The sequence below is a fragment of the Peromyscus maniculatus genome, chromosome 20, assembly GCF_049852395.1.
Source record: "Peromyscus maniculatus bairdii isolate BWxNUB_F1_BW_parent chromosome 20, HU_Pman_BW_mat_3.1, whole genome shotgun sequence".
Taxonomy (NCBI): Eukaryota; Metazoa; Chordata; class Mammalia; order Rodentia; family Cricetidae; genus Peromyscus; species Peromyscus maniculatus.
In genome coordinates, this window is record NC_134871.1 from 5,107,501 (window position 1) to 5,335,000 (window position 227,500).

General features: G+C 44.7%; 1 protein-coding gene and 1 long non-coding RNA gene across 2 annotated transcripts; one reads left to right on the forward strand and one right to left on the reverse strand.

Annotated features, from left to right (window-relative positions):
* Positions 1–41,599: 41,599 nt before the first annotated feature.
* Fer1l6 (fer-1 like family member 6) lies at positions 41,600–168,935 on the reverse strand. The gene is made up of 40 exons (XM_006990681.4): positions 168,857–168,935; positions 162,576–162,696; positions 159,680–159,734; positions 159,459–159,590; positions 155,337–155,399; positions 151,177–151,255; positions 150,689–150,845; positions 149,768–149,954; positions 148,651–148,843; positions 145,815–146,164; positions 140,503–140,611; positions 138,267–138,450; positions 134,329–134,449; positions 132,610–132,710; positions 129,426–129,516; positions 124,983–125,102; positions 123,031–123,183; positions 116,001–116,178; positions 111,300–111,424; positions 103,213–103,347; positions 100,321–100,470; positions 89,338–89,448; positions 88,899–89,060; positions 87,376–87,541; positions 85,322–85,539; positions 83,536–83,661; positions 81,605–81,641; positions 80,281–80,405; positions 78,583–78,714; positions 77,559–77,684; positions 73,340–73,467; positions 68,742–68,912; positions 66,575–66,735; positions 64,854–64,996; positions 63,214–63,302; positions 62,730–62,828; positions 61,164–61,405; positions 59,277–59,440; positions 45,752–45,852; positions 41,600–43,864 (listed from the first exon to the last, which is right to left on the reverse strand). The coding sequence occupies exons 1-40, from the start codon at positions 168,933–168,935 to the stop codon at positions 43,678–43,680; spliced, it is 5,571 nt and encodes a 1,856-aa protein (XP_006990743.1). The 3' UTR covers positions 41,600–43,677.
* LOC143269654 (uncharacterized) lies at positions 49,666–58,928 on the forward strand. Its single transcript, XR_013046234.1, has 3 exons — positions 49,666–49,906; positions 50,148–50,168; positions 56,877–58,928. It is a non-coding gene; the product is annotated as an uncharacterized LOC143269654 (long non-coding RNA).
* Positions 168,936–227,500: the final 58,565 nt, after the last annotated feature.

The following is a 227,500-nucleotide window of genomic DNA, read 5'->3' on the forward strand; positions in this document are numbered from 1 at the left end:
ACACAGAGAAACCCTGTCTCGAAAAACAAAACAGAACAAAACAACAACAACAACAACAAAAAAATTGCAGGTCTATATGTCCAAGTATTGAATATTGGGACTCAGGGATCCTCCTAAAAGGGACGTAGACATCAGGAATTTGTATTGAGAGCGACAGTCATGGTCTCTTGCTGGAACCTTTGCTGCTGTTCAGGAAGAGAGGCGATCCTGTAGAACCTAAGTTTTGCTTGCAGAACTGAGTGTGCAGGCTCCCCTGTGAACACAGCCTCAGAAAAATGGAGCAGCCAACCATGGCCTATGGCCTTTTAGTTAGGTTATAAAAACTTGAGGTCAATAAAAAACTTTTCTGGCCTTTTTTTTGTGTGTGTGACATTAGCTCACATTTATGAAAAGCACTTAGAACAGGGCCCAAGGCATATGGAGCATTACATAAATGCTAATTTCTTACTGCTCCTGTTTTATTATTATTCTTTTTGTCCTCACCCTGGGAGGCAGACAAGGCAGGCAGTGGTCGAAGTTAGTTATTTTATGGATAATGGAAAGAAACTCGGGAGATTAACTTGCTTAATTCATGCAGGAAAACCAACAGCAGAGGCCAGAGTCAGCCAGATATTGTTACACCTGTTCTCACGCATGACTTGGCTTGGCACCTAATAACCCTGCTGCTCACACAGACAAGGACAGTGTTCGTGACCAGGGCTCTGTGTGTGGGGGGTGGACGGGGTTGGCGAGTAGGGTCTCAAGGATGCACTGAAGTTTTGATCCTCCTGCCTCCACTGCCAGAGCACTAGGACTTTAGGGGTACACCATCATGCTTGATTTATACAGTGCTTGGGACTGAACCCCAGGGCTCTGTGCACATGCAAACACTCTTCAACTGAGCTACACCCTCAGCCCCAATAAAGCTATTTATCTAGAGCCAGAAGTGGGTCTGAATCCCGATCCAGGCATTGGCTGGAGCTGGTTCTGAAAGGGGCACTTTGTGTTATATGTTACAGGACCACATTCGTACTTCATTCCATGGGACGTAGGCACTAGCAATGGTTTGTTTGTTGTGAGTTACAGTCAACTAAATGTTCTCCAGAGGGCAGCTCAGGAGGAAAGCAAGATGCAGTGGCCTTGGTGTATGGGAGTCCTACTCCTGCTACAATAATAATAATAGTGATAATGATAATAATAATAATATAATAATAATAAAAATAATGAGGGAAGGAGGAATCTCAGAGACAAAACTTGGACAGATATACATGCCTTTTCTACCAAAGGTTGTTAGCCCCCAAAAGTCAATATTCCATAAACCTCCTCCATCTCAAAATGCTTGTGTACGTGTCTGTTTGCCCAACCCCTCAGTATTTCTGAGACTTGACTCTGTTGCACCTGCCCTTTCATACCAATTGTGAATTAGTATCAGATCATGAAGTTGGGCTCCCACCAATGGGATGAGACACAGTTACCATCTGTGTTACAATAAAAACTAAATACATCCTGCCTGCTAGCTCAATTTGGGTAGCGGCACACCCTTTTTGCAAAAACAAATTGCCTTTCCAGATTAATTTCACTTTGTTTGTGCATTTCTGTTTTTTTTTAAATTTTATTTATTTTGATTTTATGTACATTGATGTTTTGCCTGCATGTCTGTGTGGGGGTGCAGAACCCCTGGAACTGCAGATACAGACAGTTGTGAGCTGCCATGTGGGTGTTGGGAATTGAACCCGGGTCCTCTAGAAGAGCAGCCAGTGCTCTTAACTGCTGAGCCATCTCTCCAGCCCCTTGTGCCTTTTTTTGTATGACACCAAGAGCATCTTTTCCAACAAGAAGGACTAAACTTTGAATTGTTATTTGGCATTTGTTGTCAGGGAAGCATTTTGGACCACTATCTAATTTTTCATCATCAGAATGCACAGCATTTTGTGTAACCAAAGTGTTATTCTTGGAAATCATTTTGTTTCAGCATCTTAAATGTTCTTTTAGTCAAATAATTGAAAATATTTTTATTAGGATACACTGAAAAAGTAGAATTGCTGGGTCAAAAACTGTATAATTGTTTTCCAAAGCTATATGGCATTTGTAGGCAAATTATTTTTTTGTTTGCCTCTTAGTGAACACTTGTACTAATTTCTTGGCATCAAGGATCATTTTTTAAAGGTTTATTTTATGTGTATGTGAGTGTTTGCCTGCATGTCTGTATGTATGTGTGGGTGCCTGTAGAGGCCACAAGACGGCTTTGGATCCCCTGGAACTGGTGTTCTAAAGGTTGTAAGCTGCCATGTGGATGACAGGATCTGAAGCCATGTCCTCAGCAAGAGCAGCAGGTGATCTTAATTTCTGAGCCATCTCTCCAGTCACCATAATTTTTCATCCATGCATACACATAACTTTATTTCTAAAAAGTTTAAGAATAAATTATAGAAACCATGCTCTCTTACCCCACACCTTTCAGCATATACTTTCTAAGACAAACACAATTCTCTTACAGAATCACAGCATGTTATTAATCTGTGAAAAATAAAATGAAATTATTTATATACTTTTGTATTTATCTTCTATCAACTGTCATCTATCTGTCTATCATCTATCTATTCTATCACCTATCATATTTTCACTAATTCTATTAATACTTCCTTAATAGAAAGAGTAAATCTTGGGCCATTTGTTGCATTCAGTTGTCTCATGTCTTCAGATTCCTTGAATTTTTAATGCATTATTTTTGAGACAGGGTCTCTCTGTGTATCCCTGGCTATCCTGGAACTTGCTCTGTGGACCAGGCTAGCCTTGAACTCAAAGATCCACCTGCCTCTGCCTCCCGAGTGCTGGCCTTAAAGGCATGTGCCACCATGGCCCAAGGCTCCTTGAATTTTGAATAGCCCCAGTCCTTTGCCATTCATGACATTGACATTTTTGAAGAGTATGGGTCATTTAGCATAATACCTCATTGTGAAATTGGTTTGGCTGGCATTTCCCCATGATTAGATTCAGGTTATAGATTTCTGGCAGAAATACAACAGAAATACGTTGTGTTCTCGGTGGTGAATGAGCTTGTAAGGTACATCATGTCTCTATGTTTCTGTGATGCTAACCTTGGTCAAGGTAGACCACTCTCCCCATTAGAAAGTACATTTTCCCTTTGTAATTCATGATTTTTTTCCCCAGCGGGGAACTCTTTGAGACTATATCAGAACCTTCTTACTCATCATTTTTTATTTTTTGCTCACTAGGTTTGACATTCAAATCAATGGATGTTTAGGGCAGTTATGAGTGTTGCAGATGGTAGTTTTATAGTTCCATCATTCATTAGTTGATTTTGCAATTTAAGAATGATTTTTTTTCTGCCCAATTATTTGTTTGTATCAGCGCATTAGAGCCACGGCTGTCACTCTGTGTTGTGATGCTCACACTGTACCAGATTTGGCCTGCAGTAACACCTTGAAGCTGGCTTCTGGGTCCCTTGTTCTTTGAGGATTTCCTTACTTTCTGGATCATCGGGTTGTTGTAAGGGGATAACACAGCTGCATGATGGGAGTATCAGAGAAGCCACAGCTCTCCTCGGTCACTCCTTGGCCTTTGCATTTCTTCCCAATTCCCCCTCGTCTTCATCACAAGGCAGAATGTTCTAGAACAGTTGAACAAAGTGTCCACGATGGGGCTTAAGGCTTCTGACTTTGCCATCAGTGGGCCTTCATCCAGCCCTCTGGATCAGGCCGACCCCTGGATCCACAGAGCAGGGAGCTTCTCTACGCTCACACCCTCTGCTGGACTTTCAAGGCCTACCCCTTGCCCTGCTGTGAGTCTATTTCCTCTGAGAGTATCACATCCCCCAGACAAATGTGGGGGCGGGCAGGGAACTGCTAAGCAGCCACCCTGTACAAGATGGCCCTCGCCACACAGAACATTCTAGCTCTAAAAGTCAATACTGTTAGTGTTGAGAAGTTCTTCTTTCTACTGATTTTTGCCCAAACTCTAAATTTTCCCATTAAAATGTGGATCAAGAGAAGTGGGAAGATGGCATGAATCAACCCTAGATGATCCTCTAGGGCCATACACCCGGGAGTGAATACCCAAGGACATCCTTTTTCTACTTGATAACCTCCCACAGGCCACACTTAAGTAAATGCTCAAGGACAGACAGCTAGTTAAAACAGCATTTAAGGGTCAGTTTCCTGGGGTACAGAGTAAGCCAAAGAAGCAGGCCAGCAAATTTGGAGGAGGGCATGGGTTACCTAGTACCCCCTTCTCTCTTCACCATCAAAGACAGTCCTGTTGGTGAATTGATGGCCTCATTCATTTCTTCATCAGTTGCTTGGCTTCAAAGTTACCTTCTTCTTCTTCTTAGAAGCCTTCCCCACATCCCTGGCCTGAGTTTCCCTCTCTTTGATCCTTCCTTCTTTTTTAACATTCCTGTGAGTTAGTGCTCACACATCAGCCATCTTCATGAGGGTCCAGAGCAATTGTTGAGCAGGGCTGACCATTACTCAGCTGATATCTCTGGGTTTGGTAGAGGAGGCTGACCTGCAGCGCTCAGAATCTGCTCAGAAAACAAGAGTCTATGGGGCTGTGTGAGTCACTGGACAGAATTGCTGAAGACCTTCCTTGAATCGCAGTAGTCTAGTCAGCCAGCGGCAAGAGGGTTGGGCCATGTTCTTGGCTCAGAGAACAGAGGCATTTAGGTATTATGGGATGCAACGGAGAGGTCATGAGAATGACTGTAGCCCACCTTGATAAATCTTGACAGGGGGTCTTCAAGTTCTTGTTGGGAGTTAGCAGGCTGCCCTCACAGTGCTAGCATGTGCATGTGAAAGGTGAACTGAGTCATGGTCTTGGGAGCTAAGCTATCTCCAGTCCAGGCTTTGACACTGTTAGCCATGAGATCTGGGGCAAGGAGGGAATGGTTTTCCTTTAACCAATGAGCAAAATGGGGCTACAAAGCAATCTTTTAGGGCTGCTACGGACACTTTCAGCCTTCATGTGTTTGCCCTCAGCATCATTCCTACCCTAACACCACACACAAGGCAGTGTGTGTGTGTGTGTGTGTGTGTGTGTGTGTGTGTGTGTGTGTATGTGTGTGTGTGTTGCAATGGAGGAGGGAAAGAGAGTGAGTGTCTTAGTGTTTCCATTGGGGGGAAGAGACACCATGACTATGGTAACTCTTATAAAGGAAAACATTTAATTGGTTGGCTTACAGTTTCAATGTTTAGTCCGTTATCATCATGGTGAGACATGGCAGCATGCAGGCAGACATGGTGCTGGAGAAGGAGCTGAGAGTGGAGAAGGAGTTTGATCCACAGGCAGCAGGAAGTGATCTGAGACACTGGGTGTAGCCTGAGCATAGGAGACCTTAAAACCCACCACAATAGCAACACACATCCTCCAACAAGACCACACCTCCTAATAATGGTATTCCCTATGAACTTATGGGAGCCAAATACATTCAAACTACCACAGAGAGAGGGTGGGGAACCAGGATTCAGAAGTCTGTGTATTCTGTTCCATCCCCACTGGCATCACCTTAGCGAAGCCTGCCATTCTTACACCCCTTCCAAAGAACCATGATTGCTCCTCTTCCTCCAGTTCATCTCCCACACAGTACCCAGGTGACCCTCTGAAAATGCAAATCAGATCAGGATCAGCTTTCTCCTTTTAAGGAGAGCATCTCTACAGAGCAAAGCTCCAACTTTTGATCTGCCTTGGTCTCTAGGTCCTGGGTGATCTGACCCTGAATGCTTGGTATCTGTGTGGATCACCTCCCTTCTCTTCTGGGAGTCCCCATACACAGCTGCATGCAGTTCCTCAAACCTGTTCTTTCCCTCTAGTCTTTTGTATAGACTGTTTCTACTGCCTGGACTGCTTCCTCCACTGTCTGCATAACTCTAATTCCAGAACGTTTCTCAGGATTCTGATTGGATACTCCTTCCTCCAGGAAGTGCAGCAATCCCTATCATGAGATTTCCTATATTCTTGCTTTTTTTTCTCCTGGCACTCTATGTTGGGCACCTTGTATTTTATCTGCTTATTGCTTTCTGTCCTCTGATGGACTATGAACCCTAGGAAGATAACCCCCCGCCCTATCATGGTATACACAGGGCTGTGTTCCTGCTGAGATCAGTCCATGCTGTTTGGGTGGGAGAACAGAGAATGGTGGCCTGTTGGTGTCATGTGACCTGGTGACTTGGCTTCAAAGACTCTTGCAGGCCCCCACCTTTAGGGAGAGAAGAAGAGAAATGATGAGTGAGAAGAGAAGAAACAAGAGAGAAAAGTACAGGCACATTAACCACAAGGGTTTCCTGTACTCTAAGCCTTGGAAGTCTACTGCTGCATCCAATAAAGTGTTCCTGGTTCAGTCAGCCTTAGGCTACCAGGCACTGTGCTGTCGCAGGCAGAGTTGGGTTTACCAAATGGAGACGAGGTAGCACAGGGTTAGTGGGAGAGTATGGAGCTCAGCTGGCATTAACTAAAGCAGAGTTTTGATGATCTGTGTACAATGGGACCCGTATCAGCTCTGGATGGCAAGTAGATGCAGACACTGGTTTCCATGGAAACCACAGATTGAGGTAGATGAGGAATGTTGTGTCTAGGAGTCCTTTGTCTGGAACTATCACTAGGCTGGACATCCAGATTGCTTCTTTGAAGTCAACGTGATTTAGAGCTCCCAGGTGAGAGACAGCTATTTCAATCTTCCTGGTCTCATTTCAGATGGTTGTTCTTGAGTCTCTCAGTAAGTGGGGAAGCAGCCTTCATAATGAACAGCGTGTGTGGTCCTGTGACTCACCTCAGCCTCCTGCTCCGGGAGTCACTGCAGTCCTCCATGCTGGATGTTGCTGGAGGGCTTCTCTCCAGGTTCCACCAAGCTCCGCAGTCCCACAATCCACGTATAAAATAATCACTCGGACGCTTATATTACTTATAAACTGTATGGCCATGGCAGGCTTCTTGCTAACTGTTTTTATATCTTAAATTAACCCATTTTTATAAATCTATACCTTGCCATGTGGCTGGTGGCTTACCGGCGTCTTTACATGCTGCTTGTCCTGGCGGTGGCTGCAGTGTCCCCCTTCCTTCTTCCTGTTTCCCCAGTTCTCCTCTCTCTTTGTCCCGCCTATACTTCCTGCCTGGTCACTGGCCATCAGTGTTTTATTTATATAGAGTGATATCCACAGCAGCCGGACATCTGTCTTACCTACTTGTCTGTCTGGCATGAGGAAGGGCCAGGAAATTTTTTGCTTTCTCTGAATTTAAGACGAAGTTTCATTTTCTTGGAGTTCATGAGTGTTCTACCCGTCTGTGATTTCTGTAACAAGCTACGTCAAAATGGATGCCTTAAAAAGGGAAAATGGAGAGTTTACAGTTCTAGAAGCCAGGATCCAAAACCTGCTGAGGGCTCGGAGGAAGGGTCTAGGTCTGCCTCTCTTCTAGAGCTTGCTTTCTGCCCATGGCTCTTGATGTGGCTTGGCTTGTAGACATATTACTTAAGTTGGCCATCACCATCATCATCACCGTCACCATCACCATCATCATCATAGTCATCACCATCATCATAATTTTTTTTTTTTGAGATGGTGTCTGGTGATGTTCAGGCTTGCCTGGAACTCACTCTGTAGTCAGGTCCAACTTGACTTTCTGACCTTTCTGTTTCTACATCCTGTGTGTGTGTGTGTGTGTGTGTGTGTGTGTGTGTGTGTGTGTGTGTGTGTGTGTTGGAGGGGAGTTAGGCATTTGTTCTCATGCCGGGTTTTGCTGTGGTGGGAACTGAACACAGAGCTTTGTGCCTGCTAGGCAAGCGCCCTGCCACTGAACTCAGTCTCCAGCCCCTTGGTCTCCATCTTGACATGCTCTTTCTGCGTTTGTCTCTTTATCCAAAGGTCTTCCTGTAAGGACATGGTTCTTTTGGATTAATGGCACACACTATTCCAGGATGGACTCAGATCAGTTTAACCAATTATATCTCTAAAGACTGTATTGCCAAGTAAGAGCAAGTGACTTCAGGCAGGTTAGGACCTCAATCTGCCTTTCATGGGAGACACAATTCACCCATGAAGAATAGAACAATTTTGTCCCTAAGCTCTAGCCGTAGGAAGATCAGGGCCTCCATGCTATCCAGATTAGGAGGGGGACTTGTTTGGGAGCATCTCAGGAGTGCATTGGAATCTATGTTTCTGTTTCAACACTATCCTCATGTGAGTTTACATGGTAAAAAATATGGCACAGAGCACAAGCTCACTGCACGTGGTAAGTCCTGGGTCTGCAAGATCATGCTTAAACTCCCAGATTTAGATTTGTTTGATGCAAAAATTAGAATCCCAAGTGGCAGCTGTTCCCTAAAGGATGCACCCAAAGCAGCAGCTAAGTCCAGCCCCCACTACATGATGTCACACTCCCAGCCTCACAGGATAAGCCCAGCCCCCATCACATGATGTCACACTCCCAGCTTCACAGGATAAGTCCAGCCCCATCACATGATGTCACACTCCCAGCCTCACAGGATAAGTCCAGCCCCCACCACAGGATGTCACACTCCCAGCCTCACAGGATAAGTCCAGCCCCATCACATGATGTCACACTCCCAGCCTCACAGGATAAGTCCAGCCCCATCACATGATGTCACACTCCCAGCCTCACAGGATAAGTCCAGCCCCATCACATGATGTCACACTCCCAGCCTCACAGGATAAGTCCAGCCCCATCACATGATGTCACACTCCCAGCCTCACAGGATAAGTCCAGCCCCATCACATGATGCCATACTGCACCCTCCTTCTTTCTCAGCATTTGGTACCGTTTTTCATGGTAAATTTTATTGTGAATGGGGCATTACATGCCCAAAAAGGAAGTACAATTTAAATAGAATATTAAAAAAATTAAAGCCCAGTAATTCTGATATGAGCCAGGGTTGAAATCATCCCTGAAGACCATTTATTTCAAAAGAGTCCAAGTCTTTCTCAGTATTTGGTTGGGAAGAAAGGGGACAAGAGCCTGTAGTAGCCAGGCTTTAGACATCACCCCCTCGACCAACCACCACTGAGAACAAGGCACCTTCTGTTCTAGAGAACTTAGCAGTTTGTGAAGTACTGTGTTAAGTACCATGCACAGATGACCCCATTTCAGCTTGGGGGCAAACCCTTGAGGGGTAAGCCAACTCTGATACAAGCAAACCCAGAACACTAGGCTGTTTGGTGAACCTTCCTTCCCTTTACAGACGTGATGATGATGGTAGCTACCACGGCGCCTAGCTCGTCAATGACACCAGCCTTCTGCAGAACCAAATATTCACAGTGCCAGCAGCCAAGAGACCTTTAGATGTTTTTCTTTTGTTGCAGGGGGAGGGGGGGAGATACTCAGTGTGACCCTAGCTTTGAAAGAGACACCCCCAACACTACACAGTACCACACACGATCATTTTTTAACATTATTCCTGAGCCACTTGGAATGGCTCAGTAACCTGCGCTAACGAAGAGAAATGATGCCACATGTAAACGACACTAGGCATCAGCTTTTGGCTCATCCCGATCTCGGGCTTTGGGAACAATTGAATCCCCAAAACCATTTGCCCCCTTTTTCTTTCCAACTCCCACATGCTCTCCAGTGCTCGGCCTAGGAAAGAATAGGAGGCGAGGAAGAGGGAGGCTCACGCTGTGATAAGAGCAGCTGAAAGACTTTCTATTATCTCACTTTAGATTTCATCATAGAACTTCTTTCTGGATAATTACAGTTTGTTTTCTGCCTTTCCCCCACCCCACACCATAATCCAAGCTTGTGACTAGCAATTTGTTTGATTTGCTGCTGGGTCTCTGGCACCCTGCACAGTGCCTGGCACTCGGGAGCACACTGAGAAATGGAACTGAGCAAATGACTGATGGATACTGCGGTTGTTTCAATCCTGACAGCACCAAGGCTTGACAACCACGCTTCTAGATCCTCTCCTGGAAACTCTTTTCAGAAAGTCTGGCTTAGGGCCCAAGAAAGGGCACCTAAAAATCTCCATACGTCTGGAAGGATCCATAAGAAATGAATCACGGGCTGGAGAGATGGCTCAGCTGTTAAAGGCTAGGCTCACAACCAAAAATATAAGAAATGAATCACTTCGGTTGTGTGTGGGAGGGGGACTGGCAATTAGTGACCACAGAGGAGATGGGGACTTTTCACAGAGTACCACTTTTCATGGTTTTTATGTGAGTGGGGCATTACATGCCCTTATAAAGGAAGTACAATTTTAATTGAATATTTAAAAAAAAAAAAGCCCAGTAATTCTGATATGAGCCAGGGTTGAAATCATCCCTGGAGACAATTTCAAAAGAGTCCAGTCCTAGGCCATCTCCGGGCTTCACAGTGGTCCTTGGGATGGTTTCTTGTGAGACACACGGATGTGGGGTTTTCTGCTCTTCCTAGCCAATCGGAACTGGTTTTGTCTGGGTCATTGAAGAGCCATGAGTTCCTCCCAGGGGGCAGTGCCAGCACACTAGGCTAGAATTGTTCCTCCATGGTGTCTTTCCATCCCCGTTGTTATGCTCTGGACTGCGTGGACAGAAACAGACACGTGGTCATGGATGTTTCACAAGTGCATACGCATGTACCTTGTGTTGGAAGGCAGACCAAGGGGGCCCACACAGCTGAAGGTATTCAGGTTAGCGCTTGGTTCCAGTTTCGGACATTGCATCCTCGCTCCCTTTCCATCATCATTATGGGACTTGAAAGCTACCAAGTCTTTTCTGTCCTCTAAAGCCATTGGAAGCGAGTCTGACCTTTGCAGAGCTCCGTAGATGCTCGGGGATTCCATAGCCCCTGTGACGACCCAGGGTGAGGGCAGAGTGGGTCGTGTGCTGTTGCATCACGTGTCTTGGTATTATGTCTGGCCGGGCTCAGAGCCTGGCCTTACTACCTGTTGTGTGACCCGAGTAACCTCAGACCTCTGACCTCTCACAGCCTCAGCTTCTTAAACAGGAAAATGGTGATTGTAACAGTATATATACCACTTAGGAATGCAAAAATCTCATTGATAAAGCATTTGCTCTTTTCTTAGGGCTGGCTCCAGCAGGGTAATATTTACAACAAACAAACAAATCCATACGCCATGGTTTGAATCCCCCCCCTCCAAAACAAAAAAAAAAAACAACAAAAAAAAACAAACTAGGGCTGGTGAGATGGCTCAGTGGGTAAAGGTGCTTGCCTCGGAGCCTGACAACCCGAGTTCAATCCCTGGGACCCGCATGGTGGAGGGAGAGAACTGACTCGTACAAGCTGTCCTTTGATCTCTACCCATGTGATACGGCCGGGCATGCTCTCTCTCACACACAAATACATAAAATGTAATAAGAAAGGAAAATCCATGTTAAAAATTACAATCCTCACTGTGGGTGTCGAGAGTGCAAAGACTTAATCTAACCATAGCATTTGGAGACAGGACCTCTGGGGAGGGAAGTTAGGAAGAGACACGAGCCAGGCCATTCTGTCTTGGCATGTGATGCCCCCTTGAGTCCCACAGAGTCTTTATCTGACCTTGAATTTCCCATCCTTCAGAACCATGAGCCAAATGAGCCTTCCTTCTTTATAAATGGATAAATATGTTATCAATGTATAAATATTAATATGTCAATTGCAGTGGTGGGAAATGCAGTATGATGCCATATCAAAACTCTTGACGAAATCCGTTAGATTTCCTGAAGCCCCTTGAAGAAGAGTCCAGAGGGACAACAGGATTAAGCCAGGCAGTGTGAGGAAGGTTTTGAACTCTCTAAAACATACCTCCCCGAAGTCCTTCTCATCCTGGGGTCACCCCCTTTTCAGCTCCTGAAGCTTTCCTTCTGAGTACCTGCCTATATTCTCTTTCCCCCTCCAGATCCTATCTCCCTGCTACAGCCAGGTTCTAGCCATGAAAGCACAGTCCAAGAACCAGACAAGGATCCGGAACTATCCACTGGCCACTGATCTAGACCCCAGCGTAAAGCTCTCCCTGGAAACTGGTGGGTTTGAAGTTTGTGGTGTGGTGAAGCCAAACACCTCTCTTCCAGAAATGACCGTTCCAGGTCTGGGCAGCTTCAGGACACACCAGCTACATGGGGAGCAGCTAAGTGGCTGGCCTTGCCAAAGCAGGAAGCAGGAACCCTCGCCACAACCGGACACCTGATGTGGTCAGCTAATGGTGCTGATGTCTGGAAACCCCCACTGTCCACTGTGACAGGAACATGAAGAGCTGCTGGAGGTCATCGTCACGTGATCACATCTTCTCCAGCGTGGCACTGAAGGCTTGTCAACAGTGGAGCAGAGTTAGGATTTGAGACAGCTGGAAGCTGCTGTGTGTAAGGCTGCTGCAGACGCCAGCGTTACAGCATTGGAAGGGTGTGTTGCTTTCGTCACACCCAACAAAATGGAAGAACTCCCCTGTCAGGACTCAATCCTTTAGTTCACGTTTAAAATTACAAATGCAAAACTGTCCCTTTTTATGAAAATCGGACAAATCACAATTCGTGAAAATTTGTGTTTTTCAAAGCTAAGGGAGTAGTGCCTGTGGATAGCTCATGGTTTATGCATCTCAGGGGATCCGACTGGCCCTCAGTGTCTGTGACACAGCATATTCTGATGAAATCTAAGGACTCCAGATGTCGTAGCCTGAAGAAAACAGTGCACACCAAAGACACAGGGCCCTAGCTATCCTGAGATGTTCCCTGTCTACAGCATGGGTATCCCCTTTACTCCAAAGCCTAGATAGCTGAAGTTAATAAAATAGAAACTAGTATACTCATTCAGCAAGGTGAAACAGCAGCAATGTGAAATGGTCACTATAAAAGTCGGATTTAAGGGGTTGGCTGTCTAAAGAGACTCTGACTTAAGGACTGGAATAAAATACGCTTTGGAGATGAATGCAAAGCAGTAGTATTATTGTGACCTTGCCAGTAGTTGTGAAGAAAATGTCCAAAGCCAAGGATAAAGTGCTGGGAAGAATTCTCTCTCTCTCTCTCTCTCTCTCTCTCTCTCTCTCTCTCTCTCTCTCTCTCTCTCTCTCTCTCTCTCTCCTCCTTTCTCCCATCCTCCCTCTTAGGTTCAATCCTCATCACCATGCACTCACCCTACATGACCGTCCCTAGGACCCAACTGCAATGCGAGCTAATTATAATTTCCTAGTGACTAATTATAGCAAGGAACAGAAGACCGGAGTGAAAACAGACCAGAGCTCTGTGTGAGTGTGCACGTCTGCTCCTGTTTGCACGTGCAGGTGCACTTGATTTTGTGTTTAAGGCATTAGTTAGAGGACAACTATAGCTTTTTCACTCACTGTGGTGACCGGTATCCATTCTTGATGACTAAGAGACACTTTGTTAGTTAAAAGCCCCCACAAATCCAGAAAAAATGAGAAGGCTTCATGAATAGCAGCAGAACCCTGGTTGCAGAAAGACATGAGACGTACTCGCCTCCTGCCTCACCTCTGCCTGTGTCTATCAGACCTGGCACTCCAAGCCGCGGTCACTGTCTGTCACATGGAGTGAAATCCCACATCTCTAGCTCACCTAAGGTGCTCCTCCAAGCCTTGGATATCACCCTTTGCTGTCTTCCTTCTTCCTCCAGGACACTCAGGACCATAATAGAGTCAATCACATCACAATGATGATTCTTACAAGTAACCAAGCAAAGGTAATTTTTGAAAATGATACACTAGACTATCAACTGGAAAAAAATCCCACTGTCATTGAAGGTACGGGCTGCTGCTAGTATTGCATAATTTTCTACAACATTTCAGGATCTCTGGGAAGCAGCTGGCTACATTTTTAGAAGCCTTAATATATCAACTCTGTATAGTAGCTGTGTATGTCTGGAAATGGAGCCTAGAGGAACAAGAAGAAGACAGAGGCTGGGGGAGATGGATTGTGGGTAAAGGTGCTTGCTGCGCGAGCATGCAGATCTCAGTGTGACTCCCCAGAACCCACAGAAAACTGTGCATGGTCATGTGTCTGTAATCCCATTGTTTGTACAGCAATATGGGGAACCAGAGATGGGAGGCTCCCTGGAAGCTCCTGGCTTAGGCAGCCTGGTACATGCAGGTCAAAAAACAGTCTCAGACAAGGGGCAGGGAGTGTGAGGCCTGACATCCGAAGTTGCCCTCTAAGCTCTACACATGTGTTCACACACAGATTATACAAAGACTGTAGCAGGGACTGGGGACGTAATTCAGTGGCAGAGCCCGCCTGGCACGTTCAAGGCCTTGGATTCGCTCCTCTGCACTGGAAAAGGAGACTGTGAGAAATACTTAGCCACTTAGCTAGTTAATCCCATGTATTCATAGGAGAAATCTGTAGGAAGATACTGGGACGCTCTTGTTCCTCTAACCACAGATAATTGATTTAGTCAAGGCAGTGAATATCAGTGTGATGGAATACTATATAGCCATTAAAAATGGATGTAATCTGTATTTATTTACAAGAGAAGAACATTCCTTTGAAAGCAGATTATGAAACAAGATGGTAGAGTTTTGCATTTGGGAAGATGGCATGGATGTGATCTTTTAAAAATTATTATTGTTGCTTTTTTCCCCCCTTACTCTCTGAGACCCTGCCCATGGTACCAAGGCCACTGCGAGGAGACTTGAATGGAGAGAGTTGACAGACTGCAGATGGACTCAGGACTTCAAAGATGGTTTGTCGTGAGGCCCCTGCTGTTTTGCTTGTGTTGTTTGGAGGTTGATTTGGTTTTTCCTCATATATGTCAAAACTGAGGTAATGAAGCCAGAAGCCCAGAAACCCCACAGGCATAGATATGGAAACCTCAAGAAAACCTTTCTCACTGTCTACACAGGCATCCCAGCAAAGGCAGAACACTTTCACACTATGACTGCTCTCCCCAAGGCCAAGCATCACAGCATAAACTGTAAAAGCAGGGGGGGGGGAGCCTGGAGCCATACCCTCCAGTTCTGTTCAGTTGCCCAACAACCCCCCAAGGACAGTGTCAGAAAAAGTTGAGGAGATTTTGTTGTCCAAATCTTAAAATGGTCTTATTAATAAAAAACCCAGAGCCAGATACTGTGGTAAATGCTGAAAAATCAGAGAGACAAAGGAACAATCCACTGCCATGTTTCACCTTTGGCAACTCCACGAATCCTCTGACTGAATGCCTCTGAGTCCTCAGCCGAAAGCTCTCTACCTGAAGAGCCTTTAGTTCCTGTCTCCTCACACCTTATATACCTTTCTCTGCCCAGCCATATCACTTCTTAGTGCTGGGATTAAAGGTGTGTGCCACCACTGCCTGGCATCTATGTTTAATATAGTGACTTCTTTTTTTTTGCGGGGGGTGGGGGGGGGTGTTTTCAAAACAGGGTTTCTCTGTGTAGCTTTGGCACCTTTCCTGGAACTGGCTCTGTAGCCCAGGCTGGCCTCAAACTCACAGAGATCCCCCTGCCTCTGCCTCCTGAGTGCTGGGATTAAAGGCTTGCACCACTGCCTGGCCTCTATGTTTAATCTAGTGGCTTGTTTTGTCTCTCTGATCTTCAGGCAAATTTTATTATGGTACACAATATATCACCACAAGATTTTGTTCCCATTTTATACTTGAGGATGTTGAAACCCCCAGAACATGAAGGAGTTTCCCGTAATCTTGTGGCTGGTACAGTTTCTGTACTGCTCAGCTGCTTGATTCAGTACACTTCAGAGAAGCCTCCATTATTGCTACTAGCCGTGTTCCGAGTTATTTAAGGGAGAGGGGGAAAGAACTCAGTACTGGCCACAGGATGGGGCTGGAGAAAGGCCTTTCCCGTGTCCATAGCTCCCTGGCAGCATAAACAGAGGGTCCCTTCAGTGCACAGAGTTCTGCATCAGAAGGGACTGCTATCGGACAGACAGCCATTGTCAGTCCTCCACCCCTTGCTGTGTATGTACCACTGAGGTCACCCATCTATGGCCTTTGCAAATGAAGCCGTAGGTATCCTCTTGTGTTAGAGATGGCTATGCACTCCATCTATCGAGAGACAGGCGGAAGGAGGCGGTGCCTCTTGAGCTTGTAGAAGCTTTTGTTTCTAGGTTGTCTGGGTCCAAGAGACTAGCGGCCAGTTGAATACAGAAGGTTATCATGCTGGGAGGAAAGAGAGCTGGTCCAGACTTAGCAAGGAGGAAATCATGCTCCCTCCAGGGAGAGATTGACTGTGTTGGGAATTCCTACTAAATTTACAGGTGTAACTCCTTGCCAAGTAAGACTCTTTATTCTTTTTAAGCTAATTCACCTAAGAGCTAAAGATAGACACCTATGAGAGATAACTCCATTAAAAAAGTTTTTTATTTCAGTGGATACAATAAAACTCCTCGTTAAAAATTAAACAGTGGATTTCCAATGTACTAAATTAGAAATGTCAGATCTTAGAAGTCATAACTCAAACTCTGACAACCAAGCAGCCAAACTGAGCATCAGTGTCTTTTATTAGAATTACAAGGAATGAATGTCACAAAGTCTTAAAAATTTGGATCCCCATAGTGACAAATACTAATTGTTAGGCCAATTCCTAACTGACACAAAATATCACACTGAAGGACCTACTACTCAATGCATCATGTTTAGCCTTCAGCAAAGCACTGTGAGATATGTCAAAAGTCAAGAAAAAAGCAGCCTGATGAGATGAGCATTAGAACCAGATTTAGCTATGGTTCAGATGCTGGGCCCATCAGACCAACAGCTGACGGGTAAGTATGAGTAATGCTGTGGATGCTGATGGGAGAGTAAGGCAGCACAGGAGAATTAACGAATATTGCAGACAAGATGACTTGATCAGTAATGAAAGGGGTACATGGGAAGGAGGGAAGGGAAGGGAAAAATTGTGTAATTACGCTGTAATAAAAAAATGAAATGTAAGAAACTCCACTCTAATAGAAATGAAGAGTTGCTCTGGTGGATCCACTCATCTGCAGATTGGACATGGTGTAGGGAAAAAAAATCAGTGAAGATAGGTCAGTTAAAACTTTTCAAGCTTAAATACGATAAGGAAAAATGAGAAACTAAAGAACAGAGCAGAACAAAAAATTAGGATTAAATCTTCAGAAAATCAGAATGAGACAATGGGACAGGGGGGATAACTGAACCAGTGATAGCAGGGTTTTCCAGTGCTGCTGACAGACACCAAATCACAGCTCCAGGAAGTTTCGAGAACAGCAAGCCGAGTGAAGCATGAAAGCTCCATGTAGCTTATCACCCTCAAGCTACAGAGAATTAAAGACCAAGAGACATCTTTGGACCAAACCTGAGGATGTAAAAATATACCTTGTATATGAAGTATTAGGAAATAAATATTAAAATATTTACATAAATAAAGATTGCAGCAAAGTTCTCATCAGAACCCTTGCAAATCAGGGAAGAACAGAGTTATACACTGAAAGTGCTGTAAGACAAACCCCCACCAATGCAGAATCCTTACCCAGCAAATGAGTTTGGGGGTGCAGAGACTTTCTTAGAAAGTCAAACAAAAATTTATGAAATTCAACAAAACTTTCCTACAAGAAACACTAAAACAGATTTTACAAAAAGTTGAAAAAATGATGGGTCATTAACTAGAAAGGAAGAGCACCAGAGAAAGAAAAAGTAAAGTAAAAGGAAATAATTACTGGCATTTAAATTTTAGTCTTAGTTATATGGATATGTGTATGTCTGTGTGTGGGTATGTGCACTTGAGTGTAGTGCTGGAGGAGGCCAGAAGAGGGCACTGGATCCCCCAGAGCTGCAGTTACAGGCAGTTGTGAATTACCTGATGTAGGTCCTAGGGACCAAACTTGGGTCCTCTGGAAGAGCAGTACATGCTTTTTTTTTTTTTTTTTTTTTTTTTTTTTTTTTTAAAATCACTAAGGCATTTCTCAAGCTCCTCCAAAGAACACATTTTATTTTCTTTATTTTTAATTTATCTTGAAATAACTGCTTGTTTAAAGAAATAACAGCAACAGTATATAGGATGACTATAGCATATGAATAAGAAAAATGAATAGCAATTGTATCATAAGAAATGGGCAAATAAAATGGAAAAAAAAAAAAAAACCCTGTATAATAAGGTATCTATGGGGGCCAGTGAGGTGACTCAGTAGGTAAAGTCCTTGGCACACAAGCCTCAGAACCCGAATTCAATCCCCCAAACCCACGTAAAGTGGAAGGAGAGCACCGACTTCACAAAGCTGTCTTCTGACCTCTGCACATGTGTGGTGGCACAAACATACCCCTCCACACAAGTTTAACATTTTTAAAAGGTGCCTATAGTGCCTAGGAGGCAACAAAGTGTAAGCTGGAAGGGGGTGCAAAGAGTAGACACTTTGAAAAGCGTAGGGTCCACATTACATTGCAGAATGTTAAACAATAGAACAGCACAAAGTAAGAACTAAGCGCCATCCCTCTTGCCTCTCACAGCACCGCTTCTGGAGGGCAGCCATCATGAGGGACCCACTGCGCATCTGCCGGCAGGTTGGAGCAGGCTCACTGCACGCACATTTTTCTGTGCCTTACTTTTCTTCACTCAACATTTTTAGGGACACTCTTCTCTGCATATTTAATAGGAGGATTTAGGGACACCAAGTCATGCTGGGAAATCTCACTGCAGTGATGGATGTGATACAGCCAGAGAGAAAGAGATCACGGGCAACGCATCCGCCCGTGGTGGGGTACACTTGGCTTCAGAGCTTTAGACTTGGTGAGGCTGTGAGTGAAGGAGGCTGGGGTCTGAGAGATGTCCCTACACACCTGCTGCTTTAGGATGTTAATTCACCTCTCTTACCTCATTGAGCTGGCATTCTTCTCTCAAAGCGCAAAGGCTTTGTGATGCCCTTTGTGTGTGGCTCTGGACTTACAGTTAGAGGCAGTAGAGAACTCCTCCACAGGAGTTCCCTGAGGGAACTCTAGTATTGTTGGTGGTCGAACCCCTGGACAGAACGTGGGATCAACGGAGGATAGAAAGTGTCTCAAGTCTCTCGCTAGCGAAGCGAGGAGCAGTAAGCACCCTGGAGCTCAGTGACAGGAATGGCGGGGGGGGGGGGGGGGGGGGGGCTGAAGTTGAACTAACAAGAAAGTGAGTATCTTCGGCAAATAAAGGAGTCACCCAAGCCCTTAGGAGTGGATGAACAGAAACATCTGCTCTGCGGGGCCCTCTGATGTCCTAAAGCCACCCCCGGTGGTGTTTTCCGTGGGCGTCAGCCAAATTACAATGGCCTTGACAACAGCTGTGCTTCCAAGACGTTTCCAGAAACAAAACAAAATGTTCAGCTCTCTGTGCAGGGAAACCTCCACGCCCACGGACGTCACAGAGGGGCAGGACACACACACACCACCCGTACAAGGCATATATGCAAACACAGTCTGGGTAATTGGTAGTTTCAGGTTTCCTGGAAAGCACACGCTTTTCGATTTGGTGGGTTGACAGGACATAGTCTAAATCATTCTTCGCCAAGCCGAGGGGTGGTGGAACAGAATTAGCCAGCTAATTCTGTATTTTTCCAAAGAACTCATATAAACAGGAGGAATTTTCAGGAGGAATTTCCAATCCAACTTTTAATTTGTGTTTTAGACTTTTCACATGGATCCGCAGAACAGTTGTGTTCACTTTTGGGAAAGTAAAGGAATCCTAAGCCCACAATGGACTCTCTTGTTTTAATTTTCACATTGGAACATCACCAACGCTGGTGGATGTGCCAACCCTGGGATATTTTTGAAGAGTCGTTAGTCCTACAGCCTGTGGTTTTATTTGTGACGTCATTAAAAATGTTGAATAATGTACAAGAATTGGGTTTTGGGAAATGTAAATGGGTTGACCGCAGAGCATCTGTAGGAAAAAATTCTGATGCCTATTTGAACAGGGGTCTGCTGGGACTTCCTGTAGCGTCCTCTCCCCTGCCAGGTGGGGAAAGAGAGGGAATGAGAGTGTTATATGGCAGCAATTTATTGAACACCTGCTGGATGCCACACACTTGATATTGGTCATTCTGTCTTCTGTGGTTTTAGAGGAGGCCTTTTGTGACTGGGTGTTACTAAGGTACTGGTGTGCTGGCTATTGGAAGAGGCCCCCACAAGCATGGCATAACTATAATGAAGAAGAGCTTGCCTTGTGTGTGGCTCTCCTTACCTGGTTTGAAATCTGAAAAGCTGAGACAAAACTAATTATGGAGAATGGGTCTGCTCCCTTCTAGCCTCCTCTGCAGTGGAATGTTTTTTTGTGCAGCCTTAGTCACTGATCTGGTCCAGAGAACACAGTCACAGGCTAAGCAAGGGCTGCTCTTCCCTTTCCCTCCACCCAGCTCTCCTGCTGTGACTCTGATCCAGCTGACCTAGCATGGTGGCAGCTGTAGATCAGAAGGCACACAGAATGGGAAGACCAGAGTCCCCAGCATCCCTTCAGCGAACACGCCTGAGCGCAGAGGGGATGACTTAAGTTCGGAGTCTCATTCTTATCTTGGTTTTGGTTTCACTATATGTTGGATTGACACATAATAGGTGCATTTATTCATGGGATGCGGCATGATTTTTGATTACACACATGCATTGTAATGGTCAAAGCAGGTCGAAGCAGTTAGCATATTAATCACCTTGAATGTGTTATGGTTTGGATGTGAAATGTCTCCCACGGGTTAATGTGTTTGAACATTTGGTCCTTGGCTGGTGGACCTGTTTTGCAAGGTTTCAGACCTTTTGGGAAGTAGGGCCTATCCCATGGAAGAAGAAGAGATGGAAAGATGGGCATAAAAGGTTGGGGGGGGGTTCTCATCTCTCTGAGCCCCAGTAATGCCAACATTAGCAACAGGAGACATGGCTCTTCTGTGTCCCCCTTTAAGACATGTAATCCAGACGGCTTCCCTCTCCTCCACACTCCAAACTGAAAATGTTATTGTACTAAAATGCAAATTGGGCTAAAATTAATGTAACTTCACTCCCCCACAGGCACCTAACCCAATTCTTGAAGCAAATGAATTTACACAATTTTATGCTAAGAGGAAATAATCTTTCAACTAAAAAAAACCTGAGTCTCTTAAGTACATGTTCCTGCCGCTCTCTATCATCTGTGAGCTGAGTAGCAGTGCAGCAGTTCTGCATTGTGAATTTTGCTCTTATTTCAATGTGGTCGACACTGAAATAATTTCAGCAAAGGAAAAGGTGGATACAGCAGTACGGGCTAAGGCAGAGGAGCTGGGGTGAGCCAGAGGAAATAGGAACCCTCTTACAGATGACCAGACCCCACTGCCTCCTCATCCAGGGGACATGTGAATTAGACCACCTGAACATTGTTTAAAATGATATTTTAAAGTAGTAAAGCTATACAGGCCGAACTCACCCATCCCAAGACATCACAATCTAAGGAAGATGGCTTAGGCCTCGGCTCATTTCGTTTTTGTTTTTTTTCTTTTCCTTTTCTTTTTCTTTTTTTAAAACAGTTATCAGTTTTATTAAACTGACATGTAAACAGATATCCAATTCATAATAATATTTCATAATAATAATTCATAATAATGGAGTATTACAGTCACCATCTAGTCTTTACTTCCTGGATGGGAGAGAAATTGATGCTGAACAGAAATCTTCCTTCCGTATATTTTAAAGATAATTATCCAATCACAGAAAGGTTTTTTTAAAAACAAATTTTTATTTTATATTGGTAAAGGGTTTTATTTTTCCAATGTTTTCCCCCAACATAATATTTTTTATTAACTATCTGGGGGCGGCTCAGGCCCCTGTCCCTTGCTAACTGAACTTTCCCACGTGAAAATGGGACGAGTAACACACTGTGCTCTGGTGATGTCGCCGTGATTATTTTGTTCATTCATTTTGTGTGCAGCTGGTCTGTGTTGGGATTGTGTGACCTTGGGGACATGGTTATGACAGTATGATGGTGATTCCAGCTGAACTGACCAAGGACCAAGGACCAGTGTCCTCATTTTAAGTTGTGTTCTCTGGGCTTAGTATTTGCTTGACCTTCATGTGTTACTAGGCCATCATGTCACCATGACCTCTTTCGTTGTTCCTTAAATTCATGGGGACTGGGGCCAGTTGCTCCTGTGACTGTCTATGCATGAAGAATGTGCTTTCTAGTCTTTTCTTCCTGGATCGCGTGTGTCCAGTTGCAGGGCTGCATGCTTCCCTGTTGAGTTTCCTGGGGGCTGTGCAGGTTCTCTTGTGGAACTGCATGGAATGATTCTCTAGGAACGATGCCTATGCCCACATCCCCTCTCCAGCTTGTTAGTGCAGTTTTTCCAGACCTGGATGCTGAGATCATTGGCCTAACCTTCTGTGATCTGGAATTTGGAAGAGAGGAGCAGAGGGCAAGGCTCACACACATGGTGCACTGACTACGAAGGCCAACGAAATGGTCCTGAGCCTCCCTAAGCCTCGGACACACAGTGGCTGTTCAGTAAAATATACCTTGCCCCTCCTTCTCCTTGTCTTACCTCTCTCCTCTTTCTACCCTCCCCCTTCCTCTTCTTCTTCCTTCTCTTCCTTTTCCTTAGTCTCTGTCTTCCTCTCTCTCTCCTCTTCTTCCTCCTTCTCCTCTTCTTCTCATAGTCTCATATAGTTCAAGTCGCCCTAGAGCAGTGGTTCTCAACCTGTGGATGGTGACCCCTTTGGCAAACTTCTATCCCCCCAAAACATTTCCATTATAATTCATAACAGTAGCAAAACTGCAGTCATGAAGTAGCAATGAAATACTTTTATGGTTGGGGGTCACCACAACGTGAGGAACTGTATCATAGGGTCACAGTGTTAGGAAGGTTGAAAACCACTGCTCTAGAGCTTGCTATGTAGGCAAAGATAACCTTGAACTCATTGACCCTCTCACTTCTACATTCCGAGTTCTGGGATTATACCATGTCAAACAAAGCTGTCCCATTAGTGAGATTATTTATTATATTTCCAATACTGAAGTCAGAGAGGTTCAAAAATTCATCCCAAGACCAGGAGAGCTAAGACTCAGGCCCTGCTCAATCAGTTTGCAAAGCCCCTGAGGCTTGTTGGATGATGATGTAATGACAGTGTTGATGGTAGTACTAAAACCAAGAATTGAGCCCATGGGCACGTGTTGAGTGAAGGCCAGACACAAAAGAGCATGGAGTGTATGGATCGAGTTTTCAAACCAGTAAAACTTAACTGTGGTGATAGACATTAGTCATCTTTGACAAGGGGGTACAGAGAGATGGAAAGAGGCATAAAGACAAGTTTCTGGGGGTGCTGATAATGTTCGGAACCTACTCTTCAGTGCTAGTTATACAGGCATATTTGGATTATAAAACGCCAGCAAGCTATGTGCTTGAGAGTTGTGCATGTTGGCCAGAGCTGATGATGCAGGAATGTACTCACAGCTCCTCAGTAGTTGAAGCAGGAGGTACGCAAGCTCAGTGTGTGGACGCTCAGCAAGATTGTCTCAAAACAAAAAGGAAAAAGGGCCAGGGTTCAGTGGTAGCACCTGCCTAACGTGTGTGGTGCCCTGGTTCAATTCCCCATTAAACAAGAGCAAAAAAGACTTGTGTATATGATTTTATTATATTACATATCAATTCAAAATTACCTAGTCAAGGAAGAAACAAAAATAAATCAGGGAAATAAATTTAGAGCAAATACAGTCACATTCCCTCCCTCCAGAGTAAGTTGCTGTTTTAATATGTGAAAATCATTGTGCTATATAGTTGCAGGACAGAAGCCAATTTTTACCCCACTGTCTTCATTCAATAGCAATCACAGTTTTTTAGTATCATGTAATCATCAACTAAATGGCTTGATATCCCATCCTCATGTTGTTAATGACTCACTTTGTGTTGTTTTACCTCAGAAATCAGGCAAAAGCCCCTATAAGGGCCCTGAGTACTGTAGGAATCATAGCTAATGTTACTGTTAATCTTTGATGCCTTGTTCATTGATGAGATCTTAGTGGTGTATGCACATGAAGAAAGCTGTTGTGATTTGAACAAGAAATATTCCCCACAGGCTCGTTTATTTTAACTCTTGTCCTCCAGCTGCTGGCAATATTTGAAGGGGGGGGGGGTTATGGAAACGTAGGAAAGCAGTTCTCAACCTTCTTAATGCCACAACCTTTCAATACAGTTCCTCATGCTGTGGTGACCCCCAACCATAAAATTATTTTCGTTGCTACTTCATAACTGTAATTTTGCTACTGCTGTGAATCATGATGCAAATGTTTTGGGAGACAGAGGTTTGCCAAAGGGGTTGTGACCCACAGGTTGAGAACCACTCCTTTAGGGGTGGAGCCTTGCTGGGGGAAGGCTCCTGTTCTTTCTCTGTCTCTTTGTCTCTCTCTGTCTCTGTCTCTCTCTTTGCTGACTGCCAGGCCAGCCTCACACCCCTGCTCCTCTGCCTTCCCCGACATATTAGACTGTATGTTCTCCGGATCTCTGAGCCAAATTAAACCCTTTTCTCCTCTGACTTGCTTTTTGTCAGGGTATTCTGTCCCAGCAACAGCAATGCAACTAACACGCAGGCCACGCTGCAGCTCACATCATACGAGAGAGATGGATAAAGTTTCACCCAACATACCGCATAACCAGTGGCAAGTCAAGGAAGAGGCTATCTGCAGATCCCGGTAACCCTTCTTCATGTCCCTTATCAAGCACCGCCCGCTCCTTCTCCCCAGAGGCAACCACCAGAGATGTGTTCAAGTTGGAAGAACTTTCCATTAGGACTAAATCCCCCTGTCTGAGACCAGGTGGTTTACCATTGGAGGAATTCTTCCCCAGGGAGACACAGTTAGGAGCAATGTTATTGTTTGTTTCACATTCTTTCCCCAGAATCCACGTACACAATTAAAAGGTCACTTTTCTTGAAGCCACACCCTCTTTTGGGACAAACACAGGCTCATCGAGTGAAGGAGCCGTGTAAAGACGACTGCTGCTCTTGCATCAGACGTCTGATGGGCTTCACCGGTGAACACACTAGTTCACAGTGTGCTGGCTGGTGACGATGAATTTAATTTATTTGGCGGACCGGCTGTCTGAATCACCCGTTTTTTTCTTCTTGTGGGCTTTGATCAGTTGTGTTTTCAGAACATTGTATAGTTGGTAGATAATTGATTTGAGGTCATTTATATTATCGCTCAATTCTCCTTTTGATGTTGGTAAAATCTGTACTTAGGTACCCTCTTCTCTTTTGCCCCAAATATTAAACATGTTGTTTTCTATGTGCTTTTAATTTTTTTTTTTTTTGCCTTGTAAGCCTTTCTAGTTTTTCCTGTTCAGTACTCAGGGTTGACTCTCAGTCCTGTGCATGCCCACCTAGTACTGCCACTGGGTTGTATCTCTATGCCCTTTGTGAGATGTGGTCTTGGTTAGTTGTCCAAGCTAGATTTGAACTTGCTCGGTAGCCCAGGCAGGCCTTGACTTACACCTTCCTTCCTCTGGAAGCTAGCATTACAGGACTATATCCCAGGCCCAGTGAGAGTCTGCTTCCCTTCCTTCTCTGTGTATCCGCGGCTTTTCCTCTTGCGACATTTCAAGTTTTAAACACACCTGCTATTTTCTGACATGTTTATGCCCTTTTCATCATTCAACTAAAGGATTTTATAATTTAGCTAAGAACAAGTGGATTTAGAAGCATGTTATTTCTTGCCCAATACTTGTAGAATTTAAAAAAAGGCTTATCACTAATTCCAATTTGTCCAAGAGCATTTTCTGTAAGATTTAGATCTTTCAATACATATTTGGACTTACTTTTTTGTTATGATTTCTTGAACACTTTCAAAGAGCGTGTAGTCTGCTACTGTCAGTTGGGTTTGAGCTATATGAATGTCAATTAGTTCAAATTGGCTTGACAGTACTAAATTCTTCTCTTAGCTACCGAGAGAAGAATGTTAAAATCCCCAAATATGATTGTCACCTTCTATTCATTTTGGACAATATTTCCTCACAAATCTTTGTGATATACATATATATATATATATCTTCTTGGTTAATTAATTCTCTTATTAGTATTTAGGACATGTACATGTGCCTATGTGTGCACGTGCGCATGTGTGTGTGTACCCATGCAGAGAACAGAGGAGGACATCAAGTGCTGTGTTCTATCATTCTCCATCTTATTTCCCTGAGACAGGGTCTCTTACTAAACCTGGAGCCAGGCTGGTAGTGAGTGAGCCCTGGTGACCCTTGTCCCTGTTCGCCACAGAGGTGACAGGGTCATGTGCAATCCACACCCCGATTTTCTTCTGTGGACTAAAGTTCGGAGCTCAGGTCCACAAGCTCGTGCAGCAAGTGCTCTTAGCCCTGGAGCCGTCTCCCCGCTCCTACGCTGAGCACTTGATGTTTAGAAATGGCCCACTTTGTCTCTAGAAATGCTATGTATTTTGGTACTTTGACTTAGTAGATCATACCAGTTCTCTTATGCCGATGTTTTCTATAATTCTGCTTTCAACACACACATTTGTAGAGACAACATAATTGGACTTTTGGTTTGTTTAAAATACAATTTGACATCTCTGTCTTTTGATGGGAGTATGTAGTCTATTTTTATTTAATATAATTATGTGTGGAGCCAAGTTTAAGTCTATTATTTTGCTATTTCTTTTTTCTTTTCTTTTCTTTCTTTCTTTCTTTTTTTTTTTTTTGAGATAGGGTTTCTCTGTGTAACAGTCCTGGCTGTTCTGGAACACACTTGTAGACCAGGCTGGCCTTGAACTCACTGAGATCCACTTGCCTTTGCCTATATTTTGCTATTTCTATTCCATTTGTCACATTTGTTTTTGGTCCCTTTGGGTCTTTTCAAAACTAAACTAAAGGCAGACCAACTGAATCAAATCAGGACTTTTTTTTTTTTACATCTTGTCAGGATTTTCTTTTGTCATTTAGCTGGATGGTTGGTCCAACACAGTCCAGTCAACAACTACTGACAGTAAAACTTACCATTGTCACAGAAAAAGACCAACCCACACATGGCATGCCCGCAGCTCCCGCATGAAACCCAGTCAGAGTAACTCACCGTTACACAGCATGGCTAAGTTCCTGGCTCGCCCTAAGACTCCAGCTCTTTTATTGGCCTGAAAGTCAGAAATATTTTCTCCTTTATGTGTTGGGGGGGGCATTGCAAGAATGAACCCCATAAACACTGAAGCAGGGAGACTGAGTCTCGTCTTACCCAGAATGCCCTTGAAATCTCCATTGCTCTGCTTCCCACTCACAAGTGCTGGGGTTACAGGTTAGTACCAGCACATCAGCTAAGGTTTAAATAGTTTTTTTTTTCTGATATTATTTCAACTCTGTGAGATAAATCTCCTTCCTCAGTCATTCTGCAAGAAGGCTTCTGAATCCATCAACCATTTTTATTATCAAGGAGTTCAACTCATTCAGTTTAATCACAACGTGTAATCAACTTCAAACTTAATTCAGCTCTACCTCTCTCTCTTTAAACATCATCTGTTTGTACTTTAATTTAGCTTAGCATAATATAGATTTACAAAAGTGACATTTTAAGGATAGGATCTGAATCATCACCTGCCATCCAGGCTCATCAGCTTGTCTTATTTATGTTGTTGTTGTTGTTTTGGAGTTGGAAGGACAGGTCTGTGGTGAGTTATTTATTGATCGTTAATCCTGTTGCCTTTGGGAACATGTGGAAATATAGAAGCAAATTTAGTTTTATGCATCTGCAACCAACTGTTTATCACTTTGTAGACTGAAATTCTGACTCATTTTTAGTTGAAAAGAGAGCATATAATTCAAAAAAGCATCTAAAGGGAACTAAGCCTAGAAGGAGGGACAGGAAGCAAGAGGCTGATAGGGAGGGCAGAAGAGGAGGGTGAGAGACTTTGGGAGACCAGATTGACAGGAAAAGTCACAGGGGCTGGAGTTTGGGAGAGCTGGGTTGAACCTCGGGATTTCACTCCGCTGGGAGCTCGTGGACAGGTTTCACCTGCCAGTCAGAGGTACCGCAAGGAAAGAGCAGGAAAGGGAATGAGTCTGAGTGAGGCCATGGTCAAGGGCGGTACGTGGGAGATCTCTTTCCCAGCTGACTCAGGGTGTGGAAAGTGGCAGCTGTGCCATGCCGCCTTTAAATGGACTCTCGGGCCACCGTACACCTGCAGCCTTCTGTCTCAGTATTTTTAAAATGAAGAAATTAAAACAAACCATCTAAGCCCCCAAATTTCAAGATTTTGGAAGGGATTTTTAAGGCTTAACCTGTCATTAGGCATTTAAAAGCCCTTTGATGTTGATACAGGATGGTCTGCTGTGTGTGTGTATGCCAGTGCGCGTTTCTCTGGGGAAATGGTCCTTCATGCTTTGTTACATTCTACAACACTCTCAGACTGAAAAAAATTATCAAGAGACAGTGAATAATTAATTTAATCGTAATAACAAATGTGATTGTGTTAATTTTACGGCATCTTATTTGATCCTTCTGTGTGTTACATGAACATATGGAAGAGTAAGAGGTAGGCTGTGCCTTTGAGAAATGGGCAAATCAGTTAACTGTCAGCCTAAGGGAAGTTGAGTCTCTCGGGATGGGTTGAATTGAGTCAACATGGGATCCTGGTTATAGTTCTGACAGTACCTGGTGTGACATTCACTCCCAATTTCCTTAACTCCCAAACAGAAGATACACTAAGAAAATGAATCTTCTTAGTGCTTGAGATTGTTCATTCACACCACACACAGCTGTGTTGGATATGAGAGAGCCATCCATGAATGATCTTAGTCTGCCCCTGCGGAACATACAGACTAGTTGGTAGTTGTGACTGTTAATCTTGTGGGTCAATATGACAGGATAGAGAGACGCCCGGGAGATTAGTAAAACACATCTGTGTGTGAGTGTTTGTGTGTGTGTGTGTGTGTCTGTGTGTGTGTGTGTGTGTGAAGTTCAGAGACAATTTGATCATGAGGCTCTGACACATGAATGATTCATCCACTGAGGACTCAACATTGGAGAGACTATTGGGAGCTGATGGACTTAATCCAGTTGATGGAGTTGCTAACTCACTGTTAAAGTGAGACACGTTGGAGAAAGTAGGTCACTGAGGGTATGTCCTTGGTGGGTCTAATTGTCTTGTTCTCTTCTTGCTGCTACTTCATTCCACTTCTTGGACACCATGAAGTGAGCTATCCTACTCGGGGAGGCCAACAATGATGAATGGAAACCTCTTAATTGTCTTCTCTTGGTTTGTTTTGTCTAGATTTGATGATAACAGTGAGAAAACATGATAAGCTACAGGATTGATCTTTCTTCCCATGGTAAATATGCTATAGCAGAATTGAAAAGTAAACATCACTGTCTTGATTAGGGTTTCTATCGATGTGATGAAACACTGTGACCGAAAACAAGTTGAGGAGGAAAAGGTTTACTTTGTTTACACTTCCATACCACAGTTCATCATTGAAGGCAGTCAGGGCAGAAGCCTGGAGGCAGGAGCTGATGCAGGAGCCAAGGAGGAGTGATGCTTATTGGCTTGTTTCTCAAGGCTTGCTCAGTCTGACTTCTTATAGCACCTAGGATCAAAAGCCTGGTGGGGGGCAGGGCATGGCCCACAGTGAGTTGGGTCCTCCCATATCAATCATAAACCAAAAAACTGCATCACAGGCTTGCCCACAAGGCCAAACTTGTGGGACATTTTCTCAGTTGAGAGTCTACCTTCCCAAAAGACTAGCTTATGTCAAGTTGACATAAAAACTAGACAGCACAGACACATACAATTATTCATCTCAGATGGGAGCCTGAATAAATGGAAATGGCTTTACTCTTCTCCTCTCCTCTATAGATGGATGAACCCAGGGAATCAGGACGCATCTAGACAGCCCAGGTGTACACAGTGCTTTATGAATATTGAACAACTATAGAAAATGCAACTATGAGATTTCTCAGGAGGAGGTCTGTGTGCATTCTGTGAATTGCTCCCTGGGAGATGGAGATGCTTATGTCAGTATCCTGGAGGCAGCTGCTTGGAAATGAAAAGAAGTGAGACATCCACTCTGACTTCTGACTCAAGATAATGGCTTGAGTGTGGCATAAAATGACATAATTTCAAAACACGTAGAAATAATAGCTACATCGTTCATGTATATCAGTGTTCTAAAGTAAGACAGGGCATCTCTATAGGCCAAAGTTGAAAAAAAATCTCAAAGAGAATGGTGATCCATTAGCATTGTGTGTGAGTTGGAGGCATGTGGATGAATTTTTTTAATATTCCAAAAGAATGAGTGAAAATGCATTGATTGGGGCTCCAGATCGGTGATTACAAAGAAGGGACCAGCAGTTCATCTTTCTAGTGATGCAGGACTTTGGAGACTGAATACAGGCAGAGCAGTGGCCTTTGTGGTTAAAAACGAAGAGGTAGGGAGGATGGAGGAATGAAAAGACAAGCACCAGAGAGGAAGAACCAGAAGATGCAATGTACTGCTAAGAGGACAACAGGGTAAAATTAAGGGTCTGAAAGGTGACACCTGAAGATTTATTGCCTGAGAAATTCCTGGGAATCTACTAAGACATAAGCATTCAGAACCCACCTCCCCATCCCTCAAATCTACCACCAGAATCAAGAACAAACAACATCAGATTGAATGAAACCTGAACGCTCACAACACTGCTACAGAGCAGTAAGTTAACGAATAGCACAACAGTCAATCTTCATTGTTAACTCACTGCACTTAAAATCACCTAGGAGGCCTACCTCTGTACATGCCTTTGAGAGCATTTCCAGGGAGCTTTAACTGATACTGGAGGACACAAACTGTATGTGGGCAGCACCATCCCTTGGGTTGGGGTCCTGGATTGAACGCAAATGGAGAAGATGATCGGGGCATCAGCATTTGTCTTCATGCTTTCTGACTGCAGTTGCAATGTGAGCATCTGCCTCGTGTTCCTGCTGCTGTGACCTTCCCACTGTGATGGATTTCACACTCCGACCATGAGCCGAATAAATGTCAATGTTAGGTACCTTGTCACGGCAATGAGAAAATAACTCATGTAGATAGTAACACTTAGCAAAATCCACAGAGGAAAATCAGACTGCCTCCAACAAGGTAGACTCTGTGGCATCAACTTTTCATGAAAAAAAAAATGCAATGTGTGGCACCTGGGGATGATGGAGGGCTGGCCTCAAAGTGCTGTGGACACGTACCTTTGACGCTGAAATTCCAGATCTAGCCAAACTTGTGTCTAAGAAGCTCTCTAGGTGACTCTGGGACACTGAGTCTGGAGACCCCTGGGCTACATCATTCTTGGCTGGGCGTTGCAGAGAGTGCTTCTGTGATCTGAATCCCGGCGCTTTCTTTGCTGCTGCAAATGACGGGAGCGTGGCTCATCTGCACCTGCCCGCAAGAGAGTGGTTTTGGATGAATGCTTGTTTTGTATTGGAGCTGGTTTCTCTGGAGGCACCAAAGACAAAATGATCAATCCTTCAGTGACTTCTGCTGAGTCTTTGGCCGGCACTCCTGGTGTGTAGAGCACTCCCGCACTTGCTAGTCTTTGTTTTGTGGTATTGAAGAGTGACCCCAGGGCCTCACACATGTCAGGTAAGCGCTCTGCAGCCCCATGCTCACTGTGTTTGACTGAAGCTTTATGAACACACACTGAGACTCAGAGGGGAAAAATGCCACTGGCTTCAGCTTTTGGGTCTAGAACCGGAGTCTTTGGAACACTTAGAACTGTGCATCCAAGGAGTAGCCACATTGAGGCACCAAATCCACTACAGTAGATTCTCTTAGGTCCTACAATTAGTAGAACAATTATTTCCACTGAGTTTCCTCCAAATTTGTGACATAATACTTCAATTGAGGCACAGAATTAAATCATAACTATAATGCAATGAAGGTATTTTTTTTGGGGGGGAATAGGATAATATAACCTAGATTTGGGGAAAGTCTATATGAAATACCTGCAATTGGTTGTGACAGAGAAAGGACAAACAGAATAGACACTTTTGAATTTTTTTTGTTACTACCACTGGGTAATCTATGTAAAGGCAACAGGCATTCGGAAAACATTTCTTATTCTCCTTATGAATTTTTTCTGTACTTGCTAATAAATATAACATTGCTTTTCGCTCTATCTGTGGCATAGAAAAAGGATCAAAGAATCACATTTTAAAAGTGGTTTAATTATTTAATCATGATCCATTTTATTATCACTATTAGTCAAATATAGCAATTCCTTTTTATGATTACTATGAAAGAGATGTTTATTGAAGAAAGTTTGGAAAAAATAGGAAAGTGTAAAGGGCATGAAATTACTAGTAGGTCACACACATCGGTGCTTGCTGTTAAAGTGGTGGTATATTTGCACCTGCTTCATCCCCTTTCTGAGCCCCACCCTCTAAGCACCCCAGCTGTTACCCATTTACAGTGCTGCTGAAGCCCTGAGTGTATGTGTGTGTGTGTGTGTGTGTGTGTGTGTGTGTGTGTGTGTGTGTGTGTAAGTCTTCTGTCCTCTCCTGTAAGATGTCTATGTCTTTACAGGAGACACATTGCTGAGACTTGGGGCTGATGGTGGCCACTTCACTGTCATCTGTCAGAGACTGTCTGGTTTTAACACTGCGCATTCTCCATCTCATGTAACCTGGGACAAGGGGCTTAATCCTGTCTCCTCTTGCTGCCCAACAACAGAGAAGGACAAAGGTCCTATCTGTCTCTAGGAACCCCAGTTTCCACACTCTGAGAGGAGTTTCCTCTGTCTCCCATCTCTACATGAGCTCTTCTGTTTCTTCCTGGTCCTCAAATATCCATCCTGCCTGATTCCCTCTCTGGAAACTTTAAGTCAGGGTTGAATTGGATAGTATCCTTACATGGAGTTTAGTCTCTTTTCATATTTCTGTGAGGATTTTGTTTTCCACTCTCTACTTCTACCCAGTCTGCCGGTATGGCCAATAGCACCTGGTACCACAGGACCCAGAACAATCCCATCCCCGGATGCCTTACCGAAGATTTATCCTCAGGGCAGAAAACTAGGAGTTTGTTTTGTTCCCAAGGCAACTAGCCAGGTCCAGAAGGGGGAAGCTCTCCTACTCAGGATGATGTGGGTTGAGAGATAGGTACTGAGGGCGGCAGAGGATAAGCCAACCTGTGAAAGAAATAAGAACCACCATTCAGCCTGTCTCTCTGTGGTGCAGACAGCTGTCTCACACCCAGAGTGTCTGTTCACACCAGCCTGCACCATTCATTCAGCATGTCTCTCTGTGGTGCAGACATCCATCTCACACCTAGAGTGTCTGTTCACACCAGCCTGCACCATTCTGCATGCCTCTCTGTGGTGCAGACAGCCACCTCATGATTAGAGCGTCTGTTCACACCAGCCTGCATCATTCAGCATGCCTCTCTGTGGTGCAGACAGCCGTCTCACACCTAGAGTGTCTGTTCACACCAGCCTGCACCGTTCATTCAGCATGCCTCTCTGGGTGCAGACAGCCGTCTCACACCCAGAGTGTTTGTTCACACTTAGCCTGGTGGGAAGTAGGTGATCAGAGGGAAGGAGCATCAACTTTGAAGCTCAAAAGCTCAAGGTTCAAGTTCTGCCTCAGCCATTCACTGAGTAAACTTTGTGTTCTCTAAGTTAGGAATTCTGCCATCTTCACAGGGCTAAGAAGGATGCATTATACCAAGTAGCAATACACACTGGAAGACTGTGAGGCTTTCAATAACAGCTGCTTGTGTTATTTTCCAGATGAAATAATTTTAAATCTCAGAAGATATGTAAATGTTTGAACCTGGATTAAGTTGGGCCTCTGGGATGTCTGCGGCTTGAACTGCATCACCGTGTTGGATGCCTTACTCCTAGTCCTCAGAATATGACCATATTTGAATATAGGGTCTTTAGAGAAGTTGCCCAGCTACCATGGGGCTAATCCACTCTGACTGCTGCTCTTATACAAAGAGGAAAGTGGACAGGTGCACACAGAGGGAAGACCACACCGGCAACCAACACGGCTCAGACCTGATTATCAGCTCCCGAGGATGCTGTGTGATATGACCTGGAGACTGGGTGAACACAGAACTAGCGGAAAGCCTTTGTTTGCATGAGGAGCCATGGCCATTTCCAAGTCACTGGGCCTCCAGGGGTAGCTAAGCCTCCTGTGTCCTAAAAAAAAAAAAAAAAATCAATTTTCTGAAAGCTAATTTACTAAAAGCCATTCTCCAAATGACCACACTGAATTATTGAGAAGCTGAGATGAGTTTCAGTTTCGTTCTTGTGCCTGTCTTAGCTCATGGGTCTGTGTGCGGCAGGTTATATGTGGGGACTTCAGACGCGCGCGCGCGCGCGCGCGCGTGTGTGTGTGTGTGTGTGTGTGTGTGTGTAGTTCTTAAATGGGGGCTCCGCAGTCTATGTTTTTCTGGACTGCTGTTCTGTCTCCCACCACTAAATCTGACCAGTTCTTCCTCCTTGCTCTGCCCTTCTACCATTTTGACAAAACCCGGCATTTTTTCCTTAAAAGCATTCCGTCTGTCAACTGTACATCTATAGACATGTGTTTGCCAATCTGTAGCTGTTAGGATCATGGTTAGCTGCAAGCCACCAGAAACCCCACTAACAGCTCTGGGAGTCTGAGGAGGGCAGTCCAAGCTAGGGCTGGGTCAGCCTTGGTTTTATTCTTTCTCATGCTGAGAAGTGGCTGCTGTACCTCCAATCATCACATCAACATTTCAACTAGGATTCAGGGAGAAAGACAAAGGGTTATTTCTTTTATCAGATAAACCATAAGGGCTCAAAATTCACACCTCGCAGAGTTCTGGATATCTGTCCTTAGCAGCTGGCCACTGGCCACATTGCTACTCCACACAGCTGCCCACATTACCTGCTGCTGCCTGTGTCAGAGGGGAAATTATGGTGGGTGAACCATCTTTGGCCTGATTCAAGGTTTTATCTAAAGCTGAAGCTTTTTTTTTTTTTCCTGGGTGAGGAAATAAAGGTTTTTAAGAGGCTAAACTCCTGCAGATGAGATGGGGGTCATGATCCCACGAACGGGGCATTGTGACTGCAGCTCCATTTTTTCACTCATCATTTGATCTGATCTGTGGAAATACAACATGAAGGGATAAGCTGTAGACCACAGAAAGCGTGGAATCTAGAGTGTTCTGGAGCACAGGAGGAAACGTGAGCAAGTTGTGTTGGGGCCGGAAGTCAGGTCAACAAGGAAGCCCCAGTGGGTAGAAGATCACAGAGCAGCCATGCACCTTCTGTGACGCCTCTCCCCTCCTCTGTGCCATCCCCCCATCTTCCATGAGGGAAGCAGTCTCTGTCACATACTCACACAGCCGTGATGGCTTGCCACCCCGGACCCAGAATCCAGACTGAGATCTCTGAAACCGTGGGCCAAGAGATCTTTTCTCCTTTACATTGTTGTGTTGTGATGTTGTTGCCTTCATTTAAAAGTAACTAACTAATGTGTGTCTATGATGCCAACATCTCAGACAAACTTGAAACATTCAAAAGTGAACTTGAAGACGAAGGCCAGTTATGCATGGAGTTCTAACTGCTGTACTTGCTCACAGTACCGAGGATCCCAACACATGAGGTCTCATGGCTTCCAAGCCCACCTGTGAGAGGAGCAGAGCAGGTGTCTCCACAGTGTGTTACCTGGTGCTCTATTGGTCCAAGTGAAGAGACTCCACATCAGGTACTGAAAGAAAATGACTCCACATCTATCAGACCAGAGTGTTGTAGTTTGAATGTATTTGGCCTCCATAATCACATAGGGAGCGGCACTATTAGGAGGTGTGGCTTTGTTGGAGTGGGTGTGGCCTTGTTAGAGGAAGTGTGTCACTGTGGGGGTGGACTTTGAGATTTCTTATGCTCAGGATACTGCCCAATGAGTCAGTTGACTTCCTGTTGCCTGCAAGATGTAGGACACTCCGCTATTTCTCCGGCACCATGCCTGCCTGCACGCCACCATGCTCCCTGCCATGATGGACTGACCCTCTGAACTGTAAGCGATCCTCCTCGATGAAATGTTTTCTTTACAAGGGTTATCACGGTCATGGTGTCTCTTCACAGTAATAAAAACCCAGACTAAGACACAGAGAAAGGACACAAGTTTGGACCCGACACAGCTGCACACAGCTACCACCCCCGACAACCCTTGGTTGCTTTTAGAAGTCTAGGTGCTTGATAACTTTGTTTCCATGACAAAAATTCAGAGACCACATATCTAGAAATGTTTTGGTGGCTCCCCAGTCAAGAGGGATTGCTGCCCCCTCTGTCTTCCATCCTTCCATATTGCAGACTCCTTTCTAGAGCTGGGGTTGCCTCACGAACCAAGGAAGCGGCAGGGGCCTCAGTCATTACGTCCACAGTTCAGGCGGGTTAAAAGATGACAAGGCATGAGAAGTCTGTCAGCTGAGGGAGCACTAAGGAGATTTCCTGGAAGTCTTTTCCACAATGTCTGCTTCCATAGCCTTGGCTACCCTGATAGAAAGAAGGAACAGGTCCTCTTGGCTCATCACGCTGTGCTCCCAGACACCTGGGGTTCTGGTACCGAAGGAGGAAGAAGAGATATTTGTGCCATCACTACTATTTCCAGACTGGCTGCATGCCTTCCTCTTTGCCTGTTTCTTCCCATGCCTAATTTCTACCAATGCCTACCTATGAGGCTCTCAACAAATGCCTGCACCCAGGTGTTTTTTTTTCTCTGTACCAAGAATAACAGGAATTGGGGAGGGGGTGCTCCAGGAGAGTGAAGAATTGCCAAGAAGAGTTTAAAAGTTCCGGGGTCACATGCATGAGAGATTCACACTGCTATGTTCAACCTGTGGATGCAGCCATCAAGCAAAAAATAAGAGGCTTGCAACTTACAAATGCATGCTGTTGGATAAAAGGTACTTGAAATACTCGGGGAACCAGAACGAGCCCCTGACTCATGATTGGAACTTAAAATTAAACACAAGAATTTTCCAGTGGAGGCAGCCCTGTCTGCCTGAAATGAGTGAGTAAACAGCTCGAGCTGTGTCTTGGTATACAAAATAGGATTGTGGGAGAATTTCGGCAAAAGCGTGTGCACTGCTCTGTCATTTGTGACCATGGTCATTGAGACTGGTGTGATTACTATAGTAATGAGGATTATGTGAACCCCCCCACCCCCGAGAGATAGAAGACACTGTGCTAACTAAACCTTAGGAAGGTGTCTCCACCGCTCTCCTCAGTCACCACTGAGACTCGCAGTCGCCATTGTCTATGTAGTAAGAACACATGCTTCAGAACTGTTGTGGAGTTAGCGGCTGAAGGCCACGCTGTGAAAAAGCGCGTTGCCCAAGTTCCCATGTTACTCTCCGTGGGCAAAGTCCATTTGCTTTCCTCTCAAAGACCCGCGGACTGTGCTGCTTCAGAAAAATAGAGTGCTTTTCTCAACTGCTCATCATGAACCCGGTGTGCAGAGACCGTCTTTCTCTTGATTGCAAAGGACCCACTGCTGCGATGGAAGGCATTTACAGCTCCTGGAGTGGCTGTGCTGGATCTGGGTAGCAGAGGGGCGGGAGGAAGGGCAGAATCCCATCTGCTCAGCTCCTGAGGATTTGAATCAGGCAGGGAGATGAGATGACTCCACTTCCACTTTTTTTTTTGGAGCTAATTGCACTTGAGTCTGAAGAGAGAGGGAAACATCTTGTTCCAGAAAGAAAAATGTCTGTGGCAGAGAGCTCCACTGTCCTACTTTGTTTGTTTTTTAATCACCTTGACAGAAGCTAGACTCATTTGGGAAAAATGTTACCACCAGATTGCCCTGTGGGCAGCCCTGTGGGGGCATTTTCTTGATTAATAACTGATGTGGGCGGACCCACAGCAATAGAAACTCTAAGACAACCATGCCGCCCCATTTCACACAGAGAACCACCCAGCTGGCATGCAGGTCTCTGCTGAAATGATTTCCTCATGGCAATAAGTTACAGTGTCAGGTGATGGTGGGCGTGGCTGATGGTCTGATGCCTCCCTCTACCCCAAACAGCCCAGGTCCGAGGCTCCAGTTCCTGGACTGTGTGGCTTCACATGACAAGGGGTCTTTGGGTCTGTGGATGTGATTAGCAGAGACCCTGCAATAAGAAGGTTGTTCTGGATTACATGTGTGATGTCACCTCAGGCCATAAAGCCAGAACTTTCCAGCAGTGGATGGCAGAGATGTGAGAACAGGAGAAAGGGACAGAGAGATGCCCTCTATACAGGAGCCAGGGGCCACAAGCCAAGGCATGTGAGACACTCCCAGAGCCTCCAGAAAGAGCTCTTAGGGGTCAGCTTCACAGCATCCATGCTGGGTACATCTGTGTTGTCTCCTCAGCTGAGGTCACCGAGGTTTGTTTCTGCAGTGACAGACATCAACAAGTGAGGAAGGTTATGGGTTGAAAGCTTTGTTAGCTTCTCTGTCAGAACAGTCTTCTCAATCCTCAATGCCCATGTCCAAGCAGACTCTACATCCCAAATCCATCCTTAGAAATCATACCAGGGATACTGGATGTCTTCTTCCGAGGCCTGGCTTCATGTCAGCACCTGCTGGATCCTCGAAGCCTCCCTCCCTCTTTACAGTGATTCTTAACCCACTAGTCATTGGCTCCCATCTATTAGAGGGAGAGATTAAGGCTCAGAGACATGAAGGGACCAGAAGAAATGGAGGTGTTAGGATTCCAACCTCCATGCCCTCTCTTCCAGGGGCTCTAGGATGAGTTCACCAGCCCTCTGGAATCAGGTTTATGATCTCATCCCACAGTCCTGACCCAACACAGCTTCTGATATGTGGGCTGCTGCCCTGGGTCACAGAGCAGTCAACAAGGCAACACCAGGTCCTAGATTCTCCCTCGGAGCACTTGAACCTTCGAGATCCAATCTCTGTTGTTTATTGCCCACCTCTGCTACTGCTACCAAGTGAAGTCAGGCTCCTAAGGGAAGAACTACAGTGGCTGCCCTCTGTTCCCCTCATACACTGTAAAATTAATCACACTTCTCTGTCGGCTGCTCTTCAAATACAGACTAGAGCCTGTAGTGGATACCTGTTCTACTTGAAGTACTAGCCCCTGGGGCGTGGCCTCGGGGCTACCCTTAAGACCTGAGATGCTCATAGGCTGCCTTCTTTGCTCCCTTGTGGGCTTGGATGATGGGACTGATTCAAGCGACGAGAGCAGCGTGGGATAGGACCTCAGCCTTCCAGAACCCTGCCTCTTCTGTTTAGTGAGTTGTCTTTTCCGATTTATCTTAATAAATTCCTTATAACTCCCTTGGATTAAACAGATTCCCTTGGATTTCTTGCTATAAGAACCCGTAAAGATGTGGCCCCAACTTGATGCTGCAACCCCACCTTAGACGCTCTGCCCCTCACTCTCACCTCAGTCTCCTTCATTCTCCTCCACGGCCGGCCTCTCGTACTCCTTCCACAGGACCTTGGCATGTGCTGTCTTCCATCTGGAATGTTCTCCTTTCCTGATCACATCCTCCTTGGCTATTGCTTCCCTGGCATGTCTACCTGGTGTCTGGGCGGGGTGGAGGTCCCTCTGTGAGGCCCTGTCGCTGTTCTCAATACTTTGCCCTTGTTTAGTGCGTCCATCTGTAACTTGGAAGGTGTGATTATTTGGTTTGTCTCCTTTGCATGCCCCATGTGTTTGCCCAGGGACTTTATTTGTGTTCATTGGTGTCCCCAATGCTGTCCATGCAGCTAGCATGAGGACAAGACTAAATAATTATCTGCTGAGTAAGAAAGTCAGGTGGCCCCCACTGTGAGGTGGACCTTATTATGTCTATTTGTGTGTCATGGATTACTAGAGTTGTTAGGGTCAAAACCCAGGCCCTGGCAGCTTTAACGAACTAGGGTTGGCCACCCACCCTCAATCTGCCAATTAAAGCGATAATAGTGGAAAGCAGAGAAAGGAGTCTTACTCAACATGACCATGTTGGGAAGAGGAACACATAAAAATGACTAGTAACTCCATGTCTGGTCTCACGGCCTTGACATAGGTTTAAGCAGAGAGCAGGAGGCGTGAGTGACTCACAGTCCCAGTCAGTGTATGGTCCTGCCCTCCACCATTGCCAGCTCTCTCCTGCAAGGTGGTCGGACAAGCTGTCAGAACCTTCAGAACCTTCTTTCTTTCTTCTTCTTCTTCTTCTTCTTCTTCTTCTTCTTCTTCTTCTTCTTCTTCTTCTTCTTCTTCTTCTTCTTCTTCTTCTTCTTCCTCTCCTCCTCCTCCTCCTCCTCCTCCTCCTCCTCCTCTTCCTCCTCCTCCTCCTCCTCCTTTTGAGACAGGGTTTTCTCTGTGTAGCTTTGGAGCTTATCCTGGAACTCACTCTTTAGCCCAGGCTGGCCTCGAACTCACAGAGATCCACCTGCCTCTGCCTCCCAAGTGCTGGGCCACCACCATGTCATTTCTTGCTGGGAAGCAAGGTCTCCCTCTGGCTGGCACCAGGCTTCTGCCCCCCCCCATTGCCCCAGCTGGAGATTCCTGGAGAAATTCCAGCTCTTTGGGGACCATTATTTTAGTAGTCTGAGATCACAAGTGTCTCTCTTTAAAATATCTCTTCTCTAGGCTGGGAAATTGGATGCTCAGGCATAGTAGTGCACATCTGTAATCCTAGTCCTTGGGGAGCAGAGATAGGTGGATCTCCAGAGCTCATTCACTGGTGAGCTATTCTAATGTAATTGGTGAGCTTTGGGTTCAGAAAGAGGCTCTGTCTCAAAAAATAAAAATGGAGACAGACAGAGTAAGTCATCAGAGACCTGCCTTTGGCATTTGTGATTCCTGCTCTTCCACATGCACCTGCATGTACATGCTCGCTCTCTCTCTCTCTCTCTCTCTCTCTCTCTCTCTCTCTCTCTCTCTCTCTCCAAACACACCAATTTTAAAAGGTAAATGAAATGTTTTCTCTCTGGCCAGGGTGTCTACGACAGAAGAGAAGAACAAAGAACCAAATGGTCCCAGGGTGTGATGCCATATTAGCTATCCAATCCTGTAGGATGTTGTGATTGTTGCTGGGACTAATTTTGTCTCGCATTATTTTATTATTTTAAAAAGATAAAAAGCATTCTGAAATGTATTTAAGCCATAAGAAAAAAACAAAGGTGAGGACTCATGACAACTTGGAAAATGGGTATTCTTTTTTTTTTTTTTTTAAACTGCTTATCTTTAGGACCAGGGCTGCATAATTAGGCAAGACATTATTTTGTTTAATTTTTCTTTGCAGGACAGGCCATATGTGATATCCTATGTATAGAACACCAGCCATGGCTGACTCCAAAATTATCCTTGCTTACCAACTCCATCTCACACATTTCTAAAATGTTTCTAAGGCTTCTGCCACCAGGCTTTTTTAGCATCTGGACATCTTTTGATATCAAGGGGAAGCTGATGGACTCTGTTTCACTTAGAAGGATTTCCGGATAATTTTCTTGTTTGCTTTTATTAGCTGTTTCAACAATTTGCATAGTTTTGTCAAGAGTTTACCTTCTAGAATTCACCAGAAAGCACCTGCCCTTCCATCCAAATTTATCTAAAAATAATAGTCCTCTTTCCAACCACACTAGAAATGTATGCATTTTTTTTCAAAGCCTCATTTGGGAAACACATTTGTTGTTCACTGCCTTTCTTGGAAGATTCACTATTTGAAGATAAGACAATAATTAGGGGGAGCTTTTAGAATGCAAATCCTGTGGTAATCTGACCATGCATACTACTTTCTGCTGTATCTCCACTACCCAGTTTATGGGAGACAATAAATGTTTTCAAATGAACAGAGGTAAGTTTGTGTTTATTAAATTTTTACATTAAAATACTACATGTTTATTACAGAAGTTTTGGGAGAAATAGAAAAATAAGAAGGCAAAGAAAAGCTTATACTGCCTAGATAACTACTGTTGACGTTGGTATATTTCTCTAGACATTTTTCCATTGTTGTATATATATTTATTTTTACAGCATGCTGTACATAGTTTTCTAATACATATACAAATACTTACTCATAATGAATTTAGCACATATGCCTCATGGCATCAAACATTCTGACCTCCTCATTAAGGATGGATGTACATTACTGCACAGTGAAAATGAGCCGCCATGGATGTAGCCGATCTCACTAGGAAACATTGCCAAGGCAGAAGCTTCTATTTCTCAGCACTTAAGGAAAATGTGATGGTATAGTTGCCAGAGACAGAGAATCCACATCCAGAACTGAGCAAACAGTGCTTAAGGATAAAAATCACAGGGCCTGTAAATCAATAGTGGGATGCTTGTCCAGGTGGGCTAGGCTTTGGGTTCCAATACCAGCACTGTAAGTTTGTATTTTTTAATCTTTCTGTTTTTGATGGATCCTGGAAATCCTAGAATGATTTTCTGTGTAGACATAAGCACCTTTGCCTTTAGAAAAGTTGCAACTCTGCAATGGTATTATAATATACAGGAGAAGCCAAGCATGGTGGAGTATGCCTGTAATTCTAACATTTAGGGAATGGAAGCAGGGAGGTCAGGAATCAAAGGTATTCTTGGCTATATGGGAAGTTTGAGATTCAAATGGACTACACCAGACCCCATCTCATAAAACAAAACAAAACAAAACAAACAAACAAACAAACAAAAACCAAAAACCAAAACAGATAAAATATAATCCGTGGTCTTGATGCTTCTAGGGTCAAGAGGGGAACCCCATTACGGCCCTAAATAACCTTTGGTAATAGGAAGAAGAAAAATTTATGGGGCCAAAAGTCCTGCAAGGGGATTGAGGCCAAACATCCCATTTCCTCACTGTGTCTGAGAAAAGAAGGCCCTCAGTTCAACTCCCACTGTAGAGAGCATGGGATATAGGAACTGTGCTTTGGAGAGCAGAAGTTTCCTTTCAAGACACGCTGATGCATTTGTCAAGTGGATAAGCTGTTGTTCCTGGACTGGTTTTTACATTCTGTACTTGAGACTCACATTATAATGAACCTGGCTCTCCTGCTGGTCGGGTAAGGGATGAGCAGAGGCAGTGCTGGCCATTCATATCACAGTCAAATGACCCGTGGGAGCACAAGACTTGGTGGGAGGCTGTCTACCTAGCAAATGAGAATGCCCACTGGGTGGCAGGGAGCCTGCCCTGACACCCCACATACACAGAGTTATAGCTCATATGTCTTATGACAAATTGTGAACACTCCACTTGGAAATCGCCACAGAGCAAATTCAAGTGAATTTCTCATTGCTCACTACTGCTACTGGCCACGTTCAGTTGACTTTCAGGGTAACCCGGCTGCATTTTGTCTCTCTGGAGGAACTTCAACAATAAAGTATTTTAGATGATCTATACATGCTTTTGTCCAACCAATTTGACAGGCTGAAAGTGAATGTGTCCTGTAACTGTGAAGATTAAACCAAGTGATATTTGGGACATGTTAAACAGCTAGCAATTTGCTAAATACTTCCAGTCTATTTACTAAGACATTTTATTCGAAATACAATGCTTCTAATAAAATCATAGACTCGGAGTTTAATCTTTTTGAAGAGAATCTATTCCACAAAGAAAAGTTTCACTGAGGTCCATGTGAGGTCACTGTTGATTAGCCTGGAGTGAAAGAGTCGTTGTTCTAGGTTACTTGTGGGCAATAACAAGATCTGGGATTTAGAAGTCTGAAGGATGGTAGCAGGGACTGGGGCAGAGAGAGACTGCCAGAGCGCTGTCTTCCTGGAGAAACCCGGTTTGCACTGAGACCCAGGGATGGGTATTCGGTCCTCTGAGTCTATTCCTTTAGCATTCACCATAGCACCTCCCACAGCACATGATCTTAGAGGTTCACACAGGAAATGGAGGAGAACATTCTCGAAAAGAGGTCTGTGTTCTCCGCTGCCCTTATGAGCTTCCCACGACAATCCTCCGGCTGATGGCTCCTGGCAGGGTGTAGATGAAGAGGACCAGGAAGATGATGAGGATGATCAGAATGAAAGCGATGATGATGTACTTCTTGTAGTTCTTCCAGATGAGGTGGTACAGGCACTTGAAGGGGCTCACGAACCACGAGAAGGAGGTGTCTGGGCGGCTACGGAAGAAATAAGGGAGGAGGGTCATGTTCAATACCCAGGAGTCCCAAGCCCACAGGAAACACGTCCAATACTGTCTTTCTGGGGACCCATAGGCAACGTCTAAGAATAGGGGTGAAAGACCATTCTGCCTGAAGCAACAGGAATAGAACAGTTTACCAAGTGGTCTGTAACGACTCCTTCCTGGGGTTACAGGTTACTCTGAACAGAACCAGAACCCCATAAGAACCCAGCCGAAGCCCATACCCTCCATCCCTTCATCTGTCCTTCTACGACCAGCTCAAGCCCTCCTTCTGCATGAAGTTTGCGCTGACCACCTCGGTCCGTCAGGAATCCTCCTCACTCTGAATTCCTTGACTGGCCCCCTTTCTGACTACAGCACGTGTGTCTTCTGTACTCATTACTATGTTATGAGTCTCCATGCTGTGTCTCCTAAATAAACTTTGTGCCCTCCAAAATATTTTTATATTGAAAAAGGTTTGTCATACAAATATTATGATCACAGTTTTGCCTCCCTCAACTTCTCCCAGGTCCTCTCCACCTCCCCACCCACCTAACTCCATGCCCTTTCTTTCTCTATTTAGAAAACAAACAAAAAGTAAACCAGAATAAAAACAGAGAAATAAATAAATAAATGAAGAAAGGAAGGAAGGAAGGAAGGAAGGAAGAAAGAAAGAAAGAAAGAAAGGAAGGAAGGAATAAAGGAAGAAAGAAAGACACACAGAGAAAGACAGACAGACATAAAATCTATAAAACCACAAAACTGGAAGCTGTAATATACAACAAGAGACCAGTGAGACAAAAAAAAAAAAAAAAAAAAAAAAAAAAAAAAAAAAAAAGCCCAAACAAAGCAATATGAGACAAAGTCTATAGATACCCTTGATGTTGTTTTGTGTTGGCCATCTACTACCCTTAAGTGTGGTTTATATTCCCAGTGAGACTCCACTGGAGAAAACGACTTTTTCTTTTGCAAGCAACCATCAATAGCTTCTTGGTTTGGGATGGGAACATGTGTCCGCTTCCCCCTCTCATCACCCGAACCCCGTTTTTACTTGAACGTGTGCAGACCCTGTGTGCGCTGTCATAGTCTCCGTGAGCAAAGTATGTTTGAATGGATGCTTTAGTAAACAGCTTTGAGCTAATGAGTAACTAAGTACCCGATGTGCTTCTAACATTATGAGAGGTGCAACATGGGTAGAGAAAATACCATGCACCCTGGATCTGGGGAGAGGTAGGGCAAACATAACTCCAAAAGTCATTCCTACACGTGTTTCACGTACATTCCATTTTTAATGACTATGTTACCTACCAAGAATCAAGTGCAATCAGGCACCGTTATTTCCCTAATAATGGCAATTCTGTGGATTTAGTTTTTAAAGTAATGGTGTATCAAAAAGAAAGTGTTTTCATCATGTCAAAAAATAAATAAAAAGAAACAAAAATGGCAAAATGAAGTTGATTAACTGACCATGGGGTGGTGACCAAATTGATGATGGGCACAAGTTAATATGGAATATTGTGCTGATTAGAACAACTAGGACAATGAAGCATAACTTTTCAATGAAGTGTGAAAGGGTGAAGTCAAGCCTGTAAGTTTGGCTAGAGAATGTATAACATGAGTTAAAGATGAAGCGCACCGGGAAGGCTGGCGAGGCATACTACAGGTGCACATTCCTGCTCCATCTGCAGACAGTCGGAGATCTTCAAGGCGTTTTTTTCAGTTATAAAAACAGTCAACTACACAAGTTGGATGGCACTAACCTCCTGACCCCTGACTCCTGAGTTCTCTGTGAGGTAAAAGGAACACCAGAACCCCAGAAAATCCTGGGGCCTGCAGAGGCCCTGCCCTTGCCCCAGGTTCCCAACTACAGCCCAGCCATACTCACTTGGGCTTGGCCAATGGCTCAGGCTCCTTTCGGGCTTTCCCAACAGGGTTTTTCTCAGCTTCTTCTGCTGTGACCAAGTGGAACTCAGCTTCAACCTTGCCCTGCATCAGACAGAAACATCAGTTTCTAATCACACAGATCTGTTGGGGGAAAACCCAACTCTCTAAATGTGACATCATCTCAGAGATCACCAGGAAGTATTTTGAGTAGTCTGTTGGTTTCTTTTGAGAAGTATCAATTTTTTTTTTTTTTGGTCCTGGGAGAAACCATCTTGTGGGGAATCACAAAATCCCCAGGGTGGGGCTGGAGAGAGGGCCCAGTGGGTAGAGGGCTTGTTGTGAAAGTGTGAAGACTTGAGTTCAGATTCTTATCACCCACACAGAAGCCTGAGGTGGCAGCATGTATAACTTCAGCAGTAAGGAGGCAGAGGCAAGTGGGCGGAAGGTGGGGGAGGTGGGGGGGGTGGGCGGGCGGGTGGGCAGGCGGGGAGACGATGACACTGGACAGCCAATCTAGCTGAAACAGTGAGTTTCAGGTCAAGTGCAGAGACCTTGTCTAAGGTAGAAAGTGATGGGTGCAGATACTCCAACATCAACTTCTGGTCGCTACACATGCGTCCTTGGGCACACACACACCTGTGCACACATATGCACATGCCTGCATTAGCCATAAGAGGCCCATAATGATGCTACTGCTGAGTTTTGTGTGTAGAAAGGGTTCCACATGGGCAAAAAGGCACAGATACCCCACACGGACCACTCTGGCATCATTAATATGGGAATAAATAAGACTAATGATAGATACTGAGTAGTCATTAGAAAGGGACTAAGGACTCGAAGTTCAGGCCTCTTTGTGTCAACTACTTTCTTTTCCATCAATTCTCAAGAGGAAATGGGTGGCTGTAACCCTGAATTTTCAGAATAGCTTCTCTATCAGCCACCATTTAGTGTGTGTGTGTGTGTGTGTGTGTGTGTGTGTGTGTGTGTGTGTGTGTGGTGTGTTCACTAATGATATCAGAACTAACCTTTTGTTTTAGAGCTACCTCTGCCTCCTCTATGGCAAACAGTCCCTCTGATTTGTAAGTGGTGAGTGCCAAGCTATTCTTTCAAGCACCATGCCAAGGTTATGGGCAGTGATGTAACTCCTGGACTGGCAAACTACGGTGCAGAAATCAAATCATTCTTTTTTGTTGTTCACTCATTCATTCACTACATGACAGGCCCTCTGTAAGCCAATGCTGGTCCAGGCTCTGGGGACTCTGATTTGCTGGAACACCTGTTCTTAATGGAGGAGATTTTTTTTTCTCCTCCTGCCTCCTTAGGTCTCCTGGGCTGAGATCCAAGGTGATGTGGCAGGAAGGGGGCAGTAGAGCTGGCAGGGGACTAAAGCATCATAGAAGCATTTTTAACAAATGCAATCACTGTCATGGCTTCTCTCTTTGGGTCACCTGTGAATTAGAGATTATATGACTATTTGGTTGATTTCCTGTTCCACTCAACCATGTCTTGTGATTTAGAAATGTCTCTTAAATACATGAATATGTGTAGTCTCTCATTCTCATTGAGAAATTATGGCAGTCAATGACCTACCTGTGAAGTGCTCAGAAGATATTTTAAAACTGCAAGAAATAAGTAATATATAGCTTCTGTAGTTTACAGTTATTCTTTCACACAATTATTAGCATATAATACTACTGAGTAATTCAAATTGCAGTTATACATCTTGTCTCTGGCTCATTTATTCTATTATCTCTTGGTCTGTTTCAAAATCAAGCAAGGTAGCTATCCTTTTTTTGTTGTTTTGTTTTTGTTTTTTGTTTGTTTTTTGAGACAGGGTTCCTCCGTGTAGTTTTGGTGCCTGTTCTGGATCTGGATCTCTTTCTGTAGACCAGGCTGGCCTCGAACTCAAGAGATCCATCTGGCTCTGCCTCCTGAGTGCTGGGATTAAAGGCATGCACCACCACCACCCAGCTGGTAGCTATTCTTTTTGGAGATGGAGAACCGAAGTCAGAGATCAATGTTTCCAAGGATATACACACAATAAGCCATCCAACTAGAATTTGAATCCTGGTCTGTAAGACATAAAGGCTCCTGATATTTCCATGGTAACAAACTGTCTGGCAACTTATCCATTCACTTGTTGGATATTGGATTAGAAGGTTTAAAATGTTCTTCTCAGATGATTCCATGATGCCTTCATGATACCACCTTGAGTCTTGATGTCCCCATCTGTCAGCTCTAGAATGAGCTGGCTGTAACATCTAGGTTGTGCTAATGACATTGTTAGAGCTCCAGGGAGCTCCTTAAGACTAGGTGATTGGAAGAAAGCTAAGAAACCAGCTTAAAATTCATGGCAAAGGGAGGAGTCTCACAACTTCCAGGGCCCCTTCATAGGTGGCCAAAACTCTGCTGAGCAGTGATCTGCTCTAAGAACTTCACCCAGGTGCTCTAATTTGGTGGAGAGTCAGCTTGAGACATGCTTGCCAAATACCAAGTTCTGGAATTCTTGGAACAGGGTAGAAATGAACAGGAAGCACTCAGGAGGAGAGTAACAGAAGCAGAGCAGCTCTTTATATTCTACTGCTTGATAATAATAGGCTCAGCTACAGAGCTGGGTAGGTAGGCCTGAAGGTGCTTCATATGCTGATGAGCCATTTCAAGTATCCAGCAAAGGAGACAGCATTCCCATGTTCATGTTGCAGCCAAAGAAACCGAGGCCTGGAGATGCTTGCTAATCTCTGTTACAAAATTATCGTGTGAATCATGAGGTCCACTTACATTAAGACTCATTATTTTGCTACTTTATATGTCCCAGTGACTCCTTGCTGAGGAAAACAGAGTACCTGGAACAAAGTTCCAGGCGGGAGGGAGGGAGGGAGGGAAAGAGGGGGGGCAGAGAACAACATGGCTGTCTGAATGAGTAGAGATGCGAGGTGGACTTATATTATAAATTATCAATTCAAATCTTGGTGCTGTCAATCATTCTTTGTTTAAAATGCTGGACAACCCAAAGCAGCATTAAATGTCCCAGGATTCAGAAATGTTATTTGTATTTATTGTGTGTGTGTGCATGCAAGAGGGATAGTCTCTCTCTCTCTCTCTCTCTCTCTCTCTCTCTCTCTCTCTCTCTCTCTCTCGTGTGTGTGTGTGTGTGTGTGTGTGTGTGTGTGAGAGAGAGAGAGAGGGGGGGGGGGAGAGAGAGAGAGAGAGAGAGAGAGAGAGAGAGAGAGAGAGAGAGAGAGAGAGAGAGAGAGAGAGTCAGAGAACACCTAGCTGTAGTCAGTTCTCTACTTCATCCCATTTGGGTCTTGGGAATTGCACACAGTCCCTCAGACTGGGCAGCAAGCTCCCTTACCCTCTGAGCCATCTTTAATAACAACAAATAACTGTGCCTTTTCTGAAAAGTTCTGAAGGGATTCCACAATCTTTGCCATCATTCTGGCATTAGTATATGTATTTGATCCCAGTTTATGGACAGGAAATGGATAGCTTGAAGATGGCATAGAACAGCATAACTCAGTATAGACAATAGTTGAATGAGTGTAACTTAGTGATCTGTATTGAAGCAATGTGACCTTGAGTGAGTGGTCTGTCCTCTCTGAGACTCACTGTCCTTAGGATGTTTATAGTATGGACATATCCCCTCCACCTCCCCCAGAATAAGGTTGCTTTCAGACATACATAGATGAGTCCCACGGGTCCAGAGTGAAACAGGAAATCATAAAAAGAAGGCTGAGCACATAAATTCTGACCTCAGCATAGAATAGAAGTCATCAGTTGTAATTATGGAGAGCCCTGCTTATTCTAGCCTCGGGGAGCCAACGGGGGAAGGTGTGACTGTCGAATTCTGATAAACACTGCTCCTCATTGCCTATCTCTATACCCAGAGGGCTTCACTTCCCACTCTATCATCAGTATTCAGCCTCACACCAAACAGAGATCTTAAGCTAATAATATCCTCCAAATGTAATTTAAAATCAGGGCTAGAAGGAAAAAAACCCACACAGACAGTTTGAGACACTACCCATTAACCTCTTGACATCTGTGGATGGGAAAAAAAATGATAAGGAAAGGTCTGTGAAGAGAATGTGGATGTTCTCTACCACAGTTACTGTTTATGAACTGCAAACTTCAACACCCCGGGAGTGGCTATCAGGTAAGCAGAGAAGAGACTGTGTTCAGAATGGACACACCTTTTTCATCAATAATTGATTATTATTGCTCATTAAAATGCGACTTCACTGGTATTAAAAGAGTCATCTGCAAAAAAAAATTCATGATGGAATGTGCATTGGTAAAATAATTTAAGGAGAAACATATACATGGAGAGTTATGGTTTGAATTTATGGGTCCATGTTTTCATGCTTGTCCCCTAGCTGGTTATGGTTATTTTTCAGGCACTGTGGAACCTTCAGGAGGTGAGATCCAGGTGATTGAAAGAAGGTCACTAGGGATGGGTCTTTGAAAGTTGTGTGAGGCTCCATCGGTCTTTCTGGTCCATTCTCAGCTTTCTGGTCCACCACGAAGGGAATGACCTTTGCCACACACTTTCACCTCCATGTCTTCCCTGAAGATGGACTGAAATCTTTTGAAACTGTGAGGCAAATCTTTTCTCCTTATACTGTTTGTCACAGCCATGTTAAAGGATTTGCTCCGTCCAGATGTCCAGACATGTGTGTCCATTGTATATACCTGTGTTCTCAGCCTAGGGACTTCATTTCTGAGTATCCGACTTACATAATGACTCAGAACTCAGGAAAGGCTTTTGTCCTTAGCATGGCCATTCTTGAATCACCTGTTCAAGTTGTCCCGAGTGCTTTAACTAGGTGTCTCAGACTCTTCCTGTATTATTGTGGTGATAGGTTTGAGGTCACTGCTTTTGGTAGACGATATCTAGAAACTACAATTCACGCACTAAAAGTTTTATTTGCTACCAGGTGATTTTGATCCTAGGTCCTTCCAGAGGGTACAGTTAGACATGTATTTTCCAAAAATTCTATTATTAGTCTGTAGTGACACAGTTAAGAATAAGTCAAGGAGGAAAAGTTTCATGATGATTCTTACAATAACTCTTGATTCTAATCTTTGGTGATTAGCAGATATGATTAAGTAGTTATTCCATCATTTTGGGGGCGGGAAAGTAGAGCGATCATATTTCTGCTTTATGAAGGAAAGCTCTTAGATGGATGCTGAGAGAGAGAGAGAGAGAGAGAGAGAGAGAGAGAGAGAGAGAGAGAGAGAGAGAGAGAACAAGATCTTTGGTGGTTATAAAAGCAGGAGGTAAAGGTTGGCGGCAGCAGAGAGATCAAAATGCCACTGTTGCCTGATCAGTGACCTGCTCATGGAAAAGGAAAAATATAGCTATGCAAGGAAGAGATCTTACACCTGCCAACCTAACCAGCCTAGCAACCCAGCATCACCTACAGCAGGACCATTGGTTCTCTAGGCAGTAAACAGTACCCTGTATCAAATAGACTGACTTCACATTCTCAACACAGTAACTTTTGCACCTAACCTCATCCAGAGACAATATAGGAAATAGAGATTAAGATAAGTAACACCATGAGAAAGCAACCAGAAAATTCAGGCCTAGTCTTACTAATAGTCAATATCAGAGAGTTGGGGGTGGTGTGGGGGTGTCTGTGCTAAAATTAAACAAGCCAAAAGAGATAGAGCTACCAAGAGCAACACATGGACCAGGATTGGATTTTTCATGAAGAAACAGCTGTAAAACACACTTGGGGGGCCAGGGTTGTAATGGCAAAATATTTTATAGTTAGCTCAGGGACAGAATACTTCCCAACATGCATGAGGTTTGATACCCAGTACCTCAGAAAGGAAGTCATATTCCCAATAATGATAGCCTAATGTAATCAGATATCTGAGCTACACTCCTGGGTGTGTCTGTGAGAGAGTGTTTCCAGGGAGGTTTAATTAGGAGAGAAGCTTTCCTCTGGATTGGGGTGGCTCCCCACCATGGGCTGGAGTCCTGTGCTGAACAAGGATGGGTGTGACCAGCTACGGCCACCATGCCTTCTCTGCCATGCTGAGCGGCGTCACTCAGACCCTCAGTGAAATAAAGCTTTCTTTCCTTAAACTGCTTGCCAGGTATTCTGGTCCAGTGAAAGGTGACTCCGACACAAGAAACCATGCACATACCAGTGCCTAAGTCACAGTGTTCATGAGATGATACGCACATGAGGGGGTGTGAGTTCTCTCCACCTGTTGCGCTTTTCCTGTGAACATATACTATACAAGCTCAACCTTGAAAACAGCCTTTGCACACAAACATACCCGCTCTGGTCTTAGAGAACGGGAATCTGCCCATGTATCATGACCTGTGTGCCGAGCAACCTCCTCAGCCAATCTGTGAACTCAGAGATGCCAGGAATTCACCCTCCTCCTCCTCACTGAACCCTTAGACACCGAGGATGCTGTCAGCTGATCTCTCATCCTGAAGTACAGCCGCCTCCTTTTAAACTTAGGGCTTGACCATCCTGGGACCTAACCCAGGGTACATGTTAATTTGTGGGATTTGCCTGGAGAAGAAACTCCCTGACCTCCCTATCTTAAAGGAGTGATTTATTTAAAGGTGGTCTTTTTTCCTTAGTTGGTATTTTATTGTGATAGTCTTTATACATTTTGCAGTTGCTGTATTAGACTTTAGCATGATTCCAACTGCTTATCAACATTCTTGGCCATATCCATTCATGTCCATGCACACTTAGATTTACTAAGGGTTAATTTTCAGAGCCACTAGATATAAATCTATCTATCATCTATCTACCTATCTACCTACCTACCTATCTATCTATCTATCTATCTATCTATCTATCTATCTATTTATTTGTGTTTTTCCACGATAGGGTTTCTCTGTGTAACAGCCTTAGCTGTCCTGGAACTCAATTTGTAGATCAGGCTGGCCTTGAATCCACAGAGACCTGCCTGCTTCTGCTTCTTGAATGCTGGGATTAAAGGTGTGCATGACCATGCGTTCCCCCCCCACACACACACTCAGGATATAAATTTATTAAAGTGTGTAGGAAAAGCTGCCATCTTTACAAAATTATATAACTGAAACCTGTAAGTTCACTTTGCTTCAAGCAATACTTAATATTTATTTATTTTGAAATTTTTTTCTTTTATTCTTTCTCATACATTACATTCCAACTGCAGTTCCCCTCCTCCCCACTCCTCCCAGTCTCTCCTGCCACCTCCCCTCTCCCCCAGATTCACTCCTCCAGGGATATCCACTGAACGTGGCCTAACAAGTTACCATAAGACTGGGCACAAGCTCTCACATCAAGGCTGAATGAGGCAGCCTAGCAGGAGGAAAAAGTCCCAAGTGCAGGCAAAAGAGTCAAAGACAGCCCCCACTCCCACTAGTGGGAGTCCAGCAAGAACACGAAGCTGTACAACCACAACATATATGCAGAGGACCCAGCTCAGACCCGTAGAGGGTCTATGTTTGCTGCTCCGGTCTCTGTGAGCCCCTGTGAGGCCCACTTGGCTTTTAGGAGGACTAGTTGGTGCAAGAAGTATCTAACACGGGGTGCAGTGTGTGCACATGCCCTCCTGCTCTGCCAAGGGCACCCACCCTGAGCCCTCCCTGCAGCCAGCTTGCCCTGGCGCCAAGGACGGCGCACTGCACACGAGGAGCTGTGTGAACCCAAGTGTCTAAATTATACAGCTTGGGCTACTGATAAGCAGCTTTAAAAATCAGTCTGGCAGATGTCGGAGACTGTAAACAAATCCTGTCACCCCTGTCAGTGACTGGGCAAAAAAGAAACATCAAACATTCCCAGCACTTTGTGGGTGATATATACATACACACACACACACACACACACACACACACACACACACACACACACACACACACACATATATATATATATATATATATATATATACTTTTGAGATGGGGTGCAGTGGGGGAGCCCTTGCTGTAACTCAAACTAGTCTACAACTTAGAATGTAGACTATATCAGTTCCAAATTCGGAGCAGTCCTCCTGCCTCAGCTTCCCAGGTGCTGGGAGGACAGGTTGAGCCGTTATTCCCAACTCTATGAGTGATATCAAATCACAAGACCCATGGAATCTGAGACTGTGCCACAAAAACACTCCTCAGGCATCTAGATCAGCACTTGCAGCTTAGAGACCTGGAAGCTGAGACTCAAGAGATAGAAGAAGGTGACCTGAGGGGTCGCTCTGGGACGACCCCACTTCCTGTTACTTTAGGAGAAAAGTGCTGGGTGGCCTGCCTGCCTTCCTGGACATGTGCACTGATTGGTTACAGAGCAAAGAGGACAAGGGGAAGCCGGGGTCTACTTTCTTCTGCGATCACTGCAGGACTTTCAGGACCTGCCGGACTCAGCGTGAGTTTAGAATGATGTCATTTCACATTCTCCCTTTCAGATGCATAAGGGAAAATAGATATTGAAAGAGATTTAATTCTTTCTGTTGATAACAAGGGAAGAAGACCAGGCATAGAACTATAAGCCTAGAGGGTCAGGAGTTCAGGACCTGCCTGGGCCACAGAGAGAGACCCTGTCAACAACAAACAAACCATATGAACCTATAAACCGGTAAACAGGATTCCCTCTCTTCCTTTCTCTTAGAGCAATTTACTTTGGAAGAGCTATAATTACAAGCACTTTCTCTTCTCTTTGAAATGTATATAAATGCCTTTGAAAACTGGGTAGGCTTTATCCTTTAAAATATCCAGGCCTGCCTTTGTCAAGGGCTTAGGAATCACTCTTTTTTTTGCAATACAAACACCAAGAAAGTTAGCATCCTAGCCCGGGACTGCATACAGGCAAGTGCAGCTCCCTGGGAGAAAGTTAAAGGACAGGGAAGCCAGCACTGACTATTTGGGGAGACTGGAGACTTCGTGTGTGTATATAAATAAATCAGAGAAAGCGGGGTGGGGGGATATAAATAAATCTGCTGCTACTTCTGAGGAGAGGTGGCCCAACTCTGGCATTTACCTCATTCCAAGTCACAAAACGTCTCTTGTCATTTACAAGTATCCCCCACACCAGCCCCATGGAGAAGACAGCTGATAATTGCAGGACCAGGTTGGGTAGGACCAGGCTTGATGTCTCTCCATTTGCATGGGTTTCTTCCAGAAAGGGAAATGTTGTACAATGGTTAAAACCAAGGACTTTGGGAGTGGACTGCTTCAGTTTAAACCATGTCCTTCCTTGACCAGCCATGTTGGAACTGTGTGATGACCTCACTATGCCTGTCTTCCTTATCTACAAAATAATAAACTAGGGATTGATTGATTGATTGTGTGTGTGTGTGTGTGTGTGTGTGTAATACATATCATGGGGGTTTAGCAGATGAATGAATTCATAACCATTAAGTGTTTAGTGCTGTGGGAAATACTGAGGCCCACACAAGTGACACTAAACAGAGACTAATGACCCAGAGCTCCATCATTTGTCAGTTCCATCACTTTTACGTGACAGAGACTCCAAGACAGGCAGGCTGCGGAGAAAGGAGCCTGGCCAGAGGGAAGTTCTTGTGGTTAAAGCATGCTGGCCTGGGGAAAGAAGCAGCAGGCTAGCTATGTGGTTAGTTGGAGAGCTGGTACCCTTGGCCAAATATGACCATTTGAGGCTGGTGTCTGCAGAGGCTGGGGTTTGGTTTTCAGAGACTGGTGCTGCAGAGGCCAGAGAGCAGAGGTTGGGACTCAGGCTCCCACCACTGTCAGTTTGCGGTTTTCAGCCTTCACAACCTGTCGGGGCTCAGTCAACTGCTGTTAGCAATACTTGTCATTGCCCCAGACAGATCGCACCCCGCTGTGTCAGCTGGTGGTGAGAGGCTTCTTTTGTGGGGGGGCCCAAAACAGTTTGATCACACAGCTGCCATGACAGGCTTAGAGACCCAGACACAGCTTCTGGCAGGGAACACCTGGACCCAGGAAGAGCCATAAGCTGACCCCACCCAGTGGGACCTGCATCTAAGAGGAAATACCTGACATTCCAAACATTCCCTCTACCCCCAGACAAATGTCAGCCAATCAGGGTCCTGAGCCCTGGAAATCCCCTCACCCCAACCTCTGCTATGATAAAAACTCCACCCTGCCTGGGCTCTGGGCTCTCATCTCTCTCATTGCTGTGACAGAGAGACCAAGCTCAGAGCTTGAAAATAAAGGCTCTTTGCTTTTATGTATGGGATTCGATCTCCGTGGTGGTCTTTTGGGGGTCCCCGTGATCTGGGCATAATACTTTTCTAGTTTGTCTTCCCAAGAGACAGCAAGCTCCTTGGGACTGGAGCCTGCTTCCTACTCAAAAGTTAGGGATACCCCTAGGAGAGCCCTGTCTGGAGGACACTCCCTGCAACTACTGAGATAAAATGAATAGCTGATAGAGCAGCTAGGTGACCTATACTCAAAAAAGAAACCTCACAGTGAACAGAAATGAGCCACATTTAATTAATAGCTCCTTAACTTAATAAATAGCCTTGACAACAGATTGCTGAAGTCCATTATCTTGGTCAGTTCACCAGAAGTATTGTTTATAAGTGCTTTCACATAATGAAAATGGCTTTATTTCCCCCTCTATTTTCTTGACCCATTAGGAGAGGACATCATTGTTTATAGACTCAGATATGTAGCTCTTTATGATGGCAGAAAGAGGCAGAAGTGGGTGTAGTGGGTAGCCATTCCAGCTTGGATCTGGAAGTTCCAACCCCCATTGAGACTCTGGAAACTGTCACGCCTACGAGGCGGGGCCAGGGGAGGTGCCTGGCGACCCTTGAGCTGGATGGGTGAGGGCTTGCTTGGTGCCGGGACGCTGAACGCTGAACGGTGGAGGTGGACCAAGCAGAGCTCCAGAGAACACTGCTGGACTGCGATACACCTTCCCCAGACCCTGCGACCTACCTATTCCTTAATTTGTGAGTCACGCCATTAAATAAATATCCTTTTAACTACGTAGAGTGGCCATAATAATTTCACCAATAGTGGGGGATGGTGAAAACATTATTACCATGCTGCGACACACAGATTCTGACACGCGTTGAATACTTAGAATATTCCAGACACCGATTCTGTGCCCTTCCAATGTCACAACAGCCTCATGAGGTGCTCATGTTCATCTCCTCTGTTTTTGCAGGTACGGACGCTGAGGCTGGGGGATGAAGTTGCCCGAGATCACACTGTGGGTTAATAATGGAGCCAGGCTCTGCACAGGAGTCAGCCGTGAACCTCCTGTTTGAAGTCCCTGCAGCCAGTTAACAGGCATTCCTCTTCCCTCCCATCTCTGTCAACCACCGAGGTATTTTGGTGGATTGCCTCTTCTATATACTTTATAGAGATAGAATCGGGTACCATGTGGTCTCTGTTCCTGACTCTTTCCCTCTTGTCATGATGTTTTCTTTTTTTTTTTTTTTTTTTAAGATTTATTTATTATGTATACAGTGTTCTGCCTGCATGTGTGTCTGCAGGTCAGAAGAGGGCACCAGATCGCATTATAGATGTTTGTGAGCCACCATGTGGGTGCTGGGAATTGAACTCAGGACCTCTGGAAGAGCAGTCAGTGCTCTTAACCTCTGAGCCACCTCTCCAGCCCTTGTCATGATGTTTTCAAGGTCGGTCTGTGCTCATGACTTCACTTCTCTCCATGGCTGGATAATAATTTTCAGTTGGGTATGTGCATCATTCTTTATTTATTCACTCATTAGCTCATAGACATCAGGTCTTTCTACTTTCAGGCCATTATGACTAATGCTGTCATAAACTTTGACAATTTCATTCTTTAAAGATGGCTGGGACCCTCTCTGCTGCTAAATCTAATGGACACATCCAAATAATGTACCAGGCCCAGGCTCCACGGATCAGACCCCACTGCCATCTTTTCAGGGCATGGTACTTCCTGACTTAAGGCTGGTAGGAACATATAAGAATGGCCTCACCTGGATCTTGCTGTTGGAAGGGCAAGGATGCTGGACCTCCCCACATACTGAATAAAGATCTTCCATTTAACAGCTTCCTAGGGAATTCTTACACACATTAAACTTCCTTAATGGGGGCTCAGAGAGACTCAATGGTTGATCTTAAGTTCTGTGTGCAAGGTCTTGATTTGAGAGCATGTATTTAGATTTGTAAAGCAATTCTCTCTGTGGGATTGTGGTGGTTTTGAATGAGAAATGTTCCCTATAGGCTCTGGCATTGGAGTACTTGGCCTCCAGTAGGTGGCACTGTTTAGGGGGGTGGTCCAGCCGTGCTGGAGGAAGTATGTCACTGGGGGAGGGCTTTGAGAGTGTATAGCCTTGCCTCACTTCCAGTGCATGCTCTATTTCATGTCTGAGGTTGAAGATGTGGTCTCTTAGCTTCCTGCTCCAGCTGCCCTGCCTACCCCACCATGGTCGACCCCCATCCCTCTGGAATAAACTCTCTCTTCCCTGAATTTCTTTCATGGTGGTGTTTTAATCCAGCAGCAGAACAGTAACTGAGACAAGGAAAATCCCAGCAGTCCTTCTTAAAGAAATTCCTCTCTTGGTCTCTGTGTTAGCCCATGTTCTCATTTTCTCCCTCCATCGCTGCCTTCCCCTCCTTAGCCTCTTTGTCTGGGATTGATCCTCTCAAGCCACCGTCTTAACTCCTCGCCCTACACCCAGAACCAGCACAGAGTTACAGTCAGCTCTCAGTAAGTCCTCCAGGGACCCAGAAGACCAAGGGTGGCTGGTGCCTCGGGTTCCCCACCAATATCATCAGGCCACAGAGCGCTAAACTAAGAACGGAAGAGAGAAGAAAATGTTGCAGAAAGCGTAGTAAGAGTAGATATTGGGGCATCTGACCAGCAGCGTTCGGGGGGCTTCCTCGCCTCATACCCACTGAATCCAGAGCAGAGAGAAAGGCTAACATGAGGGAGCCCTGCTGCCTGCCTCAGTACCTTTGTATAACCTACTGACTTACACAGGCCCCCCGTCCCTACAGAGGAGCAATGGGGTGTGTGGGGGGGGGGCGACTCAAAGAATGTGAAAAAGGAACACCCTGCCCAATAGCTTTACAGGATCAGGAGCTCCAGTCACAGGTGGTCCAATATGGACCAACATAGATCAACCTGAAAATGCAGAAGAAAGAGAAAATGTCCCTACCAGCTATCACCCTCTCCAGGAAGCTGGGAAAGGATGGGCTGTCATTAAAATTGGGTCCCATGTTTGGAGGTCAAGGAATGAGAGAATTACATTCAACTTGTGCATTAGCCACGGTTTTATGGATAATTTCAAGAAATGTTTAAAATTTTAAGGCCAGGGGCATGAGTTCAGGTAAAATAAGGGAAAATCACCCCAATGGAGACAGCTTATAAACCAAATAGGCTGAAATACGAAAGGATTATTAATGCATTTATAACGCTTTAGAAAGTCTAGTTTTTGGCAGGACCTTTGCTTCAAGGGCTCTAAAGAGCTACTTCAAAGCACTTAACGTGAAGCTCACAAAACGACTCACTGAGAGAGCATGATGTCCCCTGATGCGCCCCCCCCCCAGCCCACCTTCTACAGCTGTCACTTACCGTGAGCTCTTTGCTTTTGGCAAAAGGCCACCAGCCACGCACACGCTTTTGCTGGAATATGGAGATCTTGTTCTCCTCGCTTGCATTTTCAAACTTGGACAGATCACAGGCTTTTGCAGATTTGGCGGCCCGAGGGAAGCTGTTAAGATTCATTTCCAGGGAGCCTGTGAAGAGATGTCCTTGACAGTTATGGCGGGATTTTCAGTCACTGTGGATCAGCAGGGACTCCTCTACTCGCTGGCCAGTCCCTCAGTCAGTGTTATATTGCACGTGAGATGTGCTAGCTATGTGAGCAGGTATGCATGAGATGGAGACACGTGGTCCCATCAAGAATTAATAACATGGTAGCAGGTGGAAAGGCAGAGCAGAGTGTTATATGAATCTCCAGGCTTCAGTCTGGAGTATTGATACGACAGGGCATCTCCCCGGCTCAACATGCTGTTCCCTGGATGACAGGCCTCAGGTTTGTTGTACTTCAGTACTGATCCCCCTGTAAGAGTCCCCTGTACATCATCTTGCAGGTCACAGTCAAAGTCCTTCTGCCTTTGCATCTACTGTCTAGGACAGAAGAGGGCCACCCAGTTCATGGCAATGCTGCTTCAGGGTAAGATAGTGTCATGAAGGAGCTGTGTGTCTCATTTTGACAACTTTCCTATTATAAAGTAGCGTTTGTTAAATGTGAAACTTTAGAGCATGTACATCAGCAATATCTATCTATCTATCTATCTATCTATCTATCTATCTATCTATCTATCTATCTATCTATCTCTATATCTATAACTATATCTATATCTATGTCTATTTATCTATCTCTATATATTCTATTATCCAGTCTCACCACACTGGCCATGGTTCTGTATAGTAGCTCATAGCCCCAGCCTGCCACCCCTCCTGTACCTATAAATGTGTATCTTAAAGAAATGAGATTTCCCTCCCACATTCTGTTTCACTTAGCACATCTCCTGCAACTTTCCGGACCACTGCCTGTTTCAGTATTATCATGGTCATGACTGTTTCAGTATTGTCATGGCTGCAGGGTTGTTGTTTACGGAGTGCTCCTCATGTGTGAGGGCTTGTGGTGGGCTCTTTTTCTTAAAGATTTATTTTGGTAGAAAAGTACATGAAGGACACGTGGATTGTATTGATCTGAAACTAGAAGCATTTGGTTGGTTAAGCTTTTAGGCTTTTGAGCAGCAATTCAGCTGAGAGCCATTCGAATGAGGATTCAGAGGCTTCCAGTCTGAGGAAACAGGATCAGCTGAGGAACTGGCAAGGTGAGGTAGCTGTAGCTCGTTCTGTTTCTCTGATCTTCCAGCTTCATCCCATAACTAGCCTCAGGTTTGTTTTTATTAATAAGATCTGTTAAGATTCCTGTTACAATTTATTCTTATTCTATTATTTTATTTTACATGTTTGTATGTGAGCCTGAATATATGCATGTGTACCACGGTGATGCAGGTGCCTGTTCAAGGGTATCCGGTCTCCTGGAACTGGAGTTTCAGGTGGCCGTGAGCCTCCTGATGTGGGTGCTGGGAACCAAACCCAGGGTCCTCTGTAAGAGCAGCATGTGCCCTTGACTGCTGAGCACCTCTCCAGCCCCTCTGGTTACTCATAACAGATCAGTAATGAACTCAAAGTTTAACTGTTTCTTAGTGTTAAATAGAGCAAAGACCGACTTGCCTGAATGTGTTAGGCGCCTATCATAGACTAACAGACTACAGTTTTGCCAGTTCCCTAGTAATGGCTGGTTGGACGATTGATAATTTTTTTGTGTAATCACAAATAGCACTAAAATTATTGTGCTCATAACAAAATCGCACTCAGCTCTCCAAAAGCTAGAGTGACACTCTTAGCATTAATATGTGCTTGAGAAGGCGGCTGGCTTACCCAGGAAGTCATCTGAGGACAGTCTTTCAAAGTCCCAGACCTGCAGCACCAAGACAGCTGGAGTCTTACACTCCATCTTCTCTAGGGAAAAGATGTGCTCCCGTTTGGTGATGACCATTTGCTTTTCAGCCGGCAGATACTGGAACGGAAACAGGAAACGCCAGTTGAAGTTCCCTTCTCCAGTCAGGGAGTTGTAATGCACATCCGTCTCCTGCCTGTCGTCCTCCAAACCCTTGATCCACCTGCATAAAGATAAGGAAATTCAAACACTCAGAGTAAGCTATTCAGGCACCAGCAGAATCAAGAGTGACATGACCAGCTTCAGGCGCCCGAGCCGTAGCTTCCATTATAGGTAGCTGGGTTCAGAGGGAAGTTTCCATTTTAAATGAGAAAGAGAAAAATGATTAAAAAAGAAGACATCCCAAGGCAGGCTGTGTAAGTGTCTTTGACTGTTTATAGGTCAGAAGCTCTGTGCAATTAAGATAGAAAAGAGGAAGTGAACACGTGATCGGAGCCCCTGTCTGGGAGTCCTCTGCTGGGAGTCCTCTGTGGAAGGGCTGTCATCTCCACTCCGGAGTATTGAACAAGATTGTAGTGAAGCCTCTACAGTTGGGTGGTTAGACCTGTGCAGTGCTGGGGAGGGAACCAGGCAGATGAGAGGTGAGGGAGAAGACAGTGAACACTAGCATCTTTCTGTACATCTTAATGACCAGGACTTGGAAATTGCTGAACTCTTCCAGAAGCCTTCCATATTGTGAGTCATGACAAAAAAAAAAAAAAAAACCACAACATTTTGCAGAACACATTAATGTTTCCTAAATGTGGCTGGAAAGCAGTTTGAGATGATTTTAATTCTGTTCTTCAAATGTTATTCTGCTACTTCCATTCCTCCTTCTTTGTCATAATTCATTCCTCTATTCTCATTCTGGGGGAAAAATGAGAATTTTGAACCACTGCGCTTCGACTGTCAAGTGGATTTAGAGCACAAGGCGCTTCTTGGTCAGGAATGGCAAAGGACAGTCACCACGAGGCTGTGCTGAGTTTAGACCTGATTCTCCGCCCTCACCTCAGGTTCCCTGATTGGGGCCTGAATGGAAGCTGTGCTGAGATATAAGAGAAATATTGACTGCTTCATTCCAGAGTCCTAGGCGGGAATCCCTTTTCAGTAAGCAGCACTAGCAAATGGGAAGGCCTCAATTCCAGCCTTTGCACTAGCATTATAATCTGCTAAACGCATGGTTCTTCCCTCCATAACACTCTTGCTGCCCTGCCTGTTTCAGTTCAAAGGCAGATGTACTTTTAAGGACACCTAAAAGGTTGGTTATCCAACATTTAACTGAGAGATAGTTATATAAGATTTGCTCACTGAAAATGTTTTCATAAAATAATCCTTAGCAAAATGAATGAACAAGACAAAGTTATCACACAGAAAGCGACCTTTCCTAACTCAAAGCAGGACAGGTCCTTCTGTGGAATTGTGGGTAGCAGCTCCCACGAGGCACAGACTGGCTAGAGACTGAAGAGGGGTGATGGGAAAGGAAGAACCGCGCTTGTGGAAGACCTTACCCTTTGACGTAAATATCACTTGACTTTTGACCCGTGAAGATATTCTCATCTTCTAAAATGACATCTTCAGTATTCCAGATGGTCACCCTCAGCTCATATCTGGGGTGAAGGAACACAGTGTTAGGTAAACGACCTTGAAAGGGGGCCCAAAAGCATTGCACTCCGTCTGTAAGTCTTGAGTCTGTCAAGGCCATTGGCATCAGCACTGGAAGTCAGTCTGTCAGAACCATGTAGCTCAACTGGAGATCTCAGATTCACTAGGCTATCGGTGGGGCAGAGTAGCTTCTCCTTCCATGGACCAGCTTGTCCAGATGAAGAGCTTGAAATGCAGAAGCCACCGCTTCAACCACCTCCATCACCACAACCCACATACCACTGTCATTGGCCAGGTGAGGCTTGCTAACCTGTCATCTCTCACCTCAAACCCTATAATCTTTTCTTCTAGGACCATGGTCTCCTCCCCACTTAGGATGGGCAGACTTACCCTTTGGGTTTCCTTGGTGAAATGTCAACAGGAGGTCCAAGCTGAGGTGTATCTTTGGGGAACATGTCCACCCACATTTGTAGACGGCCCTTGTCAACAAAAGATTTTCTTTAGCTTTGAGAAAGGGCAGGGCATGAAAATTGACTATTCATTGTATTAAAACATCCCTTGCCGGGCGGTGGTGGCGCACGCCTTTAATCCCAGCACTCGGGAGGCAGAGGCAGGCGGATCTCTGTGAGTTCGAGGCCAGCCTGGGCTACCAAGTGAGTTCCAGGAAAGGCGCAAAGCTACACAGAGAAACCCTGTCTTGAAAAACCAAAAAAAAAAAAAAAAAACAAAACATCCCTTTTAAGAGAAATGGATGTTAAATATGATTTGGTGTTTCTATATACACGTGGCCTATTTGTTAACGATGGTAGAGGTGTCTCCTTCTCTCTTCCTTCCTTCCTTCCTTTCTTTTTTTCTTCCTTCCTCCCTTCCTTCTTTGAGCTAGACTCTCATGTAGCCTAGGCTGGCTTTGAACACATCATGTACTTAAAGCTGGCCTTGAACACCTGATACGGCTGCTTCTACCTCCCAAATTCTGGAATTACTGGCATGTACTACAATGCCAGGGATAACTTACGTTTTTATTAAGAATTTACTAATGTATGCCGGGCGGTGGTGGCGCACGCCTTTAATCCCAGCACTCGGGAGGCAGAGCCAGGCGGATCTCTGTGAGTTCGAGGCCAGCCTGGGCTACCAAGTGAGTTCCAGGAAAGGCGCAAAGCTACACAGAGAAACCCTGTCTCGAAAAACCAAAAAAAAAAAAAAAAAAAAAAAAGTAAAAGAATTTACTAATGTACGCCGGGCGGTGGTGGCGCACGCCTTTAATCCCAGCACTCGGGAGGCAGAGCCAGGCGGATCTCTGTGAGTTCGAGGCCAGCCTGGGCTACCAAGTGAGTCCCAGGAAAGGCACAAAGCTATACAGAGAAACCCTGTCTCGAAAAACCAAAAAAAAAAAAAAAGAATTTACTAATGCATAAGTTAAAGCTGAGGAAAGGCAAGAAACCCTTCATTGAGTCTCTACTATGCAATGGTCATGGCACTATGCACTTATGTGCACTGTCTCTTGAATTCTTGCATATCAGTTAAGTTTCAAAGTTTCTCAAATGTTGAAGTTCGTCTAAAGGACTTTGATCATTCAAATTATAAAAATGAAAACAAAACAAAACAAAAACAGTACTGCCCAGTTAGGTATACAGACCTCTTGAACTCTATAAAACCTAAATGTCATGCCAGGGTCCTTAAGATAGATTCGAGGGTTCAGTCGACCCCTTTTATCATCTTCTCAATGTAGATACATTTAATAAATCTTTCTTTGCTTTTCACTGTTACTTTGAGCTGCCTGCTGAGGGTGAATGGAGACTTGGAGTTGCCTACTGAGGATGAATGGAGACTTTGAGTTGCCTACTGAAGATGAATGGAGACTTTGAGCTGCCTACTGAGGATGAATGGAGACTTGGAGTTGCCTACTGAGGGTGAATGGAGACTCTGAGTTGCCTACTGAGGATGAATGGAGACTTCCAGTTGCCTACTGAGGATGAATGGCCAACCCTAACTTCCTTAAGCTCTGGTCTTAATAATGCTGGCAACACTACCTGCTCCATTCCTGGCTTATCCTTGTGGTACAATGGCCGTGTTTCTATGTGCTCTGGAACCAGCCTACACCCGACTTCAGGGATGTCTTCCCAAGAGTGTAACACCTTGAGGGCCAAGTGTTCATAAGATTCCACCATCTCCTCTGCAGGGAAAGAAAGAGAAGGAAAGAGACTTGTTAGGTGCTGCTCCTCCAAAGAGTGACAGTTGCAGATGCTTCTTAAATTCTTCCTGTAATGATCCATTCTAAAGATACTAGGGGGTAGGAACAAAAGAAAATAGAAAATCGGAAGAGCTGGAGGTAGCATGGTATGAAAGAGAAAGTGACCGAATGCAAAGACAGAGACCTGAGATGAGTCAATTGATAAGAAAACAGAGACAGCAATCGAACCCTGGAGTGGGGATTTGGTGCGCGCGCGTGCGCGTGCACACACACACACACACACACACACACACACACACACACACACACACTCAAACAGATTATTTCTGGAGATCCCACAGATCAGAAAAGATGGGTGCCAGAGACTAAAAAGGGTATGTTTGTTAACACCGTGGTGTGAAGGCCTAGGAATCAGGGTGGCCTTAAATAAGATGGTGGCCCAAGGTGTGTTTGTGGACATCTTCACTTCCCCAGGGGTCTCCCAACTATAAACACCTATACTTCATTCCACCGAAGGAGGTGATTCATGATTTAAAAGATAAAAACCAAAACAATCATAAAAATACTGGGGAAAAGAATATCACAAAACAAGACAAAATTATTGAAAAATAAAATCTTTTTTGACAAAGCTTATAATGGTAAAAATTTGATATAAGATAATCAAACCTGACTTTATAGAAAGGGACCACAGAAACAATTGTCTGTTGGCAATAATTACATTGGTAAGAGCTGATAGAGCTAGATAATCAATGAACAAAATCTTTGTCTTAGAGTTTAATCATTCGGGAACTGACCTTATGAACATAATTTCAGATTTTTAGTGGGCAAAATGGTAACTATTTAATCATTATTTAATCAAATGTAGACTTTTGACCAAATAATTACATCACTCTAAGAGTATATGGTGAAGAAATTTTTTCAACAGAAATCCACATCAACATGTCACCAATACACTGTCTAAACAGCAATAACTCTGCATGCAAGGACCTACAGTATGTTCTTGGGTCCAAAATAATGAAGCAAAAAGAAATGAAACTGGTGGAAGTTCATAGTGTGAAACAATCTCTACCACCTTAGTTTGACTCTGTAGCAAAAGTGTGGAAGATTTATACCAGAATTGTGCTGTGTCATTAAAAATGCCTTTCACCCCCCTTACCCCAGATTTATAGACGCTTCTTCGGGATCTCCAGGGTGTGTCTCATGATACTCATGGGAAAATATCCATCTTTTGGTGCTAAAATAAGATAGTTAGGCACAGCACTTTCGGGGCAGCGTGTTGGACCTAGTGTTTTGCACTGTGTGATATTCATTTAAAGCTGTTGCTTGCTTTGCACATTTGCAAGTCCTTACCAGTTACCACACACACACACACGAGGCACAGTTAGCAGAACTTGGTGATTGTGAGTCTTGTCATTAGCCTACTTGATTCTCTGTCTTTTCTTCTGGGAGCACGATTACTTTTGTAATCAGATGACCCAATGTCCCCAAGCCTCAAACACCACTGGTTACAGCCTTTTAAAAAAGAACAGCGCATCAACAGAACGCCGTGCTGGGGCTTACCAGAGTCTTCCTCGGCAAAAGCCGTTTTTCCAGAAAAGACCTTGTTTCCGATCTGTATCTTCCCGGGACGAAAGTGTGGCCCGTCGAGCTTATTGTCTTTGCAGAGCTTGGTCAGGATTTCTGTGGGTTTGGACGTGTCCCTCCAGGCGTTGTACCCTTCTCTGAGAAGTGGAGGAAGGACAGACAGGAAGTGAGGCTGGCTGCGCTCTAGGGGAACACCTTCCGAGACCCCCAGTGAAAGCTCAGCTTTCTTTGTGCGGTTTCCCTCACACCCACTCACCCGTCTCTACACCTGGGCTACTGCTTTGGGCTTTGTTTCCTTTTCTCCTCTTTCTAGTCAACCAGTCAAGCCCCTTTGCCTTTGTACCCCTTTGTACAGCTTGCATGGAAGACAGGGCTTCCAAGCGGCTTGACCTAAAGATGGTTTGTAAGAAGTGTCAAGTTTTTTAGAAGTGATAATTCTTTTTTTTTTAAATTGAAGTGAAATTCATATCACAAAATACATCATTTTGGAATTGACTCTTACAGTGATGTATATAGTCACAATATCATGCAATCACTTCTTGCCATCACCCTGAGAGAAGATCCTGTATCCAAACTGCACTCACTCTCCATTCCCACTTCCCAGCTCCATTAGCTTGGGCCAGTCTGGTTTTCTGCTGCTCTGGGGTCCAGGCAAGTTTAGCCAGTATGTGGTCCTGTGTGTGCTGCTTAAGAGGACAGCCCGGCTTATGACCTCACTGTCTCTCCTGCCTTCCTCTCCTTTCCCTCACACAACTCCTCTTATAGACTCATGTCTCAGGCAGAAGGTTCTGACATGTTTTTCTAACCAGTGACTTTCCTGGTGGGCTCTTCTAGGTCTCCCCAACCCTTTTATCCTTTAAGGAATAGCTAACTTGGAGGAAGTGGATCACAGGATGGGGGGACTATGGTTCCTCCTCATCCCCGGCATCCTGGCTCACCACAGTAGGAACTGCCACTATCAACTATCCTACAGATCAAAAGTCAATTGGCTATATCACTCTCTAACACGTTCATATGGTGGAATACTATACAGGCCCAGTAAAGCAAAGACTCGAGCAATATTAAATGACACTATAAATCCATAAGCTGTATCGTGAGGACAATAAACAAGTTACAAAGCATAGAAAGCATAATCCAAGTTCAGAAGTAAATAGTATAGAAAAATACTAAAAGGAAATAAGCAAAAATCTTTATATAAATACTTAATTTTTATTAATTATGCAAAATAGTGATTTATGCAAATTATTTATTTATATTGACAAACTATGTAAATTAGTTTCCATTTCCCATTTAGGAAAGTGGTTTTTGAATTACAGAATGGAACTACAATGAATGTCTATATTTTCCTAGCTGTAATTTGTAAGATTTTGTTAAAAAAATATAATAAGATTCAACATACATTAAAAGAAAATCAAGCTGGTAGCCTACATTTAAAAATAAAATTGAATTGCAAATCTTTGTAAAGAATGTTGGATCCACTCTCCCCGCATGTATAAAGTGTGGATAATAATACCCCAGCGAGTTCTGGAGGAGCTGATGAGCTATTCCATGCAAAGCTCTTAAAACAGCGCACATGCACATGCAGCTATTGTTTATAGGATGCCCAAAGCACATGCGGCTATTGTTTATAGAATACCCAAAGCACATGCGGCTATTGTTTATAGGATGCCCAAAGCACATGTGGCTATTGTTTATAGGATGCCCAAAGCACATGTGGCTATTGTTTATAGGATGCCCAAAGCACATGTGGCTATTGTTTATAGAATGCCCAAAGCACATGCAGCTATTGTTTATAGAATGCCCAAAGCACATGCGGCTATTGTTTATAGAGTGCCGAGACACTGACGTTTGCATTGTATTAACCATTCTTCCTCTAGCACCGTCCGCCAGGGAATCCGGACCACCAGAAACAGGTGAACAACACATAAGCACATCACAGCCTGGCTCTTTACTCTCGAAGAACCTGCCCTGGGTTTTAAACCAGAGGTGCTTCCCCAGGCCCATTGGCCCTCAAATGCCTGCAACAGTCTCCCGGATCCAGCTCTGCTGAAAGAATGGAATAAACACATGCGCAGTCCAGATCCCCTTAAGACTGTGGCCCTGGGACACCAACAGGGAAGGTCTCCACAGGAGAACAACTTACATCTCGTATTGGCTCTGCAAACCGCAGATGGCTCTGTGTTTGCTGTAGAAACGGTTCTCCAAGTCGATCTTGGTCTCCCCGATGAGGTCATCTGACCCAATCATGTCATGGTCGTAGATCAGGACAGAGAGCAGGGACTCCTTTGGGAAAGTGGCCTGGATCTCAAATGACCTGAGTGCGAGCAGAGGGCTGGGAGTCAGCAGTGTTTGGCAGTATGGTGCTTCACTGGCTTTCTTTCAGTTAGCTTCCTACCCGGGTGGATGGACTGACCGGCTTAGCAATTCAGTCAGCACTGACAGGAATCTGTGTAGTACAACGGACTTCTGATTCCTTCGTCAAATTTCAATAGACAATGATCTGCCTTTTTACAGGCCATATCTCAGAGTTGCTTACTGGAGACTTAGACTGATTTTCAATCTGATTTTAGACCTGGACTTTCTGGTTGTTAAACACTGGGCATGTGACTTAATCTCTTTCACCCTCCTTGTATGAAAATGAAAACAATCAGGACTCCTTTAGACATAGTGTGGCGGTTAGATGCAAGGTTGATCATATAAAACACACATTTCACTTCCAGCTTTTCAGCTCAGACCCAGTAAGAATATTATCATTCTTTTCGGCCACTGCTTTATCGAAGAACACCAGCTGGAGTTTTCAAAAAGAAAACCTTGCTGATGGAAACAAAGATTTGCAGGCTGTCTCCACAAGATGAAGGGCCCTGAGAACAGAATACCATTCTCGGATTTCTGAATCGCTGGAGCTTGCATTTGGCCTGCAGAGAATAGATATTTAATGGCTATTTCTTTGAGCTGCAAAGCATGTCAGAAATTTATATCCAATACCTCTATTTTGTAGATAAGGAAGACAAACCCTGGAGAACCTAAGTGAAGAATCATAAATCCATCCTTCCTGGACTATGTGATAGGATCCTAGTCTAGTGTGGCAGAGACGGCCACACACTCAGGAGACAATTACCACCCGCACCCTCACCCCAATGAGAAAAACAGACAATTTACAGCACCAGGGATCATAACTGATGGGGTAGGCTCTGAACGGCCCAGATGGGGCTGCACAGGGATGAAATCCTTGTACTCTTTATCTGTTACGCTTGGTAGTGCCTTCTTGACTTCAAATCCTGGCTTCTAGGTTGCAATGGCTATTCTGGAGGTTCATTAGAAGCAAGCACCCAACATCCATCTCTGAGTTTTGCTATCACCACGGTAGCCATCAAGGAAGGGCTTAATAGGAAGGCTTCACTGACCCTGGTAATGATAACAGAGGATTTAATGGCTCTGGCGCGTCTCATCAAGCTGTACTCATAGTTTAACCTTGCCTGAATTTATTGGAGCTGCCATCCAAAGAGTTTGCAAAACCACCATCCCAAGATTGGATTCCTGGTCTCCCTGGGAACTCCTAAGCTTACATCAGATCATATGTCGGTGATAATACCATTAGATGTCATTGCTTGAGCAAACGCCAAGACAGCGTAAGTGTGCAGAGGTTCAGAGGCTCAAAGCAAAGATCCCCACAGTTCTTTTGTTCATTCATTCATTGCCTAACTTTTTCTTCTGGCGTTTACCATACAGCCACTATATGACAGGTCCTGAGAGTAGAATAATTTTTAATAAGTGAGGCATACACAAGAGTGGCAGGAGATGGCAGGAGCTGAGATGGAGTCATAGGCAAAAGAGAAGTCCCTTCACCTGGACCTAGACAGCAGAGAGTTCTCTGGGCTCTAGACCTGGAACTCAGACCTGCCCATCCCCTGTTTCTACGGGACTTGCCACAGTGTCTTAATCCCCCGTTCATTTTTCTCTCAGTAGTCACAGGATCCCTGAAAAGCACGGACTGCAGAGAACCTGATACAAGATGGATTCCCAATAACTGTGCTGTGTGTGTGTGTGTGTGTGTGTGTGTGTGTGTGTGTGTGTGTGTGTGTGTGTGTGTGTAGGGAACCAAGGAAAGTGGGCAGATGAGGGCCCAGCTGGGAACAAGAAGTAACCGTCTTATTCAATAAGAAACACAGAACCAAAGCAAAGAAGAAAGCCAAGAGGTCAGAGCTAAGAGCTAAAAACCTTACCCTTCCTCTTGCAGTGGTCCTACCTCTCCAAAAGAGACCTACTTCCTGTGTGTCTGTCTTTATAAAGACTTTCTGTTCTGCCTTCTCATTGGTTGTAAACCCAACCACATGACTGCCTCGTCACTGCCTGTCTGTACAGACCTCCAGGTCTTCTGTGGTTGGTATTGAGATTAAAGGCGTGTGTCTCCATGCTGGCTGTATCCTTGAAAACACAGAGATCCACCTAGCTCTGCCTACCAAGTGCTGGGATTAAAGGCGTGTGCCACCACCGTCCAGCTTTCGCTATGGCTCTAATAGCAATGGCTCTGACCCCCAGGCAACTTTATTTATTAACATACAAATAAAATCACATTTCAGTACAAATAAAATATCACCATAAAGGCCTGCAGAGGTGAGTGAGCCATCAGAGTCAGTGAGCTATTTTAGTCACCCAAGTTCAGTAATTTGGGATCCCATTGTTTTCAAGGCGATAAAGACTATGGGACACTTTGAGAGCTGTGAAAAGAGCTGCCAAAGACTATGGTCATACTCAACTTCAGAATGATGCAGAGTAGCAGAGTCCCAGCAGATGTCACCACCACATGAAGGAGGTTTAGTCTGTGTACCTATTCTTTCACTCACTCACTCATCCCTTCACAATAAGACATGTAGTCAGCACTTAGTGTGTGCCGGGTGCTGTCTGCAGGGCTGGGGAAGCGGTGCCGGCCTACATGAGTTCATGCACCAACAGATCTGATCCTCCAGTAGAGAGAAGAAGATGGCGATTGAACACACAGACAAGTAAACCTATGCCAGAAGCTGTGAAGGAGGAAGGGAGGCAGCTCAAAGAGTCAGGGTGTTAGCAGAAGGGGCTGTGACAGCCTCACATGAGTACCCCAACAGGTGTTCCCGTCAGGAGGGGGGTCCCTAAGTTACAGGTTAGGCACACATCCTTCTGGAACACAGTAGGACTGAGCCAGGAATGTGCATTCTAGAGTAACAATGAAAGATGTATCCCACCAACCATCTACCCCTGGAGAGGCTATGAAAGAAGCCCTGGGAAGCTGTATGTAGGTGGGGAGGGGGTACAGCCATCACACTGGCCTCCTCTGTTCCAGAGCCCTAAAATAAGGCTGGTAAAGCAAGTCTAACTCATGTCTGGGGAACTGTAAGGGCAAAACGTAGCAGTGGTTACATAAGTGGCAGATCACAGTAAAGGTCATCTCTGGATCAGAGAAACAAGGATAAGCTTCCCTGGTATGTCCTTTTAATTGTTCCCATTAATCCAGACAGGCCAGGTCATTTATTGCCTCATTTCCTCAGCAGCAATAAAATCTGAGAAGCCGATGCTGGTCAAATGCCATGGGGTCTGAAGCCAATACAGATGCATTTATGAATATATATGAGTCTGGTGGAGATTTCATCCTGTGCCCTTAGTTCCTCAAGAGAAACAAATTAAACATACTTCAGATATTGCTGAAGTCACCAAGGAGGAGGGAAAGGTGGCAGATGTGGATTGAACCCTGACGGTGCCATAGACGTCTCGCAGGTTCTTCCAAAGGAGTCTAGCTAGGGTCGGGTGTCACGACTGCTTTATGGATGAGGAAAGCGCCAGAACAGGTGGAGTTAGCTTCATGAGGTTGCAGAGTGCACATGACAGTGAAACCCCGGTTCCAATTCCAAGGGCAGTGGTGTCAGAGCACAAACTCAAGCAGGAAACATGTATGATACGCCGTTATAAGGTCAATGGCGCGTGGCTGGAGAGACGGCTCGGTGGATAAGAGCACTTGTTGTTCTTGCAGAGGACCTGGGCTTGGTTCCCAGCACCCACGTGGTGGCTCACAACCATCCGTAAGTCTGATTCTAGGGTATCTGATGCCATGGGTACTATACACACTTAGTGCACATACATACATGCAAGCAAAATATATACACACATGAGTAAAATAAATAAATCCTTGTTGCATGTACCAGAAAATCCCTGTGTCTAGTTCTACTGCACACCCACGCATATAGTGTATTTTAACAATTTGCAGGAAAATAAAACACAACTATGGGATGTCAGTTCAACTTTTGGTTCAACAAGTGGTTGGCAAGATGATATGGTGGAAAAACTCTCTAGTAGGAGATCAAAAACTCAACCATCTGGTTCAGTCCCTTCGAATTCTGAGTTGAGTGAATTTGCATGTATTTCTTAACCTCTTTGGATCTCAGATGTCTTGATTGCAAGAAGAAAACTCTACACAGAACCAGGAGGTGGTATCCATGACCCTTCAAGGTACTTTTAAGGTCTAGGAAATAGCTGTTTCAAAACTATGTGTCTGAAGATCATTACATGCCAAACCCAAACAGGAAAACTTTCCACATTTCATAGACATTTAGCTGGCTGTTATCAAGAACACAAGTCAATATTTAATCCTCAGCTACCATTTTACTTAAGACACCTCTCCACATACATACCATTTCCACCAACCCTCCAGGAAGACAGAGACAGCCAATGCAGGAAAGATGATACAACCCAATTGGGATGGTCACTGACCTTCCAAATACTGGATTCAGTTGTTTGGGGATGTATTTGTCCCGGTCTTTGATTTCTGTTTTGCCAAGTCTGAGGACAATGTAGGGGTCTGATTTGCCATCTGGATCAGCTGGGCTAAGATTAAATGCCTGGGGAGGAAAAAGGAAACGACTCCGACTGTTGTGGAATATTAGTAGAAGATGTGCTACATTTGTTTATGCTGCGGAACATTTGTTTAAAGATGCAAAGATGTGTTGCATTCTTTTATGTTGCATTTGTTCAACTCTGTGAAGCTGTGTTACTGTGCCTGTCTAAAACACCTGATTGGTCTAATAAAGAGCTGAACGGTCAGTCAATAGCCAGGTAGGTGAAAGGCTAGGTGGGGCTGGCAGACAGAGAATAAATAGGAGGAGAAATCTGGGAAGAAGATGGGGGAGTGAGAAAAGGAGGAGAGGAGGACTCCAGGGGCCAGCCACCCAGCTATACAGCAAGCCACGGAGTAAGAAGTAAAGAAAGGTATACAGAAAAAGAGAAAGGTAAAAGCCCAGAGGCTAAAGATAGATGGGGTAATTTAAGTTAAGAAAATCTGGCTAGAAACAAGCCAAGCTAAGGAATGGCTTTCATAAGTAAAAATAAGTCTCTCTGTGTGTATTTATATGGGAGCTGGGTGGAGGGCCTCCAAAGAGCAAAGAATAAAAAATAACAACTACATCTGACCCAGCGGCCTCAACCCTGGCTGCACATGGGGACACTTGGGTGCCAGGTTCTATCTTGAGATGTTCAGGTTTTCTGGATCCTGAACTTTGGCACTTTGAAAAGCATCTTAGAGTTTTAGAGTGCAACTAAATCGAGGAGCCACTGCTTTAGCATCCTAGTCTTGGTGTTAAAAAGAACCATACTGGCCTCATCTTTCTCTGCTATCACCCACCAGAGGAAACCAGTCCTTGGCACATGGCAGTGAGGAACACACCGGAAAAGGATGCAGAAGACATGAGCCCATGCTCTAGTTCTAAGTAATTGTGTCGTTGTGGACAAGTCTCGTTTCTGGATCTATCTGTAAAACCATGGGGGTGGCCCTAAAGACCCTGACCAGCACCAGTGGTTCCCAAGGGTACCCTGTGAGTCTTGCCTTTAGCCATGGCTCCCTGAACGGTGATGTTTCAGATCATGAAGCCTGATTCCAGATTGGCTGGGCCTCAGGCTGTCAAAAGTGTACACAGTGAAAGGAAAGGCCGTGATAGAAGGCCAGGAAAACATGACATCAAAATTGAGAAACTTGGTTGTGAAGAAAGCTGAGAAACATATTTAAGACTGTCTCCTGCAGATAGAGCAGGGTACGTAGATGCAGCTACATATTCAAAAATGTTCTCTAGAGATTGCTTAATAGTCAAAATTTGTAAACAGATCACATAACGAAGCGCAATCCAAATCAGCCACTCCTCTGTTTCTCCTTGTCAAATCACTGATATTTAATTCTCTATACAGCAGTGAACTCGAATGCAACCTATGCACATGGCTGCTCCCTTGTTTATTTTTACATTTCCTAGTTCCTATGCCATTCAGAACCAGCATGTAATCTCCAGGAGAGTACTGTCCTGTTCATTACTTTATCTCAACAACATGGAACAGGGTCTTCTTAATATTTGTTATGTGAACAAGTGATATATATCCACTCAAGAAAATACCACATGGCTGCTAAAAGGAATGAAGTCATATACTGATTTGGAAAAATGCCTGTGCTAACTTTTGAAGTGGGAGGAACATAGTAAAGAACTTTGCTTTCTTTCTGTTTGCATTTTTTAGTTACTTTTAAAACAACTTTTTAGTATTTCTTAAGTTATTTTAAAATCAGTGTATTACATAACCAGCTAATTGTATATTAGTAAGTAATAGAGCCGGGCAGTGGTAGTGCATGCCTTTAATCTCAGCACTCGGGAGGCAGAGGCAGATGGATCTCTGCGAGCTCAAGGCCAGCCTGGTCTACAGGGCAAGGTCCAGGACAGGCTCAAAAGCTACACAGAGAAACCCTTTCTCAATAAAATAAAATAAAATAGAAAAAAAAGTAATAGGAAAACACACTCAATCACCACCGCTAACAAGGTCCATGCCAAACATTGGCTTTCCATCTTGCAGTGACTTGGTTGCTAATGAAATATGGCACAGTCATTTTTCATTCAAGTCCTTCATGTCCTCAACTGCAGCCCAAGCCAGACTTCCTCCATGCTGCCCACCCCTGCTCCAGGCAGGAACCTGGTCCACAGCAGCTCTGACCTCCGCATAGAGAGTCCTAACCAAGAGAAGTGCAGTAGCTGTTGTGTCTCATGGGTCACTGTGATTCAGTGAGAGAAAAAGGTGGGGGCCGGAAGTAGAGACAGCGCAAACGACAGTTCAATAGATTTGTTTGTTTCCTGAATTCTCTGGGCCTTTAGTACTCATATGAACTTCGAGAGCCTCCCGAGTTGGAGAAGAAAAATCAATTATTGAACACAATATTTCTCAAATTTACTTGAACACACACTCTATTTCTTGAGGAATATACACATTAATTCTCTCCCAGGACGCCAGAAGCATCCTGAATACCATATTGAAAAGGCTATTGTAGAGCATCCTGTAGGCAGGTGTTTATGACAGGCTACCCAGCAAGGTCTGAGGTTTATCAGAAGCACTACCACCCTTCCAAGGTAGCCTGTTTTTTTGAGGACAAAGACTCCACCCCCCACCCTCCACTTCCCCTCTGTCTGATGGTACTGAGGTGAGGACACCCACACTCCCCCTTTGTCTGATGGTACTGACGTGAGGACACCCATAAAGTGCACGATGTAAGGACAGTTCATTTTCCCTTCTCATTAATTTTTTTTCTTGAGACAGGGTCTCGCTGTGTGCTTGGCTAGCCTGGAACTCTCTACACAGGCCAGGTTGGCCTGGAACCCTGCCTCCTGAGTGCTGGTACTTACTAGAGGCTTGTGCCACCACATCCGGCAATTTGCTTTTCTTTTGTGCTTTGTTAATGCTTCTCATAAGTTATATAAGCAACATGAGGAGAGGTAACACTGAATAAGAATACTGCAATCAAAGAGAATCACAGAAATGAAACCTAAGCAGCGAGCTAAAGACAAATCCATGACCCATAAGGATGTGTACAACTGAACGTCATGCTTGGTTGTCCACTTTCCCTATAAGTTAAAAAGTTTCACAATTAAAGTTTTGTGACCCATTATCAAACTAAAGGGAAGCCTAGAGAACATGATGTTTTGAGGGTTTTTTTCTTTTAATGCATTCAAAATGAAACTTCTGATTGCAGTAGTGCATCAGCAAAGCCATTGGGGGAGTTTCATTGCCCTGTTGGGTCCTGGGTACCTGTCCTGAGCTCTTCCTCCACTGTCTTCTCTCTGAGTGTTCTACTTCGGATTTGGTTTCCTTTCCTGCGAGTAGGTAACCTAACAGAGCTGATAAAGCTGCTCAGAGAAGTCCTGTATGCCAGGGAGTGAAAAGCCAGGAGGTGTCCATGTTCCTGAAGGACCTTCACGCCCTGTAACGGACTGATTCCGGTGATCCTAATGGCATATGTTGAAGCCTAACTGTATTGGAGCTATGGCTGGCTATAGGCAGGTGACCGAAATCAATGTCACAGGAGTGGAGCTGTAGATTTCAGACGTCGCTCTTTTGCTCTGCACATTCACATCCCCAGAGGAATGGCCACGTGAAGACATACATAGTAGGAAGGTAGATACCTACAGGCCAGCAGGAGAGGTTCCACCAGGTAATCATGGACTTACCGTCCCCAGAACTGTGAGAAATACATTTCCATGGCTTAAGCCCATTTGTGGTGTGGGAGCCCAGCTGGGAGACTGGCTCCCACATTTTACCCCAGGAGTGAGGGATAAGAGATTTAGATAGAAGGCTGGAGGGGAGAGAAACAGATAGAAACACAGGAGAGCCTCAGGAGGGCCTGGATCCTTAACCACCACCACCGCCCCCCCCCAATGGTCTCCTCTAAAGGGTATTTATAGGAATGCCAAGAGGTGGAGCAAAATACCTCCCCCTAGCTCAGCTAAGTGTAGACTCTTCCAATCACCTGGAAAACATGCACATGATCAAGCAATCCTCTAATGCCGCTCTGCTGGGTAAAGCAAGCTCAGATCTTACTAGGAAACCTTTGTGGGCCTCCACATTGTGGTATTTTGTTCCAGCAGCGTGAATAAGCTAATCCACCCACTTAGATCAAAGGAGGATGGCTTACCGCAACAATGTACACCCTGATCAGTACTTGAATGGGATGATTGGGTGGAATTCCTTGCTGGATTCTCAGCTGCCCACTGTCCTCTGAGTTAGAATCCTCAGGGCTTTTGTAGATGCAGAAGGAGCCCTGGAACCACAGAACATAAGCCAGAAAGCAGAATGGTCATGTGACCCATGAGAAACCACAGTGAGTCCAGTGGTGGGAAAATGAACATAGCCCAAGTGTCTGAAGGACATGGGCTAGTGCCGCCCTTTGTCACAAGGGAGGGGAATGTCCTTGGGCAATTTATACAAGCTGCTTACCTCAGCACTTATTTGTGGTACTAGTGGATGGGGTCAGTATGTTAATGCTCTCATCACAGGGCCATTGCATGGGGAGTGTGACAGAGGGGATCTGAGTGCTCTTTACGTGTGGAATGCTGGGCCCAGGTTTCCCTACTGTCTCCTTCTGTCCTGAGTACAGTATTCCTCTTTCCAGACACAGCCACGGGAGCTTAGGGAGGTGAAGTATATTGTTCAAGCTACTAGCTACTATAACAAACAGGATTTAAATCCAGGTTGGCAAACTGAGTCACTCGGGTTATTTCAGTATACCTTGCAGCATATTAAAGGCCCAGCATGCAGTAATGAGCCACAGATATTAGCAACTGCTTTGTGATACTGAAAACCCAAGTCTGCCCCAAAAAGTGTTGTACTGTTTGATTTATCTTGCTTTTCCAACTGGCAGGTCTACATAGATCACATATTTAATGTGTTATGGATAGGACAGCAAAGGACAGTGGTCCTTATGGGTAGTGACTATGTCTTCTTATGTTATATACAGTAAGTTTAATCCACTGTACATAGATTAAAAAAAAAATATCTCCCAAGACTGTGACTGGGCCCTGTGTGGTTCAGAGAAGGTGCTGGGTGAGCACTGAGGAGTCTTTACCCCCATGTCCCACATCACAACCCCATTGTTAGGATGGAGTTATGGCTGGCATTTACAGACAGAGACAAAGAATGGGGTCCACATGGGAACCTGCCTTGAACTTTCCTATGACTCGGTCTCCATCTAGACCATGATCATCTTCTGTAGATTTGCCTCTGAAGAGTTCGAAGGTCTTCACCCAGTCTTCAAAGTTGTTAAATTCACTCTCAAGCTCGCCATCGTATATCTTTAGAGAGAAGAAAGATTATATTAAGAGGACAGAAGGTTAATTACTCTATCACCTTTAAATTCATTCTCATTCAAAGTTTGAAAACAGACAAATCCTTCACCAGAATAAAACAGAAATGGCCTGTGGCTCAGTTCCCAGTAGAGTCCTTGTTCCCATCTGAAACCTTATGAGGACAGCCTTTATTGCTACATTTTAGCATTCCTGGTCGTCCGAGCTTCACCAGAACCATCCATTTCTATTTCCTGTTAGCCATGCTCTGGACACCATGACAGCCTGTCCAAGCACACGGGCTGGGCATGCATGGCCTGATCCCTCTTAAGCCATGAGCCTTACAAGCCCCTTCCCCCAGTTGTTCCCTCGGGTATTCAGAGCAGAGTGATGCAAAAAGGCCTAATAGAAAAGGTTCAGCGTTTGTTTGATGAGGAAAATCAGATTTCTCAAAAACTGGCCTTGAAATATGCCCCAGGGAAAAGGTAAGCAACTGCTTGTTGATTTATCCTTAACAAGATAAGGAAAACATCTGGCTAAACACTCCTAAAGCTAACTATTATGAATTTTTATGAAGCCCTTTGCATAAAAATTTAAATTCCAAGAAGTATAGCCAACTGAAAACATTTCAAAGAGTTATTTATGTTTATGTGTGTAAATGTTTTACCGTCATCAATGTATGTGTGCTACGTGTATACCTAGTGCCTGTGGAGGCCAGAAGAGGGCACCAGAACCCCTAGGCTGGTGGTTGTGAGCTCCCAAGTAGGTTTTGGGAACCAAGTCTAGATCCTCTGCAAGAGCAGCAAGTGCTCTGAACCTCAGAACTGTCTTTCCAGCCCATAAAACATTTTTAAATATACAGGCATAAACACAACAGCCCTTTTTATGTTTAATTGATGTTACTGGCCATTAAGTATACACTGTAGTACTTTTAGGAAGTTGAAATCATTAATATTTATTAATTCTTAACACATTTAAAATGGCAGAATGTTTATTTTTGTTATAATGCAGGCAGACATGAATTTTCCAAGTGGGAAATAATATATAGACTTTAGAAATGCAAAGTAGAATTCAATTTGAGGTTTATAAATATAATTAAAATACTTATTCAAATTTCCTCTCAACATCACTCAACTTGATCATCTACATAAGTAATTGTTGGACTTCAAATTTTCACATCCGTACTTACATCTCTAGCTAACGCCCCTCACTAATAGGAACATTGGTCTGATGGAGCTGATTTTAGTTGAAACTCCTGCTATTTTGAGTGTGCACACAAAATAGTGCCCAAGAAGGGTTGAAGGGAACTTTTATACTGTAAATTATCTCCCAGGTTGAAGCTAAACAATGTACATTATACCCTTTCTGAATATAGGGCTGTGGAGAAAGAAAATGGACAAGCTTCCTTGTCTTGGTTTACCTGCATGTTAGACTTTATTTCCTCACATCAGTGACTATAGTGAAGACAGTGTGAGTCACTTCAAAGAAAAGAATCACTACAGTTGAACAAATCACCAAGACAAGCCTGCTTCTGAGCTCTGCACCCCACCCACGGAGGCCCTTGGACCCACAGACCTTCAAGACTGCCAGGTTCGGGATCCCATCATTCCCATCATCTTTCAGTTTCTTCTTGAGCATTTTGTCTTTCTTCTTTTTGGGGCCATCCTCTATATCCAACACCACCTCGTCTGGCTTTGCGTCTGTGGATATTCGGCAGAAATTGTTATCAAATTGTTGACCACAGGGTTACTACATCAGCCCTGGAGTCTGTAGCATATGTAAACACAGTGTTTGTGGCTGCCCTAGGGCCAGGCAAATGTTAAGTGGGTCAGATCTGTGCATAGATGCATTAAGGAGGCCCAGAGAAGGTACATTATTTGTTCTTTCCCCCAACTAGCAGAGAAAAGACCCGGATTTTGGATAATTCTGAAGCTTTTTGTTACCTTCCTTCTCCAATGTCCTCAGGGTCTCGAGAGTCATCTAGTTTAACACAAGGCTCAAATATGTTAAGAGTCTTATACAAGGTCATGCTAATAACATTTTTAAGTATATTTTTAGCAGCATCATGTGAAGAAAAAATGACTAGAGATGGGCGTTGAGTTCTGCTATTTCTAGCTGTATGACCTTGGATGATAACTTGACCTCTTTGTATTTCTGTCCCATCGTGTGTATGACGAAAATGCTATTGGAGATGGCTGGACATAGGAAAAATGTGAAATGAAAGACATTAGTTAGGAGCCAGGCTCTCAGGAGTGTGTGTGTGTGTGTGTGTGTGTGTGTGTGTGTGTGTGTGTGTGTGTGTGTGTGCATGTGTGTGTGCACGAATGTCCATGCCATCTGAACCATTCTTGTGTGAACGCCCATGCCGTCTGAATTGCTCTTGGCTGCTTGCTGTTACTGCTGTAGGTAGGCTATGACTGGAATTGAGCTCTTGGTCATCCCCCAAGCTTCTTTTGTTGGACTTCTGCCAAATCAGTTCTAACCAATCCTCATAAAGTGAATTTTAGATCCCGAATCCAGATCTTTCCACTCAGCACTATTCATATTTATCTTGTTGGTTTGGGCCTGTGCTTCCAGCTTGATGCTATTTTTATCCTGCTGCTTCCAAATGAAAGCTCTGCATGGGGCATGAGCCGGTCAATTCCAGTAATTAATTTGAATTACGGACCAGTTCAGCTCCAATACCTATGAGCCTTTCTTTCTGGTAGTGTGGGACTGACCCAAAGCATGCCAGGCGGGTTCTATTCTCCAACCCTCCGGATGACCTGTGACGTGTGTTGCTTTCTTCTTTATGTGGACAAGGGAGTTGAGCTGTAACACATCTGTCATGACTTCCACTCGTAATTCTTACTCAAATGTCCCTGTTCTACATCCAAGAAGCCCCCAAATAGCCACTCACCTGTGGCCCTTTTCTCCTTTGAGTTGTTCTCCTTTTCCTCAAAAAGAAAAAAGAGGAAATAAGATTATTGATACTGATATATTTAATTTACTAATCCCAAGTGCTAAGAGCTTTAATTTGATTATCCCATCTCCCTGCATCCCCAGGAATGCCATTTTAAGAATATTAAAATAGTCCCCAAGAAGTCTCCAGAATGAAGTCTCACTATGAAGACCTGACTCCTAGCTGCAGTGGGGATGTCCTAACCCTAGAAAATAGGTTTCTGCACACCCAGCAATGGTGTTATCAAGGGGAAGACTATTGTTCTCTGTGACATGCTTTTCTAAGCTATAGAGAGGTCAGATCAATTTTACACTTCCCTGGAGCACCCCACAGCCTGCCCTATGAGTTTTTCCTGCTGGCATGTTGGGCCCTTGGGTGGCTACCAGGGGTTGAGGAGGGTAGCAGAGAAACAGTGAAGAGTTAACTATTCGTAGGAAGTAGAAGCATCCACCCAGGAAAAGGAAGGGGGTGGAGGCAGGGGCTAGCGTTTGATTTATTAATTCACTGTACACCAGTGTTTTTGAGTAGTCCTGGATGAAAATGTAGTCTCTCCAAACTAGAGTCTGAACAGGCTCAACTGTGGTAACACGTGACCAGTTCTTATTTTCTTTTTTTTTTTTTTTTTTGGTTTTTTTGAGACAGGGTTTCTCTGTGTAGCTTTGCGCCTTTCCTGGAACTCACTTGGTAGCCCAGGCTGGCCTCGAACTCACAAAGATCCACCTGCCTCTGCCTCCCGAGTGCTGGGATTAAAGGCGTGCGCCACCACCGCCCGGCTTCTTATTTTCTTTTTAACTTGGTGTTGATAAATCTTAATAAAATTGGTCCCCGACCTTTAACCTGAATTTCCAGGGCCCTGGCTCTCCGGTGTTAGGACTTAATCCTTGTCTTAGTCCACGTATATGGGGCTCTATGGTTCCCCTGGCAACCTACCAATTATTGCTATTTGCTATGCCAAGATCATCCTTCGCTTGGATCATTTCCCCTACAAATGCAGAATCCTGCTGAAGCCCTGGTGCTTTGTGGCCTGGGGATGCCCTGCCCCTGCTGCTCACTGTAGAGACCCCACTTCTCCTTGCTGAGCTCCCTAAGTCTCCCAGGGTCAGATCCTGTGTGTACTGACTGTACTGAATATCCTTCGAGAGTCCCCAACAGTAGTATAGAGCTTCCATACTACACCAGCTCCAGCCAGAGGGTGGGGAATCTCATAATCAGGGGCCCTGGTCTTCTAGGATTTTCCCTAATGCATTTAACAGAACCATAGTTTTTAAAGTTCATCTTGTTTAAACTTAGTTATTTGATAGTTCATACAATGAGTTTTGATTCACCCCCTCAGGCGACTCTGTCCAAATCTACCCCTCCTTCCCTTCCCACCCAGCATTGTGTCTTTTTCCCATCAAGGTCAATGTGTGATGTCCCAACGTTCTTGGATGCTCAGCAATCCAGGGACCATTTACACTGCACTCATCCTCTCAAGGCTCGGGGATCACTGTGGAAGAGAGAGCCAAGAGAGTGTAGATGACTACCACAAGAGAAGTACATCTTCTGGATACAACAGCTGCACATATGGACTCCCATCAGCTGTGACAGCATCCACAAGACCCCTGCAAGCCCAAGTCAGATCAATTCCCATGTGGAGAGAGGATTTAGGTCTGAAGTTCTGCCCCTAACTGAGGAGCAATTGTTAGCGGTTAGGAGAGGAAGGATTGATTTTTCTCTGAGAGTTTAGCCCCTGATAAGTTGGCCAGACCACAGTGGAATGCCAGACAGGGTCATGGTTAAGCCCTCAGGCTTTTTATACTGAAATTTAAAGGGAGATGTATGGCCTTGAGGGAGGAAGGAGAAGATGCCATGATCTCCCTGGGCCCGTCGACAGTTACAGGCAGGAGTACCTTCTGTGCTTTCTTCAGGGAGGCGTCGTACTTAGACCACCAATCAATGACATTCTCAGCTGATTCATCTGCTATGGTTCTTTTCCTCCTTTTGGTGGATCTCCGAGAAGGCTTCCTGGGATCTGGCTAAGGGACAAGAAGTAGGTTACTAGTTGGGCCTCGTTTGTCACGTGTAGAAGCCAACTGGTTATCTGAGGAAGAGTGTGTGTAGATGCCCAGTGAGAAGTGGGAAGAGGTATCTGTTGGTTTTGTGGTAGCAGTTCTCCATGCTGCTTCGATAAATGAACATTTAATCATATTTTCAACCATCCTTTAATTAATTCAGCCAACGGTTACAAAGAAGCTGTGTAGACTGTGTCCAACTTTGGAGAGGCAGTGGAGCTTCCACACAAACCTAGAGAGCTCCAAGCGCAGTGGAGGAGATAGAGTCCCAGGCCATGTGGCACAATGTCATGGAACAGAACGGGGGTTGGCTGCATACAGACTTGAGTCAACAATCACTAAGCAAATCATATGAAATGTGTGACTCTCGGTTTTCTCAACTAAAGATGAAGACATCAGCCTACTTCTCTGTGGGAAAGTTCTAGTGACGGGAAGTAGAAACTCCACAGTTAGTGTCATTTCTCACTGAAGAAGTAAGTGGTGGGTGGTAGAAGAGATTTAGTTACACGTAATAACTATCAATGCATAGCTCAGAAAGGAGGCATTTGAGGAAGACAGCTGTCTCCAGAAGACTCATCACACACCCACCATCCCTTCTCTCCCCAGCATCTCTAGTGGACCTACTGTGTGCCAAGTATTCTCTCAAGGACAGGAAATACAAAGACACGATGTTAACAAATCAAATCCAACTTGGGCTAACGGGTTTATGATATTAACAAACTCTAAGACTGAGGATATACCTAAGTGTCTGGTTCAAAGCTGGGACAGTGGAGAGAACCTGGTGAGGGGACACTGAGGAAGGATGTGATTGGTACAGCCTGATAAACATCCCCATCATCACGTCATACTTGCCTTTGCATTCCAGTTTTTAGTTTACCAGGCAAGAAACTCCTTAGAATTTTTTTTTTTAAATTTTGAGACAGGATCTCACTATGTAGCCCAGGATGGCTTTGAATTTGTGATCCCCTTGCCTTAGCCTTCTGAGTGCTGGATTTACAAATGTATAGCATTATAGTTGGCAAGGAAAAGTTAAAAATGATCTTGGGGTTTGAAATTAAATCTGTGACCTCAGAAGACTGACAGCATCTTTGTCCTGTGGCCGTTGGTCCTCCCCACCCTCAGAAACTCACACCCACATTCTAACCAGGACCAACCCTGCTCAGTTCTGAGCTCAGTGGCTGGGTGTGTTCCGGCTGCTCTGGCAGTGGACACCTTCCCGAAGCCCACTTAACTGAGGGTGAAAAGTCTTCCTCCTCTTTAGAATTCAAAGGACACATCTTGGTTATGTCTGACTTTGTACAAAGGAGGCTCAAAATGTCTGTGCAATAGTCCTGGATGAAGGAAGCCTTGCCTTTCCAAGCTAATGAATTTCGAAGAGTTTCTGTCCTGTTAAATATTACTGTCACATCTGACTAGCGCTTTAATTTCATACACAGTGACTTTCCAATCCTCCAACAGTACTTTGAGGTGGACAGCAGTATCTTCATTGTGAATGAGGAAACTGATACCCAGAAATGTGAAGTTGCTGGCTCAAGGTCACATAGCTAATGGCTGGCTATATTCTCCAGTGCAAATTCCACCGAGCCTGGCAAATAGGAAGCAGATTACACTGACTGACCTTGACTTTCCCATCTTTTGGTGGTTCCTGGGATACAGGTTTGTGCTCAGGCTCGAGCATCGGAGAGGAGTCAGGGATGTCGACCAGAGTGGCTGTCTGGGCCTGGGTAGAGTCAGGTACCACTGTGGGAGGTGGCTCAACATCCACATAGACGTGGTCTGTTGGGGGATCCTGGGAGGAGCTGGGTTCGGAAGACTCGATTGTTGCTAGTGAATCTGAAACGACTGAATGAAAGCTCATTCGGTTAGTCAGGGAACACAGCTGTTAAAACTAGCTTCCAAAATGACAAATTCTTGACATTTCTGGACCCCATTTTCCTTATTTCTAGGATTACAGTAACTATTTTCCTGGGGGTTAAAATGAGACCATCATGTATGACATCTGTTGTACAATAGGCAATCCATGAATGGCAGTATTAATTATTTATCCCTTAGAGAAACTGTGGACACTAGGATCATGAAAGCCAATGTTTAGGGCACAGGTCTTCTGCATTGATGGTCTCTCCCAGTGTGTAAATCTGCAGAGATTTTGAGGTTTCAGAAGTCGGCAAGTCCCCAAGTGAGGGCAGTACACGGGGCACATGATCACATGAGCTTAGCAGAAAGCAGAGTTACAGCCTTGGAATCTATGACATTCTAGCTGGGCCACTGATGTCATTAAGGGTCATAACACTTGTCCAGAGTTGCCAAATGCCCTCTGCATCTCATGTTGTACAGCTCAGCACTGGTGGGTGTGTTTCAGCCAGGAGTTTCCACAGTCACCAAGGCCTTCAGAGGCTGTCATTCCTCTGGGTATGGCTTGCAACAGCAAAGTTCATCCAACACACTCCCGTAAGTATCTACTCTGTGCTAGACACAGATGCCCAAGCTGAAGTAGACGCCCAAAGAATAGCAACCCTCCCGATAACCACACAAAGCAAAACCTAACCCTCCAAAATTGGATAGTAGGAAGTGGAGAGGAGAAGGCTAGAGAGCGGGGTGCAAGAAGAGGCAAAGGGGGCTCCAATGCAGTAATGGGAGAGATGTAGAGGGGTGTAAAGCAGCACAGTGCTCCAGAGCGCCCTCTGTCTGTATTCCATACAACTTCATGTGCACATATCCTGAGACCAGTAGTCTCACTCATGGATAAGTAGGCTGGAGAATCTTCCACAGCATCTTCCCATGGGGAACACACACAGGTACCTTCATCACAGGATGGTTGGTGAAAGCAGAGAGTTATGAACAACTTAAGAGTCCAGTCCACTTCAAAAGGAAAGGAGAAGGGAAATACAGTGGATGCAGTGGGTAGTCATAATCAGCTAATGAGCACATGGCAGTGTGGATGGATAGTAGAATGTAGCCTTGAGTGAAAGGAACCATAAAATGTTATAACACCCTATCATTTATGTAGATCAAATGTTCTTAAATTTATAAGAGGGGCCAGAAAAAAATGGCTTAGTAGCTCAGAGTGCATACTGTGTTTGCGAGGACCTGAGTTAGGTTCCTAGCACCCACGTCAAGTGGCTCACAGTCACCTGTAACTCCGGCTCCAGGGCATCTGATGTCTTTTTCTGACCTCCATGGGTGTTATACTTGTATGTGTCTGTCTGCACATCTCTCTCTCTCTCTCTCTCTCTCTCTCTCTCTCTTTCATTAAATCTTTAATTTTAGAGCAGTGTTGATGAGAAGTCTGCACTGGAGAGGGTCTGGCAGATAGGCATAGGAGGAGAGTGGCTATGACAGAGAAGACTTGAATAGCTCAATGATGCTGCTGTAGCAGGGAGCTGAGTGGTGTAATTAACTCTGAAACCTGAGAACCAAAAGTGGAACAAATTAAAATAGCACCAAGCATAAAGCCAAGGAAAATGGCAGAGAATGGGGGGGGGGAGGGAGAGTTTAAGGAATGTTCAAAGATGCCTCAATAGAGGGTTTGATTCTGACATGAGAGAATAAAAGTGTAAATTCATTAGAAAGGCCAGCCAGCCACGTGAGCATTCTTTGAGGCAGATACCACTGGACATACCCGCAGCCACCCTGACTCTACAGTCCTTTTCAGTCTAGAACATAGGATGCTCTTCTTACCTCCATCCATCTGTGAAGTCAGGGCAAGGGGCTCTCTGGATTTATACAGAAACTGTTTCAAGCAGTTGATGGTGTAGGTGCCCACGAGGGTGCTTCTCCCGAAAGCTCTCCAGTCGACCACACAGATGCTGAGCGGTGGGTGCAGGAGCTCATTCTCAGGCAGCTCCTGCAGAAGAGGTGGAGGGAAAATACCACTACCTGGGTGGCTTTGTCTGCTCTGGCCCTGTGGGCTCATCTATAAGCTGGTCTGACCGGATGTCTGCCTCTCTTCTCCTTGCCTTGACATTCTAGTCCTCAGACCAGCTGGGCAGCTTGCCCAAACTCTGTGGGGCTATCTTCCCAAGCCCGGAAATAAGCACTAAAACTGTGATGGATATGGTCTAATAACAAGTCATCTCAGGTACAAATCCCTGAAAGATTTCAGTTGCAAAGTATCTCCCACTCCTGTATTTCCATAGCAATGTTTTCAATCCTCTGATTTACTGTTACTGACCACAAGACCCCTCATGTCAAAAGACAGTTTGGCCAGTCCCCATATGTGAAGCAGATGGAGAGCAAGCCACGAGACATGGAACTAAGGGGACAATGCCCTACACACTTGTCTCCTCTAGTGCCCAAGAGGATCCATGACTTCCACCGTGAAGAGCTGCACACACTTTAGTGGCCCCTTTGGTCATTTAGAACGCGTATCTGTGGAACTGAGTGGCTTGGACAAAGAAAACTTTTCCTAGTTCCAAACCAGAGCAAAAAAACATGTATGCTGACATATTGAGATAAATAAAAGTCCAGGTGTAAAGACATAACTTTACACATGACAAACACTGACATTCTTGACATAAGAGACATTATTTAATTGTGGCCATCAAAGTAAGTTTCTATAGAGCATCTTGTTCTCAGAAGCAACTGGAGAGCTTGTCAAACCAGGGAGGTCTGTGGCTCACTCTAAACACTTCTTTATTTGGTAGACTGGGCTAGACCTGATGTTATGTATTTCTTTCTCTTTTGGTGTGTGTGGGGGTGGGCACGGGGTATTGAACATGCTAGGCAAGCATCCTGCCGCTGATCGATATCTCCAGCCCTCTCTTTTCATTTTTAAGACAATGCCTCACTAAGTTGCCCAGGCTAGCCTAGAACTCTTTGTAGCTTGGCCAGGCCTTGAACTTGTGTCCCTCCTGCCTCTGTTTCCTGAATAGCTAGAATGATAGGCCTACGTCATGATGCCTAGCTGAGAATGTGCAACAGGTGAAGCCGGTAGGGATGAGTTGGCGGCTGTGCTTCGAAGAAGCCTCTCTAGCAAACATTTTCAAGTTTTCTTTGATTTATTGTTGGCTCTAGACCTGAACATTTGAACAACAGGTATCTACTTTTTCTCATTCTGAAAGCCTGGCTTTCTGTAATCAGGCTACTCATGCAGACAGTATACACCTGAAATCCCGAAGCATCTCCCCAGGCCACGTGGGTGAAGGCGAGGAGCCCAGCTCTGTAAAGGGGGGATGAGTAGATGAGGGAGGAGAAGCCCATACCACTTCAAAGGCTTCTGCCTGCACGCTGAAGTTGGGGTTGTTCTTATAACTCTGGATCACGCAAGACTTCACGCCTCGTCCCCCGCATTCAATGAGAACCTGTGGCCGGTCCACAGACAGGAGCTGCACCTTCTTCATTTCTCGGACACCCCAGAAGAGGACCTGAGGAGAGGGTGGGCAGAGCCAGAGAGAAGCCTGGTACATGACCAATGGAAAAGTCACACGTGACTCCTGGGAGCAACAGTGTGGCCTTCCACCTGCAGACTATGCAGCTAGTGGTAGACACTGTCTTGTCCAGTTCAGCTAGTGGGGTCTTCCTTGGCTCACCTGCCCATCCTGCCACACCTCTCCAACTATGCAGGTGGGACCTCCCCACCTCCCCACCCCCCGTCCCCCAGTGAGTCCTATGGGGCAAGCCTCTCCACTTCCTGAGCCATACCTCGACCCGGTATTTACTCAGCACTGGCCGGATGTTGGAGGGAACAGGATAGATCTGTGTGATGTCTGGTGGGTCAATGGGAGGGAGGTCCTGTAGTCCAGAAGAAGGAACCTGGCGTACAAAACAGTCATTAGTGAGAGGCTGGAGAGAAGAGGGATGCGTAACCAAGCTATGCAGCACCTTCTCAGCAAGACATCTTTATTTCTTCAGACCTTGCCGCATACCACCTTCAACAAATCGTTAGTGATAAGAACATTGATTGGCAAGCATTGAGTGAGCACTCAGGGTATGCCATGATGTTGGTTAGACATAGCTTTCAGTGAACTCACAGTAGATAATAGAGAGGGGAAACCCCCTTGAGTGTATAGATGTTCACAGCTTGATAAAATAACACACAGAATTGCAGCGATGGATGGAAAGGGGACCGTGCTCACACCCTGAGCTTCTGATACTTAAGTACCCACTGGCTTCAGAGTCAAGAGCTCCAGGCAGCCCATAGTGCACAGCTACGGAATGAGATCGTATTTAACAGAACAGAGACTTACTCTAATCACTGAAGCAGAAAGTAAAATCTTGTGAGTGTTGAACTCGGGAGAAAATGGGTCACTTTTGTGCCCTTGGGCACAGTGAAACTACAGGACAACCAGTAAGCTTTGCAGAAATATCCCACGAAGAACCTAGAGAATTCCACTAAAGAACGGGAATTTCCCACATGTAGGCCATGCTGCCATCTCTTTGAGATCTAATTTCACTGCCCACATCTGTCAAGGAGCCTTTCCAGACTGGGTCCCAGTTACTGTGGCCATTTTCCTGCCCTATGCCCATTGACTGCCCCGCATCTTCTGTCTAGGCACAGTAAGCATGGGAATCGGGTGACCAAGAGCAGGAGCCAGGCTTTTGTGAGTGACCCTGTACAGGTCACTTCCTTTCTATGAGCCTCAGATACCGAGCTGGCCAACACTTCAGTCCTCCAGGATCACAGGCTCCGTTAAATACTGCACTGGAGTCTGTGATTCACCTCTGTACGGCTTTCGTCTGCCTGCAAAATCTACTGAGCTGGGCCAAGAGGACGTCTTTCCTTACTTCGTCTCCTCCAAACCCTCAAGCAGTGCTGCACACACAGTGGCTTCCTGACAAATGTTTACTAGCTGACTGTCACGTTAGCCCCATATGCTAGAAAGTGCCTGATTGCTCATCGAAACCAGCACAGCGCAGACGTCCCCCATTTCATCGTTCCAGGCATATTCTAGTCGGCCACGGCAGATGTGGTTAAGCTAATTACATGAAAGCCCAGAAAAAAGACAAGCAGACGCTACAAATACCAAATAGGCTGGAGATCATGAAGCTACAGAATGAGCCAGAGAAAGAAGCTGGTACCAGGAGGACAAGTAAGTACCCAGCTGTCTGGGTGGGCCAAGGTGAGTGGTGCTGTCTACCAACATCGCCTCACCTGGGAGGCCAACCGCTCCTCTGACTTCAGTCACAGAACCAAGACTAGGAGGCACAGAGACGGATACTGTGTGCTTCTCACACTTGTATTTCTTAGAGCTTATAGAGTTATGGAAAGTCTTGTGTGTACATGAGAGTTGAAAGTAGAAGTGAGAACATTCTAGGTGAGCAAAGGGGACTAACGGGATGGGGAGCAGGGAGAAAGGGAGGGCACATGGTCTACTGGTATGAAAGCATCCTTACGTAACCCAGTACCGAGCATAAGGAATAGGAAAAAAAAAACAAACAAACAGCTGAGACTGTGGTGGGAAAGGAGCTGCCTATGGACATGCTTTGCATTCTGTTTTAATTTGACATATAACAGCTATGCATATTTATAATGTATAAAGTAGAATGGTTTTTAAATGACATGGAATGATCAGATGGGGGCACTTGGCATTCCTGTCACTTCAGGTTTCTTTGTGTGTGGGGGTGGATTTCTGCTAATCGTGTTTGTCCTACTGCTACAGGTCACTAGACATTACCCCTCCCCCTCCCACCCAACCAAAGCATTCATCATCTGTTCTCCAGCCCCCACCCCCACTCTCACACTTCCCAGGCTCTAAGAGCGTCATTGGATAGGCTTTTTAAAAGGCGTCGTACATGGGGCTGCAGAGATGGTTCAGCAGTTAAAGGCACTTGCCTCTCTTGCAGAGAACCCAACTTTGGTTCCTAGTGCCCACACGGGAACATACAACTATGTGTAACTCCAGTTCCAGGGGATCGAATGCCCTCTTCTGGCCTCTAAAAGCGCCAAGCATGCACATCCATGGATGCAGACAAACACTCACACACATACAATAAAAATAAAAATCTTCTTTTATAAAAAAAAAAAAAAAAAAGGCATGGGCCGGGCGGTGGTGGCGCACGCCTTTAATCCCAGCACTCGGGAGGCAGAGCCAGGTGGATCTCTGTGAGTTCGAGGCCAGCCTGGGCTACCAAGTGAGTCCCAGGAAAGGCGCAAAGCTACACAGAGAAACCCTGTCTCGAAAAAAAAAAAAAAAAACAGGAGGCATATTTAAAAAATCCTTTTTAAAAAGGGAAGTGTGTTTCCTTACCCTGGGAGTGCTGAGATACCAGCCTGGGCAATCCCCCAAAAAGGTACACATTTATGACCTTAAATATTCACCCCTAGCTCTTAAGGGATCCTATTGTATGGTGGAGATGGAATGGCTGACCATCACGGTTAAATTTCTTCATAATGAAATGGGTCAGCGTGGCCTGGAGAAATGGTGTGTATTTCCTCAGTGCACAGGGCCCTGGGAACATGAGGGAGTGTTATGAAGGTGAAATAATTCAACTCTGGGGCAAATGGAGTAATTTGGGGTGAAGGACAAATTGCTCTAATATCCCAGGGAAGATGAAACATGAGAAACTCAAAAAAGGTCTGGCTGCACAACTCAGGCCAAGGTGAGGCAGGTGGGTACCTGGCAGGAAAATCAAAGCACTGTTTACTCTCAGGGCCATGTATGACCCTCATCCCAGCCCTGCACATCTGGACAATCACAGATGTTCAGAAGCCTTTCTTCTTTCTCTGCCATCCCCCACTCATCATCTAGCCTTCAACAGGTTCTCCTACTCAGGACTGCCATGAGGGGCCGGGCTTCAGCTCTTGAGCTGCAGGAACTGGGGAAAGTTACTTTGGATCTCTGACTCTCAGTCCTATCACTGGCGGAATGAGGACAATGATCTCTTAAGTCCAGAGTCGCTGTGAAGAAGTGTTGAGAGGCATGTCCAGCACTCAGATGCTTTCTGCCACAGAGGATTCCCTAGGAGCAAAGGCAAGCTGCATTGGCCCTGCAAAGAACAAAGCTCCACTTTAAGTCATCTCTAGTTAAACGGAGCTGATTCTGGACTGCTGCTGTGTAGGGTGGGTGAAGCTCTGAGTGGGTGTGTATAGTTGACATGACCACCACCCTGTCAAGGACTCCAATGCCTCAGACCCATGGGAATGGCAAGGCCTTCCTCTGGTCTGATGTTGGCAGTGTATGCACAAAGTACCAAACACAGATGCCTCCTCCCGAGGGTCTAGAGCCTGAGACTGCTGCCTACGGAGAACCCTACTGAGATGAGCTCACCCACATCCTCACTCAGCAGTATACAAGAAACACACTGGCGTCCTGGGCTGCTGTTGTGTCTCCATCAGAGTGCATGGCTGCTGGCGGCCATGTCAGAGGAGCGGCAGGTGGCAACTGACTTCAGGGGATTGTCCCATCACCATGCAAGGCACCTTTGGGTGAGTCTCAGATAGGCAAGGCCCCGAGAGCCTCGGCCCCAGAATGTCTCTTGCTATTTCTGTGTCTTTGAGTGTTTGCCGCGGCCATTTTTCTCTGGTGTCTGGCGTGGTGTGAATGGGTGTAGGGAGAACCCCACTGCCTTTAACTGTAATGTGATTATCTCCTGGAAATATCCCATTCTACCCGTGGATTATTATGAAGATGACTATTTAAAGTGTTGCCCCCTCGCCCCTAATAAAGCAGGGGCTGCAGAGGATAGAAAATAAGAACAAGGAAGTGTCACACAGCTAGTTTCTCTAGCGGAGGACCTCTATATCCTGCAGCTTTGGTTAGTGATTAATAAAAACGTTTGTGTCCCAGAAGCTAGGCTAACTCAAGTTCTTTTAATCTTAACGTTGAGAGATGTGTTCATAGGTTTCGGTGTGTATCATGGCTGAAACAAAGCTTTAACTATGACTCAAGTTTGGGTTAAGATGCTCTTGTCAATAGCTTTGAGGTTAAAAAAAAACAGGGAAACAATCAAAAGTTTAGAAAGGCACATAGTTGAGTGAGGGGCTTATTAAGGTCAGGGAACAAGAACAAAGCAGCCTGGTTATTATCAGCCAATGTGCCTTTCTTGCTAGGATGGGTTTGTGATCAAAGATGATGATTAATTCCTTGTACCCATTTCTGCCCTCAGCTTCCTGACATTAAAAAAAAAAAAAAAAAAAAAAAACAACTGTAAGTAGAGATGACTGATTCTTTTTCATATATAAAAGTTTAGATTTGTGATTCTTCTGAGATTTCTTATAAAATTACCTTTTGAGATAAATAATAAAACATTTGGTCCTTTGTAACTGCAAAATGCAGCCTGGCAGTGAAAGAACTGGCTGAGGGAATGTCTTGCTTGCTTACACTCTGTTAATCTATAACAAGTTGCTTGGGTATGAGTGTATGGGGGCTCTTGGGACAACTTGTTTTTCACCTGTAACGTGTAAAATGTTTAATCATGTAAGGGATATGGAAAACATGTCAGTTCTTCATTCTCCGTTGCCCTAATCACGTCAGTTCCAAAGCTGTGCAAGATGAGGCGCTGGTGCTTCAAAATAACTCAGAACTTAAAAAAAAGTTAAGTTCTCTAGAGGGAAACATTATCAGTTTGGGCTCCAGTTTCTCTACATATGGTTATATACAATGCCCATTGTGCGATAAAACATGGTATGTAATGTGGTCGAATGCCAAGAGAAACAACAACCACGGAAACAGATCCCAGGGGATTTGGGTAGTGGCATCATCAAACAGAAACTCTACAATAGCGATACTTACTCTGTCCAATAAAAGACATGATGCAGGATTTCAGTAAAGAATTGAAAGATAAAAGAAAAAGGAAGAAATGGAAGTTCCATGAGCACACCAGAAAACCTGGGTGAAAGTCCATTTTTAAAGGAGCAATAATAACAATAGTACACACTGTCTTTCAGAGAAGGGAAGCCCAAAGGCAGAATAGTATGTTCAACACATGGGATGAAATTGTCACCAACCCTGGCAAACAAAATGGTCTCAGAGGAAATATATTGGGTCTTAGTTCAAATAGCAAGTGTGTGTGTGTCCGTGTGTCCGTGTGTCCGTGTGTGTGTGTCCGTGTGTGTGTGTGTGTCCATGTGTGTCCGTGTGTGCCCGTGTGTGTGTGTGTGTGTGTGTGTGTGTGTGTGTGTGTGTGTGTCCATGTGTGTCCGTGTGTGCCCGTGTGTGTGTGTGTGTGTGTGTGTGTGTGTGTGTGTGTGTGTGTGTGTCCTGGCTAGACACAAACCTTAGTCACATGTGTGACACTGCAGTAGATAATGCTCCCCGGGAAGGAAATGTGAGAGCAACATTGTCAATGTCCTGACATGTTAGCCCCCAGAGGAGGCAAGTGTCGTCTCTGTGATTAAGCTGATGGTGAAGTCTCCGGGGGCCTGAGCAGAATATTCTGGAAGGCCTTAATAGAATGCCAGAATCTTCCTTCTTGTTCCCCTGACTCCATCACTAGCTTATTTCAGGTGAATGGCTTCTACAAAATCCAGGTCAGTAGATCACTAATTGATAATGTTAAAAGAGAAAGGGTACACAGAGATGCTATGTAAGACTAATCCATTCACTTAATTTGGACCACTAGTGAGATGCTTTAATGAGCAGCAGGCATGAAGGAGGAGACTCTTACTTTGCTCAAGTGGGACTTAAGAGAAAGGCAAGGACAATATCGCTTTTTCTTGATCTGTACCCAAGAGACAAAGATTAAAAATAAATGAAAAAAAAAATATGGACAAAGCTCACGTGACGATAAGTGAAAGCTTCCTGGGAAGTGGCATAGGATCTAGGAAGGCAGATATGCCACATAGGTTTATAAACACTGTACACTGAACAACTCCAGGGGGCGCTACGCATGGCATTAGATAGAAATGGCCCTTTCTTGGGATGTGTAGTGAGCCTACTTGGTAGTAAGATAAGAGAGCATTTCTAGAATTTGGAGAGTATGGTAGACAGATAATGGCAGCAAGATCTGTGTTTTGTCTCCTTAGGAACATTCCTCGGAACACACCCACACAGAGCAGACACTGAATAAATCCATGTCTGAATGTAAGGATCAATGAGTACAGTAATCCTTGTCTTCAACAAGCTGACGCAATGACAGAGGAGGCCTGGGCCGTTTCAATTGCCTACAAACAATGGGGTGAGTGGACTAGACAGAGCGGCAAGGAGCAGGAGAGAACATTGGAAACAGAGTGGGCGAGCTTCCTGGAACAGGCACCCATTGCTCTGAATTGTGATGATTCTCACAGACAGGCAAACGGCTCCGAAGGAGTTGAGGTGGGCAGAGTGGGGAGGCATTTCAGAATGAATTACTGAGTTATTTCACCATGCCTAAGAGCAGAAGAGTAAATCTATGAGATCCAAGACCCTGCAGTGGGCGGCCATAAAGAGGCCGTAGCGGCTGCAGGGTAGGTAGAACTAATGTGTGACTCTGAGAAAGTAGTTTGAGGACAACTTTTGAGACAGCTTAAAAGCCAGACTGAGAATTTGATATTCACGTATAGTCTAGATTTTTTTCTCTTCATGGAATTTAGTCACTATAAAACCAGAATGGTTTTGTGGTTACATATGGAAATACTAGGTTTTGAAAAAAAGATATTTTTAAATGTTCTTCAGAGAGCCTTTACCATGGTAGCAAGCATTTCAAATTCCCGAGAGAAACGTTACAGAGAAGCACTTCTCAAACTCTATTCACTGCATTTGGAGGAGCTGATGTTTTTAAAAAGCAACGTTTGGTAAGTAGTCTCCCAGGTAAGGAGTGGGGAGCGGCTGAAGATGCAGAAGAAGACAGAACACCTTCACCTCATGTCCTGGAAGGAACATGGAGAACGATGCAAACAGGAGAATGATTGACACGAGATCTAGAAGAGCCCACGGAACAGCGAAGATGGGAAACAGGCATGGGGGCAGCTACGGGGCTGGAAGCCATGGGCATAGATACCACGGATAGAATTAAGCTGGGCTTTGAGCACTTCACTCAGAGGGGTTGGGCTAACAGCTGGAGACAGACTAGGGCTGGGAAGAGCGAGGGGCAGCTAGCATGGGCGGCCAATGGAAACAATGGATCTGATGAGTACATAGGAGAACCATGCCGCCAACTCCTGAGTCAGGGGAGTGTCTCAGCATTGGAAGCAGGGGTGTGAGAGTAAGTCATCCACAGACCCAAAGAGGCGGCAGCTGCGACAAATGAAGGCATCTCCAGCCCCAGAGTGCTCAGCAGGTCTGAGCTCCACCTGCTAAGACAGTCGTGCTGATGATCAAATCATAAATGAGAAGTCCTAGTGAAAGCCTGGCGGATTGCATCTCCTAAGCTTGCCTCTGACAAAGCTCCTCTACAGGTCACCTGCTGGGAAGCAGCAAGTGTCTCATCAGTGTGCCTAGTTCTGAGAGAGGGGCTGGGTAGGATCATGAGCAACAAAATGGCAGAGCCCTTGGGGCATCTTTAGGGGTCAGCTTGTTCAGCCCCTCGTTGAAAGACGTCTGGAGAGACTTGGAGACTCGGACCAGGAACATTTATGACGACAGTTGTGAGCTGGGAAGAGCAGCTGCCTAGATTCAGCTCAGCTAACCTGGAGCTCAGCATTCTTGTGTGCAGGGTGCCACACCAGGCCTAGTTTTCCCAAGCCAGCCACCACAGTCCTCAATGGCCCCATGCTCTAGTAGCCTTGCAAAGAAACTGGACACAACTGTGCTCGTTAAGAGGAAACTTGACATGGCTAGGTAGAATAAGTCAGTGGAAAGTAAATGTAAAACAGAGTGCGGGGACATGGCACAGTCATTAAAGTGCCGGCCACACAAGCGTGAGGACCCGGGGTTGACTTCCGGCATCCACAGAAAAAAAGTCAGGTATACCTGTAACCCCAGAGCTGGGGAGTGAGGGACAAGGGTCTCCCTGGAGCTTGCTGGACAGCTAGTCTAGCTGAATTAGCTATAGGTTCAGTGAAAGGCCCTGCCTACAAACAAACAAACAAACAAATGAATAAATAAATAAATAAAGTGGAGCATGGACGTGATTGAGGAAAACATCCCCTCAGGGCTCTACATGCACTTGCACACCCACATACAAATGTGAATGCACACAAATATGTACACAGACACACAGCGGCATATACACATATACACACAAAAACTCTAGTGAAAAATCAAAGTCTTATTGGAATATGTAATGTGAAACGATTATTAAATTTCCCCACCCACTAGATTTGGAGGGACTGAAGTTCCAAGAAGACATGGGAACTTCCGGAGCTGCCGAGTCTGAAGCCTGCTGTCTCTTGGGAAAGGGAGCTGTCAGTTGATGTGATATGATAGAGGAACAGAACACAAAGGCTTCCTCTAGAAGAGCGGGAGCGATTAGGGCGGAGCTCCTTGAGTATGGGTTCAGTGTTGTTTGGTGTCTGCCTGGGCTTGAACCCGAACAGTGTGCTGACGTTCACGATTCTCATCTGAGAAAAGACTGGACAGCTGGTTTGGAAGGCCGCCTTCCATTCTGATACCCACACTTTGGGGTGGCACACAGCTATCCGGCTACAGATGGTTTTATTGGAGACCACTTGTTTTATCACGCTAACATCCTAGAATTAGTGTCTGTCTTTCTAGTTCTGCTTTCCTACTCTGCTGGACTCCAACAGCCTGGAGCTGGATGAAGCCAGTCCTTGAATTCTCATTACCTTGCTCCTACTTATCCAGACTCTACTTCCCTGGCAGAGTTTACTATTTCTCCAGAGCTGCCATTTTCTCCATAAAAAGTTTTTCCTTGGGTGACTCAAAGCACAGGAGATAAAGTCTCTGATAGGATTGACTTAAGAATGCATCACTGCGCCGGGCGGTGGTGGCGCACACCTTTAATCCCAGCACTTGGGAGGCAGAGGCAGGCGGATCTCTGTGAGTTCGAGGCCAGCCTGGGCTACCAAGTGAGCTCCAGGAAAGGCGCAAAGCTACACAGAGAAACCCTGTCTCGAAAAACCAAAAAAAAAAAAAAAAAAAAAAAAAAAAAAAAAAAAAGAATGCATCACTGCATCCAACTGCAGCTTCCAGGCTACAGACAGAAAGAGAATTTGAGCTTGAATGCAAATATGTCTAACCTAAATCTGTCCTTAATAATGAGCACTGTCTTAGCCCTCCATTTTGGTTAGAAATCTTCCTACCCAGAATCTAGATTCTGACCTGCCATGCTGATCACATCATTGCCTTTCTATCCATTTTGATTTCTAAAATCAGTAGTTGGGACCAAAGATCTTGCTTCAATAGCCTGTGGCATAGCAATATTATTAATAATAAAATAGTATTCATGGACTGCTCTGTACAAGACACTCTGGGTAGAGTGATTAACAGCCTATATTTTTAAACAGAAAAAGGCACATTATAACAAGTGGTAGGTCTGAGATTTCTCTCCATGGGATCTAGTCCCCCTACCTTTGTGTTCATTCTTGCTGTGTGTGTTAGGAATGTGTGCCTTCTGTTTTCCTTACCAAGTGAGTTAAGTTTTGTTTTATTTTGAATTGGGATTTCTGAAAATCAGGTTTTCCTTTAAAAAATGTTATTAATCCAAGGTCAAATTTGTATGTTCAAATTGTAACCCCACCACTATGACATTTGGAGGTTCGGCCTCAGAGAAGAATCCAGAGTCCCCAAGAATGTGATGAGTCTCTTATAATAAGAGATCCAAGAAGAACATTATTCTCCCAGCCACATGCGGTACAATGAGAAGGCGGCCGTCTACAAACCAGGAGGTGGGCCTTCATCCAACACCAGATCTATCAGTGCCTTTTTGGAATCCAGCCTCAGCTCTGAGAATATCTAAGAAACAATGTTTGTGGTTTGGGTTGTTTAGTCAACGGCATTCTGTTACAGCATCCTGTATGAACGAAGATGAAAGACCGACCCAATCCAAAGGCAAAGAGCCACCAGCACCTGGTGCCTCAGAGTGTGCAGGTCCCGGAGAGGGACCTCTGGAGAGCCCATGCTCCCTTTTCCTTTGTCCTCGTCAAGTCCTGTTCTCTCCTGGGCAGCCAAACTTCAGAAACTCAGCTCTCCTTCCTACACACACACACACACACACACACACACACACACACACACACACACACGCACGCATGCACATGCACGTGCACACACACCCTCTAGGACTGCAGGGAAGGACTAGGAGTTTGTTGACCTTGGAGAACAATGTGATATGGTATAAGAAGTAGAAGCTTTAAAGGCCCAGGTTCAGAGCTCAGCTTAATCGTCTGTCTACAGAAGGAGATGAGGCTGGCCAAGCGCACCAGTCCTCAGCTCACTGTCTCTCCAATGCAAATGGTAATATGTGTCTCCAGAGGCTTGAGAAGGGGTCTGGTATGTTCAACGATAAGAGATGCCAGAACCATAACTTCAGACACATGGCAAGTACCCCACAAATGCCTGATGCCTTCTTTTTTCATGGTCTGATGGGACTGAGGGATTCTGCTGTAGCTCAAACATTGATGACCCAACCCTTAAGGATCTTTCATTCTAGGATTCTGACTTGTGGTACAGCAATTCTGAGACTAACTCATGCTATCAAAGTTCTTGAATGTTAGTTTCTAGTCCCCCAAAGAAGACACTTACAGGCACAGGATGACAAGGATGGACCAGGTGTTTGCTCCACTGAATAGCAAGCACATCCAGGGGAGCTACATCTCTGGCCAACCAGAGCAAAAAACATCTGGTACAGATGCTCTGAACCTCTTACCTGCAACAGCTCAAACACAGCAAGAAGGTCCCCTCCAGAGAGGTTCCCACAGAAGATGGGGTGGTAGCACAGCTTGGGGGGCTCATAGGCCTGGTCAGCTAGGGTCACAACCGGAGCAGCCACCGTGGCACCCAAATATTCTGGCTTCCCCTAGAGAGGAAATGAGTTTTTAATTGGCATCTACTTAGTTCTGACCAGCAACAGTGCAATTTTGCAAATCATTTTTACAAAGTTGACAGCATCGGCTTTCTCCTCTTGCCCTCTACCAAGCACCTCTTGCCCAGTCCCACCCATGGCTTGGGGGACAGAGGGTACTCTCAGGCCCCCATTGAAATGCTAAGACGATATAATCTTGGGGCCTCACTGGTTCAAGACTCCTTCTATAGAGAGCTTAATTAGAGTAATCAACCATGGTAGACTGGAAGGAGAAAAGAAAACACAAGATAACAACAGATGTTCCAAGGCTACTGTGGACAGGATCATGAGCTTTAGACCTAAGTAAACCCGAGTCTGTGGTCTCTAATCTGCCTCTTTCTAGCTTTGTGACCTAAGCCAGGCACTCAACCTTTTTGAGGCTCATAAATAGGGTTAAAGCTTATTTCTGTTCACAAGATCATAAGAAGTAATATAATCTTATATATCATTTGTATTATGTGCCTAATCCATAGTAATAGAATATTGATGCTGATGGTAACGGTGATGACTGAGGTCAGTATGTTCAAGTGAGGGTAGTAAAAAGGGGAAATGACCTTTGTATGTCTGTACATGTATGGGCTTTGAGTTTCTTTAAGAACTATTTATAGCACCTGCCTTTTCCCCAAGCCAGCTCTCAGGCCCATGCTCATGCAGGAAAGGCAGGAGCTATAGTATCTGATCTACTTTGCTTTTTATCTCCAGAATCATGAGAATATAAGTTCCATATGGGTAGGACTCCCTGCTTCATTCACACTGCATCCTCTAGACTGGGAACCCGCTGAGCGTGTATCTGCTGAGTGACAGCTGGTAGACATAATCTTGGTAGTCCAAGGACAGCGCCCATCTTCTGTTTTGTTTGAGGTCAGGCTTCTGCAGTCATGCTACACCACTGCCTTTGGATTCATGAACCAGCATTTGCACTGCCGCCAGGGAAGGAGGCGGAAACAAGGCTTTAGCTCAGCCACACTTGAAAACAAACAGAAATGCCTGCTGGGTTCCATTGGCATCCTTCGGGAGGATGGATGAAGTCAGGACAGCTTGGTATAAAATGCCTGTTCTGCTTAGCAATTAGTTTGTTAACCATTTTTATTGGGCATGGTTAACTCCAATGAGCCCTGGAAATGTAAGGGGAGCATAAACCCGAGCAAACAATTTGCCAAATGTAAATGCGTTTCTTACAGTGCCCATCAACCCTCATGGACTGCAAGCCGCAGGAGAATGAGAGAAAGTTCTAGACTAGAAACACAGGCCAGAAGAATTCAATTCTAATCATCTGATTATCATAGTTTAGGTTCATTTTAGCTGCAGCCCAGGGACATGATCGTATGCATGTCTTTCCATATTTCTCCAGGAGGAAAGCACAAACTTTCTGTATTGTATGTCTTTCCCACAATCCTTTTTCCGTTATATTTGAAAGCATTAGCTTAATTTTTTTTCTCTGAGAAAAGGGCATCATTGAGTGGGGATCTGGAAAGGAAATAGAAAGTAATATAGTAGCAGTGGGTAGTACAAGAACTAGCAGGCTAGGTTAGCAAAAGACTCCAAAGATGTGAGATTCCCTTTCAAATAGAAAACAGATGCTTACGATGAAACGTGTATTCCAAGGAAGAAGAGTGAAAGGGTGTTTACATTGTGGGTCTTCCTCCAGAAAATCTGTACTGCATGCTGAACAGGAAAATAAATACATTCAACCCCAATATATAGTAGCTGTGGAGGGGCCAAGGGAGGAGATGCCACGCTCACAACCACCAACTGTACATGAAAGAGTAGACCCAAGAGTTGTGTTTTCCTGTCCTGACTCTGTCTCTCACTAGCTCTGACTTTAAAGAAGGCACTTGGACTTTCTAGAACTGTCCTCCTTTCTAGAGAGCAAGAAGGGCAGGACAAAATCTTCATGTTCCTCATGGTCCCTAAAATCTTCGTGAATCTCACATTTTGTTTCCTCCCTGGGCTTAGCCCATCCCAGGGCTATTATGCGCACACTAGGAGTAAGGAGGCTTTGGAAATCTTTTCAGAACAGCCTTTATACTTTATAGATTTGAGCTTCCTGTGGAGATAGAGATGTCAAAGAAAAGAAATAAATCTTCGTCATTCATTGTAGATTTCTTAACTTAGAGAAGAATGCTTGTCATAGTCACTTAAACTCACCAGTCAGCTTTGGGAGTTACCTAAGGTTTCAGAGCACAAATGTCTTTGGAGAGGTTTGGTTCATCACCAAAGAAGGCCGTGATGAATAAGCTGTTGCAGGGCTAAGCAACAGACAGGTAAAAGAAGTGACCCAGTTATAAGTCTGAGTCAGTGAAGATGCCCATGCATTTCCCTCCCGCTAGGTAAGAGCAACACAGACATGTTTGCAAAAGGCTTGGAGAAGTTTTATAAACATCAGTAACATGGGACCAGCTAGGGGGTTATGGTAGTTGTGGGTTGGCTTAAGCAAGCATCACATCCCTATAGAAGTGGGTGTTGACTGAATTTTGCTAATTTGATGCAATTTTGATTATAATGTAAAGGGAATTCTGAAGAACAAACCCTAAATAAAGCAGTGGCTATCATCAACGTGGTTCTGTATATCATAGCACGCTAAGGTGAAAGCCACCGCTGGCCCCTGACCACTCACAGTGTCATTGATTTTTGAGTCAGTTCCTACAGTAGAGGTTTTGGAAGAAGGTGCAGTCACTGTTGCCTGGTGACACTTACCACAGCATCACTGTCATAGAGTTCCACCACCACTAGGGGCGGGGACTCCGCCAGCTCCCTCTCCTCCCCGTGCAAAACCAATTCATTGAAGAGCAGCATCTGGTTCCAGGTAGGAGAGAGAGTCTGGGAAATGATCTGGAAGAAAACCACAAAGGAACCATTTAGCTGAATTGTTCAACAGAAACTCGGAGGCCAAGGAGAACCCATGGCAGCTGTTTATTCAATGCCAGGGAATGCAAATTCACAGTCTCTAGAAAACTTTGTATTCATAATGTCTCATTAGTGGAGTACTGCTTAGCGACCTATTTGTATAAACAACTTTAATTTACCATGGTGCTATGATGGCGTCCGCTGCCCTTACTGAGTGTTTATTATGTGCTTTCTATAGCGCTGTGCATGCACTGTCTCATCCAAACCTCAAAATCATTCTGGGTACACGCGGGTTGAAGACCAAGAAACAGGTTCACATGTCCAGAGTCTTCAGACGACAAACTGACATTCCATCTGGATCATCCACTTTTACCAGGTAAATACCACTGGCATCTCAACTTTAGGGATCCCCTCCACTGAGAAAAGGGGGAGGGGATCAAATATAATCTTGTTACCACAGGCTTTAATGTTGACTTTCAAATCTCATATACTTTATGTAGAAATCTACAGCTGTGTGGCTGTTCATTGACTACTCTGAATAGACCAGAATCATCCCTCACCATTGGACATGACATCCTTCTTTCACAGGAGTTGCCATGGCAGCAAATAGTGACATTGGTAATGGACTATACCCATCATACAGATGGAGAAACTAAAAATCAAGGCAGGATGATAGTATGAAGAATTGGTCTAGAACCATGAGGGCCTCATCAGAACTGGCCCAGAGCTTCCTTCCCAGGCTGCTCAAGAGGAACGTTTAGAGGGGAGGATATTATTTAAATTTGAATTCCCTTCTCTGTTTATTTAGACATTTGGAAAGAGGCCAGTTTCACAGATGAAAGGTTGAGTTGTTCGCCGAGCAGGTGGTCCCGCACCTGGGCAGACACTGCCCATCACTATGTGGAGCCCGTACTGGAAAGAGTCCATGGTCACAGCTCTCTTCCAAGCTGTGCACTCAAATGGGTCTCGTAAGTGAATGTGTGCAGCAGCTGCTGGATCCTGGGGAAATTTCCACAGCACCTCAGAACTGTGCCTGACCCACCACTATCAACTCCAGGAGGGCTGGGAGGAAGAACTGGCCTGCACTAACCCTCAGACTTACACAAAACTGCCAGCTCAGTTGTAGCGCCAGCCAGCTCCAGTTAAATTGTTTGCACTGTGGTTACGGAAGAATAGCTTTATGGCTCTTTATGTAAGCGGTGAAAGTATCGTGTCCTGCAGCTCACCTCCTTTCTTGAGTTTTTATTTTAGACTATTTCGTGTCTCAGATGCAATGCGGTTTTAAAATGCTTCTGGAAAATCTAGCTTTTCTGACATAGGAAGACAAAAGTTCAACCAACCGATAAACAGGAGCAACACCATCTCATGTGTGCTCCGTGCGTGTCGCTTTTTGAGGAGACAGGTGAGCTCTCTGCAGCACACACCTGACTGGCAGTGTCATGTCAAAACAGTCAACATCTTCACAGCGTCTTCCCTACAGACGTGTTTGAATCACTTCCTTCCCCTGTGGCTGGAAATGCCGTTGCATAACATTCCAGAGGCCAGCATTCAGTCTTCATCCTTCATCCATCATGTACCTACAGTGTGCTAGGCTGTATCCTCTGCAAAGTGGGTGCTTGATAGCCATTTGCATGGATGGATGAGAGGGCACTCACCTGTTCTCCAAGTTGCCACCATGTGTAAAATGTCACCTGGTCACTTTAGAGCGGTCCTGAACGACTCACCCAAACAAAAGTCTCCCACTTTGCTCAACTACCTGTGATTAGCCTTGTTCCTTAAGGAATTCCTTAAGGAGCCATGCACTGAACTGAGGTTCAAGCAACGTTTGGAAGTTCAGGGTAAGACTCTGTTAGCACTGTGGACAGTTAGTCAGATGTCCTGGATAGAATATGGTAGTAGGAGTAAAGACTAAATGGAATTCGGGCTTAATTAACTACCTGTGACCAACTTGCACAGGTGACTTAATGTCTGGTGTTTCCCTTCTTTAAATGGGCTAACACTCATCTTGTCTGAGGTAAAGAATAGTCACTGCCTGGCATACAGTAGGTGCTCAGTAAATGCTTGCTACCCTCCCTAAATATACTCCATCTCGGTCCATATTTGTTTATAAGTGAGTACACATTGAGGGCTGGGAAGTGGCTCAGGACTAGAATACCTGTCTAGCATCTGTCAAGCCTGGGGTCCAATTCCTTGCACAGACACAGACACACACACACACACACACACACACACACACACACACACACACACACACCCTAAATGCCTACTCTATGACAGTCTTGGTACACTGGGTGATCTTGTCTAACCATCAATGACTTCAGGACTAAGCATCAGTCTCATCAGGCTTAACCATCTCTACCATCTAAGATGCCCCACCCTCTCTTTCTGTCTCGTCTCCTTACACACATCTGGCTCCTCTCCTCATCAGCTCTCAAACCCTTTCTCTGTGGTGTCCTCCTCTTTTCCTTATCCTTCAAATCCTGTTTCTCCATAGTGTCTGCAATAACTGGACATCCCCGGCCACCAAGTCACTGTGTAAAGGACTAATGTGCAGGGTGTCCTTTCGAGGCTGGCTCTTCCACACGCCAGGTGCTCAGTTCTCCTGGGAACCAGTGCCAGGCCACATGGGCGCTACCTTGTGAACACTGGGCTTAGCTGGGCTTGCAGGACCTCAGACTCAGCTTTCCCCAGTAGAAGTGTGAAGGAGGCCTGCCATCCATAGACCAGGCCCTCAGTCACACACCAGGCCCTCCGATGTAGCCCAACACCCAGACAGGACAGGAAAACCTGGGGCTTTCTAAATAAAACCAAGACAGAATGGCTAGGCAAAGGTGACCTCGGAATTGGAGAGACCTGGGTTTCCATCTTGGCCCACTGTCTCCAAGCTGTACAATCCCTAACCCTTACTTTTTTTTATCTCCAAAATGGGAAGTTACAGTGAGGGGTGGTAAACAATGTACACAAAATGCTGATTGTTGTGTCTGGCATATGAGAGCTTTGAATAAGTGACAGCTGTTATTACTAGCAAAAATTGGGCACTTGGTTCAAAATTAGAGGCAGATCCAGGGTTCAGCAGAACCTATTTTCCCTTTCAGATGATTATTTGATAAACAAAGTCCATCTGTGCCTTTGAGATATGAATCTCAATTAGACCAGCATGCTGTATGGAGATGAAAACCAGCAGGATAATGATGTGGCAGTCGGGTGAGCTCACTCAGGCTCCCCCAGGGTCACTTCAGAGGGCCTGGAATTGCATGGTTGAAGCAAGTGGATGGCCCTTGGATCCACCTTCCGAGACTGCTCTTGTCTGGGGATGGCAGTTGCAAGAGCAGCCATCATGAGCAGTGAGGCAGAAGCTGTTTTAAGCTGTTGGCATTTCATTTCATCTCTTTATTAGGGAGATGTATATGTTGCCATCATGTCTACCACAGATGAAGAAATTGAGCCCTAAAGGAAATTCTGCTTAATGTCATATATCTAGTAAGTATGAGACATTGGATTTGGACCAGAGCAATAGAACTCTACAGTTGTGTATTGATGTGTGTGTGTGTGTGTGTGTGTGTGTGTGTGTGTGTGTGTGTGTGTGTACACGTTTGTAGGGAGTGCACATATGTGCAGGTGCATGTATGTGTACATGTATGTGGAGGCCAGAAGGTAACCTCTGGTTTCATTCCTCAGAAGCCATCTACCTTGTTTTTTGAGACAAGTACTTTCACTGACCTAGGGATTGGCTGGCTAGCCAGTGAGCCCAGCAATCTGCCCATCTCCGTTCAGTTCCCCAGTAATAGGATTACAGTGTATACCACCACACTTGGCTTTTTACCTAAGTTCTAGCAATAAAATCAGAGCCTCATGCTTGCCTGGCAAGCACTTTACAGGCAGTGCTCTCTCTCTCTCCTGGCCCCTCTCCAGGACCTATGTGGACAGTCACTGCTGTGCATGTCCTCTCAAAACCTGCTGCACAAATCCTAAATGGTCTTCTAATAAAAACCTGGAGCCAGATATTGGGGTGAAAGCTGGAAGATCAGAGAAGCAGAGCAAGTCACACCACCACATCTTACCTCACCAACTCCTCAGCCTGAAAAAGAGCATGAGTTACTGTCTCCTTCCACCTTATATTCCTTTCTCTGCCCAGCTGTATCACTTCCTGTCTCAACCTTCCTAGTGCTGGGATTAAAGGTGTGTGACTCCCAAGTACTGAAATTAAAGGTGTGTGCCACCACTGCCTGGCTCTGTTTCTCTTTTAGACTGGATTAATCTCATGTAGCCTTGAACTCACAGAGATCCAGAGAAATATCTGCCTCCTGAGTGCTAGGATTAAAGGTATGTGCCACCACTGCCTGTCCTCTATGTTTAATCTAGTGGCTTGTCGTGTCCTTGTCTTGTTCAGGCAGGCTTTATTTTCTAGATTACAAACAATATATCACCACAAAGACCAGCCAAGAGGAAGGTCTTCTGCCTTCTTGTTTCCATTAGACAATGGGTGACAATGGGGATACTTTCCTTCCAAGGTCTCTCTACACTTCTCTGAGACAGAATGGACCCATCTCTCCAAATGGCTCCTGGAGGCCTTTGCACAGCCAGGCACATAGGGCTTAGCACAGTACAACCAGCCTATTGTCTGGAGGGCCAAATCCATGACTGCATCATACATTATGCAGGAGGAGGGTCTGCTGCTGTGGCATGGTCTGTATGTCAAATTGCTCTGATTGGTCAATAACTAAAACACTGATTGGCCAGTGGCTAGACAGGAAGTATAGGTGGGACTAACAGAGAGGAGAAAAGAAAGAACAAGAAGGCGGAAGGAGTCACTGCCAGCTGCCGCCATGACAAACAGCATGTGAAGATGCCAGTAAGCCACAAGCCACGTGGCAAGGTATAGGTTTATGGAAATGGATCAATGTAAGCTATAAGAACAGTTTGTAAGCAATATAAGTCTCTGTGTTTACTTGGTTGGGTCTGAGCGGCTGTGGGACTGGCAGGTGACAAAGATTTGTCCTGACTGTGGGTGGGCAAGGCAGGAAAACTCTAGCTACAAATGGCACCCAATGTGTTGGTACGAGTTTCTACCTCAAACCTGAGAAAAAAAGATTCTAAAACGGAGCTAAAAACAGTTCCTAGTTGTTTCTCTCAAGTTAGTGGCAGCCTGAGTGTTTGAGCTACTATGGCGGATTCCTGGAGTGTGTGCTCCACCTGCAGTATGGCAGGAATGAGGCATCTACAAGTGGCACATTAAGCTGTGTGGTGGATTTAGCCTTTGCTAGTACAAAACAAAAAGAGGTTTCTGGGCTACACGCTGCCTTGATAGAAGCATAGACCCACTATTTCTGAGAGTTGATGGCTCCCAGAGCTGGTGGAAAAGGTACCACCGCCATGTTGGGAAGCTGAAGTGGGCGGAGCCAGCAGCCACAGCACCGTTTCAGTCTTAGAATGCTGCAGTTTAAAGCAGTAGGTTCAACATAATATAAAAAATAAGCCATGTAAAGATGGCTACCACACAGAGAATCTGGATTATGTTCTCTTTGATATTTGTAACTGAAGAAAAACATTTGATTACAAAACCTGTTGAGTTATGCCAAAATGTATATTTTAAAGGTACCTTGACTTCAAAATTTGGATGTAAGGATATGTTGCTTTGGAAAGGAGACTCTGCTTTTGTTTCCACAGAAAGCCAGAGGCTATGGATTTGTTCCAGATTTAGATACATCAGGTTTGACCAGCAAAGACCACCTGAAAGGTCTCCGATCACAACATGGCCCAGATGATCCAACATCCAGAACCATTTCAAGGCAACTGGCTCAGATGATACAGTCTCACGGACTACTCCATGATCCTAAAATTTTCTTGTGTCCCCATAAGATACAGCGCCCCCCTCCAGCAGGAAGTAGTAAGAGAAGCTACGCCCAAATTCCCAAATATACCAAGCTGACTTTGGAGATGTATAAAAGTTAAAACCTTCCTTTTTAAAAAAAGAAAAGGGGAAGTGCTGTGGGATGGTCTGTATGTCAAATTGCTCTGATTGGTCAATAAATAAAACACTGATTGGCCAGTGGCTAGGCAGGAAGTATAGGCGGGACTAACAGAGAGGAGAAAAGAAAGAACAGGAAGGCATCACTGCCAGCCACCGCCATGACAAGCAGCATGTGAAGATGCCAGTAAGCCACAAGCCACATGGCAAGGCATAGATTTATGGAAATGGATTAATTTAAGCGATAAGAACAGTTATCAAGAAGCCTGCCATGGCCATACAGTTTGTAAGCAATATAAGTCTCTGTGTTTACTTGGTTGGGTCTGAGCAACTGTGGGACGGGTGGGTGACAAAGATTTGTCCTGACTGTGGGCAAGGCAGGAAAACTCTAGCTACAGTCTGGCCCACCCACTCTTCTTTAATTTTGCCAAATACAAATAGATTAGATATTATAACTATAATTCTTGCTTGATAATTGTTTTGTTATATGTAATTTTACTATGTTGAAGTTAAAACCTTCCTTTTTGAAAAAAAGAAAAGGGGAAGTGCTGGGGATGTCTTTCTGTATGCTATGAATGCGTTGCTCTGATTGATTGATAAATAAAACGCTGATTGGCCAGTAGCCAGGCAGGAAGTATAGTACAGGCGGGATAAGCAGAGAGGAGAATTCTGGGAAGCAGAAGACTGAGTCAGGAGACACTGCCAGCTGCCACCATGAGAAACAAAATGTACAGATACCAGTAAGCCACGAGCCACATGACAAGGTATAGATTTATAGAAATGGGTTAATGAAATGTAGGATCTAGCTAGCAAGAAGCCTGAGCCATTAGGCCAAACAGTTTTAATTAATATGAGCTTCTGAGTGATTATTTTATAAGTGGGCTGCGGAACTTCAGGGGCTTGGTGAACCCGGAGAAAAACTTTCCAGCTACAATCCACCATCTCCTAGAGCCCATGCAGAACTCAGCAGGCACTGGCTAAATGGATGTCATGCTGGTTCCTATCACACTCTCATGTGATAAATCAAAATATAGCCGAATCCATCAACTGGGCCATGGGGTTTGTCCTGGAGAAGATGTGTGCCCTCTTGACACCAGTCAATGTAATGGCCGCCATTCATCAGTCGCTTATGCACTTAACTTTTCACGTCTTCACAAAAGCTCTGCTTTGGAATGACAGAACTGGGGTCTAGGGAGCTCTTTGTCTGGTGACAGCTGCCGAGCAGATGAACCAGGGGGTGACCTTATGTCTCTTTATTTCCTCTCTGAGATGGCCAATTCCATCTTTCCCTTCCCCAGCCAACAACTAGAGAACAAGTAAAGCTTTGGTGAGTGCAACTGAGTGAGAGGATCTCCTCCTGCAGGACTTGAGCTGACTAAAAACCCTTTTCCGAGCTAGTGCTTGGTGTGTGAGACAGGAAGGAAGCAGAGGAGGCCACCATCTGCCCATCTCCTGTGACAAAGCACCTATCACCAAGCGGTGTTCTCCAGGGGAGAGGGCTTGAAGCACAGTGTCGGTAAAAAGCACCCTAGCTGCTAAGTGCAAAGTTTAGAACTTTCTGATGGGAAAGCTGGACCGTGCCCCTCCCCCTGACCCCAGCAGATCCCCTGAGGTAATGACAGAGTCTAAGTCTCAGGAGGGCTGTCCATGCTGGCTTCTCCTTTCTCATTCCCTCACTGCTTTCCACACCTGGTACTCCTGCCGTGACTGGGAAACAACAGGCTCCTCTTCCCATTTTTCTTTCCTGCCCTTGTCTTAGCTTTAAGACTTGTCCATCTGCTTTTGGACAGTGGTTCAAGGGGACCAATATACCTTCTGTGGGCATCTTTCCTGGCCAGCATTGGCTTCTGAGTCTGAAAGTCGGCCTACCGGGAGATGCAACGGGCAGTGTGAGCCTTTTCTTTCTTTCCCCAGCTCCACTGAGCATCAGCTACAGCAGCAGGGAGGAGGCTGTGGGCTCTCTGGTTACCTTTGTGGTCTGGCACTGGGACAGGAATGTGACTTTAGCGAAGGGATCTGAAAGTCCATTGCTGTCAGCTGCGATGAGGCCCCGGGCTTGGTACATGTGTGCTCTCAGCTGGAAGACATGCTGGGCTGTGGAGGAATTATGGAAAGGGAAAACATAAATAGGCTTTTAGGAGTAGTATGCGTGAACGCGTGTCCACAAGTGACAGCTGGCTGTGCATCCACAGAAAGGCCACAGCGACACAAGTCCTGCCCTCCTCCGCGACCAGGTAGAGAGGTACTAGAGCAGAGTCCCTTAGAAGCACATGTCCCCTTGAGTTTTTACCACACTGTGTTTCTTTTTTTTTTTTTTTTTTTTGGTTTTTTTGAGACAGGGTTTCTCTGTGTAGCTTTGCGCCTTTCCTGGAGCTCACTTGGTAGCCCAGGCTGGCCTCGAACTCACAGAGATCCACCTGCCTCTGCCTCCCGAGTGCTGGGATTAAAGGCGTGCGCCACCAACGCCCGGCCCCACACTGTGTTTCTTAATCATCATCACAACCATGTGAAATATGCGATTCTCTCCCCATTAATATATGAGGAAAATGATCCCAAAATGGACGACATACTTTCCTAAGTGTGCAGAGATCAGATTTTTCTTCTGCCTAATTCCAAAATCCACCCCCCCCACAAATGTCATATTTTAGCAAGCTTAAGTCACTAGGAATCTCTTGTTCTGTGTGGTGTGTGTGTGTGTGTGTGTGTGTGTGTGTGTCCGTCCGTCCACATGAACACATGTGGACACATGCATGTACAGGCTCATACACAGGTATATACAGCTGCTTTACAAATAGCTTTTACTTCAGTAAACTCAATAGATGTATTGAGTTACCCATCCATCTATTCTTCTACTTTGGCATTTTGAGTGCCTATTATGTAGACTTTTGGTATTAGTCTCTAAGGCACAATTGATTGTATCAGGACTGAGACAGTCCTTGCCCTTGGAAGCTCCTAGAGAAGGCTGAAGATTAGATGAGAACCCAGATCACAGTGTCGGGAGGGTGTGGTTGAATGGTTGAGAGGTCTGGCTAAAGGGCCTGGAAGACAAGGAGAGAGCACGTGTTGGATAAGATGGAACACAAAGAGAGACAGGTCGGAGGAGGTCAGCGTTCAGTGGAGGACAGCGCAGCTGTTTACGGTCTTTGGTCCGTGGAGTCTCACCTCCACTGGCTCTTCCAACTCACTCCTTGTTTTCATGTTCCCTTATTCCCTTTTGCCTTCTTGCCCACCCATTTCCACATCTCTGAAAGGCACTACATTAGTATAACCCATGTGTTTGTGTTGGCATGGGGATCACTGTGAAGGAACCCTTTGCGTACTCATTGAAATAGGTCAGCTTACTTAAATGAAGGGCACACATACCCTATGAGCATTCCCTCCCCAACCTTCATCAATCCACTCCAGCAACTTCTAGGCATAAGTCCCACATGTCCACACAGGAACGTGAGCACAGTCCTCTGTAAAGTGGAGGCTAATCATAACTCCTCATAAGGCTGTTGTTATAGGAGGCTGAGGGCTGAGGCCAGTGCCTGGCACTGAGAAGTGGCAAGAAGGTGCTGGTGTGCTCTTCCTATTGATTGTGGCAATGTTGCCCGTGGTGGGGAGCATCTGGAAGCAACCTGGGTATCACCTCAGCAGGAATGGACAGGAGAAGTGTGTGTGGAAGTGAGGGTCATGGACAGTGGTAGTCATGTGACCTCAGACCTTGGAGATGAACAGATAGGAGAAATGTCAGGCAGCTTTTAAGCATTTAAAAATAACACATTTGAAGTATACATAGCAAAACAGCAGGATCTTGAGACTCTAGTACATAGTGGGAAAAGCAAAATAACACAAAACGTAACAAGTTGTTCCTGTGAAATAAGATGATGTATACATAAGAGAAACAGGTCGTAGTCACCAAAGCACATTCAAATACAAGGGAGCTGATTCTAGGGGAGGTGGCTGGTCTTTTGAACAGAGACTTTCAGGATGGTGGTGTTCGGTAGGCAGGGATTCGAACCTCAAGTGGCTGTAACAAGCATATAGGATGAGCCAATTTAAAAAATCAGTAACAGCAGGTCATTCGGTAGCAGAAGTCTTGGCTACTTTGTGTGGAAATAAGGGTCACAGACAGTGGTAGTCACATGACCTCGGACCTTGGAGATGTGCATGAAGCACTGGAAAGGGCCAGAGGCCACATGGGACTCTTGAAGAGGTAGGGGTGTGTGTGTGTGTGTGTGTGTGTGTGTGTGTGTGTGTGTGTGTATGCTCAGGAGCAGATGATATCAGAGTAAGATATCAGGAGAATAGCATTGTAGGTCAAGCTGTCGATGGACAGAAGAGATGTAAGGGGTAGGTCTAAGAAGACAACAGTGTCCCCTGTGGGTGAAAGTTTGAAGGGCCAGATCACCACACACTGAGGGGTGGGGAAAAAACCTTGCTGCCCTCTTCAGAGGATAGAGAACTTGACTCTGACAGACAGGGTGTGGAGGGACAGGGAAGGCAGGTTGTCAAAAGGTACTGCCTTAGGTGACTTATGAAACCTGAACTTTGCTGTCTCCACACCCCATGACACCATCTGGCCTACGTGAGGACCAGCATGGGGCCTAAAAATGCAGCAACCTTCTCAATCCCCATTCTAATCCTGCAGGCAATTAGGAAACTCGAGCTGTGCACATTGCCCAATTAAGTCTACCTCGGTTCTAACAGTGCAAGGCTCTGCAAACTCCGAGTAAGTCAGTAGAATGAGAGAAGCGATTTTGGGGGGCTCAGTTCTAAAGCCCTTCCTGTCTCCATAGACACCAATTAACTCTAATGTTGACAGGCTGGGCTCTGTCGACAAGAGGGTCCCTTAAAATGACAGCAGTAAACAAAGCAGCGCACAGCAGATGTCACAAAGTGACAAAGTGACAGGAGTCAGCTGGGAGACAGCCATGTGTTGCTTCACATACTTCCGAGTTCAGCAGATTTCTCAGTGAGACTTGGGAAGGTCCCCTCCCTTGAGAGAATGCCCAGCAGCTGCCCTTGAGATGACTAACCCCGAGATTTTTAGCAGCTCTTCTGATAAGAACACTGCACAACTCTAGGGGTGCCACTTACTTAGTCTACATTTGGGGTTTCTTTAGGAACCTTGAATCTCACCAGTTCTGATTGTTGGAGTAATCTAGCCAGATTCCTCATGCTGTGGGGGCCCCCTGTGGTTATCAAGGCCACATCTGGATGCCCTACTTGAAGTTAGGATCACCTCTTGCTCATCTCTACATCCCCCTGCCAGGTTTTCCACCAGGCCTTCCATATATAGATGCCAGGTAATTATTTGCTGAATGGATATCCTCTGGAGCATAAAATTCACCAGTCGGTGTGGAAGGCAGCCAATGCCACCAATGTCAGTGCTCAGCAGAAGGTCATTAGGTAACTCCATGAAAACGACATGCTGCGTGGCATCTCAAAGCACCAGAAAAGCCTCTCCTACCACTCCCCCCCCCAATTGTTAGTAGCCGAAACAGTGAACACGTCTGGGCCTTTGGATCTGTAGAGATGTTTGTATTTGTCCAAAGATAAGCGCTCTCAATGACTTAATGGAAAGCAGATAAGAAAGTGGAGTTTGGAGATGGTTTTCTCAACCCTTCAGCGGCTGAGTGATCTTGGGCAATTTCTGGATGTCTCAGAAATGTACTCTCCCCATCTGTGAATGAAAGGATCTTCCCAGGGCTGAACGAGCTATCATGTGTAGCATATACGGCACAGTACTTGGCACTCTGTGTTATGTATTTTCCCCAAAGATAACACACGTGTGTGTTGACATTGAGTACAGAATCTATGAGGTGAACCACTGTACACAAATGCCCAGAAGCCTGTCTTCTCTGACTAGGGAGCCACTTGGAGCACACTGGCAGTCAAGGTCAACCGAAACGGAAGGATGTCTCACAACAGTGGAGACCTGGGCGTGTTTGACTTCAGTGTTGACAGCTTTGGCTCAACTCTAAATTCAACTTCGGTAGAAGTGAAGGCCAACTGCAATCTGCTTTGTCTGAACTCGGCAGCTAAAAAAGCACAAAAGTTAAAGTGACTTGAAAACAGAGCAGAAGGCAAAAGTAAGGCATTAATACTAATAATATAACTTAAATGTGTGTTGATATGTAAACTTAGTGACACTGATAAAAAGTGACTCCATGGATTAAATAACTTCATAAAATATGCTGCCTTTCTATGAAGAAGCAGCCAAGCCAGGAACTGGGCCAGAGGAACGTAAGTGACCTCACCAATACCAGTTTGCACTGGGTCACTGTAAGGATATGTACAATGTTCAAACCTCAATGCTGTGCAAAAAGGAAAAAAACCAACAAAACACCTTGCTTTCATGAGTCATATCAACACAAGAATTTTCTGCTCAGAACCCCAACACATCTGAATGAAGTCCAGCTACGAAGAAAGTCCACACTGCTGTTGCTCTACTCACAGATGCATAAATAAATGGGACATCCATTTAGGAAGGAAGCCCATTTGGGATTGCACTAAAGAAGGAAGGAAGGAAGGAAGGGAGAATACTTGGCAATTGTACTAAAGAAGGCAATGGAGTTGGTCCCAACTAAAACATCACAAATGCATGAATGCTGTCCCCGCCACTGTTTACACAAAAGCCCATTAGAGATGTCTCCTGCCCCTCTTTGTCCTGTGAGCACCATACCTTGGTATAGCAGGGCTGATGGAGGGTGATGGGTGCCAGATGCCTTGGAGGGCATTTCTGCTTCATAGCCCATGGGCAAGTTGTCCAAAATGGTGTTGGAGTATTTGGTGGAGCCCAGCCACAGATATATATCAACTTTCGCCTGTACAGTCCAGCCAGCCGGCCGTTTCCCAGGAAGCTGGGGAGAGGGGACAAGGAAGGCTGTTTTAGCACCAGAAGGCAAGCATGGGCCCTATTCTGAGAAAAGGGATCCTTCCTGGACACATTACCTCGAGGTCTGTACAGAGGGCCACACTCTAGGCTCTGTTTATATCACAAAACTGAAAAGTAATGGCCCCAATTACCACAATGCAAAACTCCGGAGGATGACCGGGGTTTGGAGGCCTTAGCCTTAAGCATGGACTCTGCTAATCACTGCCAGGTCCTGGATCACTTAAGCCTAACAGGTAGGTGTGCTTATTGCCCTGTTTCATGGAACAGGAGAGTTAGGCTCAGATAGACAAGTGTCTGTGTCCCCGTAGTCTTGAACTGGCACACCCAAGACTGGAGCTCGGGACTGATGAGTCCACATGGAGACCCTTGGCTGAGCCCACAGCCCGCCTCTTCACCATGCTTTCCAATTGGCCTTGCCTTCCTAGAACTCTGGCTACTGGGTTACTGCCGGAGTTTCTGTGCCCTCATTTATCCAGGATTGCCTGTCCTACTCTCCTGTCCCACGCCTCTGCATGAGGGGAGGTCCTGCCTGCTCTCCCAGGCCCTTTTGCCTGGCAGACATTTTCAGATCCTTCCTCCTCCTCAGGCAGTGTGGCCTTATGCTCCCCCTATGTTCTCTGCTACCTCTCTTGTGATGGCCTCCGATGTAATGCGGGTGGGGGATGGGTACTTGTGTGTGGTGTTGAGACGGGAACAGGGAGTGGTGTGGGGGTGCAAATGTACGTGTGGGGTTCCTAGACCCCAAGACCACAAGGACACAGATGGGTGAATTCAATGTGCCTCTTTTGCTTCTTAGTCACCAGGTTTGGGACCTCCCTGTCCCCACCTGCAAAGTTCCAGACACCAGCTCCGCTGTGTTCAGGACTTCCGAGGAGCAGAGGCAATGGCACTTAAGTCGATCTGAGCAGAGCCGATGGCCCTCAAGACATGGCTACTTCTCAGGATTCTATTGACTCTTCTAAGTGCCTCTTCATGGCGGGTTCTGAAATTGCCTCTCAGTAACTTCTCTCCTACACTGAGTTCTTTCCACGGAAGATCGTAAAGTCCTATCACCACAGCCATAACTTGTTCTGACAACTTCTAAAGCACCCACGGGGAGGCTTAGACTCCAAATTGAGCATGGCTGTTTGCCTTTGTCACTGGCTCTGAAGGTTCCAAAAGCAGATCTGGAACGACTCTCTCAAACCATGACCGCAAGTGCCCCTGGGCTCCAGCCAATGGGCTAGTGCCAGGGAACATCACAGATTCTGGGACTCAGCCCTGTCCTCCAAGAGCTCAAACCTGGACACCGGCACTCACTCAAGTGATGGATGGGTAACTTTTATTATCATCTCGATTGGCTTAATAAGCATCTAACAGATCAGTGAGATACACCTTTGGGTGCGTCCGTGAGAGTGTTGACGTAGGATTAAGTGGAAGGAGCGAGGGCAAGGCACACACTGAAAGCTGGCTTCACCATCTCATGAGCTGGAATCCCAGAGTAAATAGAGAGAGGAAAAGGAGGAAGTGAGCTGAACAGAAGCGCTCATCTCTCTTCTTCCTGCCTGTGGACAGAATGTGACTAGCCACATCATGCTTCCCCTACCCAGACTTCCCAGCAGACTGTGGCAGACTGTTCGGCTTCAAACTGGAAGCCAAAAGCAAATCTTCCCTCTCAAGTTGTTTCTTGTCGGGTACTTGGTTATAGATACAAAGTAAGTAGCTAATACAAGTGAGAAAAGAGAAAAAAATCTAAGGCAGTGTTTCTCAACCTGTGGATTGTGACTCCCTTTGGAAGTCATATATCAGATATCTTGCATAACAGATATTTACATTATGACTCAGAACAGTAGCAAAGTTACAGTTATGAAGTAGCAAGGAAAATAATTTTATGGTTGGTGGTCATCACAATGTGAGGAACTCTATTAAAGTGTCGCAGCATTAGGAAGGTTGAGAACCAGTAATCTTTGGGAAAGGGAAGGAACCTCTGTGTTCCATCCTTTCTTTAAGATTCAAATGCACAGCTCCCCGTACTTCTCTCTCCCCTTCTACATGTTCAATGTCGCATGATGTAAAAGTATTAAGTGTGAAATTTTCAGAAATAAGTCATTGATGAGGTTTATTACAGTGTACCATTATAAATATTCCATTTTATTATTAGTTACTGTGATAAACCTCCATTTGTCAATTAAACTTTATTATAGGTATGCAGGGAAAATAGTATGTGTGTTGTAATTGCATGCCAGCCCCTCCCTGGGTGTCTGGAACACTCTCTCAGTGGATAGGAGGGCACTATGGTGCTTAGCTGAGCTTGAGACAGTACCTTAGAGTAGGACCAGTCAGGAAAGCATCCCAGAAGGGGGAAGGGATGCAAGCATAGATCTGGTAGTGGGCGCTCATATTTAGTGAGTGTCTATGCTGTGCCAAGAATGGTACAGAAAGCTTTCTGACCAGAAGAACTCACACCAGTGAGCATGAGACCAGTGCAGAGGAATTGGGATTCAATCCTTAGGAAGAAGGATACTGTTATTTACTCAGCTAAAAAAATAAAACAAACCTACTTCATTTTGAGTAAAGGCCACTACTCTACAACCTATAATTTTTAAAACTGTAATAAGATAAATGACCTTCCTTCATTTCTCTGATGATTTGAAAACTTGTTCAAGCAAATAAATATTTATTGAGAAGGCTGATAATCTAATTCAGTTCTATACTGTTTGATTCACATCTGGAAGGCCCTGGGTTTGATTTACAGCATGGAATGAAAGTGAGAAAGGGAGGAAGAGAGAAAGGGAGAGAGGGAGGGAAGAAGGGAAAGAGAGAGGAAGAGAAGGAGGGAGGCAGAGAGGGAGGGAGAGAGGGAGAGGGGAGGAGAGAGGGATGGAACCAAAGAAAGCAGAGTAAGTATGTGTCAGCTTAAGGCTATCTGTGGTAATAACAGCAGTTCTTATGCTATTTGTAGCCATCTCTAGGACATCAATTCACAAAGGCCGGGGTTTGTGTCTGGTGTGTCCCAGCGCTGTTTCCAAGTCTTAGAAAAGAGTGCTTGGCGCTGGAAGAATGCAGCAAATATTTGTGGCATAAATATTATGATTCGCCAAGATAATAATGCCTGACACGTGTTGAGAATTTACATGGGTGTAGGCCCTGGTTTAATGTTTCTTCTTGAGAAATGTTCTATCACCTGCACGTCATAACACACACTGTTTCATTCCGTCTCCCAATGGTTCTGCAATACTTTTTTTTTTTTTTTGGGTTTTTTGAGATAGGGTTTCTCTGTGTAGTTTTGGTGCCTGTCCTGCATCTCGCTCTGTAGACCAGGCTGGCCTCCTCAGCTCTGTGCAGAGACCCACTCTGCTCCTCACACATGCTGTGTGTGTGTGTATGCACACACATGGCCTGAGCATCTAGTTAAAGTGCAGATTCTGATTCGGCAGTTCCAGGGCGGACTTTGAGCTTCTATACCTCTTTCTGTCGGTTTGGGCCTGCTGACCCACAGACCTTAGCTTTAAGTTTTTAAGTTGCATGGCTCTTAACTTACTATTAACATACTATGCTATATTTCTCCCAAGTAATGGAAAACATCATCATTTTCTACTGATGGTAAACAAACTCTGTGTGTGTGTGTGTGTGTGTGTGTGTGTGTGTGTGTGTGTGTGTGTGTACCACAAACGAATTCCACAGGATACTGCTACATTCCTAAAGTCATAATATGCGAATTTTCCAAACAAACAAAAACCCATCAGCATTCACAAATCAAAATTGCTCTCACACATCCACGTTTGATTTATTCAACCTCTTGAGACTAGAATGGAGGTCAGCTAAAAGCAGCAAAGAATGGAGAGGCATAGGAACAGTCTGATAACCAACATCGAAATCCTGCGTGAGATGAAATGCTCAAGTCTTAGCCTTTCCCAGGCCACATCTATCTCCCACCTCCCAAACTGGGCCCTGGACTAGAAGTTCCGCCCATTAGAGTCCTTGTTAGAGTCGGAAGGAAAATGTCTCTCCTGGACATCTGAGCACTTGCTTCCCGGCTCCTGGCACTGCTTGGGAGGCTGTAGAGCCTTTGGGTCTGTTGTTTAATTGGCAGAAAGGGTGGGGGCCTGTGAAGATGGTCTCCTCCCTTGTGTTGGCCCATTAGCTCTGCTTCCTGATCTCCACTCCAAAGGAAGCCTCTCCTGCAAGCTCTTGTCACAGATCCACTCTGTCACCAGTCCTTCCCCACCAGGAAGGACTGTGTCACCTAGCACTGTGCGTCCAAGCACAAAGACTCAACCCCGCCACTGAGCCTGCCGGACGTTCTCAGCAACAGGCAGAGTGACTAACAGGCTGTAAGTAGATATTCCGGAGCAAGATACTGACAAACTTGGCTTTCAAACGTTTGGGTATTTCCTGACTGTAGACCTTCCAGCAAGTCTTCTTCTGACCCGTGGGCACCGTGAAACTCCACGACTTTCCAGGGTGACAACCACAACCTCCTACAGGTCTTTGAACAGGGGCTGTCTACAAAAGCCACCCAGCAGACGGCTGTGTCATAGAATAAATTTCTGGCTTAGAGACTGTAGAGATTTACAGTCTAGGCTCTTTATTTCCACTTCTGAATTCTCCACTAAGGACCCAGCATGAGACTGGGTTTCCTTGACACAGCCTTGTTTTTTTTTTTTTTTTTGGCTTACTATTTAAGGAAGGAGAAAAATAAAATAAATAAATAGAAAGAAGTGGTGGGTGGGAGGGAGTTGAAATGGAAGGTGACAGTCGAAACAGGAAGGAAAAACACTCCTGCTAAATCGCCCTTTCAATATGTTTCCCTGTGGAAGTAACTGAATTCAAGGAGACTTAGAAAGTTATCATTCATGGCAATTCCAGTGGCAAAGGAAAATGCAGATAAAGGAAGCCATAAAAAATTGATAAAGATAACACACAGGCTGGTTTCTCCCGTCTGAACTGTATCTATGCCCTGGCTGGATGCGACAGATGCTCTTTGCTCTAATTTTGTACGGTGCCAGGATACATCACAATATTTAGCAGAGGGTAACTTCATACCGTTTTCTAGTATTTTTAGCACAGGGCCTTTGGAAATGATTTGCTATTTTTAAGACAAATCTTTCTGGCGTCTGCAGCACTCTTTGAATGGAGAAGGTTAAATACAGTCTCTCATATTTGGGAATGAATGACTTGGGTTAAAAAAAATGGCCTTTTTTTTCACTTACAGTTTTATAGGAGCAGAATTTATAAGTTAATTTACATACCGGACAGATAGAGATAAGCAAAGCCACTGGGTTAATAAGAAAGAAATAAGCAAAACCTGCCTTCACTGCTGTGTCAAATTCTGACAAGGGTAACTTCGGGAAGGAAGGATTCACTTTGGGTGGTGGTTTAAGGGAAGGCATAGAGGTGGGAGGTGAAGTGGCTGTCTGTCCATCAGGTCCACTTCAGGGCCAATCAGAAATCAGAGACCGATGGATGCCTGCCTCTGCTCAATTCTTTCCCCGTTTTCTCCTTTCTATTCAGTCTGAGACCCCAGGCCGTGGGATGGTGCCACCCACACATAGGGTGGTCCTTCCCACATCACAAATGCACCTGGACCGAGTCTCATATTCATTCTAAATCCAGTCAGATCAAGCACCACAGCCACCAACAACCGACCAGTTCTGAAGGGGTTAACAGCGTCCTCTGGGACGCTGGATGCCCATTGCTTGAACACAGGCCTTTATTGAGTGATTGCTCTGCAGGAAGTGCTAGTATGTGTTCTTTGCTTGAATTTACTCACTGAAGTCTCACAATCACATCCATGTAGTGGATGAAAAGTAGAATAAACATTCTCCAAACAGATGGAGAATATTAAGCAACTTGTCCAAGATCACACAGCCATAAATATTTGCCCAGAATTCTGTTATGGGTTGAATTACATTCCTCCCAGATTCATCTGCTTTAGTTCTTAATCTCCAGCACTCAGACTGTTACCCTATTTGGAAGGAGGGTCATTGCAGATGTGATTAGTTAAATGACTGTACTGGAATAGGATGGTCCCTGAATCTAGTATGACTAATACCCTTATAAAAAGAATGTTCTCCCTCCCTCCCTCCCTCCCTCCCTCCCTCCCTCCCTCCCTCCCTCCCTCTCTCTCTCTCTCTCTCTCTCTCTCTCTCCTTTCTTTCTTTTACTCATTCATTTTTTCTTTTTCTTTTCATCACTGGGGGTTGACCCTAGGACCTTGCATATGTTAGGCAGGTTTGTTACACTGAACTACATCTTCCCTATGTGTCCATTCCTCTTTTTTTTTTTTAAGAAAAAATTAAGATGGTATCTCACTAAGTTGTTCAAGCTGGCCTTGAACTCACTCTGTAGCCAAGGCTGACCTTGAAAGGCCTCAGATTCCCAAGTATTTGGGATTGAAGGCCTTCATGACCAGGACAGGCTTGAATTTAAACAAACATATTAATTGTATGTATGATGAGGTTAATTTAAAACATACATTAAAAATATAGATTAACTCCTGTGAAAAGGTGCCTTGGAAAAATTATACAGGAGAAAATGACAGGAGAACCAGATAGGGAAAATGTCCAGTCTTGCTAGTAATCAAAGGAGTGGAAATCTAAGCTAGACGGTTGGTCGTTAGATTGAAAGAGAAATCTACCTGTCTCTGAAGACATAATAATTGGAAAGCTACAAGAAAGCACAGAACTGGAATTTAGCTCAAGAAGCCTGAGGTCTCCCAGCTGTCCTCTGTTTCTGAAAACACTGGAAGGAGTTCTAGACATGGACACATGCTAAAAATTCTAAGCCACTCAGGGTCAAAAGAAGCTGGTCTTCTTTTGGTCTCAAGCCAACTTACCTTGAGAAAGTGGGTTTTGATCTTCCCGCAGTGCTTGCCCATCTGCTCTCTGATGGGGGAGTAAAGCAGGTCTTTGGCAGCAATGCGGGCATAGGCTACTCTCTTGTTGTTACTGAGCATCCAAATGAAGACATCTGGGAGAGTGTGCTGTGGCTGTGTGGAGGAGAGATATGATCGGATAGGTTGGTATTTAACGGATGTACTTCTAGAGTCTACCTATCCCCAAAGAACCCCTCTTCTGCAAGGAGAAGATAGAAGAAGACAATGTAGGTATTTAAACACCTGCACAAACAAGCCAGTGAAGTGCCACTTCCTTTAGAAGGAAACATCTTGGTCATGAGGTAGGAATACATGTGACTTCCACTGTACTTGCTGGGTCTGTGTTGGAGCATCTTAGATTGCCTACATTTCTTGATATATCAAACAAATGCTTTTCTACAGATTGCTATTGATTCTTTTTCAATGTAGATATTGACTTAGCTTCAAAGCATAGATTTCCTCATAATCATATACCATTTCCAGAATGTTCAAATGAAAAGACAAGAACAAAAGTGTGCTAATGCCCTTGAATCATTTCCCAGTTGCTTTTAGGAAAAAGAAAACAAATCTAGAGAAGCCTTGTGCCTAAGATCTAGTTGCCAAATAGCCAACTTCCATTTCAACCATGTGGAGAAACTCCATTAAACTTATTAGAAATTTAAATTTTAAAAATTGAGCGATCCAACAAGGAAATGCAGGTTTCCATTTCAAGTGTTCATGATTTTGTGTTTGAAATGTACATTTCTGGACCAATAAAACTATAAAAATAGGAGGCATAGTGCTTTGAGCTGGAAGTAGGTGCCCTGTCTTGCTTGTTTTTGACATACATATTTGATACTAAAAAGGGCGTCCACCCCTTCTATCTAATATGGAGCCAAAGGCAAAGGTAAGGGATTCTAGCCAGCTCACAAAAATGGCTCTGGCAGGCCTTGCCCTTCTCCCCCATTCTCTCTGCCTTGCTAAAAACTATTAGATTACACCCCTAAAGCTAGCCACCAAGGGCTATTCCCTTATTTGGCCACTTCTTCCTTCTGAAGTTGACTACCGAAGTAGAGCTATCAAAGTATTGAAGTCCAGCAATCAAAAGCCCCCTTTGACTCACACAATTAACATGCCCAATTAAAATTAAACCACCTCATCCTAATACAGAGTTTCCCCTTTTACCTTTATAAACTGCCATTTGCCTATGGGCCACATCTGTCTCCTCTCTATCCAGAGGCAGTCCTTTGTCCTCTGGGACAAATATTCCTGTCCTCTTTCCCTTGTTCCCTTCCCCTTCTCCCTCATCCTCTACCCCTGTCTTTGTCTCTTATTCCTTGTCCTTTGTCTCTCTGGGGCAAATAGATCTCTCTGTACTAAGAACTTGCTCTTGGATGTCCTGAGCCAATACTTTTCTTTCAAGTGGATAGTCTGGTTAGTTACAGACAGGAAGAACCAATCCCTATCCCCTCAAACCTTCCATGTTCTTCATAAAATTCTCTTGTCTACTGTTTAACATTTCCTGTCTCACTATTAATATGCTTCCATAGAACAAATACTAGGAGAAAGAATGCCCCTTAAAAGATCATTCTAGAAGATACCAGAAAACATTCCTTACAACTAACTTTAAAATGGGATGCTGTTTAATCTTTATTGAACCTGAGTTTAAATTCTCTTATAGTTGAAAACCTATCAAAGTCCCCACCCTCAGCATTCTTATTTGTATTTTTCTTGTGCTAGGGGACATGCTTTTTATTTTGCTGAACACTCTGGCTTTATGAAAAATCAATAGAGTGATCTATGTTTGACTTAATTTTTAAAATTTCTCCTCCCATCACTAAGCAAATGTTCAACTCATTCATCCCCCCCCCCCCCCCGTCTGGGAAGATTTCTTCCCCATCTTCCCAGTGGGCTTTGTCTGTAGGGTTGATCACCTCATCCACAAGAAAGCGGATCTTCTCCACAAAGCTCTGGGCTTCACCGATCATCTCATCAAGAGATAACTTTTTCTTCTGTTGTTGAATGGCCCCTTTGGCCTCCTTGGCCATTGCCTCCTAAAAAAGACAAGAGTTAGTGTCGATCTTTCTAGAAGTCTGGGGAACAAACATTGCCCTGTGGCTTGAGTGTCCTAAAGGTGTTTGCAAACTCCATTCAAGGACTGTATTGAGTCCTGCATTGTGCATAGGAATGTGGAGATAGTAGGTACCATTTCCTTTGGTAGATAGATGGGATGCTGAGACCTAGAAAGTGCAGAAACTTGTCCAGGCCACAGGAGTATGAGACAGTATCTGAACTAAGCTTCCCAGTGCTTAATAACAACTGTAATAATAGCAGCTAAACTTTGTTGAGTTATATGCAATTCTTTCATTATTCCTCTTAGTGACCTTAGGAGATGGGTACCAATATTTCCATTTTAAGGTGAGAAAAAAGTCACATAGCTCCTGGTCCTGATTTGCAGCTCAGTCCAGTATCACTTTCTCATCTTAGAAATATGAAGGATGCTACCAGCCCAAGGTACCATCTGAAAAGCAGGAAGAGTCAGGCGAGTGTTTCACATACCAAACACAATTATTGTATAACCCAGGCATGATAGCACACCTCTGCATCCCAGCATTTGGGATGGAGATGGAAACAGGAGAATAAGTAGTTCAAGGTCATCCTGAACTACATAGCATGTTTGAGCTCAGCCTGGGCTACATGAGACCATGTCAAGAAAAGAAGAGAGAGTGGATGGGAAAGAGGAAGAAAGAGGAGGAGATCCCAGGGAGGGCCAGAGGAAGGGAGGAAAGAAGTAAAGAAAATACTTATTTTCATTCACCCTTTCCAGCTATGCTTACGGGATTTGTTAAAAAGAAAAAGAAAAAAGTCTCTTCCAGTGCCTTCCAAGGCCCTGTGAATTGGCTGTGCTTTCTCCTTCCTTCTCCTAGCATCCCCTCCTCCCCCACTGGGCTCCAGGCTCCAGGCTCCTCGGGAGGTCCTGGACCATGCCAAGTTCAGTCTACCCTAAGGCTGTAACACCAGGACATTCTTATTGCTCACATGTTCTTCCTGGCCTCCACATGGCTTCCATTTAAACATCACCATTTAATATATGATGTCACATATTTATTTCCCTGGCCACTGTGGCTTTGGTTTCCCTTCATAATCATAACCCGTGATTATTTTTATGTACAGGTTGGTTACCTGTCTGCATTTTGATTTCTAATTGGACAGGAAGCCCCTCTCTGGTTCTTATCTTGCACCGTCCATGTTGTCATATACACCAACACACAACAGCGACATACAGCACATCCTTGCCACACAGTGTGTAGTAAGTATATTTGGAAAGGAGTAAGTCAGTCAGTTGGTTTATGGACTCCCCAAAGACAAACTGTCAATTTTGTGTTCCTAGCACTTTGTCCATGCCTGACACACAAGAAGCCTTCTGGGGATGCTGACTACAAAAGGTAATACCTGCTGTCTTTGGGGTACCAAGACTGCAGTTGGACATGATGCTTCCTTGGACATTTTTGTGAAATGTAAGTGAAAGCAACACATGCAAATAAATGTGCAAAGCATCATGATTTCAGACAGGGGTGAAGCCAGGCTTCCTGGAGGTTCTGAATCTGAGCTGAGCTATAAGTGAATACATCAGTCAGTAAGAAAACAAATGGCAGTCCCCACAGAGGGAACAATCACACCAAATGTCAGTCCCCACAGAGGGGACTATCACACCAAATGACAGTTCCTACAGAGGGAGCATTCACACATGCAGATACACCATCAGCAAGAACCCAGCCAGTCAGAGCACAGATACAGGGTAAAGGCTTACTGCAGATCAAGGCCAGGATGCTAGGTCGAGCACAGCTCTGTACAGCATGCAAAGGGAATTTAGACTCTGTCCTATGAATTATTGATGGACTCCAATGATGTGTTAAGAACAAGTGATCATGATGAATATCATTTCTGAAGGCGTTTCGGTTGTGGTATGGAAGATAGGCTAGAGGAAGTCTACTGCAGAGTTTAGGCCAGAGGTTCTAAGCAACTAGTTCAGGTAGTAATTCAGGGGCTAGCAAAGCGGTGTAAGTTCTAGAATGCTTAAGGGACAGAATCAAGAGGATCTGGGGCGGCGCTGACTGTTTGAGGCGAGAGATTAAGAATCAGCATAGATACAGAGGCTTCTGGCTGCATCAGTAAGTACTGCTGGGTGCGCCAATGCAGGATGGAGGAGAAAGCTAGAAGAGGTGGAGGTGAGTAGGAGATACTGAGTGGGAAGTGTTCCAAGACATGTGATTTCCACTAGGAGGCAAGATATACTGATCCAGAGATGAGAGACATGAGTCTACAATGGTGAATTTTTATAGCCAACTTGATTAAAGGATACCTTGGGCATTAAGGAGATACAACTTCAAATGTGTATGTGAGGGTGTTTCTATAGAGGTTTACCGAGGAGAAAAGATCCACCCTGAATGCGGATAGCTCATCTGTTGAGCTGTGATCCTAGACTGAATGAAAAGGAGGAAGTCCACTGGACACCGCCGTCCCTCTCTCTCTGCTTCGTGATCTGTGGAGATGTGAAGAGCCCCAGCTACATGCTCCCACAACCACAAACACTGCTGTACCCGCCCTGCATGATTGAACATTATCTTTCAAACCCTGAGCCTACATAAATCCTTGTGGTGGTATTGTGTTCCCCAAAATATTGTGAACCCTAATAAACTTATCTGGGGTCACAGAACAGAACAGCCACTAGATATAGAGGCCAGAAAATGGTGGCACAGACACCTTTAATCCTAGCATTCCAGAGGCAGAGATCAGTCTGGATCTCTGTGAGTTCAAAGCCACAATGGAAACCGCCAGGCATGGTAACAAGAGCCTTTAATCCTAGGAAGTGATGGCAGGAAGCAGAAAGGTATTTAAGGCATGAGGACAAGGAACTAGAGCTGATTAAGCTTTTAGGCTTTTGAGCAGCAGTTCAGCTGAGATCCATTTGGATGAGGACTAAGAGGCTTCCAGTCTGAGGAAACAGGATCAGCTGAAGAATTGGCAAGGTGAGGTGGCTGTGGCTTGTTCTGCTTCTCAAATCTTCCAGCATTCACCCCACTACCTGGCCCTGGGTTTGTTTTTATTAATAAGAACTTTTAAGATTCCTGCTACAAATCCTTCCTCTCACAAGTCTGTTCACTGTGGTGAGAAAAGGAACAGATATGAGACACCATCAAGATGCTGCCATCACAGGTTGGATCCAGTCAGGACTGATGGACAATGAGCAGACAGAACTCTACAGAGAATATGCAATGGAAAGAAGACACAGATAGCATGTCACTAGAGGATAAGAGGAAGGAACAGACAGAAAGATCTTACAGATGCTGGAAGCCAGCCCCCTGGGACATCCTGGGGGACAAAAGAGACATGTTCTAGAAAGAAAGGTGAAAGAAGAGTTTAGGTACCCATGTTTAGTCTCTGGAATTGGATTAGGTAGTTATGAGTTCTTAAGCAAACAAACAAAAAAGATCTTCCTGAATTCTGCTCATATCTTTACAATGTCCCCCACAGAGTCAAATATGGAGAGATTTTTCTTGGCAGGATTATCACAGCATCACCCAAATGTCCTTTCGTGCTATTGCTGGAATTGAAAGTTCAAGGTCAGGTATTTCAGGATCTGACTTGGGCTGACATTTCTCAGCCATCACTCATTCCACAAGGACCGAGCATCTGTGAGGTCACTTTAAACACCTACAGGCACGGTGCTAGTGGGCAGGACACCGAAGGTCGTCAGTAGCTTCCTGTCCTCAAAAAGTTCTGGCAACCCTTAATGCGATTCTCAACAGGGACCTGAGGAGGGGAGCATTGCTACTTCTTTTTAGCTTCTTGATTTGTGAGAGAGACATGAAGGTGGAAGAGTCTAAGAACACAGCCTTAAAAAATGTGTATATGGGCATTTTGGCTGCATATGTCTGTGTACTGCGTGCAATGTGTGCTGAGGCCAGAAGAGGGCATCAGCTCTTCTGAAACTGCAGTTGTGAGCCTCCACGTGGATGCTGAGAATCAACCTCAGGTCCTCTGGAAAAGCAGCTGTTTTTCCTAACTACCCGGCCATTTCTCTAGCCTGGGTCTAACAGCTTTAAGAAAATGCAAATTTCAGAAGAAATAAGGGGAGGTTCCATCTGAATAAGTGGAACTGTGGTGCTTCCAGCTCACCCCTGTGAATCCTCAATAGACATGAGCGCCTTTCCTACCCAGCACACGTTCTTTCCCATAGCTATCTCTACCTCACAGAAAAGTGTGTTCTTTAAACATTGTCCTTGTTTGGCCTGTGACCTATGTGTCATCCGTGAGGTTTATTTTTAAAGCACATGCTTTAACTCTGTTCAAAATATAAATAGGTTTTCACATACCAGCTCTTGCCAGCAGAGCGTGAGTCGTTTCTTATCTAACGCAGTTTGGTTCGACATCTTCGGTTTCTTTTCTGCTTCAGAGATAAAGGAGCTGAAAGAGAATATCCGTTTTGCAGCCTACTTAGTGAAAATCCATTTGTATGATTCCAGAGATCTGCAAAAATATCTGCTTTCTGTGGCACAGTCGGAAGTTGATAGAGCCACAGAACCAAGGTTTTTAATTTAGGATTAAACAATGGTGTGCTAACATTTCTCATAGACCAAAAAAAAAAAAAAAAAAAATTGGAAATGATCCCCAGACCCTGTGCCTGTGTTCATTTGGGGAATTTATGAATTTTATGAATTTCATTTTCTTTCAGTACATACCCATTGCAACTGCTGTCAAATTCTATAGCAAATTTGCATGAAATAATACAGCTCTTTGTCTTAAGACACATCAAGACTTTTCTAAAATGTTACATATCAAGCAAATATTTTAGAATGAAGACTGAAATATGTGCCCATCTTCTTGAAGAGGAATATTTTTGGAGATGAAATTTTAAATGTGTCAAAAAGGAAAATAATAGAGGCTATGAGTACAATTCAAGAAGAAATGTGAATGATCTGAACATCTTTAGTGATGTCTTTAATGATGACTTTAATGATGACTGCCTTTAATGATGACTTAAATGATATTAAAATCAATGCTACTTCATTTATAAAATTAATATTATGCAAAATTAGTGGTGGTATGGGCGAGGATGGGAAAATGTATGCTGCTGTAGAAGTAACTGGTTATTTCTTACAAACTACTTGATAGCACCTATGGACATTTTAACATGTGCATAATTGATTAAAAATTACATTAGAATTCTTGTCCTTTGGAAATAGTGGAATGATTTTGCAAGAATGTATTTGTAGAGTATTTGCTTTAGTAATAAAATAAGTGAAGCAATAAAATATTGTTAAAGACAAATTAAATCTATTTTGGTGTATCTATGTATGAAGATGCCTGTGCTATATTGCTGAGTGTAGAAGAAACTTGCTGGACAAATATCTGCTATTATTGTGAAGAAGCAAAGTGTTTTGTGAGTATGTGTGTGAGGATGTGTGTGTCTGCAAAGGCAGGAAAACCCAGTCCAGGAGGACAAATTAATCTCTTTTCTCTGAAAGTAGGAATGTAGAGAAAATTGAAAATGTCTCTTTTAATATCATATCCATAATAGAACTATAGAATATGGAATATAGATGTGAAAACTACCACAAAGGAAACTTGCGAAGAGAAGAATAGGATGAGAGACCCCACACCTGCACTCTGCCTGGTGTCTATAGGAAACCCTGCCAGGTTCTCTTTGGGGATACTATTAAAGCCACATTTTTTTTGTTCCTTTTTACATACAATAAGAGGACTATATTCGGGGATAGATGTAATCTTGTTGCATTTCTGTGTTTATTAGAAATACAGGGAATCCTATCCCATTCTCCAGGATGGATCAGCCCAAGTAGACATGTTACCTCCTTAGGGTCTCTCCTATCATACAGAGGCCAGTGGAAACACATTTCTCTGTATCAGAATTTGGGTGGGTGATAAGGTATGTGTTCCGTTCAGTCTCCATCTTTCAGACCCAGCCTGCTCTTTGACTACGCACGACCTCGTCACCCCTACATGATGAGCAGCTCATCCTTGATGTGGAGGAGACATCGGAAAACCAACTGCTCAACCAAGAAAGGAGCAGGAAGCAGGAATTACGATCTGACCTCGAGTCCAACCTGCTCTCTCAGATCTGCAGTTACCAACTATAAAACTACCATTTTAATCATCGACACACATGGATGGTTTGTCAGCTGACTAGAAACATGAAGAAAAGAGGGATCGTTAGTTATCATCCTCAAGTAACCCCCTCATGTAGAAGAGTTATTGAGCTATTACTTGCGTGCCAATACTTTCCAAGATGAGAGATGGCGTGATGAAGCTTTGTCAAGATGCTTCAAGGGAATTATAAGTGGCACTTGACTCACGGGACTAGTGTTTAATATTGTTTTGTATTGAAAAATGAAAGCAAATAAAGAGACCAAAACAACACATTTGTTTCTTTGTCTACGTGTGTGGATATATATGAGGACAGATCTATACACATGAATGAACACACACAGCAGACTACCTGGCGTATCTACTACCTGTCTACTGGTTTTTACCTTTGATATAATTTAATCTCTACCCGCTTTTTAGTAATTCCATTTTTAGCAAGTTCTCATTTTTCTTGTCTTGGCTGAGTTCATTTTAAGAGATGGCCCAAGTTGCTTCCACTTGGGATAAGTTGCCTCTAAAGGCCCTGAGAGAGCTCCGCCTACCATCTGTGTTGCTACGGAGTCCCCCGCTGTTACTGCAGGTTGTAATAGTAACTTGATTCAAAGAGGATGTGTCAAGAGCAATCAGATGAGGTTTCGGTCAAGGCCCACTGTGTTTTCCACCTGACTGACATCCTCTCCGACTCTACTTGTCTGTTCATCGGGATAAGAGCTTCTTAGACAGACCCGTGCAGCAAAGGGTTGAGGATGGATAGCCTCAAACTGAAAGCTATCAAGGAACTGAAGTCCTCAACCCAACTACCCATGAAGAACTGATGAATCCTGTAGGTAACCAGATGAGTGATTTGGGAAGTGGATCCTTCCTAGTTAGGCCTAGAGATGACATTAGTCCCAGTAACCCAGGGAGTCCTGTGCTCAAAACCCACTTCCTGATAGACACAAACTGTGATGTGAAAAAACTGTAACAAGCCACTAGGTTTGAGGGTCAACTGTTACTCAGTAATAGATCAGTATACCCTGCTTTCAAAGTCTCTTAGTATATTGCCTGCCACCTAAATTAAATGTCCTTAATTGGGTTTTTTAATCAGTTAATCAGTTAAGCATCACTTGATATAGCCTTATGTACCTAACTGCCATAGAGGTGTTGAGTATCTACCGAACATGAAGTGCCTTGCTGAGTGCCGATGCTATGAGGACTTTTTCTCATTCCATAAAGAATCTTAGCAGTTGGTCTGTCTAGTTTCGCTTTGTCCCCCTTGACTTACGCTGTAGTTCCTTAAGTGTCAGGAAGGGATACGATACCGTGAAGCGCCCATCCGAATGTGTGTGAGAGCAGCTGATTTCTCAATGTCATTAAAAGCTGAGTCCATCTGAGCTGCCTGGTGCTGTCACTCACCTGCTTTGACTGATGAAGTCACTGAGCACGGTCTTCATCTTCTCTTCCGGTGCCTCCTCTGAAACCTTGACCAGCTCCCTCACTTCTTCTATGCCTTCTTCCTGAAGACCAACCACAGAGTGTGGTACTTGTTAGGTAGAGATCACCGATCGTCACATTCCAGAAACAACAGTGGCCTATCTTTGTCGCTGTGGTTTTGGAGAGGCAGGAAGAACCCCCTCTTTCTTGAACTTAGCCTGGAAGTACTGCTGCCTTCCTACTTCGATCCCCCCTTTCCTTAGGTCCAGATGAGCGTCCTCTCCTGTATTACTCAAAGCCATTGCGTCCCAGATCGATTCCTATCTAACTAAGCATCATTCTGTGTCACCCATATTGTGGGAAACCTAATATCATGAGAAATATTTCCTAATTTTAAAATGCATATATTATTATAAAAATTTCAAAGTCAACATTTGTCAATTTTACAAAGTAATGTAACCCTACTGGCATTGAAAAGCGATTCTGAGTATATCAGGTTTGGGGGCAGGGAACAGGGTAGAGTGGATGCAGCAGCGACTATATGCTGATATACTTAATAATTTTACATTTCTCTTTGGGCCTCAATTCCAGGATTCTACTCAGCATCCCAGAGGAAAATGGGGTCTAAAGGGAAATGCCAGTATTCCTACTGCTTTGCTAGAATTTATAAAAGCTGCATTTTTACCACCAAAATCTGCAATTTTACCTGCCAAATTCTGGTGCCTGAGGACTCAAGCTCTGTTCTCTGAACCTCCAATACACAAAGAAGAGGCATCACAATGGAGCAAGTAGTCTAAGGATTTGGGCTCTGGCTTGGGCGACCTGGGTTCAAATCCAGGCTGCCGCTTACTGGTAAATCAATCTCATTATACATAGTCTCTCATTTATAAAATAGGAAATTAATAGGAACCACCTACCTCACTGCCCTAAGGGGAATAAACTTAGTCATGGAAGCCATGAAGGGCTATTGACACTGAGCAGGGATTCAGAAAAGAGTGCTAAAGACTATTGCAGCCTCTAAGGGATATTCTGGTTTGTTTTATCATTGCTGTTAGTAATAAACTGTATCTATTCTGCCTGAAGAATAAATAAGGCCCATCTTGCAAAGCCTGTGGCCTCCACATTGTGTGAGCCTAGTCTAGGCTTCTCCGGCTATTTTCAGAGTCTAGCTCCCCAACGCCTAGAATCCCACAGTTGAAGATACTACTTTGCTTTACAGAAGTTGGGTGTGAAGCAAAGAGGAGGGAGATACACATTCTCTCCTTAGCGTGGCTGCTAGTGGACCAGAAGGTGAAACAAGAGCCATCTGATGAGGCTGTGGACAGTGAGTGGAGGATTAGAAGATGTCCCTCCCCATGAGACCTGTAGGTAGCAAGAAATGTGAGAGTAAGGAAAGGGCCATTTGAAGCCAGGATTTGTCAACTTTGTGAGATATCTTCCCCTCCTGCCTTTGGGAGATGTGGATCCAGCCACTTGTTAGGTCCTATAAGAGCAAAAGACAGAGCAGGGGTTCTGATTTGGATAGGCTGATTTGAATTTGGGGATTTTGCAAAACACTCTCATTCCTCTGGGTTCCCACGATCGAAGCCTTGAAATACAGCAACCCCAATTCAGTGATGTTTGACCTGAGGTCAAGGCCATGGTTGAAGAGAAAAGCATATCTCTATCCTAGCTTCCCAATTTGCCAATGAAGCCACCTACCAGGAGGTCAGCCATTTTCCCCAGCATGTTGGACCAGTGCAGTCTGAATGTCTGGTCTCCCCAGGAACTGATGAAGGAGACACAGGGCTTCTTGGCACCAAAAGGCAAGTAGTTGTAATTTCTGTAAAGCACATTAGGTGTGGAAGTCAGCTGGAATCAGTGGTTTTCAAGCGACCCCAGGCGTTTGCTTATGTGTTAGGTGTTCTGTAGGGGTGCAGAAGGGTGGAGACGTAACTACTAATGCCATCCTTAGACTGTAATTGGAGACCTGTGATCAGTGAATGGTGGGTTATGTAGCTACCATGAAAGGCATCAAGAGTTACTCCCAGACCAATGTGGTGCACATCTGATCCCAGCACTTGGAATGTGGAGGCAGGAGGAGGGATAGTTCAAAACCATCCTCAGCAACATAGTGAGTTCAAGCACAGCCTAGGCTACATGAAACTCTCAAAATCAAGCCAAACACACAAAAGAAGTTACTCTCAGACATAGAGTAAAGCTTAGAAATTATCACCAGTGTGTAGAGTATGTTGGGCAAACCTTCCTCAAAGAAGGCTTAAATTGATAAAGGAAAAGAGCAATGTTAGTTTTAAAAAAAAAGTTTATTCTGAGCACATTGTATTGATTTTATTGATAGAAATGAAATTTCTGGAGAAAAGTAAATCATGTTACTAATGGGGATAAACGCATACATCCCAATCTAAACCAGTACTCAGTAGCTTAGCATCATTCTTTCATTCGTTCATCCATCCATCCATCCATCCATCCATCCATCCATCCATCCATCCATCCACCCATCCACCCATCCACCCATCCACCCATCCACCCACCCATCCATCCACCCACCCACCCACTCATCCATCCATCCACCCATCCATCCACCCACCCATCCATCCATCCATCCATCCATCCACCCATCCATCCATCCATCTCATACTAACTGTTACCAGGCCCCGGTGTCAATAATGTAGGTGACTTGCTTGGCTAGGAACGGATAAGATGCATAGCCAACCAGCAAAGATATGGAGCCCCAAGGATTGCCTGACGGTGGCAGAGGAATAAATATTCCTTAATGCTGATAGGAAAAGGTCATTAACAGAATGAAGTGGATGTCAGAAAAGACAGAACTAATGTGCAGATTTGGTTCCCAAGGCAGGGCTGGGGGGCTAGGGGTGTTGGGGGGGTGTGGAAGCAGGGCAGGAGGAAGAGGCATAGAACTTCCAACCGGTGAAGTTCCCTGGCTAAAGACAACTGTTTCAATGGTCAGGTTTTTCCCAGCCCCCCTATAGTTTTCTCACAAGCATACGAGACCCTAAAGAGAAGTATGGATGGGAGGCAGGAGCAAATGCTTGGGATGGGCATGGTGCTGACTTTGGAGAATGTGGACCTTGTTTAGAGAAATGTATTTATGGTGGTTTGGAGAGAAAGGGGCAGAGATGGGGTAGACAGAGGCATAAAAGAAGGAGAGGGGGAGGAGAGAAAGGAGCCATAAGAAGAGAGAGGAGGGGGAAAGGAGGGGAGGGGAAGGAAGGGAGAGGGGTGGGGTGGGAGAGGGGAGGGAGGGAGGTGAGATGGAGGGAAGGAAAGCACCATGGAGGAGAGAAGGGAAGAGGAAAGGGGAGGGAGAGGAGGGGGGCCATGTTTTCCTTTCTAACAAAAGCTCTTTAGCCTGGAAGATCGGATGTTCTTTTTTTAGCTCTCCAACCTAAATTTCTCTGGAAGGATGACAAAATTAGCAAAGGGCCCCCTGGTCTACTCTGCAAAAAAATAAATAAACCAGCAGGTGCTCATTCAGAAAAGTAAGTCAAAGAGGTTCTTGGTGGATGTGGACGCGGGGGTGGGGGGTGGGGGGTGGGAGGTGGCAGGGGATGGGGGGCAGGGGGAAAAGGATCCTGAAGGACAAGGGAAGCCAAGAGCCAAGGCTTATTGCCAGGCAGAGTGGAGTGTGTTCAAAACCAGGGAGCAGCAAAGAACAGTGTACAGCTGGGTATCTTCCAGGAACATTGAACAGCTGGATGAAAGGGGTGCCTGGGGGAATGACCCACCCAAGCCAGGTAGGTGTGTGTGTGTGTGTGTCTGTCTGTCTGTCTGTCTGTCTGCCTGTCTCTCTCTGTGTGTGTATGTGTCTATCTGTCAATCTGTCTGTATCTGTGTCTGTGTGTTTTTCTGTCTCTGTGTCTGTCTGTCTGTCTGTGTGTGTCTGTCTGTCCCATCGTCTGTGTGTGTATCTATCTCTGTCTCTGTCTCCATCTCTGTCTCTCTGTATGTATATGTGTGTGTGTCTCTGTGTGTGTGTCTCTGTCTCTGTCTGTGTGTGTGTGTCTGTCTCTGTGTGTGTATGTGTATGTGTGTGTGCATGTGTGTGTGTGTGTGTGCATGTGTGTGTGTGTGTGTGTGTGTGTGTGTGTGTGTGTGTGTGTGTTTGAGCACCAGATGCTGTGATGTTTTAGAAGGTTAGAGACCTTTTTGGAGGTGGAACCTCACTGGAGGAAGTGATCACCGGATGTATTTCCTGGCCGCACTTCCTGTCCACTCTCTACTTCCTGATAGTAAACATAATGTGACCAGCAGTAGTCAGTTCTTCTTCATCATAGTGGACTGTATTCCCATGAAATACAAGACAAAATAAACTTCTGCTTCAGTTACTTTTGACAGGTATTTTTTTTCACAGCAATGACCAATACATGGCCAGAATTAAGGACACAAAGAACCCTAGGATTTGTACTGACCAGAGCTTGTCATTTACTGGCCTTGGAGAGAAAGGCAAAGCAGAGCTGGGGGCTGGAGCAATTTCTCAGTTAAGTGGGTGTTCTGCTCTTACAGAGACCCCCATAACCTTCACTCTGGATCCAGGGGAATGGATACCATATTCTGGACTCAGCAAGCACCTGCACTCACACGTGCACACACTCACACACAGACACACACAGGCACGTAATTTAATAAAATAGATCTTTAAAATGTGGAAAAGAAAAACAAGCGACTGTGGGTTGGAAGACTCTGAGTAGAGGGATCTGTCTAGAGATGGGAAAAGAAAGATGGGGAAAAAAAAGTCTGTGGAGCAGTGTATAAACCACCCAAATGGGGGCATCTGATCGGCCTTTTAGGAACAGGACCGTCTGAGGAAACAGACTGGGAAATCGGTTCCTAGGGGAAGTGTCCAGGCTGAAAAGAGCAGAGGGCTGAAAAGCAGTGGCATGGCCTTGATGTCATTGTGCAACATCTCCAGATTCCAGTCTCCTCACACGTCAAATGAGGACAGCGATGTGCTGCATGAGAATCCACATTAGCGACTACTCACGCATATAGCCCAAGGCTAGGCCAGACAATACTCTTACATGCCTGTTTTTTTTTTTCTTCTCATGAATCTCCCGAGCATTGATTGATGGGGCTTTCTTCAAACCAACTCTGTAATTTTCCTGGTATGATTGACTGCATATTTGCATGAATTAAAGAGTTGTGAGGGTGAGGATGGATGCCCGGCTGTTTTCTAAGATGGTCATTTCGAGTGCCTCACCATCATTCTTTAGTTTCTCAATTACTGTGGCAAACTTAAGGTCAGAAATTACACATTCAATAATCCCACCAAGTCGAGTTACTTGGTGGTGCCCTGACAAGAAGGATAATCATCACCTGGGGTTTGGGCGGAACCTTAAAATCCTCTCCCTAGCTTACCATGCTTCTGGGTTAAGAGTAAAGGGGACTTCATGTATGGTAACCATCATGGCTGCTCTGCCTTTAGATGGATTCCCTGGGTGTGTCATGGAGGGCTGCGGGTTTAATAGTTATCATGCTTCACCTGTTCCCAACTTCTTCCCGGCACTGAGATAAAACTTGTGTTTCTTATTTTACTGAAAAGCTGAATGAAACAGTCCCGGGAACTGGCAAAATTCTCACCCAGCAGAAACTTTGCCCTCACTTGCCCTCTCTCCTCCTACCTGTTCCCTTCCGTCACCAGAGGCTTCTCCGGGTGTGTGGTGGAGGCCATGGAAATGACACTGTCGTGGGCCACGTCTCTTTCTCCTTCAGGCAACAGAGGAAGGACATCCTCTTCCACCAGCTCAGCCGATTTCTTCTTACTCCCATGATGAGACCCTCCATCGATCAGGTTCCCAAAGTTACCTTCAGAAACAACAGCAAGCGGGGAGGGGCTGGGAGTCAGCAAGTGGGATCCGTCAGCTTGGCGTACCCACGCCCTCTCCCAACCAGCAAATAAGATTCAGGATAAAGGCAAAAAGAGCTAATGATGGAGAACCAGAAAACTCGATCGACAAAGTCAATGAGTCTCATCTTCTTCTTTGTCAAAGCTACACAAAGTACAAATTAAGAAAGACAGTTGAGAAAAAGGAAGTCCACTGGAGATTTTAAGTTTTTTATAGCCATGTTATTTTTATCTATCGTAATTTTGTTACATTATTTTGTGTAAGTACATACACTCATGAGCAAGTGTGGAGGTCAGAGGACAAGATGCAGGAATTGGGTTCTCTCCGTCCAGCTGCCCACCAGGCTTAGCACCAAGTGCCTTTGCTCTCTGGGCTATTGGCACTTTGAACATCTTAGTGTGTCGTCTATCCTACCAAAACTCATCACGGAGACTTGACAAACTATCATTGTGGATGTGTTATTTTGTAATCAAGTTTTTTTCACTCAAAATATTGGGAACCTTCTCAAAACTGTTTCTTCTCCAAGAAAAGACTTTTTGTCTGAGTATCCAAAAGGCAGCATCATGTTTTAAAAAGTAAGAGTGAGTTGGTATTGAAAGACAGAATGGTGGTTGTGGAGAGGATTTCAAATAGGGTAGGTTTTGTGCTGTGCACATCTTCATATAAGATTAGGTCTCTCCAGCATTCACAGGGACTGAGCAGGTCTGCTCCAGTTGGGGGTCCTAGAACTGAAAGAAGTGGACACAGGCCCCCATTACTAAGGAAGAAGCAATCTCAAATTGATAGCCATTTTGACATGAAAATTTCATTTTCTCCAAGGAAGTCTTCATGGGGAAGCAAACTATTCTTAAGGGTACCGCATGCCCAAGCAGCAAAGAGCTGACAGAAAGTGAACTCAACAGCGTGACTGGAGCTTCTTCATCTCATAGTGTCAGGTCAGGACTTGTCCTTTTTTTCTTTTCTCTTTTTTTTTTTAAATTTTGCCTCACTATTTTTTTATTTATATACTTTTCTTCTCTCTTTTTGCTCTACAGGTCCTTTGTGTATATATAATGACTTCCAGTTTCATGTTTTTAGGGATTCTTGAGTGTGAGAATGGATGGGTCTCTGTTTCTTTGTGCCTTCTCTTGGGCTCTTTTCCTTCTGTTTGTTTGGACCAATTCTGATGTGTTCATTTTTGTTTTATCATACCATATATCATATTATACTATATTACATTATTAATCCCTTAGAAGCCTGTTTGTTTTCTAATGAGAAACAGAAAGAGGGCGGATCCAGATGGGAGAAGAAGCTGGGAAACTGGGGGAGAGAAAATCATGACCAGGATAAACTATGTGAGAAAGAAATCTCTTTTCAATAAATCAATAAAAGGGAAGAACAGACAAAGCCTCTGCTGTCAGAGCTAACTTTCACAGTTCTGACAGACATCTGCACCCTGTGGACATGCAGACACGGGGTTCTGTGCCAGCTCTCCAGCTGTGTGGCTCAGAAGGACTGAATCCCCCCTCTACTTCCTTCTGCCCTGTTGCCAGAACTGCCTGAACGTGAATCTGCTCTTCTCGGCTGGAATGCATCCTCTTAGCTGAGCTGCTCCTTGGCCGAGGGAGACGGCAGGGAAATATAGCCATAGCAGCTACTGAATGTCTGATGCTTCGTATCAGTCCATCAAACCTTCCCGTTCTGTCAGGAGTTGCTATCTTTCCCATTTTATACACGAGGGAAACAAGACCCAGAGAAATTGTCAGCCCAAAATAATAGAACCAAAATTAGTAATCCAAGTCCCTGAACCCAAACCTATAGTGATTACTGTTAAACAGACAGACAAACAGCAGCTAGATCTGTAGGAATAAATCTACTCTTTATGTGACATTGGGTAGATAAGGAACTATCAATTCTTGTTGAGGTGCCACCTGCCATCTCCACCACATCATAATCACACCTTCACGTAAGGCATTAACCCATTTTTTCAAGAAATAAACTTGCCCCAAACACTGCATGTGTCTGCTCTTACCAATAGAAACTTCAAAGCTGATGGGCTTGTCTCCAATCTTCCGGTCGATCATGGTAGCTTCAAAAAAGGCTCCAAAGAGTAAAAACTCCTCATATTTTTCTGGTGTAATCTACAGAGAGAGAAAAAAATGCTAGACAGAGCTGGCTTCCTTTTCTCACTAGAAAGCCAAGTTAGTGAAACTCGTTTGGTCTAATGGAATTCATAGACACCCGAGTGTCCGTTACAGCTGGAAAAGTCACGTCTTGCCACTGAGCAGACCGGCAGCAATCATGGCCATAACCCCATACAGTCAACATAACTGTTTGGGGTGCTTGCATGTCAACATAACTGTTTGGGGGTGCTCACATACATTGATTATTTGTTCCTTATAACAACTTTAGGAGCTGGGAACTTGGACCATTCCCATTTTACAGAAAAGGAAACTGAAGGAATGGAAGCTTGTGTTGTTGAGTAACTTTCCCAGGCATTCTGATTACAGACTCTGGGTTCTTTGAGCTTAGCATGTGCTAACCTGTGGCCTTGTGCAGACCCATAGTCAAAGTTTACTTCCTCAAATAATTAGGAAACTCAGATAAAAAGAGTGAAGAGTAACACATAGGCAGATGTACCAATTGATCCTGTGTTTCTGAGGCGCCATACACAGTAAATGCTGTTGCAAGGATGTGAATCACTTGTACGTGAATCACAAATGCTTTTATATTGAAAAGGACATTAGAGTTACCTACTCCAACCTCTACCATTATAAAATAAAGCTCAGAAAATTTAAGGGGCTTCCAAGCCCCCCAGCAAGTTAAAGTCAGCTAAGGTATGAGACCTGGTATTCACCATGGCTTTTTGGTCAAGGAGGCCACAGATGGTCTGGAAGACTGGATTATGCCAAGCCATAAGACAGGAACCATTATGCATTGGTTCTCAACCTGTGGGTCACAACCCCTTTGGCAAACCTCCAGCTCCAAAAATATTTACATTATGATTCATACTATAGTTATGAAGTAGCAATGAAAATAATTTTATAGTTGGGGGTCACCACATCATGAGAACTGTATTAAAGAGTTGCAGCCTTAGGAAGGTTGAGAACCACTGCACTATGAGGTAATACTCGATTCTTTGCAAGTAGCTCTTCCCAATGTGGAATGTGTAGACAACTTGGGCAGCAGATGTCACTGAGGCACAGTGACCCAGCATCACATTTCTGAGTAAAGATTCTAAGTAAAGTGAAGACATACAGATGGGTTCCCTAGCCTTGCAGCTGGTTTACTAAACTCCATGGAAAGAACAGAAAGGCAGAGCTAAGGAAACTAAAGAACTGTGGCCTCACAGATGTAGGGTTCCATTGAATAAGAGTCCTGAACCAGGCCCCTCAGAGAACAAAGGATTTACGGTAATTGGGTAAGAGGTGACCTTTCCCATAGCACTGGAATCCAGGAAATGTTTCTATTGACCAGAACCACAGGGCAGGGTGGGACACAGTGCTGGAGCTTAGTCACTGTCTGTCCATCTACCAGCCTCTTATCTTGGAGTCCAGGGGCTGAGTTTACTCTCTGGGAGGAGGGTGAAAACCACAGAGACTAGAGGAAAAGCAGACCATGTGACCTCCAGAATAGCAGATGTCACAGCCAACCAGCCAACTGGGCAAGTGGCATCCATTTTCTGGCTGTTGCTTTCTTTGTTTGTGACAAAAGTATCCCAACAGAGCCTGGAACACTTGGTAAAAAGCAGACATATAAACCCTACAAACAGTAACTACAATAAGTAGTTCAATAGTTCGAATTATCTGCTAATTCTCCACGTTCTTCAAGCTCCAATTTAAAGGGCCCTCTCTTCCGGAAGCATGCCTTAAACTGGAGAAAGATGATACATAATGCTCACTGAGCTCACAAAGTGAGTTGCACACCAGTATTCATCTCTCTCTGCTTCCTGACTGTGGATGCAGTGTGACTGGCCACCTCAGGCTCCTAAGCCATGGTATCCTGACCATGGTGGGCTGTATCTTCAAACTGTGAGCCATAAAACCCATTTGAAGTTGGTTTTAGTCAGTTGTTTTCTCACAGAAAAGAGAAAAGCAGCTAGGAAAGAGGTTACATCCTCTGCCCAAAGAGACAAACAGAGGTGAGCATGTCACCAGTGGTTGCCCAGAGGGTGACCACTGCACTGTACTGACACAATTTAAATCCAGCTGTCTTGCTCAGAGGCCTAAAATTTTAATCACTGAGCTTTCTTGTTAGGGAATAGTATTTTAAGATGTGTTACTTTTGTTTATGTTGCATTTGTTTAACTCCGTGAAGCTGTGTTACTGTGCCTGTTGAAAACATCTGATGGTCTAATAAAGAGCAGAACAGCCAATGGTGAGGCAGGAGAAAGGATAGGTGGGGCTGGCAGTCAGATAGAATATACAGAAGGAGAAATCTGGGAGAAGAAGGGGGAGGAATGAGAGAAGAAGTAACCAGAGAAGGAGGAGGCCAGCCACACAGCCACACAGCCACACAGCAAGCCACGGAGTAAGAAACAAAGAGAGGTATACAAGAATAGAGAAAGATAAAAGCCCCAAGGCTAAAGATAAATGGGATTATTTAGGTTAAGGAAAGCTGGCAAGAAACAAGCCAAGCTAAGGCCAGGCATTTATAATTAAGAATAAGCCTCTATGTGTGACTTATTTGAGAGCTGGGTGGCAGGCCCCTCAAAAGAGCTAAAACAAACAACAACACTTTCTAACCCCATAAATGACAGCAATTTATAGCTCCTAATGCATTCATCACTTCCTGCTTCCTGTTGGATGTATTTTGCATGAGTCCTCTCCCCTTTTACATCATAAGCTCTGTGGAGTTAGGCTCTGGATTTACTCTTGCTCATGTTGAGCAAGATGCTTTTTATGAAGCTGTTCAATCAGCATTCACAGAGTTTAGAAATGGTCACATTCCCAGGCTGGCTATGGTCTGCGAGAGCGAGGCAGAGGAGAGAGAAGCTTCCATAAGTAATGAGGGACGCTAGGAAAAGGCAACATCAGAGGGTCTCTTGGTGTCCAGATGTGCAGTGAGGATGCTGCAGCCATTGACACTGGGGCCCTGTGACCCTGGGAAGCTGAAAAGGAAAAAAGACACAGCAAGAAAGGATTGATGAGGACAGGTTGAACTTCTCAGGCTGCGGGAAACATAGAGGCCCTGGGTAGCAGCTTTAAAATGTGTCCACAAAATCTTAGCTAATTTCCCCCTAACTCAATTCCGGAGTTCTGCATAAAGGCCGGATAAAATGATTTGTTCCTGGCAAGAAGAAGAAATACAGCAGAAATATCAGTCTGTGACATCATGGCTTGATCATGTCCTTGCTCCCTTTTATATCACCACTCTAGGAGGAAGGAAATGAACTACCATGCTGTAACGATACCCAGAATTTATGGGAGGCTCCCGATAGTAAGGAATTGCATTCTCATGCCATTAGCTAACAAGGTGCCAAGGCCTCCTGAGTGTCATGCAGCCATCTTGAGATGAGTCTTCCAGTCCTGTGACACCTTCAAAGGATCATAGCTTCTACCAAGATCTTAATGAAACTTTTCTCCAAGGAACGTTGGGACCAGAACCCTTGTAGTAAGGTATTCCCAATAAGCATTGGATGTCAAGCCACTAAGCTTTGGGCTGACTTGTGCAACAACAGATGCCTAATGAGTCTGACAAACTATCGCCACCAAGACACCAAGACGAGGAGAGGGTGGAGACATAGAAGTACCAGGATTATCCTGTGTCTACCTCCTTCACTACAATAGCCCAGTAGCCTTCTCTATATCTTGATTTATAGAAAAGTCCACTCTCTACCCACCTCCCTTGCTTTCTGCTAGAGTATCTTCCTTCAGGAACCCTCTTAGATTATGAAAATCTCCTCATAGCTTCTTTCTTCTTGGATATCTCCATCCAATGTGGCTCACAGCAAGAATGGCTACCAGACAGGCAGATGTAGGACATATATGCTTGAGCAACCATAACACATCACACAAGCTACCCACCACATGCAAAGTCAAGTTTCCAATGTTGGCTTATATTCTGAACATGCGTGCGCGCGCGCGTGCGCGCGCACACACACACTCACACACACACACACAGCGTGTGTGCGCATCCGCTCACTGCCCCATGCAGACCATGCCAATTCCAACCCCAACAAACTGATAATACACATTTCTAGAGAATGTTTCCCAGATGAGCATCCAAGGAGAGGTGTGGAAAGAGCCAAGACACAAACAGCAGGCGGCGAGCTCTAAATAGCCGCTCCTCGGTGGAGGGAGCAAGCCATGGGTAGCAGCTATAAAGACATTGCAAGCTTAACAATGTTCATGCTAAAAGATCTGATGACAATTTATATACACTTTCTCGTCAGCCCCCAGAAGTTGTCTATGACAGAGCGACCTATAAGACCTCATTTAGCTGAAGAATAAACGGGAACCTAGGGCAGTGTAGTTTTAGAGCCATGAGTAAAACTAATGCCAGGGTTTCCAACCCCTGCTCTGAGTTCTCCCCGGTGGTTTCTTAGGATCCCAGTTGGAAAAATAAATAGTTCTTGCAAGGTAAGGATGATTCTCATACTGCAGGCCTGGGATCTTCCCAGCTTCCCTAGGAACAGACAACTCTGGGCAAGCAGTTATCATCTCCCTTATGTTGACCTGAGAGACATTCCCAGAGACAGAATTAGCCAGGCTCTGCTGGAATCAGCCCTCCTCTGCTGCTGCTGACATGCAGAACTCATCCACTTGTTTGACTACAAACCATGCAATTAGGATAAAACGTGCGAGGACAGTCACAGTTGATGCTCGTCTTGACACCCCAGTCTCTTGCCCGTACTACAGCGTTGGGCTGGGGCAATGCTGATGTTTTAATGGTGGGAACTCACTGAGGATGGGTGTTCTGAGGGGCTGTGATTTCATCCTGGGTTTATGAGGTTTCTCACGTTCTCATCCCCCAGCTTGTTGCCAGTTCTCCTCCCCTTTCTTTCCTCTTCCTATATGGTCCCACATCCAAAAAACACTCCAACATAATGCAGCCAAACAAACTAGACAGCAGAGTTTCCTCATCCATCAAACCACCCTCTCCCATCAAGGTCTCCGACCACTTTTATGTCTCCTTTGAGTTCCCATGAGATCCACACTTGAGAGGTTCTGAAGAAGTCTAGTATGAGCCACACTGCTTGCAAGAACAGAGGGCATACCCTGGGACTCAGCACTAGGCCAGCATAATTCTGCCAGGAAGCTGAGACCTGTATAGGCCAGTGCTGTCTCCCTCTGCCCTGGGCTCCTCTACCGTCAGGCCCAGAGAAGCCATGCTCACGCCTACCTCTGGGGGGACTGTGAAAGATTCCACCTCCACCTCCATGGAGTTGGTCTTGTCAGCTGCCTGCTGGGCTCTGCCGTCCTCGGTTTTGTCAGTCTTGTCCTTGCTTGAGCCTTTAGATTTGGAGTCTTTGTCTTTGGAAGACAGCTTCAGCTCCTTCAGAGCTTTGGAGAACTTAGACTCCTGGGCACCCCCGGAAAGGATTTCCACGGCAATTTCCACCAAGATCCGGCCCCTGAAGGCCACACCTTCCCCAAAGCCCTCATTCAGCTCCTGGTAGTCATCCATGAGACTCTGGTTCCTGGGAGAGCCGTACAGGTTAATCCAGGCAGGTCCAAAGGTGGGAAGAAAGCCTAGGGAAAACCCAAGTGTTAGGGATCTTAATGAACTTCCACCTTTACCATGTTTGGTTTATAGAAGTTGCATGTAAAAATACACAATATACTTACAAAAGAAAATATTGAAAAGGCATCCCCTCCAAAGACGATATTTTGCTCAGTTTCCATCTAGTCTTTCTTTTACATATTTACACTTTTCACCCTTGTGACATTACAGAGGGCACTGTGCACCCATTTCCCACCATTCAGTCATCAAATGTTTATTTATTCCTAACATGAGCTAGGCAACACACTAGATGTTTACATTAATATCTACATTATAAACATTGTATATGTGTGGTGTTGCAAGAACAAGTGATAGGTTGATGGACCATGGAGGAACGGGGTGAAGGGGTTGTGAACCGGCTGGAAAGAGCACGGAGAAGAGTATGTGAGCTGAGTTTGGACAAGTGAGAGGTCTTAAGGCCTTGTTACGGATTTTTCTCACTATCTTAGTATCCTTAAGAATATGTTAAAGGGATTCTCACCAAATTGAGGATGTAACCGTGTCTCTTAAGACCATTGTGGCTACCACGTGAAGGCCTACAAGAACGGTTGTGGGCAAACTGCTTTGGGAACCATTTCACCATGAAAGCTAAGGGCACTGTAGCTTGGACTAGAAGGGTAGGGTGGTAGAGACAGTGAGAAATGAATGTTCTAAAATAGTTCCTAAACATTGAACTGAAAAGACCTGGTGATTTTAACTCATTCCTGTCATAAGGGGTTTCTCAGTATAGACCATCTGAGAAAATGTATGCTATCCATGAGAATGTATGTGAACACAATGTCCCTTGATTTTTCAGCACTTGGAATCAAACCCAAGGCCTTCCACCTTGTAGGCAAGTGCTCTTACCACTGACCTACACCTTCAATTCCATGCATGCTCCCTTGTGGAAGGGAAAACAACATATTTCTGAAGACTCCACTGGGTGGGTTCAAATCCCAGCTTTGGGACTTTGCAGCTGTGTGAGCTTGGACAAAATTCTTCACTTCCTTGTGCCTCAGTTTCTTCATCTGGAGGAAAAGCTAGTAGTGCCTACCTCACCTATCAAGATTAACAGGATAGTATCTATCAAGTGTTTCATATGGACCTTTGGGACATGCCCTACTATTATGAATAAAGAGGGAGTCATCATTTCTTTATCAATTTGCCCACAGTTGTCAAGTAAATGTTTACACACACACACACACACACACACACACACACACACACACACACGCACACACGCGCGCGCGCGCGCGCACACACACACACACACACACGCACGCACGCACGCGCGCACACACACACACACACACACACACACACCCATAAATGTCTCTTTTCTTCCACCTTGACTTCTCTAGACTACATTCTATCCCTCAGATTCTGTTCTCCTTTGAGTAAACTTAAAGAAGCCGCAATATTATTGCTAAAAAGGATAGAAAGATTTTATGGTTCTCTGGTGTCTACTTCTAAAACATAAACATATATCTTTCTGAAAACCATCAAGAGGCTCCTAAAATGCTGTGAATAAAACATGTTAACATCTAGTTGAGAAAGTGTAGATGGATGAGTGTGTGTGTGTGTGTGTGTGTGTGTGTGTGTGTGTGTGTTTATATATAAAGTGGTAAGTGCTGCTGCAATATCAAGAAATAGACAACATAATTCATTGAGGGCTTTCTGTAAAGCCAATCTGTGAAGGACATAAAAATACAGAAATACACAAGTCTCTGCTCTTGGAAAATACTCATCTAGTTAAGAGAAAATAAAGCTAATGTCATCTCTACATGACATATGATTAGATCTGTTTAACATATACATATATGTATGTTTGTATTTGACCATTTAATTGTATATATTTGTGACATATGTATATAGGTATGCATGTATATATGTGCATTTGTCAACTGACATACATTTGCAGTGCAGAGAAAGATTGTTATGAATTTAAATGGGGGTTAATTTAGAATTCTTACACACCAATGTGATTTTGGAAATAGTCATTTACCGAGCAGGGGTTCTTCCCCTGCCTGCCTCCTTCAGCACTCTGTGGGTTACCTGAGGCTCTCCTGGCTCAATGAGTTCACAATCACCCACAGCCCTTGCCACCCTCACACTGTTCCCATCAGGTGACTGGAAACATAATTTTTATGTAGGAGGGAAAATCGACCACTGGAATATGCAAAAACTGTTCACACAGAACCATGCAAAGACATGTAGGAGGACAGATTTGGCCTATAGATCTTAGTTTACCAACCTTTGGTTTTATCAGAATTCCATTTTGTGACACATCTCAGGTAGGTAGCACTGGTCATGGAAGACCTGAGACCAGAGCTGGGTTTCATCCACTAGCTTAACTGAGCCAGGCCACAGACCACAGAACCATGAAAGGTGTTAGCACATGCTTACGTGGCCCACTCTCTTTAAAGGTTACTATGCCTTTGAGACCTCCTTCCAAGTCAGACATGGGAAACTCTACCTTTATCTCCATCCTGCTCATTGGAGATCTTCTTCAGGTCAATGAAGTGGGTTGCCAAGGCGACGTCATTCATGCTGCCTTCATCCCACACCTGAATTTTCACCCTCCGGCACAAGGGAGGGAACATTTCCTTGAAGACCACCTGCTCATGCCACACAGGGTCAGCACAGTTCTTTTGCACTGAAGTTCGCCCCTAAAAGTACAGCCAGGAAGAAGTGAGCCATGGAAATAAATGGCTAAAGAAAACACTTCAAAGCATCTGGGGATAAAAAGGGAATTACCAAAGACGAGCTTGCTTCCCAGGACACCTATGAAAACCAACTGCACCCCATTAACATTATTGGTGACCTAAATGCAATGTGGAGCATTGGGGCAAAGGCGTTGTTCTTGGAAATTTCTACTCAACAGGTAAGTGTTGGGGTGAATGCCTGTGTCATGAATATGAGCTGTTCTATACAGCTCCAGGAAAGCAGCAGACATAGCTAGACCCTGAGCTCATGTCTACGTAAAGACGCAGGTGCATGTTATATATGACCTTCAGGGAATCAGGGCTGCAGCCTGGGCCTCTGTTTCCTTGCCATACATGGGAATGATGTCCTATATGCCCTCCAAATTCAACCCAAGTTAGCAATACCCCAGCATTCACTCCTACTGATGGGAAGGGACAGGGTCATATTTTGAAAGTATAAAATACATTCAAAGTTTCAAAGTTCAGTAAGGCAGAATCCAGCTTTGGCCATGAACCTAGGCCTTGATTCTTCCGATGGCTCTTGAGAAAGGAACAGAGGTGTCTAGCAATAGGAGGACTACCTGGAACATTGGGAAATAGGTCAGGGGGGAGTGGTAATTCTCCAGGGCCTAGGGCCTGGTACTTGCTTAGAGAAATAGCCAGAGGTGAGGAAATGCATGTTTCTCCCTGACCCTAAGCTGCACCGATCCAACCATAGCTCCTCTCTACAAGGTCCAGTGAGGTACGAGAGAGTAAGCCTCCTCTACACTCCCCTTCTTGTGACAAGGTCTTCTCTGGGACGCTTTTAACCTGATTTCATTTGGTGAAAAAATGTTCTGGATGCAGAGCAGGACATAATTGTCACTACTGGTGACACAGTTTCCTCACCGTCTGCCCAGCGAAGGACACCTCCACGAAGGGATCCACGAGGTCCTTACTGTCGCCCACAAACGCTTTGGTGACGTTTGCCATAATGCTGGAGTTCATTTTGGGTAACCCTTCTGCTCTGTACAGCCTCACATAGAATCTGGCCCAAGGTCTCTCTGATGGAAATCCTTGAGGGATCAGAATGTTCCTAGAGGGGGAAAGATTTTTTAAATGAATGGGTCTGTCACTCAAGAGTAAAGAGAAAGGGCAGGCGCAGGTTGGAGGCAGAAAGAAAAATCTGGCTATAGAAAAACGCCGGAATTCATCACTAAACCAAGTTTTCATTCTAGTTCCTTCTAGAATTTAAATTTTTTTTGCCATAAACCAGTGGTTGAAAGTTTGAAGACAAAACAGTTACACGTGGATAAATCATACAATCTCAAGAATGGCTTATTCACATAACGCATACACTTAAGGCTCAGGAAACATGGAAAAGGAGGTAGGAAGACAGAGCAGAGGAAAACTGCCGCACAATAGTCTTTTCTTTAAACAACAACAAAAGGACACAAAGAGGGGCATAGGGAAGAGGGGTTTGATCCGGGAGGGGTGGGAGTGAGGAGTCGGGGGGAATATGAACAAGATGCATTATATGAAATTCTCGAGGAATTAATGATAGCAATAATGATAACAATAGAATGGCTTATCTAAAATAAGCTGTTACAGGGAAACAGTGTTCTTGTCCCAGAATCTGAGCTCCCGAAAAAGCCGCAGCTTTGAGAAGATATATTCAGGGGTTGCTGACAGAGCGGGGTCTCTGGCGGACAAGCCATGAGCTTGGCAGCATTCACACACCCATACGGAAAGGAGTGGAGAGAGGAAAAGAGACATAAAGTGGACAGACAAATAAGTTCTCTTTTAGGGCTCTCGGTGGGTCGGCCTCACTTCTCTATTTGCTCCTCAGCGTCGAAGGTTTTGGGGTTGGTCTTTAAGACATCGCCTTTCCCGGTCACACTGATGTCACACTTCAGGTAGCCCTTGGTGCCAGTCCTGATGTCACCAGGGTCTGTAAGCAGTGCCCACTTGTCGCAGAATTGGTGACCTATAAACACATCTTGTATGTGCATTCTTTGCAGACGGGCCAGTGGCTCCCACATCCCTTCCCACACCCACAGGCTCCTGGTTCCCTCCTTCTACTGCTTAACATAGTAGCCGTCCCCAGATACCCCCAGTCCCCAGGCTACCCACTCTCTTCTCTTCCCTCCTCCTCCCTTCCTTCCAATCCTCTTGTCTGACTTTCTTCTCCAACTGACCATGGGTATTTGGGAGACCTTCAGTCTAGAGAACCACACAGAAAAACGCCCAGCTTTGCTGATCAGAGAGTAAACCGAAGAAGAGTAAGAAAGCAAGATGGGAAGGAGGGGCTTGCTCACCAGGCTGGTTGTACACCGTCCCCACATCCACTCGGAAAGAGCCAATCAGGATGCTTCCTATCAGCTTGTGATGTAAGACCTATAAAAGATGGAGCACCAAGCCTGACTCATTTGTCCTTGAAGATATATCTGTGAAACGGACTCAATTCGGCAGAGACTCCTAGGACTTGACCCTTGTCTGGATTTGACCTTGTCTGGAGCACAGTGGTCATCAACCCATAGGGTCCTAAGTGTCTCATCGGTACCTCTTTCTCTAGCAGCTTTTTCTGTCCCTCTGCTGGAAGGATGCATGACACTCTCAGTGCCCGGAAGGTTTCTTTAATCAAATGAACCATGGTAAGCTACCCTTCAATACCCACCTCTTCCTGCTCAAACTTGACCCATCCTTCAGTGGCTAGAGCAAATGTCACCTCCTCCAAGGGTCTGTCCTTGGTCTCCTGGGCTGCCACTGTTCTTTCTTTCCTCAGCCTCCAAAACATTTTTCACAACTTTCTTGAGAGCTTATCATGCGTTGCCAGATGTTTGGTATTGAACAACAGAGTGAGTTCTGTACAGTATGGTGTGTGTGTGTGTGTGTGTGTGTGTGTGTGTGTGTGTGTTCTCATTAGCAGTGTGCAGAGTGTCTAGCCTGGGTACAGCAGCATGCTGAAAGGCTGGTGGCACCAAGAGAAAGTCCTGAAGGAAGGTGGCGTAGTCAGTGCTGTATCTAGAAGTCACAGTGTATGAGACACTGAGGGAAAAGCTGGACTACTTTAATCTTTAATCCAGAAAAGCGGAGCTGTCGAGAAGCGGACTGTGTGACTGAAGCGCCCTCAAATCTTGGGCATGTTGCATCCAGAAAAGGGGTCAGGTTCCCTGCGTGGTTCTTGAGTAACAGGTTGAGATTTCAACTCAGTTAAGGATGCTATTTCTTTGGCTGGTTAGAATCTCTCAGCAATGAAGGATTCATTCTCCAGAAGTAGTGACATTCCTGTCACTGGAACCCCAGGGCCTCAAGAACTCCATGTCATCCTAGAGGTACCTCCGAGATTCCTGCTAACTATAAATGCTATGATTTCTTTGATTAAGGGCAGTGTTCCTTTGATTCTATCCACCATGCGCCTCATTCATAATGAATTTCAATGAATATTCAGTGAGTTAATGGATGGTTGAAATAAGGGTGCATGGTAGGTTCATGGAGCTTCTGAGTGGCTTTTTGTCAGAGGCAGTAAGAAAAAGTAGTCAGCTGACCTCAAGAAATGACAGCCATCCCTATTTTTCTTCCTCCTCTCTCTCCTCTCCCCCTCTCTCCCGTGTGTGTGTGTCCGTGTCTCTCTCTCTCTCTCTCTCTCTCTCTCTCTCTCTCTCTCTCTCTGACTTGTTAGTGTTGACAGAGGGGACGCAAGGACAGCTTGGCTTCAGCGGAGGAGCTATTTAGGACCACACGCGAAAAGCAGCCTCACTTTCTGTGGCTAACATGACTCCCTGAGGTCTGAGGAGGATCAGATGCTTATCTCAAGTTCCTTTCACAATGTAAATGTCTCTGCGAAAGATGGAATGCAAGACCCTCACCCAATTCTTCCAGCCACACAGGAGACCTCTTTAAGGTATCTGCCTGCTGGCTGAGTGCCAGGCGAGCCTACTGAAGTTGGCTATGAGATTACTAGGCTCTGAGGATGTGTCACACACACTGTGCTGAGGTCCTGGGATCCTTGGGCCACTGTTAGAGGAAAATTGTCTATGGTACCACCAGAGCATATTATTATACCATGGTTATTCCAAGAGCATCTAATTATAGTCACCCCCACCCCACCCCTTTTTAATAATATTCTTAATTCTTATTTGAGGATTTCACAATATACAATGTAGTTTTGATCATATCCATCCCCCGCATTCTTTCTGGAACACTCTAACATGTCTGCCTCCTAAATTCATGTGTTTCCCCCCATTTTTTTTTTACTTCCCACTGAATCCAGTTAATGCTGCCCATATGTGCTTGGATTGGGGGCTATCCACTAGAACATAGGCAACCTATCAGTGACCATACTCCCAAAGAATAAAGACACTGGCTACTCCAGAAGCCATCCACTGCCAGTAGTTCCTCAGCTGGGGGTGGAGCCTCATGAGTCCTCCCATTCACACTGGAATTTGGCTGGCTTGCTATTATATCCACAGCAGTTTCATGGCTGTGATGGGAGTAGCCAAACGTTGTCTGATTGAATTTGAGGACTGCTCCCCAGGAGAGACTTTATGCCTAGGAATATAAACCTGGTCCAAAGGCCATTGACGGGGAGTGACAGGTTCCAGAGGGGAACCTACTACTGTTATTTTGCTAGGTGGCCATGCTGTCAGACTATCTTCTAAATACTTACATTTATACATCTAAATCCGTGCTGCTCTCTGCCTTGGTCAGGTAATCTGCAGTGGGCAGTGGTTAAACAAGGACTCATAGCCATCAAAGTGACCTAACACATGACGATAAGTCATCTCCCTTTCCTTAACATCGAATTCATTCTGGGCACACTGGCTTTCAGTTTATGAACCAGCAGAAAAATTGCATTAAACATAAGAGGGAGAGTGTTCCATCAAAATCTTTGGTCTCTCCCCAGGAGTCTTTTAAGAATGACAAGACTGTCTTCTCCCAAAGAAGGAAGGAGACAGGCAAATCAGCTTTGGTCCTATGTCTAAAATTCCATGTGTCCCTCATACAGTCATGACTCTTGTCTATGATAGGACTTAGAGGCCTGGTGATGAACTTCCTCTGCAACCTAGCACGTCCCTCAGCTAATGTAAGGCCAGCATCATCAGGTGACTGTTGGAGTGATGGCACAAAGCCCTGGGAGCCATCCCAGCTCCCAAAATATCTTCTGCATCCTTGTCATCACATCTGAAACTCAAATACTAAGAATGTTTGGCTCTCAATGACTTTCCATTCCTCAAGAGTCACATTCTTCAAGTGCTCCTGGGCAGGACGGTATCATACCACTGGAACCCAGGCCTTATGAGGGGACTTCGTTGACATTCAGCTGCAGTTAAAAGGTCATATCGCCTATGCATTGATCTAGTGTGTGAGCGAGTGATAAAAAGAGGCCAGGGAGAGAAGGACAGGGAAGAAAACTTCCAAGATGAATGGCAGCCTAGCAATTCCCACCAGAGTCGGCTTGACTGTTGAGGGAACTGTTTCCTCGTTCTCCACACACTTTTACCAACATACAAAGCAGGAGTTCTGTTCTTTGAGAAGTCTTTGGAAGACAGCACCTGTTCACTCTTCAGCGCTCACCCTATCACCCTCAGGCACACCCGGCCTCACACCCCTCTCTCTGGAAGAAGTGGCTGTTTTCTGAGATTGAAGGATACATGCCATCACCCGCCACCCACTGTCTTCGGTCCCTTTACTGAACAGTGTGCAGTTGGTAATGAGCTCAGCCAGCCATTTCTGCTCTCATTTGGGACAAGATGACTTCAGCATGCATACTTTTCCTTTCCTATTCCTGCCATCCATGTAAGCCTGGATAAAGCCCCCAGAAAGCCCAGGGAGCGCTCACTTTTTCTACTCTTTAGTCCGGATTTGCGGACAAACTTCCTCTCCCTGGAGGGGCTGAGGAAGATCTGTCCAGGAGATCCAACTCCCGTTGCAAAGATCCTGAGGTCTACACTTAGCAGCAATTTTCAAGAATGCCAGAATGCTGCAAATAATTTCCCCTGCTCATTAGGCATTATCAGTGAGGAGGTGAACATATGCGGTCCCTCCCTGGTTCCTATTCCCGTTTCTCTATTTATCACTGACTAGGAGAAGAGATGGTTATGATTAATTAGCGTAGCTATCATCCCAATAGAAAAACATAACATTAACTTGATTTTTAAAAAATAACTGAAAAATGGCAGTCAATTAAGATGTCATTTGCAACATATGCTTCATATCCCCACATCCAATTAGCCAAAGTTTTCTGTAGTTTACTGCTCGCTTCCAAGAAGCAAAGATTCTCTTGAGATGGTTTCCCTTCCTAAAATGCCCCGTACTGGGGATTTCAAGCTTTAGCCTGCTACTTCCCCAGTCACCGACCCATATTTATCCTCCTGAATCCAGGCATCGCTAACCATGCTGAGCTGCCCCAACGTTCCCCATGCCTAGAGTCTCTCCTCCTGGCCCCAAGCACCACCACCTGCAATGGTATACTTACTGAGATCTTGATGATCTTGTCAAAAAGATGCACTTGGGGTCCAATGAAGTCAAACACGAAGTACTGTAAAACATGAAGTCCATCTTGGTCATCAAACCCCCAGTTTACATCTAAGAACCTCATTCCTGGAGTGGGTTAGAACTGCATCACTCTAATCCACTGCTGCTTAGTCCTTATTGGCAACAGTAGATCAGTGTTTGATTGGTTTGTTCCCTACTGAAGATCATTTAGGTTGCTTTCTGTTGTTTTATATATTATATTTAAAATGCCACCAACCACATTCTTTCATAGGATAACTATAATTATTCCTCTAACCTAAACATAAGGAGAAGTTTTAGATCATGGATTGTATGAAGTTTTAGTAGTATTCAAAGTTCTTCCTTGAGGGACTAATAACACCATTAAAATTTTATATACACCTAATCCATTATCCAAAAATTCTACTTTTGTCTATTAGTTACTTTTCCATTGTTATGGTAAAATACCATGAGCAAGGCATGGGGAAAAAAGAGTCTATTTTGGCTTATAGTTTCAGGGGGACAAGATCTGTCGTTGTGGGGAGGCTTGGCTCTAGAACAGAAAACTGAGAGCTCCTACGCCAACCACAAACACAAAGCAGAAGGAAAAAACTGGCATTGGCACCAGGCTTTTCATCTCAAAGCCCGCCTCCAGGGACATACTTCCTGCAGCAAGGCTTCATCTCCTAAACCTCCCCAGACAATGACACCAACGGAGGAGCAGTGTTCAAATATCTGAGCCTATGGGGGACATTCTCATTTAAACCACCATAAAAGGCATTCATTTTACATTTTGGCTTTTGCTGTGTCTTTTCCAACCCTTGATATTGCTAGTTCTTTACCTGTTTGGTTCCTTATGATAGCTGAAAATGGTATCTTGGAGTAGTTTTAACTTTGAGTGAACACATTTAAAATCTTTCTCGGGATTTTTCTATTTCAAACATTCTTGTAAAATTATCAAGACTAACCATGAAAGGAATGAAAAAAAAAGATGAAGGATAGAGACTTTTAGGATGGGAAAAGTTATTAAATTCCAGAGTTAAAGAATTACCTTGGGGCTGGCAATATGGCTCTGTGGGTAAAGGCACTTCTCCAGAATCCACATGGTGGAAGGTAAGAACTGATTCCTGCAAGCTGTCCTCTGATCTTCATGATCATGACCATGATACATGCACACATGTGTGCACATACTCACACACAAATAACTGAACTGTAAGAATTATCTATATGGATCCCCAAATTTGCATATAGGAAGACTGATGATTAAAGAGACTAACAGGTGATGGGTGACCAGATTCATAATTCTAGTTACTTCTGGCTCTCAAGCCACACTTTGATTCTCCTAAAGAAGGGACTAGACAGTGGACGTTTCATAGAGGTTGAGTCAATTTCCTCTCAAATGAGGTTGCAGAATTTAAAGGTACAGAAGACTGGGGAGGTGTCTACATGAGTTGGCTGATGGAGGAGGAACAATGGCGTGGGCTAGGAAGGATGGGGACACTGTTGTGTCCTGGGTTCTTCCCTTTGCTCTGAGGCAAAGATATTAAAGAATGATAACTTGTGGAAAGACATACCAGTGGGGAGAAAAACAATGACAACAAACACCTTTCTTTCCTGAGTAAAATAAAAAAACAAAACTAAACTACCATGTGCTATACTAGGAGACCTTCAAAATGGTGGTCCCTGGGGCTGAGGTGTGGCCCCACAGTAGAACTCCTGCCTAGCTTATGGGTTTGATCCCCAGTGCTACCATAAATAAATAAATTTAAAGATGATGTTGAATATGTGGTCTTTAATAAGAAAACAGGTATGACCTTTAAAGAAATTTTTCATATGTAATGTCCATATACATATACTTTGTACACATTTTACTATGTTTTTTTTTAATGTTTGGAACTCGAAATATACATGGACATTTCACTTCAGTGAAATTCTTCACGCTGCCAAGGATGGCTATGTGAGCGATGCTGTGGACGGATGAATCCGTTCTACTACTTGCTGCCTTCAGCTAAGTTTCATTGTTGTACTCTAATGCCTTATAGACTTCTGGACCTGCACCCACTGTTCTAGCTAGCAAGCAAATATTCACCCATCCCTTCTTCCTCATCCAACACCCGATGACCTCGGCCTTCGAGGTGAGAAGTGACAAATGTCCCTGGCTTGCCTTCCGTTCTTTTTCTTGGTTTCCTCCTTGCTGCACTCGGGCTCAATTTAATGTCATTTAGAGCCATGTGGGGCATACATGGGCTGCAAAGAGGGTGCCGAAAGAAATTTAGATAAATAGAGCTTAAGCTTTGAGCTATTTGTGCAGAGAGTGGATACAAATGGTACCAGAGGGAGTTAGTTTAAGCTGTTTGTACAGAGAATAGATACAAAGGATGGCTAAGAGGAAGTTAGCTTGGGTTGTTTGTATGGAGATTAAAGACAAATAGTGAGGAAAAAAAGTTAGCTCAAGTTATTTATGCTAAAAACAAGAGATGATGTCAGGACATAAACAACTTGTAAATAGGGTGATCTTTAAAATGATTGGTTGGGTCCTTCATCCCCCCTCCTAGGGTTCTGAAGTTTTCTGGTATAAAAGAGGCTTACTGCCCATCAATAAATGAGTTCTTGCTTGACTTGACTCCTGCTGCAGCTGCATCTGATTGTCTCCTGGAAAGAGGGAGGCTGGAGAATGGGGGAGCAGCATGCACTTGCCTTTCCTTGGTTCCAGGCCACCTCTTCACAGGTGACCTAAGTTCCTGGTGGGGCAGGTCCCCACCGAGCCAAGACTTGCAGGCATAATCATGACATTTGACAAGTGAGTGGGGCTTTGTGGTGTCAGAGCATTTGTGTACACACTCTTTAATATCACATCCGTGCCAAAAAGAGGGAGGGAAGAGGGGGGGCAGAGACGGGGGGAGTAACATCTGGGAGGCTTGGGGACAGTAACGACAAAGAGGAAAGGAATTAACAGCTCAAATGTGATTGGGGGGTTTCCAGTTAATGTCATTTTCCACGCTGTCCCCACCTTCCTTGTAGATTATCACTAGGGCAGTAATGACGACTCCACAGCACTTTTTTGGCAATTCATGTTGTCAGGCAATTTGGCAATATCCAAGTTTAAATCCCTCAGTTGGACCACGTAAGTATATTTTAAGTACTAGCCAAAGGCTAAAAGTTTTAGTGTCCGTAGCTAAGAGACTAAACAGGAAATTAGGACCTATGAAAGCAATGGAAAATTCTCCAGCCCTGAAGCCGAAGCGAGCTTGGCCTGTGTGGGCAGCTGTGCCCTACCCCAGTGCCCACTGTTCTGTAAAAAGAACAAGGCCTACGACAGTGTTGCTGAGTCTGTCACTGGGGCACAGACTTGTATTCCTGTACATGCTTGGGATCTCTCTGGAAGATCCTTGAGTATTGTGAGAATGAATCTTTTCAGGGATGAAATCTAGGGTACTAAGACCCAAACATTAGTGGGAAATGAGGTTTTCCACCATACATTATTGTATACTTTGCTTTATTTTTACCAAATAACATTTTATTTATTTGCAAAGAGACTGTTTAGAAACTTCCCTCTTTGGGGTCTTCCTTTAAAATTTCTATGCATTGCCCGGCAGTGGTGGTGCACGCCTTTAATCCCAACACTTGGGAGGCAGAGGCAGGCTGATCTCTGTGAGTTCAAGGCCAGCCTGGGATACAGAGTAAATTCCAGGAAAGGTGCAAAGCTACACAGAGAAACCCTGTCTCGAAAAAAAAAAAATTCTATGCATCTTACAAAAACACAAGTGTTTTGCTTTCCAACAAAGTATGCTTATTTCAAATTCAGTCATTAAATTTTCAGTGTGGCTCCTGTACCGTGTCTCTAACCAACATTCGAGGTTCATGGAACGCAACCCCAAGGCTTAGAAGCAGGGCAATGAGCTGGTGAGAAATAAGAAAGCCAGCCTCTGTTCACTGTCTTATTCTCAGGGCTTCAGGGCTGTGCATGGAAAGAGCTCAGACTGTGCTCTGAACTTAGATGGGAGACAGAGGAGGAGCCCTAAGGGGCTCCGCTTTCCTGCTTGGCTGAGGAACCCTTGTATGTCACCCACGGGGATGTGGGCCCAGAGGATGCTCTGTGACTTGCCTCATTATAAAACGGGCTGTTGGTTCCCTCCTTCACTGTGCTCTGCTTCTTCTCCTCCCCAATCTCAATGGTCACAACCGGGTCGATGTTCTCCCCCACCAGCTGGCGGGCCTCAGTGATGGTTATGGCGATCTGTAACACAAAACAGCGCTCATGCCTCTCTGGCCATTGCTCTTCATTCTCATGAGGGGGATGCTGGGTAGGATGAGCCAATCACTTACTTGATAGTTTTGAGATTTGACCTCCCCATCATGGATCTTAGTCAGCAGTTTTGCTCTATTGAAGTAAAGTTTAATATACTGTTTTATATTTGTTGATAATATTGTACACAAGTGTAAAATAAAAAAAATGTCACAGCATTACATAAACAATGTAACAGCAAATTAATATATCTCAAGTAAGAACATTCTTCAGATGTGTAAGCCATGGTAACATTTTTTCCAAGAGTTTCTAAATGTCTTCATTTACACTCTGTCATAGAGTCCCTCTACATCTTCTAGGAAATAAATATAAGCAGACAAGTAGTTTCCTATGACTCAGTTTCCCTGTCCTAGTAATGAGGCTAATAATATCATTTATACCACAAAGCAATTGTTAGAATTAAATAATATAATGCATATAGGCATTTAACCAAGTGTCTAGGAAGAATAAACGCTAGCATTTTTATATGTAATATAAAAAGTTTCCCATGTTGTTTGTTTATAACCTTACAGAAATAACAATTCCTCAGAAAATTGGAGGCAAGGATGGGTAGAAGTAAGGATCTGCCCTTTGCCTGACTAGTTTTAGACCCAGGAACTCTTTATCCTTTCTAGAAGATATAAAAATTTTGAGTGTTGTGATTGCTTTTGAAAGGATTGGTAAAGGAGGAAATTGGAAGGGAAGGCCAAAACGACATCTCACTGAGTTTCACAATCCCAGGGAATTCATTTATCTAGACTGTCTCAGGTAATTGAAAATAGATGTGCAACACCTGGGCACTTAGATATTGGCTAATCACGAGCAGAGAAGGATCCTTGTTTCCACAGAAGTGGCAATGTGTGGAAAATGAACTGAGAGTGAGTTGAATTGAATTTTGTTCATCTGGCTTCTAACAGTGACATGGTGTACCTGCCTTCATCCTGCGTCTGCTGACTGTAATTCAGGCCAAAATGCTGTAAGCTACAGAAATAATTCCCAAGACTTTTGGATCAGACTGATCTGAGTTAGAATATTTTTCTCCTCAATTTTAGGCTTTCTATTTAATTTCCTTATCTGAAATAATAATTCCTATCACAAATGGTTAACTCTGAGGGCTGAAGGTGAACAAAATGTATATATCATTCACATGCTCATCAATCAAATGACAAATTCAGTCCAATTACTCACAATTTGAAACCTAGAGCTCAGCTTAGTTAAGAGTAAAATAAAGATGAATAGGCCACCATCTCTGCCCTTGTAGAGTTAGCAACCTATCCAGGGGAAAGAGGGCCAAGGTGTATAAGGAAAGATCTAGTATGTAGTGTGAAATGTCCCATGGGGGTATGTGTGTGATGGAAGAGCTGAGTAGAAATTCCCTGGGTCTCAGTGAGCAAGAAAGACCTAAGTACAGAGGTGGGGTCTGAACCAGTATTGGGAGGGCAGAATTTCAGTCCTTTGCTCTGACCAAGGAGGAAGAACAGGCCATCACTCCTTACTTCTCCTCCTTCTGCTCTCCTCTCTTCTGTAAATGACCTGGGACACCACAAAAGATGCTTGGGAATAACTGAAGTGCCTAGTCAGAAGCCACAGGAAGGGGATGGTAGTTAACAAGGTGCAGTGGAGACAGAGAGAGAGGTGTGACAGTGTGCACACAAAAATGTCGCGTCTGCTTTTAAGTGTCACCCCTGTGTTTGTTCAATGACTTCTACCCATCTCCCACTTCCTTCTAGCCTTCCCCTACATCTACCATGATATCACGGCTTAGAAAGACCAGCTCAGGTACCAGCTCAGGTACAAATACCAATTTGTATTCCTGTTAGTAACTCAGCTGCATGGAAAGAGAACGGAAGGGCCTGATAAACAACCACTCATCAGATATTGACATAAACAAATGCAGTAGACAGAAAACACCGGTGACCCCAATGACTGGCTTCTCCCCTGGATCTGCATCTTATTGTCCCCCTCCCACTCCAACCTGGGCTGGCCCCGTAGCTGCATTGGTCAACTCGGTGCATCAGAAATGACCTCGGCTAGTTCTGAGCCTAAGTCTCAAGAGACCTCATGTGCCTCCACTCTCCCCAACCCTGCCACGGCCAATGTTGGAGCACACTCTCTGTCTGCCCTGTGGTGAGTACAGTGGTGCTGGCCCTAGATCAGGCGCCCACCTCGGGCTAAAACCACTAGGCTGCCAAGTGACTGCATGCATGTGAATAACAATTTGACAATGGTTTGGGATCACTGAAGCCATCTAACCGACCCACAGACTCAAGGGTAACAATCAAGGTTTTTTTTTTTTTTTTTTTTTTTTTTTTGGTTTTTCGAGACAGGGTTTCTCTGTGTAGCTTTGCGCCTTTCCTGGAGCTCACTTGGTAGCCCAGGCTGGCCTCGAACTCACAGAGATCCGCCTGGCTCTGCCTCCCGAGTGCTGGGATTAAAGGCGTGCGCCACCAACGCCCGGCAACAATCAAGGTTTATATTAAGCCACTCATTGGGGTGGCTTTGGTTTGGTTTGATTTCACAATCACAACCAACTGGTACAGCATGCAGAAGCCAGTTTCTTCTGAATCTCCTCTGGTGGTTTTAGAAGCACCTTCTCATTTGGGAGAAACACGAAACTAGGGTGATTGGGATCCTGATGAATTAAAGAGCAGGTTAAGGACAGTGCCCAAACCTGCCTTCTGCTCTTGGGCTCATCTCTTAACTCCCAGGAATGTAACCAGAGTCATTTAAAGTCTGAAGCTAGTGGGACCAGATTCTGCTGAAGGCTGACCAGCATCTGGAGGCTGGCGCTCAGAGAGAAGCAGAGTGGACACAGAACTCTTCCTTTCCTAGACCTTTGGCTCCTGAGAGACACTATGTCTTTTCTTCAATTCTCTGAGAGTCTGGCACACTCACGGTGCAAAGTGGGTGTGCTGACTACCTGTAAAAACACCATACCTCCTTTTTGGAGGAGCCGCGGGGCCAGGAGTGATAGAAGCATCGTCATGAATCACGTCTCCCTCTGGTCCTTCCTGGTGAGAAGGCCCTTCCTGTGGTGCTTCAGAGTCACTCTGACCATCTGTAGACACAAATGAAGAAAGAGAATCTTGTTAAATCAAAGTAAGGTGGTAAGCAAGCCTCTGCTTTGTGTCCACTACCATAGGAGGTACCATAGCTCTGCCACTGTTGAATTTGATGTTGTATTGACAGAAAAGCCAGGCAAGCAGACACAAAATTGTGTGTGTGTACGCGCGCGCGCACGCACGCGTGCGCGTGTGCGTGCGTGCGTGCGTGTGTGTGTGTGTGTGTGTGTGTGTGTGTGTGTGTGTGTGTTCATATATAAGAACAAACAGAAGGCTCAAACAAACAGAGTCACAAATTAAGGAAATCCATCCAAGATCTTGACTAGACGATATCCAAAGCAAATGAGACAGTCAGGAAACTGGAGGCAAGACCCCAGTGAGTGGTCATTCTTGTATGTGCTGGCCGGCTTCGAATGACAAAATGCTGTGCTGTAAAAAGAGAGGGCCTCATCCTTGGACCCCACAAGTGGTGTCTTGTACAGTGAGAACAAAACCAGGTGGGCCAGGGCCACGGTAGACACAGCTAAGACGCTTAAAACAGAGCAGAGAGAGAGAGTCTTCCGGATTAGCAGGTAGGTCCTCATTGCAATCACCTGTATCCTCACAAGAGGGCCCAGAGGGAGATTTTAAACAGAACCCAAGACAGCTTTGTGACCCTGGAGGCAAAGGTTCCACTAACCAATATCACGAAGCAAGGAACAGCCCAGCCTCATTCACTTTGTTATGCTTTAGATCTTAGATGTCCCTGAGGCCAAGTGTTGACAGTCTGGGAGGTGGGAGACCTGTAAGGTGTAGGGCCTAGTGAAAGGGGGTTATGTCACCAGGGGTGTGTCTGTGCAGTGGAGACTGGGACCCTGGCAGAAGTCTCCCCCCCACCTCTCCCAGCTTTGCTCTGTCATGAATTCCCTGTCGTGATGTTTGGTCCAGCTACTGGCCCCAAAACAGCAGAACCCAGCAACCGTGAACTGAAGCCATGAGCTAAAATACATCTCTCCTCCCTATTGTTAGGGCTAAAACCCAGACAAAGGGCTAACTGAAGTACCTAGCTAACATATTAAAGCAGACCTGACTGCCACGTTCTCCCAGCATCCCTCAGTCCCTAGCTGTTACAGGGTATGGCTGGCATGCCCAGCTCCCTACCCTGAACTCTCCAGCCCAGGGGCTGGGCTGCTCTATATAATCCAGCCATTTTGGCTAGGATGGTCCTTCTTACATTTTACCCTCCTGGCCTTCTGGCTCTCCCCTCCCCGACTCTCTTCATATGGCCTGGTTCAGGGTCATGTTCACTCTGGACCCTCCCAGATGTTTCTGCCTCTGGCTATGCTCTCCCTCATATCTACAAACAAAACAAAACAACAACAACAATGACAACAAAAACACCTCCTCTACCATACCTAGGAGCTTTATTATTATTTTTATTATTATTCACTTATCAGATGATCACCTCAGGTGTTCTGTCATAGTGATGGAACGCTGACTAAATGCACCAGAGGTTGGAGGGAGGAAGAAAGGATCTTGAGATCTTTGACCCAGGAATGCTGAGTTCAGGCATCCGGGCTTCATAACTGAGAGAGAATAATTTTTTGTGCTGCTTTAAGTTACCAAATGACCTGCCCTAGAAAGGACAGCTTACTCGGAAGCCCGAGGAAACAAAGTTAGAAGCACTTAGCGAACCCAAGTGAGTGGGTTGCAGTCATATCCCCAGGTTCTTCCTTTCTAACCCAGATTCTGGCTAAACTCATGGCGACATTGCCCGGATGCCAAGATGGTTTCAGTTCCCCCGATGATGATCAAAGGCGCTGCACATATACATGTTACTTTCTCTTGGTTCTATGATTTTCTTATCTCTATTTAAGGCAGAGCTGAAGCCTGCTATGCCAGAGTCATTAGGAAAAGAAACAATGTCCCAGCCCTGTGCCTGTCACAGCCTAAGAAGGGTGGCTTAAATGAGTCATAAAAAAACAACAACAACAACAACAAAAAAAAAAACCTCCTGATTTTTTTTTCCTTCTATAAAACGAGAACTGAGTAAGGAAAGAGTTCCCAAAACGTTGTCAAGCAACCAGGATCTTTTTTTTACAGATGTAATTGTATTTTGAAACTCTCTTTTCCTCTTTATCAGTCTCCTTCTGTGTGTGTGTGTGCGTGTGTGTGTGTGTGTGTGTGCGCGTGTGTGTGTGTGTGTGTGTGTGTGTGTGTGTGTGCGCGCGTGTGTGTGTGCGTGTGTGTGTGTGTGTGTGTGTGTGTGTGTGTGCACTTCAAATAATCTTGTCATCTAGATGCTCTCCATGGATCAAAGCAGTGGAGATTATGGAGGAAAAGGTCTCAAAATGACACAAGTATACAAAAAGCTCATTTGTTCCAAGTTTTCTGGGTGTCATTTTGTGGGGTGGAAATGAAGCTTTCCACAGGGCTTATGAGACTCAACTATAAATACATCAACTGAATTACTTCTAATATACTTTCCAGCTTTAGCATGTTTGGGTTCTGGTTTTAAGTGGACAACTGTGCTCAGCAACCTTGAATCAGACGACAGATGGGCTCTAGCAGCCCACTCCCCGGGAGCTGGTGTCCCTTGGCATGGTCTCATTAGACTCTCAGTAGCTACGGAGAGGAAAGCTGATGAAGAGGAACAGAATTTACTGCAGTCTCAGTTGGGAAAGTCAGGCCAAAGCCAGACCAAAGGGTTCTCAGAATTAACACTGGAGCCTAGCCAAGCACCTTGCAGCCTTATGACAACAATATAAAAAAACATTCTCTGCAGACTACAGAATCTTATGGGTGCAGAACTGCTCACATGGTTACAAATGTGCAGTAAGCATCCTTAGGTACCTCACAAAAGCCAGACAGTGTGCAAGGTTAGATGCTGGAGAGGCATCTAACAGACCATGCACCCCTTCCTCCAAGCTTATACGGGAGGGCGGTGAGAGAGACCCCCAGAGATCTCAAGGTAGGAAAGTCACCAGCTGCAGCTTCTCTATGGCAGCCACTCATTCACTGACTGTAAGTGCAGGATGATCTTCACAAAACACAAATGAAGGATAGCACGTGACTTCTCTTGATGCCTTCCAGTGGCTTCCCATCCTGCTTAGAAAACCATCCGAAGTCCACATGACTCAATGCCAATGCCTTCCTCCATCTGGCTTCTACGTGCTCCTCCTGACAACCTAGCCCTATCACCTTCACGGCTCTCTGCCCACCCAGGCCTTCCTGAGTTCCTTCTGACTTAACTCTGGCCCAACCTGCTCTTCATCCATTAGTCTTTTTTCTACACACACACACACACACACACACACACACACACACACACACACTGAGCTCCTATCTCTGTTGCCTGTTCCCTAGTGGCCTCCTTCCCACTTTGAAAGTCTTGCTTTGAACGTGACTTCTAAGAGAGCCCTTCTCTGGATGCAGACAGTCTCTGTGTCAATGAGCCAGGAATCCATAGAGACTCCCCACCCCAACCCCCAACAGCCTCCCGCTCAGCCCAGCATCTAAGCTTCCTCCTATTGGTCCTCACTTGTAATGCCCTTGCCGCAGTGAGGGTCCTGACGGCGTTACTGAATTGGATGACTGGGACGGCTACAGGGTGATGTGGATGTAGGGAGCCCACAGAAGTTCATGCAGTTGTTTGAGCTCAGAGCAGCTACTCTGCTCCTATCCCATCCTCCCAAATGAAGAGAAAGAGAGAGAAAGGGCAGAGGGAGGAAGAGGAAGAGGGACCAGACACTTAGCAGGTATTCCACTAACTTTCACTGAAGAAGTAAGTGAATGAATGAATGAATGAATGAATGAATGAATGAATGGTCAGAGGAGTTACAACTTGAGCAACTAATGGACAGAAGGGTTAGAGTACCAACAATTTTGACATAATTGCAATGCCTCAAACTAAACATGAAATAGATTTTAAGGGTACCTAAACATATCTCTCTCTCTCTCTCTCTCTCTCTCTCTCTCTCTCTCTCTCTCTCTCTCTCTCTCTCTCTCTCACACACACACACACACACACACACACACACACACACACACCACAAACCCTAGCTTCTCAAGCAAAACCAAGAGGGAAGGACCAAAGATTCTGCTCTGACACCCGTGTTTGCCCCTCCCCTGCAGGCCAGCCCCTCCCAGCAGGATGGATACCATTTACTTTCTAGGAGGGGCTGATAGACGCCTGCCCTGTTTGTTTTGTGGGCTGAAGACTTAACCAGAACTAGTCACAGGGCTAGCTCCCCTGGCATGCCTGTTGTTGAGGCTCTCATCTCCTCCCTGCTGGGTAGTAAGGGAGAACTCCTGACCAGAGGCCATCCCAGCAGCCAGGAAAGCCCGGGCTCTCTCGGTGTCAACTTTCCTACTTACAAGGGACTCATTGGGGCAAGCCACTCACCCATTAGAACCTCTGTTCTGACACACAGGCAACAGAATCTACCGCTCAGGGTCATGAATGATGCATGTCAAGTAACACATGTCAGAAAGCTCATTAAATATGTCTTATGTGTAAATTTCATAAGGTCCCAGAGGGAAGGGACCATCTCTTAGTCAACCTGGTGTCCCCAAGACTTAATTTCAAGGACCAGGAAAAGATCCAGAGCCTTTTAAATCTCCCATCCATACACATACATATTATCAATTTGATTGAATAAACAAGTATTCCTTTTAAGTTCTCAGGATGGGAGGAGAAGATTGTGTGTGTGTGTGTGTGTGTGTGTGTGTGTGTGTGTGTGTGTGCCAGAGGTCAACTTTGTGTGTCTTCCTCAGTCATTCATCAGCTTGACTTTTGAAACAACATCTCCTATTGGTCTGAACCTTACTGATTGAGAAAGGCTGGCTCAGCCAGCCCTGGGGATCTGCCTGTCTCTGCCACCTCAGGACTGGAATTGCACACCACTCTACTGGCTTTTTCAAGTGGGTTCTTATGATCAAACTCAGGTCCTCCTGCATGTATGACAGAGCCATCATCCTAGACTTCCTATTAAGCTTTAAGCCTTGTAGCCACTGAAAACACACTGCACCCCCTTCCCATCTAAGGGTAACTCTTAGTCATGACCACCAACATCTCAGTATGAATGAGTGTCCATTGCTTTCTCTCTGAGACTGAGTTTTACTCAGAGCAAAGAATGACTTGAGGTGGGGTGTGGGGCTACAGTGCAGCTATGGTGGATGATACCTCAAGATGTGTGAAGATGGATTATACCCATTGCACCATTTGGGTCTAGAAATGGTCCAGAATGCCAACCTTTGACTGGATGTTATCCAAGCCACTAGGCGGATGTCTCCAGGCGACCACCCCAGCCAGACCTGTCCACTTGGAAACCACAGATGCAGTGTGATTTCATCAATGCTGAGTGTCTACCCAGTGCAAGCCTTGGTCCTCACTTGGCAGAAGGAATGACCCGTTCAAGCACAGAAGGCCAGGCAGCCTAGACTGAGCTCACAAAGCAGCTGCTTCCCAGCAGGCTCCCTGAGGCTCTGGGCAAGCTGACTGACAGGCATTCTATGCAGACAGAGCCTTCTTAAAAGGACCTAGTCCCACTTGGTTTAGGCACTACTGTTGCCATCTTGAAATCCCTCTTAAGGTCTTAACAATGGCTCTACATTTTCACCCACACACCCCCCGCCTTACAAATTTGGCATCTAGCCTTTGCCATGCATAAATTGTATTCTCTCTGTGTCTCTGTCATCTTGTCGGGAAAACTGGGGTAACGATTCCTGCTGGTAATGAGATAATGTATAGAAAGCCCCCTCCCATCTTACTTTGAGAATCCTGACTTTTACTTTGAAAAATGTCCTTGATCCTCCTCCAGGGCTATGTGAGGTCAGTTTGGTGACCCGTACCATGCCCGTTTGATAATGGGAGACTCCTGAGCCACTTATCCAGTGAAAACAAAGGCAAAAACTGAGCTTGAACCTGTCGCCACTGTCTCAGATGGACCATGGCGCTCCATGGCGCAGCAGGTATGTACCCCACCCCTGTTTGTCGATGATGTTGGGCCTTGGGGTGATTTCCCTGAGGCCCACACCTGTGTTTGGAAGAACCTGAGAGTCAGCAGGCAAATTACTGCACCCCACACCACAGACAGCCACATTCTCAAGTAAGGAGAGTCCCGTCTGTGAGGCCCTTTGGCCTGGGTAGTGGGCAGCGCCCACCTCACACCTCACCTTGTGCACCCTTGTTGGTGAGGATCAACCCCTTCTCTGCTTTATTTTTCTTCTTCTTTTTCAGCTTCAGCCCAAACATTCCTTTCCTGCAAAGAAAAAACAAAAAACACCTCATCAATCCAATCATGGAAATGAATCATCACCCCTGCTGGGAAGAAGCAAGCACACAGAGATGGTACATCCTCCTGGCTGGCCAGCCCCCTCGTCTACCCAGGGTGGGAGTCAAACGAAGGTGTTGGGAGAGCCTCACCAGTCCCCCAGGTTCTCCTTCTTGTCTAGAAACTACCGCACATGATGGGAGACAGGCTGGGGGTTGTGATCGTGCTAGCCTGGAACCTCTAATGTCTTCAGGCTTGCCCATGCCAGGTGCTAGGATCGACTCTTAAAGAATGACATCCTTTGCTAATGACAGCAATTGTCTCCTCTCCAAATTACCGATGAGAAACCAGAGAGGGTGGCAACAGTTTCTCAGGCCACACAGCTCCTGGAAATCTGCTTAGTCTCACAAGCCACTATGACCACCGAGAAACCTGAACCTCCCAATCCGCTTGGCAACCATCCCTTGAGCTGGCTCTCACACTGCTTCTAAGGCCGAGAGGCTCCGGTACCTGCTCAGGCCATGCTGTCAGCACACTGCTCAACTGGTCCATGGTGTGTGCCCCCAAATGTGAGCACAGTGGAGGACTTCGATTGCCTTTCATTTCACACAGGTTGCTTGGGGCTGCAGAGTGACCCCGGAACAGGGTCCCCACCCCACTACCCTCTCCCCCAAATGCACACTTCCTGGACCCTGGGCCTGTGCTTCTCAATGTGGGACTGTTGAGGTGGTGAGTTTCACGGTCAAGGTCACCTACTCCATAGTCAGCCTGCCCGTCTCTCATCTCAGCAGCGTCTTCACAACCTAGAACAGCCCCTGATCTCTCCAACTTCAAGATCCCCATATGGGTCACAATGTAATAAATGGAAAGAAACTGTCATGATATACAATAAGTTGCTCAATAAGCCTTTGTTATTATTAGTTATTATTATTGTTGTTGTCTTTCTAAGGGATAGTATTAAGACTATCAAACAGAAGAAGCAAATGTCCATTTTATTGATTTACTTATTTCTCAGGCTTTTGTCTTTCTTTGACTTAGATGAAGAATTAAAGCATCTGCTCACTAATGCTGAGCAATAGAGGGAGAGGAGAGTTCGCTTCCCCGAAGGTCTACAAGCCAAGGATGCTGTAAAGGATGGTGTATTGAGGACAAGCATCACAAACTCTGACCTAGGAGATTTGGGGGTTGTTGAGACTGAGATGCAAAGAATGGGCTTCGGTAGCACCCAGACATGGACTGGACTCCTCTCTCCGCGGGGAAGTCACAGGACCTCTCAGAGCCCCACGTCCCGCATTTGTGTAGTGGAGATATACTGGAGTACCTGCGGCATGGCCCAAGTGGGAATGAATAAAATGTAGCGAAGTAGACAGAGGGCTTCAGCTGTGCCTGGTACACAGGATGTGGCACATGAGTGCCCTCTGGGAGGGAGTGTCCTTGCCCTAAATCCTCTTAGGATTGCTCCAGAGAGCAAATACATGGGGGACTCCCCTTTCTGAATTTTAAGAGAGCACTCTTGGTAATAGCTTTTATTAGCCTTTTTCCAAAGGGTAGCTACCAAGCCGGGGACCCACGCCTGGCACTTTCCAGATCCTGAAACCAAGAGCTCATGGCCATGATTGGTTCATGAAGACAGAACCTCATATCCCCAGGAACTTGGCCAGTGTCTGCTGGCTGCTTGTCAAGGCTGAGCTATTTCCATCTGCTAAAGGGAAATTGCTACTAGTCAATGATAGTGGTGCTGGGAGGAGCCCCAGCGCACACAACATGAATGGCCTGGCATCCTGGCTTCTCCCAGAGACGCCCGTGGCTAAGCTATTGGGGCACAGCTGAGAAGAGGCTACCAAGGCAGAGGAGGAGAGAGGTCCCCATCCTTTGACACAGGAACCTCTTCCCTTTTGAAACAAAGAGCGCTTGACCCTGATGTCTACCGGAGCCTCCTAAGGGTTTGGGTCTTTAAAAAATATTGATGCTTAAGCCGGGCGGTGGTGGCGCACGCCTTTAATCCCAGCACTCGGGAGGCAGAGCCAGGTGGATCTCTGTGAGTTCGAGGCCAGCCTGGGCTACCAAGTGAGTTCCAGGAAAGGCGCAAAGCTACACAGAGAAACCCTGTCTCGAAAAACCAAAAAAAAAAAAAAAAAAAAAAAAATATTGATGCCTTGAACTACCTGTAGAAAGTTTTACTAAATCCAGGGCAGGGCTGGAATTCAAAACCTCTTGTCTACAGCTCAAATCCCTGCAGATTAACTGAAGAAACCTTTCAGGAATGCCCCAAGCCTTTCAGTCAGTTTGCTCCACCACTGGCGTGATGATGTCAGTTTGATGAGCACACAGGGTATCAGTTGTCCAGGGTGCTCCTGGTATGAGAGAGTTTCTCTCAGGGTACTCCTGGTATGAGAGAGTTTCTCTCAGGGCGCTCCTGGTGTGAGAGAGTTTCTCTCAGGGTGCTCCTGGTGTGAGAGAGTTTCTCTCAGGGTGCTCCTGGTGTGAGAGAGTTTCTCTCTGAAAACCGATTTCTCCCCCACCACCCTGTGCCATGCAGGGCCAGAGAGGAAGTGTAGCATGCGGGTCTCCACTGGCCATGGCACTGGAGGACCAGACCAGGGCAGAAGAAGCAGAATCGGTGCTGAAGATGAAGCCTCAGGGGCAGCTGCGTGACTCTGGCTCTAGAGTTGGGGACTGGGTTCTTAGATGAGCTTTTATCCCCCAAATGACACAAAGACATTTCTTAATTAAAAATGACATCAAAATAGGAGGTATTTGTAAAGTGTAAGGCTTGCTACAAATCACTATAGTATCAATGAAAAGGTAATAGAAATCTTAATTTTTGCACCTATAATAAGCCATGTGATGGAAATACCATTTTACATGTGATCGCCTAGGATCCCCACAACATATTGTGGTGTGAGGACTACTGTTACCATTTCTCATAAAGTAGAATTGGGACTTCTAGCCAATACATGGGAACCAACTACCAAATCAGGAAGACTGATAAGGTAAATCTCCATCATTTCTTCCCGCACACCTGCCCTCTCCTGCTTGGGGATTATTCTAACATGAAACTCCAAGAAGATGAGGCTTTCCAGAGCAGGATCTATGATATCTCCTCCCAGGCCACCCCAGGGAAAGTTAAGAGACATACAGACACACCCATACCAACCTGGTCTCCTCGGGCTGAAAGCTACCGTGACTCCGATATCTGTGTCCAAACAAGAAGAACGTTAAACACGGCCTGGATTAGACTGGCTTCTGCCCATTTGCTTGTGGCATTGGTGCAAAGCACCTGGAATGCCAGGCACAGCTAGTGTGGCACTGAGGAGGGAGGGTTGGACTGGTGTGAAGGCTGTTTCTATCCTCTTTCTAGTTATTTCATTGACGGTGGTTGTAGAACTCCTCCATCTTCAGAGGCCAGTCCTAAGCTACCTCCGCTTCACAAACTGACTCATTATGCAGACAACCATCTTGGTTCTCCTGAGGAACTATTTATAGAGAGATATACCCATATCTATAGGTAGCTAATTTCATGTCTTCTCTTTGGATCCAGAATTAGAAAATTGCTTAAAAACTAGAGTTGTGTGGTTTCTTAATTGAGTCTCCAGATTTCCTTCCAGCATGAGCTTTTCCAGCTTCAGTGCAGGATAGAAACAGCTTGGGCCAAATGGCCAAGCACTGAGCTAACTGTGCAGGTCTGTGCTGCTTCCTCTCTATCTAAGAGGCCATAGGATACAATTCATCTCCAACACCTTTAAAAGGTAAACTAAATGTCATCATATTTTTATTAGAATTTTGTTATCAAGAGAATGAATTTGTATGCAATCAGGTCTGTCTTAAAAACAAGTGTCGGCATGGTGGTACAGATCTGTAATCATAGCGCTGAGGCAGGAGGATGTCAAGTTCTGGGTCAGCCTGGGCTACATAAAGAGACCGCCTGCTCCAAAAACAAAACAGATAACAACAATGAAAATCAAAGTGTTTCCACCATTCTAAGATTATCCAAAATCTTAGATAAAGTCCTAGTTGCTGGAAATGATCATATCAAACAAGTTAATCCAGCCTCAGCACGACTACATGTTTTCCCCCTTCTGAGCCCTGGACTTTATATCGATACACGCTGCACACGGGTGTGCGTCTATGACATGAAAGCAGAATCTAAACTGTCTAGTGAAACAAAGGAGGCTAACAGGAGGGGTGGGGTGACAAAGGGGAGTTGGGAAGGATGGGGAAACATGCTACATAAGATGCATGCCATGGACAACGAGCACATACCAGGTAAAATATTATTTAAGGCCTGGAGAGCTGGCTCAGTCAAGTCAAGTTCTTGTGTTACAAGAATAAAGACCAGCATTTAGTCCCCAGGGCCCAAGTGGGAACAGAATAAGGCCAAGCATAGTGGCACACACTTGTAATCCCAGTACTGGAGAGACAGAGACACACCCATGAGTGTGTGTGTGTGTGTGTGTGTGTGTGTACGTGTGCTCGTGCGCACACATGTAGACCAGAGGCTAACCTTGGGTGTCACTCCTCAATGTTCTTTTTTTTTTTTCACTTTGTTTTTTGAGACAGGGTCTCAGTGGGTGCTGGGGCTCTTGGATTAGACCAGGCTGGCCGGCCAATAAAGCCCAGAGACCCATCTGCCTCCACCTCCTCAGCCCAGGGATTAGAAGCACACGTCACCACCTCCAACTTTTCACATGAGTGCTCAGGATTGAACTCAAGTCCTCACGCTGGCATTGCAGAGGCTTTTGACTCGGTTTTCTATTTCTTTTAGGGAAATGTAAAGAATGTTCTTAACCAAAAGGAGAAATGATAACATACTGCATTCAGAATCCTTATGGACACACTTGTTCGGGATGTGTTGTTAGCTCAGTTCCCCACCCCTTTCCACTCACCCCCGCCACTTTAAAGGGCCACAGCACTGACTATCCTGGCTTCTTAATTATGGGATCAGTCCAGCCATGGAGGGACACAATTCTCATGTTTAAGAAAATAGCGAGTCTGGGGTGGGGTCCAATAAGGTCTCTGGTCAAGTAATGGCCCAAATGGGTTGAATACCAACTCTTGGCCCAGAGGGAACCAATTAATGCTGATCTATTATGATGCGCAATCTCACACTCACCACCAAGGCAAATGGACATGCTTTTAACAGAGCCCTAATGGCCCTTGTTTTAGGCATCCCAGCCCAACACCCATCATAATGAGAGTCGAATGTTACAACTTGACTGACAGTCATTAAGAACCTGGATATGAGAATGGAAGTATATATGAAAAAAAAAAAGGAACCTGGATATTTCAACTACGAGAAGTCAGCTGAGTCTAGCACACACACTTCCAAGGACTCTGATTAGTACCTCCTCTTCTTGTGAGTTTTCAGAACCCAATACAATCTGAGAATAATCTGGAGCTATAGTGCAGAGAGTTAGGCCAGGTGAAGCCAGCCTCCCATAATCCGTCAGAAGTATTTGCCAAATGTTCAGTTGCAAGGTGGCAGGAAGGTGTAGTTGGAGGGATGCTCCAGGAAAAGGAGGGCTTCCTTCTTGCATGGGTTTCACTCATGCTGCTGCGTAGCCGCAATGGTTCCTATGGATGCCATCTTCCTAGGGCTGAGAGCTCCTTCCAGGCCTGGGTTTGGGCCTCCCTCCCACACAACTCCTCTAATGAGCTTCCTCCCTCCGCGTAAAAGCATCGGCATGTCAAACATGGCTGAGCTGGTTGGAATACAAGGAAGCCAGAGAAACAGATTCTAGCTGTATAGTTAGGACTTTAGTCTTTTTGTTCTAACACCTTCCCTGGCCTGGCGCCTGAGAAATGGTGCATCTTTCCCATCCTGCCATCTTTACAAGCCAGCTCATCAGAGCTCTAGTCTCTACTCTGCTGAGCACCAAGGGACCAGTTATCTTTCAGCCAAACTACCCTACAGGTAGCTTCTCAACACTAGGAACGAGCCGCTTCTTCCCTTTGTCACAACACAGATACCTTCAAATGTCTACCCACTCCAGCGCTCTGCATTTCTTTTCATCCTAAGCCTTCTGCCTCCAGTGCATTCCTCAGTTATCTTTCTGTGGAATGAAGAGCATAGCGGTTGGTTCACACTCCTTTCCTGGGATCATTCCTTTGGAAGTGGGGGTTGTCTGTCCATCCAAGAAACATCTACACTCTGTCTGATCCTAATGTTAAAGTGGAGGTAAGCCACCAAGGCACTGGACCTCCCCTTTCCTATAGCTACATAGGCGAGCCTACCTGGTTCAGAAGAAAGCATTTGAAAGCCAGTCTGGACTCCAGTCCAAACTGGAAGTAAAGCCAATCTTCCTCCAATCCAGCTAACCAACACCAGAGTCTGTATTTTGATACCCACTTGATGCCCGGGTCTAGTTCTCAATGGGCTTTGACCTGTTGTGTGTGTGTAGGGTGGTGTGGTTCGAACCCTAGAACACTGTCAAGAACACCAATGTACCAACTTATAACAGAGCTATAACAAGTGACAGTTACGAAGCTTTATCCTATGTAAAAAGGATCTTATGGCTTAGATATGAAACATTCTCCACAAGATCATATGTTCGAAGATTTAATTCCCAGCTGATGGCACTGTCTTGGAAGGCTGTGGGACATTTAGGAAGTGAAGCCTAACTGGTGACTATAGGTCACTGGCTGGGTGCAGGGTCTAAGGGCTGGTTAGTTTTTGTCAACTTGACACTGGCTAGAGCCACCTGAGAAGAGGGAACTAAGGACTGTCTCCATCAAACTGGCCATGAGCCTATCTATGGACATTTTCTTGACTGCTGATTTGAACATATCTACGGGCATTTTCTTGACTGATGGTTGATATAGGAGAGTCCAGCTACTGTGGGCAGTGCCATCCTTGGACAGGTGGTCCTGGGTTGTATAAGAAAGGTCCCTGAGCAAGCCATAGGAAACAAGCCAGGAAGCAGCTTTCCTCTGTGGTTCCTGCCTGGTTTCTCTCAGTGATGGACTGTGATTGAGATGCATAAGCCAGGTAAACCCTTTCGTGCCCAAGCTGCTTTTGGTCATGATGTTTACGACAGCAACGGAAACCAAACTAGAGTAGGAGGACTTCTACTCTGTTTCCTGTTCCCCCTCTACCTCCTGTCTGCCCCATGACATGACCAGTGGTCTCACACACCACAGACAAGAGTTGATAATGCCAACACGAGAAACAGTGCACTCTGAAATATGATTCAAAATAAACTTTTGGCAGCTGCTTCTAAGAAAAGTAAGTAAGTAATAGAAATGGAACCTATGGAATCCTGGCAAACAACACTCTTGGTTTTTGTGGGTATCAGGTGCAGGAAAATGCATGCCTTTAAATAACTGCCAGTGCTGGGAGAGACTCAGAGCCTTATGTGCCAGTGTGGATTGTGACCCTCCAAGTGGATGATGTATTCAGCCTTTCCTAATGGGTTTGACCACACATTTATCATAACTGTGTTCACTACTGACCTAAGGAACATCACTGGTGACTCCAGAGAAAAAGAATGTTGTCAGTATCAGGGTTCTCTCCACCCCCATGCATTCCCTCCTCCACCTCCACACATCTCTTGGCCTAGCTCAGGACTTAGATTTCTGTTCCAGTCTCCATCCTTCCTGCAGCATAGTCCATTCTGAAGCCGTATTTGAAAACTGGAAGAGCAAAGAATCTTCTTCATCCTATAAACTTTAGGTACCAAACCCCTTAAAGATAACATCTTGCCATAAGTACACGTTAGAGCCTTCCCTGATATCTTGGGATAAAGTGAGATTGAATGCTGGCTCTCACCTTTTTAATGCGCTTCATTCAATTTCTCAGAGCCATAAAATCTGACAAATTGAATTACTAACTGCATTTAACAGGATATCTATAAGCAAGGATAATAAAAAAAATCAATGCACCTCTTTGTACCAAAGGAAAAAAATGAAATTAAAATCGTAAATAAAACATTGCTTATAAGAATTAAAAAATTATAAAACTAAAAAATAAATCTAAGAAATATGTGTGAGACCGATACACTGGAAATTATAAAAAAATAAATGGAGGAATGTTACATGCTTGTGGATTGAAAAATACAATATTAAAAAGATAGCAAATTTCTTTAGCTTAATTTGGAAATTATTTGCCATGTTTATTTTACAAAACAAAAATGGCTTTGCAAAAATTTACAAGAATACACTAATGATTAGTGGGAGTGTGTGTGTGTGTATGTGTGTGTGTGTGTAAGAGAGAGAGAGAGAGAGAGAGAGAGAGAGAGAGAGAGAGAGAGAGATTTCTACAAAACACTGTTTGTAGGAGAGATACATTTTGGAGTTGAAGTCCCCAGCTTTAAGCATCTGTTCAGCCAACTGCTAATCATGCAACCCTGAGCAAATCCTCAATTTCTTTGTGCCTTAGTTTGTTATTTGTAAAAATGGAGGACAATAAATGCCCCTCTTGTAGGGCCGTTGTGAATACCCAGTGAGCTTATGTATACAGGATACTGTTTGCAAACACTGACATGTTCTATCCCACATGCACTAGTCAATCAGAAAACAGGATCCATGTCCTGAGCTTCCTTCCAGACTCTCTGCTGTGTGGTCTCGGCACGTCAATGAGCACCTGGCCCTCAGATCCTGCACTTCATCCCAATGGATGAACTTGTCCCACTCTTCTGCCCTGGACCTGCCTCACTCTGGGCCTTTGGTTAAGGTGACTTCCTCCACTTTTGCCTGTCAAGATTCAAATCTTTCTTCCCGGCTTAAATCAACCACTTGCTTTGATGTGATGTGTTCTTCATTTTTTCCCCAGGGAGGAACAAGTCACGCATCCCCTGGCCTCCATCAGCACTTTGGTTTTTTTCTTCGTTACAGCATTTGTCATGTTGACAGAATAGCTTTGAGAAGACATCACTCACCTTCGCTAGGTTCTGCGCATGTGTAGGCAGCAGCCGTGCCTGGCTTCTGTCTGAACCCCAGCTATCCATCACAGTATTGGCTATGTATAAAGGTCCCAGAAGGTTGGATTATGCACAGATGGAGGTGGATAGAACATGCAGGTAGAAAAGCTTTACCAAATTCAGAACTTCTTTGTCCCCATTTTAAAGTGTGTTCTGTGAGTCACAGAAGAGATAAAGGCGGTCTGAGACTAGAGCAGAAGAGAGCCATATAAAATGTCGATGGCCGTCTGAGCCTTGCCCCAGTGCTTACCCTGTGGAGAGAAAGTAAACTATCCACTCTGGGACCCGGGAAGCCATTAGTACTCTGTTAAATGGGACATCAGTTCTGGCTGTCATCAATCCTCCATCCATTTCCTACAATCACCCCCTTCGCTAATGCATCCTTCCCTTTCATTCTCTTTATCGTGGTTAAATGTCTTCTATTGGCTGGGAATTTTTCTCCTGTATGGTCACTCAGGGAGAGTGTATGAGGTGTTTGTTTGTTTGGACACATAGGTTTACAAAGATAAATACTGCAGAGTTCCTTAGCTGGGGCATTCATGATGCGGGTAGAGACACAGAAACTCATGTGATTGAAAGCACTATGTAAGAAGTGCTCTTTCACATATAGACTAAGTGCTTTCAGAGAATGAAGAATGACTTACATGGACCCGGAAGGCACTAAAAGGAGGTGGTCCTCTAATTGGGTCCTGGAAGAGGAATAAGGCACATGAAGAAGTGACTGGGAAGGATGAACATGCACTAGATTCCCATGATGTGTCAGATTCCTTTGCATGATATTGTTCATATAATGACCACAATACTGGAGTGAGCAATAGCACTCTCAAAACATTCAAAACCTAGACAGTAACTTAAAGAGGCCAAGCCACTTGACCAAAGTCACGGGTGCAGACAGGGTTCAGATCCCAAAGCCAGACAAAAGGAACAGTATACACACTGGTGTCACCAGGACCCTCCACTGACTCCTGTTGGAGGCTGGAGTGGTCAGAGAGGCCCTTTCTTCTTAATTAGCTGCGAGTCAAGCTGTTCCCTTTGGCTGGTCCTCACAAAGGTCTATGTCTCTCAGAAAAGCATCTTGTACCAGCCTCCAGTACTATCCAGGCTATAAACAGGAGTCAAATAAAGCCTTCCTCCAAGGCCCATCTCTTCATTCAGAATATAAGGCCTTCCTTAGGGGGATTCCCCAGAATTAAAGCCTCCCCTCCAAACTTCTATTGAAATGGTCAGTGTCAGATCTGAAGAAACAACTTCTCCAGTTGTAATCGATATCGGCATTCCACATGTTTCTTACCATATGCTCTCAGACAAGACACCACATAAAAGGGCCAGAACTTCACAATCAGCCTCTGGTAAATCCATATAATCTCAGAGCTGTGGCACTCTTAAAGAATCCTTTTGGTGTCCCCATTAACTACAATTGACCGTATTTCTTACATATCTCTGGGGATGAAGGATTCACTGTCTTCCAAACAACCTGATAATCTGGATCCCTGCTTTCTTCAATGTATACGGGATGGCTAGTACCAACTGTCAGGTTGACAGGATTCAGAATCACCTAGGAGACAAATCTCTGGGCTTGTCTGGGAAGGAGCTCTAGACTAGATTAATTAAGGAGAGAAGGCTCACTAAAACTGTAGACAGCTCCACTCCGTGGACTCAGAGAAAGAGAGCCAAGTGCCGGCATTCACTTCTCTCTGTTTCCTGACTGTAGATGCAGTGTGACCAGACGATGCTTCAAGCACCCACTAAGAGTTAGAGACCATGCAATCCTCACCAAACTCAGAGCACTTCAGCTCAGAGAGGTTAAGGAACCTGTAGCGTAGCCACACAGCAATCTAACATGGAAGATCTGCCTCTACTCCATTTGCAGCCCCACCCTCTCTGGCCCAGGTCTCCCAGGACAAGCATAGGAACAGCATCTCCAAGGACCTGCAGCAGCCCAGCCTGAAGAGAGCAGAGTTCTGTGATGACAAGCAGAGCATTGGGTCTCACCTTGACCTCCAGGCCCTTGAGCAGGCAAAGAAGCCCACACTCACTGACTCCCTGATCCAGGTGTGCCTGAGGAGGGACCATACACAGCACTCGTCCTGGAAGGAAGACCTCTCCCCTTGGGAACTGAGAGGCTCAGCAGCTGAGATGTGTGGTACCAGCTGCCTCTCTCTCTGGGAAGGTCTTGGCCCAGGAAGTGCCCTTCTGTGTGTACTTGTCTGGCAGTGCCCTATCTCTGTTTAGAACTGCTGTGCTCAGGTTGGCTGCCAAGCACCAGGGCTCTGATCAGCAAATACAGAAAGCCAGGACAGGTCCAGAGAGCAGAAGCTGCCTGTGTGTTCTCATGGGGAATCAGGAAACCACAGGTAGGTCAGGGCTTGAAAGAGAGCTGGGGATGTAGCTCAGTGGAAGAACGCTAGCCAGCATGTGTGAGGCCCTGCATCCTACCCCCAACACCAAACAAAGCAAACTCAAGAGAGCCTAGCTCCAGACAGTGACGGAGCCTTGAGGCTTGCCTCCATCAGCCATCATGCTGGGACCTTTAACCATGCTCGCCATCCCCTGTTCAGTTGTAAGTTTTCATAATGATAATAATAATAATAATAATAATAATAATAATAATAAGAAGAAGAAGAAGAAGAAGAAGAAGAAGAAGAAGAAGAAGAAGAAGAAGAAGAAGAAGAAATGTTTCCACCCCAACTCCTCTTCCTACCTCCTTTGGGACACAGATGTCAGAGCTGAGGCTTGGTTTGAATGTTCTCCTGGCTATCTATTCTTTCCACTCTGCCCTTCCCAAGCATTTCCCCAAACTGATCTCCTCAACACACTGATTCTGTCCTGCTTTCTTCTTCTTCTTCTTCTTCTTCTTCTTCTTCTTCTTCTTCTTCTTCTTCTTCTTCTTCTTCTTCTTCTTCTTCTTCTCCCTCTTCTTCTTGGAAGACCCAAACTACCAGTATCTGATCCAGACCTTCCTAGTCACAAATATGTCTTTCATCAAAAAAGATTCCATTTTGAAATGCATATGGAGAGAACCGGGGTAAAGCCACTATCATCAGCTCCATGGATTCCATTTCATCAGCTAATGTATAAAAGTCTCCAAAAACACCCTAGAATGTAGTGATCCCTTAGCTGACGTAACAACAAAACAATATTATTCAGGCTGTTCATTCATTCAGTAGGAGTGTCAGAACAATCGAGTGTCAGTTCTGCACGGATCACAGTTGCAGACCACTTGACAGTACACACACACACACACACACACACACACACACACACACACTCATCCTATCCTTAGCTTGGCTAAGGGGCCTCAAAAGAGATGGCTTAGTGTGTTCTTTTCTCACACAATACAGTTGTTGAAAAGCAATACAGTTGCTGAAATCCAAGCTACCATCTGGCAATACAATCTTCTCTCAAAGAAGAAGAAATTAATTATTCTTTACATTGAAGCTGCTTTCCTCATTTTAGGAAATGACTTCGGATTATGTAAAGCTTATTTGATTTATCTGTTTCCTGAAAATGACACTAATACAAACAATAAATTTAGATTGCCTGCAAATTTTAATACTGGGCTTATTATGATGGGCATGCTCAGAGAATTCATCTTAGAAACATTTGCGTTCAATGTCAAGAGTCAGCCACTTGACCTCAATTCCGGTCATGACTCAGCAGCTGAATGAAAGGAGACTAAATGCCACAAGACAAGGCATTCTGGAGCCTCTCAGTAAACAACCCAAGGATGCAAAAGCCAAGCCTGCAGGAAGCTTGACGAGAAAATGCACTTCTATGAGGCAGTGTTCCTGGATAAACACAGCTAAGTAAGAGTCACCTGACAGAGTGAGCACCTGGGCACCTCTGAGAACCAGGGACCAAAAATGCACCTCTTCAGGGATTTGGGTGTTTTGAATCCAGTGAGGTTTTTGCCTCTTTCTTCCTGGGGGCACAGGAATGGAACAAGGGTACCCTTCCTTTGGTGGAGTAGGGAGACTACTTGCAGTTTGCCACTTAGAATGCCATCACTGTTTGCTCACTAGAGCAGACATCTTACATAGACGGTATTCAGCCTCCATGGTCTTCAAAGTAATCAAAACTATTATCCTCCCTTTTTAGATGAAGAAATTCAGGCCTCAGGTAATAAAGTTGCTGGTAAACAGTCATGGAATTTGCTGTTGACATTTCTTTCTTGTGCCTTATAACTTTTCAATGAAGCCTGTTACTTTGGAAATAATGAAAAACATCATAATAGAAAACTTAAGCTTATTACTAAATAAAGAGTCAGAAAGAATTAAGTTTCTCTCCTAAAGTTGCTGATATTCCAGATAGGAAAATGAAAAGCAATTAACGAAGCTGTGTGATACATAAAAGTGGATTCTATTATAGCTGCCTGAGATGGCTTCTGGATCTGGAGTTAAAGTTACTTTGTGTGGGGGCCTCTGTTCATCCCTCCACCCACAGGACTGAAAGGCCAGGTTGAGGTTGTCTGTGACCCCCAAAGTTCTCTTTTCAGGGTCAGGACATTCCAAAAACATATTACCTCATACATGGGCCATAGCTGACTGGACCACAGGTGAACTAACATTATGGGAAAAACCATGACAACATTTAGCCAGGTGGCAAGAGAATTCACGTTCAAGTTGGAGAGATTTTGGAAGCTAGTAACGAGACAGAACCTTAAAATTCACACAGGGAAAGGCAGTCTACTGAGACCACAGTGGGAAAACGGAAAGAAGACTACTTCCTGTCTGATTATGGGTTGACGGAAGACCTCGGGTAGAGCAGGAGTCGTAGGAAGCTCGGTGGTATTGGCAACAGTAAGCAAAGCTCAGATGGAGTAGCTGGGTCTTCATAAGTACCAAGCAACAAAGTGCCAGGAGAAGCTGATGCCCCAGGGGACCCCAGGATAATCAGAACCCCTTGTGTGAACCCCAAACAGCACAGTAGCTCCTGAGAGATGTTCTTGCTCCTAAGATGCACACTATGATGAGGTTTCTAGCCTCCAAAAAGCTACTGGAGTAGAGTCTACATTAATCATGAAAACAATAGCAACAACGGCAGTTATGCATTTGAGCTCTTATGCCCAGAAACTACAGCAAACTCTTTTATGTACTTACTTCATTTTGTCTCCAAAGCTACTCTATGAAGCAGGGGCAAGCATCTCTATTTTCCAGAAGAGGAAACAGACAGAGGGCTCAAGGTACTGGCCCAGACTTAATCAGCCTTAGATGATGGGGTCAAGATGTGACTCCGAATCCTTCTCTCCGAATCTCTGTATTTTACTGCTAATATTCAGTATATCCATTGAGCAAACTTCCACCATGGACAGTGACTTGTGTGTTATTTTTCTGTGCAATCTAAACCCAAAGCACACTTATGCTGCACAACCCAGGGAGATTGTCACTGGAATTGGCAAAAAGGTGAGTCTCTTTCTATAAAATAATATAGTGTTTGTAATCCTCACTCAATTATTGGTATACAGTGAATGGTGGAGATTGCTTGGGCTGGCACATTCTGATTAACTGAGAAGATATTCAAGTCCATCACTACCATCACCCTTGGTGCCTTCCCAGGCATACCGAAAGCTTCTAGAAGACAGAAACACAGTGTATTCCATTCTCCTTACCTTTAACTTCATAACATCCAATAAATATTATACAACCAATGCTCAGGCTTTTAATAATGAAGAGCATGCTGGAGGAAGCTTAGTAATTCAATTGAGCTATGTCCCTTAGCAGATCATGAACCAGATTAGCCCCGAGGCATGCGGATCAGACTTGGAGTGAAATCCAAGAGCCCTACCTGTCATTCTAGTGCTGCTTTGACGTCAGCATGTGGATTTTCTTGATGAATGGAATAGTGTTATGGGGGAGGCTCAAGTGAAAGGAATTCTCGTGTTTTCCTGGCCCCCGCAGTATGGGCTGCCTTTTGGGGAGAGTCTAGAGTAATTGTAAAGCTTCTGTGGACAGCACACATTGGGACAACCTGTCAGCATTCACCCCTGTGTAGTACCAGCTCCCTAGGCACATGGTCAATGGCCATTTTCACCGTATTATCCTTTTCCCATTCTAATAGACCGCTTTCTTCACTTCCATCCACACACTTGGCTGCACAGCTGTTTGAAGGACTCTTGACAAGTAAATGTAGATCATCGAGATGTCACCAGTCCTGGAAGTGTGTGTGTGTGTGTGTGTGTGTGTGTGTGTGTGTGTGTGTGTGTGTGTGTGTTCGTGTGTGTGTTCTACTTTTGAAAATTTTTTAAAACCTCATCATCTTCTCTGTTTTCCTTTTGTGGGTTTCCTCTCCTATAACTTATCTCTACAGACTTGAAGGCAGTGGGAATTAAAATTAGTGCAGACAGATTGTTTTATAATTGGTTTGTTACTCCTGTCATATTTTTCATGGAGCAGAGCAGGGATGACTGAGACAAATCATTTGCCTTCCTGTAGTAATTACTATGTGCTTTCTGTCTCCCGTTACCATGGATACCTGTCAGGGCGGTGCTATGCAGGTGTTTATGAGCATCAACTAGACTATGCCCATGTATTTTTTCCTCATCAACAGCGTTTGCACCCCAGAAGCTTCTCACAGACAACAATAACTAGCCCAACATTCATTTCTAGAAATATTAGTGGTTAGTAAGTATAATCTGGAACCCACTGTTTTTGCAAAGATTGAATTTAGACATTGATTTCCATGCCTCTGGAGCGTGTGTGTGCGCGCGCGCGTGTGTGTGTGTGTGTGTGTGTGTGTGTGTGTGTGTGTGTGTGTGTGTGTGATGACTATTCTTGGTTGTCAACTTGACTTTATCTGGAAAGATCTATAATCCAGAAATGGGGTGGGGGAGGTGGGCATGCTTATGATCCAGACTTTGAGGTAAGAAGACAACCTGCCTTTGATCCAGATCTTGAGGCAGGAAGACACACACATTTAATCCAGGCCTTGAGGCTGGATGACATACTTTAATCTGGGCCACACCTTCCACTGGAAGGCCAATGGAAGAAGGAAGGGTTGGTTTGTTCTTCATCTTCTGGCCCTCACCTTGTCAGCACATCCATTCCTTCACTGGCATCGGAGCCTACTTCTTCAGGATTCCAGTATAGACAGAAAACGAACTGGGACACCCAGCCTCCGCCTCGTGGACTGAGCAACTGTTCTCACAACTTTTATTTATGTGTTTGTGTGTGTGTGTGTGTGTGTGTGTGTGTGTGTGTGTGTGTGTGTGTCTCAGTCCAGAAGAAAGTGTCAGAGCTGGAATTACTACCCAGTGTGGGTGCTGGGAACTAACTCTGGGCAAGAGCCATATCCATTCTTAACCAGTGATCCATTCTTCCAGGCACTTGCTTGGGGCCACTCTGGCACAAAGTGGTGGAAAGAGACTTCAACCCAGGCAGGGTGTTTCTGAGCATATGAAGAAAACAAACAAACAAACAAACAAAAAAGACCTCTGACTAAATAAGGAGCAATATCAAAATAATGACAAGAATGGGAAGAATGGGTGGTAACACAGCATATAAATAAGCCACAAACATATGGATATTAAAAAGGGATGAGGTGGCTGGGAAAAGAAAGGAAATGAGAAATCTTTGAAAAAAAAGACAGAGGGAATAATTTAAATGAAATCACCCTTTTACAATGTCTTCGGTGATGATTAATCACCTCAGATTCATCCATGAAGGCTCTGCTCAGGCACCCCCTTGAGAAAGAACCAGGCTGTCCCTGCAACCACTGGATGAACACTGTGAGGATTTCCCAGCCCCACCCTGCCCTACTCACGGCCTTGTCTTTGGAACCCAAGCTTTCTTTTCTCACAGCAGGTGTGTACCCAGTAAGGGGCATTTAAGGGAGTCAGGGGGTCCAGGCAGCCCCCTAGTGACCACCTTCCTCCATCCCACAAAGAGAAAGTGTCCGAGAAAGAATGGCGTCTGCTCCTGGGAAGCATGCCGGCTGCCCTGGGGTGCAGGTCATGCATGAGCCCTCCATCTTGGGGAATTATGATCCTGATCAATCCAGGGGAAAGCTTCCTGAGACCTTAGGAATCCCCAGACATACGACCACCCACAAGCATGTTTCCCTATAAGATACCGTGAAAGACGCTGAAAACTTCAAAGTGCCGTCCAGAGCTATCACCACCACCATTGTAGGGACACCCAATAAGGACGGTCCAGAACAGTAGAACAGTAGTGGGGGGGGGGGTCACTCATCCGGTCTCCAAGAGGAAATCTGCCATGCTCTCTCTCAAAGAGCTTTAGTCACGACTATGTTCTGAGCCCCCAAAGCCCTTCTCACACAACCCATATCAAAGTAATTAAGAGTAGCATCCATTTCTTGAGCTACGACTTCCTGGGAGTCAGGCCCTCTGCCCGCGTTGCCCAAATACCATCGTACTTCATCCCATGGAAACCCCTAATGTACGCACCAATTTACTCCTATTTTTTAAATGAGAAATTGAGGAAGCCTTGAAAAATAACTTGCTTGGGACCACTTTGACAGAGAGTGGTGGGACACGGGAATTCAACGTAGGCAGGCTTCTCTGTGACCATGAGGTTAGTCACTGGACCCCTAGCTCAAGGGTCTACAGCTCCATCATTAATTCTGGCTCCTTTCCCTGTGCCTTTAAGGCAAAGCTCATATGAATAGTTCTTTCCTCTTCTCTCCGTGTGTGTGTGTGTGTGTGTGTGTGTGTGTGTGTGTGTGTGTGTGTGATGACACTGTTAATCCACTTACTCATATAACATAAAATTATAAAGCATCTTTCTAGATACCAAAGACACATGATACAACAAGAGAGGATGAGGTTGTAAAAACATGAAAATCTAACACTGGAGGCCTGGGCCTGAGATGAGGAGTGGTTTGGTTGTATATATATATGTATGTATATGTATATATATATATATATATATATATATATATATATATATATATATATATATATATCCTGCCCTCTAGATCACAGCATCAGTAAAGGTGGAGGCCAGATTGTTGTGCATTCCATTGCCCTAGGAAACAGAAGCTGAGGCAATGTCCCTTCCACATATGCTCTCTTGGCCCCTTGTTCTCACACTTGACTGTATTCCATGCCATCTGCCTTTCATGCGAAAGACTATTATATTCCAAGTATAATTAAAGCCAACTTAAACAGTAGAATTGTGGTGTTGTGGAAAAGCCACTAGGCCTGGATAAAGGACACTCGCTTCTACACTCACTGATCTAATCCATCCTTGATTCAGAATTCTTCCTATAAAAAGAAAGATGCTGTAGTATTTTATTAGTTAACTTTATTTTGTGTGCATGAACATATACATGTATACCATATGTGTGCAGGAGCCCTCAGAGGCCAGAAGATAGCATTAGACCCCCTAAAACTGGAGTTACAGGTAGTTATGAACTGCCATGGGGATACTGGGAACCAAACCCTGGTCCTCAGCAAGAGCAGCAAGTGCTCCTAACCATTGAGCCACCTCTCCAGCCCTGAGGCAATAATATTTTCAACAACTTTCAGTTGGCATTGACATGAGCTCTATCGGGTAAGGACTGGTGCCCTGGAAAACAGACAGGATTCTGGAAGCAGAATTAAGTTCACTTCTCAGTTTTACTGACAACGTCGTTGTAGAAAAACCCTACAACCTGTCCAATTTTCACTGGCTAGAAACAGTGAAAACCTGTTATCCTGACTGCACATGTGTAGGAAATGCTTTAGAGTCTCAGAGTGCACAGCTCTGCTTGGCTTCTCTCTCTCTCTCTCTCTCTCTCTCTCTCTCTCTCTCTCTCTCTCTCTCTCTCTCTCTCTCTCTCTCTCTCTTTCCTTCTCCCTTACCCTCCCCCTCTCCCTCCTGCTCCCTTTCCACCTTCTGTGTCTATCATCTCTATCTATCTATCTATCTATCTATCTATCTTTATCTCTCTTTCTTTTCTCTTTCTATCTCTTTCCCTCCCTGGTCCTCAGCAAGAGCAGCAGGACCTCCCTCTCTCCCTCCCCCTTCCCCTCTCTCCCTCCCCACCTCTCTCATGTGTTGCACAATGGGCACACAATAAACAGATGATCTATGAGTAACTAAAAGAGTCAAATCATGTGTGTCTACTGAGATTGTTCTCTGTCCTTCAACCAGCTTTCAAACCAAGAACCTGGAGAATTCCAGAGAGAATTCCTGGAACCAGGTCCTCTTTATAGCTCCCCTTTTAATTGCTGGGAGATCCTGTCCCCAGGTTGTAGGTGAATTCCTAACTCCTAGCCATTTCTTGCACCAGTATTAAATCACTTTCCATTTCCCTTAGAAATGTCTGCCTCGCCGGGCGGTGGTGGCGCACGCCTTTAATCCCAGCACTCGGGAGGCAGAGGCAGGCGGATCTCTGTGAGTTCGAGGCCAGCCTGGGCTACCAAGTGAGTTCCAGGAAAGGCGCAAAGCTACACAGAGAAACCCTGTCTCAAAAAAACCAAAAAAAAAAAAAAAAAAAAAAAAAAAAAAAAAAAAAGAAATGTCTGCCTAGCTGTGCATCACTCTCTCCAGGAGATGTTATCAACAGTGAGTCACTCTAAGTAAACAGTGAATCCTTTAAGAATCATCTGGTATACAGTCTTGTCTTACTGATATCTCTCAACAGCTGACAGAGGATGCATATGAAACAATCCTGTCCCCTTGCCAATACCCTCCCACTCCAGTTATAGCCTCTGGATTTCTTAGTGCTAACATACAGAAACCCTCTCTGGCTTGATTAAGTAGGAAAATGGGTGAGTTTCAGATTCCCAAGGAGTCCCAGAAAACCAGGCTCAAATCCTCCAACTTTAGGAGGAGCTGTACCCACTTCCCCACAGCTAGTCACTGGGTAGACCCTGCCATTGGACACAGCATCTCCTCCACCACCTTGGAGGCCAGAGGATAAGGGGCAGGGTGGGTAAGAAGAGCCAAGATGCCAGCATGGACTCTGTAACAGGTATTTGTGAAGCTGAAAAAGCCCAGAGGCCAGCATGTGGTAGTAGGTACTACAGTTAACCATTTGTCCCTAATTTCTTGTGGACCTGACACTCGAATATTCTATTTGGTCCCCAAAATAAGCATATTGGAATCTTCTGGTCCTGCATATTAGAATCTTCATCTGTTACTTCCCTAGGCAAAAGTAAGCACTCAGATTTTGTAGAAAAAAAAAATAGGAAAACTTTTCTCCACATTCCATTAATAGATAATTTACACATCAATGCAACCCTTGATTTATATTCAAGTATTTGGAGAAAATAAATATCAGAGTTTTCCCAGGGACTGCCCTAAGAAGATTCCTTCCCAGAATCCTGGGGAAGACTCTACGTCTGGCGTGGGGTATCTGAGGGAAAAGAATCTATGTACACCATGCTCTTTCATCCATTACTTCATTTCTCTAAGACATATTCTATCTATACAGCTTCAGCTCCTTCCTCACATTCAGTTCCTCTCTGTCCCTTCTTTTTCTGTCCCCTCATAGCCCTAGTAATAACTAAGCCCTTATGCTTTTGTCCTTCATCCTCCATTTTTCCTTCCTCTTCTTCTCTTCTGACCTGAGTCTTATTCTCTACAAAGATCTGCCTTGTTCCTTTCTCTCTGGCCAGGCCACTCTGCCTGGGCCAGGGATTCCACTCCAGTCTTCACTGCACCTGGTTATGCAAGAAGCCCTATTGTCCTGAGTCAGTAGCTGTGCAGTGCTCCTAGGCCTGAAGGCAAGGGATGGTCTGAGCTTCATTTGTACAAGAAACAAAGCTATGCATCTACAGTCCATCTGTCTCCTAGGCCCTGCAGGGGAGTTACCTAGTGGATCAGCAGTAGGTCTGAGCTGTTTCTGCTGTTTGCCATACGGCCTAGTAGTACATGAGGGCACAAAAATTTCATAGCAGAAGACAGCTGATATATATTAATATATATTAAAAAACACGAAATATTCCATGATAAAAGGCTTCCCTCCTGAAGGACTCCTTGGTCAATCACATTATAGCTTATTATATACTGCTGAATCTCTGTAGTATATTCTTACGGCTCGCCGCAAATAAATATTCCTGTCTCACCCTTATAAGCCTTTGTACCAATTATATAAATAATTCTTATCATTATTCACGATATACACAAGATATCCATTTCCAAAATGGAAGAAAAGAAAAGCTGTGAGAAAAGCCATCTGACAGGAAGTCCTGCGATGGACGGATGCAGGAAGGTAGCTGGTGCGGCTTCACAAAGCACCCATCCTGTCAGAGGAATCGAAGCCAGCTCTCTAACCAAGATGGGTGAAGACCACTGGGGAGCAGCAATAAATGTGATCTATTTTCCTTTTGTCAGGGTTTAAGATTCTTCACTCTGATAATGTGGCCATCAATAAAGCCAGACAATAGCAGCCATCCCACTCAGCCATTAACCAGAGCACAACTTCTGAGGGGGGAAAAGCATTAAACAAAGATTGCTACTGTGACAGATGGTGCTGTCACAAAGGCTGCTGTGAAGGTTTTCAGAAGTTGGTATATTCATTACAGAGTGCAGGAAGCCAAAATTCCAGTTCAGCACAGGAAAGACTGAGCTGTCCCTCAGACATTTAGACAAGGGAGTGTAATTATTGTCAATGAATCTTTTCCCTTCAGCAGTCACAAATTTCCCCCCAATAGGTCAGTAAAGGTTCTGCTGGTGGTGAACGTTAACATTAGAGTCCCAGAGAAGAGAAAATAAAGGCCCCATAGCCCACCCAACAACTGGACTCACTGCAACCGCTCACCTGCCAAAGGCTTTAGTCAAGCCAAATATTGAAGTTTATGTCCCAAAATGAGATTGACCATTGACCTCTTGAGCAACTTGACTCACTACTATGCCCCCCCAAACTCCACCTTTTCATTGCCTGTCATGTCTCCAACCCTAGGAAAATCACAAAACTCCTCCGGGTTCTTGTCTTATGTTCAGTCAAGTGGGACTAATGTGGGCATCTGTGTTAGAAGAATCACAAACACCAAACTAATATAGTAATGTAAAGTAGTGACACTAGTGGTTGCCGTAGAATAACGGGATATGGCAGGAACTGCATCTCTTCTTTTTTTAATCATTTGTTTTCATTTTTCATGTGTGTGTGTGTGTGTGTGTGTGTGTGTGTGTGTGTGTGTGTGTGCAGAAGAGGGTACTGGGTCTTCTGGAGCTACAGGTGGTTGCAAACTACTGAATGTGGGCCCTGGGAGTCAAACTCTGGTCCTCTCTGAGAGCAGAAAAGTATTCTCAACTATTAAGCTATCACTCCAGGCCCCAAACCCATGCCTTGCCTAGAGTCTTTGGAGATAATGCATTAGGAAGTTCAAAATTGCCTTATTTTAGAAAGATAACCAAATTACCCCCTACTAGAGTTCAGCATTTTATAACCAAATATGTTCGTGTTTCTATAGTAAAATACACAAATAGTCACATTAGCTGTGCTTAAAGAAAGCTCTTTTTTTTGAGAGAGAGATTTATGGATTTAGAAATTGTGTGTGGGGATTGTGAGCCCAGGTGGTGGCTAAGTCGCAGCTCTTATTCTGTAACACTTGCCTTGCCCCACGTCTATCCTGCTCCCAGAGTCTTCCACACCTGATGAGTTTCCTTTCTAATTATTTATTTTCCCCACTTTTCAGATGTGTTTGTAGGGTGCATGAGTGTACGTATTCACACTTTTTTGTGTGTATGGGCACATGGGTGTGAAGGCTCAGGGCTGTTGATGGGAGTGTTCCTCCATAGCTCTTCCTGATTTACCTTCCACCTGATTTACTGAGGGAGGGTCTCTCAGTCCAGCCCACTGCACATCAGTGTGGTTAATCTAGCTAGCCACTTGCTCTGCACTCTGAGGCTGAAGCTGTAGGTGGGATACCACATTTGCCTGGCACTTATGTGGGTTCCTGGGGATCCGAACTCTGGTCCTCATGCTTGTACAACAAATGCTTTAACCCCTGAGCCATTTTCTGAGCACACCCACTGGGTTTCTGGTTCATTCCAGTGTTGTCTGTTGACAGCCATGACCTCTTGCTGCGTAAATGTCCCCTCCTTAACCACAATACAAATTATCCTACTCCATCTAGCGATCTCCGCCGTGACCTCCCTGAGCTGCCCGGTTCCTCTTGTGCAGACTCCTGTCCCTAACGAAGTCTCTGAGCAAATTTAGGCAGAAAGTTTACTGCATCTGCAGGATCCTTCTTTGAGGGATTTTCTACTTTCTCCTGCTTCCTCCATGTCCCTGTGGCCTCCCTGTGACTCAGACAGAAACCCTGCTTATCTCTCTAGCCACAGATGTCACCTTCTGTCATGCAAAACAAATGTCCCTGCCCTCAAATGGCAATCAGCCAGAGAACCAGAGTCTCAAGACTTCCTATACTCAGGGGTGACGTCACATGAGCCACCAGCCATTGTACCCAGGTGGCAGTTGCTGAGGGCAAGGGCCATGGAAAGCATATGACAGGTGGGAGGAAGGAATTGGTTTATTTCAGGCTGGTGACAAGAAAGGCTGTATGCAAAGGATGTGGAACCCAGTCCTTAAGGGTTTACAGAACACCCCCTGACCTCACCCACCAGCAGAAGTGGCTCCTCCCAGTGCCATGGCAGGTCCCCTGAAAGGCTAGTGTCTACACCTTAGCTTTCCATGTAGAGACCCCCCCCTCTACTGACAACCATCCACTATTGATTACAACTCTAGTTGATCCCACATGGACCCCCTGGACTAAGGACCCCTCAATAACAAACCAAGGGCTGACGTGTTAGCAATATCCACTTCCAATGTCAAAGGAGAGATCGCAAAGCCTGTGTCTTATTGATGAGAATCTGACCCCACTCTCTGCCTTGCACAAGGTCCTCCCACAGATGCCTCTTTAACACGATTAAAGCTATTTTTAAGGACCCCAAAGCAAGATTATTCATCTGCTCCCAAATTGCACCCAGTGTTCTGTGTCCCTTTTCATCAAAAGCAATGGTTCTCCACCTGTGGGTTGCTGCCCCTTTGGGGGTCGAATGATGCTTTCACAGGGGTCTCCTAAGACCACCAGAAAACAGATATTTACATTACAATTCATAACAGAAACAAAATTACAGTTACAATGTCGCAACAAAAATAATTTGATGGTTGGGGTCACCATAGCATGAGGAACTGAATTAAAGGGTTGAAGCATTAGGAAGGTTGAGAACCACTGAGCTAAAGATATCCGCTCTTAACCCTCTACCAAACACCGTCCACATTGCACAACTGGGCAGATAAGCAAATCTGAGCACACAAGGATATTTATTACATAATTGTTACATAAGAAATAACTCAAACATCCAGCAACAAGGATCTAAATAAAGTAATGTTATGTATGGACTGAAAAACTAAGCAGTCATTGGTGACAGCTATACAAGCGTGTGTTTGTTGAGTTGAAAAGGTGCTCATCACTTTATTGGTTCAAGAAGAAAACATAAGAAGCTTTAACACTCACGATGTCCTAGAATGCTGAGATGAAAGAAACCAGAGAGATCACAGACTCTTTTAATGTTAAATACTTTTCGTTCATCCCCCCAGTGATAAGACATTCAGTATGTGCTGAAGAAAAGTGGGTTACAGAACAGTCTGAAGAATATGATGCAGTTTCTGTAAAAATAATGAATATATGCATGGAAAGGTACCTGGAGGGACGTTTCATTAAACACATTTCTCTCTGGGATATAGTACTAGATTCATTTTTATCATTTTGTCTTTATGTCTTCTCCTGTGTTCTTTTTCATATTTATAAAGATTGTGCATTACTTTTGCATGCTGAAAATATTGTGGAAGTTCGTGTTTTGGCAAAAGGGGTTATACCTGAAGCAAAGAAATTTTCATCAAATACTAGTTAAGTGGAAACTTCCCAGAGTCCTTTTTGTGCTGTACATGATTTGCATACATGTCATGAATAAATGACGATCTGAAGAGCCATGCTAAATGTCACAGCACATAAAAAATGTCTTTGCCTGTTTTCTAAGTAAATGCTGAAGACCACTCCAGCGTCAACTCACTACTTTGCAGTTTAAAAAGACTTTTACTCTCAATGTCTCATCTGATCTTCAAGCAAGCTAATTGCCCAGACTGCTTCCCATGGTTTTTGGTCACCACCAGTAAACATTTCTAGGTTGATACCACTGTTTGTTGGTTGGATGGATGGATGGAGGGAGGGAGGGAGGGAGGGAGGGAGAGAGGGATGGATGGGTGAGTAGGTTGGTGGGTGGGTGGATGGATGGATGAGTGAGTGAGTGAGTGAGTGAGTGAGTGAGTGAGTGAACAAAAGGATGAATTAGCACACCTCTTTTACTGACAAGAAAACTGAGAGCCAGAGTTGAAACAATATTCCTAAGGGGATATAACCAGCAAACCATAAAACCACCAGATTGGACTCATTATCCTTTTTTATACAAAAGGCTACCCCCACCCCATTACTTTTCAGAATGAAATGTCTCAATGTTGTAGATCCTATTGATTAAACGAGGTCTATAGTCAAAACACCCACGGCACAGGTGTTGACCTACCGAAACACTATCAGCACCAGCAACTGTATGGGCTCTCAAAGGCTTCCTCCTAGGCCAGGCCTTAACTCACACTGTTGCACACAAGTGGACCCTGGGTGTCAGAAGGGCTCTTTAAGGGCTCAGCGAAGGGGCCACTTGCTTCCTGGTGCAGAGTATTTCATTGTTTCAGCAGCCAAGAGCCATGCATGTGCATGCGCCATGCTAAAATCCCTCCACACAACGTAAGGATTGCAAAGTTTTTACAAAGCCACTAAAAACACCTGCATCCCGGTGGATCCACTGTGCGTGAGTAAGTGAATCAAATGCCATTACCTTCTTCTAACCATTATCTTGAGATGTGGTAGGGGCACATTAGGAAACGAAACAAAATACAATCAATCCTTAAGAAATATGCAAAATGCTGCAAGACCAGCCCTCATCGGGAGCCCAGCATTCTCTGAACACATGGTTCTGGAAAGCAATCAGAATGCCCCTGATTCTCCATGCACTACAGTCCAAGAAGGCAGAGAATCTATCCTTGAGTGATAGATACTAGGTTATAACATTCTCCTTCTGGAACATTCTCCTTCACTCTAATCTCCATCTCCATGCTCAAGAATATTATCAACTAGTCATCCTTCCAGCTTACAAATGTGTCCTCTAAAAACATTTCTTCATTCCTCCAAGTGGAGGCATCCCTGCCCAGGCTCCAACATTATTCTTTGTATAACTCTACCATATTATTCATACTGCCTAAGGTTTCACCATTTATCAGCACCACCAATCTGTAAATATTCTGAGAGGACTTCTGGAGGCCCAGTAAAGCTCTATACTCATGATGTGATCAATAATAATCCAATAAGGAACTGGTTACATTTTTTAAATCATTCATTACCTCAATTCCATACCAGAATTCAGATCCTGTCCCTGACTTAAGCTTTCATGTACTTATACATTTCCTCACTATCATGTTGTGGATGAAAATTCGCAAATCATCTCCTTTCATTCAGCCCCAACAAGGCCTCCTCTGAACCACAAGACTGATATGCTCTGCCCCACGAACTCATTGTCATCACCAGACCAATGTTTTAACCTCTTCACAGCCCTATGAACAACTCTGTGAGAGACGCCAGTAAACAATATACCTGAGGAGTGGCAGGAAAGATCTCAGCCCCCACTGAGAGACTGAGAGAAGAAATTTGGCAGCAGAGAATGATCCCATGGTGAGGAAAGGAAGAGACTGTTGAGTAAGCCAACAGTTCAGTCCAGTAACACAAGAAAAATCCCTGCTTTCTGATCATTTGATAACTGCTACAGTCCAGGGCAAGGGATGAGAAGAACTGTTTTTAACAATCGCAATAGTTATCTCCACTGATGAGTGATTACTAAAATGCTATTTCTTTTCTCATCATGTGAGGAGAAGTGTATCATTCAAGTGTATAATCATTCTCAATTGTTCCTCGGGCCCATGGCCTTTGCCTGCTAAGCTTTAAATCTTAGTTACTTAGAGAGGAAACCTCTTATTCCCTGTTCCCCTGGCTATGACCACACCCAGAAACCATCCATTAAGAGAAAGCAGTACATTACTTGGCTTTAGATGGCTTTTCCATTCTTCCCTTTTCTTAGAGCCGCCTCTGGTCGGGAACTAGCAAAATCCTGGTGTCTGGTTTTATCTAGGTCCTGGACACAGGCTTTTGAGTCTCAGAGTAATCTAGTGGGTGAGGCTATTTGGGGGTGTGGCTGAATCAACAAGGCTGGCTGTGCACGGCTGTTTGCAGGCACCATGGTCCCACTGCAATCAAAGGTACAAAGATAAACTGTTTCCTAAGAAAGGACCAATCTGTCAGGCTTCGCAGCCACTCTTGATGTATGGTGTGCTCCTTGGTGTCCCCTTCAGGGATAGAACCAAAAAGTAAATGCCTTCAATCCTCAAATATTCTTCTCAGAATTGTGCTAAGACCATCTCTTCTCAATGAGAGTATTGGCTATAACAAGATCACCCAGTACTCCCAGTATAAGGATGTTGACACGAACCTTTTATGGTGATGTAATGTTCTATCACCTGCCTTGTTCAGAATATAACCATTGGATGTTTGAAATGCGGCTGGTACAACAGGATAAATTCGTATAATTTAATGTAAATATAATCAGCCACATGTGGCTATGGGTTACTGTTTTAAAGACCATAGCTGAAAAAAAATCTCAAAAAGTCATTCCTAGAAAAAAAAAAAACTAATAAATTGTTGGGATCTGTGATTCTCAACCTTTGCAGCTGTGAGATCTTTATATTTTTCCAGTGCTGCAGTCAAACCAAGGGCCTTCTGCATCTAGGTAAACTGTTCCACTGAACCCTGTGGAACTCATTCTTGACATCAAAGATGGATGCAGCCTCTGCTCATTCTAATAGAACACTTAGCATGCATTAAGAACATTATAATGTCTAAAATTAACAAGAATTCTATTACATTTTAGTTATTAAAATTAAAGAGACCAGAACTAAAAAATCCATAACACTTTTAATTAGGAAAAGCATGATGATAAAAGTACTAAAAGTCCCATACTTTCAACTACAATGTATTAACTACTACAGCCTCCTGACGCACATACATTAGTAGATGCAAATACTGTGTGATTTTGCTCTGCCTTCATATATCTCTAATACACAGATTCCCAGAGCCTCCAGAATAACTGCACAGCCACCAATGACCATTTCCAAAGGAAGAGCCCAATATGGAAGTCAAGGGCTTCCAACCTCTGGTTTTAGGAAGGGTAAGGAAGGGAAGGAAGAAAGAAGGGATGGAGGGGGGGACAGAGAGAAAGTCCAACAAAAGAGGAGTCTTCCCAAGTCACATCAAGAAAATCAACAGTGGTACCAGCCTGGCACCCCAATTCCAAGAGCCAAAGAAAAGCAACAGCTACAAATGTGTTAGCAAGAGGTAGGCATATGATTATACTGAAAAGTATTTCCTTTTCTTTCTAGGGAGAAATAAAAGGAGCAGAGTTTCTACATATAAAAGTGCATAATGAGCCGGGTGGTGGTGGCGCACGCCTTTAATCCCAGCACTCGGGAGGCAGAGGCAGGAGGATCTCTGTGAGTTCGAGGCCAGCCTGGGCTACCAAGTGAGTCCCAGGAAAGGTGCAAAGCTACACAGAGAAACCCTGTCTTGAAAAACAAAAAACAAAAAACAAACAAAAAAAGTGCATAATGAGCCATTATAAACATGCCTATGTTGCCGGGGGGAGAGGGCGGTTATGAGCAACTGAACCAGCTCTATTGATGTTTTAGTGACATTCAATAACTTGAGATTTTTATGTTAAAGCTTTCATTATTTCCCAGGTCTTTGTGGGTTTTATTCACATCCATGGGTATTGTCCCAGAAATAAGCAATAAAACAAAGATCATTTCTTTAAAATAAGCCAGCTTAAACTTTAGAAAACAAATCAGTTCTTTGAGAGTTTTGTATGTGTTTCCCGTACACTCTCTGAGTCTCATGGAGACAAAACTCTATAGGTGCAGTGCGAGTGCATGGTGATATCAAGTCTTCAGCTTTGACATCAAAATATACTCGGGCATAAAGGCTGGGATCTGGCCCCAGGAATTCTCAGGTTCATTTTCAAACACTGACAAGTTTCTTGATGTGCATGGGTCTCGGATTTCTATTCTGTTAAAAGGCTTTAATCCATCATCTTGCAGTTTGTGAGAAACCAGAAGCGTAGCATGACATATTCACTCTACAAAGACCAGCTACTCTGAGCATGTCGATGTGTCCTCCCAGCTCTCACCTTGGTGAGCACTGTGTAATATTTATGCTGGAAGCTACTAATAAACAGGAAGTTAGGGGCTGAGGTTCAGTGAACTCCCTTATTTGTTCACTCCATGTCAAACAGCTTCTGCACTGCCAATAGAAGCCAGAGGCAAGCCCACCATAAACCTAGGGCGTGTGGTAAAAGCAGAGTTCACAGTGTACATGCCAGCTGTTCTCTCTACCCAGGTAAATTTGCCCTGTGGCTCTCTGGAATGAAACCAACAGTCTGTTTGCAGAAGACCATGGGAATTCAAAACAACTGTACTCCAGAGAAGCAGCCCAGTACAGGCAACAGCTACTGTTCTCAGCACCAGGAGCCAGGAGCCCTGAGTTGGAGGGTTCTTAGCATTCATAGCTATGTGTCCCTAAGCAGGCCATTGCCTTGCCCTGGGCTTCTAGAGTCCCTTTCTCCTTTAACAAATAAAAAGTAGATTAGGTAATGTTCAGTGATCGTTGGAGCTGTTTCTGTCACAGCATCCCAGCATGAACTAATTAAACCAACAGGAAAATGTGCAAAGAATACAGAACTCCAGAGATGCCTGGGCTGTTTGACTTCAGTCACTTTTAGTCTCTGAGCCTTGGTTTTCATGCTGATACGGAGCATGGCTGTTGGAGGATTTGCAATAGCTAATGCCAAGTACAGCACTGTGCCTGGGCCACTGCAGATGCTCAGTGATGGCTGCAGCTGTTATTATCATCCTTGCCATTGTTATTACTTTTGTCCTAAAAGGTGAAGTCTAAAAGACGTTTTCTATCACATAGCAGGTACAAAGCATCCAATAACAATATCAACTCTTAACATTTTTTTCTGAAACTGGTCAACCTTGTCCTCCCGTACACTAATTGCTATTGCTCTTCAATTTTCTACCTGAAGTCATTTGTTTCTATCACTTTAACTATTTATTTAACATTAACAACCAACAACATGGATGATGAGGAATGTCACATTGGCTCCAGCAGCATCACCAGCGTCGTCAGTATCATCATCAACATCATCATAGTCATTGTCATCTCTGTTTCCCATTTTACAGCACCCGAGCCCGGCCATACTGAGCCACTTCCCTAGCCCTCATTGCCCATTCAACCAGGAAGTCAAGTTAAACCTTCAGACTCTGAAGTTCATGATTCTTACAGCTTGTCACCAACTTTACAAATTAACTCAACGTTTTCCTCACTGCTGTTGCTGCTGCCCTAACTAGTCTTAGAATATAGTCGTTTTGAAAGCAACTCATTTCCTCCATATGCGGAACTTGAAACACATACTCCTAACTCATCTCTCTGCCTTACACAGCAATATTTGTTCCTCCCATCAGTGCCAGAGAAATCTTTCCAGCACCGTTTTCAACGAGTCCCCTCCATGATTACAGCCCTCATTTCCCACAAAATAAAGAGTGTCCTCCGTGTCCTGAAAGATCCAGCTTCATCTACTTCCTGTGTGACCACTCAGTCCCTGCTGTGGGATAATGCTTTTGTACACTGGTTTAATAAAACGCTGATTGGCCAGTAGCCAGGCAAGAAGTATAGGCGGGAAAAGCAGACAAGGAGAATTCTGGGAAGAGGAAGGCTAAGTCAGGAGACATCAGGGAGCAGCATGTAATGGCACACAGGTAAAGCCATGGAAAATGTGGCGACATATAGATTAACAGAAGTGGGCTGCATTTAAGTGTAAGAGTAAGTCAGTAGCAAGCCTGAGCTAATGGCCGAGCAGTTTTAATTAATATAAGCCTCTGTGTGTTTACTTGGGTTTGAGTAGCTGTGGATCAGGCGGGACACAGGGAAACCTTCAGCTCCAAGTCCCCGTCACTCATCTTCACAAGAACTCTAGTAAGGCTAGTCACCAAGCATGGCTTTCATCCTTCATCCTGAACCTTTTCCTGAACCATTGCCTGAACACCAGAGTTATCTGCAGGTGCATTTTGATCACATTGTTATCAGAGTTTTGTTTCTTCTAACCTACTGAAAATGTTTTAAAAGATCTCTAGCCTGGTGTGGTGATGCTCGCCTGCTGGATGAGGCCAGCCTGAGCTACAAAACAAGACAACAAATGAAGAACTCTCTAGCCTTTCATACAGTTGAATTGCACAGTCAGCTGAGCTGAGAAATGAATCATCCCTTTTCCGTGGGCACAGATCCCTCTCTGCCCACAATTTTCATTGTCTTATACCCAACTAGACTCATTCATAATTGTGAGAAGCATGATTCCTCAGACACTTGAGCGTGTAGCCTTTGCCTTGTGTTCTCACCCCCAGCAATGTTCCATCACGCAGACTTTTTAAATTCACAGATGGTCTCAAATCATGTCTTCTCCATGAAGTTTATATTGGTTCCAAGTTAGAATTAATCTCTTCATTCTCTGCCCTCATTTAGACTTATTAGTTGGTGCCTCTGCCTATATCAATTTAAAGACTTTATCAACTCCATCCCTCTCACTAAATCATAAACTAGGACTAATTCTAACTCAACTTTGTGTCTCCCATATTGCCTAAGACCACACTTTACCCCTAATAAATATCAAAAAAAAAATCTTGGTTTGGGTTTGATATATTTTAGTTGAATCTACAGTTAAATTTGCTAGTAAACTCCAACTCAGTTACTCTCTAATAGTATTCTCCAGCTCCACTTCTAGGCTGAGCTGCATTAGTGCTGACAGCACCTGCTTCTCATGAAGGGCCTCACCTAGTCAGGAAACAAACGACTTTCCTAAGTTCTATTGATGTAAGATTTAAGCTCCTAAATAAATCATCATCCAAGGAGAAGCCAGAGCAGTGTATTGTCTCTGGCTGTGAACCAACACCAGACTTAGAGTATCCCACAATGACTTCCTGAGTAGAGAGAGATGGGGAAAGGGAGGGAGGAAATGAGGGAGGGAGGGAGAGAGAGAGAGAGAGAGAGAGAGAGAGAGAGAGGAAGCAGCTATGACCATGTGAAATGAAGCCCAGAGCCCCTATACCCATGTCTCTTCCTTTTCTGTATTCTGTAATATTTGTATTATCCACAATAACTTCCCTTATTCTCATTTATGTCACCTGATTATTTTTCAGAGGTGTGCTGTTGGTAGCAAGATTTATAATCTAACCCAAGAATTGACAGTCTGTAGGCTACAGTCCTAATGTAGACCCCTATGGACTTTTATAGATAAAGCTTTATTGGAATACAGCCATACACATTGATTTACATACCGTCTCTGGGTGTTTTCATGCTACAATGGCAGAATCAGAGAGTCTAGACAAACACTGTATGGACTTCAAAGCCTAGAATGTTCATTACACGGCTCTTTGCCAACCCCTTCTCTAATCCAAGGGGATCCACAACATCAATCGGTGTCTCTAAATACTAAAGGAGGAAAGAGCATCAGTCTTAGACCCAAGACTTGGAACTGAACATTTACTCAGTAGAAGGCATTGGTTTCACTTTGGAGAAGGGGTTAAGACATGTGAAGAAGAGTTTCATCATTTAAATGGGAGCATGTTTTGTCTTCTGTGCACATTGTCATTAAACACTAAACATAGGAGAAAGCTGTAGAATTTCTAAATGAACAAGACAGACTGGACCTGTCACGCAGACAGATTTATCCGATATTAGGAACCATGATGTGGTTTTTGGTGGGAGGTAGAGTCCATCTTCTAGAATAGATCCTAAAAACACTAGATGCTTGTTTTTACCCATACTCTAGGAAATTAAGGTTCTGGCACCTATCAAGGGTTGGCCAACTGGGCACATTTGTCCAAGGCTTTGAATCTGAAGCTTGTGATATACAAAGAGAGAAAATTCATCCTATGATTGGGTCTGGGGTGGCTCCTTTTTTTCTTTTGGATTCTGTTTCCTTTCTGATTCTAATTTTTTCTGTGTTCCCACCAACCCTATCAAACATGCAAAATCCTCTTTAAATTTTTTTACTTAATTCTCAATACACTATTTTATTGATTCTAATAGTCACAGGAAAGTAAGCATATTAAATGAAGAAAACCATAATTATTATATAGCTCTATGAGCTTTCTCAGAGTCAGTACAGCCACAACTTCAGTCCCCAATTATGATGAAATGGATATTTATTTATTTAATTAGTTTGGGTGCTGGGAATTGAAGTTAGGACCTTCCATTTGAAGCAAACTCTCTACCACTGGCAATGTGTTCTTAGGGAGCTCTCAGTCATTTCACGTGACAAAAGTTGTTTTCCTTGTTTAAACCCAAGATTCTTCTGCTTTTAGTAATGTACAAGGAAGAAAATTACCATAATTCCTTCATGTATTAAAGCTATTATCTTTGTATGTGTCATCACATGTAACATTCAAACAGCACTACTAATCAGGTTCCGACAGCATAGTAGTCATGCTCACCCAACAAAACTACTCTTAAATTTCCCATTTTATCGACTTAGAAAGGTCAAGTACCAGTTCTGTCTGCCTATGTAACTGGGAGTCTAAATCTAGCAAACTTCTTCCAGAATCTGTATACTCCTGCTGTAAGTGAAACTGAGTTAATTTTATGAATTCTAGCTAAGATGAAATTCAGCAGCTAAACCAACTAGGTATTTAAGGATGTGTGGGTAAACCAGCTATCTTGAAAAAAAAAAAAAGAAAAACACACCTGTTCTTAGTTACAATGTTTGCCAATTTCCATTGTGTAAGTATCCTAACTGCATCAGATTCTAAGCTACTAATGATTTATCCATACCTTCACAAGTTTCCTAGGTGCCTGACGATTTGCTCTTGCAAATCATGTGACCCGGCTCCAGCATGCCCCTCTGCCTATGCCCTCCCTACTCTAGCGTCTTTCTGGGCTGTTTGCTGCCTTGTTTTATCTCATATTCTAGAAATCTGAGTTGAAAGAGATCTAGAGTCCATTTAATCTCTTTGTGGGTCAATGGGAGATTCCTTTCCTGGTCACCTTGAATTTTATGTCTACCTTCTGCTCGGCACTCTTAGCAGGAGGGAGCCCACTGCTTCCACAGTTCTTGTTTGTGTGAAATCGTCACCCATGTTCCAAGTAACCGGCACGATTTGGGAATGGGTTGCTCCACTCCGTGTTTCATGGTAGACTGATTGCCCCCTTGCCCCGGGAATACTCCACCCGCATCCCCCTGTGGCCCGTGGTTCTCACAAGAGCAGCTTTTCCCAGGACCCATGTTCCCGGATGAGGGCTCACGGCTATGTGGTGTGGGCCAGCTTTGCTGTGCCGTCCTCGTGTGCAGGGCCGGAGCTAAGAGTTTTCTGAGTCTTCCGTGCTTGCCCTGGCAGCCTCAAAGGAGGCCACTGCTTTGGAGTGTGAGATGGATCTGAGTGGCAGAAGTGCTTAGGAAGGGAAAAAGCAAAGTTCATTAAGTTGTCAGATCTCTCCTCTCAGAGAACGGAGAACGTCAGATTCTTACATAACTAAGCATCGCTTCCCAGCAGTGCCCAGAACCACGGTCTTCAATCTTTTTGTTCTGCAATTTGCCATCCCAGGGGCGTTGAGAATCAGCACAGCATCACCAACAGAGGCAATGGTTCCTAGAGAATATTCTACAACATTGAAGGACTCCATTGGACCCTTTGCTTTGCATGTACGTCAACAGACACTTTCACATGCCTGGTGTATTTATTGTGCTTATTTTTGGTGGCAGTTAGAGGGGCAGCGGGTGCTAACTCTCCTGACAAGCCCCTTCTATTCATACTTTAGATAATATAGGAAATATGTTTCACTGTGACATTTCTATATGCACATCTTTGTTCTTATTTACACCCCCGCTGCCCTTCCCCCTTGACAGATCTTCTTCTTACCCCCACAAATAGACCCTTCTTTTATGCAAATGCTTGATTTGACATAATATATTTTTTAAAAAACCAAATTTAAATTTTCAACTTTTAGTTAAAACTAGAATAGTTGTTAATTCTGTGTACTAATTAAACTATCTTGAATATTTTATAAGAAAACCTATTAAATGTGTAAAAAATAGATTTTACACATTTAACTTGACTTTAGATTATGTTTCTATTGAGATACATTTAAATGTCAGTGTCTTGAATATATCATATTCTGTTTTTTAATCCTTTACATATCTGAGGTACGGTGTGCAGAACCAATGCGGCTTCTTGCTTGCTTTTGTCAGGAAAATGATACTGGAATGGATTCAAGCCATTCTCTCACGTTTTGTCTAGAGCTCTCTTCCGTTTCCACAGCCCAGTTGAATATTTGCATCACAGAGGGATGGTCCATAAAGCTTAAAATATTTATCGTCCTGGCCCTTTCCGGCTCTGCCAACTCCTGCCTCCCTGCCAATGTAATATAAATTATGTGGAAAGTCTGCTTCTATCAATAGTTAGTAACTCTGCTGCAAAGAAGTCAGGAAATATAAATGCTACCAGGTAAATAAATAGTCTGCTATGAATATATAGTCTTACCATCATCGCCCATTCATCACCGAAATGGGACTGGGCTGTCAACAGAACATCTGGGCAGGCAAAATTGTCGTTAAATTCAGCCACCCTCCACACTGTGGCAGCTTCCAGTCTATTAAAAAAATGATTGTTTTTACCTGTTTTGCTGCTGTCATCATGAAGGCAATTTTGTCCAGACATATTTCACTAAGCAATAGCTCAGTTTGTGCCTTTCCAATCTTTTCCCTTACGTTTCGACTTATTTAGTTGTGTACAGGTGTGCATGTATGTGCCTGTACATCTTCTGGGAGTTAGTTCTCGCCTTCCATTCAGGGATGACTGGGGGATTGAATTCAGCCTCATTGGGCTTGGCAGTAGGGGACCACAGGGAGAATGCACCACCTTGATATTTTTCATCTAAAAGAACTGAAATTTCTACTAAGCATAAACAGCTGTAAAGGTGAGGGCATGCTTAGTGCGGGGTCAGGAAGCCTGTGAACTGAGTGTGGCTCCTCGGTTGCCCGTAGCCAGCCCTCCAACTCTCCTTTTTTCCCTGATTGGTGCCATCTTCTGGGACCATGCTATGGGACATGTCTTACCGTCTCTCTCCCAGGCCATTGCCCCCACTACAAGCCATTTACTTATTTGATCCCAAGACCTTGACTCAATGAGCTCAGCCTGAAGACAGCCTAGGTGGTGTGTGTGACATCCTGTCCCCTGTCTTGAAGCAGGCATCACTCAGGACAAGACTCAGTCTTCCCAGTCATCATGCTGGCCCTGACCGCCTCATTTTTTTTCTTTTCTTTCTTTTTTTTTTTTTTTTTTTTGGTTTTTCGAGACAGGGTTTCTCTGTGTAGTTTTGCGCCTTTCCTGGAACTTGCTTTGGAGACCAGGCTGGCCTCGAACTCACAGAGATCCACCTGCCTCTGCCTCCTGGGATTAAAGACGTGTGCCACCATCACCCGGCGACCGCCTCATTTCTAATTGTCAGCAGAGAGTATCGTGCTGACCCTCTGTGGCTCTGACACTTCACGTCTTATTAACACCAGTTGCTCAATGAACGGGGCCAGCAGGAGAACATTTTGCCGTTCTCTTAAGAGTGATTCATAAGTGAAACGAATGATCTCGGGCCCTTCCCCCAACCCCTTCCTGCCTAGTAATCATGCCAGAGGGTGCTTCATCGGGCACTACTGTATTTTAACTTTAAACATTTAGTAATATTACTTTTCAGCAAAGAAAGGTTCCTGGGTTTGGAGTCTCACACAGGCCACAGAGTACTCCTGGGATTCAGTAGCATTGCTTTGTTATCAGAGTTCTTACTTTTAATTATCCTCTCTTACAATAAGAAAGACTAGCATCCCATTTTTGGAAGGTTTTTTTTTTACTTCCGGTTTCATTTTTAAAAACAAAAATATAAGTAAAGTGAAAATTTTGGGTGAAATGTTCTGGAGAAAGTTCTGGTGTCTTATGGCACAGCAAGTTGAATGCAGTTAACAATTATGTATTATATCTCTTAAAATAGTCAGCAGAGAGGAAATTGAATGCAGTCATTATAAAAATGATAAGTCTAAGGCAGTGGATAAGCCAATTATCCTGAGTTGAGCTCTACCCAATGTGAACATGAATTAAAACATACTTAATGCGTCGATCAAAAATCTTTTAAATCTATAGTGAACAAAAAAGAGGTTAAAAATAATGGCATATACCTCTAATCCAAGATGTAGAGGCAGGAGGATAAGCTGTAAGTTTGAGGCTAGCTTGGTCTATATAGCAAGTTCCAGGCCAACCAGGGCTACCTAAGATCCAGTTTCAAAAAACCAAAACCCAAAAACTAAATACTAAGAAATGAAATAAACAGCACTTGGATGATGCCTTCTGAAAGTATTTTATTTAAACATACACATTGTTCTTATTCTGTACCAGGCACTATTCCAAACAACTCACTAACTCATTTATTCTCAGAATAAGTTTTGTTGACAAGGACACCTGCTACAGGTTTCACACCAAGGTCTTATATGGAGCACTCAGGGTCTTCTGGCTCCTGAGACATAGCTCTTACCCCTGCCTGGCACAGGAGTCCAGTTCAAACAACAGAAGCACTGAAGTAGAGGGTGGTGGCTGCTCTGGGAGATGGTGGGTAGGTCAGTAGATTGATGAAATGGAATTTTAATCAGTTGCCCAATATTTTAACTTTGTCCTCTTCAAAGCCTGCTCCAGGCTTCACCTTTGACTTTGATGTTTGATGTTCCTTTATATTTGGCCATGAAGGAGTTAACATTTGGGAGCAGAGTGTCTCAAATGAGTCCCTTCAAATTCTCTTGCCCCAGTTCTCAGTAGAGCGGGCTTCTTGCCTCTGTCTTCCCTGTATCTGTTTTGGGAGGCTCTATAGTTGGAGCACACAATGTCTCTGTGCCAGCCTTCCCAGCTGTCTGTAATTCTTTCTAAGACCTGCTGTCTTTGAGAGAGACACAGTGTGACTCAACAGTTTTAAGCCCTGTTTCTTAAAGGAAACTGTCTGCTTATCTGAAAAACAAATAAAGCCATGTTAAAACAATTAGAACAACAGATTTCTCACAATAGCATGATTTCCTCTGAGCTGTCTTGTCTCACAGTCTTGTTCTCTTTTTTTTATCAGACTTACAATGATAAATCTGCCCCCAAAAAGGACCAAATTAATTAGTCAACCTCAAACTTAGCTGGGTGTTTTAGTTGTTGTCTCTGTTTGCTTTTCCATTAGAATTGAAGCTTTTTTAGGCAAGTGGACTGGCTGATTTTGTGTGTTAACTATCACAAACTAGAGTCATCACAGAGGAAGGAGCATCAGTTGGGGAAATGCCTCCATGAGATCCAGCTGTGGGATATTTTCTCAATTAGAGATCAGTGTGGGAGGGCCCAGCCCATGGTGGGTGGTGCCATCCCTGGGCTGGTCGACTTGGGTTCTATAAGAAGGTGGGCTGAGCAAGCCATGGGGAACAGGCCAGTAAGCAGCGCCCCTCCATGGTCTCTGCATCATCTCCTGCCTTCAAGATCTGAGTTCCTATTCTGACTTCCTTCAAAGAACAGCAATATGGAAGGATAATCCAAATTAACCCTTTCCTCCACAACTTGCTTTTTGGTCATGGTGTTTCATCACAATAGAAACCCTAAGACAGCAAAGGAAAAATCCAATTCATTGAGATACAAATTTTGTTTTCTTTACGAGGGTAGGTAGAGAAATCAAAGGTCATTTGTTTCTCTACATATATGTTCCAGGGTTTTTTTTAAGGCATTGTTATAGACTTTGAGGGGGGTGGGTATTTTGACAGAGTTTCTCTGTGTAGCCCTAGCTATCCTGGAACTCACTCTGTAGACCAGGCTGGCTTCGAACTCAGAGATCTGCCTGTCTCTGCCTCCGGAGTGCTGGGATTAAAGGTGTGGATCACTGCTGTCTGGCTAGACTTTCCTGTCATTAGAGAACTTCCATGAAAATGCTGGTGCAGATCCTGGGTGATGCAGCTTCAGAGGGAAGAGGACAGGTCCAGGGACTGCCCATCACAGCCACAGAAACAGTGACCTTTGACACACCTGCCTTTGTAGTCCTTTGCCTCCCCACCCCGTCCCCACTTCATCTCATTTGGTGCCAATCACACCAGCTGCTGGTGACTGAAGAGCCCTCCTGAGCCCACCTGAGCCCCGAGAACTCGGTGGATGAGTCCACAGCTGTCATAGTTTCTTGCTAAGAAACAGCACCAGGCAGAAAAAGATCATATCGCTATTTTGGGAGTACAGAAGAAATAGGACGTAGGAAAATATGTTTAACAGATGAGGGTTGGATAAAAACCGAACAGTGAATGAAAAAAAAAAAAAGCTAGTAGTTACAGGCAAGTCCAAAGCACTGATCGCAGTTATGAAGAAGAAAAACTATGGCTCCTGGGTAGATGAGCTTGCTAAATGCTTTCGAATACACTGTGTCACTCAGTCCCCATCAGTGAGAGTTTCTGTGTGTATAGTGCTATGATGGGCACCAGGAATACAGGGTAGCCTGTGCCTAGAAAGGTCTCGGACCAGTGGGCATAAAGAAATGGGAGGGAACCGGACAGAGACGAAGCTCTTAGTGCAAACAGCTGAGGAGCAGAGAGGCAGGGACTGTCAGCTCCTGCGGGGACAATGGAGAGTCGTACACAGGACTGACAACAGTGTCTTGGCCTGCAAGGGGGTGATGGTGCTTAGATTGGGTACAGGATCACAGGTGGGATAGGAAGTGCAAGGATTTGGGGTTTTTTGTTGTTATTGTTTTGTTTTTTGTTCAGTTTGGTTTGGTTGTTGTTTGGGTTTTTTGTTTTTGTTTTGTGTGCGTGCGTGCGTGCGTGCGTGCGTGCGTGCGTGCGTGTGTGTGTGTGTGTGTGTGTGTGTGTGTGTGTGTGTGTTTTGTTTTTTGTTTTGCAACAGGGTTTCTCTGTGTAGCCCTGGCTATCCTGGAACTTACTCTGTAGACCAGGCTGTCCTGGAAATCAGAAATCTACCTGCCTCTGCCTCCCAAGTGCTAGGATTAAAGGCATGAGCCACCACCCCCAGCTCCCTAGTTTTCTAAGTTTTAATATGAGTGAGTATTGGATCTTGCCCAATGCTTTCTCTATATCAATTGACATGATCATTTGATGTGGTCAGGTCCATTGATTGAGGTTGAAATCTTCTGCCAGCCTCACAAACCTGAGATGTCACTTGGTGATTTAAGATCCCCTTTGTAGACATTGTCAGACTTGAATGCTTTTGATCTGGAGCACATGGCCATACTCTTCAGATTGGAATGATGAGACAGGACACAGGAGAACAGATGTCTGTTTGGGAGGTCACTAGCCTAATTAAATGGAGAAGTAGAAACCAGGATGCTCTGATGGCAACGTGAACTGAAAAGAAGAGCAGGAATGAAGATCCATTTGGAAGATAGACTAGTCGTGGTTTGGCAATACGAGGGAATGGGAAAAGAAAGGAAGAAGGCAGAGGCACCTCTACATCTGGAGCTTAAGCTGGAGGCAGTGGGCTGCATCACTCATCAAGTTGGGTTATTCAGAATGAAAGGCATTTGGCACCAAAGAGATAGAAATGATGAACTCAGGACCAGACATACTACCCAAGAAGTGGTGACAAGACACCCACATGATGCCCAGCCATGTTTGGAAATGCAAGTGTATGGATATAATATAAATATATATGTAAATATATAATAAATATAATATAATATAGGATATAAATGAAAATGTACGAATATGCTAGAAAAAGACTTAGAGTTTACCTAGAGGGTATGATGGTTGTAGCCGTGTGTGTGTTAACCCAGAAACAAAGAAGATCACATCTGGGCAGTAATAAGAATACTGGAAATGTCTAATTCTACATTGAGAGAGGTTAGTTAAAAAAGTTACCCTCTACAAAGGTGTAAAGGAAGCTGGGCTAACCATTTGCTTTGAAGCTGACCCAGAAGCGCTTCTTTCATGTGTCTTTAAGGCAAAGGTCCCTTCCTGTTGTTTCCCGGGTCACCTTGAGCAAGCTCACAGTCTCACTTGGTGTCAGCCCTACATTCACACGCTGGATTCCGATACACCACAGGCTGATGGTTCCTCCCTCTCTGAGCTATTGCTAAAATCATTTATAAAGTGCTCAGAAAGTGTGTGGGGGGGTCTGTACCCTTCATTTTCTTTAGTTAGGCCTCCCTTAAAATGTCTGGAAACTCTCTGATGACTTCTTGCCTGGCTGGACCATTAACTCAGAATATGTTTTTGCTTCTCCAGTGGAAGTCAAAGAAAAATTATTACCGCTGTGTCCTGAAATTAAGCAGACAATGACTCCCCCTGGAACATAAGACTAAAGATGAAAATCGATTCAAGTCACCAGATTTTTATTTATGTTTTTTCACAGATTTACCAACAGGTCTGCAGGGAGGCATGTTTGAGGACCCGGGCGGGGGTGGGAAGTGGTATGGTCACTTGGGGGCACCTCATGGTGTGCGGGCAGCAGAGAACCATTTTTCTGGGAATGGAAAACAACTTGTCCCTTAGCGTGTATTTTCATTACATAAAAAAAAAAATGAGCCTGGGTGATGATAAATAAAGTGATCAGGGAGAATGTGCAGAGCAAGATGAAAAGCTGCGTTAAACTCAGCCAGCCAGCCAGCCAGCAACAAGCCTGCTCTGAGTCAGTGCCCCAGAAAAGAAGCTGTGTTTTCAAAGTTTTATTTATTATTATTCCCTTTCTTTGATCTGTTCTGGAAAGCCCAAATCACTAATTCAAAACTCTTTACCACACCAGACGCTGATTTTAAACAGGATTTTAATGAGGTGGCATCAAAAGTTTACCGGATCTTTTTAATTGGCATGTTTTCCTTTAAAAATACCTTACTGGGTCACCAGCCCAGGTAGTTGCCTCTATCTGGGCACTTACTGATTATAATAGTGAGAGGGAGATGGGGAAAGAGGACCAGAGTAAGGAGAGAGCTCACAGAAGAACGCTCAATGAAAAAAACACAGAAAAGCATCTGTTATGTAATTCCATGTATATAAAACAAAAAAAGAGGCAAAAGAGGCCCACGGTGTTAGTCTGTTCTTTGGGGCATAGTGTCTTGTGGTGGGAGTGGCCCTCGTGTGCTCACGCCATTCTGTGCCTTGGGGGGTGATGAGGAGAGATGGTGCCTTGGTAGATATTTATGAAATAGCACACGTAAGGTATGTGACCTTTAATACATACATATGTTATATCTCAGTAAGACCTTTAAAATAAGGGAAAATGCTGTCCCTCCTACCAACAGCTACATGCAAATATTGAGAGGAATGACATCATCTAGTGAGTATCCCCCACGTGACAGGTGCTATTTTGAGTGGTTACCAGGTAAATTAACTCATTTTTTATTCTCAAAGCAACCTTACAAGGTAAATACTAGTGGGCTTTTGAAGACAAAGCTATGGAGACAAAAGAAGACATTGGAGTCAGGATTTGAACCCGGGTTCTCTGGCTCCTGAACCTGTGCTCCTAACCACTGCATCATGGGTGGCTGAAGTGGACACTGGAGTCAGAGCTGGCCATTTCCCTTCTTACCCCGCCCCCAGGTCACTGTGTGTCTGCAGAACAACATCATCCCCACTTGAATTTCCTCTTTGTGCCAGGACTCCTTTATGGCGTCTGACCAGCTGGCACTATTTATCCTTGTGTGGAACTGAACACATGTCATGGGGTATTTAGCATTCCTGGCCCCTGGCCATTCACACCAGGAAGTGACCCAGTGATTGTCACAATTTAATACAATACCCCGGAGTGGGAAAATAACCCTGTGGTTGAGCATTTACCTGGCATGGCAGGCCTGTGTTTGATCCTCATAGTCACAAAAAGGAATCTGTTTTCAGGTCATCTATAAACAGTACCGCACTGCTCCAAATGCACCCAGGGCACCGAAACGATCTCTGTCATTGCCACCCCCAAGAGTCGGCACTCTCCCAGATTTTTTTTTTTCCTGGAAGCCCCAGAGACAACACTAATCAGCTGTTTGGTGGACCATTTCCCTTTCTTCCTGGATGTCTTCTATGCTGCATTTCCCAGCCTTCCTCGGCTGTCATCCTGTGACTGAGGTGTGGCCAAAGCATATGAGAGAAGTGATACTCTAGACCCGCCTATGAGCCCTCAGTCTTCCTTTTCTAATGGTATTGAAACGACATGGTCTTCATCAAAGCCAGTCCCATCCTCATTCCACTGATGACTGAACACCTAACAAGAAATAACACATCGAGTCACTGCAAATCCAGGGTGTATTTGTCACAGCAACTAGCCTTGCCCTGAGACATCTTAGAAACTACTTGCGACCTATGAGGATGTTGAGATTTACCTTGTCTCAAATGTTTAGCTAAAGCCCCAAAGCTTAAGGCAATAAGTAATATGTCTCCATCTTCCAAAAGAGAGCACCAAGCAGCTGTCAAGAACTAACTCTAGAATGTTCTAGATGGCACCAAACTGGCCTTGAGAAACTCAGACCCACTGTCCCTAGCAGCCATCTAATCTTTAAAAGTAACTTCAAGGAAATGAGGCAGGAGAGGCCAGCCTAGAGAATGTACCAAACTCAGTCTCTTGGGTTTGACAAACACATCATGGTACTAGAAGATGCTACCACTAAAGGAAACTGAGTGAGGGGTATATGAGAAGCCTGTCATTTTTGTGACTTTTATGTAAAATAAACTGTTACTTTAGAAATGTTTTTATGGGAAGTTCATATCTTCTGTGAGTATCTGGGACAATTTCCTCATTCTGCTTTCTGCCTTCATAATCTCCTGTCCTTTTACCAGCCTCTCCCTCCCCACCCTTACACACACACACACACACACACACACACACACACACACACACACACACACTCAAGCTTGGTAATATTAACTTCCAGTCTCCAAGGCCAGCCTGTCTAATCTGCCAGCAACAGGGACCCACAACGAGTCCCCAGTATGGCACTGTTCCCAAGGATGGTCAGCAGCCAAGATGGCAGGTTGGTTCCACTGAACTACTTCCATCATGGAAGGGGCAGGGTTTCCTTCTTTCAGGAATATATAGTTACTCTGGATGTAGATTATTCCTTCCTAAGCATGAGATTTCCACTAAGACTACCATGCATGGGCTTACAGAAGCCTATCCAGCATCCTTGTGCTGTATTCAGTGTTGTTTCTGATCTAGGAACTCACCTCACAGCCAAAGACGTGCATCAGTGGCCTTATGCTTGCAGAACCCACTGGTCTCACAAGTTCCCCACCATCCTGAAGAAGCCAACTTCAAAGAACCTTGGAATGACCTTTTGAAGACACAGCTACAATTCCAACTAGGTAACAAGACCTCATGGGCTAGAACCAGGTTCTCCAGAAGGTTAGTTATAGACACTTTGAATCAGGGCCAATGTACACTTCTGGTTCTCCCACAGCCAGGATTCCATGGGGTGGCATTGAGGATGACACCACTCACCATCACCTACCAGCAAAAATGTTGCTGCCTCTTCCTCTAGCCTCAAGCTCTGCTGGCCTGAGAATCTTAGTACCCAAGGAAAGAATGCTTCTGTGAAGGGAAGGCCATTAACAAGAAATAGAAAATGGAGAGGCTCCATTCCAGGTTGCTGGGGGTGGGAGTGGAGGGGTTGACCTGACACTGTTGGACTGTAGTAACACAGCACTTCGACCAGCACTGCCCCTGTCTGCCTGACCCCGGTTTCATGGTTCCTATTCACACAGTAGAGATCGCACAACTGGAGGTCATGGGCACCACATCTCACACACCCTCTGAGAACTGCACACTGGCCCATCTGGACCATCCTCCTTCCAATGCATAGATTACACATGGGACTTACACACAAGGAAACTCACCCCAACTATAAAAGTACTTCCCCCAAGTGGAGACCCCTACATCCCACTACCAATTGCCCTGACCCTTCATGAATGAACTTTTAGATCACGCCAGATGAGTGCCCTTATCTACCTGAAGTGTTTGCAGAGTACAAGGGGAATATAAATGGGAAGTGATAGAAGGTGGTTAAAAAATACCAGGTATGACCATATGACCAATTACAGACACGAAGGACTACTCATTATGAATGTCTTCTTTGTTTTGTTTTGTTTTCATTGTTGTGGGGGGGGGGCAGGGTCTCACCATGTAGCCTGGTTGGCCTGGAACTCACTACGTAGACTTGGATGGCTTCAAATTCAGAGATCTGTAGAAAGATTGTAAGTGCCAGAGAACCTTGATGACTCCTGTGAGATCGTGTCTTCTAAATCTTCGCCAATGGACCCTCAACAATCTGGTTGCTTGCACAATGACATACCAGCCAATAAGCCAACATAGATGAGAGAGAACATTTCAAGGCCCCATCTGTAAATGAATGACTGTCAATGGCTGCTTTAAGGGAGGGAGATTTCGTTTTCTCCAGGAACAAGCTCCTTGATAGGTTTCCCAACCCTAAACACATATACATATAGGCAATACTAATTGGACTCAAAGAAGATACACACACACACACACACACACACACACACACACACACACACACACACACACTCTGGGGAGACACAGACAGAGCAGAGGCTAATAAAGATGGGGTAATGAATTTGAGATAGAATGGACACAGGAGGAGTTGGTGGGTGAAGAGGAAGGAATGGGAATAATATAGACACTGGGTACTCAAGAAATTCTCAAAAAATTAAATTTAAAAGATTAAAAATAAAGCACATTTTATCTTAGGTGTTAAGAGGAACTCAAGATATTTCATCATTTTTCTGAGCCTTCCAAATGGATCGAGTGATTGTGGTTCTATGAGTTTATTCAGAGGACTACAGCAGAAGGGATGAAATTGTCTGACCAAGTCCTCCCAGCTCCAATTGAGGGCTTCCCAGGAGTCCCCCCGGTGTGCTCAGACATAATCAAATGGGGATGCTGGTGGGGTTTTTCTGGGCTGTGATCACTTCATGTCCCCTGCAGGATTCATTAGGTCTGGAAATTTAATTACTACTCTGTCTCTAAAGAGACAGGATGCATGACTGAAGGGCTGTAACTCTTATTCCTGATCTGGATTGGTTGGTTCTTCACAGAATGGAGCATTTGGCAGGTGGCTGTACACTGCACAGTATGTTAGTGAATTCAGCAAGACTCACTGAGAGTGAGGCTCCTTGCTTCCCTTCTGTGCCGGGATGTGCTCCCTTATCTGACTCAGTCCTTACACCACTGGATGGGTTACATCTTCCTGTTCCGACTTTCCTGAGAAAGAGCACAGAGCCTAAATGACTAAAACAACCTTCTCAAAACCTGTCAGCCAGGACCCTCCCCAGAGTGGTCCCTGTTACATCTCTGGAGAGCATGGCCCTGAGACCCGAACGCTATGCCTCTGGCAGGGGCACTCTCCCGGTGGGATTGTCACTCAAATGTGAAGACTCGAGATGAGTAAGCCTGTAGTGAGCCCAGAAGAACTCTGGTGGTGGGACATCAGTGTGACGGATTCTGACAGAACATAGAGCTCATTGGATTGACCTGAGCTGTGTGAATTCAGATGGATAACGCAGCACTTCAGGGTAGACGAAACCTCCAAGCCGATTTGCATTCATGAAGTTCTTGTGGTGCAGCTATTTCCTCCATGACCATCGTTAGAGTTGTGGTGATTTACAGAATGCCCTGGTCCACGGTCATGGCTGCAGAATAAGCAGACAATGGAGACAGCTCCATCTGTAGTAATGAGGCTGGTAAAGGGGGGGGGGTCATCAGAACCTCACCTGAGATACGCAAGCTCTCATCACCCCTAAACTGCATGTAATCCTGTCCCAGCTGACTTGAAAGGAAGACACAGAAGATTGACTAGGGTTGGGACTCTTTTTGTGCATTGTCACCCATGCTACAGTGGGGTGGGACTTTTCAAGGACTCTGCTGCCCATAAGTCACCCATTCACCTCTGAGTAACCCCTCCCACATGCCTCTGTAAGGAACCCCGGTACACTCATCGGTTCACCAAGCTAGACTTGGACGGAATCCATTCTTTGATCTGTGAGTACTCTGTGGGGTGAATGGATATTTATTTACACATCCCTGGGTAAAATCCTATGACAAAAATCCTTACAATATGCTGGGCTTTCATAAAACGAGAGAGCTATTCATCACCTCCCACAATTAGGAGGAAGTAAAGATTCCTAAGAACAGAAACACAAAGAGGGTGAGAACGAGGTCTGTTCAGGTTCCCTTAGGTCCCTAGCACATCCTGGTGACAGGCAGACAAGGAAGTCAAAGGTCAGAGAGGGAGGTGACAGAACTGCTCCAAGCTCCACTGCATGAAAACAGTTGAATGAGTACACTGGAGAGATATTGAAGTTGCCTAATTCCTTGTTTGGTGACACCGGAGAATTCAGTTTGCCTATTTGAACTTCAGTTTTCCAACCTAATACATGCTTTAATCACTTAGAGTGATTTTAGCTACATGTGCCGAAGATGCAATAAAAATTGCTTAAGCAATAAGGACACATTATTATCTCATAAAGCAAGCCTGCCGAGTCAGGTATCTCCAGGCTTATTGAGTTGAATGGATCAATAACATCACTAGAGATCAGGTCATTCCCAACTTTCTGCTGCACCATCCTCAGAACACCAGCTCTGTCTTACAATCCATCTGCTCTAAAAATCCCAAGATAACAGCAACAGGAAGGAGCCTATGGAGTGGAAAGGGAAGGAAAGAAGGTGTCAGGTCCATAGAAAACTCCATTTCCCTAAATTCTGCCAGTTAGACATTCCTCAGGACCTTGTGAAGCTGGTTCCCCTCCACCAAAGGAGCCATTTCCCTTGTCACTGGCAGAAGGGACAAATGGCTACCTGAGGTGTCTATTAGATACCAAAGCTCACGCTGGCCTCCAGGGTCCCTCAGTATCACAAGTACCTGTTACACATTTCAGAGTCCGTGCTGGAGTCCTGGAGCTGCTCAGCTCTTCTCACCCAAACCCTTACCTTAAACCTCTCCAGCTCAAGAGCCCCACCCCACCCCCGCCAGCTACTCATTTCTCCTTATAACCCTGCTATTTCTGCACTCTCTCACATTCTCTCTCTCTCTCTCTCTCTCTCTCTCTCTCTCTCTCTCTCTCTATCTATCTATCTATCTCTCTATCTCTCTCTCTCTTTCTCTCTCTCTCTCCTCTCTTGGTCCTTTCTTTGTCTCCCTCTTATGCTCTTCCCCCCTCTATTCCCTTCTTTATCCTCTCACAGCCAAGTCCACTCTGCTAGCCATTTTCACCCTGCTACTTTCTCTCTCTGCTCTGGATTCTTTCAGATGCCTCTGGCTGTTCTCTCTCCAATATCTACAATTTAAAAAACAAACAACAACAAAAAAAAACCTCCACTCAACCACGCCTTGGAGTGGTCATGACATCAGTTTATACATCTGGTGGCAAAACCCTCAGTTTATACAGAGGTAAATGTGGAGTAAAGGAATGATGGGTGAAGAAAGAATAGAAAAGAAGGAAGGAGCAAAGGAGGGAAGGAGGAAGGATGGGAGGAAGAAAGGAAAAAAAGAAAATATACTTAGGTAGGGTTGTTCATACCTGTAATCCCACTGCACAGGAGTTAGACTCAAGAGCATTATAACTCATGGCCAGGCTGGGCTACATAGCAAGACATATTATCAAGATATACCAACCTTGAGTAAGAGCTCAAAGAAATCAAAGTTAGCACACATTAAAGATACCTGCACATAAATGCTTATTGTAGAACTCTTCACAATAGCCAAGTTGTGGAATCAGCCTGTGTGTTCACTAACAGATACACGGATAAAATCAACTTGGTTATATATGCAATGGAGTGCTATTCAGCCATAATGATGACAGACATCATATCATTCACCATAAAGTACATGGAACTGTACATTGTGTTAAGCCAGGAACAGAAAGACACATATTGAATGTTTCCCTCTAATGCAGGATCTAGACCTTAGTTCCCAAGGGAAGAATGTCTGTGGCAGGAAGGCCATTAATAAGGGACCAGAAAATAGACTCCATCCGAAGTGCTAGCAGCAGGATGCTGGAATCTGAGACTACAGAACTACAGAGACGCTGGGTGACTGTTCTCCAAACGGGTTCTAAAAGGTAATTCACTGGGTATTTTATTTTTTCTTTTGCTCCTAATGTTAGACAATAAAGTAATTATTTTAAAAATTCTCTTTGATACATAAAGTATCAAAGTGCTGCTGTTTGGGATAAAGTGAGCAAGCAATACAGTAAGTAGAGATCAGATGTGTTCATGACTCAATGTCTTATTCAGCTGAACACTGATAATCACCATATGGTTTGATCATAATAGTTTTAAATTGTTTTTCTTCTTAGTCATAGTGTCATTTATGCTCTTGTGGACTGATGATTACAAGCACAAAGAATGAGGAACACTCATTTTAGAACACAAGACGGTTAATGAGGAGCATAAAATAATCAGAGTTCTGAGTACTGGCCCTGAAAATGATCTGCATGCATCTTGTTAACTCCTAATCTTCTCATCAGAATGCTTATTTTATAAATGTAACAGACTCTAGGACAACAAGAGGCAGCTATTTAAAAAGCAAACTTCTGGCTGGGCGGTGGTGGCACACGCCTTTAATCCCAGCACTCGGGAGGCAGAGCCAGGTGGATCTCTGTGAGTTCGAGGCCAGCCTGGACTACCAAGTGAGTCCCAGGAAAGGCGCAAAGCTACACAGAGAAACCCTGTCTCGAAAAACCAAAAAAAAAAAAAAAAAAAAAAAAAAAAAAAAAAAAAGCAAACTTCTGAACTCTGTGGTAGAGTGTTCGACATTCAGAAGACCCTTGGTTCCATTCCCAGGATGGATCTAGACAGATGACAGATCAGCAGATGGATAAACAATAGATAGATGGATAGATAGATAGATAGATAGATAGATAGATAGATAGATAGATAGATAGATAGATAGATAGACAGACCGGAGCACCTTTTCACTTCTGTTCGCTCCATTAGTAGACACTAGCAGGAGTCTTTTGCCCAGTGCTTCTGAGAATGCAGCAGCCAGGAAAACAGCATAACACTGTGCAAAAAGTGAAAAAGCTGGGAAGAGTTGATGGAGGAAGAATGGCAGTCTTGGCTACGTGAGTAAAGATGTAAGGCGAGGCTCAGGGATAAAGAAGACTCAAGCCACACACAGGGGAAAGTGTCCACAGGCCATTTTTCCCCAAGCTCATGTCTAGAAGTATCAGTAACAGTTGGGGCAGCATTTCTGAAGGAATTTGGAGACTACATGTTCCCCTGCTTCCCATCACAGACACAGCCTCACTCATTCAAGGCCAAGAAGGGAAGTACTCCATCAGGCACAGTTGATCATTTTCTTGGACAGAAAGGTCGGTTTTGTTTTGTTTTAGGCCATCTCAAAATGTTCCTTGCTCTAGACAGACTATTGAAGATTTCATTTAAACTCACGTATCAGCCTGTTGGTTGATACATGGCTGTTCTGTAAGTCCCTCAAGGTGGAGAGAACAGTTCTAGATTCTCAAGGTCAAGTCAGAAATGTCTGGCTTTCACTGAATTGGTCAGAGGTTTCAGGAAAGAAAAAAAAAACATGGAAGGACTGGTTTCATGGTTTTGCTTTTTTGTATAAACTGGCTGGGCCCTCTCTTAATTGCTATGGACACAATGCTTCCCCGGACTTGTAGGCTGCCCTGTAGTCATGGCAGCTACCCATGTGAAGTTTCGGACTCTCTGCAGAGGTCGGACCTGCTACAGTGAGGACTCCGGTGCTGTGTTCCCTCCTACTCACTCTCAAGAGTGGTCAAGCTTGGGGCTTGGGAGAGGAGTCTGTTTGCAAAGTGTTTGCTGTGAGAACTTGAGGATCTGAGTTCAGATGTTCGCCACTCAAGTAAAAGCTGGGCTGGTGTTGCATGCCTGTAATCCGAGTACCAGGGAGGTGGAGACAGGGGGATCCTCTGAGCTCCCCAGCCAGCTAGTCATGCCGATTAAGTGAGCTCCAGGTTCAGGAAGAGAACCCAAAAATAAGGTGCAGAGCAACAGAGAGAGACACCTGACGTCAGCTCTGGCTTGCCTACCCATGTACACATAAACACATTAAAAAAAAATTAGGCTCAATTCAAACCAGGCCTATGGCTAGCATCTAATAAATATCATCTATGCTTTTGATTAGCACAACCGCTTCCTGGAGAATCATTACAGTTTGTAAATTAGATGATTTCAGACAGTTTGCTTTTTCTCTCATTTCTGCCCCCTCAGCACCTACTGTGGTTCTGGGCTCGCATCCAGTGCCATTCAACCTAGATAATTATGTATCCATCATGTGCCACATGCCCAGATGAGTGCTGGGACTCAGTGATGAATATAAATCCTTAGTTCTTGTTGAAGACCTTAGAGTTCAGTCGAGGCTCCTTAAAGATCAGTAGAAAGAAGGAAGGAAAAGAGAATGAATGGGAGAGGAACAGAAGGGAGGAAAGGGCAGGTTTGAAGTTGGATCCTAACTGCAGAGACTCTCACAGGCATTGTCTGAGTTAGGGTTTCTATTTCTGTGATAAAACACCGTTGATGAAAATCACCTTGAAGAGGAAAAGATTCATTTCAGCTTCCGAGTCTCAGGTCAAACTCACATCATGGAGGGAAGTCGGGGCAGGAACTCAAACAAGGCAGGAAACTGAAGCCAGGGGCTCATGCAGAGGTCATGGAGGGGTGTTGCTTACTGGCTTGCTCATCCCAGCCTCCTCAGTTTGTTTTCTTATACATTCCAGGATCATCTCCTCACAATAGCCTGGGCTCTCCCACATCAATCATCAAACAAGAGAATTCCCTAAGGGGCTGGAGAGATGGCTCAGTGGTTAAGAGCACTGGCTGCTCCTCCAGAGGTCCTGAGTTCAATTCCCAGCAACCACAGGGTAGCTCACAACCATCTATAGTGGGATCTGATGCCTTCTTCTGGCACAAAGTTGTACGCGCAGATAGAGCACTCATGCATATAAAATAAATAAATAAATCTTTTAAAAATGAAAAAAGAAAAGAAAACGCTCTACTCAGAGACAGCACGCACAAGACCTGCACAGATTCAAGCCAGACAAAATTCAAGCATGGAGAAGGGGAAGTTAACACAAGGTCCCACCCTAACCAAGAATCTATTTGCAATTGATACCTGCTGGGAAAGGGAGAATCAGTTTTCTCCAGTGAAGTGTCACTGGGTATATCAACCATACTTCAGAGAAGGCCCCATGCCCGAGAGTAGTTAGTTGGCCAACACAAAACATCCTCCATGTTTTTCCCGTACTTCTTGGTTTTGTTTGTTTATTTTTTGTTGTTGTTTTGTTATTTGTTTTGTCTTACTGGTTTCTGTTTGTTTGCTTTGGTTTTGGAGTTTCTGTTGTGGAGAGAGTGAGAAAAGGAGAGAGGGAAAGAGAGAGAATATGAAGTTGGGTGGTAGGGAAGTGGGATGGGTTGATCTGGGGGGAGCTGGAGGAGGGGGAAGAATGTGATCAAAATATATTGTATGAAGAAATGCCTCGGAGGTTAAGAACATGGCGGTTCTTCCAAAGATTCTGAGTTCAATTCCCAGCAATCACATGGTGGCTCACAACCATCTATAAGAAATCTGGTGCCCTCTTCTGGCCACGTAGACACAGCACCATATACATAATAAGTGTGTGTGTGTGTGTGTGTGTGTGTGTGTGTGTGTGTGTGTGTGTGTGTGAGAGAGAGAGAGAGAGAGAGAGAGAGAGAGAGAAATCTTTTTTAAAAATTCCATAAAAAAGAGAAGTTTTAAAAAGAAAATTAAATTAAAAAGAAAAAATACCCACAGACTCCAATCCTGTGGAGGCATCTTCTCAATTAAGATTCCTTCTTCCAACTGGAAAAAACCCTAGCTGTCTGTCAATGGATGAATGGATAAAGAAAATGTGATACATTTATACAATGGGATATTTCTCAGCATTAAAAAATAAATTAAATCATGAAATTTGCAGGCAAATGGATGGAACTAGAAAAAAATCATCCTGGGTGGGATAACTCAGATCCAAAAAAATAAATATGGTATATATTCTCTTATATGTGGATGTTAGCTGTTAAGTCAGTGATAAGCAAGCTCTAATCCATATAGCATAGAGGTTAGGTAGAGTAAAGGACTGGGGGAGGAATGAGTCTTTCTAGGAAGGGCAAATAGAATACACAGTTATGGATGTATGAGATGGGGGACTGGAGTGGGAGGATCAAACAGGGAATGGGAGAGAAGAGGGGGTTAGGGGGGGAATACGGGGAGGGACAGTCAAAACTGAGGGTCATTTGAGGGGCCATGTGGAAACCTCATATGGTAGAAGCATCCCATAATATACATATATGGATATTATCTACATGAAATCAACAAATAATGGGGGGAGACACAACCCCAACTGGACATCTCTCATTAAATGAAGCATCCAGTGCTGGGGATGGGTTACATCAAACTGAGTTGTTGGGCAAAGAAGCCCCGTGGAAACCCCCCAAAACAACTCAGATAAACTCTCAGCCCTATGGACTACTGTTCATGGTGCTGGAAGGTATTTTGCATGCTGCCAAGGAGAAACAAACAGCAACCCAGCTAAAAATTCTTTGATCTACAAGAATGACCTGCCTGCAAGGTTCACTGCTGCAACAGTGGTACAAAGCTTATGGGTGTAACCAACGAATTGCCCACGCCATGAAATGGAACCCATACCCAATACATCTTGGGTGGCCAAGAACCTGAGACTAGATAGCCCAGGGACCTACTGGAAAATCAAATACTACTCCTCTGCTAAAGAAATGTAGCAATGAAATAACTCCTAATAACATTATGCTATATTCCCTAGATCTATGACTCAGCCATCATCAGAGAAGATTCTTCCTGCAGCAGATGGGAACAAATACACAGACCCACAGCAGGACAATATACAGAGGGTAAGAGACCTTGGAACACTCATCCCTAAAAGGGATGTCTCCTTCAAATCTCTCCCCTCAGGGCTCAGGGAACTCTGCAGGAAGAGGAGGCAGAAGAGTATAAGAGCCAGAGGGATGGAGGATACCAAGGAATCAAGGCCTTTTAGGCACAACAGGGCTGGCACACATGAACTCAGAGAGACTGTGGCAACATGCACAGGACCTGCAAGAGTCTGCACCAGATGGGGTTCAAGAAAGGAGAGGTGAACACTCACCCTCATCCCTAACCAAGAAGCTATTTCCAATCGATAGCCACTTGCAAACGAAAAATAAGTTTTCTCCAAGGGAGTCTCACTGGGCGAACAAAACACTCTTAAGGGCAGGCCCTATGCCTAGAAGTAGTTGGCCAAGAGAAAACAAACTCAATAACATCTTCGGATGTTCTTTGTCTCATAATGCTAAAGCAGGGCATTTTTTTTCTTTTCTATTTTACAGGACCTTTTTGTATATAGCATGGCTTCTGGTTTTGGGTTTTTATGGGGTTCCTGAGAGTATGACCATGTGTGTCTCTGTATCTATATGCATTTCTTGTGCATTTTCTTTGTCTCTTTTTCTTGTTTGGTTGTTTTCTCATATTTTGATATGTTCCTTTTTTATTTATCTTATTTTATTATTATTATTCCTTGGATGCCTATTTGTTTTCTACTGAGAGACAGAAGGGGTGTGGACCTAGATGAGAAGGGAGGTGGGGAGGAACTAGAAGGAGTAGGGGGAGGAGAAACTATAAATCATATACTGTATAGAAAAGTATCTATTATCAATAGGAGAAAAAAAATTCCTTCTTCCCAGATGACCCTACCTAGCTAAAAATTAGCTAGCACAGGCCTTGAGTGAAAGCACAGACTTCAGGGGTGAAAAAAATAAAGATATGTTAGCCCCAAGTAATATTGGATGCAATTCTCAGAGAGGCCATCTCCGCTCGCCATTCAGCAATAAAGTCTTAGCAGTAATCTGCTGAACACTTTACCTGGGGGCTTAGATGGTATCAGCTGAAGCAAAAGTACCAGCATAAAGATTGGGCACAAAGCCGACAGCACTCTGCAGAACTCCTTAGCCAAACACTAGTTTATTACTCTAAGAGTATGTCTACAGGCCTCTGGTGTCGTCAAAAGGGAGCCAAAGTCAAGAGGATATAGATATGCAGAGTTCTACAGCAGTAAAGAAATGAAATCTAAAACCCAGTGACAGTGACAGAAAGCAGGCTGTGTGGGGGTGTATACCGAACAGGATAGGCTATTGTGACAATCCCAGACTTAGGGTCATGGTCCCAGCCCCAGGCAAGGATGCCCTGTGATTTCCAATGATTCAGTTACTTCATCTGTCTCTCTGGTCCCTCACCTCTTGCAGCTCTTGCTAGATCTCTTGCAACTATAACCAGATCTCTTGCTGCTTTTGCCAGATCCTGGTAGTCAGGAAAGGGAAAAGAATATGGAGAAGGCTTCCCTGTCCTTTGCTTTCTTAGCTAGTGCTGAACACCTTTCCTACTCACGTTCTATAGCCATGGGACTACATCCAGAGGCAAGAGGGTTGGAAAAACTAGCTTATCAGTTGTTTTAAAGCAGTGGGTTTGGGAAACATTTAATGAGCTCCTGCCAAAAAGGGTCTGAATTGTTTTTAGTATAACCAAAATAAAATGAACTCATGGGCCTGTGTAAAAAAGGGAGTAAAGGTGCTGTGTATAGGACTAGCTCTGGGTTCCCTAGAACATGCGCTGTAGGTGAGAAAAGTCCTAGTGAGTGGGGCCCATTCATTCTACAGAACCTCATTGAGCACCAACTGCATGCTATACTATCTTTGTGAAGACCATTCTGTAGCTAAGACTACAGAGACGTACATGCACAGTTGGAACTCACTGTGATAGGTTTCGTATGAACACGGATCATTTATTAGATCACGGAGCAGAGCTGTCTGGCTCAGCTGGGTGACTAAGGAAGGTATACAAACACTTGTCCACCTGGTCCCACCTCACAGTGCTCCTACCTGACGTGTTTGTGATGGACATGGCAAAATTATGCAACACTGAGGTGATATAGTGCCCTTTCCTGAGAATATCAGAACTAGGATGGAGTCCAGGTTCCCTCAGGGTGGCTGAGTCTGCAATGTATAAACACTGGAGCTGTTGGAGGGCAGGTTTTCCACATTTCCAGACTAGAAAAGTCAAAGAACCAAGTCTGAGAAGGTGTCAGTGTGAAGCAGGCTCGCTAAATGCGGGGCTGGAGAGTCCCGATGTTCATGGTGTTGCCTCTGAAGCTCATCCAACCTCTTCCTTGAGCTCCATCAACGTTGTAGGACCCTGCATAGTCAACAACTCCCTTAAAAGAACCTTGATTTGTGTATTGGTTACTTTGCACAGTGCTGAGGTAAAATATCTAATAAAAGCAGCTTGAGGTGGGGATGAACGGTTTAGTTTTGGCTCACCATTCTATGGTACACTCCATCATGGTAGGGAAGTCATCGGGGCAGAGGCTCAAGCCAATCAGGAAACAGAGAGCGATGAATGCTGCGCTCGGCTTGCCGTTTCCTTTTCACTCAGTCCAGGACCCCAGCCCATGGGATGGTACCATCCATACCAGGATGGGTCTGCCTACCTCAACTTACCTCGTCTAGAAACTCCACAGCCATTCCCCGGAGTTTGTTTCCATGGTGGTTCTCAGGTTGACAATGGGACTAACCTTCACAACTTAGTTGTTTCTCTTGCCTCCCAGCAACCAAGAGTCCTGATAATAATAGATATAGTCAGCCAGCATCTTCCCTAGACAGAGTGGGAGGATCGGCAGGAAAGGGAATGGGTTACAGGGGACATGAGGCTGAAGCATGTGACTATATGGAAAGATTGGTGAGATGTATCTTTAAGAGGAAAGGACGCCATATACAGAGAACATTTGTAAAGCAAACACACCAATTTCATGTCTTCAGGAAATGTTTGGAGGGGACCCGCAGGACTGCCTACAATGTGGGTCTAGGGAATGGAGCTGAGCATCTTGTGGTGATTTCCAACTCATATTTTTTAGCCTTCTGGTTTTCTTGACGATAAGCATGCACATTACTTTGAGGGGTATGGAGGGCAGAAGATCCGGTATGGAGGGCAGAAGATCCTGCCAGCAAGTGGAGCATCATAAAGAATGGAGTCCAGGCCAGGCAGTGGAGGCACATGCCTTTGATCCCAGCACTCAGGAGGCAGAAGCAGGTTGATCTCTGTGAGTTCAAGGCCAGCCTGGTCTATAGTGCAAGTTTCAGGACAGACTATAAAGCTACACACAGAAACCCTGTCTTGGAAAAAACAAAACAAACAAACAAACAAACAAACAAAAAAACGACTGGAGTCCAGTTCATTAGGAATCTCTGGTGGATTTGAACAAGTGGGAGCCCCAGCACCTCCTCTGTAAACCCTACATTACCAGTGGTGTCTAGCCCAGAATGTGGCTATCGCTCATCACCTTTCCACCTATCCTCATGGGCAATAGAAGGTGACTATTCCTCTTAAAAGCTGCAGGCTATTTTTGCTTCAAGGCACAAAGTCAAGTCCTAGGGGTAGAGCAGAGGCGTGCAGACACCAGACAGACAGTCCTTTGTCAATAAGGCACAGTGGGAGAGGCAGGATTTTCGGAGAGCAGTAAAACGGGGCAAGAGAAAGACCAGACTGTGGTTGGAGTGTCTATGCAGAAGCAGTAGTGGAGACAGCCAAGACAAAAGGAAACCTGCTCAGGGCAGGCTGGGCTGGCAGGGTGGGGTGCTATTTGAGGGCCTGGCAGTCCATCCAACATCACCGAAGCGATCGATCAAGTCTGCCCCCTAAGTCCTACCCAGTCCCACCTCCTTTGTGTCCCCACTGCCCTTGTGTGGTCCAGATCTTCAGCACCTCACATTACCCTGCTATGTCCTCCAGCTCTCTCTCTCTTCTTCTTGTCTTCACTTACCCCAGAAAAAAAAACACTCAGCTGTTGTCCATCCTTACAAACCCATCATTTCAAAAACTCGTGACATAAATGAGACTGTGTAGTAGTCCATTTCATGGATGGACCAGAGTTTGTTTAGCCACTGAGGCACTGAAGGTCATTTGGGGTGTTTGCCATTTAGGGCTGTTACAAACAAAGCCGCTGTATTAGTCAGAGGGTCTCTCTAGGGACACAACCCACAGAATGAGTATATACTAAAGGGGATTCATTAGACTGACTTCCATGATCTGATCGGAGTGATCTGACAATGACTGTCTTCTCACCATGGAGGTAGAGGACCCAGCAATTGCTCAGCCCAAGAGGTTTGGTGCCTCGGCAGTGCCAGCGTGGTACCAAAAACCTGCAGGATTCCTGGGGAGCCACTGTTCTTCAGTACATGTCGGAAGCCTGAAGAAGTCGGTTCTAATGTGAGCCAAAGAATCAGCAGCAAAGCAACAGGATTGATAAATGAACTCACCAGGTAAAGCAAAGGCCTGGTGGGGAGGGGGGACCTTTCTTTCTTCCATGTCCTTTTATCTGGGCTCCTACCAGGAGGTGGCTCCCACAGTTAGAGAGGGTCTTCCCATATCAGTGAAGACAAACAAGATAACCACACCCACCCATGCACACACATACACA

What these genes read in the sequence shown, in the direction of transcription:
- Fer1l6 (XM_006990681.4), bottom strand. Translation starts at nt 168,935, where the DNA reads ATGTTTGGGCTGAAGCTGAAAAAGAAGAAGAAAAATAAAGCAGAGAAG. An exon ending in ACAGCCCGTTTTATAATGAG is followed by an intron (nt 155,400 to 159,458) that starts GCAAGTCACAGA and finishes CATGTTTTACAG; the next exon opens with TACTTCGTGTTTGACTTCAT. An exon ending in CCAAAAGCAAAGAGCTCACG is followed by an intron (nt 45,853 to 59,276) that starts GTAAGTGACAGC and finishes TGTCTGATGCAG; the next exon opens with GGCAAGGTTGAAGCTGAGTT.